The 284,368-nt window shown below is 41.9% G+C and overlaps 4 protein-coding genes across 4 annotated transcripts; 2 read left to right on the top strand and 2 right to left on the bottom strand.

Annotated features, from left to right (window-relative positions):
• Positions 1–27,438: 27,438 nt before the first annotated feature.
• LOC306986508 (uncharacterized protein) lies at positions 27,439–30,581 on the top strand (the record flags this gene model as incomplete). The annotated part of the gene is made up of 3 exons (XM_079589817.1): positions 27,439–27,507; positions 27,570–27,995; positions 30,528–30,581. The coding sequence occupies 3 exons, from the start codon at positions 27,439–27,441 to the stop codon at positions 30,579–30,581; spliced, it is 549 nt and encodes a 182-aa protein (XP_079445943.1).
• Positions 30,582–30,890: 309 nt separating this feature from the next.
• ppt2b (palmitoyl-protein thioesterase 2b) lies at positions 30,891–48,245 on the bottom strand. The gene is made up of 8 exons (XM_079590030.1): positions 47,831–48,245; positions 45,726–45,879; positions 42,282–42,377; positions 41,986–42,093; positions 34,643–34,726; positions 34,387–34,471; positions 34,206–34,260; positions 30,891–32,323 (listed from the first exon to the last, which is right to left on the bottom strand). Exons 1-8 carry the CDS (start codon positions 47,963–47,965, stop codon positions 32,180–32,182), a joined length of 861 nt encoding a protein of 286 aa, XP_079446156.1. The 5' UTR covers positions 47,966–48,245; the 3' UTR covers positions 30,891–32,179.
• Positions 48,246–53,884: 5,639 nt separating this feature from the next.
• Positions 53,885–113,953, bottom strand: cratb (carnitine O-acetyltransferase b). The gene is made up of 15 exons (XM_079590004.1): positions 113,359–113,953; positions 112,895–113,110; positions 112,361–112,479; positions 104,415–104,468; positions 103,990–104,155; positions 100,657–100,831; positions 98,107–98,197; positions 97,875–97,962; positions 93,684–93,784; positions 71,714–71,833; positions 65,188–65,310; positions 64,959–65,094; positions 64,798–64,860; positions 64,585–64,722; positions 53,885–54,854 (listed from the first exon to the last, which is right to left on the bottom strand). The coding sequence occupies exons 1-15, from the start codon at positions 113,407–113,409 to the stop codon at positions 54,651–54,653; spliced, it is 1,845 nt and encodes a 614-aa protein (XP_079446130.1). The 5' UTR covers positions 113,410–113,953; the 3' UTR covers positions 53,885–54,650.
• Positions 113,954–128,061: 14,108 nt separating this feature from the next.
• On the top strand, positions 128,062–262,289 carry LOC306986609 (SH3 and cysteine-rich domain-containing protein 2-like). Its single transcript, XM_079590015.1, has 12 exons — positions 128,062–128,217; positions 147,265–147,577; positions 166,330–166,424; positions 178,178–178,250; positions 192,416–192,528; positions 193,706–193,781; positions 226,404–226,453; positions 226,568–226,647; positions 226,827–226,878; positions 241,518–241,655; positions 260,782–260,883; positions 261,692–262,289. The coding sequence occupies exons 1-11, from the start codon at positions 128,167–128,169 to the stop codon at positions 260,878–260,880; spliced, it is 1,140 nt and encodes a 379-aa protein (XP_079446141.1). The 5' UTR covers positions 128,062–128,166; the 3' UTR covers positions 260,881–260,883; positions 261,692–262,289.
• The last annotated feature ends 22,079 nt before the right edge of the window (positions 262,290–284,368 follow it).

The following is a 284,368-nucleotide window of genomic DNA, read 5'->3' as shown; positions in this document are numbered from 1 at the left end:
GCATCGCTTCTATTATGAGCGTGCTTGCCGCACGCCTACATTTGAACGAACTTGAGCGCGCAAAAGACGCGATATATGAGCGGCCTCTTGGCGGGCTACCTCCAATGCTCGCGAGCGCCGTGTTGGAGACCCCTGCTCTTACAGCTCTGCTTTATAGGCTGCGACTCCATACTTCGCTTCTGGAAATTAATGAGGGTAAAACCTTTTTTAGACCTGATTAAATGAAATTTAAGACCTTGGATGAAAATCTGGCCGTTTTTTAGACATTAAGGGCTTAAATTTAACGTTCAGAATTTTAGACATTAAGAGCCCGCGGGAACCTTGTTTATTAAATACTCGATTTCTGTCATATCAAACTTTTGATTAACATTAAGCTTACAGTTATGTTAATGGTTTTCTAATCTAAAATATTTTGGTAGTTCTTGACTTAGATCAATTTAAGTGCAAAACCACAATAATGCCTACATATTTAAATTCTCTCCACTTATGATCACACATTTGATTACATTTTGCTTTAATGACTGCATTGTGCTTTCATTCATCATCGTACCACCTGATACTGGTGACAAGTGAACACTATGAATTCCCTGTATTACTGTATTCTTTTTTAATGTGAACAGGTATTCCATTTCTATGTAATAGTTGTTTATACCTGGCTGACTGTGAAGGGAAGACGCATCTACAGCCTGCCTCCTGAGCGACACGGGGATGCTATTAATGATCGCTTTCACCAACATCTGTAGTTTGACAGAGGCAACACTACATTACACTTGGTCAAACAGTGAACAATTGCAACAGTAACAAGGATCAAAAAAGTAGGAGGATTTGTATCTGAGCTGGTGATTGGCTGGGCAATGGAAAGCAGCAGCCAATGAATAAGCAGAGAGTTACTCTGCGAGTACTATAGCACACCAGGACAATGAACAATATCAGGATGTGACTCTAGTCTCGCTTTGCATCAAAAAGTAGTATGATCACAAACATCAAATTAGATTAAGCTAAAGACAAGCAATTCATTTTCTTAACATGCATTGTAACTGTAGTCTGTAGCATGAAGGTGTTTTCTGTGCTGAACACCACGAAGAGTTCAAAGTCCCCCGTGGTGAAAATCAAGCTTTTAATGTTTATATGTCTATGGTGTTTTTAATATGAATTTGCACATGGTTTGTCTTAAAGCTAAAGTCAAGACCAGTGCTGAGTATTTTCTTCCTAAAACTGCAGTGAATCCAAGACAGTCTCAAATGCGGTTTTAAAGGGCACCTATTATGGAATTTTGAAATTTACCTTTCATGTAGTGTGTAACATAGATCTAAGTGAACAAAAACATCCTGCAAAGTTTGAAATATGAAAGTGCACCGTATATAAAGTTATTGTCTTTCAAAAGTAAGAGTCGACTCTGAGTCATTTTTATGAATCGTTAGAAGACCAAAGCTTTTTCTCTGACTAGATGACGTCAACTTGTCAAGTTATTTGAATACGATACGCCCACTTATTGCGCTCCAAGGCCAGCAGGGAAACATCATGGCGACGAGACGCTGTGTTCTGAAGTGCGGCTCAAAAGCCAACTTTTTTCATCTGCCCAAGGAGGAGCATTTGAAGACTAAGTGGCTACAATTCATGGTATAGTCCGAGCCTTGTGCTTTGTTCGCGCCATTTTGAAGACGATTGCTCTTTAAATGCAATCAAACTTGGATTCGCGAGCCGCTGATATTGAAGGAAGGTTCATTTCTAAGTGTATTTGCATCAGCTTCCTCCTCCGTATCACAACCTGTAAGTGTTATTAATAATTGTTGCTTTTATGTTTTATGTAGCATGCTTAATTATTATTTTGTTTGTTGTGTAAGCACCGTTTAGCTTCTAGGTCTTCAATGGCAATTGTATTGAGATGTGAAGTGTTTGTCGTTGTTTTCGAAGTTGTCTTAAAGAATAGAATAATACCTCGTAGTAACGTAACAACGTTTTTACAAAAAAAAAAAAAATGCAATGTTTATGCATCGGGCTAACGCAAACAAAGACTGATTGTGCTTTTACAATATGAACTCTGGGATATGCTCGCTAACATAACATTCAATTCTTTATCTTATTTTTAGTTTTTTACTACAAACTACAAAGCAGTGGACTCTGCATTAGTATTATAATCATTATAACACGATTTAATTGATAAAAGCATCATTGTACTCCGTGTTAAACAATAAGTATTATCTATGTAAACACTGCTGGGTCATCTGACCAATCAACGCAGATTAGCGTCGCGCAAAGGAGGGGTTTGGAAAAGTGAGTCGTTGAACGAATCATTTGGGAGTCGGTGAGCAAATCAGGTAAAAATAAATGCATATTATACGACAACAAAAGTGTTTTTTGACATTGCATGCACGTAAAACTGTTGTTGGGGACTCCCTAAACAACATTAGGAACATTTTAAATGTCATAATAGGTGCCCTTTAAATCACTGGTGTCTCTGGCGTCAAACTACCTTGTAACCAATCACATCAATGTGTGATCCTTAACGAGTGGATCTCTGAACTGGTGTGAGTGGAGGCAGGGCTAATTTACATATTCATAGAACCAAATATACTAAAGGAAAGTGTATATTTACATTCAAGCTTTTTTAAGGCATGAAGACTTTTTTCAAGGAAAAAACATTTTAATATGTAATTTTGGTGATCAAAGAGGAGTTAAGGGATACAATTATGAACTACAGGATGATAACATCTGCAAATGAAGAAATTAAAACAAATATTTGTATTGAAATTTTACATTCTCATTCCACCTATGATCACATTTATTACAGATTCGCTTTAATGACTGCATTATTATTTTATTCAGCATGGTACCACCTGATACTGGTGACAATTCCCTGTATTACTGTATTCTTTTTAAATGTGAACAGGTATTCCATTTCTATGTAATAGTTGTTTATACCTGGTTGACTGAAGGGAAGACGCCCAGCCTGCCTCCTGAGCGACATGGGGGATGCTTTTAATGATCGCTTTCACCAACATCTGTAGATTGACAGAGACAACAACACATTACACTTGATCGACCAGTTAACAACTGGATCAAAAAAAAGTTGGCGAATTTGTATCTGAGCTGGTGATTGGCTGGGCAATTGAAAGCAGCAGCCAATGAATAAGCAGAGAGTTACTCTGCGAGTACTATAGCACACCAGGACAATGATCAACATCAGGATGTGACTCTAGTCTCGCTCTTTAGACATAACATTTCAAAAAGTAAGTTTAATTTATATCTGAAAAAATTAACAACTGTCTTCAGTCTGTCAACATACCCACCTCTCCTGTAAGGAGTAAGATGATCTGGAATGCATTCTTGATGTGTACGGTCAACAGCTACCGTTATTAGGGTTGCGCATCATCAGAGTCTGTCATCTGCCCCACTATGGGGCACCAGGCCTTACAGAAACGTGCGAGTAGTGACATCCAGAATGGTGAAGGTACTTGGCATACTTCTTCAACAGTGATGGCATACTTCTTCAACAGTGATGTAATCCTAAATGAGGAGAAGAAAAAACTATTTGATCCAAGGGAAGAAATGAGTCACTACAGACAAAGCAGATTCAGGAAAATACGGAGAAACTCAAGTGCCCTAACAAGGTGTGACATGACAACATGGTCATCACCTCAAAAAAATACAATCCAAGCACTTTTATCCTACACTGTAAACTTTGTACAAAAACAGAAAAATGCCACAACATTAGCATGTATCTGAGCTGGTGATTGGCTGGGCAATGGAAAGCAGCAGCCAATGAATAAGCAGAGAGTTACTCTGCGAGTACTATAGCACACCAGGACAATGAACAATATCAGGATGTGACTCTAGTCTCGCTTTGCATCAAAAATCACAAACATAAAAATTAGAATCATCTGAAGACAAGCAATTAATTTTCTTATACGATAGTCTGTAGCATGAGGGCGTTTTCTGCGCTGAACAACACGAAGAGTTTAACAACATACGCAGCACGGACTACAGTTCATATCTGGACTGGAGTAAGCGTTTTTCAAGTTATGGACACATTTCATTTACTCTTTAACATCTGTTAATGAAGAAATTAAAACGTTAATATTAGTATTCATTTTACATTTGTACTATTTTTTTTTATTAAATACTCGATTTGACATCAACTTTTCATTAAGTTATCATTAAGCTTAGTTATGTCAATTGTTTTCTAATCTTAAATATTTTCGTGGGTCTTGAGATCGATTATACTTGTCTAGGTGGGTCCTGAATTTGGAAAAGTTTGAGAACCCCTGGTTCCCTTTCGAGAGTACTCTCGTGTTGTGCAATCTGGCTTACGCATCGGGAAAACCCCTTTTCTCGAGAAGATTGAAGCCATAAATGATCCTTTCATTTTTCTTTAAAACGCACTTGCTGCAGCAAGCAGACCTAAGCGAGACAGCTTGCACGCTTATTGGCTGCTCTGCGGCAACTGCTGCAACCTATGGAGAGGCAGCTGTAACGTAAGAACCAATGAGGGAGCTTTGCATCCCTCCGTGCGCCACAGCCCGCCAAAATGGGCGTGGCTTATGGCTATATAAGCCGCGCCGCCCATGGTTGCCTTGATTTCATCTCCTTCAGTGGATGATTCTCTTCACTGACTCTGGAAGAAGCAAACGTATTCCATTTCTATGTAATAGTTGTTTATACCTGGTTGACTGTGAAGGGAAGACGCATCTACAGCCTGCCTCCTGAGCGACACGGGGGATGCTATTAATGATCGCTTTCACCAGCATCTGTAGTTTGACAGGAACAACAACACATTACACCTGATCTACCAGTTAACAACTGGATTAAAAAAAATTGGCAAATTTGTATCTGAGCTGGTGATTGGCTGAGCAATGGAAAGCAGCAGCCAATGAATAAGCAGAGAGTTACTCTGCGAGTACTATAGCACACCAGGACAATGAGCAACATCAGGATGTGACTCTAGTCTCGCTCTTTAGATATTACTTTTCAAAAAGTAAGTTTAATTTATATCTGAAAAAATGAACAGACCTTCAGTCTGTCAACATACCCACCTCTCCTGTAAGGAGTAAGATGATCTGGAATGCATTCTTGATGTGTACGATCAACAGCTACCGTTATTAGGGTTGCGCATCATCAGAGTCTGTCATCTGCCCCACTATGGGGCACCAGGCCTTATAGAAACGTGTGAGTAGTGACATCCAGAATGGTGAAGGTACTTGGCATACTTCTTCAATAGTGATGTAATCCTAAATGAGGAGAAGAAAAAACTATTTGATCCAAGGGAAGACAACTACAGACAAAGCAAGGCTCAGGAAAATACAGAGAAACTTAAAAGGTATAGTTCACTTTAAAAAGAAAATTCTGTCAGCATATACTCACCCTCAAGTTGTTTCGAACTTGTATGAATTTCTTTCTTCTGCTGGACACAAAGGAAGATATTTTGAAGAATGTTAGTAACCAAACAGTTAACTGGTCCCATTGACTTCCATAGTATTTTTTTTTTTCTCCTATGGAAGTCAATGGGGACCAGCAACTGTTTGGTTGCCCACATTCTTCAAAATATATTTTGTGTTCAGCACAATAAATAAATAAATACAGGTTTGGAACAACTTCAGAGAGTAAATAATAATAATAATTAATAATTCATTACATTTATATAGCGCCTTTCTGAACACTCAAAGCGCTTTACATAGAAGGGGGGAATCTCCTCAACCACCACCAATGTGCAGCATCCACCTGGATGATGCGACGGCAGCCATATTGCGCCAGAACGCCCACCACACACCAGCTTACTGGTGGAGAGGAGACAGTGATGAAGCCAATTAGTATATATAGGAGGATGATTAGGAAGCCATGATGGACAAAGGCCACTGGGCAAATTTGGCCAGGATGCTGGGGTTACACCCCTACTCTTTCGAAAGACATCCTGGGATTTTTAGTGACCACAGAGAGTCAGGACCTCGGTTTAACGTCTCATCCGAAGGACGGCGCTCTTTGTCAGGGCGCTCTTTGTCAGTATAGTGTCCCCGTCACTACACTGGGGCGTTAGGACAAACACAGACCACAGGGTGAGCGCCCCCTGCTGGCCTCACTAACACCTCTTCCAGCAGCAACCTGGTTTTCTCAGGAGGTCTCCCATCCAAGTACTAACCAGGCTCAGCCCCGCTTAGCTTCAGTGGGAAACCAGTCTTGGGTTACAGGGTGATATGGCTGCTGGCCTTAATTACTAATTACAGAATAAATACTTAATAAATAATTACAGAATTTTAATTTCCTGGTGAACTATCCCTTTAAAGGACAAGCGGCAGCATGTTTACTATTAGGCTACTGTTTCTTTAAAAACGGCATGCAACGCATTTAATATACACGCATATAACACAAGCACTAGATTTTCTCTCAAATCTTTGCTTTCACTTTAGATATAACCAACTCTGTTTATGTAAACCTTGTGTGTTTTTGACAGTATTAGCGCAATGAGAGTCTAAAGATAACTTAGTCCAGTATTCAGGCACTGTTTGACAGGCTGTTACTTCCTGCACTTCGGGTGCGCTCAGGAAAGCGCTTGATAGAACAGCGCATTAGCACGTGTCGTGAATGAAATGTTTAACCAGCATTGCTTAAAAAGCACATGCAAATAATTAACTTTTGTGAATTACAGTGTCCCGTGAGTGGGCATTACTTGACATTTCGTTAACAGTTTTGGTAGGTTTGGGCTGACACTTTTTGAAGTCTTCACTAGCTCCCAGTGGTTGTGTTCCAGGTGACTGTAGGAGATTAGTTTTATTTCCTCTCGACGTGGACACATCCTCTCTTGAAGCCAAAATATTGCCATATTTCAGACGTACAGTTCTTTTAAGGCACAAGTTATTCGCTGTTGTCATTTTCCTCGCTTGTCTCTACTCCCGGTAGTACACTCCACTTTTTATTTTTCACTCTATGCTCTGTCCCCTAGGTTTCTCTTTGGACCTGGTTTAGCCAATGGCATAATAGGACCTACTGGGGAGGCGGGTATAAAGATAGCAAGGCCACATCTGACATCAGCAAGGTCAAATGTGGATAAACAGGCTACGCACAAATGCTTGGCACATAAAATAAATTTAATTTATCACGACTCTCTGCGATACGGATATTGCATATACTATTATCGCGATGACAATTTTACGATATATTGTGCAGCCCTACTGCATTGTTTTCATTCAGCAACAAACCACCTTATACTGGTGACAATTGAACACTATGAATTCCCTGCATTATTGTATTCTTTATAAATGTGAACAGGTATTCCATTTCTATGTAATAGTTGTTTATACCTGGTTGACTGTGAAGGGAAGATGCATCTACAGCCTGCCTCCTGAGCGACATGGGAGATGCTATTAATGATCGCTTTCACCAACATCTGTAGTTTGACAGAGACAACAACACATTACACCTGATCTACCAGTTAACAACTGGATCAAAAAAAAAAGTTGGCGAATTTGTATCTGAGCTGGTGATTGGCTGGGCAATTGAAAGCAGCAGCCAATGAATAAGCAGAGAGTTACTCTGCGAGTACTATAGCACACCAGGACAATGATCAACATCAGGATGTGACTCTAGTCTCGCTCTTTAGACATAACATTTCAAAAAGTAAGTTTAATTTATATCTGAAAAAATTAACAACTGTCTTCAGTCTGTCAACATACCCACCTCTCCTGTAAGGAGTAAGATGATCTGGAATGCATTCTTGATGTGTACGGTCAACAGCTACCGTTATTAGGGTTGCGCATCATCAGAGTCTGTCATCTGCCCCACTATGGGGCACCAGGCCTTACAGAAACGTGCGAGTAGTGACATACAGAATGGTGAAGGTACTTGGCATACTTCTTCAACAGTGATGGCATACTTCTTCAACAGTGATGTAATCCTAAATGAGGAGAAGAAAAAACTATTTGATCCAAGGGAAGAAATGAGTCACTACAGACAACAAAGCAGATTCAGGACAATATGGAGAAACTTAACTGCCCTAACAAGGTGTGACATGACAACATGGTCATCACCACAAAAAAAATACAATCCAAGCTAGGGCTGAACGATATTCGATTTTAACATCGACATCGCGATGTGCGAGTGAGCGATAGTCACATCGCCGGAACATGCGATGTGAAGGGTAGTAGCACAGTAGCACCAGCGGGAGATATTACGCGCTTCATGAGGTACGCGCGCGGTCTCTTGCTCTCTCTGCCGTGCACGCGCTGCGCGGTTTGGAGCACAGTGTCTCGCGGGCGCGCTTGCTCGCTCTAGATTCAGGAGATTTTAACTAATTTGCGGGCATCAGTGAGCCGCTATCAATATCCGGGAGACTTGGGCTGTCTGTATCTATAATAATTTCGGCATTAGAATTATTGATTTTTCATTAGGCTATTTTTTTGGTGCTCCCTCAGCTCTTGATGCACGTGGTGGGAGCGGCGACACTGACAGAGGCGGTTAAGCTGCTGTTTAAATGTGTTCGGCTTTTCTGTTTACAGAAACATGTTCTCTAATCGGTTTAGAAGATTTAATACAAAATATATTATATAGTATATAAGTTTTATATAATTTTGTTTATTTCATATGATTATGATGACCAACACCAACACTGTTTTATTTTGGCTAAGAAAAGTTGACTTAAAAGATTGTGAACCAAAATGCTTAATTTGTTTTATAAAAAATATATTTATTTTAAGTTATATTGTTGTAAACCAATCAGGGGGTTGGTGTAAAGCTGCTATTTTATTTAAAAATGTGTTCTGCTTTTGTGTTTACAGAAATGTTCTAATTTTGGAATAAAATATTAAGTGACCTTTTTGTCACTTGTAATGAAGCTGGCTTATTAGTGAAATTATTAATATCATGGAATGGTAATTATTGTCTTTAGCCTGGAGTTATGGCTCTCAATAGCTGCGTTTACATGGCTCAATCCGAATGAAATCAATCCGATTAAAGAATCCGAACAAGGTACATGGACGACAAATAAAGTAATCGGGTTGATGTGCGCGTTTACATGTCACAAGCTTTACATCTGATTTGATCGTTTTAGACATGCGCAGTTACGCACAATCAGTCCACTAGACGATTCCCGCCGCCGTTCCACGATGCGCATAACAGCCACCCTCTTACCATTGCTTTTTTTTTTTTTTTTTTTTTTATCAGATTTAACATTTACGTACTCCAGCTGCTAATTAGGAGACGACGAGCGCGATATAGATATATTTGCTTTACTTATTTATTAAATCCAGGCAATTGGTTGATGAAACATTGATTAAAATTAAGATACAATTAATACAAAACGAAATTCACTTTAAAGAAAGGCTTTGTGCTTTCTGATTGAGGTCTGTGAATGTTTTAAAGCATATTTTAGTGCCGATTTCAGAGCAGTCACGTCCGTAACCGAGAACTGTCACGTCCGTAACATCATTTTTTCCTCATAAATGCGAACACGAAAAATAAAATAAAATGAATATTTTATGTTCTGTGGAGCTCGTTTTATTTTTTCTCACGTTTATATTAATTTCTGCTTAAATACTGAGTGCATGGAGGAATATAGCCTATTCCGCGCTCAAGCACAAATCTTGCCGCAAAGCACCGGCAAAAGCAGACTAATGATAATATGTCTGAAAAAATAATGAGCTCCAAACATATCTATAGGCTATACATCTCCGCTGTAAAGTGGATGCGCTTTTAGAGAGAAATGCACCTTTCATATGGATTACAGCCTAATCAGCCGGTATTTGCTTTCGATTCAAATTTTTTAGTTTAAAAGTGGACATTTAGAGCTTTATAAAGAAATAGTCATCATATTTTTGAGGCTATACACTGTATTTCAGTTCATTATTGAGACGCGCTCCAGTTCACGCATGGAGATAATTATAGCGCGCCCTGTTTGTTTTATTTTATTTTACAAAAGCACAACGTTTTCTTGTTATTGTGAGTTTACCCAAATAAAAGTACTTGCGACTGATACATTATTCCTTTCTGTATGACCAGAAAAGATTGAGTATTTAAAGTTGTTTCCACTGTTGATAGGAAAATGCAAGTGTTTAAAGAAAAAAATTATGCGTCTCTGTCCCCAGCACATTTCAAACCAAACTGACGCCCATGGGTGAGAGCACCAATACCATTGACAATGCGAGTCGCAATCGTACTGTATAAACTCGGTAGCTGTCATTGCACATGCGCATTCCTTTCAGATTTGGTTTTCAGTCCGATTAAGTGTTTACATGTTCTCTTGATCGGATTACAAAAGGAATAAACAACCCCTTTCAATCCGATCGAAATTTCAATCGGATCGAGCTCAATCGGATCAATTAAGGTGTTTACATGAAGGTTTTTCAATCCGATTGAGCCTTCAATCCGATTATAAGGGTCCATGTAAACGCAGCTAATATCTTAATATATATCGTTGGGGAAAAAATATCGCAATGTAATTTTTTTCCAATATCGTGCAGCCCTAATCCAAGCACTTATCCTACACTGTAAAAAATGATTTGCCTTTACTGCCGCTAAAAACATGCCGCATCACATCTGATTAAAGTTAAATACTATTTAAAATCTAAGAAACTTTGTACAAAAACAGAAAAATGCCACAACATTAGCATGTATCCGAGCTGGTGATTGGCTGGGCAATGGAAAGCAGCAGCCAATAAATAAGCAGAGAGTTACTCTGCGAGTACTATAGCACACCAGGGGGCTGTTCCATAAACCAAGATTAGAGTATAAGCCAGACTTATTTTGGTTAGTCAGACTTATTGTCGGTTGATTCTGTTTCATAAAGCAAACTTAAAATAGTTCAAACTCAGTTACCCTGGCAACTTATGCTGGGAAACTAGCCTGGTCCAGGGCAGGCTAACTGTCAGGCTAAGCCTCAGTTGTTACACAGATCCTCTAACACTGACCAATAGGAACACAATTACTGACAATCTCTCATACCATTATTTGACTTTATTAACCACTATAAGTCCAAAAATAAATATACAGTAAAGAAAATCAACTTAAATAAGGCTACAATGATAAATTAGACAATATAGACCTAAAAACATAGGCTATATATGTCAGGGTTTATATACATTTATATATCTTACAGGTTTTATTTTCTTACTGGCTGAATGTTTTGTGATTTAATTAGATAGTTTTAAAAATATGAAACACAACATTTAAAAGAAATAATTACAAAAGCACAGTATACATTTAAACTGGTAAGATGAATCTGAGCTTAGTAATTGCTATATTAACCTACACTTGATTTACCCCATTACAATAGTCCCTTTACAGTTATTATCCTAAAAATACACTAAATTGTAGATGTAAAATTCTAAATAAGGCACATCTAATGTCCAACAACCAATATTTTAGCATATTTATATTTTATGTACTTTATTATGTCTTTAAATTCAAATACAGTTGACACAATTATACAAATGGACAGTTCCTTTAAAGACATAATATTTTCCCCCAATAAATCTTATTTTTCCTTCTACTTTTTTCTTTTGTGATAATACCCACCAACACATAAAAACAATTGGAACAACAACCATTAAGTACATAGTTAGACACTTTTACATATGAAAAAAAAGGAAAAAATCAAACATTCACATATTTATATCAAACTCTTATAATGACACATAATTCATAATAAGTTATTAAAGTAATATTATTTAAATATCAAATATTAAATAAGTAAATAAATAAAATAACAAATAAAATTAAGGGAGGGAAGGTTATTTAGATATAGGCTAATATGTATTCCTTTATTTTATGGAATATTCTTTGATTTTAGAGTTGCACATATCTTTTCAAAATGTATACTTTTGCTCTTAATTTCATGTTATCCTCTCCATAATGCACTGTATAAACTAAATCTAACCAAATATTATTGCTTTCTCCAAAAAAAAAAAAAGATTGCTTTAAAAGCTGTAATTCTCAGCATTCTAATTAAATAAGTATTAATTACTTATTACTTATTTCTTACTTTTTAAAGTAGCTTAGGTCCTAAACCCAAAACTATATTTTGTATCTTTATTATATTATATTTGGTTTCTTAAAAAAAAATTCTTCCCTGAATTAGGCCTACTTCTGTTCAATTGTTTTATTATAAGTATAAAATATATGAGTTTAATGAGATATAAGTTCACTGCAACTGATCCAACATCCCAAAGATAAATTATTATAATTAGAAGATATTTCTGGTGTTATAAAATATTGCATAGCCTATTAATTTTCCAAGCAAAATGTATAGTCAGAATTATTGCGCTCCTATTTGCAGCAGCGCTCGTTCAATGTGAAGTTTACAGCAAAATTGAACTATTTGCACGACTTTCTAAGATTTTCAGAATATTCCTGTGAAATGTAAGTTTTGCAAACACCATGTCTCAAACGCATAAAACAGCACAAACTATATGCAGTTTGATGGTGGATCGATTTGATCTATGATCGACCTCCAGGGCTGCTTAAGAAACGCGTACACACGCAGTTATCTAGACTAGATAAACCTGGATCAAATTAGTGGGATTGCGTGAACTTGAATTACCTTTTATGAAACCGCTTTAGCCCCAACTTATTTGTTAGGTTTATTCAAGTCGGGTTTTGGACTTTAATCCCCGCTTTTCTAAGCGGCTTTTATGGAACAGCCCCCAGGACAATGAACAATATCAGGATGTGACTAGTCTCGCTTTGCATCAAAAATCACAAACATAAAAATTAGAATCATCTGAAGACAAGCAATTAATTTTCTTATACGATAGTCTGTAGCATTTTCTTCTGCTGAACACAAAGATATTTTGAAGAATGTCAGTAACCAAACAGTTAACTGGTCCCATTGACTTCCATAGTATTTTTTTTTTCCTACTATGGAAGTCAATGGGACCAGTTAACTGTTTGGTTACTGACATTCTTCAAAATCATCCTTTGTGTTCAGCAGAAGAAATTCATACAGGTTTTAAACAACTTGAGGGTGAGTATATGATGACAGAATTTTCATTTTAAAGTGAATTATCCCTTTAAGTGTCCTAACCAGGTGTGACATGACAAATGGTAATGACCACACACAAAAAGTTTGAGTTTTTGAATTTTTATCCTACATTATAAAAAAATATTTGCCATTTTTTTTATATAATTATTTGTGAAATTTCTAAGTGAGAACTATGTAAAAAAAAAAAAAAAAAAAAAACTATTTTTAGATATAATTAACCAAAACTGCAACACGCTGTTGCTAAAAACTTGCATCATCACACCTGGTTAAAAGCTCAAATCTATTTCACACCTCAAGTGTAAGAAACTTTGTACAAAAACAGAAACATGCTTAAAGGCACACTATGTAATTTTTCGCTACTAGAGGTAGTTTTTTAAAAACAATAGCGCAGCTTAATGACTCCTACAATGATTACAAGGCGTTTGATTTCTTTACATGTTATATAATTGAGTCTATTCTTGGGCTATAGTTTAGACGTCTATTACGTTTTCACTGACAGACAAAATCTTTGCCTTGTTTTAGCCTAGACATCAGAGATGTGGTTGGACGGCTATTTGATGCCTTTTAAACAAATTGCTTACTGGGTTTTTTCTTCGTTACTGAATGAATCAGCTTTTTGGAAAGATTAAATTTAATTGACTCAATTACACTCAAAGGACTAGTTCACTTTAAAAGAAAACTTTTGCTGATAATGTACTCACCCCCATGTCATTCAAGATGTCCATGTCTTTCTTTCTTCAGTCGAAAAGAAATTAAGGTTTTTGATGAAAACATTTCTCCATATAATGGACTTCAATGGGCCCCAAACGGTTCAAGGTCCAAATGACAGTGTCAGTGCAACTTTAAAGGGCTTTAACGATACCAGACAATGAATAAGGGTCTTATCTAGCGAAACGATCGCTCATGCACAATGCTCAAGCACAAATGCTCGCCTTGCTCTGTTCTGTGATGCGCGTTCGTGACGTCACATAATACGCAATTACGTTGATAAGGTCACGCTTATTCTGCTCTAAACAATGCGCGCCGCCATGCCGACGACACCGGTTCGTAGCGATACTACATAGCGATCAAGTTCAATCTGTATTGTAAAAAGTGCTATATAAATAAAGGTGACTTGACTTGACACTAGTCAATTTTGAAGGCGAACGGAAACCAGGAAAGGCCCTTTTTAAAAATGTAGGCTATAGGCCAATATTTTATATAAAAGTTATATATATATATATATATATATATATATTATATTATATTTTTTGTTAATATAGGCTATCTTCAATTCCTAGAGATAATTATACAAAATACAAAAAGTAGTCAAAACGCCATCTAACAGAACAAATACATTTTTTTTTTTTTACAATATTATGTGCTTAATATTTTAATTAACGAAATGTCAATCTTCTATAACAGAAGATACAATCTTCAACATACAGTACAATCTACACGTGTATAAAGGATTGTCACCTTAAAACAGCCCTTTTCGAGTAGGAACAAGCAAATAGGCTATAAATATTTGGTTAGCATCTTAATTTAATATTTGTAAATAACTGGATACTAATTAGTATCCAATAAATAAGTAGCTTAAATAATGTCAACTGAATGTATTGATTAGAGTTGCCATTAAAAGTATAAAGATTTTTCTAGTCGACTATTACTCATTTAAGCAATAAGTTGACAAATCGCACGTTCATATTAACTAAATACTAAGTGTATGGAGGAATATCCTATCCCACGCTCAAACGCATGCATAAATCTTGCCGCAAAAGCAGGCTAATTACAATAAATGTTTCTGAAAAAATAAAGAGGCATTTTAATTGATTTAGAAAACAGTAGTTTAGTAATAAACAGTGTCCGTGTCAAGCTTTACAGGTATATTCCGCATGTCTGTTAGTTAGGCAGTAAAGTTTCATTTCTGAGACGCGCTCCAGTTCAGAGATCATGAAAGTGCGCCTGATTGTTTTATTTTATTTGACAAAAGCACAACGTTTTCTTGTTATTGTGAGTTTACACAAATAAACAACTTGTAAACACCGACTCCCGCCTACGTCAAGCCGCAAGCGTGACCTTTTCAACGTAATTGCGTATTATGTGACGTCACGAACGCGCATCACAGAACAGAGCAAGGCGAGCATTTGTGCTTATAAAACTTAAACTTTTTTATTTATTTTTTAAATGAGCGATCTTTCAATAGATAAGACCCTTATTCATCGTCTGGTATCGTTAAAGCCCTTTAAAGCTGCACTGACACTCATTTGGACCTTGAACCGTTTGGGGCCCATTGAAGTCCATTATATGGAGAAATGTTTTCATCAAAAACCATTTCTTTTCGACTGAAGAAAGAAAGACATGGACATCTTGGATGACATGGGTGTGAGTAAATTATTAGCAAAAGTTTTTTTTAAAAATGAACTAATCCTTTAAAGGGGTCATGACATGAGAAACCAAATTTGCCTTGATCTTTTGGTATACAAGTGGTCTTTGTACCATTAAAACGTCCTGCAAGTTTCATAGCTTAAGACTTCCTCCCCATTATAAACGAATCATTTATTTAATCAAGCTCTAAATACAGCTCGTTCTGGATCCATGGTAAGAAGTGACGTCACGGTACGAAGTGACGTACCAGCGTTTGCATATAGACCGCCTCCAGCACAAGACAACTACGCTTTAAGCCCAAGGCAACTACGCTCATTTCGTATCATCGTCGCGCCCGCGCGCCTCACAAGTGTTCAGTCGACGGACAGCGAGTGGGTCTGTGTACAGTAAAATTACGATGCCACGTAGATGTGCTGTTCCTGGCTGTGGACAAACAACAACTTTGAATACGCTGCGAAAGATCCAGTCGTCAGGGAAAAATGGATGCACTTTATTTTTTGCAGACGTCTCATTCACGGCAGTGTTAGTTGTTCTATACATTTGAAGGATGACTGTTTTGAGAACAAATCCCAAAATGATGCTGGCTTTGCCAGAAAACTGTTGCTCAAAGATAAGTCCGTGCCGACTATTCTGGGCTCAACAACGACGACGCAAACTGTAAGTAATGCATTTAAAACTTTAAACTACTTTTTAAATACACCGAATCCGCAAATGTTCTGGCTGGGGGCGCTAATAATTGATGCATAGGCACTGACGTTAGCCAATCATAACAGTGGGCGTTAACACTGAACTCTTAAAGGGGAAACACCCCCAAAACAGACTTTTTGAATCAGAGGATGAGAAACAGGGTGGAAAAAGGTCATAAATCACTACATTTTAAAAGTTTTTTGTAAAAAAAAACTATAGTAATACTATAATTGCACCTAAGGGAACATTATAATAAAACAAAATAAACCCATGTCATGACCCCTTTAAAGCTTGCCGCCACCTACTGGCAATTTTAGTTTCATATTCAAAAGTATCAATCAATCAAGTATTTTTATATTTGAATGTATATTGAACTTTTATATTTGAATTATATTTTTTGCATTAATCTCATAACATTTAGCATGCAATTTGTATGTGCAGTGTAAATGCATTTACAAGTGCTAAAAAATAAGTGTGTAGAGCCCTGCATGTATCCCGTGTATTGGCACACAGTGACAGTAATTTATTATTTTTGTGTCAGGACATGAGTGCACATAAATCATGCTGAATCATACCATATTAAGCATTATCATATAAAAAGCGAATAGCAGCTACCCAGAAGTTTAGTAAGTTAAACACATTAGGTCGTATCGCGCGGTTCGTGTTCCAAAATGTAAGACCACGTGAAAAGATAAGACTTCAGCATAATCTCAATATTTAACCTATCGAACAGAGTCGTGTTCGATTAATGTGTGCGAAATATTGTGAGATAAGTACATGCATGGAATGGTCATTTAGGCCATCATTTTCCGTAAAAACCCAACGTTATTTCTCACTTACAAGTCTCTGCTCCCGAACACCTCGCCGCTCCGAGACGAAAGAGGACGTGCAGTCTTCCTCTTCCAATGTTTATTGGCGGCTAGCTGGCAAACCAGCTTTCGGTACATTACCGCCACCAGATGGAACGGAGTGTGGAGCCAGAAACGTCTTCTTCTCTTCGTTTTCTGGCGGATCGCAAACAACTTTTAAAGGTGCAAACCCCCACCTATTGTACAAGAGTGTGTATCACCATGTCACTTAGCTCATATTCTATTATTCAATCTAGTGTATTTAAAAAAGGTGAAAAGTGCCCTCCTGATCTCTCTTACCCCCTCTCCCTCCCCTTCTGTTCCCTTTTAGATCCCACACCCGTCCTGTTTCTCTTAATACTTTGTCATACATTTCTTCTGTCAGATTCATATTACATACTAACTGTATGTAATATGAATCTGCATATTCCATGCACACTTATTTATATATATTTCCCATAGAACAGCCAACATGTTTCCTGTGTGAGTGTGGTCTAATCTGAGACTTATTATTATTTCCTCTCTTCTGATCTTTATTTTAACTGATTTTTGAATTTTATTTAATATCTCCTTCCTTTCAAATCTTCATCCCACTTTCATGCCAAATCTCCATATCTTTATTTTGAATCAGGGCTTTCCCTTCTCCTTTTCCTAATGTAATTGATATTGTAATGTCTTTTTGTAGGCTAAGGATTTTTTCTTTTTTTTCTCTCAAGCAAGTCAGCACCCTCATTTCCTTTCAGTCACTCGTGAGCTGGCACCCAACAAAACTGCACATCAATACCATTTCTATGGATGCAAGACACATCTAATGTGTGGAGCCCATAGACTGTAAAAATAAATAGAGCCTAGCTGTTTCTGCAATCATACAATGGGAGTAGTCAAATTAGAGTGTGCCTTTAGCCAATTGGACCCATAAACTGAAAGTTTGTCATCTGACCAATCTGAAGGATTTGTGAGATTGTTAACTTATAGAGCCTCTTACTGTTCTTTTCTCTTGTTTTCTTCAAACCAAGGAAGACGTGTAATAAAAAGAGTTTTATTAACAATGATAAACAAGAGTAACAGTTTTCGTCTTGTCTTTGTCAGATCGTTGTGGATGTTTCCCCGTGTGATTTTGTCTCCCACCTGTCCTCGAGCTTCCTGTGTATTAGCCGTATCCGTGGGCAGATCGAGGCTTCGTGAAGCAATGAAACACTTGAACCAAAATGGGCCATATTGTTTCGAGGCTTCGAATCAATCCGACACCCGTCTCAACTGTGACACCTAGTGGTCACTTGCAGGTGTTGATCTGAAACCTATATAGGTTGATTGATATAGGCTCCTCACTGTGCATAATGTTATTTTGATCCTGTAAATAAAAGAAATAAAAATAAAAGAAATCAAGCCACAATGTCTCACTTTTTTTTTAGAGATTTTTATTCAAAAATATTCATTTCTCTGCTGTGGAAGGACTTAGCCTACTTCTTTTTTTACAGACAATTTCTCCAGCCTTTGAAAAAATCCTCTCACAAGGGTCACTTGTTGCTGGCATGCAAATATATTTTTTTAGCTAGGACATACAAATGAGGAAAGATTACTGCTCTCTCTTTCCAGTAAGTTAGTGGATCATGAGTTATGGGCAAATATGCATCGTTGATGTATTTTTTCACTTCCACTGTGGCATCAGCTGTAGCATTGTGTACCATCTGGGTTTGATGGATACAAGCAGGGGCGCAACTACCCAGTGTCTACTTGTATCATACAAGTATCGATTGTGTGCTCTGTTCCCGACCGTGTCAATCAAACGCTGATTCGGCGGATCACACCTGATGGAACACTTAGTGAAACACTTTGAGGCTTCGTTTGGCCTAGTCACGTGACATGGGTGTTTTGAATCACGCTTCGATCAGTGTTTCGAAACATCTGTGCTTCGGGATCTCGCAAAGCTTCGGAACGACTGTTTCGCGTCAGCCATCCCTACGTATCCAGCATTTCAGTCATCTTCACTCCATCATCTTCCACTGCATTCCTGGTCTCTGGTCCCCGAGTCATCTCTACTTTCACTGGACTTCCATCTCATCACCATCTTGAGAATGGGTTGTTCCTCAGCGTCCCTGCGCTACCAAGACTGATGTTTCCGGACACTTGAATACCTCTACTCTCACATCATCTGACCTGGTTTCAATAAATATGACTTTTTACTTGCAATTGAATCTTCTGATTATTTCCATAACAGAACGATCTGACCATCATGGATTCAGCAAGTGCACCTGAGTTAAACGACTTCCTGTCCCGAAGCATTGCCAGAATGGATCAACAAGAAGATAACCTGGCCGTCATGGGACGAGCAGTGCAAGCCTTGAAAGCGCAGGTGTCCGAGCTCACCCAACAGCTTCAACATCTAGCGAGCCGCACTGCGCCCAGCCCACCGCCTGTTCCCCCCACTCCTCCAGCGTCCAGCCGCCAACCTGAACCACGCCTACCTACTCCTGAACCGTATTCTGGTGTATTGTAGAGCGTTTTTGATCAAATGCTCTGTTTTTCTCTATCCAGCCACAAACTTTCAGCACAGAAGAATCAAAGGTGGCCTTCGTGCTCACATTGCTCTCAGGGCGGGCGGCTCTGTGGGGTGTGGGAGAATCAACATCTATGCTGTTCCTCGTTCCAGGCACTAAATGAAGCAAGTATTTGCCCGGGCGGACGCAGGACGGGAGGCAGCACGACAACTCGCGGATCTCCGCCAAGGTAATCGCTCAGTGTCTGATTACTCGATTGAGTTCCGTACCCTTGCTGCCGAGTGCCACTGGAACAAGGAAGCGCAGTGGGACATGTTCCTGCATGGGTTGGCTGACAGCATCCAGAAGGAAATATTCACCCTGGACCTTCCTAGGAACCTTGATGGACTCATTGAGCTGGCACTGAGGGTAGATTATCGTCTACATCGCCTAGAGCAACTAGCAAGGACGACTGTGGTCCCCAGGAGTTTCGAAAGCCCTCAGGCCAGTGGCAACGATGCGATCAGCCCCGTCTTCAATCACGAGCCCATGCAGGTGGGTAAAGCTCGGCTTTCCGGGGAGGAGAGAGCGACGGAGATCAAAGGGTCTTTGCCTCTACTGCAGTGGAGCAGGGCACTTCCTGAACACCTGTCCCGTAAAAGACAGAGCCCGGCAATAAACAGGGGGTTACTGTCGGGTGGGATCTCCGTGGGCAAGACCTCATCTTCTACTCTCCTCCCGGTAAGACTCCTTTGGACAACCCGGTCCTACCACTGTCAAGCCCTATTGGGGGCTGAAGGCAATTTCATGGACTTAACCTTGGCTCATAAGCTCAAGATACTCATCACTCCTCTCAAAGACAAGATTTCTGTCAGCGCACTTCTCAAAGACAAGATTTCTGTCAGCGCACTCTGACACTCATCACATCAGGCAACCACACCGAGCAGCTTTCATTTCTCCTTCTGGACCCTGGTTCCCATAGTCCTCGGTCATCCCTGGCTGGTACAACACAGTCTGAGGGTTGACTGCGGACACAATTAGGTTTCGTCTTGGAGGACTCAATGTTATGTGTCTTGTTAGGCCGGGAGCCAGGTCCACTCCTCAGGATGTTTTTTGCTACCTTTTTTTCACTATTATTTCCTATTATCTTATACCTTGGGCCATCACAAGTTGATAATGACCACCCCTAACTCGGCCCCGTTTGGTCTCAGGGGCCCAAAAACTCCCTTTTTGGGAAAAGCTTTTGACGGAATTATGTAATTGTGAATATTAAGGTACTGCAGCTACATAAATGGTCATATAACCCTAAAATTTTGCATGGTGTATCCTGACACATAGGGGAAACTAGCAGAAAAAGATTCTGGGGATTTCTGCCTTTTTGCTGTCAAATATCACCATCAACATACCCCAAAAGACCAAAAAATGTCTGTCCGCCTGACAAATTGTCATCAAAAGTGATCATTTTCAAGCATTTTATTATACATATCACTGCCTCAAATGTACATGAAAAACTTCCCAAGTTTATAAGCTTTAATTTAAGACCAAGATGACATTTCTGCCTAGTGGATTACAGCTGGTATAACCAAAGTTCTCCCCTGTACCCCAAATCGGAGGAACAGAACTTTCAAGCATTACCATTCCAGATATGGGATTAACCCCTTATATTGGCATCAGCCATTACATATTTAAAACAGTAATATTCTATACTAAACCTAAACTAATCTTGACAAACTATATATCATTTGAAAACTTACAATCTCTAGTTTACATATTTGGTGACTGATTTTCAAAATAAATTACAGTGGAGCCGTAATTTATCAATTTGCAACAATAATATTTTCATACTCCTAAGGCGTGTTCAGACCTTTATTTTGAAATAGTGATGAACATGAAAAATCATGAAAGAATGGTAGAAACCTCAGTTTGTTTTCATGCCAAGAGTTCAAAAGATAGCATCCAATTAATTATTTTAGAAAAAAAGGTCTGAAAATGTTTTAAATATAAAGAAAAAAATAATAGATTCGCCATTTGTGATGTGGCAGCGAGCTATAATGCACATACGTGTTCTTTTTGTTTCTTAGAGGTTGAATTAATTTCAAAATCTGCCAAACTTCCAATACTACTTCTGAATGGGATGTCTACTTCATAAATTGTATGAAAATTGTACAAATAATGGTTCAGATCACTCAAACAACATATGGAAATGGAGGCGCCCTTATATGGGCAGTAATGTCAACTAGTTAAAAAGTTTTGGACTGCGCCCAAACTAAATCTCACTGAAAGCTAATTTTTTGAGATATCAACCTAAAATTTGAAACACAACTTGTTCAGATTTCTGGCTTTGATTTATTTGCATTTTTAGAGTCCACCAGGTTTTGAAAATATATATTTTATATAAAATATGAATAGGCCTAATAAAAAAAATCGTATAATTGAGAAAATCACCTTTACAGTTGTGCATTTATGTTCGCGATTGTGCTTCACTCACACAAATAAATGTTTTATACATTTAAGGTAGGAAATTTACTAAATATCTTCATGGAACATGATATTTACTTAATATCCGAATGATTTTTGGCATAAAAAAAAAAATCGATAATTTTGAACCATACAATGTATTGTTGGCTTTTGCCACAAAATATACCCGTGCGACTTGTGACTGGTTTTGTGATCCAGGATCACATTTATTAAAGTCCACAAAGTCCTCGCAACACAAGGAATAAAGATGACTATTGTACATTCTGTTATCAAAAAGCTAACCTTCAATAGAGTAAACGTTAGTAACCTTCTGTACAGGTAAACATTCTTTACAGCCAAATGGTGAAACTAAAATACAGCTCAAACATAAAATAGAAAACATTTCTTTGGTTCTTAGACCTTTTTGCTGCTTATCCATGATGTCGCCCTCAGACCATAGTGGTTCTAGCTTGCCTGTCTGTGTGTTTATGTGAAATCCATGGTTGGCTTTTTGATAATAGACTGCATACCAAAGCCATCTTTATTCCTTGTTTTGTGAGGACTTTGTGGACTTTAATAAATCTCACATTTGGCCCCTCCTTGAACTACCACCTTACCGTGGTGGAGGGGTTTGAGTACCCGAATGATCCTAGGAGCTATGTTGTCCGGGGCTATATGCCCCTGGTAGGGTCTGCCAAGGCAAACAGATGACGGGACAGACTAAGAGCAGTTCAAAAACCCTTTATGCTAGAATAAAAAACGCCCTGAATGGAGCAGCCGGGGCCCTACCCTGGAGCCAGGCCCGGGGCTCATATACCTCCCCCCATGGGGCCCAACGGGGTTCAGCCCGAAGGAGCGACGTGGGGCTGCCCTCCCGTGGGCTCACCACCACCGGTGCAAAGTGGATCAGGCGGCAGTCGAAGGCGGGGGCCTCGACAACCCGATCCCTGGACACGGAAACTAGCTTTAGGGACGTGGAACGTCACCTCGCTGAAGGAGCCTGAGATTGTGCGTGAGGTTGAGAGGTTCCAACTAGAGATAGTCGGGATCACCTCCACGCACGGCTTGGGCTCTGGAACCACGCCCCTTGAGAGAGCATGGACTCTTTACCACTCTGGAGTTGCCCATGGTGAGAGGCGGCGGGCTGGTGTGGGTTTGCTTATAGCCCCCTAGCTCAGCCGCCATGTGTTGGAGTTCACCCTGCTAAATGAGAGGGTATAGTTCTCTCACTTTCGTTTGTGCCTACGAGCCGAACGGCAGTGCAGAGTACCCGACCTTCTTGGGGTCTCTGGGAGGGGTGCTGGAAAGTGCTCCAACTGGGGACTTCGTCGTTCTACTGGGGGACTTCAACGCCCACGTGGGCAGCGACAGTGACACCTGGAGGGGGGTGATTGGGAGGAAAGGCTCCCCTGATCTGAACCCAAGCAGTGTTCTGTTATTGGACTTCTGTGCTAGTTACAGCTTGTCCATAACGAACACCATGTTCATCGGTGCACGTGGCACCAGGACACCCTAGGCCGGAGGTCGATGATCGACTTTGTGGTCGTTTCATCTGGCCTCCGGCCGTATGTCTTGGGTGAAGAGAGGGGTGGAGCTGTCAACTGATCACCCCCTGTTGGTGAGTTGGATCTGATGGCAGGGGAGGAAGCTGGTTAGACTCGGCAGACCCAAACGTACTGTGTGGGTCTGTTGGGAACGAGTCCCCTGTCAGAGAGATCTTCAACTTCCACCTCTGCCGGAATTTCGACCGGATCCCGAGGGTGTCTGGAGTCCGAGTGGACCATGTTCTCCACCTCCACTGTCGAAGTGGCCGATCGGAGCTGTGGCCGTAAGGTCTGCGGTGCCTGTCGAGGCGGCAATCCCCGAACCCAGTGGTGGACACCGGAAGTAAGGGATGCCATCAAGCTGAAGGAGTCCTATTGGGCCTGGCTGGCTTGTGGGACACTTGAGGCAGCTGAATGGTACTGGCAGGCCAAGCGGACTGCAGTCCGGGTGGTTGTGAAGGCAAAAAATCAAGTTTCTGGATGTTGTGGGGCTGTCTTGGCTGACACGCCTCTGCAATATCATGTGGCGGTCAGGGACAGTAACTTTGGGCTGAGAGACCGGGGTGGTGGTCCTTCTTTTTAAGAAGTGGGGCCGGAAGTTTTGTTCCAACTACAGGGGGATCACACTCCTCAGCCTCCCCGGGAAAGTCTATGCCAGGGTACTGGAGAGGAGAATTCGGCCGATAGTAGAACCTCGAATTCACGAACAGTGAATTCAGTGCGGAACAGTGCGGTTTTCGTCCCGGTCGTGGAACTTCAATGAACATGTGCTTTGTGGATTTGGAGAAGGCATTCGACTGTGTCCATCACCGTGTCCTGTGAATGGTGCTCTGGGAGTATGGGGTCCGGGGCCCTTTGCTAAGGGCTGTCCGGTCCCTGTACGACTGGAGCAGGAGCTTGGTTTGCATTGCCGGCAGTAAGTCAGACTTGTTCCCGATGCATGTTTGACTTTGCAACCAGTTCTGTTCATAACTTTTATGGACAGAATTTCTAGGCGCAGCCAGGGGCTGGAGGGGGGCCGGAGGGGGTCCGTTTTGGGGACCACACGATTTCGTCTCTGCTTTTTGTGGATGAATTTGTCATGCTGGCCCCATCAGACCAGGACCTTCAGCATGCACTAGGACGGTTTTCAGCCAAGTGTGAAGCTGCTGGGATGAGAATCAGCACCTCCAAATCCGGCCGCCTTGGTTCTCAGTCGGAAAAGGGTGGCTTGCACACTTCAGGTTGGTGGAGAGTTCCTGCCTCAAGTGGGGGAGTTCAAGTATCTTGGGGTCTTGTTCACGAGTGAGGGAAGGATGGAACGGGAGATTGACAGACGGATCAGTGCAGCTTCTGCAGTAATGCGGTCGATGTACCGGTCTGTCGTGGTGAAGAAGGAGCTGAGCTGCAAGGTAAAGCTCTCGATTTACCGGTCAATCTACGTTCCTACCCTCACCTATGGTCTTGAGCTGTGGGTCCTGACCGAAAGGAGAAGATCCCGGATACAGGCGGTCGAAATGAGCTTTCTCCAGAGTGGCGATCCCTTAGAGATAGGGTGAGGAGCTCGGTCACTCAGGAGGAGCTCAAAGTAGAGCTGCTGCTCCTCCACATCGAGAGGGGCCAGCTGAGGTGGCTCGGGCATCTGTTCCGGATGCCTCTTGGACGCCTTCCCGGGAAGGTGTTCTGGCGCGTCCAACCGGGAGTAGACCCCGGGGAAGACCTAGGACACGCTGGAGAGACTATGTCTATGTGTGTCCCCCCGGTAGAGCTGGAGGAAGTGTCTGGGGAGAGGGAAGTCTGGAAGTCTGGGCATCTCTGCTTAGACTGCTGCTCCCGCGACCCGGCCCCGGGTAAGCGGAAGATGGATGGATGGACATTTGGTTAATTGATTTTGTGTGATTGTACCCTATGTTGCACCCTGACCTTATTCCACCTAGGGGCATAACATTACTGAATAAACATTGTGCAATTCACTTCATATAGTATAGCAGTATGTAAGTCAAGTCTCAACTCTTTTTAGAAGTATTGTTCATATGCAAAAAATATGCTTAACTCCTTAAGCGGCACCCCCCTTTTTTTAATAGACATGAAAATGCACATTCCAAACTTAAATGGTTGTAATTCAAGAATGCTTTACATCTAAATATAGATGTAAGATTGGTTTTGTTTTAAAGAAGACATTTGGCAGATTTTTGTAGAAGTGAAATAAATTAAGAAATTTAAACAGAAAAAAAGTTATAGAAGTTTGAGTTTATGAAAATGTACACAGTTAAAAATTGTGTTATTCATATTTTATATGAAATATATATTTTCAAAACCTGGTGGATTTAAAAAAAAAATCAAAGCCAAAAATCTGAACAAGTTGTGTTTCAAATTTTAGGTTGACATCTCAAAAAATAAGCTTTCAGTGAGATTTTGTTTGGGCGCAGTACCAAACTTTTTCACTAGTTGACCATACTGCCCATATAAGGGCGCCTCTATTTCCATTTGTTGTTTGAGTGATCTGAACCATTATTTTTACAATTTTCATACAATTTATGAAGTAGACATTCCATTCAGAAGTAGTATTGGAAGTTTGGCAGATTTTGAAATTAATTCAACCTCTAAGAAACACAAAAAGAACACGTATGTGCATTATAGCTCGCTACCACATCACAAATGGCGAATCTATTATTATTTTCTTTATATTTAAAACATTTTCAGACCTTTTTTTTCTAAAATAATTAATTGGATGCTATCTTTTGAACTCTTGGCATGAAAACAAACTGAGGTTTCTACCATTCTTTCATGATTTTTCATGTTCATCACTATTTCAAAATAAAGGTCTGAACAGCCTTAGGAGTATGAAAATATTATTGTTGCAAATTGATAAATTACGGCTCCACTGTAATTTATTTTGAAAATCAGTCACCAAATATGTAAACTAGAGATTGTAAGTTTTCAAATGATATATAGTTTGTCAAGATTAGTTTAGGTTTAGTATAGAATATTACTGTTTTAAATATGTAATGGCTGATGCCAATATAAGGGGTTAATCCCATATCTGGAATGGTAATGCTTGAAAGTTCTGTTCCTCCGATTTGGGGTACAGGGGAGAACTTTGGTTATACCAGCTGTAATCCACTAGGCAGAAAGGTCATCTTGGTCTTAAATTGAAGCTTATAAACTTGGGAAGTAGTTTTTCATGTACATTTGAGGCAGTGATATGTATAATAAAATGCTTGAAAATGATCACTTTTGATGACAATTTGTCAGGCGGACAGACATTTTTTGGTCTTTTGGGGTATGTTGATGGTGATATTTGACAGCAAAAAGGCAGAAATCCCCAGAATCTTTTTCTGCTAGTTTCCCCTATGTGTCAGGATACACCATGCAAAATTTTAGGGTTATATGACCATTTATGTAGCTGCAGTACCTTAATATTCACAATTACATAATTCCGTCAAAAGCTTTTCCCAAAAAGGGAGTTTTTGGGCCCCTGAGACCAAACGGGGCCGAGTTGGGGGTGGTCATTATCAACTTGTGATGGCCCAAGGTATAAGATAATAGGAAATAATAGTGAAAAAAAGGTAGCAAAAAACATCCTGAGGAGTGGACCTGGCTTCCGGCCTATGTCTAGTGTCTGCCTGTTCGTCGGTGTGTAGTTCTGTTTTTTAGAAGGAGTCTATGAATTTGTCAAACGTGCCCGCAGAGTACTTCGACCTGAAAGAAGTTTAAGGTGTTTCTCTCCCTTTTCATCGTCCCTATGACTGCCTAAGGGCAAGCTTTACTCACTTTCTGTTCCAGAAAGGGAGGCCATGGATAAATATATTTCTGATTCTCTAGCCTCCAGATTCATCCGCCTTTCCTCTTCTCCAGCGGGGGTGGGGTTATTTTTTGTTGAGAAGAAGGATGGCTCTCTGTGACCGTGTATTGATTACCGAGGGTTGAACAACATCACGGTAAAGAATACTTATCCTTTGACGCTAATGTCTTCAGTCTTCGAGCGGTTGCAGGGATCCTCCGTCTTCACAAAACTGGATTTACGTAATACCTATCACTTGGTTCGCATCAGGAAGGGGGATGAATGGAAGTCCGCGTTCAACACCCCCAGGGGCCATTTTGAACATTCGGTTATGCCGTTTGGGCTATCCAACTCCCCAGCGGTTTTCCAGGCACTCGTCAATGACGTGTTGAGAGATAAGGTAGACCAGTTCATATATGTCTACCTGGATGACATATTGATTTATTTTCTTGTTCTCTCCAGGAACACGTTCAGCACGTCAGGCGAGTGCTTCAGAGGTTGCTAGAGAATGGGCTTTTTGTTAAGTGGAGAAATGCGCTTTTCATGCACAGTCTGTTCTGTTTCCTAGGTTACATAATCTCTTCTGAGGGAGTGCGTATGGATCCTGATAAGGTTAAGGCTGTGATAGATTGGCCAAGTCTAGACTCCCGTAAGGTCCTACAGAGGTTTCTGGGGTTCGCCAACTTCTATCTGCGTTTCATACGCAACTTCAGCCAACTAGCCGCGCCTCTGACCGCCTTGACCTCCCCCAGAACGACGTTCAGGTGGTCCGATACAGCCGAGGCTGTATTCGCCAGCCTCAAGAGCCACTTTGTTTCGGCCCCCATCTTAATCGCCCCTGATCCTTCACGTCAGTTCGTGGTGGAGGTCGACGCGTCAGAGGTGGGGGTAGGTGCAGTTCTCTCCCAACACTCTTCCACAGACGACAAGATGCACCCTTGCGCGTTTTTATCCCACCGTTTATCACCTGCTGAATGTAACTATGACATTGGTAACAGAGTTGTTAGCAGTCAAGTTGGTGTTGGAGGAGTGGCGCCATTGGTTAGAAGGGTCGGGGGTCCCTTTTATCGTTTGGACAAATCACAAGAACCTCAAATATATTAGATCTGCCAAAAGACTCAACTCCAGACAGGCTCGGTGGGCCCTTTTTTTTCTCGGACGTTTAGATTTTGCCCTCTCGTACCGCACGGGTTCCAAGAACATTAAACCCGATTCTTTATCTCGTATTTTTGATCCATCTGAACGCCTGTCTACTCCCGAGTGCATTTTACCCGTTTTCTCCACACTCACATCGGAGGTCGAATCGAAGGTCAAAGCAGCCTTAGAAGAGGTAACGCCTCCGCCTGGTTGTCCACCGAGTCGATTGTTTGTACTGGAGGAGTTACGGTCCGAAGTTATTCGACTCTGTCATTGCTCCAACGTGGCTTGTCATCCAGGAGTAAATCGCACCAGCCGTTTAGTAAAGCAACGATTCTGGTGGCCATTAGTGGCTCGCAACATTCACAGTTTTGTTTTGGCTTGCTCGATTTTTGCCACTGGTAAGTGCCATGACCAAAATTAACATGTGAAATTTCTTTGTAGCAACCATTTCAATCCCTTGTGTAATGCAGCTCACATCACCGAACGCGTCATTGATTGATGATGTAAAACTCCGGACAAGTTTCCTTGCGTGCGTCCATTTTTAACACGTCTTGACTGTTGTACAGTCTGACATTGATGACAGCTGAGATCTTACAGTGTGACATGGCTTACAGCGAGGATCATGTTCACACAGTCTGACAAGCAACAATTGTAAAGGACGATTATAAATCGCAATGTGCACTCGGCTTTAGGAAGTAAAGTGCATAAGATTGACAAATGCAAGTGATTGAGTTGGATGGTATTATGGCAGTTACACATAACCTTGTAAAAAAATATATAAAAAGTGTTTTTCTGCACTTATAAGTTGAAGAACCTTTTTATTTATTTAAACAAATAAACGGAATGATTATTTGTTGTTAACTGACATCAGCTATGCAAAATGTAATGCAAATTAGAAAATCATAAACTGACAATACACACTAATGCCAAGGTTCTGCTTGCTTACATTCTTCTTGGACATGAGTCCGGTGATGTCTTCCACTGGTTGTGCTGAACAAAGGAGCTGAATTCCATTTCAACAGCCAGCCTTGAACACAAAGACTGAAGAAAGCTAAACTCCTGTTGGACTGAGAAGGTTCTTGTCTGGAACACACAGAGGAAAGAAGCCTTGAATGTAAATATTCTGAAGTCTGTGCAGAAGATACAGATAATCTGAAACACGCAGATGGAGTATCTCTAAAGAAAAGGTTCTGAAGTTGGTGCAGAAGGTCCTGAAAATTAGATGGCACTCTTTCCAAACTTTCTTGCAGAACTTCCTTGTTTCTCTTTAAGAGCATCAAAGTTACACTATAGCAACAACTTAGTCAGTTATTAATTGGTTGGGTACTTTTACAACAACAAAGTTAGTTTGTCTCAAGAGAACCCTCGGAGAAGGAGGGATTTGCTAATTGGTGCCTTTACCCATCACAGTTAGAACAGCATTATTAAGGTTTTTCCTATACATAATTTGATCAATGGAATGGTGATGTCATCATTCTTCCCCTCCACAAATGATACCTGGCAATTATCTTTCCAGGCTTATCTCCTAGCCCAGGGGTGTCCAATCATGCTCCTAGAGGGCCACAGTCATGCAGGGTTCAGCCCCAACCCCAATCAAACACACCTGAACCAAAATCTTATAGGCATACTATAGAAACTTCCAGACAATTGAGCGTTCGCAAAGAACCACCCCCTTTAGTTACTGTTGCAATGTCCGACAAGCTACGCCGCTCTCACGCCACACCATGTTCTCACGCAGTGAAAAACACATCGCGGAGCAGAGAGGACACTGACAACATGCTGACACAGGACAGACCAGGTTACTTTTGATATTAAACAAAGACTCACCTTTTAAATTTGGTAATTTTTTCAAAAGAAATTTAAACAATAAATACCGTTTTGTGGCTCTTTAATGTGAGCCTCAGTTAAAGCTGCTCGTGAACCGATCATCTCTATTTATAGCATCAAATAAACATGAATGAACATAAGAAGGAATGTTGTTTTAACCGCAGAAAGGCATCAGTACACTCAGTTTTTCAAGTTCAAATCCTCCCATTTTAATCTACTAACTCTCCTGATTGCTTTGTTGGACAAAATGGCGGATGGCGAAGTATGATTGGTCAGATCACCTGTCAATCAAGCTCCCTGCGAAGGGCCAATTGTGTTAAGAAAAGTTGGAGTTAAACTCTGCAGGACAGTGGCCCTCCAGGACAGAGTTTAGCCCAACTGGTTGTTTGTTTGTGGAAATCCTTTGGAGGTGTGAGTTGAGAGTCCTATCAAACTATGTCCTTTTCATTACAGCAGAATAAAGGGGCTCCCATGGGGATGAGCCGCGCTAACAGAGCAATTGCATAAGATGTTGTATCTGCTAAGTCAGAATAAAATCAAATGTAGCAATTTATTTTTATTAGAGCCAGAAGGAGAAATCCTTTTAGGTTTAATAGTTTTGCATTGTGAATGGATGCATTTTCGTTTTAAAGTCTGTGTTTCTATTTGAACTAGCTTGTATTTTTGTAAGGAGTTTCATCAAACTCTAACATCATCTGAGTTTCAAGATAATTTTGCAGTAAAAACGTATGAGCTATTGGAGTTCATTACTCTTTGACTGCTATATTTTTAATATTCAAATATCTCTGTATATTCTATACAAAATATATATTTTTATACAAAGAAATATTTATTTCCAAGCTAAAATTAACATTTTGTAGATTCTGCAAGGGTCACATCTCAGAAATCTGTTCACATTTTCATTGATTTCATATTCAATTTCATTCAATGTCACAAACGCTCTTATTTAAAAATGTAATTAAGAATTGCATAGCCGACTTTCGACAAATGACAACACTGTTGACAAAAAAATTAAACATTTATTCTGAAAGTTAACTTAAACTGTAAAAACAGTAAAGCACACTGGTATGCAGCTTAAGTCACTTACAAAATGTACAAACTGGAGATGCATCATGGTACTAAATGTGAAATATTGAACAAAATCAGTTTTAGCTAAAAATGTACTTCAATGGTCAAGACTTCAGACAATATACTTTTGTTAAACTATCCATTAACCTCCATTTAATTAAAAACAGTTAAAATAGCATAAAACAATACACATAACACTGCTATGATATCAATACATATGGCAAAATGTTTTTTACAGTACTCATCTGTATAGCACACTTTTAAATGCATTATAATCAAATTGTGCTTAAAAATATCAAACCCTTTTAGAGAAATTCTAAAACTGTTAAAGTGAATTCTATGAATAGAACACCTTGTTAAAGCAAGGTTATCTTCAAGCATGAAATAACAGTAAAATATCCTAACACAGACAATTAATATTAATTAAATATTCAGAGACAAATCCCTTTATGATAAACAAGCAATGTTGGGACTGAGGATTGAAGGATGGGAAATGAGAGGTAATGTATCCAGCAAATGCAACAGCACTTCCATGAGTTTCCTTTCATATTTCCTTTATGTATATCCCTTTTTTCTCCTTCCCTCATTTTCTCCTTTCTCATTGCACTTCCAATGTGCATTTTTAGACAAAGACAGAGCAAAATAACTTAACTCCAATAACTTAAATGCAAGGCATGAATGTTACTGCAGCAGCACATTCCACATAAAACACATTACATAAATATAAAGAGGAATTAAAATAAAAAAAACTACACACATTGAAAAATAGTGATTAAGATCCAAACCCTTTAGCAAAATGAGACATCAGGCACTGATGGTTATTCCTTATATTTAGGCTTTACCTTTCTACGCGTATATTTTAACATTAAAACTGAGTTTGTGTCTCTATTGTAGAGACATTCAATGGGCACAGTAACAGAAATGTATGTTCTGATGCAAAGCATTAGCATACTGTAACAAAATGTGCAAGACTGTATGTATGAATTAATAATAGAGAATGATCTGTAGTGATCATGTGTAGATCTTTGTGTCAGTATCTATGTAAGCCATTTCTCAATGCAGGTTTTATACACCGTTTCATTGGAGTGCCAGAAGACATGTGCAATGCCTGCCATCGAACAAAGAACCAGATCTCCTCGGGCATACAGCGTCTTCAGCCCAAATAAGTCCATTAAAAACACCTGGAAAACATGCCAGAATCATGAGGAAAAGCTGATAAATATGACCTAAGCTACGGGTACAAGAAGCAGTTCTATATTGTGAATACAGGCATGGATAAGTAAGGGATAATCCACAGCTAGCTGTGCATTAAACAATTTTAATGCACGATGTTGAGGCAAAGAACCAACTGAGTGCATCCAAAACATTTAATGCATAGCAAGCCATGGGTTGTCCTGCTTATATCAGGGTCATTTGCCAGCATTGGCAACTTCAAGCAACTTTATTTTTGCAGCACAATATTTGACGAGAAGGCTAAAAATGATGGTTATTTTCATCAGTTACTGCACGTTAGATCTAGCATTCTGCTCACTTTAATTCAGACACAGAGATAATTGTTTCAGGAACTACAGTGCATTCAGAAAGTATTTAGAGAAGGGGTGCCCAATCCTGCCGATGGACTGTCCTGCACAGTTCATCTCTAACCCTAATCACACACACCTGAAGCAGCCAATTAAAGCCTTCAGGATCACTTCAAAATTAAAGGCAGGTGTGTTTGATTAGGGTTGGAGACAAAGGCTGCGTTTACACTTGGCATTAACATGCGACCTGTATCTGGATGTTGTCCACATACACATTGAAAAGACAATTGTAAACGCGCCTCTGATCGGAATGTTATCCGATCAGCGTGTCCAGTTTCGGAGGTAGTCGATGACGCATTGTGATCGGATCTCAGTGCAATGTAAACGCAATCCAGCCATCCTGTCTGCATTCACAGGTGGACGTCATATAAATCCCCGCCCAGTCTCCCCACGTGCTGTCAGAAACGCAGTTTAGACAATACATTTCATTTATTTGAACCTTACAATAAACGTCCATATTCGAAACAGTTTATTTAGACTTACATGATATTATGTGTGTCATTTTTCATTTTAATTGTGCAACATTATCTGAACGAGGTGATCGCCTGTACACTCACAGCTGTGATCATGAGATCTTAATGAAGAGCGTGCGCCGCTTTGCCAGAGTAATAATAGGAATAAACTTTTAATTTTTGTATGTTTTAAATGTTGAATGTTTTTATTGTTTCAGCATGTTTATTAATCTCCCATGGGCCATTTATGTTAATATAGTCATTGGATGCTATAACCTTAAACCCCGATGATCGATGATGTGACTTAACCATATGGTTATTTTTGTATGATCATGATCATGATCATGATGAATGATTTAAGGATGGAGATTGCACAGGAAAGTAAAGTGAGTGAGCGAAAGCAATTGGGACATTGCTTAATTTGTATAATCTTTACTCTTGTTGGTGTCGTGCTACAGACCTAATTTAAATATTATGCAGGAAACAGAAATCCGATCGGTTATCCAGATACAGAGGCTACTTAATATGAACAAATGTAAACGCACGGTGTCCTGATTGGCTAATGATCCGATCTGCTTGATCGGATCATGGTGATCGCATGTTAATGCCAAGTGTAAACGCAGCCAAACTGTGCAGGACAGTCGATCGGCAGGAGCAGGATTGGGCACCCCTGATTTAGAGATTCTCATGCCTTAAGCTAAAATGCTTTGTTTTCCCTCACAATCTACAGGTCATACCTGATAATGACAAAGCGTCTTTGTCATTATTGTCCTGTTAGAAAATGAACCTTCACCCAATATGAGGTGTGTTTTTTTGAGGAGAATTATGGTTCTTTCAAATCATGGTTTTAAACATTAACCTATTCAGGTTAATGTTTAAAACCATGATTTGAAAGAACCATAATTTAAATGAATGTAAGACAGACAGACAGATATACATACATACATACATACATATCAACAATGTTGTCAGAGGACATAACACTCCAGAATAAAAAAAAAAAAAGGCTAAGTAATATTTATTATACTTACTTTCTGGTCTTTCATCTCAACGACCGTCTCATTATCATCATAGAAACCAAACTGACTAAAAAAAACAAGAAAATGAGACATCATAAAAATCCTTTGAGAAAAAGTATAAAATGACCATCATGTTTCAAGCTTATGAAAATCTGAGTTATAAGATACAAGATTGACAAGTGATTTAAGAAACCTTGACTGCCATGGTGTGATGACCCCATCATCAGGACCACCAATCAGCACCAGCTTCTTAATTCGCAGAAAATTTTGTTTCCAAGCTGTGCAAGGAGAATATTACATCACAAACCAGTAATAAACACTGCAAACAATAAAAGCAATTGAAAAAAAATAAACAAGCTATGGCACTCAAAACCACAGAAATCACAATTACCATCCTCTTACTGAAGATGTACTCTTTAAAAAGCTGGAACTGTGATCCGGTGTCTTACCAGTAGAGTTGGGATTTGGCCTTTCATTGTTCAGTAATGCCAGATATTCACTGCTGTTGATGTACAAGTCTCTGTGATGAGGGTCTGAAAAAAAACCCCTGAAACATCAACGTATGGTCTTAAAGAGATACTAGAATGATTCAACATAATATCTTTGCTGTAATAATAAATAACCACTCAGTGAATGATCAGGGCATTGCTAGTTACCATGTTGTTCTGAGTGTTTTTAGTGCGAGGCTATTAGGTTGTTCTGGGTGGTTGCTTACTGGCCCAAGTCAAAAGATCCCACTCATTGTCTCTGTGATATTCTAGATTCTAGATATGCCTCTGGCCCCTAGTCCACTAAAAATAAAATAAAATAAAATCTATCATCAATTACTCATCCTCATGTCATTCTAAGCATGCTTGACTTCAGGCATTTAAAGTCTCCCTGTAGTCAATAATTGTATCCCTTAAAACTCATCTTTGATCACCAAAATGCATATTTAAGCGTTTTTTCCTTAAAAAAAACAAAAAAACTTCATGCCTTAAAATAGATTGAATGTACTGTAACTCTACACTATTGCCTCATTTAGTATACGTGGCTCTATGAATATGTAAATTAGCCCTGCCTCGATTCACTCACACCAGCTCAGAGATCCACTCTAGGATCACACATTGACGTGATTGGTTACAAGGTAGTTTGTGACGTCAGAAACACCAGCGATTTCAAACCGCATTTTTGTGAATGTCTTTGATTCACGGCAGTTTTAAGGAGAATATACTCGGCAATGGTGTTCCCTTATGGGTAACACTTTACTTGAAGGGGTGTGCATAAGACTGACATGACACCTTCAAATCATGACAAGACACATGTCATGAATATGAAGGAGGTTTTATGCATGTCTATAACAACTGTCATTAAGTGTCATTCGCTCAATTATGACATTTTTATTGCAAATATGACATTGTTTAAGATGTCTCTGTTATGACAACTTGACATAAACCAATACATCATAACCTGTCAGTGTCACTGACAAGAAATTAGAAACAGAAGTCTGTAAGAAATCACTTAGCTTTAAGGGTTAACATTACATTAAACTGTTGTGTGATTGGTTTTTACATTTTTTAAATGAGAAATTCAATTTGTACCACTGTAGTTGAGGTCAAGTAAAATATTCATGACAGTTATAATGGCCTCATCACAGCCAATGTCAAAACCAATCACATGACAGTTTAATGTAATGTTAACCCATAAAGCTAAGTAGTTTCTTAAGTTTGATAATTAATCTTATTGATATGACAGTGCTTATTGTAAATTTTTAGATATCTTCATTTCCTCGTATAATAAACACTGCCCTGTGAAAGAACATTTTATAAAGGAAAAACATAAGAAAAGCCTCTGGATTACGAAAGGAATAATTAATGCCTGTAAAAAGAAAAACAACCTCTATAAATTGTTTATTAAAGTAAAAACTAAAGAAGCAGAACAAAGATATAAGAAGTACAAAAATAAATTAACTGACATTATAAGAACAAGTAAACAGTTATATTATCAAAAAAAACTATATGAACATAAAAACAATATAAAAGGAACTTGGGATGTTTTAAATAGCCTAATCAAACAAGGATCCTCAAAGTTGACATATCCTGATCACTTTATTGATGAAAACGGTGAAGATTACAATATGAGTAATGTAGCAAATAAGTTCAACAATTTTTTTGTAAATGTTGGCTCTAAGTTGGCTGCTGATATTCCAGGAAGTGGGGTCGAAAAATCAACTATTGAACGGAATCCCTTGTCATTTTTCCTCTCAGCTACAAATGAGCAGGAGGTGACAAACACTGTGTGGAAATGTAAAAGTAAGTCCTCCACTGACTGTCATGATATCAGCATGACATTGATTAAAAAAGTTATATTAAATATTGCAAAACCCTTAACTTATATTTGTAATTTGTCATTCCAGACTGGCTGTTTTCCAAGTAAAATGAAAATTGCTAAAGTAATTCCACTTTTCAAAAATGATAATAAACACGCTTTTACTAATTACAGACCAATCTCTCTCTTGCCCCAATTTTCAAAAATTTTAGAGAAACTCTTCAATTCTCGACTTGAAGAATTTCTCGAAAAACATCATGTAATTAATGATGGTCAGTATGGCTTTAGGTCAAAAAGAACTACCTCAATGGCAATAACTGAAGCTATTGAAGAAGTCACTAACGCATTGGAGCAAAAGAAGTATGCAGTTGGTATCTTTATTGATCTAAAAAAAGCCTTTGACACTATTGATCACTCAATTCTATTAAAAAAGATGGAAAGGTATGGAATTAGAGGGCTGGCTGGAGATTGGTTAAAAAGTTACTTAACAAGAAGGTCACAGTTTGTTAAAATGGGTCAGTATTTATCAGATACTCTTGGCATTCTTTGTGGTGTCCCCCAGGGGTCAGTATTGGGGCCAAAACTGTTCAATGTGTATATAAATGATATGTTTGATGCATCCAAGGTACTTAAATTAATTTTATTTGCAGACGACACAAATATATTTTACAGTAGTGACGAGTATAATGAGCTCGTAAACACGGTAAACAGGGAACTAAAGATAATAAAAATGTGGATGGATGCAAATAAATTATCCCTGAATATAAATAAAACTAAGGTAATGATGTTTGGTAATTGTAAAAAAATGTATGAACAGAGAATAAGTATTGATGGTATCCAAATTGAAATAGTGAATGAGAATAAATTTTTAGGAGTAATAATTGATAGTAAATTGTCATGGAAACCCCATGTCAGATATATAAAAACAAAAATCTCTAAAAGCCTATCAATTATAAATAAAGCAAAATTATACCTTGATGGAAATGCACTCCGTACTTTATATTGCACTCTGGTATTACCGTATTCTACTTATTGTGTTGAAGTGTGGGGAAATACTTATCAGAACACAACAAACCCTTTGATTATATTGCAGAAAAGAGCTGTGAGAATCATTCACAAGGTTGGTTTTATAGAACATACTCACAATCTGTTTACGCAGTCAAAGATGATCTTGTACAATATAATACTTCAATAGTCTTATACAAAGCATTTAAGAAATTATTACCCCCTAACTTACAACGTTTTTTTAAAACTTCAGTACAAACTCATAATTTGAGAGGTTTTGGACATTTTTCAATACCGAGAGCCCAAACCACACGTAAATGTCACTGTGTGTCTGTATGTGGAGTGAAACTCTGGAACAAACTGGACTTGCTACTAAAGCAATGCCAAACTATTCATAAATTCAAACTGTTATATAAACATTGGGTCTGGTTAAAATATAGAGATGAGGGTCTTTAATTTAGATTGCTGTTGTATTCTGTCTCATAGTGTGAATATGTGTTCAGTGTTTCCCTACCATCGTTGGTATATTGTCCATTACATTTGTTGGTATTGTTTATTTCTATTGCATTGTTGTTATCTGTCTCATAGTGTTAACGTGTTCAGTGTCTCTTACCATCGTTGGTATATTGTCTATTACCACTGTTGGTATATTGTCTATTACCACTGTTGGTATATTGTCTATTACCATTGTTGGTATATTGTCTATTATCATCGTTGGATATTGTCCGTTAACTATGGTTTGGATTGTACTCCTATTACATTGTTGGTAACAACTGCTGTTATAAAAAACTAATCTGTTATTGTGGTAACGCCACCGTGATATATTATTTGTAAATAATCTGAGAGCACAGTAAATATGAAGCCTAAATATCAATTACAAATGGTGACGCTGGGGTGGGATTAAATAAGTTGTCTTCTTCCCACTCCCTTTCAGGCAGAATTTGATTGTTATATTTGAATACTATATATTATTTTGTTTTTTTATTGCTTATTGTTTTTTTGATATGATTTTTACCATATTGTCTACCTTTATTTTTATTTTTTTTGTGCTATTGCCCGGAAAAAACGATTAATAAAAAATAAAAAAAATAAAAAAATCTGCTATGTCATGTTTATGACATATTTATGACAGGCTATGGCTAATCATAACATGTCAGTGTCTTGGTAATGACAACTTGACATTACCAAAACACTGACATGTTATGATGTATTGGGTTATGTCAAGTTGTCATAAAGACAGCTCAAACAATGTCATATTTGCATAAAAAATGTCATAATTGAGCAAAGGACACTTAATGACAGTTGTCATAAACATGCATAAAACCTTCTTCATATTAATCGTGACATGATTATGAAGGTGTCATGTCAGTCTTATGCACACCCCTTCAAGTAAAGTGTTACCGATATGGTATGCCATTTTGCATAATTTCAAAACTGTTTCAATCTTTCTTGTAGCTCAAACTGTTTAGCTCAAAAATATCAAAGCTTTTATCGCTCTGGATAAAAGCGTCTTGCCAAATGCATAAATGTAAATGTAAATCTAGGAAATAAAACTGCCACTTTTTGCAATACTTGACACACTTTAGTCAACAAATAATCAACCATCTACATAACTTTTCAGTGCATGTTTTTTTCTTCTTCTTGTAACAGCAAACAACGTTTTAAGTAAACCTTTTAACACTTAAAGAAAAAAAAAAAGTACAATTGTTGTGCAAAAGTCTCTAGAGCAGGGGTCGACAGCCTATGGCACCATTTCATTTAGATAAAGTACCTTGCACCTGCACTATGTAACTTTTGGTGCTCTAGCGATTAATAAACAAAACTGTATGCATCTTGCGATAGAACATTTCAGCCGGAGCTTCTTCTCTCTGTTTATATGACGAGTCACACAGGGTACTATGGCTAAATCAGAATATTAAAACTTATTATAGGCTACCATAGTGATTCAGGATAAGACAATAACACGGTTTGGAAGAAGGATTCATGATGTACTCGCTTATTATATACATTTTACGTTTTTAAGTTAGGAGCTATAAATACTATTAAAGTGTGTGAATTAACCCCTTAAGCGGCACCACCCTTTTTTTAAATAGACATGAAAATGCACATTCCGAACTTAAATGGTTCGAATTCAAGAATGCTTTGCAATATAGATGTAAGATTGGTCTTGTTTTAAAGAAGACATTTGGCAGATTTTGGTAGAAGTGAATTAAGGAAGTTAAACAGAAACAAAGTTATAGAAGTTTGAGTTTATGAAAATGTACAATGTTACAATTTGTATTATTCATATTTTATATAAAATATATATTTTCAAAACCTGGTGGACTCTAAAAATGCAAAAAAATCAAAGCCAAAAATCTGAACAAGTTGCGTTACAAATTTTAGGTTGATATCTCAAAAAGTACGCTTTTAGTAAGATTTTGTTTGGGCGCAGTACCAAACTAGTTGACATTACTGCCCATATAAGGGCGCTTCCGTTTCCATATGTTGTTTGAGTGAACTGAACCATTATTTTTACAATTTTCATACAATTTATGAAGTAGACATCCCATTCAGAAGTATAGGATGGTTTGGCAAAAGTTTGGCAGATTTTAAAATGAATTCAACCTCTAAGAAACACAAAAAGAACACGTATGTGCATTATCCCGCTGCCACATCGCAAATGGTGAATCTATTCTTTTTTTTTCTTTATATTTAAAACATTTTCAGACCTTTTTTTCTAAAAGAATTGAATGGATGCTATCTTTTGAACTCTTGGCATGAAAACAAACTGAGGTTTCTACCATTCTTTCATGATTTTTCATGTTCATCACTATTTCAAAATAAAGGTCTGAACACGCCTTAGGAGTATGAAAATACTCTTGTTGCAAATAGATAAATTACTCTGTAATTTATTTTGAAAATCAGTAAACTAGATATGTAAAAATATAATATGTACCGGTAAATATGTAAACTAGAGATTGTATGCTTTCAAATGATATATAGTTTGTCAAGATCAGTTTAGGTTTAGTATAGGATATTACTGTTTTAAATATGTAGTTGGCCGATGCCAATATAAGGGGTTAAACTGCGCAAATCTATGAAAGCACATAGCTCTGTCAAACCATAAGCGGGATCGCTGCTTATCACGACCCGCTGAAAACAGGACACAGCCGACGTATCACACAAGTTAATTCTGTTTCACTGACAGCTTACAGTTTGTTCTGTTGTATTTGTTGCATTTAGCTTTGAGAATTAGAAGAGAATAAGTTAATAAGTTAATGCTATACATTTCTGAGGTATTCAATAGAGTCCTATTCAACATTCCACACACATCAAAATAACAGTGATGTGCAAACTGTTCACACGTAGTGGGGTTCAATAGGGTCACATTGGAAATCTGGCACAGTTATTAACTAGGAAACAAAAAAAATGGCACTCATGACAAAAAGATTGCCAATCCCCGATCTTAATTTTTTCAGCTTTTTAGCAATGAAACCATGTTCCTGAAGTTACGCGTTACCCATAATATTGCAATAATTAATATTAATACTGGTTTATAGAATAACCAGAAAATGTCATATTCTTGTGGGCTACACAAGCAGACAAACGGTTGAGAACTGTTTGTGAATTAGTTTGTGCATTTTTATGCATTAGAAAATCAAACTGGAAATATATTATACAGAAAGCTACCAAAGTACATTCATTCAGTGAGCGTGCACTAAAACTCCAGCACTTTCAGCAGATTTCTTCTTCAAAAGTGACTATTTATATATACTTCAAACACATCTGATTGGCCATTGCATTCATATGCTCAACAGAAATGTGTGATTAGTTGTAATGCTCAACGCTGCAAAATGACAAGTAAAAATTATTATTTTGATTCTTTGAAAAATAATTATAGGACTAATGTTGACAGTCCTAACCGATTTACTTTTATTGTGCATGGGCTTTTTTTTCTTTTTTCTACGCCCCCGTTATTTCTGACCCTGATCTGCACTGATATCATACATGGCCTCGTTACAATACAATTGATGGATAATATCCATCATAATGACAGACAGTAAATAATATTCTTAAAAATATATTCTTTTGTGTTCCACAGAAGAAAGAAGTTCATACAAGCATGAGGATCAGAGGGTGAATAAATGATGAAAGAATTTAGTTTTTTTGGGTGAACCATCTCTTTAAATTCGACCTCAACATACGTGATTAGTGGGATCATTCATGCCCATATTTATGGGAATTCATGCCCATAAATGATGTGGGCTAGTTATGTATTGGACTTTTTACCGTTCTACTGCTCAAATCACTATGTAGGAACAATATTACAGTGATTCAAACACCGTTAATAATGTAAAATAAAGGTGAATTGTCATTAACTTATTCCTTAGCATAGATAAATCATTTGACAAGGCAATATGTAGCTTCCTCATTTTCCCACCAGTTTTGACTGATGCATGATTTGTGTGTCTATCTTCTGATTCTTCCATTCACTCACCATTCCAGTAGTTACAGATTGAGATTTTCTGGCCCACTGCAGTATAGCATACATGATACAAATTGGATTTGACAAACTGAGGGAAGAGGTACTTCAGGTAGTCTGTGTCTACAAAAAAAAAAAAAGAGCAAATATCACATATAAAACATGAGCAAAACCCAAACAATTTATCTCAAAAGAAGTCAAAAGTTCCTAATATTGAATGGTTTCACATGACACTCAATAAGTCAAAGCTTTTCAATTTAATGTTTAATCTGTAAATGTGTTCCTCAACAGAACTAAAGAAAGTGTGTTACCTCCATACTGTCCCGCCTGCGGAGAAGACAGAGATATGAAAGAGCGCACATTATGGTCTGGAAGAGTGGACAGGATTCCTCGACACACAAGGCCACCTGCAGCATATTTAGACATGCCCTTGCTTTAATGTTTATATAAGTCAAGGTGACACACAAATGAGAAAGAGTTAAAAAGAGGACAATGTTTTTAGGAAGAAATACACAACAGAACTGATTGCACAGACTCTGTAACCTTAAAAAAAAAGTCTGCTTTTACAGATAAACACAAAAGCCGTAAAACTCTGGGAAATGCGTAAAAAAAAAAAAAGGCCATATTAATTCCAAAGAAAATGTATATTTTGCTTAATCCTCTGGTGCACCTAACTTATGGGTCACTCTAGGCAGTTAAAAATGATCAAACAAGGTGTTTGGTAATTTTTTACTGCCAAGAGTATACTCATGTACTCTTGCAACTTTTTAATGATATGAATGTACTATATTTTAGTTCATTCAGTTTTTTAAAGTAATATTTTGTATTTTGATGGGATTTATATTGTACTAAATAATATTTATGCTATAAAGTTTATAGCATACTAAGTTTATCACTGTAAAGTTGCTTTGCAACAATCTATATTGTATAAAGCACTGTATAAATAAAGGTAACGATGAGTGAGTCATTCATTGACCGATTTGTTCAAATGGCTTATTCATTTAGGAAAGAAGCAAATGACCGACTTTATTTAATGGGTCAATGAATCATGAATTAAACCGATTCGTTCAATATGCGGATTCATTCAGTAACGAATCACCGCTGTGTGTTGCTCGGAGACTGTTCTGTTGTGGCTTCATTTTGAAATTTTCATTGGAGAAATAAAGAAAAAAACAAGCAATATTGTGACTAAAATGTAACTCAGAAGTCACAATGTTAACTATTGTATAAATAAATAAACATCACATTTGCAACTGTGCTGATATTTGAAAAAAAAAAAAAACATTGCTTGTGTGATATCGTAATAAATACATCATATGATATAAATATAAGACAAAAACTCATCAGGACAAAAATGCCCGTATATCTTGAATTTTGGGGGCATATAACTGCATGCATCACGCGGCGAAAGCTCCATGTCAGCTCGCACAATGTTAAAACAATAATTACGATATCATCATAGACGATACGCGTAGGGGTATGCGATATGTATCGTCTATGATGATATCGTAATTATTGTTTGATGAACTTACAATTGAACATACATTTACCCATTTTCTACTCCTTCCCTCTTTATTTCTCCTGCATGTAAATGCCACAAATTGTCAAACAGGCAAATCCACAAAGAAAAAATTATAAAAATCATTTAATGCTAATTAGTTTAAATTTGGTGTTATCTCACAAGTAAAAAATAAATAAAAAAAAATAAAAAAATATTATACTTTTTAAGGATCTGCAGAAACCCTGAGAAATTGTTAATAAAATAATGTCACAACGCAAATACGCGAAAAAAGCAGCCCAGGCATGTTTTTAAGAGATTTGACCATCCAACATACATTACAAGTTATAAAATTAAAAGTTATGTCCCAGCCATGCTTAAAATCCCAGCACAGCAACAGATGTTTGAACGGAAAGGTGTTTTTTTTTATCGCTGCATGGCGGACTGTTATTTTGTTGCAACATGTGGTGCACAATGCACATTGTGCCTAACAATGCCCCCTAGCCATACCTATATTCACAACATAGCCTATGGCCTATATTCATTTAGTGCTTAACACACTATTGTTTTGGTTATAGACAAAAATGTCGCGATAGTCGATTAATCGATTAATCGCACGATAAAAAAAAATGACCTCGATAATTTTTCTAGCCGCGATAATTTAATTTGCATACTTGTTTGTTATCCGCGACTGAATGACAACTCTCGTTTCCTTAGCGTAGGAGAAGTGAACCCTCTTGTCAGTTGCATTGTCTTTTGTGTGGGGAGGCGGCGCTTGTCAGTCACATGGACTTTGTGTGGGAAGGCGGGAGTGCTTGAGGCGACTGCCGAGAAAAGCGAAAAGACGAGACGGTTTCAAAGCCAAACGCGACAGCTTCAGTGAGGGAGCACTTCGGATTTAAACCGAATGACCGTGGTGAACCACTTAACCTGAGCGAGCCGGTATGTCGCATTTGTTGTAAAACAGTATCGACTAAAACCCAGTGTTGTGCATGAACGACGTTCATATTTTCGCCGAACGCTGAACTGAACGAATCACTTTTCATACAATGAACGTGAACGAGAGATTTTTCGAGAGAACTCATCTGATTTTTTTGTACATAGCATAGCCTATTTGTTAGGATTTTAGTAGCCTATCATAATGATTAGGCTAATAAATGCACGCACAATTATCCGTGAACTTGATTTGAACAAATGCCTTTCAACTTGTGTGTTTAAAATTCTGAATTAAATTAATGTGCAGAAATTTGTACAAATAGATATGTAGGCCTACTATAGCCTACTGTTGTAGCCATAAAAAAAGCGCGTTTCATATTTGTTAAAATATTATAATGTTATTTTTTTTTCCATTTATGTTGAAAAGTGAACAGCACGACCGAGTAAGATAGGATGCGCAATATGAGACATGGAGCGAAGCCTTTCTTTAAAGTGAATTTCGTTTTGTATAAAGTGAATTTCGTTTTGTATAAATTGTATCTTAATTTTAATCAATTTTTCATCAACCAATTACCTGTATTTAATGAATAGGCCGACAAAACAAATATAACGGAGGCGCCCGCGCGCTATTGCACGTGAACTAGAGCACATCCTAACTTAACGAAACTCAGTGTATGCCTAACACAGACATGACAAATACACCAAATACACAAAGCTTGAAATGTCTTTAAACGAAATAATTCAAAAAGAAAAAAGAAAAAGGCTACTCTCTGATTATTTAATCCATTATTAGGCTTAGCCTATTTATGTGCATTTATCTCTATAAGCGCGTTCACACGGAGATGGCGATCGTCAACTTCATCTTTGCAGCCGAGTCGACACTTTTAGAGAAAACACTTGTTTATTAATAAAAATCAATACACGCGTCACCGGATTTACAGATGCACGCACACATATTATTTCGAAATAACGAGATATTGTGTTGAAATAACATTATTATTAATAATAGCCTACATCTTTGTTAAAAGAATTTAACAAATGAACGTAAACTAGTTCATTTTTAGATATGTGAACTTAGTTCATTAAAAAAAAAAAAGAACTATGAACATGAACTAGTTCATTATCATCTGTGTGAACTGAAATTTGAGCTATAGTTGTTTTTAACTGGCACAACACTGCCGGTAACACAGTAAACATGCACATGCACCTGCACATAGATGAAAATGGTCTCAGATCGACAATATTATCGTTTATCGCGATAATTTCTTGGACAATTTATCGTCCAGCAAAATTTGTTATCGTGACAGGCCTAGTTATAGACCTTGTGAGTAGCAGATGAGGTGGATGCCATCAGCTGCATTCTGCATGATGGGATATATGGCTTCTGCAAAGCCCTCCACTTGCTTCCAGAGTGGCTGCAGGCTGGCACTGCGGTCAAACAGGTCTAGGACAGTCACATTAGTACCTGGGTGAGACTGCAACCAGATAAAACAAACACACAAATCAATTACATATGAACAGACAACAATCTGACCTCTACAACTAACTAACGCTGCCTTTACAATTGGAATTATCATAAATACGAGTTTCCTAGTTAAGGAAATAGGACATGAATGCCCTTCTCAAGTCGTATTTATTTTGTATCATTTTGATACCCAAGTTCCCGAGTTGGGCGGTCCATAAACTTTAAACATGGCAGAGGGGAGAAAGATTGCTGCTGTGACTGGTATTTTTTCCACAACAGCTACATCGTCGTGATATTAAAGTAGTGCATATATACATATTTGAATAACCATTTGAATTCAAAGTAAATACACCTTTCACATGACAGCAGACAGTGTTACAGTGCCTAGAATAAGTGAACACACCCTTAAAAGAGGAATAAAAAAATCATCTTTTTGAAATTGATCTTAATGCCTTAATTAAAAAAATGAGGAAAACTCCAACCTTTAAGAACACCATTTTTTTTGTGAATGAATAATGTATCGTAAATAAATAAATGTTCTTCCTTAAAATACAGGGTGCATAAGTCAGGACACCACTACGTATTATATATATACACATACAGAAAAAAACTATAATATTGTGAAATATTATTATAATTTTTAAAAATGGTTTCCTATTTAAATATACTTTATACTGAATTTTCAGCATTATTAACCCAGTCTTCAGTGTCACATGATCCTTCAGAAATCATTCTAATATGCTGATTTGATACTCAGTTATTATCAATGCTGTAAACAGTTGTGCTGCTTAATATATTTTGGAACCTGATACTTTTTTCAGGATTCATTGAGAAATAAAAAGTTAAAAAGGATAGCATTTATTCAAAATAAAAAAAATATTTTCTAACAATCTTGTACATTTTTGACCAGGATGAAGATGTGTACATTTTTCTTATTTAAAAAAATATATCATATGCTCGGGGCTTGAGCAGAAGATACTTGCATGACTCCTAGAAGACAAATGAAGTGCAATTTACCTTGATCTTCAAATTCAATAAGTTTACACCCCCCGGTTCGTAATGCATTCTGTTTCCTTCTGGAGCATCAGTGAATGTTTGAACCTTTTTTAATACTTGCGTATGAGTCTCTCGGTGTGAAAAGATGGATCTCAAAATCATACAGTCATTGCTGTAAAGGGTTCAAATATGCAAAATATGCTGGGAAACCTAAGAATTTGAGGGACCTGGAGGATTTTTCTAAAGAACGTTGGGCTGTTTAACTGCTCAGGACAAACAAGAAACCCATGAACATCACAAAACAAAACAGCCGTGTAACAACGCACAGTATTAAGAATCAAAGGTATGTAAACTTTTGAACGGGATAATTTTTATAAATTCAGCTATTTTTTGTCTTGTGGACTATATGTAAACATCTTGTATGTAAAATATCTAATTCAGTACAATATTTAGCCTAATATAAAATAACATGCATTTTGTATGATCCCTCTTATTTTGTTAAAATTAACATTTAGCAGATTCTGCAAAAGGTAGCCTATGTAAACTTACGTTAATTGGCACAATTATTTTGTTGATTCTCTATTTACATTCCTAAATGACAATTCATGGGTCACTGAAAACAAAAAAACAAACCACATGTGTTGTGCGCCTGCTACCACGTCTGCTAAATTAATAAATGTAAATGTTTTGTTTTGGGCATATCTTGAGTTAGGCTAACGTTATATGGTACGTTTAGCATTTATTCCAAACGATTGTTATACTATTTTATTTTTATCACTGTACCATGGTACCACCACAAAACTTTTTGTCCCATTATTTAAGTTTCTGTTATAGAGTTATTGTGTGTATATTGACTCTGAGCAAATTTACAGACTTGATACTCTTCAGCAGCTCGTAACAGTTAAAACAGAGTAACTGTCAAACGGTAACACATAACGTTAGATCACATAATGGTTTAACGTTACCAGGTTGATGAATCGGTGTAGGTTGATAAAGTCAGCAGAGGTGTCGAAGAGCCCGTGAACGATGATCACTGGTTTATACGCGACACACACACACAACACACATACAGCAACCAACGACCACACACACTTCATCATAAAAAAATATAAAATAAAACACGTTTTATATAGGTAAAATAACGTCTAAAGCCCTATAATAAAATAAAAACTTTAAAAAGCATAAGTAATTCCATTGAAAGCTCTATTTAAGTTACTGAAAACGCATTTGCGCGATATGCATTCGCATATCATATTAGTTGATCATATTTAGGCCTACATGTATCGGTTTGTGTTGCTTCCGGTTAGTGCATCAACACAAGCGTTTGCTACGTCACTTCCGGGCTCAGTTGCCTGATGCCTTCCCAGAGAAGCTGAATTCGAAATTGCATTGAGCCAATCTTTTTTTTAAAGAACAATGGACAATACAATATCCTAAAACAACAATGTCAGTAGCTATTAATGTCAGCATGAAATCAAAATTGACCCTATTTACTTTGTTAGCGGATATTACTGGTCTTGTGGTGAACAATTAATCCGTGCAAGTTAATACACATAAAAAAAAGTTTGCCGTGGTTATCTTTGATCAAAGTCTGAAAAGTTACTTCAGGTCTGGAATGGTTATTTTTCTGATGACATAGGCTTGACGGCTTGGGTTGCTTAAATGCTTAACCACTCCCCTCAAACCGTTACTCTGCTATGGGCGAGAGATGGAGAGGAGGAGCGCTAAAGTAAAACCCTGCCCTCTGTTCAATATTCCGTTTTACTCAGAAATGCGTCACAACACTTGAAAAAAGTCGTTTGCAACGGTTCACGCGGACTTTAAGCTACAATCACATGACCGATGTGCGTTTAATATAGTGATTGCCATCCGATATCATACAGTTCAAATTTCTGTAAAATAACAGCCAAATTTTCCATTAAAACAGCTATACCGTAGATGCATTCTGGGTAATACCTATCGTCGCTTTTGAGAATTAACAACGCTCAGAGTCGACACTCCGAGGATGTGTTCCAGCGGCAATTGTTAATAAAGGCCTTCTGAAGCGAAGCGATGCGTTTGTGTAAGAAAAATATTCATATTTATGTATTAATATTAATATGTAACATTATGTTTTGTTATATTAATACTTAACATGTTATGTTACGTATTGATACAATACTGATATAAAATTAATATTTAAAGACATTAAAAAACATAAAATTAAATACAACATTTAATATTTAAAATACTGTTTATTTAAAAAAAGTTTATTCAAATTCCTATAAAATGTCAGAACCGACAGCCTTGTGCAGTGCTCCGACACAGCGTGGTTGCGCTTCGGGCGATCCAAGATAGAGTCCCAGCTCGAGGTTCCAATGCCATCCGCTCCTCTCACCAAAAAATAAACCTAAATAAACCACCAAAAATAAACCTTCTCACAAAATATAAGCTTTTAAAATTGTGAAATATCTTCAACTGAAAACACTGAATACAAAATAAATCATATATAAGATTTTCACTTTACAGTTCAATTACAGTGGGGTTGGAAGCAAATCAAGTATAGCCTACTATTCATTCTAAAACACTTATTTGTATTCAGATTTACAATAAACCAATTGTACACAAGCAATACTTCAGAGTCCCTAGGAATTGAAAAAAAAAAAAAAAATATATATATATATATATATATATATATTGTCCATGTGTCAGTTAGGGTTACAATCATCATAAGGTCATGATTTAATTTAAACAAACTAACAAATCAACAAATTATGGTGTTGAGCTGAGAGGGTTGTAGTCTGTTATTTTGCTTGTATCTTCCAATGCAGGTTCATATTGTTTTGACAATATTCTCCTGACCCCTGGGGGCTCTGTATATTTCGGCTAATACATGTGTAGAAACATTACGCTGTACTAATTAAGTAGATTAAGTAAAGTCAAATTAAGTACATGTTTAGTAAATTGAGTAAAATCAAACATAACAAAAGGACAATGAATCTGTACCAAAAGTAACAATCCTCCACCAAATTGCCAGTAATCAGCTGGATCCTTGATGAATCTAGAGGGGTGAAAGAAGAAATGATTCACTGAAAAGCCCTTCAAAAGCAGGATTCCCTTTCTGTCGGTCTCTTTCGGTGTTGTGTCGAAATACCAACACTAGGGGACGATCTTGAGAATCCCAAACACCTCTGACGTACTCAGAAAAAGTCAATGGACTTGGCGTCTGGAATATGGAAACTCAAATGCAGAGCTCCCCTGGGTGCATCAGCAGTGTTCTGAAAATGGCAATTTCCTTATCAAAAGAGCGAATTCCTCTAAAAGAGCTGCACCGTGGATCACGTCTTTTTAAAGATGCCGTTCCAATCGTGTCCTCTTGAATGCGTACAATTTCTCTCTCCCCCGAATGGGGACGATCGCTGTCTGCACTGTTTGGGCTGCTCTCACTGCAAGAGCATGCCCATTGGGACGTTGGGCATGCTCGTTGAAGATGGCTTTTGTTCAAGAAGCCAAGTATCCTCAGCTGACTCCCGTCCTGGTCCTTCTACCTTCAGGTACGAGGCCTCGGCGGTTCGCACTTCTCATTCCTCAGCAAGCTCAGTCCCCCTTGTCGAGTTTCCAGATGAGTTTGATGACACGCTCCCGGACACGTTTTTCTCCATTTCACGATTTCTCATGTGTTGAAGTGTTGAAATATCTGCACGAGGGTAGTCCTGACCTGGAGGGAATGAAGGAACTGCGGTGTTCTTGCAGAAGTTTCAGCAGTGAAGAGGCAGGCAGAGGTAATCAAACACATCTTGCCTCGGCGCGGGTCTTCCTCTAGACCCCAGAGAGTCCAAGCTCCACCTGCGAAGGCTGCACTGACCCAACAACTGCCTGTACCGGTAGCCAGACCCCAGAGATTCCATCACAGGTGGCACCGCATTCCATCGTGACGGCCCGTCGACAGGACACTAGGAAGGCGCCAAAGCGTTCCTGAGACAGGCAATAAAGGGAAGGAGAGGCTGCGGAACTGTTTGCCCCAGCCGGGGCGAGCCTCATTCCCATCGGAGGGGGGAGTTAATTTACATGGTCAGTAAAAGAGCTATTTCCTCTTTCCATGGGTCACACACACAATGCTCATGGCCCTTATCTTCTCGATGGCCAGACATCGAACACTTGCATCAGAACCTTGGTGGATGCAAGCTTTTACTGCCTATCTGCATTTTGTTGCAACGGGTCTGTACACAGCAGGCCAGTGTGACGGATATCGACGAGGCCCAACTTCCTCGACTATCACCAGTCACGTCCATATTGGACCAAAGGAGCAAGGTAAGTGTTTCAACACATCGTTCGCCACGAGTAACGAGGGACGCGGAGCCTTCCGCCGTGGTTCCCTTTTCTTCCCCTCACCACAAACTCATACGGTGTCTGGACACATGGTGCTTCCCAGCCTGTCGTGTTGGCTCATCAGAACGATCTGGTTCGTCTACACATTTAAGTTCTTCAGGCGTCCCCCCAGGTACATTGGAGTGCTTTCCCCCCTCTGTACGAGACGAGAAAGGAGGTGGGCTAAGACCGATCTTAGATCTGAAAGTTTTGAATCGGAAAATGCTCACGCAGAAACACATCCTTTCATGTGTTCAACATCAAAATTAGTTTGTGGCGATAGACCTGAAGAACGCGTATTTCATGTGTCGATCCTTCTACTGCACAGACAGTTTGCTTTCGAAGGTCGTGTATATCAGTACAAGGTCCTCCCCTTCAGGCTGTCCTTGTCTCCTTGCATCTGTATGAAGGTAGCAGAGGCTGCCCTTGCCCCGCTAAGTGAGGTGGGCATTCGCATACTCAACTACCTCGAATCCTAGCTCACTCACAGACCTAGGGTGACCCTACGCACAAAACTGGGCAGGAACCGTGTGTACGTTACTTCCCACGAAAGGTTGTATCTATTAAAAACCAACTTGACGGGAGAATGTGCGCACTTGTGTAGCAAAGTAGCTCTAAGAAATATTAATAATAAATCATAACTTGTTATAATTAATTATGAATATTTGGTTCAGTTAATCGGATTAACTTGATGTAGCTACATTAACATTACAACCAATTACTCAGTTCATCCTGTGAACCCTCAATATTAGTTATTCATTGATTAATAGAAATGTACATTTCCGGGGCATGGGAAATGTCTTTCTTACTGTACATTCAGAGCCTGTAGTCAAAATATATGATAAGGGACTCTAGATGTGAGCTTGAGACACGGACAACTTTACAAGTGACATGAACAAGACTTTATTAACTAGACTAAACATTTAAACTACTCTAACATACACATCCATACATGCATACAGTTTACCAAGGGAAAGATAGCTGAAGCATAATACAGGAAAGTAAGAAGATATAGCATTGTTTGATATTCAGCAGATCACCAGCCTTAAGCAAACCATGAGTTTAGTTCTAACACGCCCTTCTTTATTCTTTAAAAGGGGTAAGGATACTTAATGTATCAAATAATGAGACTAAGTTTGATACTTGCATGTCTCGCCCATTTGAATTAAAGTGTCCTGATGCAATTTGTTGAGGCTCCACTTGATCTTTGCTGATGTTGTCTTGATGAAAGAGAACCAGTGTGAGTCAGAGGATCTTTGGTGGATGTAAAGACAAGGCTGCAGCCTGGCACAAGTTTGGGGGTCCTTATAGAAAACTACAAGACTACAAGCTGTGGCTCACTAACCAACTTGTTTAATGACGATAAACCCAAATTATCCAATTTGGTCCAAATGAGCTCTCTGATAGAAATTGTACCGATCTTGGCACCCTCACACCACACCTTACTTCTTAAGTTAAAAACTTAGGATTTTATCTTGACAGTAGTCTTAAACTGAACAAACAATGCCACAGTTAGAGCCAGATTTACCACTTACGCCGGTTAGCCAAAGTCAAGCCATTTTTAAACAGGGATAGCTTTGAAACAATTATTCATGCTTTTATTTCAACACGACTCAACTACTTTAACTCATATGTCGGGTTACCTCTCTCTTCCATCTCTCGTCTCCAGATGTCAAAACGCGGCTGCCCATCTGCTCACTGGCAGCTGAAAACGAGATCACATCACCCCAATCCTACGGTCTCTGCATTGGTTACCGTCCGATACAGAATTGATTTTAAAATTGTATTTGTTTATAAATCTCTCAGCAACCAAGCCCCCAAATACCTTTCTGACTAAATTGTCACTCACAATCCATCCAGATCACTTAGATCAAGAGATCAACATCTCTTGTCTGTCCCACGATCTCGCTTAAAATGCAGGGGTGATCAAGTTTTCGCAGTGGTCGGCCCTAAGTTGTGGAACAACCTACCACTACATGTTAAATCAGCTTCACATTAGCTGAATTCAAATCCTCAAATCTCTTGTGCGTTTAATGTACCATAACTTTTGTTTCTTGCCCTGTTTTGGTTTGTTTTTCTTACTTTACTGTACAGCACTTTGGCCAACCAAGGTTGATTTTAAATGTGCTTTATAAATAAAATTGATTTGAAAGTCACTTTTGGTATTTTCTAAAGCACTTAAAAAAATTGTAAGAAGCTCATTGCTTTTTTTATTCGGTTAAAGATATATTTGGAAAAATTCAATTTTGTGTTTTATAATCAATTTTATGTGTTCAATATAACTAATTATCATAGTATTGCACATTGTATATATTATAGTGTTATTTTATATTTATTTAATTTTGTCTTCCTAAATTTTTTTCAGCAATGTAATTTAATATGCTTAATAACTATCCATAGAAGTGGAATGTAAGTGACTTTGTAGGAAGCAAACACTGAGGATTCTTTACAGTTTAGTAAAATTCATAAAAAAATATATTTTCTTGATTTATATACTACTTGCAGTATTTGTTGGGGCACATGTATGTATTGGTGTATGCATTTAAAGTTAATATTAATACCTTTTTTTATTATTAAATGTTAAAGCCCCACCACTTTTGGTAGTAGTGCCACCACCCCTGGTGTGGCTTATGTGTCCAAACATATTTTGTCAATGTATTTTTGTGAAGAGAAAAAAACAAAAACAAAAAAAACAAAAAAAAAACAGTTGGAAATCACATGGAAAGCATAACTAAAGAAACAAAATTACTTTGTGGTAAAATATAGAGAACATTTGTTAACTTGAATGAGAGGAAATCTCTGGTAAAAGTTTCTAGAGGAAAACTCATTTGTTACCAATGTACCAATTTATTACTAGTTAACAAACATGTTTTATTCAGAACATAATGAGTAACAACTCCTATATGCGTTAACAGTAATGATTACAGCTTTTGTAACAGTCAATGATTTCACAAAAATCTTATTGTGTTACTTTTAAATATTTGGTCAATTGCTGACAAAGCACACATTTTATGAGCAAGAAATGTTTATCAAATTGAGCTGCTGGTATGTAACGCGTCACATGAAATCATACTTTATTTTAAACTCCATGATCTTTGACAAAGCTAAAGAGGGACCCAAGTCCACAGCATTAGATCACTAGCTTAAGCTTTTGGCTGATCTTATAATAAAAATAATAAAGGCCATCATGCATTTCTTATTAACAAATGACAATTCATACACATACACATTCACCTGCATCTCAGTGCTCAAATGCACTATACTTGCAAACTCAAAATCCATTAAGACCACTTACACTTGCTCAAAGACCAGTCATTTAACAAAGCTTGGCACTTTCAGGAATACATTCTGTTCATCACATATTAAAGACTTGTGTCCCTGAATCTGCCGCAATGCTGGATTAGAGTTTTAAAACGGACTCTGGATGTCTAAACTGTGCTATACGGAGGGCTGAAATAACTCCTGGAGATCCCAAAGTGATCGTTCCAGTGTGAGAGCCAGTTTCTCTGCGTTGGTTTCCTCACAGCAGTTGAAAGCAGTAATGGAGAAGTGGACATGATCTTGCTGTGGATTGTAACATACTGCATATCCATCTGGAACCAGTGGTCCAAAACACATCACACTGTCTGTAATGGTGGGCACCTGCAAGGAGGAGGATGTGAACAAAGAACAATGACATACAAGTAATTTATTTTTTTTCATTATGTTTTCTCATGATTTAGGCCTGCTGCGTAAATCGAACTATTTAAATTAAAGGTGCATTAAGCAACTTTTCATGTTAAAAATACCCGTTTTCTAACCCATACATGCTTAAACAATTGCCTGATGGGCTGAATGAGCCCTTCTCTGATCACTGAGATTGTCTCTATAATCCTGTAAAGTAAAATAAATAAGAGGGATTCGGGCCGAATTTGAGACTGGGCGTGACGTCATGCGCGTTCACGGCACGCTCACATAGCTATGTCTGGCAGGTTTGTGTATTCGCCGGCATTCTCCGTAGAAGATGGATTGTAACGGAGACCTGCTTGTAGTTCATTTCAAACACCAACGCAAACTCCACGTAAGATAAAAAAAGAAAACTTTTGTCTAGTGAAACCAAAAGGGCCAAATTGGACTCAGACAGCCGTCGGAATAAGACGAGAGTAAACATAGGGAAGGCTTTCAACAAATGGAGAGATCTCCGGTCTGCTCTAGGGCTCACACGGGATTTATAACTTTATTACCCCTGAAGACATTATGATTGTAAACAAAAGATTTGCGGCTGATGCTCCTTTGGTTATGAACAGTTATGAACAGCTCGTGCTCATGCAAGCGTGCGTGTGGTCCAACCATGAGCGTGCACATATCTGGCTGCAGTTTCGCTTGCCGCCAGAGGTGGCATAGTTCTGCAAAAACTCAGAATGTTGCGCTATGCACCTTTAACGTGAAAAGCTTTGGAGAGGTAGAGAATGGGAAAAGGGCAGGGTGTCATTTGCAAAAATCCCAAACTAGGGCAGTACATTTATTTATTTTTAATCACGAGTATTCACATCTTTTTGTGCAATCTTTAATCGCACACTTATCGTGAATTTAAGCATACACCATTTATCTCGTTTAACACATTCATGTTATATACCGTACTTTGCTTTATCCAGCAAAGTAAATAACCAAATTGACGGGTGATTCTTATAAAACTGTATTTCCTGCAAGCTTTTTTCAGTTAATTTGGGTGTCTTTTCAAAAAGGACACGTGGAGACTCCAAAAAAACACCAAATAACCAAATTATAATAAGGAGTCCATATTATTCATAAATGTATGCACACCAAAGCACCCATAAATATATATATATAAAATTCTCGGATAAAACTTTTCGCATAAAAACTTTTCAGAATTCATAGTTTATACTAGGCCTATGCAGAAAGTGCAACAGCAAAGAGCTGGTTTACATTTTAGATAAGTCAAGTTGCGATACACTGTTTGTTATGTTTTGTGGTGCGAGTTGGCCCAGTTGGTTTTTGTTGCCATTTGTGGAGCCTGGGGTGTCTACAGAGACCTTCAACTGGTTAAAATGCACAACATCGCTGTATTTTGCATTAAAGAGGCATGCGCACTCTGTAAACAAGCCCAACAGGGATGAGGAGCGAATGGCGGGACAAGTGAAAGAGACGCGCTGAATGAAAATGCACATTCACTCAGCAGATGGCGCTGAAGGAACAGCAGACATGCAGCCATTACCCCTGTAACCCCTTAAACTAAGCAGCTGCGCTACTTTGTTTCTGAGAAGAATTTCTAAACTGCCATTCAGATTTTTGTATTCGCAATGGTGTTTACCACAGCACCAAATACTTATATAGATATAATAGGCTATTTATTGTCCAACTTAATTTTTTTTTAATCAGGACTACAACATGCGCTAGATATTGATTGATTCGGTAAAACTTTACAATAAGGCTTTATTATTGACATTAGTTAATTCATTAGTTAACATAAACTGACAATGAAAATATGTTTAAAGCATTTATTAATCTTAATTAATGTTAGTTTTTTAACATTTACTAATATATTATTAAAAATAAAAACCTGAGGTAACATGAACTAACAATGAGTAACGTACTCGGTTACCGTCGTAACCTAGTTTCCCTGAGAGTAGGGAACGAGTATTGCGTAGCTAATACGCAGTGGGGAAACTCCTTTTCCTCGATAATACTGAAGCCTAAATTGTAAAACACATTTGCAGCTGTACAGCTAGCACAGAGTGTGTCTGGCTCACTCATTGGCTGTGCTGCGCCAATGAGCTAGCAAGTGCGCCGACACACGTCAGAGACTGCCAAATTGGGCGTGGTCTAGACCAATATTATTGCCCGAAATAGCCATTATAGCAGGTTTAATCGACTGAAGCGACAACTTGCCATGTTATAGTGCGGCCGGCTACGCAATACTCGTTCCCTACTCTCAGGGAACCGAGGTTACGAAAGTAACCGAGTACGTTCCCTTTTGACAACGGTCACATCGTATTGCGTAGCTAATACGCAGTGGGAACGCCATGCAAAACGCAGCACTATAAGTAACTGGTTGCCTACTGCAGCTCAGGACTCCTTAGCTCACAGAAACAAGCCAGAACACAAAACATATATATTAAAAGAGACCGGACACTGTCGGGTCTAATAATATACATATATATAACGTCAGTAAGCTCATACCCAACAAATATACCAATAAGACCGGACACTGTCGGGTCTATTAAGTACAAGGGATATCTGAACCTGCCAAGGCGGGTTCATGAGATAATGGATAATGTGCTTATGAACAGTGACATAACATGTAGATAAGAACGGACACCGTCGGGTCTTAATCATACTGAAACGACCTTAGCCTGCAGGTAAAACCTCATAAAAGTGGAAGGCGAGGACCGGCCGGCCGCCGCACAAATGTCCTGAATAGGAAACCCAGAGGACCAAGCCCATGATGAAGCCATGCCTCTAGTTGAATGGGCTCTAGTACCTATAGGGCAAACCTGACCCACTGAGGTGTATGCCATAGATATGGCATCCACTATCCATCTGGACAGCCTTTGTTTCGTGACTGGATACCCCTTGAATCAGCCACCGAAGTAGACAAAGAGCTGTTCTGATTGTCTGAAAGACGCAGAACGCTCTAGATTGATTCTCAGTGCTCTGACGGGGCAGAGCAAATTAGCCTTCCCATCCCCAGCGGAAGGGGGAAGGGCTAATAACGAGATCACCTGTGCTCTAAACGGTGTTGAAAGCACTTTGGGTACAAAGCCATGTCTGGGTTTGAGGGTAACTTTAGAGTCACCTATCCCAAACTCCAAACAGGAGGGGCTCACAGAGAGTGCCTGCAGATCACCCACTCGCTTGATAGATGCCAGTGCCAGCAGGAGAGCAGTCTTTAGTAAGAGAGGTTTTAGATCAACTGACTGGAGCGGTTCAAACGGTGGTCCCTTCAGGGCCCCAAGGACCGTGGAGAGGTCCAATGACGGCACAGACGGAGGTCTGGAGAAACCGTACTGTTTCAGAAACCATACCACCAGGTCGTTTCTTCCTAGCGGTTGGCCAGCCACTGGAGTATGATAAACTGCAATGTAGGGATGGGACGGTATGAGAATTTCATATATCGATTATAGTGACCAAAATTATCGTGATTATCAATGTTATCACGGTTTTGTTAAAATGAGATGAAAGTGTTCAAAAAGAACTAATGCTTACACTGAAAACATTTCAACAAGTTTTATATTTGAAAATCAACAAACAACAAATAAAACAAGCAGCTCTATGCACTTTTTTTTAAGCAAGATTCTATCCTGTGGCATTTCCTTCATTATAATGACCGTCGTCATAGCAACGCATTATAACACAGCGCACATCCATGTATCAACGGACGCACGGCGCGCTCTCGTTTCATTCAAATATATTATTTGAATAATAATAGTGTTGTGATCATCTTGTCTGGACGATTGTTTTGTACGCGGAACAAAATCGATTTATAATCGATGTATTATTAATCTCAATTCAATATGTCCCCGAAAATTATGTGGTTAGAAAAAAAAATCTGTGTTATAAGTTTAACTTATAATGAATCTATACATTATTATCCCTTAAATGTCACTCTTAATAGTAGTCTTGCTTGATCTTGTTTGTTCGTCTTTGGTTCAAAGCCTTGCTGCAAACTTTTCTTCGCGGAAGCTTCACTTTTATTTCAAGTGAGTGAGATAAAATATTTCAACTCAAAATAACATTTTGCCTGAATCCTCGGGCGCGGCCCACTCGAGGTCCAAGACGGCCTTAGTGAGGATCCGAAGCATCTCCGCGTCAAAGTTAGTCTTGGTGGCTGAGACGCTGGCGCCAGACTGAGAAGCGATGGTGGGGTCGAGAGAGCCCGGCCAATCCTCTTCCAATGCGGCGAAGGAGAGTCTGTCGTGTTCATCGATCGATCCTCTGGCGTGGGCTCGCTAACGTAGCCGGCGTGGGCTCGCTAACATAGGCGGAGCATGTGTAAGGCTGGGGAAGGCTTAGCCTCCCCCTGGCCACAGACTTGAGACTAGCAATATACAATTCGAGTGAAATTTTCTCCGTCAAAAGCAGCCTCCCTGCTACTACTAGTTGCGTTTATAAAGACAAGCTGCCCATAATAGCTGGTCTATGATCAGTTTCATCCACTCCAAAACTAAAAAATAAGCGCGGCTGGGCTGGCTCAGCTGTGGTCTGTGGAAAACGTAAATTGCATGGCGTGCGCACGCGCAGAGACAATTCATTTATGCAGGATTTTTTTTTTTCGATAAACAATTTTTAAAGGGCACCTATTATGGAATTTTTTAATTTACCTTTCATGTAGTGTGTAACATAAATCTAAGTGAACAAAAACATCCTGCAAAGTTTGAAATATGAAAGTGCACCGTATATAAAGTTATTGTCTTTCAAAAGTAAGAGTCGACTCTGAGTCATTTTTATGAATCGTTAGAAGACCGAAGCTTTTTCTCTGACTAGATGATGTCAACTTGTCAAGTTATTTGAATACGATACGCCCACTTATTGCGCTCCAAGGCCAGGGAAAACTTCAAAACATCATGGCGACGAGACGCTGTGTTCTGAAGTGCGACTCAAAAGCCAACTTTTTTCATCTGCCCAAGGAGGAGCATTTGAAGACTAAGTGGCTACAATTCATATAACTATACCACAGAAGTATAGTCCAAGCCTTGTGCTTTGTTCGCGCCATTTTGAAGACGATTGCTTTAAATGCAATCAAACTTGGATTCGCGAGCTGACTGATATTGAAGGAAGGTTCAGTTCCAAGTGTATTTGCATCAGCTTCCTCCGTATCACAACCTGTAAGTGTTATTAATAATTGTTTCTTTTATGTTTTATGTAGCATGCTTAATAATTATTATTTTTGTTGAGTAAGCACCGTTTAGCTTCTAGGTCTTCAATGACAATTGTATTGAGATATGTGAAGTGTTTGTCGTTGTTTTCGGAGTTGTCTTAAAAAATAGAGTAATACCTCGTAACGTAACTGCATTTTTTTTTTTTTTTGTAAAAACGTTATGTTTATGCATCGGGCTAATGCAAACAAAGACTGATTGTGCTTTTACAATATGAACTCTGGGCTATGCTCGCTAACATAACATTAAATAAATTCTCTTATTTTTAGTTTTTTACTACAAACTACAAAGCAGTGGACTACAATTATTATTATAACACAATTTAATTGATAAAAGCATAATTGTACTCCGTGTTAAACAATAAGTATTATCTCTGTAAACACTGCTGGGTCATCTGACCAATCAACGCAGATTAGCGTCGCGCAAAGGAGGGGTTTGGAAAAATGAGTCGTTGAACGAATCATTTGGGAGTCGGTGAGCAAATCAGGTAAAAATAAATGCATATTATACGACAACAAAAGTGTTTTTTGTCATTGCATGCATGTAAAACTGTTGTTGGGGACTCCCAAAACAACATTAGGAACATTTTAAATGTCATAATAGGTGCCCTTTAAATAAATGAAAGCAATATTATTCATAAATTACAATGTTTTTATTAAAATTGTGATCACTTTAATTACAAATTCATTAATTTAAAAAAATTGTTTTTGACACCCATATCCGGTAGCCTACTCGCCTAAAAACGCGGGTTTATGTGCTTTAGAGAAAAAAAAAAGGCTAATTTTGAGCTGGCAGCCAATTTAGTTGACATAATGGACATAAGAACATTTTTCAAGACAAAGACTTCAAGCTGAAACGATCTAAACAACAGCCCTTACATATCCAATTCAAGTGTGCAAATATCTGACAAAAACTCAGAAGAAAGCTCGTCTTCACAAATATCAACAGATACCGTTACAGCCGGTGAGTCTGGCTGCATCAGGCCTTGTGAACGGATATTTGAGTGTGTTCGTGTTACCAATAAAAGCAGCACACCTGTGGATTTGGGCACAAATGAAACTGGACCATCACAACCCTACTTGCCCGAATACCCAAAAACATTGTTCGGTAAGCAGAACCGGTCATTTTCGTCCGATTACTATAAGGCATATTCATTCATTGAATACAGCAAAGAGGCAGACGCGATTTTCTGCTTCCCATGTAGATTGTTTCAGTGCAGTTCTAGTGGTGCATACAGAGACCCTGCTTTTATTGCAAATGGAGTATGTGACTGGAAGAATATATTAGCAAAGTTACAGAAACACGCAGACAGAGCACCACATCGCCAGTGCAGTGATCAGTGGCACTGCTTTGAGCAAACCAAAGCTACTGGTTCCATCACTGCACAGTTAAGTGAATCTCACAGGACCTCAGTGCAGAGCAATAGGGAATATGCAGCATCCATTGTTGACATATTGCTCTATATAGGAAAACAAGGACTTGCACTGAGAGGGCATGACGAGAGAGAAACTTCTGCAAATCGTGGGAACTTTTTGGAGCTGTGTGACTTGTACGCCAGACGTGACGACGCTTTCTGTGCTCGATTAAAGGCCCCGTTCAATCTAACGAGCCCTGACACACAAAATGAAATTTTAGAAATTGCTTCTGGTTTAGTCAAAAACAAAATAATCCACGGCATCGAAAACAATGGTTTTTTTACTGTTCTAGTGGACGAAGCACGGAGTTTTAAAGAGGAACAAATGGCCGTGTGTGTGAGGTACACAGAGAAGCTTGAGATAAAGGAAAGATTTCTAGGATTTGTTGACTGTTCTGAAAGAGTTGATGCTACTGGAATTTATGGACACATAAAGCACTTTCTGGATGCGTGTGGAATCTACACCTTACTCATTGTTGCACAAAGTTATGACGGAGCGGCTGTCATGTCCGGTCACGTTAACGGAGTTCAGCAGAAACTCCGTCAAGACCATCCATCTGCGGTGTACATTCACTGTATGGCCCACAAGTTGAATTTGGTTTTGGTCGATGCATGCAAGGTAAATCGTACAGTATCTACGTTTTTCCACATCCTCAAGAGTCTGTATGTTTTTTTTCTCACAACCAGGCACACACCATGCATACCAGCAGCACCAAAAGGAGCTCGGGGTTAAAGCCGAACTGACAGCACTCAGCAAAACGAGATGGGCGTGTCGATGGAAAAACATAGCAGCTGTCAAGACTTCAATAAGAGCCCTGCTCTCCACTCTTTCCGAGCTCTCTGTTCCCCCTTATCGTAGGCATCCGGTCTCTTAAGCCATCTCAAGAAGGCCACGTTCTGTGTGTGTCTTTTGGTGTTTTACCATGTTTTCAGTTTGATCCATGTTGCGCACAAGGCACTACAAAAGAAAGACACAACACTATCTCAGGCCTCAAGTGTCATGGAATCTACAGTAAACGGCCTTGAGAACCTGAGGACCACTGAAAAGTGGGACGAAATATGGATGGAGATTGAAGCATTTTGTAATTCACTTGACATTTCAGTCAGTGAAGATGAACGCGATCGCACACATAAGCGAACTGTGAAAAGAACTGCTACGTTGGATTCATCTGTTGTCACAAGTTCCCTTGGACAAAGAGAATACCAAACAAACATCACACAAAGCATGAAAGAGAAATGGGCCCAACAGCTCTATTTTCCTGTTTTGGATACCCTGTTGGGTGAGTGTCAGTCCCGGTTTTACACCCAGACCATGGGAATAGCAAAGAGTGTGGATGCAGTGCTAAAATGTGACCCAGAAGGCGCGCATTTTCTTTTAAATAAATACGCGACCACCCTCTCTATCAACCCTAAATTGGCATGTACTGAGATGAATTTACTGAAACTGAACTCACGTCACACATCTCCTAACTTTGTTAAGGTGGCACTCTCGACTGGATTTTATCCAAACTTCGAAAAACTTTTCAAGTTGGCTCTAACATTACCGGTGGGGACCGCAACATGCGAGAGATCTTTTTCAGCTATGCGACGCGTAAAGAATTGGATGCGTTCAACAATGGGCCAGGAGAGACTTTCATCCTTGAGTCTGCTGCATATTGAGAGTGACATAACCACAAAACTAAACAACGAGGACATCATCAACGCATATGATGCCAGGTCTAAACGCAGGATTTTGCTGCATTAGGTAAGGGAATGTTTATTTATATTAGCTGCCAGCCAGGCATACTGCTTGCTTTTTTGCTAAAATTAACAGTTTGTAAACGTATAGTCGCGTTAATAACAGATGAGTTAACGGGAGCGTTTATACTGTGACGTTTAAGTTGTTGCTAGGCGACACGTTGGTGTCTGCCTTAGCCTTACCCTGGAGTTAGTTCACCCTCCGCCTATGCCCGCTAACATCCATGCTAGGGCTGGGCGATATATCGATATAAAAAATATATCGATATATTTTTAGATGCGATATGGAATTAGACCATATCGCATATATAGCGATATAGTTAAAATTTGTGCTGTGATCTTTGGTACAAGCTGCTGCGTGCTTTTGAAGCAGTCTGCGTCAACAGCCCAGTGTACAACGCGACAAATACTCACATTAAATGTTTACGCAGAGGAACAGGACACTGCAGTTCTCAAAAGTTCATTATTTGCATGTGCTTTAAAGCCTTGCCGGTTAAACATGTCATTCGCTGCTGATGCGCTGTTCTAACGGGCGCTTTTCTGAGCACAAACAGTCGACGCGCGCATGCACTAAAAGCCTGTCTAACAGCGCCTGCATACTGGACCAAGTTATCTTTCGAGTCTTTTTGAGATAATACTGTCAAATACACTCAAGGTTTACATAAAGAAAGTTGGTTATGTCTAAACTGAAAGCAAACCGAGAAAATTGAGAGAAATCTGCTTGTCATATGAGTACATATTAGACGCGTTGCTTTCAGGTCTTAAAGAGACAGTAGCCCTAATAGTAAACACGCTGCCGCTTGTCCTTAAAGGGATAGTTCACTTTAAAATTTAAATTCTGTCATCATTTACTCACCCTCAAGTTGTTTCAAACCTGTATTAATTTATTTCTTCTGCTGAACACAAAGAAAGATATTTTGAAGAATGTCAGTAACCAAACAGTAGTCTGTACCCATTGACTTCCATAGTATTTCTTTTTCCTACTATGGAAGTCAATGGGTACAGACTACTGTTTGGTTACTGACATTCTTCAAAATATCTTTCTTTGTGTTTTTTTGCAACATTTCAATATCGTGATAATACCGTATACCATAATAAAAGCTTCAGCAATTATTGCAACATGAAAATTTTATACCGTTACATGCCTAACCCACATCATCACAATAAATGGTCAAAATAAAGAAATACGTAGCATGCAGTCTTTAACGCCCTGTTAACATGTGACATAAAAAAATCAGTTTGTACTGCATTTTTTCTATTCAAAATATAATTTATGCCCACATTCATGCTAATTCTGAAAACAAATTAAGGAATTTTTAGTTTGAATGCAATTAAAATCAATTACCTGTCCTGTTCGGAGTTTCCAGTGAGTCGCAAGTCCATAGGCCGTGTCCATGAAAATTCTGGGCACGCTAAGCCCCTCCTCAATGGCTTGAAGTTTAAGACCCAACAGGTGGCGGTCTATACCCTGCCCCATCAGCGACTGATCAAAAACGGCACTCATTATGCAGTCAACATAAATAATAATATTCCACATGCAAACCTATTAGTTCTTCACCTGCTCTGTGAGGGTGCTGTATGCATCAACAGCCTCTCTCAGCAGCTGTACCTTGGCTTCTCTCTTAAATACATGCAAACAGACACATTTAATAATTAGTGTTACCCATAAATATGATTCATTTTTCATTTGGTCTCCTCTCCACCATCCTAATTACTCACAGAAACTGCATCATCATCAAAGGCCTGTATGAAGCTCAGCATCTGATTGGTCGGAGAACGGATGTAGTCTGTTCGTCCTCCCCTGAACATCCTCAGAGAGGCGATGTCACAGGCCGCACACACTTCATTGTGAACTCTAGCAGAGAACAGGGACCAAACACGCACTTTATTAATTAATTTTATCATCTGTTGTTATTGGATGACAGACCAGTTTCTCTGAAAGCCTCACCGGTAGTAGGCCAGCTGAATCGCCAACTGGATAAAGGAGTTTGGACTCAGCTTGAGTTGTTTGGCAAACTCTTTTCCAAAGCGCTGGAAGTTAAAACAATTGATGTCCAAATCGTTGATGAGACTAAAGGGAGAAAAACAACAACAACAAAAAAACAGATTAGCTTCTTATTGTATCAGCTTTAAGTGCCTCACCTCCTCCACTTCCTAATATACACAACATCACTACAACGATCATAAAGGCACAGCTTTTCCAACCACCACTACACAGTCGATACGCAGCTCTATCTGTTGTTCAATCTCATATTCCATTGTTCTCATATTTCTGTGTTGTGGTATTTAAGCCTCAAAATACCAGCGATGCCAAAGTATTTCCCGAACTGCAAATATTTACACATACTCAAGTAGAGTGGCTCTTGCAGCTCAGACTTGGCAATGGCATTTGTTATTCAAACCCATTTAATAATTCGTAATAGCAACCTGTGTGTGCGCTTGTGTGGCTTCAAGAGAGCAAACGTACATCTGTTTTGTACTTCATTTATGGTATTTATTATCTTTTTTTCATATTACTACATTTAATTCATACTAAATTCTTTAATATATACCATTATCAATTTAACATTCTTTTTCTATTGCAGTTTTTTGTGTTGTGCTGGGTTGTCTTCACAACTAAATTATAGGTAAGAAAATTCTTCATGTTGTGTAGCAGTCATTTTTCATTGCATTTCCATTGCTTTGGTATAATCACACATTGGATTTGTGCTGGCCAGACGAAGTTCAACATTGAACCAAACAACTAAGATTATTCAATAAAGATTATTAAAGGATAATTCCGGTATTTAACACCTTGAGTATATATTGTAGTTTGTTTTGGATGAACAAGAGTGGTGGACAACATTTTTTTGACAATGGTTCCTCTCTCGAGTTTTTGACTATAAAAGAATTGACCATGGACCCATTTAACATTGGAGTCAATGGGCATGTCCGAAAATGTCATTAAAACAACCTTTAACATTAGTTTTCAAAACTGTGCAACTCACCGAGTGATTAGTGATGTTAGTTGATGTTCCAGAAACAAAAAGTGTTGCGAAATACAGTTTCTGTCGTGTTTTATTCGTCATTTTGTAAAATCCCATTGAATTCTGTTGAAGGACTGAGTGCTCGTTAATATAAATGCGCTACCGGAAACGGAAAGGGGGCTGTTTACATTTGGTCGATGTAGTCTTTTTGCTCGCTTCCGTTTCTCATAAGGCTAGCGAGCAGAGCAACTGTGCTCCGGGAGAGTAAGCGAAATAAACAAACAAAACCTTCATTAATTGTTACTTGTAATATTTGACTGTGACCGTGAGTGTCCCGCGAGACATAAATATCGGTTATCGCCATCAAGTGGTCGGGAGTGTGCTAACGCTTCAGATTCAAATATTGAGCGGAAGTTACACGGTTGTGAAGGGTCTGAAAAAATAGTTCCACTATAGCAAAGTAAACGGATTGGAATCATATATTGCAACGATATATTGTTTATAATCATCAACGAACACCACTAACCACTCGGTGAGTTTAACAGTTTTGTAAACGAACATTATTGGCTGTTTTAATGACATTTTCGGACATGCCCATTGACTCCAATGTTAAATGGGTCCATGGCCAATTCTATTATAGTCAAAAACTCGAGAGAGAGGAACCATTGTCAAAAAAATGTTGTCCACCACTCTTGTTCATCCAAAACAAACTACAATATAGACTCAAGGTGTTAAATACCGGAATTATCCTTTAATTTTTACCCTCACTTTGTCTCTTGCTCTCGGATGGAAGACCGTTGATGACAGTTTTGGATATCAGACAAAAGCCTTGTTGTTACCAAGTCAAATTCCTAGTTTGTCTCTGCAAACATGGCCAATAAAGTTGATTCTGATTCTGAACAGTTTTAACTTGTTTTGCATATCAGACAGAATATTAACCATTTTGGATATGGACAGTTCCCTTTCGTTCAGTCGCTTTTGTGACTGACTGACACAGACAGTGACTGACGAAATGGGGGGGTTGGGTTGAAGCCTATCACCTTCGAGTTTTACAAAACGAGCCAATGGAAAAACAATGCCATGGGTCTGCGGAATTTGCGTAGCACAACTCCGCCCCACCAACTGGGTATAAAAGGAGCTGTGCAACAATCACGCATTATGTTTTTGCTTCGGAGCCAAGAGCTTTCTTCACTCCTCTGCAAGCCTTTCTGAGTTCTTCATCTACGAAACGAGCGACTCTTCTGTGTTATTCCAGCGAGATCACATTACCTGCTGCTGGTGACTGCACGCTCCCCGGGTCAGGTGATGTCCACATGTGTGGTCAAGGAAAGGCACCTATGGCTCAACCAGGCTGATATGCAGGCAATATCGCAGGAAGGCGCCCCAGCCCGTACCAGCCCCACAGCCTACCAAACACCAGGCGAAGTGGCGCCCCTAATACGGGCAGCTCAGAGATGGGTTGCAGTTCTTCCCAGGAGGTGGTTGCAGGGCCACTCCTTCCCCCAGTGGAGGGCCGGGGGAGAATATTTTTGTTCTCCCTTCCCCGCCGCTGGCCTCACCCTAATGTGGTTATAAAAATAACTGACATACACCTCTCTGAGCCCCCAGTGGTCACGGATGGCAGTGTGCGATGCTCCACCTTGCCACTCTTGTCCCCCTCTGTCGACAGACCCCTGTCAGAGGAGGTCGCCGCGGAACGCTTGTCCTTCCCTGGCCGCCTCTGTCAAGGCGCGGCATATGACCGCGTCCCCACATCGGGACGCTCCGCCTCCCACGTCTGGCCTGGTCATTCCGCTTCGCTACCCCATCGTGGGTACGTCTGTTGTTCACATGACCCCGCTGGTTCAGTTATTGGGAGCCTAGCTAGAGCTTCCCAATCTGTCCTGCTGGCTTGCTCGGCTATAAGATTCAGTTTGCACGGTCTCCTACCCGCTTTAGGGGAGTCCGCTTTATGCTGGTGGATGGCAATGCCCCTGTCATGCGTGCGGAGGTCACCACCCTACTGGCGAAGGGTGCGATCGAGATCGTCCCTCCAGCCGAGATGAAGTCCGGCTTCTACAGCCCCTACTTCATTGTGCATAAGAAGAGCGGTGGGTTAAGGCCAATCCCGGACCTGCGCATCTTGAACCAAACCCTTCACAGGCTTCCATTCAAGATGTTGACAGCCAAATTCATTTTTGAATGTGTTCGTCTGTTGGATTGGTTTGTGATCGACCCGAAGGACGCGTACTTTCATGTCTCCATTCTTCCTCGACACATACCGTTTATTCGGTTTGCTTTCGAGGGGCAGGGCTAGCCATTCGGGCTAGCCCTGTCTCCTTGCATCTTCACGAAAGTCGTCGAGGCAGCCCTTGTGCCACTCCGGCAACACGGGCTCGCATTCCTGAATTATCTCGACGACTGGCTGATTCTAGCTCACTCTCGAGAGCAGGTTTGCGAACACAGAGATCTGGTGCTCCGGCACCTCGCCCGTCTGGGCCTTCGGGTCAACTGGGAAAAGAGCAAAATCGACTTGGTTGCCATGTACGCGCATCTTACGAGTGAGCATGCGCAGTTACTGCTGAATTGCAGAGTTACTGAATTACTGAGTCAATTCGAGGGCAAGAGTGCGGTTCCACTGAAGTTATTTCAGAGGCTCCTGGGGCATATGGCATCCGCAGCGGCAGCCACGGCATTTATGTACATGAAGCGTGAACGTTGAACGCGAACGCTGTAAACATAACTCACTGGAAATCCAAAATACTTCCACACTGGTAACTTCAGTGAAAGAGCGAGGAGCGGGTTCGAGTTCTGTCAATGGGTCTCCTGCATTTGACATGCAATCTTTTGACTGGTTGACTCGCAGCACTTCAAAACGCTTGTTTTTTTTTCCCGCTTGGCAAGCCGACCGGATGTGACATGGGGGCGTGGCAGTATCGACGATTCCATTTTTTTATTCGAAGTTCGAGATTGTGACAATTTCGGTGACACCCTTACTTGTGTGTGTCTTGTCATATCCGCAAAAAGAGAAAAGTTGCTCCGGCATGTATGGTGTGTTAGAGTGGTTAGTTGTCACAATAAGCGAGAAAGGTTGACATGGTGCATGCTAAATCTCAAACCTCCGTGGAATCACCCGTCACCACAAAAATACGCCAAAAAGAGGAGTGTCTACAGGCATAAGGAGAATGTGACAGAGCTCTTAAATGAAAATCAGCATGGGCTTTGCTTTTCAGAGATGGCGAAAACGTAGGGATTTTAAATGTTGTAAAAGCAACATGGAGATGGCGTTTTTATGGAATTTTATTGAACAGATAAATTACCATGTAGCAGTCTATCAGAGCTCATTATAAAGCATTATCTATTGTGAAGGGTCATTTCATTATGGTTATTAAACGCAGTGCTGAAGTGCCAACTAGTCTCTCCCCTGTGAAGGATCCATTTACCACTCTACAGATAAAGCGTCATCGGGATAATTCCGGTTTCGCGTATCTACCCCGAAGTGATAAAATTCTGTTTCAAAATTTTAAGGCCAGACAAGTAGTTTAAGGCTTGGTTTGTAGGGAATTACAAACCTGCGCACATATATTCAAATGTGCATAACTATAGAATTAATTCTTAATGCGCACGTGAGCGCCATCAGCGTTTCTCACAGGTTCGCGTTTAAAGTCTGTGTAGAGAGAACGATGTCGTCTTAGCGGCCTCTAATTTAATAACTAATGATCCTTGCAACGGAAGTGAATCAATCAAAGCTAACTTTAGCTGAAAAAAATCTTTATTCAAGAACCGCTATAAAGACAAAACAATCTCTGTTACCTTACAACAATCTACATTGTTAAAAGCGCTATATAAATGAAGATGACTTGACCTGACTTCTAGCACTGTGCTGGAATTCATTTTCAAGGAAGTACCATGCCTATTAATGTAACGTCTTCACAGGATTTTTCCTGCAGTGAAAATTTTTTTGCGGCCGCCAAAGCAAATTTTTGTCCCGCCAAAGCAAATTTTTGTCCCGCCAAAGTCTTATTTGATTGGTGAGTAATGTAAATGAACTGCTGCGATTGTGACAGGGCGCATGTTTAACTAAAAGAACGAGCAGAGAGAGAGCCCTCTCTCTCTACGGAGCCAGGCGAAAGTATAAACAAGGCTTCAAACTAAGAACAAACTAAGCGCTGTCTTGCTCTCTCTCCCTCGCACATATTAATTAAAATAAATTGAACGATGGTAAAAGGTCGGAAGACCAAAGTTTCATGTGGAAGTTTCATTCGGAGAATTTTGTTTTTTTCTGAATTACTGCTGGGTGTGAATTGTGCTAAAACGTTGCCTTATCTTCTCTGAAAAGCGTTCCGCACATTCAGCTGACATAACATTTCAGTGATGAAATGTTTTCCGTGTTGAGACAAATCATGTGGGATGTCCTAACTGCCGGGATAATCACACAACGTGTATAACACGTCAAATTTGCGAACTGACTTCTTTGAACCGATTAATTTTAATGAATGGTTAAAACAACTGATCGTCTCACGAGACCAGTGACTGAATCGGTGTATAACAAATCGGTAACGTTACAATTAAGGTTCCATTTATTAAACTCTAGTTAACTACATTAGTTAACATTAACTATTAATAAACTGCACTTCTTCAGCATTTATTAATCTTAAAATTAAAAATGTTAATTTTCAACATTTAATAGCCTACATTATTGAAATCAAAAGTTGTATTTGTTAACATTAGTTAATGCACTGTGAACTAACATGAACAAACAATGAACAGCTGTATTTATTAACTAAGATTAAGAAAGATTAATAAATACAGTAACAAATGTATTTCTCATGGTTAGTTCATGTTAGTTAGCCTGATACATTAATGTTAACAAATCAAACCATATTGTAAAGTGTTTCAAACTAATAATTTACCCAGAACACTTAAAATAAGAACGTAAGTGTGCTTACCCCCCTTTTTTAGTAAGATAAGCCTACATGGTTAGCAAGATTTAGCCTTAATAAACTACAGTATTTATAATTGAATTTTATTCAAAACTATTAGTTAAAATAAACTTTTAACCATTTTTGACCCAGGAAAAACTCTGCTTCAGCTAGTCAGATTGAGAATTTCTATCTAACTGGTTATATCTTATAAGCCTAGTAGTGAATGTTTTCTAATATGAGCAGTACGATAACCATTTTCATTTGCATAGTCAGGCAGAGCCGAGGCACCGCCAAAATGTTCTTTTGCAAAAGAACGCAGTGTACCATTAAAGAGGACCTATGTTTAGAAAATGTGTTTTTTACATTTTCAACTTTCTTTAGTGTGTAATGTTGCTGTTTGACCATGAAAAATATCTGCAAAGATAAAAGTCCAATAACAAAACTATCAATTGTAGTCACAATATTCCCCGTTTAAATAATTCCCAATGTAAAACGTATTCCAGTAGAGCACAAACTAAATTATGAACCTATAAACTAGCATAATAGGGGCCCTTTAAATCAACCATAAAAAGTGCCCAAAACAATAACAGGCAGTTGAACTCACATATCCAGATTCTGCTTGGCCATCTCTAGATCCCACTTGATCTCAGAATTGATGTAGAAGTACAGTTTCTTGGGCATGGGCAGCGGAATTAACGGAGCTCGCACTCTGTCCGGTTTCTTACTAACAGAGAAACAACACATGTCAATTACGTTACACAAATGTCTTTTTAGGCCAGCATCTTACTAGCCGATATTTCAGTCAATTTAAAATGTCAGCCTTATTTACATATTCACTGAAGAGAGTGCAAGTGCGCACATGGCCATCGGGGTGGGTGATATACCAGTAGATACGACAGACCTGTAGAAATGTGTCAACTGGTAGAGATTTTGAATTACAGTCTATCGTGGTTTCACTTGTGTTATTTTACTGTGCTGTGCTTTCACGAAAGTTTATCATTTGAATGTATTATAAGCCTTGTGATTATTTTTTTTAAACAATATTTTTAGACAAGTTCTGTATTCTGTATTCTACAAGTTCTGTGGTAGCACCAACAGGTTTTATCGTAGGTTTTATACGATCTGAAAACAAGGCTTTAAGTGTAAAATACCGAACTTGTCCTTTAAGTAATTGTAAAACATAAAATGCAAACAAGTGTATCATATTAGATCCATGCTTTCGTCTTAAAGTGACAGCAGCCTAATAAACTTGTCTGTCATTAATGTTAATCAAACAATCTCTCACTGCCCTTGACTGAATCAATTTTGTAACTTTAATAAGAATAATATACAATTTACACAGAGAAGTCTACGCAGTATTTTTGTACATTTTATTACTTTTTAAAATCTATGTAATATTTCTTATTTCAAGACCTTGATGTTTTTCAGGTCTATTTCATCTGTGTCTGTTTTAATGTAGATATTTTTTGTCCCATTGCTCGTAATTAGTTTCTTTCTTCTTATTTTATCTGAGACTGTTTACTTGTCTTTAGTAAGCTTGAGAGTTTTTTTTTACTTATATTAGTTAGGCTAATATTAGTCTTTTTGTAATATTGAAATTTGTGGTGAGAATTCTGAAATTTAAAATGGTAAAAACTAGGGCTGTCAAACGATTAAAATATTTAATCGCGATTAATCGCATTAATGTCGTAGTTAACTCGCGATTAATCACAAATTTTTATCTATTCTAAATGTCTCTTGATTTCTTTTTGTTCCATTATTTTTTCTCATTTTAATGCTCTTATCAACATGGAAAAGTGGATCGGCTTGCTTTGTGCAAATGTTTTTTATTGAAAACAACATTGGGATACTGTGTTCAATTTCACACTTACATTCTCACTTGGAGCAAATAGCTAATCTCTCACACAATGTAACGCTGTCCATCAATAAAAGGGTGAAAGAAATACTGACGAGGTAACATTACTGATAGGCTATTTATTGATGAGTGGGCGTAGAAACGCATCAGCGGTGTGTGTGCTTGACCATCGGTATTTCAGATTGGACGTGCCGCGATGACAACTCAGTTCACAACGACACAACACACAGATCACTTGTCTTGTCAATAGAACCATTTGGCAACTTTTTAAAAGTAAACTTTACATTCAGAATCTTATTGGCGTCCATTTCGTCGTCTCGCGCTCATCATTCATCCTCTCCAAACGTAACGTTAAAGCGGGTCGCAGTCGCACACCGGACGAGAAGCGCAGCGCCTCGTATTCAAAATTCGAACACATTATTCTCTATGAGTGTACACACACCGGCGGCGGCATTCTGCGTTTTTATTGCTGGCCATAAACTGAGAAAGCGCGCGTCCGATCGATGTGCGATACGAGTTGTCCTAGACGCGGCTCGGCGCTGCGCTTCTCGTTCACTCCTTGGCCGGTTCGCATCGCAAGCCCAAACCAGTGCGGCGCCTGTTGTTTTGTTTCTGGTCTAGCTAGATCCGCTGTGGTGTTGTAGTTTTAACAACGTTACTAGTTGTTTCAAAAGCATGTGAAAAAAACTACAAAGTTTGCTAGGCGTTAATCTCGCGATAAAAAAATTGACGCCGTTAAAATGGGTTTGCGTTAACGCCGTTAATAACGCGTTTAACTGACAGCCCTAGTAAAAACATTATTTAAAGCAAAAATATCATGATATTGTAATCGTGAAATGAAATTACTCATATTTTGATATCAGATTTTGGCCAAATCACCTACTTCTAAGTGGCCGATGGCCAATGACATTATTTTCACACTGAAGAAGCAGTTGTTTAACCCTCTGGGGTCTGAGGGGTTTTATGGGTCCTAGAGGCGTTCTGACATGCTCTGACATTTGTGCTTATTTCTGTTAATTGTGACATTTTTATGGCTAAAGTCTGATTACACTGTATTTAGCACAAACTCTGCTACAATAATATGTAAGCAGCATGTATGTAGTTTGTGGTTTTGAGATAATGACGTTCATGCGTGGTTTGTGAAAAAAAAAAAAAAATTGTCACTGAAATAAGGTCATGAAACCCACACTGATTATTTCCTCACAACAGATAGCCTACAAACAGATTATATATATATATATATATATATATATATATGTATATGTATATATTTATATATAAATATATCTGTTTGTAGGCTATCTGTTTTTAAAACATAAAAAAACACACAGCACAACGTATTATATATATAAAAAACTGTTTCATTATTTCAACAAAATGAGACTGATTAAATATTTAAACAAACAAAACAGAATAGAACACACTCTTGGAACAAAACAAAAAATTTAACATTTAAATAGCCTATATCCCTATTAGGCTACAACAGAATTGGTTGAATTTAAAATTGTAAACTTTTAAAAATTGTATCACAGATACAGATACTAGAATATTTGCTCCAAAAATATGTGAAAATCATCCTGCCTACTTCATTCAGATAAAACAATATAATGATTTTAAATTTGTAAGACATGTCTTGTGTAACAAAGCTTTTTGCGAGGAGGCTTGACTCGTCATGAATATTGAGTGTTTCACACCTGAGAAAGACAAAGACCCTCCCATAATGGCCCTATCAGGTGCTATCATTATGAGGAGCCTTGCAAAAAGAATGAGGAGTGAATTTGAAAAAGAATGGCTTTTTGATTGTTTGGATTTATTTACAACACAACATAATCCAAAGATACACAACAAAGGACAAAAAGCACATTATTGAACACTGATCTAAAGACAGAGACTTGAACAGTCACACACCTTTGTGCCATTCCTGAAACATAGTACATACCTTACATTTCCAAGGTGTTTGATTTTTCATTTTACCATGTTCATGTACAGTAGGTAGTCAACCAGAATGCCTATTATCGCCACGCCAGTCGGCACGGCAAAATCATTGTGGCAAAAATAAACCAGTACCATTTCATTTCAAAGTCGTTCGCAAAATGACCGCCAGGTGGTGCAAAGGGACAGTTTGCAAAACAGTTGCAATTGCCACATTTTTAAACGTAAGTGGGGCTAATGTCAATGAACAGTAAGGATGAAATACTACAATGCTAATTTCCAAATAAGCCTACAACAAACATGAAAAATAGAAAAAGAGCTATTGACATTTGCTGTAGCTACAATAATGGAAAAACCAAATATTTGGTGTAGTTGAAACTGCATGTTATAGTAATAGGCTAATTTTATTATTAAATAAAGAAAGAACATTTTTTTAATGTTGTTTAAACAAACAATATATATAGACTATTATTTGAACGAACAGTGAACTATTATATATATTATAATATATAAACTATATATAATATATAACTATTATATATATATATATACACACATGCACGGCTTTTCAAAATGTCACAAAGCGTTTTGGGATTGTTTTAAATGAAATACTTAAGTTTATAATGAAGTGTTTTGGCACACCATGCCGAGTGGCGCTACGCATTGTTCTAAAATCGGGTTTTATTCTGGCATGTTGAATTAGTGTTCGACAGACACGGAGGCGCTTTCATTTGGATTTATTTTTTTTCATAACAGCTAAAAGAACTTAATAGCCAATACTCCACCTTTTTTTGCACATAATTCAAAACTGTAAATTTTTATTCATGTACACTCACAATAGGCTAACGACAAAACGTTTTATGTTGTCTCTTTCTCCGGGAACTACGCGTCAAAAAAATTTACCGAACGCCACTTGCCTCACCTCAGTCACAATAAGTAATCAGTCTAAAGCATTAAATGTCTAAATATTTAATAAATGAATAAGAGAAACACAGGATCTACTCAAACATGTTTAGCTATCATGTGTTTGATCGCGTCCCAATGAGGATCTGAAAACCCAAGAGTGAAACTCTCGCTCAAATTAAACGTAAATCGCCAGATCACAGATCAAATAATTTCTTTGTCGAAATGTTGCGATACTGTTTTATTTAAGTTCATAATTATTCTATTTAGTTTAACAGCAGCACGAAATACCCACTGTGGTTCGAGATTTATAAAAAAAAAAAAAAATGTATTCATAAAGTGCACCCTGGTTTTAACTAAGGATCCAAAGATCCCTGTAGAAATTAATATTGAGTTGAAAAAAATGTATGATAACAAATTAACATGAATTTAAAGTATTTCGGTTTGCTTGGAAAAAGCTGGCCTAAACCGAGGTAGCATTTTAAATCCTCAATTAGACTATTGAAATAATGAAATATTTAGTTAGCCTTATAAACTTTTTTATGATAGAAATATTACTACATGTAGCCTATGATTTAATTCCTTCATTATCAACCCTTTAATAATGCTAATGTCTAAGTGTGAATTGCGACTTCTCTCTGTCTCAGAGAACCCCCCACAGGCTCCTCTAAGAGCCTGTGGGGGGTTTGGAGGGGCAGTGGCTTTATCGTAGGTGTGCAGGAGGTATTAAGGCTGATTTATACTTCTGCGTCGGACCTACGCCGGAGTCTCTGCGCTGTAGGCAACGCGGTGGTTTTAGTTTATACTTCTGCGTCGTTGTCCGCGTTAACGCGCAATTACTCATGCAGAGGGAGCATGTGAAACCCGAGGGAGGGGTTCTAGCAGACCAATCACAGCGCTTGCGTCCGCGTAGAATTGACGCGTTGTTACATTTTTGGGAGAGGTGCACGTCAGGGAACGCCGAAGGGTACATACGCTACACCAATGATGGGCAGTAAAGTGTTAGAAGTAACGCGTTACTGTAATCCCATTACTTTTTCCAAGTAACAAGTAAAGTAAGGGATTACAATCGCAAAAACAGTAATTGGATTACTGTTACTTTCCCGTAAGGAGGCTGCGTTACTGTGATTTTGTTTCGTTAGACTGTCTCGTGAGTCGTTGCTTAATTTGAGCCGGAACACGCCCGACGTTGGATACGGAACCTTTTTTATTAGATCCGGCACCTGCTATGTCACTATGGAAAATTAATTGCCTAAATAAAAAAAATTAAATAAAAATAGTATTTGTGTAGCTTAGTGTTCAATGTTGTTATCGATAGAGCTGCGCGAATGGGGTATTATTTCATCCGCAACCGCATCACAAAACTCATCATCTGTAAATGCTGATGCGAGCCGCGAGAAAGCCCTTGTCTGTTCTAGAAAGGATGCAGCAAAGATATTTAATGATAATATGAGACAAAGGCCTGCGCCGAGTTTCATTAATTTATGAGGTGCGTGCTCTAGTTAACAATGAAAGTGAAAGTGAACACGGCTCGCCGGCTCCTCCATGTCACGGTTATTATATTGTCTGCTATATTTGCCTTGTATTTGTTAAATACATGCAAATGGTTGATGAAACATTTATTAAAATAAGATACAATTGAATTTATACAAAACGAAATTCACTTTAAAGAAAGGCTTTTAACAATGCAATGCAAGTGAACGTGGCGCGCTAGCGCCTCAATGTCACGGTTATTATATTGTCTGCTATATTTGCTTTTTATTTATTAAATACATGCAATTGGTTGATGAAATATTTATTAAAATTAAGATACAATTTATACAAAACGAAATTCACTTTAAAGAAAGGCTTTCTACAAAGCAAAAATGTATGAAATGGTAAAAACATGTCTGACGATTTACAAAAACAAAACTAATCTGCACTTTAATGTTAAAAGACGTAAATGTTAATAATTTGGAATACAGTCATGAGAGACTTTCATTTTAATTATTTTATTGCTGTATTTTATTTACATCTAGTCAAATAGAGGATTTTACAAAAAAATATTTGCATTTTATATGCTGGAATATGCAGAAATATAAGTTAACAGAAGAAGGACTTTGTTTATTTTGTTAAAAATATGGTGGAATGTGCAGAAATTGGTTAAATGTTCAACAATTTTCTTCAAGTCTGAAACTGTTGCATTTAATTTAATTTTTGGTTGATGCAATGTGCATAAAGTTAAAATATTGAAACTAGTTAAAGTTAAAGTTAAAAAAGAGAATGTTTCATTTGATTCAATTTTAGATGATGGAATATGCCGAAAGAATAGAATTAGGCTGAAAGGTCTGCTTTTATAGCGTATTCAGGTCGTGCATCATGTTTTTGAAGTTAAGTAACTAAAGTAACGTCTCGGTTACGTATGTAACCCTCGTTCCCTGAAGGAGGGAACGGAGACGTATGTCGTGACCGACAAATAGGAATCTCGCTAGAGAGCCAATCTACTTCGAGTGAAACTAAACGAGCCAATACACATTGGCATGCAATCATTTGCATCAGCTGCGCAGCCTCGCAGCACGGGTATATAACGAGCAGCTGGTGATTGCACTGTAGTTTTTTGCTGAGGAGCCAAGCCGATAAGCTGGCTGCCCCGGCGGGCGGCAGCAGATGTGTCGACGGGACATACGTCTCCGTTCCCTCCTTCAGGGAACGAGGGTTACATACGTAACCGAGACGTTCCCTATCAGTCGGTCACTACGACGTATGTCGTGACCGACAAATAGGAATCCCTACCAAAGCGCCACAGCTGCTGCACCCCATCCAGCACCCTGTGCAAGCCTCTACACCTTCTTGCCTGGAAGGACGATAGGAGGAGGCTTACACAGAGTGAACCTGTCACTGTTGTTCCGTGATAACCCATACAGTGAGATTATTGGATAACACTGGGCAAGCGTGCCCGAACTGAAGGAGGGGAACGCTGCGGAAGCCACATTCTCGAGGAGTTAAGTGGAGATAACATATGGACTAACCCGAGGGTTGTACAGCATATGAGTAGTGGGTGACTTAGCCCAAGGGAAAGACACGGGCTTCCGTTTAGGAGCAGCCGTGGAGAATATACACATATGGGATCCCCGTAGGGTCACACATATGGGACCCAGCCTAAATCCGGTTCTCAAGGATTCAACGGATAAAGCCCTGGCACCGGACGCTCCGCCAAGTCCGGCCCGAGGGTTTTTGGAGGACTCACAGGTTTTTCACACTGGAGAATAAGGGTGCACAGTAGGGTGCAGCAAGCCGACAGAGCCGGGCCTCTCAGTGCAGTTCTCGAACCACACACTGCTGCCAGCTGGTGACAGAAGAGGCGGATGAGGGTGGTGAGGATTCTCTCCTCCCACTACTCTCCAGCCCTCTTCAGACCCAGAGATAAGGGAACTGTTCAGATTCTCAAAAGAACTCAAAAGTTCTGTTCAGAACTCAAACGATTCACTTCCCGGCCCTCCACCAGGAGTGAGCAGCTCCACCCATCTCCGCGTCACTCGTCTCTGGTGATTGTTTCACCGACACTTAAATAGTGGCTGAGACGGGCGGTGTCATCCCCCTGCAGCGGACACAGTAGAACAGGCTGTGCGAGATTTGTTTTTTGCAGGGAATGACACCTGTGGCGACGAGTAGACTGAGGGGCAGCCCACGAGGTACTCTGGTGGTACGTCGGAGGAAGCGCTTCAGTCTGCTGCTGACTGTGGAGAACTGCTGGGCCAGTTCTCAACAGTGTCGCCGAAAAGGCCACCTTGTGAGATGGGAGCATCGAGAAAGCGTGCTTTGACTAGCTCTCACACCTCTACAAGGACAGCCAGGGCGCTTCTGGACCACCAAGGCGGACATCGTCTGATCGAGGGCCTGCGCTGTGACTTGAACACGGTCCGTCAACAACCGCAGCTCAACCCCGGCTCAGAACTACCCTCATGCAATAAGAGTGCCTTGGCCTCAAATGCAGGGTAGAGGTGGCCTGCCAGAAGCACAGCCACCCCACCATCGAGAGTAGTGAGAGAGGTGAAAACTTATGCAGAATTTGGCACTCCATTTTTTATTTTTTTGGCACCAATATAGCTCCATACTGCTAAGTTTTCAATGCACATCCGAGAAAGACCCAGGAAAGCATGGCTGTCAGCTCTGAATCTGATTCAGCATAAGCACACTATTACAGTGGGAACTCAGCCTCATCATTTCCAGAACGAAACAGCCCCTCTCTCCAATGCAGCAATCGACATCTGCCCTCAGCTGGAGCCTTGAATGAAATGCTAGGTTCCTCCATTTTGAAGGACCAGCAATCCCATCCAGAAGCTGCACAGCTTGTGATGCGCTAGAGAGGGAGGGGCCCTAGGGGGTTGGTTCCCCGAAGGAGAAGCCCTCAGCTCTCAGGATCACCCAAGCTATTCTACTGAAGTAGACCTCTCCTGGTGGCCACCAGGGAGGGCGCTACAACGGAGAATAGACATGGCCGCGCATCTAGAGCGCCAAACGCGAGCGCTGGGTCGCCGTGACAACCCGCGCTGCAGCCCGGCAGCTTGACGGCACACGACACGCTGGTGTCCCAGAGTGTCGAGCAGACCTGCAGCTGTGCTTTCACACACAAGCAGCGGCTGGCCAACAACAGAGGGGACTCAAGCTTTCCGGAGAAAACAGAGTCAACCAGCGTGCCGACATGGTCATGTTCCCGTGCGAAAACAAGAACCACCCACGAACACAGTCTCACATGTTTCCCAGGCATGCGAGACAGTGATCATGGCCGTCAGTGAGGACAGAAAACGACTGCATCTAGAAACACACGGGTGGAATGTCATCTTTAGAAAGACGCAACGCACACCCATGTAAGCTCTTTCAGGTGAATGCTCTTCTTGGTACTGAAGCACGCAGGGGAACAGTCGCAGCGGACACAGACAGAAATGTGCAACCTGTCGTGCGCTGTCTCTCTTCACGGCGGTCTTACCAGCCGTAAGAACGGCTATTTAACGCTCTTGGCGCACCGTTACCAGCTGTGAAAACAGCTTTTTTGTTTTGCTCAGAACACAAAAACAAAAGAGAAAAGAAAGTCGACCCCACTGCCGCGCTGTATCGCCTGCACCAGACACGAGAGATCTTCCTGAAGAGCTTGCTCGTTGTTTGATCACTCAATATTGGATAGATTAAACAGCATCGGTTGGCTCCGAAGCAAAAAGATACAGTGCAATCACCAGCTGCTCGTTATATACCCGCGCTACGAGGCTGCACAGCTGATGCAAATGATTGCATGCCAATGTGTATTGGCTCGTTTAGTTTCACTCGAAGTAGATTGGCTCTCTAGCGAGATTCCTATTTGTCGGTCACGACATACGTCGTAGTGACCGACTGATAGGGAATTAATTACTTTTGAAAATAAGTAAACAGTAAAGTAAATGGATTACTTGCTTGGAGAAGTAATCAGTAATCAGTAACTAATTACTCTTTCCAAGTAACTTGACCAACACTGCGCTTCACACAGCCTACGACGTAGCTACGGCGTAAGTTCGACGCAGAAGTATAAATTGGACTTTAATGTCCTGTCTTTCATATGGAAAGTGTCGAATAGCAGGCCTGATGATACAGAGCAGGCAACGGCAAAATTAATTTCAGAATAAATCTCTCAATGTTTCCAAATAGGCCCTATCTTAATTAAATTATAAATATTGTGTAGCTAATGTTTTTCATTTAAAAATCAATTGAAGTGTTCAATCAAGTTGTTTCAACTGTTTTGTAGAGTTTTAAATGTTTGAGTAGTGTGTAGCCTATGATTGTCAACAATCTGGCATTATAGCCTACATGAACTTTTGATGAAACGCGACCATGCCAACTAAACATACAGAGCACTTTAATTTGCGATTCATTGTAAGGTGAATTTAACAAGGCAGTCTTTTTCTTTGAAGCAACAAAGGCTAAATAATTTGTTACATTTGTTTTTTGTAATTGGATGACACACAGTGATATATAGGCAGTATTATCAGCTGTATGTGTTTCTACCCTGAAACATTTAATTCAAATAGAGACCCGGCGCGCGCAATGAGGGAGACAAAAGAAACTTGCTAAACAGAGATAGCCTATAGCGCATCCGCGAGAGAGAGGCAAAGAATAACACCTGTTCTTAATTTATGTCGCTTTGTACTACTTTCATTTAGTAACCTAATGTTTTAATTGTAGACAGCAAAGCTGAAATCTCTTTGGCAATATAAAAAATATCGCGAGAATAAGATTCTGTATTTATGTATTTCGCATATGGAAACGCTAAACTCGACTTGTTTTAAATAAATAAACTGTCCCGACTCTATTTAAACCTTGGCTGATAATCTCCTTCAACAGCACCTTCGAGTTTTGTCGCCTGTACAGCGTTGGCAAACTCTTCTGGAATGTAGCAAATTTGTTGTAGCCCAATGTGCCATTATTAATTAAACAAAACGACTTTAATAATCTGTTACCTATTTTAAGCATTAAGAACGGTAAAACAAAGGCTGTCGGCCAACAACGGTTAACCGCATGTGCCCATAGGCTTCAATGTTATCGTCTAAACGCCTATTAATAAAAATAACACAATGAATAACAAAGCTCCAAAAAGCGTTTATTTTTGACAAATATCCTTTTAAACTACAAACAAAATGATGTGGATAGAGCTGAGATTCGAACTCCTGATCGCTTGAGGGTCCGCGACGCACATGTTGAAGCATTGACCACGCAGCTATCGTCTGAACTGTTTTACGCGCTTGAGGTTAACCTCTTATGCTTACGCAAAGCCTCATTGATGCGACATTTTTCTATTGCAATGTTTAATGTTGAAATGTTTTCTTTATTTATTAAAAGAAAATTATGCATAACAACCTACTGTACACTTATTTAAATATGAATTAATGCTAAAACCCAAATACTGCCGAGACCGACTAACACCGGTTAGCAAGTCCTGATAATGTTTTAATTTTACGATCAATTAGTTAAATTTATTTTACTGTTATGTTTCAGTTCATACATATAGGCCTATTAAAATAACACAAAGTAGGGCAATGACGCATAACCTTGACATGCATAGCCTTTCTAAATTATTAATTAGTTTTAGAAAAACTGGGCACACAATGTTAATGTTTAGCCTACTTTGCTTAAATTTGCTGCAATAATAGAAGCCTATTTGTTTCAGTTCTAAATTTGTACTGTAATTTCAGTATTGGGGATAATGAATTCTTTTAACTGATTCACTTGAATTTATTTGCTACCAGTTTTCAACGAGCCGCGGCAGATTCCGCAATAGAGAGAATAAATGGACACTTTTCAAAGTCTATTATTGTAGCCCCACTTAGCAGTAAAAGGCAGCAACTACACATCCCAATTTTAAAAGTATTATTCTGGTCGAGTACCAACTTTACAGAGAGATGTGGATGTTGAAGTCAGCAGGACTCCATCAGTGGCATCTGGTCCCTGTAAAAAAAGAAAGGTGAACATGCTGTTTTCAAGAAACCATATCGCTGCACGATTTTAAGAATACATTGTAGATTTTTCTGGTTAAAATTGCTTTTTAAAATTGACAAAATACACACACACACTCACACATGTATTAAATAATGAACACCAGGTATGTTGTGCCTTGTAGGCATATACGTGTAGGGCTGCATAAAATAATATATTAACAATAGTCTTTAGCAGACGGCCTAAAAATCTTTAAAAATGAACACTTCAGTAACACTACACTAGAGAAAAATATATTGATTATCATATGTTACTTCAAAATGTTTTCTTTCGTTATGACGTTATTAAATGAGATTGGAGTAAAAACATGAAGCCTAATGCACAGTGCGACTGACTCAAACTCACAACGCGTGCAGAAAACGTTCACTGAGGCGAGCGAGCCGTTTGAGCAGATATCCACAAACACAGTATTTAACAGTAAACACGGGTTTAAACATTATAATATTCACCGTATTAGAGTAAACACTGTAATACTAGCCTAATTTTATATCATGCTGTGTTTTATTATCGAACATAAAATCATCCTAGTGTCGTAAATGTTTGCGGGCCTATATAAATTAAGCATTGAAAGGTTGCCTACCAGTCTAGTTCACATTTCAACATGTTTCTGTCTATATATAAACGCATACATGTACGACATTAGGCTTCATGTTTTTACTCCAATCTCATTTCATAACGTAGCCTACCTTCCAGTTTAACATGTCTTACCTTAAAAATCTTTCTCATCTTCAAATCGCGTTCTTCTAATCCTGAGGTAATACAAGGTAAACAGCACAGCACAAACACAGTCTTTCAAACTCGACGAAAAGCAGAGAGGAGTACGTTACTGGGGCCTGTACCATGATGGTAGTTGAACAAACTCCGGGTTAAAGGATTCGTTTTGAGTTGACAAAACCAAACCAATCCAACCAGGCTTTGTTGGTACCATGATGCAGATCATCAACTTTCTCTGTCAACTCAGGCTTTGATCCTGAGTTTAGGTGTGACATCAGTAGCGAACAGCCAATCACATGCTAAGAAAGAGCGAATCTGCGATTCATTTCTCGCGAGAGAAACAGCGCGATTCACTTCTCTCTTCTGCAGAATATTACGAGATTGAAAAATATTAAGAATTTAAACAAATTTACACAGCAAGAAGAAAATAGCGGTCTATGAAAGGGGACAACTAAAAGAAAAAGTATTGCTATATTAGTGCAAGTAAAAATTGTGAAGTTAGTTTATACAGTTGATAAAGGTATTGAAGAATTGAAATTGTTAAAGCTCACATGTAGTCATTTTATAGCTTAAAGGCCATGTTGCAGGTTAACCACCACTGTCGATTACTGGGTACATAAATCACTCAAGATATGTATTTAATTTTTAAAATGTCTCAAAAATGGTCTTAAATACCAGTTTTTTACGTTTTTGGTATTAACGGGTTTTTTCACGCAATTCGGTGATGACGTCACGTTGGGGAGACGTGGAGGAAAGCTAGCCTGATGGCCGTCAAAGCCAGTGAAATGCATGGTCCGAGGAGAATGAGTGGAGAGTTGGTGAAGTGTCCTGGTGAGTTGCTATCATTTAGCAACGCAGCAATGAGATAACGACACATTTTTTTTTTACTGTCATTGAATAGCACCGAGTGAAAAATTAACGTTTTCTTTATAGTGGCGGTGATCATGACGTTAGTTCAGATAAGTAACGTTACCGGTAGCCTTTGTCATAGTACTGGTAAACTTTGTCTTTGTCATCTATAAATAGAAGGCTTCGTGCTAGCTATTTGGGCGTTTCTAAGCGTTTCTCTTCCTCCGGTGAAAATGTTGTTGCAAACGTAGCCGCCGCGCGTCTGTCGCGGTGTTTGGCAGGTGCTCGCGCGGGCGGTGCCGTCCCGTGGAAACTGCGCTGGAAAGCTTACAAGGGCAGTGAGTGCGTTTTGGTCGCTGGTCGAGGAGCTCACCCCGCGACCAGATGTGACTGAATGCTGAATGCATGCTGCCTGAATCCGTTTGTCCTGAAGATAGCATACACACATTTCAGGCAGGATCATGGTCTCCTTCAAGCCAGCACGCACGGGTAGCCTATGTTAATTGTTTGTTTACTTTTTTCACGAAGTCTTATGAACCAACTTAAACAGTTATAGGTGACTATAGATGTGTTGTATAGACAATGATCATGTTCTATAATCTGCGCTATCTGAATACTCTCGTCTACTACTCGTCTCTCTAGTCACTCTCAACGCTTTCAATGCGGGCTTTGGTAAACTCTCTCCCCAAGGTGACGTCATAGAATGCATAGTGGCGGAAAGGAGAATCGTTGGCGCTGTAAGATAGTACCTACTTTTTCGTATTATATTCCGTTTTGTGATACCCAACAACATAAAATACAATGGATAACAGTTTAAATGTTCATTACCAACAAGCAAATTGCACAAATTCGTTGAAAAATTTAACCTGCAACACGGCCTTTAAAGGTGCAGTGTGTAATTTTTAGCGGCATCTAGTGGTGAGATTTGCGAATTGCAAACAGCTAGTAACTTACGGCCTATCCCTCCCTTTTCAAACTCGAATGAGAAGCTACGGTGGCCGACGTAGGATAAAAGATGTCGTCGTCTGAGTCTGAGTCAGCAGAGAGTAGCAAGGCAATGAGATCAAGCAATGAGGTTTCTTTATATTATATTTTATATTAAAATGTACTTAATTATTAAGTAAAACCACATGTTATTGCGATTGTTATTTGTACTTGTTCATCATTGTGTTAGTCTTTTATTCACTGACTTTACCATAGATTGTTTCCATGCTAGTTAGTATAAGATAAGAGCTATGGATACGAGCATCAAAGCAGCTAGGTTAAGGGAAAATAGCTAACGTTATGATGTCCGAGGCGTCCTTCAGACTGGATGTTTTTCTCCACGTTTGCAGAGTCAAGGACAACCTGAGTATGTACCGGAATATGAGGGAAATAGACACGCATTCATGCGTGACAAAAAAAAAAACTTTACTTTTAGCAGGCAAAATATTTTTTTTTGTAATTCTATGAATTACACTGCAAATCAAAAGTAATACTACCCACCGGATGAAGAAGGGTTGGCTCTCCACAGAACATAAAATATTCAATTAATTAAAACTTTTCGTGTTCGCATTAATGAAGAAAAAACAATGTTTTTGACAAGACGTGACAGTTCTTCGTTACGGACACGACCGCTCTGAAGCGGCAGTAGACTCTTTAAAACGTTCAGAGAGACCTCAAAGAAGGCACAAAGCCTTTCTTTAAAGTGAATTTCGTTTTGTATTAATTGTATCTTAATTTTAATAAATGTTTCATCAACAAATTGCCTGGATTTAATAAATAAGAAGTAAATATAGCAGACAATAGATAATCACGAAACGCCTGCGCGTGAACTGGAGCGCGTCTCATAAATTAACCGAAACTCAGCGTTTAAGGTAGCCTACTTCACAGACCTGAAAAATATATCTATAGTGAAATGTCTACTTTTAAACAGAACAATTCAAAATGAAAGAAAACAGACTGCTCTCTGCTTATGTAATCCGTATGAAATGTGCATTTCTCTCTGGCGCATTCACTACTGCGAAGATGGCGAGTCAGCATCATCAACTTCATGTTTATTAATAAACAATTAAAATGTCTCATTGCTATATTTGACATATTCATAATCATTGATTTGCCGGTTCTTTGTGACAGCTTTTAGGTGCTTTATCGGCAGCGCCGCCGCCACCCTTACATAGCGCGTCATCTCCGCATCAAAAACATGATTGCGTGATGAAAACATGAAAAATACCACCTAAACATCGCCTAACTTCTTAGAAAGAAAACACAGAACAAATAGCCTAATGCGAATACGTCCATCTCGCGAATATGCAGTCTTCCTCAAGCCACAGGTCCGAAATCATGTCTCACGGCACTCCAGTAAAAAATGTATCGTTATACAAATATATCAGACGCTGCCATTTAGTCTTTATTTACAAACTTGGACACCACACGCGGCTATTGACTGACCACGAACAGGTAACTAAGCCTAGCATTTTTCATTCGTTAATGTCTTGTGGTCTTGCGGATCCGCGGATCCATAACTATGTTTAAAAATAATTTGCTATGTAGTGACCTTTAATTTGGAGTAGCAACAGGTGGAGTGACTTTATCCTTTGCTCACACCTGATCCAATTGATCCAATTTCAGTTTGAGACCTCTTACCTGGAACATAACCTGCCCCGGACCAGGTTAACCGTGGAGCGTAAGTTACAACTTGTATGTTAGACCCTATACCGACTATGCTGCTGAAAGAGATGCTTCCAGATGTCATAGATCCTCTTCTTAATATCATTAATTCATCTTTGTCTCTAGAATACGTACCAAAAACCTTTAAGATAGCTATGATTAAACCGCTTGTTAAAGAACCGCAACTTGATCCTACAACACTAGTCAATTACAGGCCGATCTCGAATCTGCCTTTTCTGTCAAAGATATTAGAAAAAGCAGTATCCTCACAACTGTGTTCCTTTCTTGAAAGAAATGATATCTGCGAGTATTTTCAGTCCGGATTTAGACCGTACCATAATACAGAGACAGCTCTCGTTAGAGTCACAAATTATTTGCTCTTATCATCCGATCGTGGTTGTATCTCTTTATTAGTGTTACTTGATCTTAGTGCTGCATTTGACACCATTGACCACAACATCCTTTTAAATAGACTTGAACATTATGTTGGCATTAGTGGAATTGCACTAGGATGGTTTAAATCATACTTATCTGACCGTTATCAGTTTGTAGCAGTAAATGAAGAGATGTCTTATCAATCACAAGTTCAGTATGGCGTACCACAAGGCTCAGTACTAGGACCGCTGCTGTTCACTCTGTACATGCTACCATTAGGAGATATCATTAGGAAACATGGAATTAGCTTTCACTGTTATGCCGACGATACTCAGCTGTATATTTCTTCAAAACCTAACGAAACCTACCAATTCACAAAATTAACGGAATGCATAGCTGATATAAAAAATTGGATGACTAGTAATTTCCTACTACTAAATTCTGAAAAAACAGAGATTCTAATTATTGGACAAAAAACTTCCACACGTAATAACCTAGAGTACTGTCTAACACTTGATGGCTGCTCTGTTAAGTCTTCGTCGTCGGTTAGGAACCTGGGTGTGCTCTTTGATACCAATCTTTCATTTGAAAGTCACGTGTCTAGTATCTCTAAAACCGCATTTTTCCATCTTAAAAATATATCTAAATTACGCCATATGCTCTCATTGACAAATGTGGAACAATTAGTTCATGCTTTCATGACCTCAAGGCTAGATTATTGTAATGCTCTACTGGGTGGTTGCCCTGCACGCTTAACAAACAAACTACAGCTAGTTCAAAACGCAGCAGCTCGAGTTCTTACCAGAACCAGCAAGTATGACAATATTAGCACCGTTCTGTCAACACTGCATTGGCTGCCTATTAAACATCGTATACATTTTAAAATATTGCTGATTACTTACAAAGCACTAAATGGTTTAGCTCCGCAGTACTTGAGCGAGCTCTTAACGCATTATAGTCCTTCACGTCTATTGCGATCTCAAAATTCCGGCCAGTTAATAATACCTAGAATATCAAAATCGACTGCTAGCGGTAGATCCTTTTCCTACTTAGCACCAAAACTTTGGAACAGTCTTCCTACCATTGTCCGGGAAGCAGACACACTCTGTCAGTTCAAAGCTAGATTAAAGACACATCTCTTTGACCTAGCATTCACATAATGCATTATAGACTTCTATAACTCAATGTTAGGCTGCATAGATTAGGTCAGCCGGAACTGGGAACACTTCCCTTAAATCCTGATGTACTCGTTACATCATAAGAAGAATGGCATCTACGCTAATTTTAGTGTCTTTGTTTATCCCGAGGTTTTCCCGCAGCCTGCCGGATCCAGGCCGTATCCAGATCCGACGAAGGTCCTTCGCCTGGACCCGATGACAACGCAGTGCTGAAGTGCCAACTAGCCTCTCCCTATGGAGGATCCCTTTATCATTCTACAGATAAAGCATTGTGCAAATTTCGCGTATCTCCCCTGTGGTGATAAAATACAATTCTGTATCAAATTTATAGGCAGGACAAGTAGTTTGTATAGGCTTGGTTTGTAGAGAATTACAAACATGCGCACATATTCAAACACACATAACTATAGAATGAATTCTTGATGCGCACGTGAGCGCCATCAGTGTTTATCACAGGTTCACGTTTAAAGTCTGTGTAGAGAGAACGGTGTCGTCTTAGCGGCCCCTAATTTAATAACAAATTATCCTTTCGACGGAAGTGAATCAATCAAAACTAACTTTAGCTGGAAAATAACATTATTCAAGAACCGCTATAAAGCCAAAACAATCTGTTACCTTAAATTATACGTTTATCTCTGTAAAGCAGCTTTGAAACAATCTACATTGTTAAAAGCGCTATATAAATGAAGATGACTTGACTTGACTATGGCGATGAACACTGCTAAAAGCCTTCTTTCTAAAAGTGCTAAAAGGCACTTTCATGGTGCCTAAAACCCAGGGTTAGCGCAAACTAAACTGAAACATAGCTGGCTGGCCACCTAAACCGGCTTCATGGTATAGGGCCCAGGATTCTCTGATTCTTTGTTTTGAGGTAATGAGGGCGTTTACATTTTCGCGTTCCTCCACATGGATCATTTGCCTGTCAATGCTTGTGCGCGTGGTCACATGAGAGTTAATTAGGACCCGTTTGAGAAATTATACATGTCGTTGCTTTCATACGGATTAATTAAAGAGAGAATATTTGTTTTTAATATAATTTACATAATTTAAAAATAGAGTCTCCAAGCATTGTTAAGACATACGTTTCAAGTCTGTGTGACAAACATTCGCTGAGTTACAGGTCATTTTCTGTCGCGTTTCAGAATTAACTTCTCATTGAGAGAGACGGCAGAACGCGCATCATGTTTATTTTCTTTATTTTACGAAAAACACAACATTTTGTTTTTATTATGAGTGGACACAAATAAAAGAAGACCTCATGTAAGATCAAAATCAACAGTATGTTTAGTCTCTTTTGCACTGATAAGAAAAAAAGTGAGCCAACCCCAGGGGATTAATATGTCACCACTCTTCACAGACCTACTGTCAAAAACGGTAGTAGGTGTGAAAAAAAAAGCTAATTGGCTAGAGAGACGCCGCCTTAATCAGTAGTATTAACCCTCTGGGGTCGGCAAACGCGCGGGCGCGTTTTGCTCGTTTTTTTTTTACATAGCAGCAAAATAGACCTAAAATACTCCGTCAGTTTTGGTCATACAGCCTTAAGAAATATGAAAAAATAAGCTGTTAAATGTCAACTTTTTTATGTGTCCACTTACAATCGAAATAAAACATTGTGCTTTTGTAAAATAAAGAAAGTAAACAGGGAGTGCTTTATGCCTCTCCGTCTCCGTAAACTTTTTTTCTGAAGCACGTCTCTAAACTCAAACAAAACTCAGCGAATACTATTCACTCAGACATGAGATATATATATCTCTATAATCATTTAAGTGTATAGTTTTAAATTATCTAATTCAAAACTAAAAGAAATATTATCTGTTTATGTAATCTATATGTAAAGAGCGAGAGATCAGCCGTTCTCATTATCGTTCTGGCAAGCTCATTACTCTGCTAATGTGACACGCCCATCGAGAGTGCGCGCTATTCAGACGCAGATGACCTGAAGCAACACATGCAAACCAGTCAACGCCCACAACAGCTGGAAAACACACTCGCTGTGAGGAACAGTGTTGGGTATAGTTACTTTGGAAAGTAGTTAATTAGGTTACAACGTTACCATCAATTAAAAGTAATCAGTTACGTTACAGCGTTATCTATTCATAAAAGTAACACGTTAGAGTACTCATGCGTTACCAAAATTTAAAAGCCGTTTGCAGCGCCTCACACATGCTGCAGCTTAATTGACAGACACGGCCCCCTTTAAATGCACCTAGAAGTCGTGACTCCTGGCAATGAATAACGTCAGTCATCCGACTAACTTAACACTGCAGGATAACAATAACAGGAAAGACAGTCATCAATAGGCTATTCCACATAGCGTTTTATTTATTTATTATCACAGAACATATTAATCAAAATTCACACCTTCCCAGCCCGGGTAGTAGAGATGCGCGGATGGGCTATTATTTCAATAAAAAAAATCAATAATTATAATGCCGATATCATTTCAGTATAGAAATGCAGACATCCCAAGTCTCCCGCATATTGATAGCGGCGAATTAGTTAAAATCTTCCGGAATCAAGAGCGAGCGCGCCAGCGAGACCGCGTAGCGCGTGCACAGCAGAAAGGGAGAGAGAGCAAGAGACCGCGCGCGTGTGCCTTAATGAAGCACATGTAATATGATTCATTCCATATTTTATTTTTTTGGATAGTCAGATAACAATATTTAACAATGTATACATATATTTTTCATTTGATTGGTTCAACCGCCCGCCACCCGCCCGAATTTAATTAAAATATAATTTTTTGTCACGTCATCCGCACGATCCGCGCATCTCTACCGGGTAGCCTAGGCTATATGAGCACCATACAAGATAACTCCTGATTTTTTCTTTAACTCTAATGCAGTTCGAGTTTTTCTTTAACCCTTTAGAACCGAATGTGTCGTCGCCGACACAGACCAGCAAGCTGTATTCATTGTTGTACCGTAACTCTTCAACCGTTTGCACTATCAAAACCATTCAAAATGCGCAGCAACACTGTCTTGATCCTTAAGGAAATGTTTTTATTCGGGATTTTCCTTTCCTTAAAATAACGGATTACTTTTTTTAAAAAATAACAAAGTTACTGATTACTTAAGCTCAAAACTAACGCGTTAAGTTACACATTTCACGAAAAAGGTAATTAGAGTACTCTAACGCGATACTTTATAACGCGTTACCCACAACACTGGTGAGGAATAATAATATCGTGATAATCCTGGAAATTTTACCTCAAACGTGCTGGAGTAGCCTAACAACGGATCCAGCTGCAGATGATCAGTAAGTGCTTTGTTCTAATCGCGATATGAAATGGTGTCTGTAAACCGCAAAAGACTGTTTAAATTTGAATCGCGTTTCTGTGTTTGAATGAATGAACGGCACATGCTGTTGTTTACTACAGCTCACGCGTGTCTGTGTGAATGAATTTAGCTTTTAGCAAACTATCTATCTATCTATCTATCTATCTATCTATCTATCTATCAATCTATATCGACTGAATACGTTGAAATAAAATGTCTTTGTATAAGCAACATATTAAACTGCAAATTAACATTTATGCCCTAATATATACTATTATAAAAGACGATATGTTACAGATGAAATATGAAAGACAACATTTCGTTTTGGATAGATTTTAAAGTTTTATACTGCCACATCAAAACCTAATTTACAAGGTGCAAACAAAATCTTAAAAGGTCAATATAAGCCTTCTCTTTAAATTATTTTTGTGTTTTATTAGTGACAAATTTGGGGAGTGGATAGCCTACATATTGCAAAACTTTCTGAAAATACGAATGAGAATTAACTTCACAATTACTAGAAATGTTTACCTTGGATATTATACAATTTGCAAGCATACAAAGTTTGTGGAAAAATGCACTTTTTTTCAAGATGTTTCCAACTCTGAACCAATTCTGTAGTAATATATATATATATATATATATATGTGTGTGTGTGTATGTATATGTATATATATATTTATATATATATATGTATATATGTGTGTGTGTGTTGTCTTTGCATTCTTTCTTGTGGCTCAATGACACCTGAATGAAATGCTCATTAGTATGCAGCATTAGCAGGTCTTTGTCTTCTCTCAGGTGTGAATTAGGACATTATTCATGACCTTGTTGGATCATTCACGCCCACCTGCATATTGCCTTTCCAAACAAAAAGTGTCTTACAAAATTTAAATCAATCTATTGTTTAACGATTAGCCCGGATGATTTTCAGATCATTTTGAAGTAAAAACTCTAGCCGACAAAATCCATTAGTCAAAAGTATTGTGGGAATATGTGAAGTTAGTCGTTTGTGGTCTTATATCAGAAAATTTAAGTTTGAGTTTTTTGAATAACCACGCATAAATAATATTCTCTCAAAAATGCAAACATGTACATACATGTTGCTCACATATTATGATAGCCATGTTCGTGCTAAATAGAGTGTAATTACACCTTTGCCATTAATATGTTTATAAGCAACTGAAAAAAATACAAATATCAGGGCATGTCAAAACATCTCAAGGACCCCAAAAACACCTTAGACCCCAGAGGGTTAACGCAATACAGAGATAATAAATGATAGAAGAGTTTGTATCTGTGTGTTTTTGCCTTTCTTTAAGGCATGCATGGGTTTGTAAATACCAGTATTTTAGCACATGATCCAACAATGTGGCTATAGGTGGACCCTCGGCTGTCGCATGTTCGTACAAGAGACCCCAAGACCCATCCTCACCAACAACAAACTGAACATACAAAACAGAGAAAGAATCAGAGAGAAAAAAACCCAAATATATTAACAATGAAAATCAAATCAATTAAAGTACTTAAATGTAATTTAATATTGATTTTGTTGTAGTTAATGCATTAATGAATTCAGTTCCAAGAAAACACTGTGGGGAGAAAAAGTATTTGATACACTGGCGATTTTGCAGGTTTTAAAAACACTTACAAAGCATGTAGAAGTCTTTAATTTTTATCATAGTATTCTTCAACTGAGAGTGACGGAATCTAAAACAAAAATCCAGAAAATCACATTGTATGATTTTTAAGTAATTCATTTGCATTTTATTGCATGACATAAGTATTTGATACATCAGAAAAGCATAATATTTGGTACAGAAACCTTTGTTTGCAATTACAGAGATCATACGTTTCCTGTAGTTCTTGACCAGGTTTGCACACACTGCAGCAGCAATTTTGGCCCACTCCTCCATATCTTTCAGTTTTCGGGGCTGTTGCTGGGCAATACGGACTTTCAGCTTCCTCCAAAGATTTTCTTAGTTGCCCTGGCTGTGTGTTTCGGGTCGTTGTCATGCTGGAAGACCCAGCCACGACCCATCTTCAAAGCTCTTACTGAGGGAAGGAGGTTGTTGGCCAAGATCTCACGATACATGGCCCCATCCATCCTCCCCTCAATACGGTGCAGTCGTCCTGTCCCCTTTGCAGAAAAGCATCCCAAATGAATGATGTTTCCACCTCCATGCTTCACGGTTGGGATGGTGTTCTTGTGGTTGTACTCATCCTTCTTCTTCCTCCAAACACGGCGAGTGGAGTTTAGACCAAAAAGCTCTATTTTTGTCTCATCAGACCACATGACCTTCTACCATTCCTCCTCTGGATCATCCAGATGGTAATTGGCAAACTTCAGACGGGCCTGGACATGCGCTGGCTTGAGCAGGGGGACCTTGCGTGCGCTGCAGGATTTTAATCCATGGCGGCGTAGTGTGTTACTAATGTTTTTTTTTGAGACTGTGGTCCCAGCTCTCTTCAGGTCATTGACCAGGTCCTGCTGTGTAGTTCTGGGCTGATCCCTCACCTTCCTCATGATCATTGATGCCCCACGAGGTGAGATCTTGCATGGTGCCCCAGACCGAGGGAGATTGACCGCCATCTTGAACTTCTTCCATTTTCTAATAATTGCGCCAACAGTTGTTTGCCTTCTCACAAAGCTGCTTGCCTATTGTCCTGTAGCCCATCCCAGCCTTGTGCAGGTCTACAATTTTATCCCTGATGTCCTTACACAGCTCTATGGTCTTGGCCATTGTGGAGAGGTTGGAGTCTGTTTGATTGAGTGTGTGGACAGGTGTCTTTTATACAGGTAACGAGTTCAAACAGGTGCAGTTAATACAGGTAATGAGTGGAGAACAAGGGCAGCGTTTACACTTGGCATTAACATGCGATCACCGTGATCCGATCAAGCAGATCGGATCATTAGCCAATCAGGACACCGTGCGTTTACATGTGTTCATATTAAGTAGCCTCTGTATCTGGATAACTGATCGGATTTCTGTTTTTTACTTAATATTTAAATCAGGTCTGTAGCACGACACCAATAAGAGTAGCCTAAAGATTATAAAACTTAAGCAATGTCCCAATTGCTTTCACGCACTCACTTTACTTTCCTGTGCAATCTCCATCTTTAAATCAAATTACGTTTTTTAAATGAAGGAATATTTCCAGAGTTGATAAAAAATAACCATATAAGTCACATCATCGATCATCAGGGTTTAAGGTTATAGCATGCAATGACTATATTAACAGAAATGGGAGATTAATAAACATGCTGAAACAATATAAAACATTCAACATTTAAAACATAAAAAAATTAAAAGTGTATTCCTATTATTCCTCTGGCAAAGCAGCGCACGCTCTTCATTAAGATCTCATTACTCACAGCTGTGATTGAACAGGCGATCGCCTCGTTCAGATAATGTTGCACAATTAAAATGAAAAATGACACACACAGTATCATGTAAGTCTAAATAAACTGTTTTAAATATTGACGTGTATTGTAAGGTTCAAATAAATGTAATTTATTGTCTAAACTGCGTCTGGCCATTATTTTCTGACAGCCGCGTGGGGAAACTGGGCGGGGATTTAAATTACGTCCACCTGTGAATGCAGACACGATGGCTGGATTGCGTTTACATTACACTGAGATCCGATCACAATGCGTCCTCGACTACCTCCGAAACTGGACACGCTGATCGGATAGCATTCCGATCAGAAGCGCGTTTATACTTGTCTTTTCAATGTGTATGTGGACAACATCCAGATACAGGTCGCATGTTAATGCCAAGTGTAAACGCAGCCAAGGAGGGCTTCTTAAAGAAAAATTAACAGGTCTGTGAGAGCCGGAATTCTTACTGGTTGGTAGGTGATTAAATACAATGTCATGCAATAAAATGCAAATTAATTATTTAAAAATCATACAAAGTGATTTTCTGTATTTTTGTTTTAAATTCCGTCTCTCACAGTTGAAGTGTACCTATGATAAAAATTACAGACCTCTACATGCTTTGCAAGTAGGAAAACCTGCAAAATCGGCAGTGTATCAAAAACTTGTTCTCCCCACTGAAAGCCCATGTCTTTATTACTTTCGGTAATTTGTGTGGATGACACTCGCAGCACTGCAAAATCACTTTTTATTTAACAATATATTAATAATAATAATAATACAATATATTTAATATTATTCAATAAAAACACAACTTTATGGATCTTACAAGTGTAAAGATGCAGTCCTCCACTAGCCTTCAACATTAACATTTCGGTCCCACTTTATATTAAGTGGCCGTAATACCTGTGAACTAACATGGTAACTACATGTGTACATAGTATGTAACTACAGTGTAAGTACACATTGGTACATAGTATCTACAACTGTATTATTAGTGTAACTACACGTATGTAACAACCCACGTAATTGTATGTGTAAGTACAAATGTGTAACAGGACATTGGTAACAACACTTTTTTCGGTGTAACAGGAATTATGTAACTACATTTTGTAACAACATGTAGCCTATTTGTTGTTCCACTTCCACATGCAGTCTTAGATACTGCAGTTACCAGTTGATGTACACAACAATTACCTTAACAATTACACTTTATATTAAGTGGACAGTTCCTGAGGAGTTACCATGTAACACTGGTATCACAAGGTGAAACTTTAGTTGTAATTCAACATTAGTCCTGCCAGTCATAAATACATGTATTCCAACTGGTAACTGCAGTATCTAAAACTGCATGTGGAAGTGGAACAACAAATAAGCTACATATTGTTGTTACAAAATGTAGTTACATAATTACTGTTACACATGTGTACTTACTGAAGTGAAAAAATGTTGTTACCAATGTCCTGTTACACATTTGTACTTACACATACCATTCTGAGGGTTGTTACATATGTGTAGTTACGCAAATGTTACAGCTGTAGATACTATGTACTAATGTGTACTTACACTGTAGTTACATACTATGTACACATGTAGTTACCATGTAAGTTCACAGGTATAAGGGCCACTTAATATAAAGTGGGACCAACATTTCTATGATGAATAACATTGAAAAGTCTTTCCCTTGTTGATTTTCTAATATTTTTTTTTCATTGTTAATTCTCCATTTACTCATAAACGTGACCTCTATTATAGCAACTTTTGTGTATGTGTGTATAAGGGATACAACTGAGCTGCTGCTCTGAGTCCTCTAATTAATTAAAAACAAAAAATACATAACGGAATTATCCAGTCATCATGTCAAGATAAGAAAGGATTTAGAGCGGCAGCTCAAGTTAACAATCAATTGTAAACATCAACTTTTTGAGCAATGTTGCTGGGCAATGTTGCTGTCAACGGGCAACCAGGTGAGACATAGGGCCCACGACCGATCTAAAGTATCCAGATAGAAATTTGTTCCCCATTCTCAATGGGAAAGTGCCCAAGCAACATCGCTCTGCAACATTGCCCGGCAACATTGCCCCGTGTATCATCACTTTGACAGTCCTAGTTTAAATGACAGAACATTAAGAATAGGCCTCTGACATATAGGTCACCTGTAGTGTCTTGTCAAACCAGCGATTGCCACTGTTTGAATAAGTCCCACCGCCATGCAAAATCTGTGCAGCCATTCGACTAGAATACCTGCCAATCAATGAACATTCTTGGCATCAAATCAAACCATCACCGATAAAGATGTAAACAACATTGTTAAAATCATTTAAAAGAAAATACACTGCTTATCTCCAGTAACTGTTCAATCACAATTAATGAAAACACAATTCTTACTTCTCATCAGAAATCCTCATAACTGGAGAGTCCAAACACAACGTAAAGATCGATTTCTCAATCAGCCTCACAGATTCTTTATTGATTTTATCTAAAGAGGGGGAAAAACGTAAAAAAACAAAAAAAAGCTTTAAATCGAGCATGAAACTCTCAACAGTGGAACTATGCAGCTATATGGTAAAGAGTAGGGATGGGCATGATTAATCGATGATCGATTATTGATCATTAAGAATTTTGTCGATCACGTTAATTTGTTATCGATTAAACTAATGCAGGTTCGTTGCGTAGTGTGATTCTTGAAGCAATGAAATGAATTTCACTGTGTGGCAGCAATTAAACATTTTACCACCGTTTCCGTTTTTATTTCAAAAGAAGAATCAGAAAGAGGGCATGGCCCGAGCTGGCCAAGTTAGCGCGGAGGTAACTGCATCCCGGCAACATCAGTCCCCTCAGAGCGGGTGTTTTCGGTGGCTGGACTGAAAGTCACAGGTTGCGGTCACGTCTGACCCCAGATCATGTCAACATGCTTATCTTTCTCAACAAAAATCAGTAGACTGGTGCTAAAGTTGTAAGTGTTAGGCTACTAGCTATTAACAGACTAGCTCGCGTCACATGGAAAGGTAGTCACATGACATGTAACAACGCTTACAATTAAACTTTTTTTAAATATTTGGTTGGGATGAGTCACTGAGTATTTAATTATAGAATATCGAATAGGTTGTGCGATTATTCTCTAAAAAAATCTCCATGTTTTCGGTGCTGGTGCAGTGGTGATCAAAGTCGCCGGCGCCTCAGTGTCGTGTAACATAAGGGTGGCGCTGCCGATAAAGCACCTAAAAGTTGTCACAAAGAACTGGCAAAAGTAGGCTAATAATTATGAATATGTAAAATATAGCAAGGGGACATGTTTTCAGTCAGTGTCGGCTGCAAAGATGAAGTTGACGATGCTGACTCGCGATCTTCGTTAGTGAACGCGCCGGAGAGAAATGCACATTTCATGGGGATTAGGCCTACATAGTTTTCTTTCGTTTTGAATTGTTCTGTTTAAAAGTAGAGATTTCAAGCGTTCTATAGATAATACATATATTTCTCAGGTCTGTAAGGCAAGTAGGCTATGCTGAGTTTCGGTTCATTTATAAGACGAGCTGCAGTTCAGTCGCCGGCGCCTCCGTGTCGTGATTATCTATTGTCTGCTATATTTACTTATTATTTATTAAATCCAGGTAATCGGTTGATGAAACATTGATTAAAATGAAGATACAACTAATACAAAACGAAATTCACTTTAAAGAAAGGCTTTGTGCTTTCTGTTTGAGGTCTCTGTGAAAGTTTTAAAGCAGTCTTTTAGTGCCGCTTTTAGGAAACGGTCACGTACGTAACATTGTTTTTTCCTCATAAATGCAAACACGAAAAATTAAATAAAATTAATATTTTATGTTCTGTGGAGAGCCAACCCTACTTCATCCGGTGGGTAGTTCACAGTATATACACATTTCACAGAATTACTAAAAAATATTTTGCCACCTAAAAATTTTAGATTTTTTGTGTCACGTCCGTAACGCATGTGTATTTCCATTATATTAAATATAAAATACATGTGTAGACTTTTTTCTAATGTCTGGACTCCTTTATTAAGGCAGTATGATATACAGAAGTTTCAATATATTAAATGCATTATCTGCGAATTTATATTTCAAGTTTTGACTGCAAATGTCACGTCCATAACACTGGAATTGCCCAATTTTAAATAGTTTGTGGTGTAGGTCTACATATAATGTTAACTTGAAATAATACTAATAGTAATTTGAAGATGTGGTAGCATTGGACCTGGACGGGAAGGATAACTCTGGGAGTTGGAAGGGGTGTGTCGCGATTCTGCCTTCCCACACAGGTTTGTGGATCTGAGTGTCGCGATTTCGCATATATTGCATATCGTTACAGCCCTATTCAACATGATTCTTTTATTATTATTTATTATTTTGGAACAAACGAGGGTCTCCGTTTAAGAACGCTGGCTCACAGCTGCAGGTTCTGCTGCTTTAGAGCACCGCATACCTTCAAGTTTAGCCAAACCGAACATCCAGTTTAACTGCCACAAGTTGATCTTGTAATAAAGATCTAATAGAGGAAAAACACACTGTATTTTTGATTTCATTGCATTTTTAATTTTAATTTATAAAATTAATTTTAATATACAAATATGAATGATTAATCGATAGTCGATCGTTAATTCTAAGAAAATTTTATTGAAAGCCCATCCCTAGTAAAGAGTGAAATTGAATCTGCCTGTAAGCCACATGGGCCATATGTGCGGAGGCAAAGACTGACCTCACACTGTACATAACACTTTTGTGCATCACTCTTGCTAATGGATCATTAAGAACACTACTTTCATTTTTTACACTACATTTAAGCAGTATACAACCACAACCTTTTGTTGTGTTCTCAACATTTTTCTAATAATGTTTTCTGAACCTTGCAGTTAAATGCAAGTTAGAGAAAAAATCTATTGTTGTGTTAAATAGTAGTTTAGGTGCAGGACATGTATACCTCCGAGCAAGCGAGTGTAAGCCTGACCCCATGTGTGACGATGCTCGCTGGTCAAAATTCCCATTGGTTCCTTGTCGGTTTTCCACGACTGAGAGCGGATCCTCAACAGCTGAGCATGGATCTGACTTTCTGTCAATGGTGTTCCATCACTGTTGTAAACATCCAACTGGAAAAACTACACACACACACACACGTTTGTAAACACTAAGATTTGCATGTTTGTTTGCTTAAAAACAAACAAACAAAAAAACAGTATACTTTTAAATTACAACGTGATTTATTACATGAAAACAATTTTTAATAATATTCTTATAATCCTGTGACCAATAATTCACCAGGCTCATGAGACAAACACATTAACTCATTCATGTCTACTATAAACGAAGTATACTTTGGGCTTTAGACTAATCCCTAATGTTTAGGCCTGGACCTAATTCATTATGACATTTTAGATGCTGATTCAAATAGTGGCCACAAGAATCCATTCATAATATGTTTGGAATCCTTAAAGGGCTAGTTCACCCAAAAATGAAAATTATGTCAGTAATTACTCACCCTCATGTTGTTCCAACCCCGTAAGACTTTCGTTCATCTTCGGAACACAAATTAAGATTTTTTTTTTTTAAATCTGAGAGCTGTCGCACTCCTCCATAGGCTTCTATTGTAATTTAAACTTGCTGGCCCAGAAAGTTAATAAAGACATTGTTTAAAATAGTCCAAGTGAGTGTAGTGCGCCGTGTAGTTCCAAGTAGTGAAACAGTGCAGCGCTTCTGGGTTGTACGCCAGAACGTAGGCTCACTATTGGCCAGCATCACACACATGACCAACGTCGGCCAATAGTGAGCCTACGTTCTGACGTACAACCCAGAAGCGCACACACAGAAGAAAATTAATAGTTGAATAAAGTCGTTATTTTTTTTATTTTTTTTGCGTACAAAAAGTATTCTCGTCGCTTGATAAACTTATGGTTGAGCCACTGTAGTCACTTGGACTATTTTAAATATTGTCTTTACTAACTTTCTGGGCCGGCAAGTTTCAATTACAATAGAAGCATATGGAGGAGTGAGACAGCTCTCAGATTTAATCAAAAATATCTTGATTTATGTTCCGAAGATGAGCGAAAGTCGGGGTTGGAACAACATGAGGGTGAGTAATTACTGACCGCTTGCTCCATTTCTGTAAATCCGTTTTTATGAATGAATGACTCTCTACCCCTTGCTCTAGTCTTCGTCAACAGCCGCTTGCACCACCTGCTGGTGAGGTCGACTAACAGCTATGGAGATTATTAATCGATAATCTACTGCTATTGCTGCAGTTCCAGGATGTCAAATGTTGAATTTACTGTTGAATTTGAACCACTGAATTTGTGGAAGCAAATTTGTAAGGCGAAATAAAATGGACCGACAATTTGCTGTCGAATATTATAGGTTTTAATTTTAAACAGAATTAATATTTTGGAAGTTAAATCTGAGAGGTGAATATGGATTATTGATTTTTTTTTATTAATGAAAATGTGTGAAATGTTTTGAATTGAAATATTCACAGCTTAAATATACAACCATGTTGAATTTCAGCCCATAAAAATGCAAGCCCTAAAAATACAATGCATTAAAATGCAAGCACGGTTAATGCAATGCATATTTTTTCAAAATTCAACCAGCTTTTTTGTTTAAAAACATTTGCCATTATTTTACTTCCATACCATTAGTTAATTCATTAGTTAACATAAACTGACAATGAAAAGTACTTCTAAATCATTCATCAATCTTAGTTAATTTTAACATTTAATAACACATTATTAAAATCAAAAGGTTTAACTGTATTATTTAATAGACCATAGCTTACTGTAAAGTGTTACCTATTGTCTAATTTTAATTTCACTTTAATCAGTTTGAAACATTTGTTTACTTTATAACATTTTTGTGTATTGCTTTATTGTATTTATATGCTTTATTGTATGTAAAAAAAAATTAAGTATTTTTGTGTATTGCTTTATTGTATTTATATGCTTTATTGTATGTAAAAAGAAAATTAAGTATTAAGTAAAAGTATTAAACCAGTTTATTAAACCAACACTTTTTTTTTGTAACTTATTTCAACATTGTGATAATACCGTGTATCATGATAAAAGCTTCAGCAATTATCGAATTTTGCCATGTCTGAAGAGGAAAATGAAATCTTTGTTGTAGCATCCTGTCAACGTTTTGCTACTTCCCATTAATGTGCTGGTAAATGCATTGAATAAATGCCATGGTCTCTACGAATTGAAGCATCAGCTTCAACATTACCCGGCGACACATTGCTAGTTGGTTAAGCCTGATGCCTGATGCTCAGAGTTCAAATGATTTCAACACCTTGTTAGGTGGCATTACAATGTAACCTGCACTGACTGACAGCCTGTCTCGAATGTGCAGATACAAGCAGTGTGGATACTAGTAAAATATCAGCAGCTTTACCCCCAATTTCCACCAGATGCGTTACGGCTGCGTTACGGCTCGCGCACGGCAGCGGAGTCAATCGGTTTCCATTAAAGTCAATGTGTGTATTTCCACTGAATGCAGAACAGCTGCGTTCCGACTCCGGCGATCCGCAGCCCTCCGGAGCTGAAACGCAGAGCTTCTATTTTTGCCGGATGCCGGAGAGCTCCGCAGCACTACAGGGCAGAGTGCGCAGGACAGGAAGTCGAGCAAAAAACAGAACAAACCAAAACAAAATAAAATATCCGTTTAATTTTCAAAATAAAATACACCGTGATCATGGCGGATCATATTTGGCGGAAAATATGATGATCATTGCGGAAAACTGTTCCTGGTTTGGTGGTTCTGTTTATTGAAACTACATATCGCGCGATCACACGTGAATTAGCGAGATCTCGTTGGTCCCCAGCCGCAGCCGTTCTGCAACAAATCCGGACCTGGTGGGTATTGACGGACGACGGAACACGGAGCTGTCACGCAGCTGAGGCGTTCCGCAGCCGTTACGCATCTGGTGGAAATTGGGGGTTAGAAAGCCTCTCATCCAGTTATATTGGAGGATCGAAACTGACATAGCGAAACAAGCTTATTTTATGTTATTTTTAGATTTATGCTGTTATGTGGACCTTTATTTTGACATTCTATTCTGTTTTCTTTAGTTCATGTTTCCCCACTGTTTAGTTTTGGTTTCATTGGTTACTGATTATTTCCTTGTTTGTTTCTATAGTTACGTATTAGTTTCACATTCGTCTTGTTTACTTTCCTTCATTCTACTCCTGTTTATATAGCCCTGTGTTTCAGATGTTCTTGGTCAGTTCTCGTTTATGTATTTTGTGGATTGCGTTAAAATCTAGTTTACCTGGTAGTTCCTCACCACAGTAATGTGAGCTGGGCCACGGCGTGGACGTCCGTAGTGAACCACGTGGTCATGTTTGGGTCCTGGGATTCGACAGGAGGAGAACAACTGAGGAAACAATTCCATACATAGCGGCTGTCCACGCATATACTCTACCACTAGCTTCCCACTGGATGATGGAAGAAATACAGCAAGAGAGAGCAAGAGAGGACAAGTGGATAGAAATCAGGATCAAAAGAGAAAGAAAATCCTATTGAGGTACAGACAGCAACAGATTGTTATAAAATAATAGCAAGATATTAAGCTCTGGTGTTTGGCACAGCTTGACTGAAACATGCATTAAATTATTAATGTTAATGAATAAATTAGCACAGGTTTTCAGACATAAATGTGAAAATCTGCCACTGTACAGTAATGTCCATAGATACCTGTCCACCTCAGCTTTGAAGTCCAAAACTCCTGCAATTAACTTTGATGCAAACCTGCACAAGAAACAATTCAGACATAGATTAATTAAATATGCAACCCTAATACTGTCTTTACATTTATATATTTAGCAGGCATTTTTACCGAAAGTGACTTACAAAAGAGGAACAAAAGGAATTTGGAAAAGAGCCAACAATATTTGTAATTTACAATGCCAGATTTATTATTTACAGATTTATTATTATATTAGACACCTGGATTAGGAACTGATTAGGAAGCAAGCTGGAGAAGAGGAGAAATGCAGAGAAGACAAGTTTTTTTTTTTTTTTTTTTTTTTTTGGTGTAAGTTTTGGTTTAAGAGTGTGGGATGTTTAATGTCTTAGATATATCAGATAAAACGAATTGTTAAAGAGGTCATGGACTGAGAATTCAAATTGTCCTTGATTTTTTGACAGTTAAGAGTTCGTTATACTATAAAAATACTCTGTAAGTTTCAAAACTCAAAACTTCCTTGTTATTCCAAAAACTGCTTTTATTGAAACCAAGGCCAGAAAACGTCAGGCTCTCAAAAGTGGAGACTTATGACGTCACATGGCAGCAAAAGTCTGCCTTTGCAGAAGAATATCAATGCCTACGTCTACATCACCGCATCTTTGTCACCGCAAATATGTATAATCAAGTTCAGACAGATAATCTTTCTCTCAAAATCGTTCAATAGGCCTACTGTTTATGCATCAGTAAATCAAGCCAGTGACTTAACGATCAACTTCACATCGTTTCTCCTAATAGGATGAAAATAATCGAATTTAGGCTACGTTTAAGGCTTTTTTTCATAAACAGACATTTCACCCCTCTCCGTTTTCAAAAATAACATTGTGCACACCTGTCAGTTCTCTTACGAGAGGTTCTCTCGTACTGCGTAATGTAAAATTACGCACCGGGTAAAGTCTCTTTGCTCGAGATACTGAAGCCAAAATTTATCCTTAAATTTGTATATATTGCCAACGGAGTGCAGCAGCAGGCAGACCTAGAGCGGGCTGTCTTGCGCGCTCATTGGCTGCCCTGCGGCAACTGCAGCAGCCTACCACTGAGCCTACCCTCACGCGTCAAAGCCCGCCAAAATGGGGAGTGGCTTAGCGTATAAAATGAGGCTCAGGCTGCTTAAACACTCGATTTTCATCTCTTCAGCGAAGTTCTACACAACGCTGACCTCTGAGAGAAGCCAGAATCCAGCGACCAGCCAGCTTAGGACAGCGCCTGAAGAAGCCGGCCGTCTTCGCCACCTTCAGCCGTCCGTGCCAGCTACGCTATCCGGCGACAAGTATCCTTTTAAAAAGCAAACTCTCCGTGAGCTCGCCGCCGCAACTCACGTCCTAAAAGAGCGAGGTGTTTGTTCCAAAATGCCTCGATTTTCCTGCGGTTCATGCCGAACCGCACTCAGCGACGGAGACCGCCACGTGATCTGCGCTCTCTGCCTGGGCCGTGAACACGCAGCCATCGCTCTTTCTACGGGTGGCTGCGTTCACTGCGAAGAAATGGCAATTTCGACCCTGCGGGCTCGACTTGCCTTATTCGACGCCGAAGCTGTCGCTCCGCCTCTCTCCAGTGGCCCGTGGAAGAAGAAGCGCCGTGCCCAGAGACTCCCGAAGCTCGTCGCTCGCGAACGCTCACTGGAACCTTCCCCTCAAGCTTCGCGTTCCCCTTCACCACCTTTTCCATGTTTGCATTTTTTTAATTTATAAAAACCTGTGTACGGCCCTGCGTGTCGGTATGATTAAATCAAACAACATATACTGCCAAAGAAATTGGCCCTGCTTCTCTTAAATGAGGAAAAAAAGATTAAAAAGATGTTGTACATATTTGTTAACCAATATTTTCAAACAAGTTCAATTTCATACGAAATCCGTTGCCTAGTACCTGTTAACATTAAAGGTAAAATAATAATAAATATAGCTGCAAGCAGCAATCACCGGGGCCAAGCGCAAGCAAGACGACAAGACATGCCAAAGTGGCTGGGAGTGTGAGACCCACTGCAGCAAGGAGCAATTAAAGACATTTGAAGATGAATTTTGGCAAAATGGTTGAAAAATCACATACAATAACTAAAAATATGATTATCACTTTCGACCAATAGGTGGCGCAGTTACGAAACTGATGTGATGTGGTCAGAGTGAAGTGACAATGACACATACAAAGTTTGGTGTCAATATGTCAAGGCATTGCAGATATAAAGCCTGAATAGTCATTTTGGCATCATGCCTCAACTTTGCCACTGCGGTATACGAAAACGGTTTTGTCTATCGACACGAAATCCATAACTTTTACTCGGCACAGTCTGGAGATGACACGATCCGATTTTGGTGAAAATCGGACGTTCGGTCTAGGAGGAGTTCGAAAAAGTAGGTTTTAAAAGAAAATAAAGATGGCGGACAGGAACTTTGATTGACTATGGCAAAATTGGTATCTATGTTTTCAGCATAACCCAAGGAATCTATTGAGATCAGTGTCATTACTATAGGCAAATTTATTCAAAAGTTATTAGCATTTTTGGAAATTTCATTATAACTTTTGACCAAAAGGTGGCGCTGTCTCATAAATTTTTGAGTACTTTTAGGGCGTTGTACTGATGACCCATACTGAGTTTCGTAACGATACGTTCATGCGTTCATAAAATACAGCATTTTAGCACATAATTCAAAATGGCCGACAGCCAAAATGGCCGATATGGGAAAATTGGATATCAGTCAACTCAGCACGACGCCCTGAATCTAACGAGACCACTTTTGTGATTTTTGGACAAACTGTTCAGAAGTTATAAGCAAAAACATAAATTCTTCATATCTCCGGACCAGTAGGTGGCGCTGCGCCGAAACGCAGCATGTAGCCTCAGGTCATGCTTGTGATGACATGTACCAAATTTGGTCTGAATCCGATAAAGCGTTGTGGAGATACGGCCTTACGTCTGTTTTCGCAAGCGCTACGTAAAATTTATTTGCGTGGTATTCGAGAACGGTAATTCGAATCAACTTGAATTCCATAACTTTTGGTCGTCAAGGTCTGGAGATGATCTGGTTAATTTTTCGTGAAATTCGGAGCAACGGCCTAGGAGGAGTTCGAAAAAGTAGGTTTTTCGGAAAATTCTAAATGGCGGGAAAACTATTATGACGGAAAATGACGTCATATGGTGCAGTCGAATCGTCATGAGCTCAGGAATCAGAGGAAAAAAGAATTTTGTTTCTAGCCCTTGTGGTTCAAAAGTTATTAGCATAAACATGAGTGAAACTTTGGACAGCTGGTGGCGCTAGAGGGAATGAGTTGGAGACTCCAAATTTGCTATGGTGATAGTTCAGGCTGTCCTCTATCACTGTGCCAATTTGTATAAGTTTCCCGCAAACGGTTCTATAGGCTGCCATAGACGCCCAGTCGGAAGAAAAAAAAGAAAACAAGCAAGACGACAAGACATGCCAAAGTGGCTGGAAGTGAGAGACCAACTGCAGCAAGGATCAATTGAAGACATTTATAGATGCATTTTGGCAAAATGGTTGAAAAATCACATACAATAACTAAAAATATGATTATCACATTCGACCAATAGGTGGCGCAGTTACGAAACTGGTGTGATGTGGTCAGAGTGAAGTGACAATGACACATACAAAGTTTGGTGTCAATATGTCAAGGTATTGCAGATATAAAGCCTGAATAGTCATTTTGGCATCATGCCTCAACTTTGCCACTGCGGTATACGAAAACGGTTTCGTCTATCAACACGAAATCCATAACTTTTACTCAGCACGGTCTGGAGATGACACGATCCAATTTTGGTGAAAATCGGACGTTCGGTCTAGGAGGAGTTCGAAAAAGTAGGTTTTAAAAGAAAATAAAGATGGCGGACAGGAAGTTTGACTGACTATGGCAAAATTGGTATCTATGTTTTCAGCATAACCCAAGGAATCTATTGAGATCAGTGTCATTACTATAGGCAAATTTATTCAAAAGTTATTAGCATTTGTGGAAATTTCATTATAACTTTTGACCAAAAGGTGGCGCTGTCCCATAATCTTTGTACTGATGACCCATACTGAGTTTCGTAATGATACGTTCATGCGTTCATAAAATACAGCATTTTAGCACATAATTCAAAATGGCCGACAGCCAAAATGGCCGATATGGGAAAATTGGTTATCAGTCAACTCAGTATGACGCCTTGAATCTAACGAGACCACTTTTGTGATTTTTGAACAAACCGTTCAGAAGTTATAAGCAAAAATAGCCATTTTTCATATCTCTGGACCAGTAAGTGGCGCTGCGCCGAAACACACCATGTAGCCTCAAGTCTTGCTTGTGATGACATGTACCAAATTTGGTCTGAATCCGATAAAGCATTGTGGAGATACAGCCTTACGTCTGTTTTTGCAAGCGCTACGTAAAATTTATTTGCGCGGTATTCGAGAACGGTAATTCGAATCAACTTGAATTCCATAACTTTTGGTCGTCAAGGTCTGGAGATGATCTGGTTCATTTTTCGTGAAATTCGGAGCAACGGCCTAGGAGGAGTTCGAAAAAGTAGGTTTTTCGGAAAATTCAAAATGGCGGGAAAAATATTATGACGGAAAATGACGTCATAGGGTGCAGTCGAATCGTCGTGAGCTCAGGAATCAGAGGAAAAAAGAATTTTGTTTCTAGCCCTTGTGGTTCAAAAGTTATTAGCATAAACATGAGTGAAACTTTGGACAGCTGGTGGCGCTAGAGGGAATGAGTTGGAGACTCCAAACTTGCTATGGTGATAGTTCAGGCTGTCCTCTATCACTGTGCCAATTTTTATAAGTTTCCCGCAAACGGTTCTATAGGCTGCCATAGACGCCCAGTCGGAAGAAAAAAAAGAAGAAGAATAAGAACGGGAACAGATACAATAGGTGCCCGCACCTTCAGTGCTTGGCCCCTAAAAAAGAAGAAGAATAAGAACGGGAACAGATACAATAGGTGCCCGCACCTTCAGTGCTTGGCCCCTAATTATAAAGTAAGTGAATTGTAAAGTATTTCTCTTTGTTTGAATAACTACTCAACTCTACCATACACATTAATACTGGAAAAAGAGCCCCTTTGGTGTAAAAACACATTAAGTCATTTTACGGCGCGATTTTGAATGATGACCATTCACCGTAAATAAGGGCTCCCCCTCCCTATAAAAGCCAATTTAACCACTGCATGTGTGCGCATGTGGGGGAGGGGTGCGATTTTCGAATAATACCCAGCGATCTTTGAATATTATTTTTGCTTGAAATCCCCATTCCTACCAATGAGTAGGGCTGTCACTTTACGTTCGAAAATCGATTGCACAATCGATCGGACCAACCAACCCAAGATTCGAAAATGAAAATAGGGAATCGATTTTAAAGGCCTTTTTTTTTTTTTACCAAAAAAGTTGTTTTAGGTGGACAGATCAATACAATACACAGAACATGTAGGATGTTGGAAAATAACAATGTCTTTTCTGTTAACCAAATGCTTTTTAATATTCGCTATTACTTCAATGCAAGTGAGCAAGCGCACCGTTGTTTGTTGCTTAGTGACGTGTGTGTTCAAGTAAGCCAGAAATGTGCAGATTCTGCGCAATACACTGTATTTAATATATCATGATGACTCACGAGTTGCATATTTGCGCTAAATCCACGCAGATTTGGCAACACGAACTTCCCCAGCAAAGTGAGTAAACATAGAAACACGCCAAATTGGCTCGTGATTTGACAGCGTTACCCACCAAAGTTCATTTTTACCCGCATTTGGCGGATTGGCGGGTGTTAATTTCAATCCCTGAATGTTGCACTCCTGTTTGTCATTGTGCACGAAACTTCACGCCAATAAATCATCAGAAATATTGCTGACTTGTGCGCATCTCAAACGCCCTCTTTACGCTCGTCCTAATGCCCATTTGGTTGGAAAATGGAAACGTCTTTAGACATGGAAAATCGATTTTACAATCGATTCAGTGAACACTTATGTCTCAAAAATCGAACAGGATTTTTTTCACAAAAGTGACAGCCCTACCAATGAGTTGCATCAAACTACTCCAATTTGTTCTTTTTAGGGATGTCAATTTTCACAAATTCCCATGATCAATCATCGTTTAAATTAACGATCAATTAATCGTTAGCCTTAATACTGCATACGTGTCTGCTGCAGTGCATGGCCAACAGCGTGACAGGATCTGCAAATCCTGCTCAAAATGCGATGTTCCTCACCAAATGAATGAGAATGGTTTTTAATCTAAATAAAAGGCTAGTAGGATTGTAAAATGTTTCGATGTGATTGATCATTTAATTAAATTAATTATTTAATAATCAAATATAATGACTATTAATACAACGTGTCACCAAGCGCCTCAGATGCGTGCAGAACGTGTGACTATTGTGGACGTGCTCTCCCTGGAACAACGCACTGAAGACGGCAACTAAACCCAGTGCATTCACAACTATTTAATACAACAGTGTTCTCATGTTATGTAATATGTCAGTCCCAAATTATTCATCGTTATTATTAGTTGTGCATTTCTGTTTGAGCTGCGCGCGCTGAATGAAGGCTACCGTTAAACTGGAGCACTTAGTTTTGCGCGTTATTTAACTCAAAGAAACGCATCCTATATGAGATTAATCAGATATATTAAAAATAAACATAATATTACAAATTATTTCTGCACAAAACGACGCGAATGCACAAGTGAACTTGAACTAAGTTACGTGCCATTCATTCAGAATGACTCATGTTGTGGACGCGCTCTTCCTGGAGCAACGCGACACGGCAACTAAACTCAAATAATGCACAATGTTTTATTACAATATTGTTCTCTTTATAATGTTATGTAATATGACAGTCCTCCCAATAGTCAATATTAGTCGTGCAGTGCAGTTTGAGCTGCGCACGCTGAAGCTGATCACACTTTACTACAGCGTTAATTCAAGGGATGCATCCAATATAAGATAAATCAGATATAGGCATACACAAAATAAACACAATATTACAACTTACATTTGCACAAAACAAATGGCTGCGAATGAACATATACTTATAGTCATAATGAAGGTGTAAAATGGTCCCAAACAAAAGGGCTCGCTTTGTTTCGCGGTTGAGCAGCACGCACGCGCATGAACCTGCTTAATCGATGATCGAGAAGTTGTATCGATTAAATGTATTATCGATAATTAATCGATCGTCGATTAATCGTTGACATCCCTAGTTCTTTTAGTTTAAATGTTGATTATTATTATTTTTTATTAATTTTGTTAGACTTGTGGAAAATGTTTAAGTTACATCAGACTTTTTAGGAGATTAAATGTTTATTTTGTCCTCCACAGTTTACTATTGGACAATGTTTAAATAAACCTTGTGGGCTGCATCAGACTGCTCCATTTTGTTTGTATTTATCTTTGTCTTATATTAAGTATATTAAGCATCGGAATCGGTATAGGCCGATCACCATGACAAGAAATCGGTATCGGCTGCAAAAATCCTGATCGTAGCATCCCTACTTTTTACGATTCGTTAATCTTGATAGATGTAATAGTAAAAACATAGTAAACGATTTTGAGAGAGAGAGAGTTCCCCATGGAATACTAGCTATTTCATGTACAAACATGTCAGCTAATCACAGCAGTGGGCGTTTACACTGAAGTCTCACAGCAGACATGCCCCTTCAAACAGAGCGTTCAAATCAGAGGCTAAAATCAGGCTGGGAAAAATGCCTTTTATTTTTAAATTATGACCATTTTTTATATAAAAATAATACTAACATTATAAGGGCAGTTAGGCACCCCAGGAAACATAATACAATTATAAAATAATCCAGTTCATGACCCCTTTAAATGCTTTGAATTTACAGTCCAATAAATTATTTTAGTAAAATGTGAGATTTATTTGGTACTGTAAGTGTTTGTAGATTCTGGCTGTCACATACACTAGTTGACCTCTCCAGTCTGTGAAGTCACGTTTAGGCAAAGAGATGGCTGGATTCGAATGCACTGCCAAAGGCTGCCTACACTCCAGGTATGCCCACTGCACCCACCAATCAGAGATCTGCGCAAAGTGAAGAAGACACACACAAGACACACCAGATCAAACCAAACAAACCAGCCTGCTAGGTCACCTTATAAAGCATACACAATGAAAACTGCTGCACAAGGCTGTGATGCCAAAAATTGGGGCTCTTCTTCTTCATTTATACATTTCTTTCACCATATAAAAAAAATCTAAATCTTTAGCAGGGGACCTCTGGTTGATTTTACACAGTATGACACCCATGATATTTAGCTACATCCATGGTTAATTAGCATAATGCTCCATGGTATTTCCATGGTACTTCATAAAATACCATATATTGTGAATGTCCAAAAAACATGGAACTACTAGATGATGATACTTAAAAAGGTTTTTTTGTGCATCAACGTATGCAATCGGTACATATAAATTGGGTCACTAGTACTATTCTCACCCAGTTGTGTGAATGCTTTGCTCGTTTGATCAGCTCTCTCTGCAGTTTTTCGCCAAGACTTCCAGAGCATCCAAACTTCTGCACGATCCTGTGGGTGTGTTCGAGCTCATCTGCCGGTAAGAGCGGCTCCAAAGCCCTCAGGTAGCGCTGCAGCGTCTGGCCAAGCGGAGGCACCGGCTGCGGCGGAACCGACGAGTGGGCCTGTCTCAGCACGGCCTGACGAACGTGACACATAATGATTGAAAGTGAGGAGCTGAAGTTTTCACTTCAAATAAACTTACGAGTCACTTATACATTTTGTAAACCCCCTCTACTCTGGAGAAAGAGAAGTTTGAATCGATTCATAACTGTTTTATATTTCATAAGTGTTTCTTCTAACAATCGCTGTCAAACGTAGGCTACATGTGCTAAACAGCAACAAAAGCATATTTAGAATTATATGCACAATACTACACAACACTTACCCTGTGCATTAATAAAGAGCATTTTCTTGGAGATATCCTCACTAAAATCATTGTTCTACGCTGTTTGTTCACAATGAAATAGCAACTATTATGTGCAAACACGAACGTCACGAAGAATCTTCATCAATGATATTACAAGATAACTACTAGTGTTATTCTTCGCCCACAAGAAAACGGCAGTAAACTTTTCTGACAGTTGAAGTGTTCAGTCTGTTAAAAGTCGTCAAAGTTCGGCTGAAGTTCGTGAGCTCCAGCACGCACTTCGGGTGTGGACACTACAACACGTGTGCAGTGTTTAGTGTTTTCTGCCGTATCCTTTCGTATATGTGCGCAAAAACAATGAGCCAAGGTCTATTCAGATCCTCTTGGGCGTTTTCAGACAGGTAGATCGCCTGCTTTGGTCCGAAACAGGGACTTAAAATACATATTTTTTCTCAAATTGTTACAATAATGTTGCAGTTTCTTTTTGGTTCGGTTTGCTTTCACAAGGCAACTATTTAAAGCGCACCGTGTTAAATACAAGTCACATGTGAGTAAAACGGTCCTCTTATTGGCCAGAGTTTCCCCTGCGTCATCCATCAAGAATGATAATACAAACGCCTGCAGCAGTCGATATTGGCATTTGACTATGGTTTGACAGTCGTTTACTCTCACTCATTATTGCGTAGAGATATTTTAGAGAAGGTATTTGACTTCGGGAAAACCCCTAATATACTCCAGCAAAAAAATTCTGGAGGATGACCCACTCACACTTTTTTTTTTGCTTCCGAGCCATTTGACTATCCATATTTTAGATAGTTAAAATGTTCGATTAGTCCTAATTATAAGTTGACTATAATCAGAATGATTATTAGAGATATCTGCAATTGTTATTGGATTAGTCTGAAATTAAAGTCGAAATAGCTCTATACGTTTTGACTAGTCTAAATATGGCAAGTGCCGTTTTAGCATTGGTTAGTTATGAGTAGCCTAAGCTATGACTAGTCAAAATTCCAATTCTAGATATCTCTTCTCCAATTTTGACTCGTAATTGTAATTCATATCTACAATGTTATGTTGACTAATCATAATGTATAATATTTTGACTAGTCATATTCTTCCATTGACTTACATTGGAAAATATTTTCGGATATCTTCAAATGAGTTTTGACTAGTAGAAATTGTAATTAAAATATGTCATTGATTTTGTACTAGGCATAATTCTAATTAGAGATATCTCAAATTACAATTTTACAAGTGATTATTCAATTAGAAATCCGTTTCAAAATGTTTACTTGTATTGCGTCTGCTAGACGCTATGGGGGAAAACACATTTTTCTACGAATTCTGAATCTCTGAATTCTAAATTTAACAGCGCAGTGCCTACTGCACAGTCATAACAGAGCGGCGATCTGAGCGCGTTCATTGGAGGCACGATGCAACCAATCGTGGCGCATCCCGCCGAGTGAGCGCAGAGCCTGCCGGAAGGGGCGGGGAATCTGCCTATAAAAGCAGCTCATTTCACTTTAGGAATCAGATTTATTCTCCTTAAGCGACAAACATCGTTGAACTCTCGAAGAACCCTTCTCGCCGGTGATCAAGCCGAGCAGCGGAACGAGTGTCTTCCTGCAATCAAGCAGATACAACGACCAGTGGACTTTGATCAGCACACGCTCCTGCCAGCTGAAACAGCCCACTGCAGCTAATTTCACCGTCTCCCCTGTGGCTATCCAGCGAACATCCTTTGCATTAATAAAAGAGCAAATTTGCAAAATTTCCTGCGACGTTGTTGCAAATGTCACACTGTGATTGCGGCACATGCATAGCCCCTCTGCACCCCACTGATGAGCACAGTGAGTACATTGCCTGTCTGGGGAAATCTCACGCAAGAGTGTGTCTCCCTCATCTCTGTGCTCGTGGATAGCTTTCTTTTCAGAGAGCGACTCTGTCCCTCGCACCCTCCCGTTTCCTTTCTCCCAGGAACCTCTGAGAAAAAAACAGCGGTGTCAGAGGAATGATCGATCGGATATGAGCGAGTTCAAGCCCGCCCAGCCCCCGCGCACCTCACTCTCTCCACCCAGAAAGATTTCTCCGGTGCTCTTTACACGCGCAGACCAGCGCCCCTTCGTGTGAAGCGAGTGGCCTCGTCTCGTTTAGAGGATCTGAAGAGGATCTTCGCAATGACAGTCTGTCATGGGCGGCTTCCGACGCAGAGGATTGGACAGGCTCAGTGGATGTCCCCACCCCGCCGACCATCTAGAGCAGGGGTGCCCAATCCTGCTCCTGGCGATCGACTGTCCTGCACAGTTCATCTCCAACCCTAATCAAACACACCTGAAGCAACCAATTAAGGTCTTCAGAGCACGTCAGGATCACTTGAAAATTAAAGGCAGGTGTGTTTGATTAGGGTTGGAGATGTACTGTGCAGGACAGTCGATCGCCAGGAGCAGGATTGGGCACCCCTGATCTAGAGAAACGAGCAAAACCAAGGTTGGCATCGACGCCAAACTTTTCTATGTCCTGTCAAAGGCTCGAGTGGTCTGCTCTTGAGGAGCCCACACGAAGCCGACTGGATGAATGGTTTCTGCCGGGTGGGCCATTCAGGCCCCTCGCCAGTGTGCAGCGCCGTTCTTCCCTGAAGATCACGACAAACCCACCAAGTTTTGATGCGCCCTCTACTCGGCCCGCCTAATTACTTCTAATTCCACCGCTTTCACCATCATTGATGGCGCCATGGAAAAAGGCTATAAGAAGCTCTCTCCCTCTTGAGGAAACAGTGGCTACGCACGCACCTCTGTCTGCCTTGCCTTGCCTTGCCTTGCATCCTCTGGCCAAGCGGGCTTGGCTTAAGCCAAAATCATCTGGTCTATGGACGAGTCTGGCCCTGACTCAGACACGTTTTGTGACCTCCGCAGCTCTACAGACCTGGCCCTGAGTGCCATGAAGGCCACCGCCCAGATCATTGGATGAGCCATGGCCAACCTAGTGGTGTTGGAGTGCCACTTGTGGCTCAACCTCATGGAAATTAAGGATGCGGACAGGACGGCCTTCCTTGAATCTCCAATTTCCACCACTGGTCTTTTTGGCCCCAGGGTTGACTGCTTCGAGGAGCAATTCACAGCGACACAGAAGTCTTCGCAAGCAATGCACCACTTCCTGCCCAAACGCTCCAGCTCTGCTTCTTTGAGTCACCAGAAGACAATGCCGACTCAGCAGCCAGCCAAGCCAGTGCCAGCGACAGCTCAGCCACCCATGCCTGAGCAACTACAGTGCCCCCCACCAGCCTAAACGCTTCCCGTCTAAGCGCCAGGGACCCGGGCCTAAGATAACGCTGGACCCTGCACCTCAGAAGCAAACCTGATCTGCTAGGAAGGAAGAGGGGAGGGTTAAGTATTGCTGCAGCCGGACCTACCTCCAGAAAGTCTTGAGAGTCCCTCCAAAGCCCCTGTTCAGTTCCGGCTTTTGGAGTTGTTGTTGCAAATGCAGGTTATGGGCCCATTCAAGTTCATGCACTCATGCAATTGACCGCTGTTATTGCAAACAAAATGTTAAAGAATACTTGAAAAAAGTATTTCCTCTTCCAAACCATGCGGGTTACCCCAAATACAGCGAGCCGTCTCCCGGAATGATACAGCCCCTGGCCACCCAGGCTGAGACTCGGAAAGCAATCCCCGGCATGTAAAAATGGTTTCTGAACACGGTGACATGAGGTTACTCGCTGCAATTCGCTCGCAGGCCACCCCGCTTTGCGGAAATATTCAATACTTCGGTGAAGAGCAACGTGGCTCACGTCCTCCGCACCGAAGTAATGAGCTTACTGGCGAAAGGTGCTGTGGAACCAGTTCCTCTGCCCCACAGCAAGTCAGGCTTCTACAGTCATTACTTCCTTGTTCCCAAGAAGGATGGCGGCCTCAGGCCCATCCTAGACCTCAGACTTCTGAACGAAACCCCACTCTGAACGAAGAGGCGTTTGGGCTCTTTCAAATGGCCATCACGAAATGGCCGTTCAAGATGCTAACTTTGAAACGAATCCTCGCGCTAGTATGCCCAGGGTACGCCCAGCCATCTGGAATGCCTAGGACTCAGACTGAATATAGCCAAGAGCTCAATGTCTCCCAGCCAGAGAATCTCTTTCCTGGGTTCTAGAGCACGGAAAAGCGGCTGCATATCAACTGCCTCAAAATTATGGCGGTTTTTCTGGCCCTCAAAACCTTCCTACCAGACTGAATAGGACACCATGTCCTAGTCTGGTCGGACAACATGTCAGTGGTGTCCTACATACAATAAACCATCAGGGAGATCTCAGGTCGCGGCCTCTGTACAAACTTGCCCAAAGCCTCCTATTGTGGGCACAATGCAACCTGCGCTCTCTGAGTGCGATGCATGTGCCGGGTAGACTGAACCAGGGAGCAGACATGCTGTCTGCAGCAGACAACGTGCACCCAGGGGAATGGTCCCTCCATCCCCAGACAGTTCAAATGATCTGTAGCATTTTCAGCAAGGCAGAGGACAACTCTCACTGCCCAATATTCTTTTCAAAGAGCACGGATGCGTGACCCACGAATGGCCCAGCCTCCACCTTTATGCCTTTCCCCCGGTCACCCTGCTCCCTCGGGTCATCAAAAAAATCAGGGAAGACAGGTGGGCTATAATTCTGGTGGCCCCTCTAAGGCGGAACCAACCTTGGTTCCCCAAGCTGACCCAGCTGCTCACAGCAGCTCCATGTCCAATTCCCCTGAGGAAATACCTCCTTTCTCAGGCAAACGGGACAATTTGGGACCCCGACCCAAGATGTGTGCCCTCCATATATGGCCCCTCGACGGGAACTTAAGGGCCTCCGAGCGAAAGTCCTGAGTATTATATCAGAGGCTAGAGCTCCGTCCACAAGATGTCTCTACGCTCTTAACCCTCTGGGGACCAATGTGTTTTTGGGGCCCTTGGGATGTTTTGAAATGCCCTGACATTTGTGCTTTTTTCAGTTATTTATAAACATGTTAATGGCAAAGGTGTAAATTCACTCTATAAAGCACAAACGGGGCTACCATAATATGTGAGCAACATGTATGTACATGTTTGTATTTTTAAGAGAATAATGTTTATGCGTGGTTATTGAAAAGAATAAAAATGAAAGTTGCTGAAATAAGACCACGAAATACATACTAAATATGTGTTCCCAAGACTTTTGACTAATGGATGTTGTCGCTTCGATTTCTGGCTTCAAAATTATGTGAAAAACATCCTGCCTAATCGTTCACATAAAACAATACATTGATATAAACTTTGTAAGACATTTTTTTTGTCTGAAGAGGTTTATGCGTGGGAGTGGTAATGGCCTATCAATATTAATGCGATTCAGACCTGGGGTGTGACAGACAATCCCCCAATGGCTAATGGCCCATCAAGTCACCAAGCTGTCCTTTGCAAAGCACACATCTCTTTGACCAACTGTGCAAAAAGGAATATTTCGCAAAACTGCAATGGAAACCGTTTTTGCGCATTTACAGTCACCTGACTTAGAAGACGCGGTGAGTTTGGGGTCCGTGTATGCAAATAATAATAATATTTATCATCATTATTATAACATTTATTAGGCTACATATTTAGAGACGCTTTTATCCAAAAAAGGAACAAAGCAATTTGTCAAATGTCATTCATAAAACGGGTTAGACAATAATAATACAGGGCTAAGATTATCACAAATAAACACAAGATTTTGACGCATATCCAAGGGTTTGTGCGGAGCACGCACTGCATGGCACGGAGGCGCGGGCGCGAACACATTTTCACATTTTCCTACAACAGTGGAAACAATTTGAAATACTCTATCATTTCTGGTCATACAGAAAATAATAATACATTATTTGCAACTACTTTTATTTGTGTAAACTCACAATAACAAGAAAACATTGTGCTTTTGTAAAATAAAATAAAACAATCAGGCGCGCTTTCATGATCTCCGTAAACTGGAGCGCGAGAACTGAAACAAAATATAGCCTATGTAAGCTAAAGCTTGAAATGTCCACTTTAAAACGAACAAATTCGAATCGAAAGCTAATACATTCTGATTATGTAATGCGTATGAAAGGTGCATTTCTCTCTAAAAGCGCATCTGCTTAACAGCGGAGATGGAGATGTTTTTAGCCGACTTAGAAAACATTTACATTTACATTTATTCATTTAGCAGACGCTTTTATCCAAAACGACTTACAAGTGAGAAACAATAGAAGCAATTAAACTAGCAGTAAGACAACAGTATGTAAGTGCTATGACCCTTCCCAGTAGCCTGGTAATACCAGACTCTGCTACTTCACTTTTCTTCGTAGACAGAGTCTAGAATGGCATAATAGAGAAGTGTTTTCTCTCTCGCTAGGGGGCGCTTGTCTGAAGTTTAAAATCATTGGTTACCCGTAAGCCAATCAGATAAGTTTAGTTAGGACGTATGTTATGCGCCTGTACAGCCGCATCGAACCACAGACATCATGCATCGAACTCAAATCTATGATCGAACTTCCACTGTAAACCTGCTATAAACACATGATGATGCGAGCAAAATACCGGAGTGAACATGGCTGTAAACTAAATTTTGCAGATTATGCGAAGTTAATCTACACATCCACGGTACAATCACGGCCTCTAAACTTATTTTTGACAGAGTGAAACAAGAAAATATTTGTAGCCAACTCTCAAATTTAGGATTAGATCTTTTAAACATAGCCAGTGCCGCTGCTAGCCATTTTGGTGCCCTAAGCATAATTCCTTTATGATGCCCTCTACCCCGAGAAGCTTCATGAGGCACACACGCCTCTCTTGCTCTCTTTCCCTCTCTGCCGTGCCCGCGCTACGCGGTTTGGAGCACAGTCTCTGTCTCGCGGGCGCGATCGCTCTAGATTCAGGAGATTTTAACTAATTCGCGGGCGTCAGTGAGTGAGCCGCTATCAATATGCGGGAGACTGCCGGAACGCTATTTTTTTAGTGCCCCTTCAGCTCTTGGTGCCCTACGCACAGCGCGTGGTGGGAGTGGCGGCACTGGTTCACCATAACAGAGCGAATTGCATCCCGTGTCTCGTTTCGGTTTTCGATTTCTCTGAACTACAATGTAAAACTCGGCGCTTAGCGTCTACGTCACGGCTCTCAGCCCGCCCTCTGTTCGTTGATTGGCCCGGCCGTCCGAAGGCCGGTGGAAAACTGAAAGATAGGCCGCTATCTCAGACTGACTACAGAATTTTTAATTATTAATTAAAAATTTATTTAATTTATTAAATTAATAAATGAAATTAGCGGAAGTAGGAAGTCTGACGTAGTCAGGCTACCTTCCCAGTACAATCCAACGTTTTTTTTCTTTTCTTTTTTCGTTAGAATAGAGAAGAAAGTGTTAGTATTACTGGATCAAGTGCTGGCTACGGACTCAGCAGCTCTGGCTGAGTTAGGCAGATCATTCCACCAGCAGGGAACAGTCTTGGTAAAGGCCCGAGAGAGAGATTTTGAGCTGGGAGACCAGCCATGAGAGCATATATTCTATATAGAACCATAGGGATCTTTACTCAACTCCAAAGAACCTTTTATGCTAAAAAGGTTCTATAATGACAACAAAGAACCCTTTCTTGGGTTCTGTATAGAACCTTTTAGGGGTTCCAAATATGAAGCGCCTATAGAACCTTTTAAGGTTCTATATAGAACCTTTTCTTCTAAGAGTGTACAATAGTCCAGTCTGGATAGAACAAGCGCCTGAACAAGGAGTTGTGTAGCATGCTCTGATAGGAAGGGCCTGATCCTTCTGATGTTGTACAAGGCAAATCTGCATGACCGGGCAGTGCTAGTAATGTGGTCTGTGAAATTCAATTGGTCATCAATTATAACTCCAAGGTTCCTGGCTGATCTTGAAGGAGTTATGGGTGACGAGCCTAGCTGAATGGTGAAGTTGTGATTAAGTGCTGGGTTAGCCGGGATTACAAGTAGCTCTGTCTTTGCAAGGTTTAGTTGAAGGTGGTGGTCCTTCATCCAGCCAGAAATGTCTGTCAGGCAGGCTGAGATGCGAGCGGCTACCGTCGGATCATCAGGCTGGAATGAGAGGTAGAGTTGTGTGTCATCAGCGTAGCAGTGGTAGGAAAAGCCATGTTTCTGAATCACAGATCCTAGTGATGTCATGTAGATTGAAAAGAGAAGTGGTCCAAGCACTGATCCCTGAGGCACACCAGTGGCTAGATGTTGAGTCATATGGCGCTTTTCCATTACCAGTACCAGCTCGACTCGACTCAGCTCGTCTCAGCTCGTCTCGGCTCGCGTTTCGCTCCGTTTTCCATTGCATAGTACTTCCACAATAGTACCTGGTGGTCGTCATAGCGACGCGACACACACCCGCTACCCACACACACAGGACAATGGAGGAAATCGAGTGTATGCTGTTTTACATAATATTAGTAATGGGTATATCACGCAATCTCTGGCAAAACTATTTAAAAATGCCGGGGTTATTCAGGATACTCCGTCTGGCGCGTGCAATGATGGCGCAGTGAATAGTGACGATTCTCGCTGACCAATCAGCAGTCTCCCGTGTGTCACGTCACGTTTTAGTATCGCCTCAGCTCGCCTCGGCTCGCTTAGAACCTCGCCGGAGGTGATACGAAAAAAAGTACCTGGAAGCAGGTACTGGTACAACTTTTACACAGTGGAAAACCAAACAATGGCGAGTCGAGTTGAGGTGAGGCGAGCCAAGGCGAGCTGGTACTGTGCAGTGGAAAAGCGCCATTAGACACCTCGCCACGACACCCTAAAGGACCTACCCGAGATAAGACTTGAACCACTGGAGTGCAGTTCTTCATCTTTAGGATTGACAGGAGGATCTGGTGATTAACTGTGTCAAAGGCAGCAGACAGATCCAGCAGGATGAGAACTGAGGACTTGGAAGCTGCTCTTGCCAATCTCAGAGCTTCAATTACTGAGAGCAGAGTAGAGCTTAGATCGGGCCCAAAAAATCAAGCCCGACCCTACCCGAGCCCGTGCACGTTGTGTCCGAGCCCGGCCCGGCCCGGCCCGACACATTAACTGTAATTATGAGCCCGAGCCCAATTTAAACCCGACCATTTGTTTAATACGTGGGCCGTTATAGGCTAACTGACGTTCTCTACAATTCCGAGTTGTTTGAACTAACGTTACAGAAATCTGTTTAGAATTATCTTAATGAATAATCCAACAAGGACGAAGCATGTAAACTGCGTTGTTTGTTTATTCAGAATGGAAGTGGATCCGAATGAAGAAACGTGAACAATGATGAACACAGAAAATGAACAAGAATGAACTTTGGACCTACTACTCTAATATAATTCAACAAGGTTTTAGAATATAGAATATTTTTTAAACAAAATTGCGTCCACAGTTGCTGGTTTCAGAGCGGTCCTCCTCTGCTCTCTCTCGTTCGGCGCTGCGGTCATAAGCGACCAGCGCACACACAATACACTCGACAAAGCCAACACATATGTTGTCACTGCCCACGACTTGTTTACCTCTGACTTTCCACCAAACTTGTTCATAGTTAATTCTCCTGTTTTTATTTATTTTTATTTACATCTTCAAGCTTGCACTTGAGCTACACAATACAGCACAGCAGTCCCGGTGTGATGCGTGCGAGTGAAGGAGATGCTGCGCATGACACGTGACGTGCTTTTATCAAGGGCCCGACCCGACCCGGCCCGAGGATAGTGGCAGGAAATATTGGCCCGTCGGGTCAAGTTCGGGCTCGGGCTCGGGCAGAGAATCTAAGCTCTAGAGCAGAGCAGTCTCAGTTGAGTGTCCGCTTTTGAAGCCAGACTGATTGTTGTCCAAGAGGTTGTTCTGCGTAAGAAAGGAGGAGATCGGGTTGAAAACAACTCGTTCAAGTGTTTTTGCGACGAATGGAAGAAGGGATACCGGTCTGTAATTCTCTATATGTGCTGGATTTAGAGTGGGTTTCTTAAGCAGTGGGGTTACCCGAGCCTGCTTGAATGCTGTGGGAAATGTACCAGTGTGAAGAGATGCGTTTATGATGTGTGTGAGTGTGGGTATAACAGAGGAAGAAATAGCTTGAAGTAGGTTAGTGGGAATAGGATCAAGCGGACAGGTAGTAGGGCGATTTGAAAGGAGGAGTTTGGAGACTTCTGTCTCTGAAAGCAAGGAGAAGGAGGGTAGAATGTGTGTATTAGCTGGTAAAATGTGTGTGTTAGTTTGTGGATTGGTAAATTGGTCGCTGATGGTGGTAGTTTTGTTTATGAAGAATGTGGCAAAATCATCAGCTGTTTGGGTTGATGAAGGAGGAGGAGGAGGAGGGTTAAGAAGGGAGGAGAAGGTTTTGAAAAGCATGCGAGAGTCAGAAGAATTGTTAATTTTGTTGTGATAGTAAGTCAATTTAGCAGTAGATATCTTGGCAGAGAAGGAAGAGAGTAGGGATTGATAAAGACCAAGGTCAGAATGATCTTTGGATTTACTTCCTCTCTGCACCCCTGAGTTTAGCACGATGTTCACGGAGAACATAAGATAACCAGGGGGCAGAGGGAGTGGCGCGGGCTGGCCTGGAGGAAAGGGGGCAGAAGTTGTCCAAGCAGGATGTTAAAGTGGAGAAAAGAGTGTCAGTGGCATTGTTAGTATCTAGTACTGAGAGCTGGTCTGGTGAAGGAAGTGTGGATGAGATCAAAGAGGATAGACGAGCGGGTGAGAGGGAGCGTAGGTTCTGCCGAAAGGTGACCTGTGGAGGAGTACGTGTTGTGTTCTGGGGCAGGTTGAGGTTGAGAGTGAGGAGGAAGTGATCTGAGGTGTGCAGTGGAGTGACTAGAGTATGGTCAGTGGAGCAGTAGCGTGTGTAAATAAGGTGCAATTTGTTACCTGATTTGTGAGTTGCCGCAGTCGATACTCGTTTGAGGTCGAATGAGGCAAGCAGAGTGTGGAAATCAGCAGCTTGAGGTTTTTCAAGGTGGATGTTGAAGTCTCCAAGAACTGTGAGAGGAGTGCCATCCTCGGGGAAGGAAGAGAGTAGCACATCTAGCTCCTCTAAGAAACTGCCAAGCTGACCTGGGGGACGATATATAACTACACAATGGATTTTATTAGGACTGTTGATGGTAATAGAATGTGATTCAAATGAGCTGTTGTTACACAGAGGTGGTAAATTATTAAATTTCCAATAATTTGAGATGAGAAGACCAGTACCTCCACCCCTTCCAGTCAGACGAGGGGTGTGTGAGAAAGTGAAGTTAGAGGAGAGTGCAGCCGGTGTGGCTGTGTCCTCTGGTCTGATCCAGGTCTCAGTCAGGGCCAAAAGGCTGAGACCTGAATGACTAGATATAGATGTAATGAAATCAGCTTTGTTTACCGCAGACACAGACTGGCAATTCCAGAGACCAATAGTAAAAGAAAAATGATGGACATTTAGCAATGCTGATAACACAAAACATATGTAATATCATCAACCAATCTCCAAAAATAAATAATAAAGTCATACAGGCTCATATTGTATTAACACTAAGTATAAACAAAATTGAACTAAAATCTGTAAAAAGCACACTCCGAGTTGCAGGCGGAGGTAGTGATGAAGCTACAAAAAAAGTTGAAGAATATTATTGTATCGTGCCATCTTCCCTACGCGCAAGTGACTGAATTATGAAACTTGAAGCATTTAATGCATTTGCTTGGGGGCGTTTACCTGTTTTGCAGAGATGGCTTAACACATTTTCCCTTTCGAGAGTACTCTCGTGTTGCGTAAGCTTGCTCCGTCTGTGTCGCCGCTGCGATTCCTGGGGACCGAAACGTCATCTGCGTTTCCTGCCTGGGGAATGACCACGCCGACTTCGCGCTCTCCAAAGGCGGCTGCCCGGAGTGCGACGAGATGGCCTCCTTCGGCGAAGACACCACACTGCCGCTCTCTCAAGGGCCGCGCCGTAAAAAGCGCCGCTCTCAGAGAGCTTCAGAGGCCTCAGCGGTCCGCGAGCTCACGGCGGCTAACTCCCTGCGTGCCTCACTGTCTGATTCGCCTTCACCGGTTGTCCCTGATGGCCAACGCCCGTCTGCCTCCACCGCCGTCCCCATCACCTTCGGTGCTCCTGAGGATGAGGACGTCGACGAGGACAGCTGTTCACTCGCCGCTTCGGGAAGCGAGGACTGGTCAGGCTCCATTCCGACACCCCGCCCCCTCAACCCAAGCCAGCACCAGTGGAACTAGGGCCAGCGTGGACACAGAAATCGTCCGCCTGCTGGCGAAGGCCGTCGAAAACCTCGGCCTCGAGTGGTCTACCCCCGAGGAGCCGACACGCAACAGGCTCGACGAGTGGTTTCTGCAGGAGCGCCGGCATGCGCCTCAATAAAGGCCCACTCCGTTTCTGCCCGAACTCCACGACGAGTTGACGAAGTCATGGAAGGCGCCATTTTCTGCAAGGCTCAAATCGTCTGCTTCCTCGTCGCTCTCTGTTGTGGACGGCGCCCTGGAAAAAGGCTATCAGCATCTTCCCCCCATCGAAGAGGCTGTGTCAGCGCACCTTTGCCCGCCCTCCTCTGGATGGCAGCCGAAGGCCTCCCACCCCTCTAAAGTCTGCCGAACTATATCAGCCCTTGACGGTCGTGCTTACACCGCCGCCGGCCAGGCTGCTTCGGCACTCCACACCATGGCGGTGCTTCAGGTTTTTCAAGCCAACCTTCTCCGTGGCGGTTCTCACTGTCTTGGAGCGCCATCTGTGGCTGACGCTCACAGAGATGAAGGACGCGGATAGAGCTTCATTCCTGGACTCGCCCATCTCACCATCCGGTTTGTTCGGCCAGTCCGTCAAGGGCTTCGCGGAGTGCTTCACTGAAGCTCAGAAAGCGTCACAGGCCTTGCAACACTTTCTGCCACGAGTTATGCGTCAGGTCGCTCAAAGAAACAGCCACCTGCTCAGACTTCAAGGGCGCCGCCGCCGCCAGCTTTCCAGCGCCACAAGTCCGCTGATGCTCGCCAGCGCTCACGCTCGTCGAGCCGTGGAAGACCGCCTCCCTCTAGGGGGCCGAGGCCAAGGATTGCGGTGAACCCCGAGCCTCCAAAGCTCTCCTGACCACGGGGGTAAAACGGCGACGGTTAAGTCTCGCTGCGACGGACCACCGTCGAAAAGCTCGCGCACTTTTTCCCCAGTTACCGCTTCAAAGGTGACTGTTCATATCGCAGCAAACAAGCCCGTTGCACAACATGCTCGCCTGCACACAAACGCCGTTTTCACGGCGACCCAAATAAATCTGAAAAAGAGCAAAATGTCAGTTTTTTATCCGGTTTATGCCAAATGTGTTCTAAATGTAGGAATTGTTGTTGCCACAGGTCATCGCACGGATCAGGGAGAACAGGTGCGTGGTGTCGCCCCGCTCTGGAGGAACCGAACATGGTTCCCGGAGCTGACGGAGCTAGGAGGGACAGCCCCTTGGCCGGTCCCAGTGAGGAAAGATCTCCTCTCTCAGGTCAAAGGGACGCTCTGTCATCCCCACCCCGATTTGCAAATTAATCCCCATCAGGGATTTTATTCCGAGAAGGAGGTTGAGGGCTATTGCTCAGCTGATTGTTTTTTCAATGATGGAGGGGAATTAGCTTTCCTGTAGCTCAGTGGTAAGAGCATTGCGTTAACCCAGGGGATTGCACATACCTATGTATAAATGTATAGGATAATGCAATGTAAGTCGCTTTGGATAAAAGTGTCTGTCAAATGCATAAATGTAAATGTCAGGGTGTGTGTGTGTGTGTGTGTGTGTGTGTGTGTGTGTGTGTGTGTGTGTGTGTGTGTGTGTGTGTGTGTGTGTGTGTGTGTGTGTGTGTGTGTGTGTGTGTGCGTGTGTGTGTGTGTGTGTGTGTGTGTAATATCTGTGTAGTATTTAAAACGTTTTTCACATTCTGTTGCATTTCACTGTGTGTGTGTGTGTGTGTGTGTGTTATTCATATTATGCTCTGTAATTCCTTATAAGTTTACCTTATATCAGGCATAGTTAAAACTATGGATATGCGCTCTACTCCTTTTTGCTGCTTTCATTATTACATTAGAGTTTTTTTAATACTTCTTAATTTTACTAAAGTACTATTTAAGATTTGCGCATGCATTTTGAAGACGCGTGACGTCAAAACACGTGATGTCACCACCTAATGCAAATATGACGCATGCGCTGTCAGCACCCCAGGTGCGGCCCCGCCTCGATTGACGTCATCACTTTACCACTAACCAATGACAAGCGTTGTGGGCCCCAGGTGCAGCCCCGCCCCGATCTGCAAGCTGCAGCCAGGTGTACTTGGTTCTAGTTGGTTAAATTATTTCCAAGTGCCCCCTACAGTACAGGCTTATTATGTGAAGTTTAGGCTGTTATATGACGTGAAACGACTTATTACATTATTTGCTTTAGGCTACATTTGAGCCACTGTCCCTGGGGAACGCTGCACGTCCCTGATGTAAAAACTTGTAGGCTAGGCTGTAACCAGGATTGTATCAAATTATTAATGTAGGCTAATATTAGAAAGTGGGACCGAATCTTAGCTACTGAATTAATTCCCATTACAGATAGATGTTGGTCATCATGCTTCAGCCTAAAGTAGCCTATAAATAACTATAGCTTGGAGGAGTGGTCTAAAGAAAACTGGATCATTTACTTAAAAGGCGACTGTCTTTATTTGCTATAATATGACATTTAGTGTAGCCTAATGAAGCGCCCAGAACACTGAACAACTTCTTTCATTGATACATTTTAAATGAATGGGTTCCATCGTTCTTTCTGAGATTAAAGTGAGACAAACATTGAGCTGAGGAGTCAGCTGCCCATTTCTCAGTATAAGTTGAGAGCAGATCGTGGCTGAATTTCAGTAACGGCATGGACCGCGAGCCGTGTACCGCAGACTCCAACCGAACTCCCGCGGAAAAGGTAAGCCGCAAATACAAAATCATGAAAAAGGTACGACAGAAGAGCTCACCTAGGCTAAAAGATAGCTACTGATCTTTTTTTTTTTGCGCTGAATCCAGCAATATTTATTTCACGGAGACGACGCGAATACACAATGAAGTTTAAGCACTTCATAGGCTATTTAGTTTAATTCGCTTTTAAAGTTTTTTATTTTTATTTTTGTTTATCTGAATAACATTGCTCGTATAGATAGACCCTTTCTCTCTATAGGCATGATGCAGAGGCTTATTCATCCCTTCATCGCGTCAAGGCTTGATTATTGTAATTCTCTCTTTCTTTTTTTCCTATGCGTGTTTCACACAGATGCACACAAAGGCTGCGTTTACACTTGGCATTAACATGCGATCACCATGATCCGATCAAGCAGATCGGATCATTAGCCAATCAGGACACCATGCGTTTACATTTGTTCATATTAAGTAGCCTCTGTATCTGGATTACCGATCGGATTTCTGTTTTTGCATAATATTTAAATTAGGTCTGTAGCACGACATCAATAAGAGTAAAGATAATACAAATTAAGCAATGTCCCAATTGCTTTCACTCACTCACTTTACTTTCCTGTGCAATCTCCATCCTTAAATTAAATTAGGCTACGTTTTTTGAATGAAGGAATATTTCCAGAGTTGATCATACAAAAATAACCATATAAGTCACATCATCGATCATCAGGTGATGTCCTATTTGCAAAGTTTACAGTAGTAATAGTAGACTGTATGTAGACATTTCCATTTTATTTATTCTAATTTTATCTACAGTAGCATAGGCCTATATTTAAAACTTTAAATATTTTTTGTTTTTTATCAAAATGTTCTTGTGTGGAAGTGTTTGTAGTAAAAGCTGTTTTCCACAGAAATTCATTGCAGCCGGCATTGTTTTTGATGTTTATTTGTGAGTAGGTATTGTATGAATAACATAAGTCAAACATAGCTTTACACATACACACTAAAGGTAAATCTAAAATAGTGATGTCACTTTCTAAGCAGAGGGATGTTGTGCAACCCTATGGAATATAGTCCACACATGACAAATGAGGTAATAATCAATATTTCAGAATAATTAAAATTCAGATATTGGTGTGTGATATCTGAGTTTTAATTATTTGACTACAAATCTCACCTCATCATTCCTCCCAGTGATTATTTCCAGGATAAACTGAGATGCCCCCAAGCTGGCTTCTTAAAACTGACTAAATATTTAAAAAGAGCCAAAAAAGCCGTTCTTTTGAACGGCTCTTTGAAAGGAACGGATTGCCAAGATCCGGATCCCCTACTCATCTCTGAGCATTTGCCCATGTTTCATGTCGCTTGGTTCTTAGATTTTTGCGTGTTTCTTTGATTCCCCTTTTGCGTGTGTCCCCTGTTTGTTTGTTTGTCCTACCTTCTAGGGATAGGCAAATGAAGCCTCATGAAGCACTAAGGCTTTCCCCTGATTGTTTCGGGAAAAGATTCGAAGCATCAAGTGTCAAAAACAGCGCCATCTTGTGGCAGGTCAAATTTACAGCAGCCATAATCCCGAGTGCGCAGCGCCATTGTTTTATCTATTAAGTGCAAATAAAATCCTGACGCTAACATTTAACGCTAAATGTTCAGTTTTCTGATACTATAAAGTGTGACAATAAATTAAATGTAACAATTATATTAATACTAATTATAAAAATACCTGTTGCTTAATACTGTCATGAACTGCTCCAAGACACGAAGGTGGAGAATCCAAATGCAGTTTATTTAAGGGGTAATCCAAATAACAGGCAAGAGGTCAAACACAGGTAGGCAGTCCAAACAAAGAAACAAACAAACAAACAAACAAAACAGGCAGGGGTCAGAGGCAAAAGAGTAATCCACGGAACAGGCAAGAAATCCAAAAAACCAAGAGACATGAAAACCAGGAGAAACGCTCGGAAATGCAGTGTGACAACATACAAAACTTCGCAGTGAGTGAAGAAGTGAACATGGTATAAATAGGCTGAGACTAACAGGGTAATGAGACACAGGTGAATGCAATCAGTGATGATGAGTCCGGGCAGTGAGTTATGGGAAATGTAGTCTGTGAGTGAACATGAAAGTCTGGTGTGGAGTGCCCTCTGGTGGCTCTCAAGGGCACTCCAGCTGGTGACCGTTACATAGCCCCCCTCTTTAAGGAGCGGCTTCCAGACGCTCTAAAATTGACCAGGAGGGAGGTGGAGCGGAGGCGGACCCGGGGGCAGGATGGAGGGCCAGGCCCGTGGAGCGGAAGAGGGCCTGGAGACTGCGGCAAGACAGGCGGAGCAGGCGACCAGGGCGGACCCGGCTGTGCAGGCGACCAGGGCGGACCAGGCTGTGCAGGCGACCAGGGCGGACCAGGCTGTGCAGGCGACCAGGGCGGATCAGGCTGTGCAGGCGACCAGGGCGGATCAGTCTGTGCAGGCAACCAGGGCAGACCAGGCTGTGCAGGCGACCAGGGCGGATCAGGCTGTGCAGGCGACCAGGGCGGAGAAGACCCTTCGGGCGGCCACGGCGGAGAAGACCCTTCGGGCGGCCACGGCGGAGAAGACCCTTCGGGCGGCCACGGCGGAGAAGACCCTTCGGGCGGCCACGGCGGAGATGATCGCTTGTCCGAAGACACGGGCGTGGAGTCGGCCATCTTGTCCGAAGACACGGGCGTGGAGTCGGCCATCTTGTCCAAAGACACGGGCGCGGAGTCAGCCATCTTGTCCGAAGACACAGGCGTAAGGGCAGTCTTGGTGGGACGAGACTCTTGAACGGCCTCTGGCTGGGCAGACGTGACGTGAACTTCTGGCTCTGGCTCGGCAGGACTGACGTGAACTTCTGGCTCTGGCTCGGCAGGACTGACGTGAAGCTCTGGCTCTGGCTCGGCAGGACTGACGTGAAGCTCTGGCTCTGGCTCGGCAGGACTGACGTGAAGCTCTGGCTCTGGCTCGGCAGGACTGACGTGAAGCTCTGGCTCTGGCTCGGCAGGACTGACGTGAAGCTCTGGCTCTGGCTCGGCAGGACTGACGTGAAGCTCTGGCTCTGGCTCGGCAGGACTGACGTGAAGCTCTGGCTCTGGCTCGGCAGGACTGACGTGAAGCTCTGGCTCTGGCTCTGGCTCGGCAGGACTGACGTGAAGCTCTGGCTCTGTCTCGGCAGGACTGACGTGAAGCTCTGGCTCGGCAGGACTGACGTGAAGCTCTGGCTCGGCAGGACTGACGTGAAGCTCTGGCTCGGCAGGACTGACGTGAACAGTCTCTGGATCGGCAGAAGTGACGTGAACAGTCTCTGGATCGGCAGAAGTGACTTGAACAGTCTCTGGATCGGCAGAAGTGACGTGAACAGTCTCTGGATCGGCAGAAGTGACGTGAACAGTCTCTGGATCGGCAGAAGTGACGTGAACAGTCTCTGGATCGGCAGAAGTGACGTGAACAGTCTCTGGATCGGCAGAAGTGACGTGAACAGTCTCTGGATCGGCAGAAGTGACGTGAACAGTCTCTGGATCGGCAGAAGTGACGTGAACAGTCTCTGGATCGGCAGAAGTGACGTGAACAGTCTCTGGATCGGCAGAAGTGACGTGAACAGTCTCTGGATCGGCAGAAGTGACGTGAACAGTCTCTGGATCGGCAGAAGTGACGTGAACAGTCTCTGGATCGGCAGAAGTGACGTGAACAGTCTCTGGATCGGCAGAAGTGACGTGAACAGTCTCTGGATCGGCAGAAGTGACGTGAACAGTCTCTGGATCGGCAGAAGTGACGTGAACAGTCTCTGGATCGGTAGAAGTGACGTGAACAGTCTCTGGATCGGCAGAAGTGACGTGAACAGTCTCTGGATCGGCAGAAGTGACGTGAAGCTCAGCAGTGGCCATGATAGTATGAGGCTCTGGCGTGAACGTGCTTGCGAGCGGTGTGAGCACTGGAGTTGCCAAAATTAGAATGGCCACAGATGGAAAACGCTGGCCAAGCTCCGTGGCCACTGGATCTTGGAGTGTGATGCCCCTCACCAAAAAACGTTTAGGGAACATGTCCTTCTTAACCTCCCCAACAGTGAAGGAGGAACCACACAAAAGCAGGGCATAATCCAAAAAGTCACTGAACGACCTTCGAGGTGCATCATGAATTAACTTTCCCTTGAGCGGATGGTTAAGCCCATAACAGAAAAAGTCTATGAGAGCACAATCTGGCAGTTCAGAAGCATTAGCAATGTCTAGAAAAATAGGAACGTGCTCTTCAAGGGTGCGGTTACCTTGGCGCATGCAGACTAACTCAACTGCTGGATCCATATTTGGCGAAGTTTTCTGTCATGAACTGCTCCAAGACACAAAGGTGGAGAATCCAAATGCAGTTTATTTAAGGGGTAATCCAAATAACAGGCAAGAGGTCAAACACAGGTAGGCAGTCCAAACAAAGAAACAAACAAACAAAACAGGCAGGGGTCAGAGGCAAAAGAGTACGAAAAGAGTACCACGGAACAGGCAAGAAATCCAAAAAACCAAGAGACATGAAAACCAGGAGAAACGCTTGGAAATGCAGTGTGACAACATACAAAACTTTGCAGTGAGTGAAGGAGTGAACATGGTATAAATAGGCTGAGACTAACAGGGTAATGAGACACAGGTGAATGCAATCAGTGATGATGAGTCCGGGCAGTGAGTTATGGGAAATGTAGTCTGTGAGTGAACATGAAAGTCTGGTGTGGAGTGCCCTCTGGTGGCTCTCAAGGGCACTCCAGCTGGTGACCGTTACAAATACAAGTAAATGGTGGTCTCATTATTATATTATGATCATTATTATATTATGGTTTCTATGCTGTTTATAGGGCAGAATATATGATCATGTAACATAGGCATGATGTTATTTATAAAAATAAAAAAAGCATTCACGTGACGAAAAAAAGCGAGGCATCATTTTTCGTTGATCACGTGTTCTCTTATGAGAGATACTCTCGTACTGCGTAGCAAGCTACGCTTTGGGGAAAATCCTTTTCCACGAGAATACTGAAGCCAAAAATTATCCTTAATTTTGTATAAATGTAAAACGCGTTGCCGCAGCATACAGACACAGGCGAGGCAGCTCGCGCGCCGATTGGCTGCTGTGCGGGCAACTGCTTGAGCCTATCGAGCGAGACCTAGAGTGCAACACACCCGCCGAAACGGGCGTGGCTTAGGGCTATAAATTGAGCTCGCAGGCTCATACTCTCTGATTTTTAATCCTTCAAGCGAAGACATCACGTCGCTGGATCCGAGAAAAAGCCGCGCCGTCGAAGAAGCATCTCAGCGGAACGAGTCGAGAAGCTGCTGGCCACGCCGCCTTCATCGCCTTCCTGCTGCGCTATCCGGCGCCTATATCCTTTTGTTCATTGCTAATGTGTGCTCGCCGGCGCAACACACACTCACTAAAAGAGCGGTGTCTTTTTAAAGATGCCTTCCTGCGGCTCGTGCAGAGCCACACTCAGTGACGGGGACCGCCATGTCATCTGCGTTTCCTGCCTGGGTGAACAGCACACGGCTCTTGCTCTACGGCGGCTGCCCTCACTGCAAACTTTTGCCATTAGCGACTCTGCAGACTCGCTTGGCATCGTTCCAAGAGTCCGTGTTCTCCGCTGTTGTGCCGCGCCGTAAGAAGCGCCGTGCACAGCGGATCCCGGAACCATCTCCTAGCTGTCAAAGCTCGCCGGTGCGCCCGCGAGCTACATCACCGGCTTCTTCCTTGTCGATTCCTAACGGACAGCGGCCACAGCTTGCCGCCACTTCCGTCGCCGACGCGGATGAGGTCGACGCGATGCTGCGAGATGGGGATTCCTGCTCTATCCTGGCGTCCGGCAGTGAGGATTGGGCGAGCTCTGAGGACCTCGCGCCTCCTGTCCGTGCTTCGACGGGTAAGAGAGCTAGCATCGAGGCGGAGCTAGTTTGCGTGCTCACTCAAGCCACGGCGAGCCTTGGCCTTGAATGGGTGTCGCCTGAGCAGCCCGCCCACAACCGACTGGACGGCTACTTCCTGCCTGGGGAACGGTCTTCACTTGCTTCAAAACCCGCGCCCTTCCTTCCTGAGCTTCATTAAGAGGTCGCTAGGGCTTGGAGTTCCCCGTCTTCAACGAGGACGAGGTCTTTTGTTTCTCTGGCATTCTCCGAAGTCGACGACGCCAGAAACAGAGGCTACCTTTCCCTCCCGCCGGTCGAAAAGCCTTCTGCTGGACGGCGTGCTAAGATGGCGCTGCCCTCAAAGGCTTGCCGCATGACGTCATCCCTGCTCCACCGCGCTTTCGCCGCTAACGGACAGGCTGCGTCAGCGCTGCACACGATGGCCACGCTATCTTCCAGATCTTCCATGCCGATCTCCTCCAGAAAATGGACGAGAAAGGACCCGACACGATCTGTGTGGCGGACTTGAGAAGTGCTACAGACCTCGCTCTCCGCGCTTCAAAGTCTCCAGCTCAGGCCATCGGACGGAGCATGGCGGCGCTCATCGTGTCTGAGAGGCACCTCTGGCTCACGCTCTCAGACATGCCGGATGCGGCATGTCTTTCCCCTGCTGGCCTCTTCGGAACCTCGGTCAAAGATTTCACCGACAGGTACGCTGAGGTACAGAAGGCGACTCAGGCGATGAAGCACTTCCTTCCGAAGCGCTCCAACTCTGCAGCAGGCCGTGCAAAACCGTCTGCTCAGAGTGCACAGCCTAAGCCTCCGCCCAACGCCTCATTTCAACGCTGCCAGACACAGAGCTCGAGACCGCGCTCTCGATCTTCCAGCCGCCGGCCCGCGCCGCGTGGTCCACGGCCGAAGATCGCGTTGAAGCCTGAGGTACCGAAGTCATCCTAGCACTCCTAGGAAAACGACGGTGTTCAAGTCCCCCTGCGGCCTTTCACCGAAGTTTGCCGCTCGTCCAGTCCCAAGAGAAGTGACTGTCCAACAAGCCTGTTCCAGTACCCGCTTGCCTGCACACAACAGCCGTTTTCACAGCTACCCAGATAAATCCCTTAAAGAGCATATTTTCTGGTGTCCCGTCCACGGCCGATGGTGTTTCATGTGTAGTAAGACTGCCCACTGCTATGTGCCCATCCCTACACACAAACACGGCCCCGCACACAGGGCCTGCGCACATAAAATCGACTCAGCTCGATTGCGCGTTAAATGTAGCACATGTGCCCACAACCCAGTGCCCACTAATGCTACCTCCTGCTTATCGCGCGGTTTCTGTAAAAACGAAACCAGCGTGCAGGCGCTCTGCTCAGGCGAGCGATGCTATAAAGGTGGTAAACGTGCCCGCTCACACACAAGCACTATGGTTCCCACGGAGCCCGTTCAGCCCTCCCCCTCCCGGTTAACCACCGCAGAGGGGTCGAGAGCGGACATTCTGCCCGCTGTTATCAGCGCGGCCCCGGCCTCAGATGTTATGAGCATGACATTTCTGTCGCAGCTCACAGAAGCCGCAGTATCGCGAGTCGATCAAAGCGCGCTTCTCACTCAGCCCCTAGCAACCCGTGCAGATGCGTGGGCGAAGCTTCCCGGGGTTTCAAAATGGGTGCTAAACATCATAAAAGAAGGCTATTCGCTGCAGTTTCGCCGACACCCTCGCCGCCACACGGCGCGCGTCGAGACTTCGGTGGATTCGAATGTAGCACACCTACTTCGAGCCGAAATTCAGAAACTTCTTAGAAAAGGGACTATAGAACCTTTATCTCAGGCTCAGAGCGAAGGGGGGCTTTACAGCAGATACTTCCTGGTACCCAAGAAAGACGGGGGTCTAAGACCCATATTAGATCTGAGGCAACTGAACAGAGCGCTTATGAAACGCCAGTTTTGTGTCAATAGATCTACAGGACGCGTATTTTCAAATACAGATTGCGTCACGTCACAGGCGATTTTTGAGATTCGCCTTCGAGGGTCAGGCATACCAGTACACAGTCCTGCCGTTCGGCTTGTCCCTGGCACCTCGTACATTTACGAAGTGCATGGACGCAGCGCTCGTTCCCCTCAAACTTCGGGGCGTTCGAGTGCTGAACTATTTGGACGACTGGCTCATTCTAGCCCAATCTCACTCAGAGATCATGGCGCACAGAGCCATTTTACTGGATCACCTCGAGAATCTCGGTCTCACGGTGAACTGGGAAAAGAGTTCACCACTCCCCAGACAGATAATTTCTTTTCTGGGAATAGAACTGAACTCACAGCGCGCACTACATGTTCAGTGCACAGTCAGCCTTTTCCGCTGCGGCGCTGTACTCCCTCTAAAGAGTTTTCAAAATATGCTAGGCCTGATGGCCTCAGCATCATCAGTCCTCCAGCTGGGCCTGCTACGCATGCGCCCACTGCAGCTCTGGCTCAAAGGGAGGGTGCCTCACAATTCGTGGGCCACCGGCCGGCTTCGCCTCAAGGTCGATCAAGCATGCGTTACAGCTTTGAACCCTTGGAGGGCGAAAGACTGGTACCGTTCAGGTGTAAACCTGGGGACTTCCTCGAGACTGAGGGTGGTGTCTAGGGACGCATCCAATGCAGGATGGGGAGCGCTGCTCGAGGGCAGACCGCTGTTTGGCCTATGGTCAGAGCGGGAGAAGCTCTTTTATATAAACTGCTTCGAGATGTTAGCGGTAAGCAAAGCGCTCACGCGTTTTCGTCCCCTGATTGCGGGTTGCCACGTCCTCATATGTTCAGACAACATATCAGTGGTATCCTAAATAAATCGTCAGGGCGGCCTCAGGTCCCTGCTGTTATACAGGCTGACCAGACGCCTCCTGATGTGGGCGCGCAGAAACCTGCTCTCACTGAAAGTAGCGCACGTGCCAGGACGCCTGAATGTTGGTCCAGACAGACTGAAGAAGTTCGGCAGAGCGGATGTAGACCTGTTTTTCCTCCTGTCTCCCTCCTGACCCAGGTGGTGGAGTGGATCAGGGAGGAAGGATGCTCAGTGCTGCTGGTAGCGCCGCTCTGGTTGAATCAGTCTTGGTTCCCAGCTGTGATGCAGTTAGCAAGCACCGCCCCGTGGCCAGTGCCTCTGAGGAGGGATCTCCTCTCTCAAGCCAACGGTTCGATCTGGCACCCGGAACAATGGTCCCTTCACGTGTGGGCCATCAACGGGTATCCGCTGACCTCCTACAGGAAGTGTTAAACACGATCACGCAGGCCAGAGCTCCGTCTACGCGTCGTCTCTATGCCTCTAAGTGGTCAGTATTTTCTGGTTGGTGCACGACTCGTGGCGTGTCACCCCCGGATTGCGGAGTGACAGAGGTTCTATCCTTCCTACAAGAGCTGTTGGATAACGCTTCCACGCTCAAAGTGTATGTGGCGGCCATAGCGGCGTTCTCTGAGACCGCGCTTGGCCAGTCTATAGGAAGGAACTATTTAGTCATTCGGTTCCTTAAAGGGGTGGTTCAGGATTTTGGACATCGGACCTCATTTTCAAGTTAGCCTGGTTGTTATTCATCAGTGGAGACAGTTTTCAAAAAAAATCATCCAGTCCTTCCAGTTGCATAGTTTGCCGATGCTAGGCTAGCGCGAGTCAACGGTATCTGTGCTAGCTTGCCATTAAAAGCAGTTTTACCCACTCCAAAGTACACCAAAAGCAAATAAATTATAACGCCAGACTGTCGATGTAAATGTCTATTGAGAGAATAATGTTAGAAATCAAAGTACCGGTCCGGTACTCTTACATCTCAATGATCGCATTACATTTACAGGAACTAGTTTCTCAGCAGCGGCGGAATTTTACTTTGCTCCGGTTAGTAGTACTGCGCCGAAAAGTAAACACAGAACAGAAGCGCGCGCACTACAGACGGGACGTCTAGCTAGCTAGTAACGTTAGTAGCCTTGAACAACGATATTGAAAAACATTCGATTATAAACTAAGGAATTGGCAACATGGTGATTCGTTGTGCATTTCGAAATTGTAAAAATAAACCAAATAGATGGTCATGCAAAAAGTTTCCACAAATTTCCATTGAGAGATCCAGAAAGGAACCAACTGTGGCTTCTTTCTGCTGGCTTGGACAACGAGACACCGGCAGAGACTATTAAAGTTGCGAATTTGTAGTGATTATTTTAGACCAGACGACTTTGAAAAACCCCATAATCGAAACGTTCATAAGTCACTGACAAGGAATGCAGTTCCAGCCGTCTTTCCATATGCACCAACAGCAGATGAACAGGTAATAACTTTTGTTAGGCTACTATAGCTATCTATTAAGCTAGTCCCTTCTCATAACTTATAGAATGACAATGACAGCGTTAGTGGAGATAACGTTACAGTTCAATTTCTGCCCTTTTAGTATCTATCTCGATTAGTTCTTCGTCTGTGTATTCCGGCTCATACATGTACGGTTCGTTGAATAAAACACATTCCTCGTCTCCAAAGTCTGAAACATTGGCATGGCTTTCAAACGTGGCCATAGTCCTATGTTGATTTCTTAGTGAAATATACTCTGCTTCTGTAGTGATGAGTGTCAGCGGCAGGTAAATACACTTGCGTCATGTGGAGACTCTACTCTCTCGGTTGCCTAGGTAACTTAATATCACTCCGCCGCTGCTGTAGACTGTGCTAATAAATACAGGGAACAAAGTGTAACTATTGCAATGCAATGAAAGGGTAGTTTGATTTCTAACATTATTCTCTCAACAGACATTTACATTGACAGTCTGCCGTTATAATTTATTTGCTTTTGGTGTACTTTGGAGTGGGTAAAACTGTTTTTAATGGCAGGCTAGCTTATACCGTTGACTCGCGCTAGCCTAGCATCGGCGAACTATGCAACTGGAAGGACTGGATGAAATTTTTTGAAAACTGTCTCCACTGATGAATAACAACCAGGCTAACTTGAAAATGAGGTCCGATGTCCAAAATCCTGAACCACCCCTTTAAAGGAGCTAAGAGATTGAATCCCCCCAGACCTCCCACAGTTCCCATATGGGACCTTTCCACGGTGCTGGACGCCATGAAGGGTCATCCTTTTGAGCCTCTTCAGGAGATTGATATTAAACAGCTGTCATTCAAGACGGTGTTTCTCCTGGCTCTCGCTTCAGTGAAGCGCATTGGGGACTTACACGCGCTCTCAGTGAGTGCTACGTGCATGGAGTTTGGGCCTAATGACTCTAGGGTCATACTCAAACCTAAGCATGGGTATGTCCCGAAATCCCTAAATACACAGTTTAGGGCACAGGTCATTTCCCTGTCTGCCCTTCCGGTCACCGGGGAAAATGAGGACGAGAGTTTTCTCTGCCCGGTTATGGCATTAAAAGCTTATGTGTCTCGCTCGTCTGCCTTCAGACAGACGGAGCAGCTCTTTGTTTCATTCAGCGGGCGTTCTAAAGGACTAGCCGCTTCGAAACAGAGCCTGTCCAGATGGATAGTTGACGCTTTAGCTTTGGCTGATGCATCCAAAGGCATTCAATGCACTTTGGGTGTCAAAGCGCACTCCACAATGAGCATGGCTTCTTCGTGGGCCTGGTCAAGTGGGATTGCCTTACAAGATATTTGTATGGCGGCAGGCTGGGCCTCCCCGTCTACATTTATCAGGTTTTATAACCTAGAGGTTCCTGCTATACAAGCCAGGTTACTATCGGTCTAGTATGGCCAGAAAGTTTTTAGACTGAAATCTCAGTCTCTGATATATGGCTATGATAAATAGCTGGGCCGCTCTGAGCTTCCAGTTTTTGGAAGATAGTGGCTAAAACCCACTTCTTTCAGGATTCTCTGTGAGTCCTCTGGGTGATTGTGCACTGTATGAACCCCAGCTGATTGCTCTGGGTCTATGGTGTTGGATCCCGGCATACACGGTGTTTTACATTGCGTTCCCCAAAGCGTAGCTTGCTACGCAGTACGAGAGTATCTCTCGTAAGAGAACGTACTCGGTTAATAACGTAACCTCGGTTCTCTCTAGAGAGAGGAACGAGTACTGCGTATCCTGCCGTGTATGCGCTCTGGTTGCTTCGTTGTTAAAAATCAGAGAGTATGAGCCTGCGAGCGCAATTTATAGCCCTAAGCCACGCCCGTTTCGGCGGGACGTGACGCTGAAGGGCGCGAAGCGCCCTCATTGGGTGTGACGTCACTCTAGGTCTCGCTCGATAGGTTCAAGCAGTTGCCCGCACAGCAGCCAATCGGCGCGCGAGCTGCCTCGCCTGTGTCTGTATGCTGCGGCAACGCGTTTTACATTTATACAAAATTAAGGATAATTTTTGGCTTCAGTATTCTCGTGGAAAAGGATTTTCCCCAAAGCGTAGCTTGCTACGCAGTACTCGTTCCTCTCTCTAGAGAGAACCGAGGTTACGTTAGTAACAGAGTACGTTTCTCTGAAAGCAATACTTGCGCAGCTTCATGAGAAATTGTGCTGCGTACTCGATACACTCTTTGAAGATTCAGTGTCATATGTAACATCACTACTACCTTCCTGTAGGGGTGATCAGATCTAGGCTTCGTAGAACACTAAACAGTTTAAGCAAATGTGCCATATTGTGTTCCGAAGCAATCCGACACCCGTCTCCACGGTGACCCCTAGTGGTCAGAACAGTGTAAATGCAACAAAAACCCAGCCCAAACATGCATACAACACCTTTTAAAAATCTTATTGCAATTTTTTTATTGAACGTAAAATCTTTCAAATGCAATTAACTAATCATGTAATAAGATTATCAAGTGTCGGTTCTTTCATCAATTGTCAGGGTTTGTTTTGTTTGTTCTATGAAGGGTTCAGCTAAATAGGTCAATAAGAGACGATTAACTACCATTATTAATTTTGAATATACTTATGTCTAATTAAAACGTCTACAAATGAATAAAACTGATCAGAGATTAGGTAAAACCCACAGACACTTGTTTAGTGGTTCTCAGTGACTCCTCATGATTCATGGGTTAACAGAGATCATCGCCCCCAGCGATGAACCATTGAAATTTCTAATGCTGCGTTCACACCAAACGCGAATAGAGCGTCTGGCGCGAGTGATTTCAATGTTAAGTCAATGTAAAGACGCGTTTTTGCGCGTCTGGATGTCCTGCGGCGCGAATGAGGCGTTTAGCGCGTGTTGCAATACTGACTTTGAGTATAAATTTGGGGAAATTAGCACTCAAATGGGGAATTAAATATTCATGAGTTTTGATGAATATTATTTGCATACGCCCCAAAGTGGTTCCAAATATGGGCTTGTCCCGCCTTGACTATATGAATATGTATCAGGATTACTCGTGACAATAATTAATATAGAGAAAAGGGGTTATTCTAATCAGTCGTACTTAGAAATACAACTTTAACCACCACTGCGTATAACATATAATATTTGCATCAACACTTCGATCTGTTTAGTTCTTGGCAAGCAAAATCACATCCATTATGGCTATAAATGGATATAACTAACCTTCCAAGACCAGATAGGGAATATTTAGACTATGCAATGTTTAAAAAGGTGTGGTTGAGCGTTTAAGGTAGCATAAAGAAACGAATCTTCATTGGCTTCAGAATATGTATTCAATACACATGAACTCAGGCAAAGATTAATGAAGTTTAATAAAAGACACTTTAAAGTACGTACACGATCAAGAGTATATCTTAACAATATGCATAAACAAGACAAATGATTATAAAATGATTTTGTAGCTTATATAATAACACAATATTAACCAAGAGATGGAGAGAGAGAGAGAGAGAGAGAGAGGTAGAGCGAGAGAGAGAGATTACACCGTTTAAGGAATCCTTTTAATAATCAAGAGACCAGAGGATGCTCAGACAACCTTAAACTAGCTTTTGTTTCCAAGATCAGATTAGAATGAGCCTACTGTGTTGTCGTTGGAAAGAGACGTCTGGTGCGTAGCGCTGTTTCTTTTGGAGCTTCGCGGGTTTCCGGGTTGCGCCGAGTGGAAACACTAGGCTTTTCGCTCGTTAAAACGCTGGATCAAGGAAGTAGCTTTAAAACTTGTATAAAAATAAAGACTTTGCCTTAGGAGCGGAAAGTAAACGGAGAGCAAAGCTCTCGGAAGCGAAGTTGAAGCTAGAAGTTAGAGAGGCTAGCCGTTTAGACTAGAACTAGAAACTAGAAACTAGAGTAGGAGGACTAGAATTGTAGAATAGAATGAAGCTTCTCGGGCTCGCATCAAAATATGAATGAAACAGGAGCACGCCTATTCTGGGCCTGAGAGCCAATCACGAGTGGGGATTTTGTGGCGCCAAGATTTCCTTTGTCTGTGAAGGTACGCCTATTCAGCGCGTGTGGAGAGATCAGCGTTTACTCTGGAATCATTCTGCACATCAGTAAATGTTTAATAATGCATACTAGACTGTTTCTCGAAACAGATTCGGAGTCGTCTAATTTTCTGGTTTACAATCATACCAAACTTAAAACTGTTAGATAATGTTAAAGAGATTTTTGGGTATTATACGTCCCTACTGGTTGTTTTTAATCTGTTAAACGCTCATTCTCCGTCAGATTCTGCATGCTTGTTAATCGCCGTCTTCAAACAGAGCATTGCATTCTTTTAGAGAGCGTTTTTCTCACTTTCAGAATTCTCGTGCGTGTGGCTTTGTTTCAAACCCCACTGTGTGTGTGTGTGTGTGTGTGGGACGGAGGGGGACGCGCAGTTGACCTGTTAACCTTAAAGGTGTAAAACATGTGTCTGTGTGCGTGTGTTTAGCTTTGTAACAATGCATGAATAGCGCTTCACGATGGGAAGTCCGTGCTTGAAAGAACTCAGACGCTGTATGTGTCTTTCGCTGGACGATAAATCCAATTAAAAACTCCGGGGTACCTCACCTTATCTGGCAGAGAATCAACTAAAAAGCTTTCAGAACGCGTTAATGTCTCTGGTAAAAAGGGAAGAAGACACTATAGAATGCATTACTCACAAAGTCTGTGTTTTCTCTACGTTTAGAAAAATGCCAAGAATGCTTTTAGCCATGCAACAAGTCAACAAGTAGAAAATGTATGTTTTATATTTCACCATCTGGCATTTGTGCTACACGCGGCATCGTGAATGAGGCGTTTAGCGCGGCATCGCAAATTCACCTCATGCACATATTGGCGCGCGAATGAGGCGAATTGAGCTTCTGGCGCGATATGCACGAGTGGTGCTTTGTGCATTCACGCGTTTGACGCCCGAGTTGAAATTTTTTTACTTTGTCAATTCGCGCCGCGTTAACCAACCAGAAGCCTGCTTGCTGCTGTCACGTGGTGAAGTGACGTGATAAACGGGGGCAGGCCCGCTTTTCAGTTTATAATGTCATTTTAAAATGTTTGGCCTCAATAACTTATTTTATATGTTTGGCCTCAATAAATAATTTTGTAATATGACTAAATGCCTGTGTGAAAGAAGGAATGACATTGTTCAGCTATGTTAACTATGAATGTGACACTGAACACTTGCAGTCATACATTTCTGAATGAGATGAAGAAAAACTCACATAATTAAAGAAGTCGTTTGACCTACGTTATAACGAGTCATTAATGTATTTTAACTTATATGTTTCATATAATATAACCGAAGCTATAGATTGTGAATTTAAACATTTCTCGTTTACCAGCGGCAAACGTCTGGAGGACTAGCCGAGCATGAGCGCTGAGCACCCGGTGATCGCCTGGATCTCACAATCAAATTTTTTAAATAGGCGCTATCTTTATAAATAAACTACAGATTTAAGCTTTAAACAACTACATTCTCGACTGAACAACTCTTAAAACTACATTTCGTACAGTAGAATTTTTTTATTTCGCGGCCTTTCTTGCAAACAGACTACCGCCTAGCACTTGACTCTCCCACAAGAAGCGGATTTCGCCTCGGACGCGTGTCCATTTCGCTTTGGACGCGCGAATGCATTCAAATCGTCAAGCGTCAAACTAGACGCGATAGATGCGAATTTGACGTTCTATTCGCGTTAGGTGTGAAAGCAGCATAAGTTTTTCAAAACGTTTCTAAACAGTTGTGATGTAATGAAGCCTCGTTTACTGAAATCACGTGACTCTGGCAGTTTGATACTCGCTCCGAACCATTGATTCGGAATAAAATATTATAAAAAAGGTTTTGAAGCTCCATGAAGCAGTGTTTTGAAATTGCCTTCACTACCTTCCTGTGCTTTACCCTTTGCCTGTATTTGGATTATGATTCTGGATTACGCTGGGTTTACACCGGACGCAGAAATGACGCGGAAGTGGCGCGGAACGGAGGCCGCTCCCTTTCGGCGCCCATGTTAACCTAGAAAACCTTGCCATGCACAGATTCAGCAGCCGAGTGAGACCCACTGTGGATCCAGTAGTTCAACTTGTCCGTGTACAGCAAGGTAACAAATCACTCAAGGACCACACCCGAGATTTCGTAGACCTCGCACATCTCACAGATTTTCCTGATTTTGCCCTTATTGACTTTTATTGTTATGGACTCAATGATCACTACCAATACAAAATCCTCTGGTTGAGTTTTTTGACTATGCACTGTTGCTGGCCGATTCATCTTTTACTGTGAGTTTTGCTGACAAAGAGCCGTGCAATCTTACAGTACCCACCAGTACCCCAAATGTTTCCACACTCCAACTGTCATGTCAGGAGTTATTCACGCCACGCTGCCCTTCCAGAGTCTCGTCCCGTCATGGACGCCCTTCCAGAGTCTCGTCCCATAATGGCCGCCACGCCTGAGCCCTCGGATAAGATGTCCACCATGCCTGAGCCCTCAGACAAAATGGCCGCCACGCCTGAGCCCTCGAACAAGATGGCAATCCCTGACTCCGTTCCAACCCACGAGCTCGCTCCAGAGTCTACAGCCCTACCCAAGAAAATTTTGTGAGGGGGCTACATGTCCACGACAAAGGAGACCATCCCTTATCTTTCTGCAGATTACAGTCCTGGGCAACTGCCCTGCCTCAGTCTCCAGACCCTCTTCCTTTCCATGGTCCTGGTCCTCCATCCCGCCCCCTGGTCCGTCACCGTTCCGCCTCCCTCCTGGACTTCTCTAACTATGTTAGGAGCGTCTGGGTGCCACTCCTTAGGAGGGGGGCTATGTCACAATCACCAGCAGGAGTGCCCTTGAGAGGGGCACTCATCACGGACTAGTGTTCATAGCATTTAATCAAAGACTACATCCCCCATGATCCTCTGCCATTTCATTATCACTGTCTACAGCTGTGTATCATTTACTTGTTAGTCCCAGCCTATATTTACCATGTTCACTCTGTCATTATCTATGAGGTTTTGTCTAGTGTACTCTGCATCTCAAGTTACATGTCTCTTGGTTCTTGGATGTTTGCCTGTTTCTTGGATTCCCCTTTTGCCTGTGTCCCCTGCGTTTTTGTTTGTTTGTACTGCCTTCCTGTGCTTGACCATTTGCCTGTATTTGGATTACGATTCTGGATTACTCAATAAAAGCTGTGTTTGGATCACCAACCTTTCAAGTCTCAGAGCAGTTTTGTAACAATAACTTTATTAAAATTATGCCAAACAGAACAGAACAAGCCGTCACGTATTAGCGAGCTTTCAGCAGGAATCTCTTGAGCGAGAACAGGAGAAGTTTAAAGCTAACAGCCTTCCACACGCTACCCGCCCATGATGACTTCTGGGATTTTAAACAGTTCGATTCTTTTAAGGGTGCTTCTCAAATTGATGCTTCCTCATTTCCTCGCTCCTCCATCCTTCAGCCCGTGACCCAGAAACAACAAACAAAATAAATATGACATGATAAATAATGGTTAAATGATTACATTAATGTTATTCATTTTAAGATTTTAAAGTGTAATCTTGTTTAACATTGTGTAATCCTTCTAAGCCAGTTTGCAGCAGGAGTCACACAGAGAGCGAAATATTATTTAATATTAAAGGGCACCTATTATATGCCCTTTTTTACAAGATGTAAAATAAGTCTCTGATGTCCCGGAGTGTGTATGTGAAGTTTTAACTGAAAATACCCCACAGATAATTTTTTACAGCATGTTAAAATTGCCACCTTTTGGGGGTGAAAAAAAAAGTTGCTGTTTTTGTGTGTCCCTTTAAATGCTTCAAGAGCTGGTGCTTCAGTGTCAGGACAATCTCATTTCACGAAATGAAAATGTCACAACAGAAACTGTACTAGCAGTGTTCAGTTCGAACCGGAGTTGGACAATGATGTCTACAGAGCCAGAGAATATATGCTGCATGGAGATACAGCAGGTATAGTTTAGTTTAATTACGGTTAGAACTTATTTGTCATCTTGCTTTTATCCACTTTTAGTACAAGCCTGTTGTAGAGGACCCCGTCCAAATGATGGCAAAAAATGTACTGATGAGTTTTATGAAGTTTATAGTACTCAGTTCACACAAAAGATGAAGCATTTGTTTTAGTCCAAAAAATCACAGTGAGAGCTGAGTAAAACGGTACAAAAATTGTGAAAGAAAAAGAGAGTCTTATTCATAAACTCTCTCTCTCCCTTGCATTATCATCAACATACACATCGAATTACACAAAAACACTCATTGCGACTAACAGTTAACAAATATATACACAGACCTTTTCAGTGAGTGCTTAATAATCTGGTATACTTTATATCCGTAAAACAACTGTACTAAAGTGCTGGTCATAAACGCATTTTGGTAGATTGGAAGTCGCATTCCCTTCAAAAACAAAATCCACGGCGTCTTCAGCAGCTCAGATGTCTGAAGTAAATGACGACTGCCATGTTCATTCTTACATCCAACAACAACACACCTAAATCGCTTATAAGAAGACATTCTTGTCTTAAGCTGCTCCAGCATCGAAACAATGGCGTACTGTCTACAGCTCACTCAGGGCAGGTCTTTGCTAATATGGCAGTGTCAGTCAACAGTCATGGGAGGTGCTTGTGAAATAGGACGTCACATTGCCCAGAATCTAAAAAAGGCTTGTTCTGAGACAGTGCTTATGATTAATTGGAGAATTTATGATTCATCAAAAATAAAAAGGACTGGGTAGATTTGTATCATTATAGGGTGGTTGTGTACACACACTGCCAACACACATTTATGTTCAAACACCATGTAAAAGTGAATTTTTCATAATAGGTGCCCCTTTAAGTAAATGAGTAAACTGCATTTAATAAATTACTCTCTCTCTCTCTCTTTCTCTCTCTCTAGCTGCTGCGTCTGAAACGCTCGCTCACATTTATGCGGAGTAAAAGTGTGGAGAATTTCTTCCAGCGTTCTCAGAGCGATGCTTATTTACCAACAGAGATTGTCTTCAATGCCCTGCCTCCTTCCCCGCGCCTGTTTACTGGGCCTGCTAATGGTAGCAACAGTGCTGCTTTGCCCTCCCCCAGCATCAGCTTCAGTGCTCCCTCAAGGCCCGCCCCATTTGGCGTTCAGCCACCGCCTGTACAAACACACTGCTTTCTGGACCATGTGTTCCGTCGACCAACCAGCTGCAATCTGTGCAAACACATTATTGCAGGTAAGCAGGGAATGTAAAGTTTTTGTATTTTTGCAGTTTCCTCCATCCTCTTTAACAGACTCTTGTTTACTTCTCTCTTTTGTTCATTTAGAAGCTTTTATCCAAAGTGCCTTGCAAATGAAAACTATTAGGTGATTCATTCACTGAAAAAATGTATACTTTCATAAAAAATACTCTCTGATTTAATATTAATCAAAATATTTTACAACGTAAAAAGGCCACAGGCCATATACACTGATAAAAATGATTTTGTGGTGAAGTAAATACTACAGAAAAAAACAATGTAATTTACATGAAAAAGTTAGTTCAGGCAAGAATAAAACAAAAAAAAAACTAAGTAAATTCTATATTAGTACTTAATTCAATCGTGTAGAAATTAAAGTGTAAATATCAACGTTATAAAATTAAGTAAATTACTCAACTTTTCTGATTCTGGTGTTCCCATCATGCACTGGGACTTGAATAATTAATGAGGTTGATTTTTTCCAGCTGTATTTCCACTGTTTTATCATTGCTTTTGTTGTTAGGATTAGTAACTTGCCATTTTGTGACATTTGGAGTTCATTTTCTACTCAAAATGACACATTCAAACACAAAAACGATCCATCAAATGTTACCGTCATTGTGTATTGTCTACCAAGTATTGAGGTCTCTGCTTTCACATGCTTGAATTTTGAAATGTAGATAAGGTGTCTCACACAATATCTATTGTATTAATTACTTAGATGTTTCTAAGTAAAGCATATATTTTATAAGTGTGGTATAATCCCATGGTTATTGCTTGAGTAAATTTATTGCAAAGGAAGCTTCAACTAAATATCTATATTACTCATCCTTTTACTAGCCAAGTTAAAAGTTTACTTCAAAAATAAGTGTGTGAAATTTAATAAAAAAAATATTTGTGCAAAAACTTTAGAAAAATTAAGTGAATTGAAAAAAAAAATCAGTGTACACACACATTTATTTATATATATATATATATATATATATATATATATATATATATATATATATATATATATACACATATTAGGGCTGGGACGATACACCTATCTCCCGATTCGATAATATCACGATACTCGGGTGCTGATACGATATGTATTGCGTTTTTTTTAGAACTCTCTTTAAGATTCTACAAGTATTGCGATTCGATATTGCAATATATTGAAAAAAATGTAACACTAGACCATTGGGAAAAGTTAAATCTGTTAAATAATTTTTCTGACTTTTATTTCAGAAGCATCATACAATACTACATTCTCTTGGATAAATGATTCAATAACAATACATTTTTTAACAGTCATTGTCACCACTTAGTGGTGTAAACAATTTAAGTCAAGTCAAGTTATCTTCATTTATATAGCGCTTTTAACAATGTAGACTGTTTCAAAGCGGCTTTACAGTAATAAACGAATAATTTAAGGTAACAGATTGTTTTGTCTTTATAGCGGTTTTTGAATAAATACATTTTCCAGCTAAAGTTCGTTTTGATTGATTCAAACCGATATAATCGATAAATGCGTTATTTTAAGCACCAAGTTTCTATCAAAAGCTGAATTTGATTGCTATCGTAGACATCAGTGTTCATATTTGAACTTTAAACTTTAAACTTTTATCCAAGTACTTCAATGATAATTTTAACAATTGCATCACAGAAATAATGATACTATGAGGTTGAAAAAACTGTTTGTGAAGCGTTAATTGTTTATTAATTCTAAGAAATATTCATTTTCGGGGAAGGGAAATGTCTTTCTTACTGTACAGTACTAAGAGCCTGTAGTCAAAATCAACAAATAAATGTGTCTCTGGTTCCTTTCTAGGCTCTATGGGAAATGGAACCACATAAGAAACCAAGAGGGGAAATAAAGAATAAAGATGAAAGAATAGACACATGAATAGCTGACTGCTATTATTATCAAAGTAAAATAAAATAAAATAAAAGGGAATTAAATAAGTGATCAAAACAGCAGGAATGATCTGAAATTTGGAATAATCAATGGCACTAGTGGCACTAGCTACACAGTTTACATGTAATTCAATTTAGGTTTAATTAACAAAGTAACTGCAAATTTAGCCGAGAACTAAGGACTATGCCTAAACTAGACTATGAAGGTGAAATTCAGCAGAGAAGAATTGAAAGTAAGAAAAGAGAAAGTGAAAACATTTGAAACCCTAAATGGGGTTAAAGGAAAAGTATTTTAGAATACTTTGCACTGCATAGACACAAGCTGTAGTAAAAAGCTTCAAGTAAATGATGCTAACCACTAACTGTAGAAGTTATTATTTAGCTTAGCTTAGCCAACTAGGCTGGTTTGTTTACAATATGACGTCGTTGTCATGGGAACCAGTGCATGTCAGAACAATTCAACAGTCCATGATGAATGTCTGCACATTTTAAAGAGTTATGCATGTTTAAACAAGTTAAACTGTGGCGCCTACTTAAGTCTTTCAAAAACTTTGATGGTACATTCAGTAAAATGCAAATGTGGTTTGGCATTTGCAAATTTTACTCATGTAACTCTTCCCTTTACTTTAAACAACTTATTCTACTTGTTTAAAGAGTAAGGAAATAGATTTGCTCTAAGTGAAAGCTTGTCTAAGCATTGTTACGTCCATCTCTTGCATAAATACTGACTTTTCAGCGAGTCGTTCCTACCCAGTGACTGGCCATGTGTTGGTTTTATAAACGCAGCTATGGCCGACACGTAGTTGCCACTTCAGCACTGAGTTGAGATCGGGTCCAGACGAAGGTCCTTCGTCAGATCTGGATACGGCCTGGATCCGTTAGGCTGCGGGAAAACCTCGGGATAAACAAAGACACTAAAATTAGCGTAGATGCCATTCTTCTTATGATGTAACGAGTACATCAGGATTTAAGGGAAGTGTCCCCAGTTCCGGCTGACCTAATCTATGCCGCCTAACATTGAGTTATAGAAGTCTATAATGCATTATGTGAATGCTAGGTCAAAGAGATGTGTCTTTAATCTAGCTTTGAATTGACAGAGTGTGTCTGCTTCCTGGACAATGTTAGGAAGACTGTTCCAAAGTTTTGGTGCTAAATAGGAAAAGGATCTACCGCCAGCAGTCGATTTTGATATTCTAGGTATTATTTACTGGCCGGAATTTTGAGATCGCAATAGACGTGAAGAACTATAATGCGTTAAGAGCTCGCACAAGTACTGCGGAGCTAAACCATTTAGTGCTTTGTAAGTAATCAGCAATATTTAAAAATGTATACGATGTTTAATATGCAGTCAATGCAGTGTTGACAGAAAGGGGCCAATATGGTCATACTTCCTGGTACTGGTAAGAACTCGAGCTGCGCCGTTTTGAACTAGCTGTAGCTTGTTTATTAACCCTCTGGGGTGCTGTTTTTTTTTTTACATAGCAGCAACATAGACTTAAAATACTCTGTCATGTATGGTCATACAGATTTAAGAAATATGAAAAAAAAAATCTGTGAGATGTCTACTTTTGTAAGTGTCCACTTACAATCTAAACAAAATGTTGTGCTTTTGTAAAATAAAGAAAATAAACAGGGTGTGCTTTCTGCCTCTCCGTCTCATGAACTTTTTTTTCTTGAGCATGTCCCTAAACATACCGGTAAACAAAACTCAGCGAATACTTATCCCACATTTATGAGCTCTATATATTTATAAACATTTAAGTGTGCAGTTTTAAATGACCTGATTCAAAAAGAAAACAAATATTATCTGTTTAAGTAATTTGTATAAAACCAACAAGATATCCAGTTTCTCAAACCCTTGCTCATTATTTTTAATGTGACCACACCCACACGCGCAAAATATATAGACATGCAAATCGCGCTCATTACCTCAAAAACAATGCACCTAACCTTATCAGTCCTCTGCTGTTTGCCGAGTTTGGAAGACGCGCGCAAGCTTATTGGATTTACATCGAAGAAGAAGAACGCGATTTGAAGACAGATTTTAAGGTAAGAAATAATTCTGAATGATATTAGTTAGTATTATTGTTGCATAAACTTCACATTCAGCGGCTCCATCGCTTCAGTAAATGTTCTCTTGCACCCGCTGTCTGTTTGAGTCAGTCGCGCTGTTTGAAAAGCAAAACGCATGTTTTTACTCCAATCTCATTTCATAACGTCATAACAATTGTAAACATTTGAAATAACATATGATAATCAATTATATTTTTACTCTAGTGTAGTGTTACTGAAGTGTTTAACGATTTATAGGCTGCCTAGCTGCTATAGGCTTGTTATTATAATTGTAAGCAGCACTGCATGTATATGCCAACAAGACACATCAAGGTGTTCATTACATCTATGTAGGCTATTTTTTTTTTTAAATCGCAATTTTTACCCAATTTTAAAAATCTAAAAATGGATTCCCACAATCGTGCAGCCCTTTAGTTTATCTTGATATCACCATGTTCACAGTTGTTTGGTTTATTATTATTTTTACAGGGACCAGATGAGAGACCACTGATGGAGTCCTGCTGACTTAAACATTCACATGATTCTCTGTACATGTAGGCCTACATGGTAAAATGAAAAATCAAACAACATGGAAATGACAGGTATGTATAACACCTATGTTTCAGGAATGGCACAAAGGTGTGATCAGTGTGTTTAATAATGTGATTTTTTTGTCCTTTTTTGTGTATCTTTGGATTATGTTGTGTTGTAAATAAATCCCTAAAAGCCATTATTTTTTAAATGCAGTCATTCTTTGTGCCTCATAATGATAGTGCCTGAGAGCTCCTAATAGGGCCATTATGGGAGGGTCTTTGTCTTTCTCAGGTGTGAAACACTCAATATGCATGGATTGTTAACGGCTCCTCGCATTCAGCTTTCTTACACAAAACATGTCTTACAAATTTTAAATCAATATATTGTCTTATCTGAATGAGTATGCAGGATGATTTTCACATAGTTTTGAAGCTAATATTCTAGGCTACATGATACAATTTTCAAAAGTATTTTTTCACAAACCACGCATAAACATCATTATCTCAAAACTACAAACTTTTACATACATGCTGCTGATATACTATTGTAGCAGAGTTTGTGCTGAACACAGTGTAATAAGACTTTAACCATGAAAATGTCACAAGTAACAGAAATAAGCGCAAATGTCAGAGCATGTCAGAACACCTCAAGGAACACCTCAGACCCCAGAGGGTTAAGCGTGCAGGGCAACCACCAAGTAGAGCATTACAATAATCTAGCCTTGAGGTCATGAAAGCATGAACTAATTGTTCGGCATTTGTCAATGAGAGCATATGGCGTAATTTAGATATATTTTTAAGATGGAAAAATTCAGTTTTACAGATACTAGACACATGACTTTCAAATGAAAGATTGGTATCAAAGAGCACACCCAGGTTCCTAACCGACGACGAAGACTTAAGAGCATCCATCAAGTGTTAGACAGTATTCTAGGTTATTGTGTGTGGAAGTTTTTTGTCCAATAATTAGAATCTCTATTTTTCAGAATTTAGTAGTAGGAAATTACTAGTCATCCAATTTTTTATATCAGCATTCTGTTAATTTTGTAAATTGGTAGGTTTCGTTAGGTTTTGAAGAAATTTACAGCTGAGTATCATCGGCATAACAGTGAAAGCTAATTCCAAGTTTCCTAATGATATCTCATAATGGTAGTGAACAGCAGCGGTCCTAGTACTGAGCCTTGTGGTACACCATACTGAACTTGTGATCGATAAGACATCTCTTCATTTACTGCTACAAACTGATAACGGTCAGATAAGTTTGATTTAAACAATGCTAGTGCAATTCCACTAATGCCAACATAACGATCGAGTCTATTTAAAAGAATGTTGTGGTCAAAAGTGTCAAATGCAGCACTAAGTTCAAGTAGCACTAATAGAGAGACACAACCTCGATCGGATGATAAGAGCAAATAATTTGTGACTCTAATGAGAGCTGTCTCGGTACTATGGTACGGTCTAAATCCGGACTGAAAATCCTTGCAGATATCATTCCTTTCTAGAAAGGAACACAGTTGAGAGGATACAAATTTTTCTAGTATATCTGACAGAAAAGGCAGATTTGAGATCGGCCTGTAATTGACTAATTTTGTATGATCAAATTGCGCTTTTTTTAACAAGCGGTTTAATCATAGCCAGCTTAAAGGTTTTTGGTACATATCCTAGAGACAAAGATGAAATAATGCTATTAAGAAGAGGATGGAAGCATCTCTATCAGTAGCTTAGTCGGTATAGGGTCTAACATGCATGTTGTCGATTTAGATGAATTAACGAATTTGCAAGAGGGCTCAAGCCGCCTCTTTGCATGCCATGGCGTTGTTGCAGGTCTCTCAGGTCAAGACACTCATGGACATGCACGACGGTAGTCTAGACCAGTGAGTTCCGCACTGCGGTTGACCTCGCCCTCAAGGGCACAAACGCCGCAGCGTGCACGGTCGGTCTAGCGATGTCCACACTAGTGGTCCAGGAGCGCCATTGTTGGCTCAGCCTGGTTGAGATGGTAGATGCGGACAAGGTTCGGTTCCTGGACTCCCCAATTTCCCAAGTTGGGTTTTCCGGCGACGCGGTTGAGAGCTGCGCCCAACTGCTCTCCGTCGCCCAGATGCAGACGGAGGTCACCCGGCACATCCTGCCCCGGCGGCCTGCTGCTGGCTTCACCGTCTGCCGGGGGCAGATCCTCCGCCTGCCCGTCGCCGAGGGCGTCCCCCTGCAGCCGTCTCCGCTCCCGCTGTACCATCGCAGCAGCCTTATTAATTTGTGTTTGGTTCGCCCTCAAATCCTACAACGGGCTGTACAACATATGGAATGTAACTGGGGAGGCTCCAGCCTATAATTGGGGGGAGCTACTCACCAGGCAGTGACGGCAGAAACTCTGCCAAGGGAAGACACGGGCTCGCCGTAGGGAGGCTTATCGTGGAAGAATACACATATGGGATCACCGTGGGGATCGCAACATATGGACCCAGCCTAGCACAAGTTCCACTAGTGCATACGAGTGGTGGCCCAGCCCGTTCCAGGCGCTGCCAAGCCAGGTGGTAAGCGACAGCGGAAACGTTGAACCTGGGTGGGCCACCCAGGGATGGAGAAGTTGCTCTTGGAGTGGCCACCGATCCGCTCCCTCCAGCCGGTGGAGGGCAAGTTGGAGTTTTTGTTTGTGTGGGTCTGTTCCGCCGCTGCCTCCTGTAAAACGGGGCCAGCGGTACCCACATTTTCAAAAAAGAGCAAATTTCTCTATTCCTGGGTCCCAAGAGGGCCATTCTGGCGGTGTGTGACCCTGCATAGCCTTGCACCCCTAAGCCCCCTCTTGGTCGCCAGCCGGCTGCTTGGTGCAGTTCGAGGACCCGGTCACCCTCCTTCTCACGCATCCCCTGCCGCCTAGTGGAGACAGGTAAGAGTTGCACTGCACACTTTCATCTCTGTCCTCCACCTCGCTGCCCCACCTCGGGTGCGTCTGTGGTCTCCTACCAGATTGTGACTATCAGACTCTGCTATGCGATTCATTATCGCCCGGCGCCCGCTCAAGTTCAGTGATAATTATCACACTAGGTGTTGAGCAGATATGCTCCTGAAAGCTCAGTGATATTCATCACACCTAGTGTTGAGCAGTGCTCCTGTCTTGTGCGTGCATGTCGCTGTCCTACTGGCGAAGGACACGATATAGCCGCTCCCTCTTGCCGATATGAAGGCCAGTTTTTAAAAATAACTCGTTCTTCATGTACCTTGTATGAGGTGGGTCGTGACCATCTTGGCCCTGTGTCACTTGAGACGGGCCCTTTCTCGAAAGCCTCCGTCCAAGTTACTACACAGAGAGGCATCTCAGAATGCCCGGCCCCCAAGCATGGTCTGCAGCGTTCGACCTGAATGACAAGTACTTCAGATCTCTAGTCTTCCGCACCTCCATCCTGCGTGTGCGTTTGAGGGTTTGAAGTATCAGTACAGAGTCTTACCCTTCGAGTGCTCCATAGCCAGTTGGGTCTTCAGGTCAACTGGGAGAGAGAATAATCTCGACCACAGGCTGAGAATTTCTTTTCCGGTATGGAGAGGACTCGGTCAAACATACCTCTTCAGGAAGAGAGTGTGTCAGGTTGGTGCTACATAGAAGTGAGAAAGGGTCCCACAGAAAGATATTTCAGAGAATCCTGGGGCATGTGGCAGATGCAGCCGCATGGCTTCCTCCATATGAAGACCGCTTCAGCACTGGCTTAGGCCGAGTCCCGAGGTGACCGTGGCAGAGTGGCACGCCCTGTGTGACAACAGATCAACAGATGCCGCCAAACCCTCAGCCCGTGGTCAGACCTTCCGTTCCTCCAGGCCAACCGCTCCTAGAACGAGGTCCAAGGGCATGCTTTAACGGAGGCCTGGGCGACCTCCGACTGCATTGGCATCCATTGCCTTAAGTGGTTGAAGTTCACCTCGCTTCGAGCCACCGCTGCTCAACGAGCTGGTACTGGTCTGAAAAGACAACATCGCGACTGTTGCGTTAAGCTTCCCTCGTATGTCACAACTCGCCTGTCACCTCCCACTTGGAGTCAGAAGCTTCTGAGGTCACTTCATTCTGCTATTTTCTTCCGGCCTGCTCAATCGTGTTGCCGACCAGCCTCACTATAGCCTATGGCCAGGGAGAATGGAGACTCCATCCCCAGGCGTCCACCTGGGCAGGGACCATTTTGGGGCCGCACAGTTACATCTGTTGCCTCTCCGGATTTGTTCCTCTGCCAGTGTGTTATTTCTTTCCGAGCGGACAACCCTTGGACAGATATTGGCTCTCAGCTGGCCATGGGGCCCCAAAACCCCAGTGAGCCATCTCGAGCGACTATGCGATTCATTGTCGCTTGGCATCCGCTTAAGTGCAGTGATTCTCATCACACTCAGGTGTTGAGCAGAAATGCTCCTGAAGGTCAGTGATTTTCATCACACTCAGGTGTCGAGCAGAGATGCTCCTGAAGCTCAGTGATCTTCACACTTAGTGTTGAGCAGTGCTCCTGTCTTGTGCACGCATGTCGCTTTCACTTACTTTGCTAGGTCAGGAGTGGAGTAGGTCTTGATAGTTGCCCCTTTTTGGCCCAACCAGACCTAGTTCCCCTCGACAGCCCTTCCTGACGTTCCCCTGAATACATTCTCAGGGACGGAGGATGATGGCACCCGCATTCAGACCCCTGGATAGATTCCAGGCTGGTGCTAAAAATGGATGCGAAGGTTAAGGTGGTTACCGCTGGAATATGTGGTAGACATCATCACTTCTGCGAGAGCACCCGCTAAGAGGAAATGTTGCTTACGCCGAATAGAAGTGGAACCTATTCGTTGTGTTACTCTTTTCTCCGTGAGAAGATCCTGAAAGCGTTCGGTAATTTCAGTGCTCTCTTTCCTGCAAGATGAGTTGGAGTGAGGGCTGTGTCCTCCACCCTCAAAATGATGTTGCCTCTATTTTTTCTTTGACACACATCATGATGCAGTAGCTGGGAAGCACGTCCTGATCGTCAGCTTCCTAAGGGAGCAAGGTAACTAAAGGCCTTGCGCTCCTCTTTATCCTCTTTGGCCTTATCTCTGGTGCTACTGCACTGCAGAGACCGCCCCTGAGCCACTGCAGGCAGTGAGTTAAAAATTCTGTTTTTAAAGAAACAGTTCTCCTGCTCACATGGTCTCTACTAGAGGGTAGGGACTTGCTAGATTTCGGTCAACGAGTTGTGCCTGGAATTCGGGCCGGCTAACTCTCACGAGCTGAGACCCCGGCTTGGATGTGTGCCGAAGGTTCCTACCTCTCCCTAAAAGCTGGTACCAAGTGGTGAGCCTATAAGCGCTGCCCCGGAGGAGGCAGACCCAGCCCTGGCATTTTCTATCCGTCCGCTTTACTGCGTGCGGTTATACATGCACAGAATGCAAGCTTTAGGACCTCAGACCAGCTCTTGTCTGTTAAGGAAACAGCAGAAAGGGAAGGCTGTTTCGAAGCGACGTTGGGCCACTGATATAGGTGCTGCCTTCATCTTGGTGTAAAAACACGAGATGCAAGTGTCCACTTACGTGGTGAGCTCCTCTGAAGTGAGTGTGTGCTCCCGCCTAGGCATTGACACAGTGTGCTTCGCTGACAGATATTCTAGAGTTAGGGGCTGGGCGACACCTATATTCGAAACGCTGCTTCTCGTGGGCTTCCTTCTCATGAAGCCAGTTTCACTTGAGCCCGGTTCAAAGTGTCGGCTTGCTGCGCCATTCCCCTCCTATGGACTGGATACGTGCACCATTTTTGCTCCAGTTGAGTCCCCTTTAAACGAACTCTGTCGAGTTCCTCCATACCCTCCGGCGACGGACGCGGCGGAGCGTCCGAAGCCAGGCCACTCGTATGCACTAGTGGAACTTGTGCTAGGCTTTGTCCATATGTTGCGATCTCCACGGTGATCCCATATGTGTATTCTTCCACGATACGGCTCCCTATGGCGAGCCCGTGTCTTCCCTTGGCAGAGTTTCTGCCGTCACTGCCTGGTGAGTAGCTCCCCCCAGTTATAGGCTGGAGCCTCCCCAGTGACATTCCATATGTTGTAGCATATGGAGCCGAATTCCACCATTCATTCATCTGAACACATTCTTGCTAGAGACTATTAAACCCCCGTTGTGTTCTCTCCGACACCAAACAAGGTTACACACGTAACATGACACCCACATGTCTTCACACAAAGAGACCAACACACCCAAACGTTTCTTTGAACTAATCATATTTAAGACATTACCAAATGTATACAATATGATTCCTGTGTGTAGGTATGTTTCCTGGCTTATTTAGCTTAGTTTATTGATTTTCTAGTTATAGTGAGTGAACTTTAAAAAGCCTCTAATCATGCTTTTGATTGTAACTTTGTACGCATAATCTTTCATATGACGTGTTTGATATAATTTAAATTCTACGAGTCGTCCTCACACTCTATCTGATTCTCTCTCTTTCATTTTGTACATATATGTATTAAGTGTGTAAATGTAGAGTTCAGTATTCGTTTGTCTAATTTTATTAAATACTTTGTGCATTGATTGACTCTGTCTGCTCATAATTCAAAAGTCACTGAAATGTCGATCCAAGCTACAAAGCTTTACAGATTACTATCGTAATCTAAATTTACTATCGTAATCTAAATAAAGGACAGAAAAGTAATTTTTCGTGGCCAGAAAAGTTACTCTTTCTTGTGTTTATAAGGAGGTTGATTTTTCTTGAGAATTGATAGAAGTAGTCGTACATCTGTTTGCTGGACAAACAATGGTTCGATAATTAAATTAATTCCAATAAAAGTTACCTCATATGATCGATCTGTAAATGGGACTATTAATATATTAATGACGAACAATAATTCATTGTGTTGATCATTCCTATATAATCGACCTATTTCCAGCTTCGATAATTTAATGTAACATTAATATGCGATATATATTAATCATATTTCTGATTAAAATATATATATAATTCCCCTCATGTATTATTAAATATATGTTAATCTGATTGTTGTTACATGTTGTACTGCCCGTTGTAGGATTTGAGGGCGAACCAAACACAGATTAATCCAGAACCATAAAACCCAGGCTTCAGCCAGTCTACGCTAGCCAACGAAGACCCCCCAGTAAGAAATTTATGGCCATGCAAGCTTCAAAGAGATGAGGCCAACAACGAACAACGTTGTCAAGTTAGATAGTTTGGGAAAGACTGATTGGTTCAGAGATGGCACTGCTAAAGATCCAACAAGATAACGGCAGAGGTTGTTTGATCCCAACATTCCCAAGACAAAGGATTTAAAACAGACCTCCTTCTTCTTCAGGACCTTTGAACGACCTCCGGGTTGAGATCAACATTGATCTCTCAAAAACCACAGAGACTAAGGGCCCTATCTTGCACCCAGCGCAATTGACTTTAAAACACCGACGCATGTATCATTCCTATTTTGCACCCGCGCACAGCGGACTTTTCCCTTCACAGACGCACGTCGGTAAATTAGGGAATGAACTTGCGCTCGCGGGGGCGGTTCAGCGCAAAGAGGAGTGTGTTCCGGCGCAAAACTGCCCTGGTGCTATTTTCCAGTTTTAGAAAGCAATTGCGCCATTGACCAGGATAAAAACAGTCTAAAGACAGTGGCGCGTTAGTGATGTGGTATTTTAAGGGCGCGTGCTTGGCCATAATGTAGTGTGTTAACGCGCATCCACTTTGATTCTCTAATAATTATAAACAGACGCAGCAGTTTTCATTTTTGCAAATCATACATTATTACAAGGAAAAATATTAACACACGAGGGAGGTTGTGTCCGTGAAAATGTGAAAAAGATCTATCTAGATTTTTTTTTTAAAATCTAGATTAGGCTACACATTTACCCAAATTATACGCCTGTTTAACCGAAGCTAATTTGAGTGAGTTTCTCCCATCCGCCGTTATAATAGCAATTCGCCGTGGAACAAGCGCATCTGCTCTTAAAGGGAATGTGAGAGGACGCTCTGATTGGTTTATTTCACGTTACGCCCAAACCACACCTATGAATAATGAAGCTACTTCAGACCAACCCCTTTTAGATTTGCGTCGGGCGCAAGAGTCGTTTATCCGCCGGGAAAATAGCAACAGCGCCCGGATCTGCCCTCAAAGTTACTTGCGCTTTGCGCTTTGACACTTGCGTTTCAGATCGTTAAAATAGGGCCCTAAGACTTTACATATAAATTTAAAATACATAAAATCATCCCAAAACAATTATTGATGAACTTATAATCAAACATAATCCAACTACATAATTATATATTGTGTTTACAACCTCTATGTGTGTGTCTATTATGCTTAGATCACATATAAGTCATGCAACTATTAGATGTTTGAATGAAAGTGTGTAGTGCTTCCTATCAGTACGATCATATGTTCATAATTCAGAAGATGGCTTGATTGAAATCTGTGCAAAATGTTTCATATTCTTATAATAGTAATGATGTCTAACTCTAAACTGTGGCCTCTGTATTCTCTGCTAGAGCTGGAGAGTAAAGAGATCACAGATAACGCATGATTTATGACGTGAGGTGAAGAAAATGCCACCTCTCAAATAAAGACAGTGCCTAATTGGTCAGAACTCATCCAGGAGGCTGGACAAACATTTGAGCTTAAAACCTTAGGACCTGAACAAAGTTTGCTGTGTTTTATTTAGTTTTGTTCTTAACAGAGGAGAGAAAAAGACACCATAATAGACAAGTAACCATATAGACGAGCGGACGAAAGAACCCAAATCAAGATCAGAAGAACATGGGTTAAACAGCTTCAGTCAAGCCATCTAACTACTCGTCTCACTTTTCTTTCTTCTTAGTTTTCTTTTCTTTTCCGTTGAAAGTCTCGGTTCTAAGTAGGGATGTCCCGATCAGGTTTTTTTGCCCTCGAGTCATTTGATTTTGAGTATCTACCGATACCGAGTCCCGATCCAATACTTCTATAATACGTAGTACATAAAAAAAGAATAAAGAAGAGCGAAAAAACAGATCCAGGATGTTCCTTATTTTTTATTTAATTCACCTTATTTTAACATTCAACAACTCTGTTAACAAACAGAGCACTTCTGTGAGGTAGCTTAAACAATCAAGTAATAAATAACATAAATTCTTCACTTTTGGTGATGTCAACAAAGTAATGTCATGCCGCACGTGTTGCTGTTTATATATATATACATTACATTAGGGCTGCACGATATTGGAAAAAAATTACATTGTGATATTTTTTCCCCAACGATATATATTGCGATATTGAGAGCCATAACTCCAGGCTAAAGACAATAATTACCATTCCATGATATTAATAATTTCACTAATAAGCAAGCTTCATTACAAGTGACAAAAAGGTCACTTAATTTTTTATTCCAAAATTAGAACATTTCTGTAAACACAAAAGCAGAACACATTTTTAAATAAAACGGCAGCTTTACACCAACCCCCTGATTGGTTTACAACAATATAACTTAAAATAAATATATTTTTTATACATTTTGGTTCACAATCTTTTAAGTCAACTTTTCTTAGCCAAAGTAAAACAGTGTTGGTGTTGGTCATCATAATCATATGAAATAAACAAAATGATATAAAACTTTAATATATTTTGTATTAAATCTAACAGATTAGAGAACATGTTTCTGTAAACAGAAAAGCCGAACACATGTTAACAGCAGCTTTACCGCCTCTGTCAGCGTCGCCGATGCCACCACGCGCATCAAGAGCTGAGGGAGCACCAAAAAAATAGCCTAATGAAAAATCAATAATTCTAATGCCGATATTATTATAGATACAGACATCCCAAGTTCCGGGAGTCTCCCGCATATTGATAGCGGCTCACTGATGCCCGCGAATTTGTTAAAATTTCCGGAATCTAGAGCGAGCGCGCCAAGCCAATCAACGAACCCGGGAAACTCCCTTTTACGCTGACAAACGGAATCCCCAAAGCAACGCAAAGACAAGCAAGTAGCCTCCAGACTCAACTGAACTGGTGCATTGATATAAATGTAATAACCCGCCTAAGAAACGATAGAAGGGTTAAATGAAGGATTGATGGTTCGTTCAGGTCATGTCTTAATGATTTCATTATCTCATTCTTAAAACTCATTCTTTCCTCACTCTCTTTCTTTCTGCAACTGGTGCATGCGTCCACTTCCGTGTTTATACCTGCGCTACGGAGTGTGTAATCATGCACGCCAATGTTGAATTGGCATGATTAAAACCTCTGGGTTAATCTGTTTTTTTTTTTCACATAGCAGCAACATAGACTTAAAATACTCCGTCATGTATGCTCATACAGACTTAAGAAATATGAAAAAATAATCTATGAGATGTCTACTTTTGTATGTGTCCACTTACAATCAAACAAAACGTTGTGCTTTTGTAAAATAAAAAAAATAAACAGGGTGTGCTTTCTGCCTCTCCGTCTCGTGAACTTTTTTTCTTGAGCACGTCTCTAAACGTAAACAAAACTCAGCGAATACTTGTCACACATTTATGAGCTATATATCTTTATAAACATTTAAGTGTGTAGTTTTAGATTATCTGATTCCAAACGAAAACAAATATTCTGTTTAAGTAATTTGTATAAAACAAACAAGATGTCCAGTTTCTAAAACCCATGATCATTAGTTTTAATGTGACCATACCCACACGCGCAAAAGATATTGACATGCAAATCATCTGATATTTGGAGAAGTTGTGACAATTTGAAGGTAGGCACTCAAAAAAGCTCAAAGTGGAGAAAACGGCCTCTAAAGATTTTGCAGTTCTCACCACTCTCTGTGTGTGTGGAGTAGTGATGTATGTCTCGAGACCGGTCTTTTACGTGGTCTCGGTCTCGTCACGGCCTTGACGGTCTTTGGTCTTGGTCTTGGTTTGGTCTTGGTCTTGTCTTGGGGCCTCCTTTATAAAACTGTGCGTAGGAACCTTACTAAAAGTGTAGTACGCACAAAAGCCAAAAATGGCGTACGCAAAAAAAATATCAGATTTATAAAACCGTGCGTACGCACACCTGCACACAATTTTCACTTTATAAATCACAGCCTAACTGATAATTTGCGCACGCTAAAAAAAATCATTTACCGCCCTTTCTCCGCCCACATTCAACCATATATAGACAATGCAAATTACCTCATTAGCCATGCATATATTAAAGGAGCAAGGAAATTTGTGTTTTTTAAAGCATAATGAGTGATAGGCCTACATCCATTTAAGAATGGAAGTGAAATAAATTAAATTTACGTACTTTCAGCATATAGTTCCTTTTATGTCTTTAAACTAAACATGGATGTATGTATCTTTAGGACCCATAATGGTGATTTAATGTTATTAAGTTGGCTTGGAAAAGCCAACTTACTGAAATTTATTTAAACTTTTTATTATTATTATTCTTACTAAAAATGTACAACTCTAACTCCTCCTAGAGCTTTAATTCTACAAACTCCAAACTCGGGTCAGACCTTCAGACTGTTCTGACTTGGTGTGCTATATCTTTTCAAACTTATTTGACTTTCAGTTTTCTTAAAAATTAATATTAAAAATCATAAAAATCCCATAGACTTACATTGCAGAGTGCTCAAATTGAGCCAAGACTACGGTGGGCCATTAGTGTACAAGCCAAAAACTCAAATATAAACTCCCTGAAGCCCTAGATTCAATTAAACTACCATTCTAAATCTATCTATCTATCTATCAAACTTTAACCTACTTTAAACATCAAACTACTTTAAACTTCTTCAAACTCTCTGGTCCGGCTTTCTCAAGCCAACTTAAAGTTTGTCTCAACAAGTTTGTAGTTTCTAGTTTGTAATTTTTGTTGTAACCGGGACCTATGACCAACTTGTAAATATTGTAAATATTGAAATATGTCAAACTTAATTTTGCCATTTTGCAAAGGGTTAATTCCCTTTATCCGCAGTCAATTCCTCAACTCACCATCAGTGTCGCCAAACTGCTTTGTCTTCAAAATGTGCGTACGCATGGGTCAGAGTTTGCGTGGAGGTGCGCATATTTTCACGTCAAGTTTTTCTTTATAAATCCCACCTTTTGCGCAGGAACTGGCGTACGCATGTTTTCAGCCCCGTTTTGTGCGTACGCAAGCTTTATAAATGAGGCCCTTGGTCTCGGACCTCTCGGTCTTGTCTAGGTCTCGCTGTCTCAGACCGACATAATGGTCGGGGGATTTAGCAATACAATACTACAATATCCACGACGACACAATTAACGTTCGATAATGCAACATTATTATTATTTCACGCCCTTCAAATGCATGTATTTTTTTGTGACACCGCCGTTTCGCCTATTTGATGAATGTATATCTTAGGCTAATGGTCCAGTGGTAGATCTTTCGCCAACCACGTCATAGGTTCTGGGTTCGAATCCACACTCGTATAGTTTTTTTTTTCTCATATAGTTTTTTTTTTCTCGTATAGTTTTTTTTCTCTCATCAAAACCGATTATGTTCATCAGTGGTTGTATATCAAGCACGGACACGTTTGTGTGCATTATGTTTTGTGATTTCACCAGAACGAATAGAGAGTATCCGCAACGGATTGAAGCGCGCGTCCGAGTGAAGACAGTGCGGCGTGTGCGCGAGCCACACTAGAAAACACTGTATCCGCGCCACTGATCGCAGCGCCGGCAACGAGCACTTTGATCAATTGATTTAAAAACCACATACTGCATCAGTGACATGATGGGTTTTAACTTCATTCAGGAGATTTTGGGTAACTGCACAACTGACAGATGACTTTGAGCGCACGGTGTGTGTGTGTGTGTTGTTTAATTACAGTATTGTATTTAAGATGGTGTTAGACTAAATAAATGGTATTTTAAATATCATCTGCATATCTCCGTTGTGTTGACTAAACATTAGGCCTAATCCAAGTTTATATTTGTGTATCTTTAATTTGATGTTACGATTTCATCTAGGCTACACATTAAGTATAATTTCAATTGGTTACATATTTCTCATTCTTAGACAGTTGTTGGAGGAGCAAGATGGTGTTTGATGTTTTGTCAGATGAACCAGTCAGTACCAGTCATGTCAGTCCTCAACAGTACACAAAAGTTAAGGGAGTCTCAATCCTCTAATAGTGCAGTAACAGCCGTCATGCAATTGCTATAGTTGATCTCACCCAGTCTACAAAAACATTTACAGTGAGCTCAAAGTCTCACACACATGACATGGTCTGTCTCTGTATTGTTCTGTCTGTGTAGTTGAAGTAATACCGCAGGTAAACTGCGGCTGAACCCTAGTATGCTGCTGTTCTTGAATTCATACAAGTTATTGCTTAGCTTCAACGCTAGTCTGTTTTTTCCCCCCTCCCTCCGGTCTCGACTTGGTCTCGGTCTTGGTCTCGACTTGGTCTTGGTCTTGACTTGGTCTGTCTCGGTCTTGGTCTTGGTCTTGTCTTGGTCTCGATTTAGGCGGTCTTGACTACAAGTCTAGTGTGGAGTGACAATATGGCTCATTTACATCTCATTTAGATTAGCCATACTTTTAAAAATACCAATACTGCTATCTCAAACATGGAGAGGCTTCTTCGTGATCTCAACTAACACATTGTGCAAAAAAAGCGAAAATCAAAAATTTTGAGAAAAAAAACCCGCTACTTTCTCATTTTGCTCAAAAGTTGTGCTGCCGACTTGTGTCCCTCGTTTCCGTGACGGGGAACATATTATTGTAGCAGAGTTTGTGCTGATGCAGTGTAACAAGACTTTAGCCATGAGAATGTCACAAGTAACAGAAATAAGCACAAATGTTAGAGCATGTCAGAACACCTCCAGGACCCAGAAAACACCTCAGACCCCAGAGGGTTAAATAGTAGTATGAAGAAGACAGGCTCCCTAAGCATGATCCCCATTCAGTCGATGTCGACTACGTCCTCTGTTCCCTCCTTCAGGGAACGGTGGATTGCATACGCAACCAGGACATTTCAGACCTCAGAAATACCTCCTAAATGAAAAAAAGCACTTCTTTCAAAAAAAGAAGTTTACTTCCTCAACATTGTGATGTCACACTATGGTTGACATTTGCACCTGGCCAGCTCTACAACAACACATCAACAGCTACTTATCACTTTTGTTGCCCTTCCAGCAATTGGTGACAAGGAGCATTATGCAATGACATTCTAGAAGATGGAATGAGGGTGGAAAATAATCATGTTTTGCAAATACAAATATGACTAAAAAAAGAACAAATAACATATTAAAATCAGAAAAAACATTTCATGAAATTTAAATTCTGAAGAATGTATAAGACTCTTTTTCATGTCTGTTTTAGGCAACTCTAAACAGGGAGTGCGCTGTAAAACATGTAAGATGGGAGCTCATCTTTGGTGTGTCTCTGAAGCATCAGAAAAGCCATGCCAAGGAAAGGTATGTTTGATTTGAGCTTACCCATCTCTGCAGTAGTGTAATTTTCCCTTTACTATGAGCTATTGTCAGTTTTGTCATTTATTTATTTGAAAAATGTACCTTTAACAATTATATATATATATATATATATATATATAATTTTATGTATAATCAGGACATTATGCATCACAAAAGTATAGGTACCACAGTATACCCATGGGACACAATAAACAGAATAAAAGTTTGTTATCAAATTACAATATGTTTGTTATCGCAGTATTCATGTATCACAGGTGATAGCCTGTTGTAAGCAAATCCTTTCCTGAAAACCGTCCTTCTCGCTCACTTCCACTCGGCAGAGCAATGAAGAAGAGTCAGGGACAGGAAAGAGTCATCACTGGAGAGACTGTTGAATCAATGAGATTTAATCCAAGGGTGAGACAGAACCAGTACTGGGACAAAGCATATGATAACACCAAATAGGGCAGTAAGATATCCAGGATTCCACTGGCGAAACTGAAGACAAAGTAAAAAGAAAAAAAAATTCTGGAAACAAAACTGAACAAAACCAATAGGATAGACATGACCAGTCTGAACAAGAGCAAAGGTGACACAAAACACTCTGGCACTTAGGAATAATGAGAGAAGCGAGAACAGGTGAGAAACCGACAAGCGGCTGCACTGATTGCTGATCACAAGGTGGAAAAAACGTCTCAGGCGTGACAGGTGTCTGAAATCACAATCAAATCACGGCAATCGCATTGACCGGTGACAGCCCGTGAATCATTAACGTGCACCTGGAAGTATATAAGGTCGCCTTGCAAACATGACAATCATCCTTTCGTCTGAAGGGACTGTTTGGTAGACAGGCCCCGAGGCAGTCTCGTTCCCTGTTCTTAGGGTTTAACATAGGTTATAGTCGCAACCTGAGACGTTCCCTTTCGAAAGGGAACTCGCACTGTGTCGAATGCTAAGGGGAGTGCATGCCCACTGGCAGTGACACTGTCAGAACCAGCAATTTCAAGTGAAATACCGGAACCACTCACCCTCAGGTCACACTGGGCTGTCAGTGACAGCATTCCCTACGGTCATAGCCCAAGCTATACGTTCCACAGGGAAACCTCCATAAATATAGTTTAATGAAAGGCCTACCTGGGCCTGCTCCAGGGCCTAGGACCACAACTTCAAATCATAAGGGGTCCCTTCTAGGGAATGTGGCTAGGGAACCCAAAGGGACCCCAGCCAGTCACTATTCACATACATTGGGGACATACAATCTGACGTTTCAAATCATCTTGTCTCGCTTGAGCTCTGTCCTGAGTCTCCAATTGTAACCGTGCTAATCGTAACGTTAAACGTGAATCTAAATGAAATACCAATGATGCCTCTGTAGAAAGTGAAAGGGGTTCAAATTTAGGAATTGAAAAAGACGGACATACCTCCGCACCAACCCCAATCAATGGAGTCACTGGATCACCAATCGACACACGTAAGGGAGGACTTCCAGCAGCTGGTGCCATCAACTCCGCTGCTGATGTAGGAACATAGAAGGAAATGTCTCCATAGAAGGAAATACCCCCTTATTAATTAAACTTGTCACAGTGTTAGTTTATGTTCCCTGGGTGTCCACTAGAGGTCCTCTTCCCCACGGTGTCATCCACATTATGAACTGCATTCCCCACAATCCTTGTCTGCACCCATCACTGTATCATTGCACTCAGCTGTTCCCCATCATCATTGCACTCATCTGTTCCCCATTATCATTGTTAGTTCTGTGTTATATATACCCTGCCTGTTTAGTGTTTTATACGGAGTCCTTGTTGTTTATGACACCACTTCTGATACCCTGAGTTGCCTGTATGGTCTTGTTTTTGGATTGCCTAATGGATTACTACCTATTGCCTGGACTGGATGTATGACTACGGATTTCCCCAATAAAAGTCTCCTTGAGTGTGGATCGTGACAAAACTAGCCACTTAACAAGATTTTAACTCCTCTTTACACAGTGTTCTAGAGATTGGAATATCATAATGTTGAGCAATCAGAAACAAATGATTTTGTCTCTAATATTTGTTCGACATGTCTCTAATACTCCAACACTAGGTTGATCTATAAATTGATTTAACTCAAAGCTTGCCATCTTAAAGGGCACCTATTATGGAATTTTGAAATTTACCTTTCATGTAGTGTGTAACATAGATCTAAGTGAACAAAAACATCCTGCAAAGTTTGAAATATGAAAGTGCACCGTATATAAAGTTATTGTCTTTCAAAAGTAAGAGTCGACTCGGAGTCATTTTTATGAATCGTTAGAAGACCGAAGCTTTTTCTCTGACTAGATGACGTCAACTTGTAAAGTTATTTGAATACGATACGCCCACTTATTGCGCTCCAAGGCCAGGGAAAACTGGAAAACATCATGGCGACGAGACGCTGTGTTCTGAAGTGCGACTCAAAAGCCAACTTTTTTCATCTGCCCAAGGAGGAGCATTTGAAGACTAAGTGGCTACAATTCATATATACAACTATACCACAGAAGTATAGTCCGAGCCTTGTGCTTTGTTTGCGCCATTTTGAAGACGATTGCTTTTTAAATGCAATCAAACTTGGATTTGCGAGCCGGATGATATTGAAGGAAGGTTCAGTTCCAAGTGTATTTGCATCAGCTTCCTCCTCCGTATCACAACCTGTAAGTGCTATTAATAATTCTTGCTTTTATGTTTTATGTAACATGCTTAATTATTATTTTGTTTGTTGTGTAAGCACCGTTTAGCTTCTAGGTCTTCAATGGCAATTGTATTGAGATATGTGAAGTGTTTGTCGTTGTTTTCGGAGTTGTCTTAAAGAATAGAATAATACCTCGTAGTAACGTAACTGCATTTTTTTTTGTTTTTTTAAACGTTATGTTTATGCATCGGGCTAATGCAAACAAAGACTGATTGTGCTTTTACAATATGAACTCTGGGCTATGCTCGCTAACATAACATTACATTCTTTATCTTATTTTTAGTTTTTTACTACAAACTACAAAGCAGTGGACTATAATCATTATTATAACACAATTTAATTGATAAAAGCATCATTGTACTCCGTGTTAAACAATGAGTATTATCTCTGTAAACACTGCTGGGTCATCTGACCAATCAACGCAGATTAGCGTCGCGCAAAGGAGGGGTTTGGAAAAATGAGTCGTTGAACGAATCATTTGAGAGTCGGTGAGCAAATCAGGTAAAAATAAATGCATATTATACGAAAACAAAAGTGGTTTTTGACATTGCATGCACGTAAAACTGTTGTTGGGGACTCCCTAAACAACATTAGGAACATTTTAAATGTCATAATAGATGCCCTTTAAAAGAAAAGAAAACACAGACGTAGGCAATAAGGATAATCCAACGCACTCCGGACCTACTTACCTAACCATCAATCTAACTATAACCTAACTAGTCTTCAGAGGGTACAGATTAAGAGATAGCTCTTATCCAGAATCTTTCCCCCAGAATACCTCCAAAAACAACAAACTAAAATAATAAAGAAACACAATAAACAGCAAACCGTCGTCAGGACTGGCGCTAAACACAGCCCTGCTGGCTTACTCTTTCTAACCGGAGAATACGTAGGATCACCCCCAATCTGCACCACAGAATCCAATCAGATAAATCAAATTAATCAATATAAGATGTCGTAAATCGGGACAAGTCCCAGACGAGCCCCTATTTATGTTATGAACCCCTGTTTTTAAAATGCTTATTGGAAAAGGGGTAAGCAACATAAAAGGACACGCGAGGCAAAGTGCAGTTTAAACATTTATTATAAGGTTAATTAATGAATGCACAAACCCACATATCTCATTCACCAACTCTCAACAGATGAAAATAACACTTAAACTATACTGAAATCAAAGTATACTTAACAGAGACTAACAAATAGATAAGAAAAAACATCAAATAGAACACAACTTGCCTTCAAACGGCTGGCTGAGCATCATGACGGATTCACCGCTGCATGCCTCATTCTGTTTCACACTCCTCTTATATACTCAGCAGGAACCATTAGAGCAACGGGGCACAGGTGTGCAGGGGCAGAGCCTAACACTCAGAAGAGAAAGAAACTAAACAGAGCACAGAAACAGATACACACAAAATACAAACACAACACTCATAAGGCTTAGGCCGTAACAATGTAACACAAAAACTATCCAACCACGGCTAAAAATAACCCAACAAAACGACCCAACAGGCTCAACCTAGCATTTGAGTAGAAAATAAATAATTCACCTGTTACCCAGATTGTCAAAAGAATTGACGTATGGTCAAAAGGAAAATGTTTTGTTTTCTTGAAACATTTTTGATAATAGGTGGATATAATGTATATCGAGATCAAAAGGATGTGGATGGGCAAGCAATGTAATGCCAGAGTAACAAAATCAAAGTAATGTCAATATTTCTAGCCGCTGAATGTATGGTTTTCCATAATCCAAGCTAGCTTGCTGCAATGGTGACGTCAACTGCATGCGTGAGTTGTGAAGATTACAAAATTGAATTAGGAATGATTGGATTGTTGGATTTCAAATCAGGTTTGAGGCAACAGAAGTAACATTGCAACAAGCTATGTTATGGATGGTAACTGCAATATTTTTACTGAAATATTGTTAGTAATTAGTTATAGTTAGGGAAAGTTAGGCATTTCTTTGGCCAATCTGCAAAAAAATTTCTTACCAATAGCTTTTTTTACCATGTGTTCCTATAGGTGTCTAGTAACACCTCCCAATTTATCCACGGCCAAATCCTCGGGGAAACGCCTGGAGAGGCCATCAAAGTTGGGGTGCCCAGAGGGCCTGGGTACCAAAAAAAAAAAAAAAAAATTTTTTTTTTTTTACCAATATTAGCTTTTGAGATGTCTAACTATGGGTTTTTAGGGGTGCTGAATCTATCCCAGCCATTAGTTTTGAGTAAAAATGACTCCAAATCCATACAAAATCCATAAAAATGTTTAAAACCATTACAAAACAAAACTTCCTAAATCAGTTTAAAATTTACCAAACCTCATCCAACTCCCCTGCATCTCCCTCACTCCTGTTATCATCTGGCTGGTTGATGTTCTGGCAAGAGTTACCATGACAGTTCCCACAAACAGAAATACACTTGACTCCTTGCTGCACCTGAGAGTGTCACAGTCCTCAGCACAGTTGCAGCTGACAAACTTCAGAAGGTGGTCCGGTGCAATGGGACCACCTCTGTTGTAGGGACTGGTGCATAACCTTGTTCTCCTTGTTTCCATCCATACTCAAGGACATCCAGTTATGGACTTTGTCAAGTCAAGTCACCTTTATTTATATAACGCTTTTTACAAAACAGATTGTATCAAAGCAGCTTCACAGTGATAATATGAAAATAATACAACAAAGTTTGCTTCTAGAAGAACATTGCGTCATCGTCCACCTTAAGTAAGGTAGATCAATAATATTGTTGAATATTAAATGTCCCCAACTAAGCAAGCCAACAGCCAAAGCAACAGTGGCAAATAACCAAAACTCCATCAGTGACAGAATGGAGAAAAAAGCATTGGGAGATCCCAGGCTCAGTCGGGGGCCAGTTCTCCTCTGGCCAATCAGTGAACAGTGTATGATTATGATTCAGGCAGCATTACAGGTCAGTTATGACACAAACTAGTGAGCAAAGTCAGATTGGATCAGAACATTTATCCAGTTCCATCTGGTTGGAGGTCGGAGTCATCACGTCGGTATGTAGACGGGTTTGTTGAGGATCAGTGCTGATGGCTGTCGTGTCGATGAGGCCTTCACAGGGCTGATGAGGGATGCTTTGTGGATGGGCCCAGGCGCAGGTCCATCCTCTGATCTGGATACGGCCCAGATTCAGCTGACTTCAGTAAACAGGAGAGAGACTAGTTGACTAGTGTAGCAGACTTTATAGCAGTAGCCTATCTCTGGTCTGGAGATATGCCCGCAGAGAGTGCTGTGCTGCAGCTCCTGTAGTCGGAGGCAGTTTCTCAGGCTTGATGCTCCCGGCTGCGGCCCGGACAGTTGAACAGTTCGCAGCCAGCTTTGATGATGTCCCTTTTCTTGGCTCAGATGTCATTGAACACATCCATGGCCCCCTCTGCTTTGTCAGTCTTGCAGAGCTTGGTGAGCAAAGTTGGTTTGCTAAACCCAGAAATTGCTGATACGGTATCGCAGCCAGAGAAGCTGTGTAGGAAGATCAGGTATGTAACAGAACCTCTCCGGGAGGGCCACCCGGATCTTTCCAACATCGTAAGATGTGTCTTTAGCTGTTGTGAGAAAAACCGGGTGGTTTGCCCTATGATGGACCAGCATAACCATAACGTCGGTGTCCTCGGCCCTCACCTCAACAGAGGACTCTATTGCCTCATTTAGTGATGCACACACGATAGAAGTGTCAGCATTATCAGAGCATTGGTGTACACTGATCCTACTTTGTATCAGAACAATTTTCCCATCCATCTTGGCCTGTATGGCTCTGCCAACCTCCTCTGCCTGATCAGCATTGACTGAGTCCCCGGGAGTGCTGCTGAACCCTGTAGAGAAAGATACCAGAGTCTTCCTGTCACGTATGGAATCGAAGGGGTTGACTTCCTCCAACCATCCAACTATGGCGTTAACAACATCATTGTCTTTCTCCATCTGGGCTGTTTACTGAGCTGAAAACTGTTCTGGATACAATGGAAACCAAGCACAAGGTCAAGTCATCAGATCTGCTCCCAAAATCAATGGAGAGAAGCACCTACGGATTACTGTGATCTTTGACAGATACGGTAGCTCCACCAAGGACCATGACCACCTGAGACGTACAAAAAATGCATGCTGTGACATTCAGATTCGTTCAGACTTAAAAAAAACATTGTTCCACGGGAAAAGTTCCTTGACAACAAGCACCACAAGGCCCAGCTCATTCTGCTCCTTCCTGAGACCTTCCAAAGAAGTAGGATCAGTGTACACCAATGCTCTGATGCTGACACTTCTATCGTGTGTGCAGCACTAAATGAGGCAATAGAGTCCTCTGTTGAGGTGAGGGCTGAGGACACAGACGTTATGGTTATGCTGGTCCATCATAGGGCAAACCACCCGGTCTTCCTCACAACAGCTAAAGACACATCTTACCATCTTGACTGAAGACACAGGCGTGGAGTCGGCTATCTTGTCTGAAGAAACAGGCATAGACACAGGTGTAGAGGCGGCCATCTTGTCCGAAGACACAGGCGTTGAGGTGCCCATCTTGTCCGAAGACACAGGCGTGGTGACGGCCATCTTGCTCGAAGACGAGGGCTCAGGCGTGGCGGGCATGCCGTGAAGAAGCTCTGGAAAGGTGGTCTCGGCAGGACGAGACTCCGGAAGGGTGGTCACGACTGGACGAGACTCCGGAAGGGTGGTCACGGCTGGACGAGACTCCGGAAGGGTGGTCACGGCTGGACGAGACTCCGGAAGGGTGGTCACGGCTGGACGAGACTCCGGAAGGGTGGTCACGGCTGGACGAGACTCCGGAAGGGTGGTCACGGCTGGACGAGACTCCGGAAGGGTGGTCACGGCTGGACGAGACTCCGGAAGGGTGGTCACGGCTGGACGAGACTCCGGAAGGGTGGTCACGGCTGGACGAGACTCCGGAAGGGTGGTCACGGCTGGACGAGACTCCGGAAGGGTGGTCAAGACTGGACGAAACTCCGGAAGGGTGGTCTTGGCGGGACGAGACTCTGGACTGGCGGCCATGACGGGGCAGATCCGATGAGGCTCTGGTGTGCTGGCGAGCGGTGTGAGTACTAGAGTTGCCAAAGAGGGCATGACATGAACTGGCTCAGGCTTAGGAGATACTGTGAGCTTGCGGGGTTCCTCATCCGCAAAGCCCACAGTAAATGGCGAACCGCTCAATAAAAGGGCAAAGCCAATATATTGCACTAGAGTGTAGTGAGGGGTATCGTCAGGCATGAGGAAATGAAGAAACTTATTAAGTCCATGGCCAAATATGTCCTTTAAGACAGCATCATTAAAGTCCACCCCATGGCAAAGCTCACAAAACTCCTTCACATATTCCTCCATCGGACGGTTACCCTGGCGGAGGCGGAAGAGACAATCTGCTGGATCCATGTTATGGTCAGTTCTTCTGTCACGGTAGTTTGAAGCAGAGGAGGAAGCAGGATCCACGTGCAGCATTACTTTATTAAATAAACTTATAACTACATAAATATAGACTCAGACTCAGGAACAAGATTTCATATTTTCCTAATGTCTTGTACCGTTAAACATGTGGATGAATAATCATATGCAAATGATATGCAGATGAGGATATGCATAGTAAAACTAGGCGTTGTAAGGTTATTTCGGGGAGGAGACGCATGTGTGCACAGTCTTCCGCTGACTGGGATTTATAAAGTGAATTCTGCGCAGGTTCTGGCATACGCACGGTTTTATAAGTCTGAATATTTTTGGCTTTCGGGGTGTACACCAATGCTCTGATGATGCTGACACTTCTATCGTGTGTGCATCACTAAATGAGGCAATAGAGTCCTCTGTTGAGGTGAGGGCCGAGGACACTGACGTTGTGGTTATGCTGGTCCATCATAGGGCAAACCACCCGGTTTTTCTCACAACAGCTAAAGACACATCTTACGATGTTGGAAAGATCCGGGTGGCCCTCCCGGAGAGGTTCTGTTACATACCTGATCTTCCTACACAGCTTCTCTGGCTGCGATACCGTATCAGCAATTTCTGGGTTTAGCAAACCAACTTTGCTCACCAAGCTCTGCAAGACTGACAAAGCAGAGGGGGACATGGATGTGTTCAATGACATCAGAGCCAAGAAAAGTGACATCATCAAAGCTGGCTGCGAACTGTTCAACTGTCCGGGCCGCAGCCGGGAGCATCAAGCCTGAGAAACTGCCTCCGACTACAGGAGCTGCAGCACAGCACTCTCTGCGGGCATATCTCCAGACCAGAGATAGGCTACTGCTATAAAGTCTGCTACACTAGTCAACTAGTCTCTCTCCTGTTTACTGAAGTCAGCTGAATCCGGGCCGTATCCAGATCAGAGGATGGACCTGCGCCTGGGCCCATCCACAAAGCATCCCTCATCAGCCCTGTGAAGGCCTCATCGACACGACAGCCATCAGCACTGATCCTCAACAAACCCGTCTACATACCGACGTGATGACTCCGACCTCCAACCAGATGGAACTGGATAAATGTTCTGATCCAATCTGACTTTGCTCACTAGTTTGTGTCATAACTGACCTGTAATGCTGCCTGAATCATAATCATACACTGTTCACTGATTGGCCAGAGGAGAACTGGCCCCCGACTGAGCCTGGGATCTCCCAATGCTTTTTTCTCCATTCTGTCACTGATGGAGTTTTGGTTATTTGCCACTGTTGCCTTGGCTGTTGGCTTGCTTAGTTGGGGACATTTAATATTCAACAATATTATTGATCTACCTTACTTAAGGTGGACGATGACGCAATGTTCTTCTAGAAGCAAACTTTGTTGTATTATTTTCATATTATCACTGTGAAGCTGCTTTGATACAATCTGTATTGTAAAAAGCGTTATATAAATAAAGGTGACTTGACTTGACAAAGTCCATAACTGGATGTCCTTGAGTATGGATGGAAACAAGGAGAACAAGGTTATGCACCAGTCCCTACAACAGAGGTGGTCCCATTGCACCGGACCACCTTCTGAAGTTTGTCAGCTGCAACTGTGCTGAGGACTGTGACACTCTCAGGTGCAGCAAGGAGTCAAGTGTATTTCTGTTTGTGGGAACTGTCATGGTAACTCTTGCCAGAACATCAACCAGCCAGATGATAACAGGAGTGAGGGAGATGCAGGGGAGTTGGATGAGGTTTGGTAAATTTTAAACTGATTTAGGAAGTTTTGTTTTGTAATGGTTTTAAACATTTTTATGGATTTTGTATGGATTTGGAGTCATTTTTACTCAAAACTAATGGCTGGGATAGATTCAGCACCCCTAAAAACCCATAGTTAGACATCTCAAAAGCTAATATTGGTAAAAAAAAAAAATTTTTTTTTTTTTTTTTGGTACCCAGGCCCTCTGGGCACCCCAACTTTGATGGCCTCTCCAGGCGTTTCCCCGAGGATTTGGCCGTGGATAAATTGGGAGGTGTTACTAGACACCTATAGGAACACATGGTAAAAAAAGCTATTGGTAAGAAATTTTTTTGCAGATTGGCCAAAGAAATGCCTAACTTTCCCTAACTATTACACTATTAGTTACTGAAAAATATAATACTATTACTGATGCATTACTAGTAATGCATTACAACCCAACACTGCCAGGGAGAGGATGGGATAGGGAGAGTCTAGAACAGGCCAACAGATGGAGAATTGGATGACCTGAGAACAGCCCTCCTGGCCATAATGACATTGTGCTCAGAGAACACAGAGATGGCACTCCTGGTCATGTCACCCAGGGAGTATAGAGATGGTACACTTGGCCCTGACAGTGGCAGGAAACACCGGTAACTCGGGGATGGCCTCCATAGCCGTAACATAACATGCTGGGGTAGCCTAATGGCTGTGACAGAACAGGACTGTGGACTTTCCCGTCCATGGCAGAGAGCTCAAGAGCAGAAGAAGTTGCTGCCTCAGAGGGAGCTGCAGCATACACTGCAGCCTTGAGACTACTGGACTTGTGACCACTGGGACCATCGGATTTGGGGCAACTGGACTAGGGACCAGTGATGCGCGGGTTGATCGGGTCGTTTGAAATAAAGATGCCAATTAAACCTTTGTAATTTATATAGTACTAGACACAATGCTCTATGAAATACATAGGTCTACACTTTATTGGCTGAATAACTGCGCGAGCACGAGCTCAGTCAGAGATGACAGTGGGAAATTCTTATTTACCTTTTGAATGTTGAGCGCGCTATTAACTTTTGAATAAAAGCTGACGCGGGACAAAATGCCCGATATCCCAACACGTTGAACTGAGCAATGCCATTGTGCCATTTTAATAGGCTACTTTTAAACGCATATCTAATGTCAGTTTTATGTATTTGCTGAGAGGGGGTGGGGTTTTTGTTGGGAAAGTCGGGGGAGAGACGCACACTTCGATTAGACTGTATAAACGCACGCAGCATCTTAATTGTTAAGAAAATGAAACGAACGAAATAACTGAATAAATCAAGCCTTTATTACAAAACACTAGGCGATATCATACAGCATTCAGAAAAATGCGCACCCCTAGTTCCTCCGTCTGTGGCCCATGACTACGATGAGCATTTACTAGCTACTTTAAAAAAACGCGGGTCAGGAAGCGGGTCGGGTACAATATTTTCTTTCTTTTTTTTTTGCGGCCCGAGTTGCTGGCGGGTTAGTTGAAAACGTTGGTCGGGTGCGGGTTGTTTATACATTGACCCGCGCATCACTGCTAGGGACCTATAAGAGCACTAGACTTGTCTGTATTCATAGAATAAAATCGGACAGGCACAGTTCACAGTCGAGAGAGAAACAGGCAAAACTTCAAACCATGAGTCACCCAAGAAAAAGCCAAAAAAGCCAAAATATTGTATGAGCCCAGTCTGTTAAATCTATCAATAATTTGTGCATACTTATATAGTTGGAAATATTTAATACTTTTTTAAATAAATACATAAATATATATATATATATATATATATATATATATATATATTTTTTTTTTTTTTTTTATTTTTTTTTTTTTTATAAAAGTGTAAAACAGAGATTGAATTATTATATCTAATTTTTGTATTTCTTTTTCTTCAAGTCTGGCATGTTCAAGAGGAATTTAAGCTCACCTGTATTGACAGATGATCGGTTATGTGCTGTGAAGACACAGGGTATGTCCATCAGATAAAGAAGTCTGATTCAGTGTGTAAAATAATATAATAGCATGATTATTAATGTAATGATCATTTGTGTTTATTATGTTTCCTACTAAACATCAAGGGTTAAATTGGAATTAAAGGGTTAGTTCACCCAAACACAAATTAAGATATTTTTTATTAAATCTGAGAGCTGGATCACTCCTCCATAGGCTTCTATGGGATTGAAACTTGCCCGCCCAGAAAGTTAGTTCAGACAATGAATTCACGTAGTGAAACAGCGCATCACTTCTGTGTTTACGTCACACGTAGGCTCACTATTGGCCGACGCTGGTCATCTGTGTGATGCGTGTGACGAACAACAAAGAAGCGCTGCACTGTTACACTACGTGAACTCACTCGAGGCCCACAGAGAATAAAATGAATAGTTGAATAAAGTCGTTATTTTATATATTTTTTGCTCACAAAAAGTATTCTCGCCGCTTGATAAACTTATGGTTGAGCCACTGTAGTCACATGGACTATTTTAAACATTATCTGAACTAACTTTCTGGGCGGGCAAGTTTCAATCCCATAGAAGCCTATGGAGGAGTGATCCAGCTCTCAGATTGAATCAAAAATATCTTAATTTGTGCTCCGAAGATGAACGAAATCTTACGGGGTTGGAACAACATGGGGGTGAGTAATGACTGACATAATTTTCATTTTTGGGTGAACTAACCAAAAATGAGGTGATTAAGGTGGAAAAAGTACCCTTACAAAACAGGTTACAGTTTTTTACAATGGCTATGACAGTTTTTTCAATACATTTAACAAGTTTTTCTAAACTCTTAACACGGTTAGCACAACATCAGTCTTTATGGGCTATACAATTAACACATTTCTTGTTGCTTTGACACAAAATGCATACAGTTAACTCAAATTTAAAATGCTTGAACTTCTTTTACACACAAGCTCAACCAATACCTAAACAATGTAATTTTACTGCCAAATTTACAAATGCTTTCACACTGTATGTCAGAACAGATAACATCATGTTCTAAACATAACTTATAGGCTAAAGTCAAAGTGAACAGCTGGTCATATTGTCAATTGAAACACTATTCCCTGCATTTTATTCCATTGCTACTGAGAAACAGCTTATTGAAGTTATGCAAATACATAAATTACAGCTGATTCCCATAGGAAGCACACTCAGGTGTTGAGGTTCTTTCAATCGCATGACCATATGTTACAGTTTTTGCCCGTTGCTTAAACACTATAGACTCATGCTTAGACTAAAGTAACACAACTTGAAGCTTTTGTTACCATACCTCAAACACATGTACCCATACCTTAAACAAAAGCGCTGCTTTGCACTCTAGTTGCAATTCTGCAACACACTTAAGGCCATTGCACACTGAGTCCGAAATTTTCGTATACGTTTTTTCGTATTCGTGATTCGGTGGCTCTGAATTGTCAAAGCACCATTCAAACACCATTCAAACTGCTTGTTACGGATGCGAAAAACGCAGAAAATCGAACCCGCTTCGATTTTTTTTATGACTGACGAAAGTTTCGGAGGCAGTGTGCATGTGTGATTGACATAACGTGAGGTCGTATTTATTTTTTAACGTGCGAAAATTTCGGATGCGAATTTCGGATGTGCAATGACCTTTACTCCTTTATGCAACACACTCGGTCCTGCATACTACACTCTATTTCATACATAAGACACTTCATTCAAAAATGAAATCTCAGGGTGCCATTTGGAAAACACATGTATCCAAAATACAAAACACATCGGGTAATTGCTACCATTCAAATACATACCTGAAGGCACTTACTTGCAAAACTGAACACCAATCAGCCAGCTACAAAAATAACTTTTCAAGAACTTTGCAAGCATGGATGGAGGGAGAGCAATAGGGAAAGGTAGAGGAGGAGGAGGATGAGGATGAAGAGGATGATGAGGAGGAGGAGGAGGACAAGGTCAAGGTCGAAGAGGCCATGCACGGACCCCTATTTCTAATGATATAAGAGCAACTTTGGTGGACCATGTTATCAACCATGGCCTGACTATGAGGGAAGCTGGGCAGAGACTCCACCCACATCTAAGCCGCTTCACAGTGAAAACAGGTGTCTTCACCTCTCTACCTTCTACCTCTACTCAGATGGTATTTACAGCACTGTACTACAGTATATCACATTTCCACATCACGTGTACAGGGTATTGCAGGGTGCTAATGCTCCTTTTGCAGCCAAAGTGGTAGTTTTTGTGAAACATACCATGATTCAGGGGCGTCGGACTGGGGGTAAAACCAGTACTGATTACCAGGGCCCCAAGGACAGAGAGGGCCCTTGAAAAGTCTGGAATATATTTTATTTGGAACATGGGGGCCCATCAGGACTGGATATACATAGGGCCCGGGATCTTGTGCTACGCCCCTGCCATGATTACTTACAGTAAATGCCCGCTTGCCTCTTCTGCAGGCAATGGAACAGGCCAGCGGCGACATCCAGGTGACAGCAATCCATGGATGGTTTCGACATGCAAGGGGATATTTTGATCTCTGAGCCCACGTATGCACACTTGCTATGATTTTCTGTGTTTACATAGTGTTTTTTCTATTATTTTTAATTTTTTTGCTTTATCTGAATTCATGTTACTGCAATGTACAATATTGAGTAGGCCTATTTGCTTTTTTGGTTGTTTGAAAATGTGCCTCCTGAAAATATGCCTTCTGAATAAACAGTGAAAATCAAAGACTATAGTGTTTTATATAAAGTAGACTAGTGTGTTCCCCCTGATCTGAAAGTGTATGCATATGATGCAAGTATGTGTCATTTTGTCATCAGAGTTATATTTTGACAAAGGAATGTTAGGTTTTGATAGCAGAGTTTAGGTGTTGATAGTAGAGTTTCAATTTGACACAGATGTGAATGGTATATTTCCCAGTGTTGTGTCATGTTTACTTGTGTGTAGAGTTTTGGCACAATGAGCGAAGTTTTGCAAAATGTGTTCAAGCAACGGGCAAAAACTGTATAAAAGAGGACTCTTTGGGCTGATCATGTGTGGAAGAGGAACAATATAGAGCAACACAAAGAAAGAAAGAAAGAAAGACAGAAAGAAAGAAATAAATAAAGAAAGAAAGAAAGAAAGAAAGAAAGAAAGAAAGACAGAAAGAAAGAAAGAAAGAAAGAAATAAAGAAAGAAAGAAAGAAAGAAAGAAAGAAAGAAAGAAAGAAAAAAAATGCCTGCACGAGGGAGCATTATCTTGCTGTAATGTCCTTTTGCAAATAAAGTCTTTACTGCAGGAATTCTGTCTCTGTCTTCTTTTTCTTTTCATAAACTGTACATAAAGCTATGAGATGGTCATTCATTTTTTGTATTGAATTTCTGCAGCAAAAGAAACAAAATGCATGTATTTACTAAACCCAACAAAACTAAAATGTAGAGAGGCTTCACAAGAAACGTCTCAGGTTACGACTGTAACCCTAGTTCCCTGAGAAGGGAACGAGACGATGCGTCAATGACGCTTTGGGAACGCTTCTGCATGATTGCGTCTGAAGCACTTATGTCAACTAGTCCAATGGCGAGAGTGGGCGTCACGGGCGGGTGACGTGACGACCAGGAAAGGATAAAGGACATCCGGTTTAGAACCGCGCTAGCTTCGAAAGGGCCGAAGCAAAACGATCACAGGGATGTAGGAAGTATGGCAAAGTGACGCATCGTCTCGTTCCCTTCTCAGGGAACTAGGGTTACAGTCGTAACCTGAGACGTTCCCTTTCGAGGGAACTCGCGATGCGTCAATGACGCTTTGGGAACGAGAATACCAAACACGCCATACGAAACAGAACCTGTCTGTGTGAATACTGCACAACTAAGACAAGAGCATTTGAAAACCTGGGGAAGCGCCCAGGTCGAAGTAGCAAAACCTGTGTGCAAAAACGAATGTGAGCGGAGAGGACCAGCCTGCCGCATACCACATCCTACAGGGATATCTACATATATAAAAAGGCTTATAAGCCGCCATACTCCTGTCCTGGTCTAAAAGCACCACGGAGGAAACAACCAAAGGTCCCCCCCCCCTAAGGGAAATACCACCAAAAGGGACATGGTAGGCACTAAAGCCGCCACGTACACCTTCAGTGTGGAAGGGGATAACCCTGCGGCAAAACGAACCAGCAGTAACTCCAGCACTGTACCAATCGGGCAGTAAACTGGGCCCCACTGTCCAAGACCCGTAAAAGGAAGTGAATACCCATCACTTAATACATAAAGTTTCCTCGTGGAGGGAGCTCTGGAGTGAAGTATTGTCTCCACAACCTCAGTTGAGAGAAGTCAATGAGTTGGGGCCCCTCAGAGGCCAAACCCACAGGATCCAAATCTCTGGGCTGGGTGAAAGATCACCCAATCCACTTGAGACCGAAGGTCCCTCCTTACTAGATTCTCCAAGGGAGAGCCGTCGAGGAGAGACACCGGGTCCAGAACTCCTGGGAGCAGAGTAATCGGGGAAAGATGTACAGACGTAGCCTCGGCCATGTCCATACCACAACGTCCAGCCCCAAGGGAGCTGGGTGTGTGAGGGAAAACCAAAGTGGACCATGCGTCGTATCCTGAGACGCGAAGAGATCCACTTGTGCCTGGTCATAAACCCCCTAAATGTGCTCCACCACCTCAGTGTGGAGCCTCCATTCCCCGGGCCTCAGCCCCTGCCTCAACAGGATGTCTGCTCCTAAATATTTATGTAAGAGACCACCGATGTGTTGTCTGTACGGACAAGCACATGATGGTCCCTCAGGTCTGGGAGGAAAGTCTCAATGCATTGAAGACTGCCATCATCTCCAGGCAATTTATGTGCCAAAAAAGATGATGACTCCTCCACAGGCCCTGGGATGAGCGGCATCCCATTACCGCTCCCCAGCCGGTGAGGGAAGCATCTGTCGAGATAGCAACTCGATGGCAAAGAGCTCCCAACACCGGAACCTGGGAAAAGAACCAGTATTTCCTCCATATAACCAAGGCGCGGAGACACCGCCGCGTGATCTTGATCGTACGAAGTGGGTTTCCCCTCGGGGAGAACCCTCTGGTTCTGAGCCACCACTGCAAAGGTCTCATGTACAGCAGGCCAAAGGGTATCACATTGGACGCTGCTGTCATGAGGCCCAACAGTTTCTCGAACTGTTTCACAATGCGTGACTGCTCAGTGAGATAGGAACCAGTATTTCCTCCATATAACCAAGGCGCGGAGACACCGCCGCGTGATCTTGATCGTACGAAGTGGGTTTCCCCCCGGGGACAACCCTCTGGTTCTGAGCCACCACTGCAAAGGTCTCATGTACAGCAGGCCAAAGAGTATCACATTGGACGCTGCTGCCATGAGGCCCAACAGTTTCTCGAACTGTTTCACAGTGCGTGACTGACCTAGCTTCAACTCTTTTGTGGCTGTGAGGATAGCAGCTACACGAACGGGCGATAGTGTGGCTCGCATCGTGACTGATTCCCATACCACACCAAGGAAAGTGGTTCTCTGTAATGGAGAAAGCACACTCTTCTTGGCATTGAGTCTCAACCCCAATTTCTTCATCTGAGCGAGGACGACATCTCAATGCCGAACCGCTAACTACTCTGATTCCGCCAGAATCAGCCAGTCATCGATGTAGTTCAGAATGCGTAGCCCTGCAGCCTGGCGGGGCCAGAGCTGCATCTACGCACTTCGTGAACATGCGAGGTGATAGCTAGACCTAATGGAAGCACCCGATAATGGTATTCTTTGCCCCCAAAAGAAAACCACAGGAACTTCCTTTGTTGAGGAAGGATGGAAGGAAGCGCCTTTTAAATCTATCGTGACAAACCAGTCCTCGGATCTGATTTGAGTCACGATCTGTTTGTGTGAGCATCTTGAACTTGAGTTTCATGACTGCACGATACAACAGACGAAGATCTAAAAAGGGACGCAACCCCCCATCCTTTTTCGGAACAATAAAGTAGCGGCTGTAAAACCCCGATTCTCTGTCGGGCGAGTACACCTACTCTATAGCTCCATACGCTAATAGAGACTCTACTTCTTGCTCCATTACCAGAGCCTGCTATGGATGTACTAACGCGAGTAGCACCCCGTTGTAACGAGGTGGAGGAGAAAGAAACTAGATTCTGAAACCTCTCTCTAAAGAGGTCTAAACCTCTCTCTAAAGGAAGTCCTCGACTCAATTGCACCAAATATTATTTCTGTCATAAACAGTTCCTTACAGACGAGCTCTGTTCCATCCTGTTTCAAACAGGCAGTAGTTCATCCGCTGCTCAAAAAGGCAAATTTGGATCCATCTGACCTAAATAATTACAGACCCATCTCAAAACTCCCCTTCCTGTCGAAAGTGTTGGAAAAGGCTGTTTTAAACCAACTATCCCCTTACTTAATTGAGAATAATATACTCGATCCGTTTTAGTCTGGGTTCAGATCCAAGCATAGCACTGAATCGGCCTTGTTGAGAGTGGTAAATGATTTATTGCTATTTGTGGATTCCGGAAACTGTGCTGTTCTGGTATTGCTGGATTTAAGTGCAGCTTTTGATACTGTAGATCACTGCATTCTTTTAAACAGGCTAAAAACTGAAGCTGGAATCTGCGATTCAGCTGTAGAGTGGTTTGGATCCTATTTCTCAGAGAGAAGTTTCTCTGTGGAGATGGGTCAGTTTCATTCGTCTCCTGTTCCTGTCACATGTGGAGTCCCGCAAGGCTCCATTTTGGGACCGATTTTCTTTTCTTTATATATGCTCCCTCTTCGTTACATTTTTAAATCTCATCAGGTTCCTTATCACATTTATGCGGATGATACCCAGTTGTATATGTCAATTAAACCTGCTTCTGGATCTTTATTTGATTTATTAGCCTGTGTGGATGACATAAAAAGTTGGATGGGTGAAAACTTTCTCCAGCTGAATGAAAAGAAGACCGAGGTTATTTTGTTTGGCCCTCCCCATTTGGTAGAAGGTTTAATCTCTGATTTAGGACCGCTGAAAGCGAATATTTAGACTCATGTAAAAAACCTGGGTGTTGTTGTTGACTCAGAGTTAAAATTTGACAAGCAAATAAACTCGGTTGTCAGAGGCAGTTTCTTTCAGCTTAGGGGCTTACGGAAATTGAAATCTATCCTATCGTTTGGTGATCTAGAGACCGTAATTCACGCCTTCATTTCAACAAGGCTGGATTACTGTAACGCCTTGTATGCGGGTATCAACCAGTTTTCACTGTCGCGTCTGCAACTGGTACAGAACGCTGCAGCCCGTTTCTTAACGGGGAAGAGAAAGTTTGAGCATATCACCCCTATTTTGAGGCATTTACATTGGCTACCGGTCAGATTCAGAATTGAGTACAAGGTTTTGATTTTTGTATTTAAAGCCTTGCACGGTCTTGGTCCAGTCTATATCTCAGACCTCATTTGTCCGTACATTCCTCAAAGATCTCTTAGATCATCATCGGAGAGCTTATTAACTATCCCGCACTCTCGGTTGAAATCCAAAGGTGACAGAGCGTTCTCCGTTTTTGGTCCTAGACTGTGGAATTCGTTACCTAAATCAGTCAGGTTGTCTTCTTCTTTATATGCATTTAAGTCAGCACTAAAAACGCATCTTTTTTCTCAGGCCTATCCTTAACTGTGGATGTAGAATTTGTGAGCTAAATTTTTACTATGTAATTTGTATGATGTTTGTTTTTATTTGTGTTTATATTGTGTTTCTGTGAAGCACCTTGGTCAGCAGAAATGCTGTTTTTAAGGTGCTATATAAATAAAAGTGACCTTGACCTTGACCTTGACCTCTCTATTATCTGCAGGACCCATGGAGATATATTCGGCATTTTCTTCCACTCTGTCAGAAAATCTACTAAGGGTACCAGTCCCTCGAGACTGGCCTCTGGTGTTATTGTAACAGCCACTTCGGTGACCTGAAGCATCCTGGCAGGAAACGACCGAACTGACTGTTTTTGAACCCCCCTCAGAGGGTGCCATTCTGGTCCCCAATCTTTCTGAGGGGGAGCACAGGAAATGGCACTCTGCCTGTACAAGGAGTTTGTTAATGGCTAGTGCTGCTCCGCCCAGCAGCCCCATTTACGAAGTTATAAACTCCAACTCATTGCACACAGGAGATTGAGAATATTAAATTCCCTTAACTCGATGCTCAGCACATAATTTTACCATATAATTCCTCAAAATTAAATGTAAAAGATCAATCAGACAAGTTACACGGTCTGGATGAAATGCTGAACTTATGCATGAATCTAACTAATGAAAGTCAGATAAGCAAATTTAAATGCAGCCCACTTATTTAATTCCTCAGAATCAAACAGCACAAAATCAACCAGACAAGATAATATTGTCTGGATGAAAGGCTGAATATATATTTAAATACAGCCCACTTATTTAATTCCTCAGAATCAAACAGCACAAAATCAACCAGACAAGATAATATAGTCTGGATGAAAGGCATATTTAAATACAGCCCACTTATTTAATTCCTCAGAATCAAACAGAAAAAAAATCAACCAGACAAGATAATATAGTCTGGATGAAAGGCTGAATATATATATATTTATATATAGCTTATATATAAAAATAGTTTCAACATACAATAAAAGAATCATAAATTCATAGCTTGCAATACACTGTATCTCTTTAATCAATGCATTGCATTTGCATAAGGTCCACTGGATTCGTATTGCAGTCTTTTAAATAAACAGTAGCATGGGGAAAATCCCGATAGTGAACACAGGTCGGTAATGTTCATGAATGAACGTAGCCAGTCCACTATTATTATTGCAGACTCGTAATCTACGCGATGCCTCAGCAAACGCGAGATCCGAGCCAAATAATCTTTATGACTTTCTTCCCTCGAGAAGAAAGCCATCGGGAGCAGAGCTAAATTCTCGATAGTGCAAATGTTACACGTCGGGAATTTATGAATGAACACTGTCAGTCCCCTTTTACTAGAGCTGACCGTGCATTCTCCACTCCCAAACAAACAACACATGACAACTCGCGTGTGTCCCCACTCGTAATGAAGCGAGTGCAGGGAGGAACACGCGATCCAAAGCTGTTTGCTCCCCATACTCCTGTCCATATATATATTGTGCTTGTGAACATGCATCGATGCTCAGCACCTCTACCTCCTCAGAGATAGACTGCTAAAACACCGGGCTCTCTAACCAGGGCGGAAGAAGCCGCGGCGCGGGCTTCCGATCCCAGAGAGAGAGCGCTGGATCCCCCGGGTAAAGGCAGAGAAAAGGCGGCGCCCGTCTCTAACCCCTCCGCGAGATCCATTTGCAAACCCCGCAATACCAACCTCCGTGCTGCCTCGGCAACACGGGGCCGATAATGCGAGGAACGCGAGCCTGAACACCCTCCTCAAAGAGTGACAAACGGGAACGGAGCGAGTACGATAGTAACACGCAATGCTCGTCAGCACCCTCGAGCGCTGACAGAACATGCTCCATTCCAAACAAACAACACATACATCGTGTGTATCCCCACCCGTAGAGTCAGAGGGCAGGAAGGAACACACGACCTAAGGTTGTTTGTTCGCCATAATATCTATGCTTGAGACACACAACAATAAATAAGACAGACAGTATGACACAGAGCGCTTTGCTGAGGCACAAAAGCTAGCGCGGTTCTAAACCGGATGTCCTTTATCCTTTCCTGGTCGTCACGTCACCCGCCCGTGACGCCCACTCTCGCCATTGGACTAGTTGACATAAGTGCTTCAGACGCAATCACGCAGAAGCGTTCCCAAAGCGTCATTGACGCATCGCGAGTTCCCTCGAAAGGGAACTACAGTGCAAAACACAATCTATGATAAATACAGTATACTGTCTATTGTATAAGGGCAGACCTGACACATAACATAATGCAGTTTCTGTAAATTCAGCTGATGTTAGTGTTTTTTCCGTCATTGTGTTATGATTGACTAAATGTTCCTGTTGGAAGAGAACATGTGTTAGTGTTTTGATTAATTATTTGATTTTGAAACATGTTTGCAGTGTTTTGTTAGACATAGTGTATTGTGTTAGTGTATTATTGTATTTTGAAAATTAGTTTTGGAGTTTAGTTTACAATGTGTGATTTTGAGCATGAAATTAACCGTTTTGCCAATTGTGTGTTTTAGGTGTGTTGGTGTGTTAAGAGTTTAGGAAAATTGTTAAATGTATTGAAAAAACTGTCATAGCGATTGTAAAAAACTGTAATCATTTGTGCTATTAGTATACTGTAAGCCAAAACTACGAGAGAATACTTTCACATGTATTTATGAGATATACTTAAAGCTGAAGTCGGCAAGATTTTTTTTATCATATTCACTGAAACCGACACTATGCTCCGACAGAACAACATAAATCAGCCGGTTTTAGAAAAAACACTGCACTTCAACATCCACCTGGAGCGTGTTAATTGTTTTGCAAAAATTCACCGCTCCAGGTTCTTCTGGTCCAGTCAGCGCAGGGGGTATGAGATCTGACAGCCAATCACAGTTCATGCACACGCCACAGATCCCCCCATCCCCTCTCGCCCACGTTACAATATCACATGCACACGCCTGAAGTTCGCAGGTGTGTTTGATTGTACGAAGCGTGATGGCGGAGAGAAAGAAGTCTACTAACAAGTTTCCAATTCCTCGGTTAACAACCAGAGCTAGGAGGTCCAAAATAACCAAAGAAAAGAAAATGATTCTTCGATGCTGAATAGAGGGGCACGTTCACAGAAAATCTGGTACACACGCACTGACGAGCACAAACTCGATGGTAGGGTGTACAAGGTAGTGGGGGAGGGGCATGAGAGTTGTAAACATTCAACATTTTGGGTAAGTCCCCTCAATCTGGCAGACTTGCCGACTGCAACTTTAACAAAATAAGACTTAAGAGACAAGTTTATAGCGTGTATTTGGACTATCCACTTTATTTATAATGTGAGAGCGGATGGAGCCATTTACAACTTCCGGTGTCATCTGCTTCCAGTTATTTTAGCTGTACATTATGTTGCTTAATATTAGTATTTGTACAGCATTAGTACTAGTATTTGTTATCATATTATTTTAATATATTATCATAATCATAAACGCACTGGTTATGCTGCTAATGAATCTGTAATTCTGCACATTAACAGAAAATAGCTTACTTCCGCATTGCAAAATAAAATAGACTTTTGATTTAGGTATGCAAAAGAAAAGTATTATTAAGTACTTGAAGTATGCTTGTAGTTGACTTTACTCTTTTAAAAGTAGACAATTATTTTCCCCCCAAACCTATTGGCTTCTTTAAGGTAGTCCATATGGGTGGTTCGTGGAAAAACGGCTTTAAAAATAAGCTGCCATTGGACGCATAGTGCCCCCGAGGGACCTTAGGGTGAATATGGATGACAAATCTCATGGACGACCAGCGATCTCCTTTGGGGCTCTGCCTGACGATCAGATGTCGATCACAGCATCGGAGGGGGAGCTTCAGTCCTCTGGAGATGAGGATTCGGCTGCGTTGCCCCTTTCGGGGAGTGTAGCATTGTCCGAATCCGATCCAGAATGGGCAGCCATGCTTTCCCAGACCGCCGATCAGGTCGGGCTTGCGTGGAACCCTCCACCACGTCCCAAACCTTCCCGGTTGGACGATTGGTTTCTCAGGGCGCCACCCCGAAAACCGTGCTGGTTTTCAGTGCGCCACCCCGGTACCTTTCTTTCCGAAGGTGCATGCGGAGCTTACTAGGACGTAGACGGCACCATATAGATAACAGAAGCCATCCTAGTGGCTCCTCCACCCTCGACGGCGTGGCAACTAAGAGGTATGTGGATATCCCGCCAGTGGAGCGTGCCGTTGGGATGCAGCTGTGTCCACTTCCTCTTGACGGGGTAATCCACCCCTCCCATCCAAGGCTTGTAAGTCTGGTCTTTCAGCGAAGGCTTACAAAGCCTGTGGACAGGCTGCTTGCGCTCTCGATGCCATGTCGCTCTAGCAGGTCCACCTGGCCCAGGCCCATGGACATGAACGAGGGTGGTTCTGACCCAGAGCTTCTCCGGGAGCTCCGTGTGGCAACTGACCTCGCTCTCCGGGCGACGAAGGTAACCGCACGTTCCATTGGTTATGTCCACCTTGGTGGTCCAGGAGCGCCACCTTTGGCTCAACCTGGCCGATATGAGGGACACCGATAAATATTGGTTCCTGGGTGCCCCTCTGTCCCAGGTTGGATTGTTCGGCGACGCGGTCGAGAGCTTTGCCCAGCAGTTCTCGGCCGCACAGAAGCAGACGGGGCGATCCGACACATCCTGCCCCGGCGGACCCCTGCTGCTCCCACCCTCCCGCGACGTCCTCCTCTCCCGCTAAGCCTCAGCAGCAGCCACCATCCAGGCCTCAGCGTGGAGCAAGTCGCAGGAAGTCTACACCGCCCGTCCAGGCTGCTGCCAAACCAGGAGACAAGCGACCCTGAGATGGGGGACCCAGAGTCGGATCAAGTTGCTCTTCAGGAGATGGTGAACGCGCCTCTCCTTCCCCTTGTGGAGGGCCGGACGGAGAATCTTTTGTTTCCTTTTCTTTTTCTTCCACCACTGGCTCCCTTCGGCAGTCAGACGTTGCAGAGCGTCCAACGCCAGGCTTAGTACTCGTATGCTTGCGTAACTTGTGCTAGGTTGGATTCCATATGTGGTGATCCCTGCAGCGATCCCATATGCACATTCTTCCACGACCAGCTCTCTGCGGTGAGCCTGTCTTTCCCTTGGCAGAGTCCGCTCTGCCGTCACTGTCCGGTGTAAGCTCCTTTTCAGGCTGGAGCCACCCCAGTGACATTCCATATGTTGTACTGCCCCTAACCGGCCAGTCCATATGTGTATTCTCCACATGTCTCCTCCTTCGTGCAGGATGTGGCTTCCGCAGCGTCCCTCTTCCCAGGAAAGGCACACTCTCCCAGTGTTATCCAAGAGTTACACTGTGTTGGGGTATAATGGAACAGCAGTTGAACTCCCTCTACGCAGGTCTTCCGCCCCAGCCAGTTGGGGGTCTGAGAGTCTTGCGTAGGGCACTGGATGTGGCAGCAACCGTGCCGTTTTCCATGGGATCCCAATTACGTTGTCACGTCGACGTTACGTTCGAACGTGAGCGACTGAAAGGGAACGTCTCGGTTACGTCCCGTCGTCACCTTTGCTGACCATCTCGGTAATGGCCGTCATGATCTCGGCTCCTCAGTGAAAAACAATGTGTGTGTGCGCCGCTTCCTGTTTATACCCACACTGCGGAGCGCGTGACACGATTCACGCACGCCAACGTTCATTGGCTCGTTCTGTAGATACTCAAAGATGATAGGGCTCCCTGAAGTGATCCCAATTACGTCGGCACGTCGACGTTACGTCTTCCGTTCCCTCCTTTAGGGAACGAGGCTTGCATTAGTTAACGAGATGTTATAAATTATAAATTAATTATTTATATAATACCACATGTATTTTTTGAAATATAACTACAATGTAAAAACATGTACAGTATGTACATAAAAAGTACATTGTATCAAATTATTAATTTAAATATTAGTATATAGTAGTTAAAAGTCATGACATAGAAGTCAACTGTAAATATACTTCAAGTACAGTTAAAGATGCATTTCAAATCTAAAAAATAATACCTAAATAGAAACGTTGTATATTTAAAGTGCATTGTAAACAAGTGTAAATTGTAAACTAAAAGCATGATGTTAAGTTCACTTAAAGAAAACAGTATACTTGCAGTTTAAAAAAGATTAAACTAATTTACTGAGAGGATATGTGTGTGTACTAGATATAGAGTGGAGATATACAAGGAGAAGATATATAGTGGACTAGAAGTATATTGCTAGTAACCTATATTGTCAGAATACCTATAATTTTAATTGTAGTATAGTTAACAGTATAGTTGCCAAACACACACAATATATATATACAGTATATATATATATATATATATATATATATATATATATATTAGGATATCAACAAGTATGCTACTTGAAGTACACATAACTAGTATACTCAAGAAAGTAATTTTAATATTAATATATTTTTTAATATTACATAAATTAAACTTGGAAAATATAATTGAACTTTGCTTTACTTTTTAAAATGAAATTGATGTTTACTTCTCTTTTTAAAGAGTGAGTATGTCTGTGTACAGTTCTGATTATTTTGACATGTTTGTGATATGATAGAGTCAAAAGCTCATCTGGATCCTGTGTATTCTACACTGCGCTTTGGAACTTCTCTGGCCAACACCAGCCGATCTAGCTTTGGGAGTTTTTGTGAATCTCCAACACAAAGTCTGGTGGGTACCATATACCACAAGTGTTTTTAGGTCTTAAATATGTTGTAGCTTGTTGAAAGTGAAGATTTAATAAAGGTGTAGTCAATCTAAATGAAAAATACATAACAGTTTTGGGTCCCACTTTATTTTAGTTGTCTTTAACTACTATGTACTAACATTGAAATTAATAATTTGATATAGTGCACTTATGCAGTGTAAATACAGTGTATATATGTATTTTATGATACAACATAATTTTCTAAGTAATTCTGAAGACTCCCTCCAGGAGCAGAGTTGTACACCCCTGTTCTACCATAAAACAAGCTATGTGAAACCTTGCAACAAAATATTAAAGTTAAAAATGTAAAAATATAGTCAACTAAACATAATATCAGTTAATATGTGAATTGTAACATTTGCACTTAAAAAAAAAAAAAACTCTAAATACTTTAGAAAGGGGTGTACATGGGGGCCTATAAGAATCTTCACTAAGGGCCCTGGAACGTGATTTATACTAAGGGGCATCCTCTCCCCTACAAGCGATTTATAATTCTCTACTTCTAGAACTACTGTTCTTTTTTTATATATCTTAAGAGAATGTTTGCAATTAATATTAGCAGTTGTATTGCATCTTTTGCTGAAAAACGTCAGATTAATATATGCCTACTTTCTACAAAGTCAAATGTCCATGCACCATGGGCAGACATATTGGCTTTAGGTCAAACTGACAAAATGAGCACAGAAAATGTTATCCAAGTCATGTGACCCACATACTCCAAACAGACTCAACTATGATAATGATTACAGTATTGGATGAAAAATGATCTCCTATGCTTCATACAAGAGACTAAAGAATATGTATCCTGGTGCATATTGTCTGTTTAAGGGTTATATTTTAAGAAATACCTGCATGTAATTACAGCTGTAATTAATTTCTGTAATTACATAATTACACTGTGGAGCCTTCCCTTATACCACCAAACCTGACCCATATCCGACCTCAGTAGCAGCACAAGTGTTTTGCAATACAATATGTAATTTTGTTTTAGTAGTTAAGGACATCTAATATAAAGTGTAACCCATTTTTGTAATGAATAAATCTAAATATTTGTCAAAAATAGATAATTTACTGAATGGAAGCTCAAACTTTGAATTTTAATCATTCATTGCTGTGTGAAAATCTGTTTGTGTTTTTGAGGATGAAGAGGAGGATCAGGAGAGGAATGAATGTATGTCCACTGAGGGGAAGAAATTGACCGAAAACCCGGGAAAGGGTAAGAGAATCAAAATTATGATGAGTTGAGAAATATAGATGCATACGATAGTTACAGATCAGTGTTTCTCATATGTTTTTTCTTTAGAACAGAGACTTTACATTAAACATCAACTGATAAATCTGTATTCAGTTCTACAGCGCAAGTGATATTGGTTTTATACTGCAGTTCTATAAAGTAATTAACATTGATTATTAATAGGGATACCACCGATACCACTTTTTAAGGATCGAGTATGAGTGCCGATATTTTTTTCTGGTACTCACCGGTACCGATACCGATGCCTGTTGTACTGGGGGGGTTTTTCTCTCGTTTTTTTGTGGAAATTTTCTAAGAACAACACAATGAGACTAATGAACATAGGACAGCATCTTTATTACGAACAACTTCAACTCATATTATGAAAAAAATAATCATTCTTATGTGCCTATCACAAATTTTCAAAGCACAAATTTGTCCAAAGCACACAGTGCCCAATCACCTCCAAAGGGCAGAACCAAGGACATAATAAATGTCATTTTTACCTGCCTGTCACAAAGTTGTCATAAAGTGCAAAAGAAATATCACAGAACAAATGTTTATAACATAATAACACTGCAACAATGTAATCACAGCCGAAAGTGTAAAGTGAAATAGTGTATGTTAAATCTAGCAACACTATAACTGCTGGAAGAGTGTTCATAAGAATTAAAAAATATAAGCTAAGGATGTTCCTCACAGCATTTGTACACTTTGTTTTTGAAGAAGGCAGTAAATCCATTAGGATTATTTTTTCAAAAGTAAGTGGCAGGCTCTTTTTAAGGAACAGAAGCATCTCTGCATGTTCAGCAACAAGCCTGCTTCTGCTTTCATTCAGAATGTGTGACACGGAGCAAAACAATCTTTCACTTTCCACACTACTGCAAGGGGTTGAAAAATATATTTGTGTGCCATTTGAGCCAGAGCCGGAAATCGCAGATTATTAACTGCCCAGTACTTGAAGGTTTTGTCTGAACGATGAACAGTGTTCTCTCCAAGGTATGCTTCCAGCTGTATGGTAGCAGCTGTTGGAGATCTGCTCATAGATGTATATGCTTCTGCAATTTCTTCAAAAACACTGTCCAGACTGGTACCTGGTTGGTCACTGTGAAGCATTTTGACTGCTGGTTCTACCAGAAAGACTCGGGAGATAAATTGATATAACAGCGTATATTTATTAACAGCCCAGCAAGCATGAATTTATAAAGTTCTTTGGCGTAGGCCCCGTCCTTAGAGAGCAATGCGAGGGTAGCGGAATCTGCATATCCTGCCTGAAGACGAAGGCAGGGGCGCAGCCGACCCCCCCTGGAGGTTAAGGAAGGGACCATCCTGGTGGTGGTGGGGAGGATGAAGGGGAAGGTGCCATCTGGGTGGTGGTTGGGGAGGATGGAGGTACTTGGCAGCGTCAGCATCTGCGAACTCAGACGAATGTAAGTACCGATCTTTTATACTGTGAGTGTTAGCACATGATTGGTTAGGAGAGAAGTAATACGTGGCACGCTGATTGAGTCTTCCTGGCAGAACCTACGCTGAAGCTGTCATTTCTCTGTGCTCCTCAGCTGTGGCTGTTTCTCCAACAGATGTTTTTTTTTGCAGCTCCAGTACCACCATTTCTTTGACCTGCCTTGCAGTGTCTGTGTTGGAGAAGATTCAATCTTTATAAAGCGGGAGACGTATACAAGACAATGATCCGACACAGACTGCAAACACAAAGGAACTTATAAAAGGGACAAATCAGGCAGGTGATGAGAGAACAACAGGTGGGGCAAATGAAACCAATAATGAGATAACAAGGAAGGGTGGGATCGAGACAGAGACAGGAACACAAAATACCACATGTGCTACATGAGACAGGACAGGCATGTGACAGAAGTACTTTTGCAAAGCAGCAAGCAAAGTGCTCTTCATAGTTTTGATACCTTGGTCCTCATCCATATGTTTCAATAACAGTCTCTGTAGAACAGTAACAGCAGGAGCTACATCTGAGGCTAAAGCATCTGAAGAACTCACTTGACAAGTAATTTCTTCAAAGGGAGCCAAGACATTTAGCATCTTCTCAGATTCCACTGGTTTGCTGTTAGAGTTGCAGGGAGCTCGATTTCAGACACATACACACCAATGGCCCATTTCTGCTCAATCAGAGACTGCACCATGTAGAATGTGCTATTCCAACGAGTCTGCACGTCTTGTTGGAGTCTTTTAATGGGCTGACCGATCTGTATCTGGATATCCTGTAACCGAGAGTATGCCAGGTTGGAATGTTTAAAGTGGCCGACTATTTTGCGCCCGACTCCCATGGCATCAGCAATGCTGATTGCATTAATAACAATTGCTGATCAGCAATGTGATAGCAGATCCTCCGTGACAGCCAGCTGCAGCTGTTACGGTCGGTGGCTTGATCTGTGTCTGTTTTCTTTGTTTTGCCCCTCCCTTGTTTTCTTGGCGTTGCTCTATCTTTTGGAGCGTGTGCGCGCGCTCTCTCTCTCTAAGGTGGATACACCTGTTCGTGATTTGAGTGGCTGATTACGGAGCTGAGTCTGACTGATATAAAACGCTAACGAGGAGGAGAAGGAAAGCGCGACGACAGATCTTGTGGCCTAGCCAGCAAACAAGTGTCTTTTGATCTGTAATCTGTTTTCCTCTGTTAGTTGTTGTTTGTTTTGTTAAATTATTTCCATGGTTGGTATGTTCGTTAGTATTGTGACGTCTGTTGTGAGTAAGTAAATAAATGAATTTACTTGATTTCACTATTTTCTCGGTCTGATTTATGTTACGTAATCTCTCTTCTTTTTGAGCTGATCATTTTCATGAGTACGACCAATAGGTCGTAACAGCAGCATATGTGCCACATACGGAAGACTAGAAACTCCGGCCTCCTCCATGCCCTTTATCATGTTTCTGCCATTGTCACGGTCCACAACATGTACAGAACTTTTGGAAATTTTACAAGTCTCAAGCATTTCCTCAAAAGGAAGTTTTATGTAACAAAGTTCGGGAGGAGCATGTTCAGGTAATCATCCAATCAGCACAAGAAGGAGCCAGTATAAATAAAGCCTTTCCTTACCTCCTGTCTCATGACTAATTTCTCAGCATTAGACTCCGCCTTCGTGCAGTCATGTCCGAGTTAGAGCTCTTCCCCTCCGACGATGAATCTTTCATCACGGAGACATCTCCACCGCAAAATGCAGATCCAGCGACTTTTTCTTCTCCAGCAGCCAACGACAACTTTGAGCCTCCATCCTTAGGCAGGGGACGTCGGCCTTCCAGATCCTCTCCGCATACTCCAAGACGCCGAAGACTCCCCTCACCACCGCCAGCGAGGAACTCATCATCTTCATCATCGTCTTCCTCCGCGGCTTCCCACCTTCCAGCTCCCCCAAACATCCCTCCCATAGGGAAGTGGACAGTTAAGGGGCTAAGACAAGCCCTAATTAATTCTGATGCAAATTTCTCCCGCAGGATGAAAAAAGCAGAATTATTTAATTTATATGTCACCTTACAATCTTCTCACCTTTCTGTTTCAGCTCCAATCCCATCGGCTCGAACGAGCAAGGCTCGCCGGGCCCCGATCGCTCGTCCCGCAGTATCTCCTTCCTCACTTGCAGCGCCGGGCCCCGCCCCCGCCCCCGCGCCACGTCGTCGCAGACCTTCCGCTAGCCTGGGCCGCGCCCCGGAACCAGTCACGGAAGGGCGTCAACCTGCTCCAGGTCAACTCCCCTCCTCAGCCCCTCCCATCGCGGTACCTCACACTCTAGATCCAGGCAGTTCCACTTTCTTACACGATCCCCAATCGTTTTTCTTCCCTTCTACTTCTTTCAGTTTTCCTCCTTCCCAAGCGTCAGGTGCTTACCCTAACGTGAGGATGCCTCCGTTAGCCGGTCAATCGCCGGCGCATTTCCTTCCCCTTCCCCTTCCACACTATGCTCTTCCTATTCCTCCTCCACCTAACCCGGGGGCCGATCTCCGCGCGAGGATGCCTCCGCAAACAGCCACAGCCCCGATTTTCCCTCCCTTTAACCCTCTCCAAGTGCGTTCTCCTTTCTCTCTCTTCTCAGCCACTCCTCAACCAGCCCCTCCGAATGCAGTAGCCACAGAACCTCCTCCAGTGACGAACAACATCAGAGCCCAAATCCTCACAGGTGCAGATGTTGATTTGGGTTCTCTCCTGTCCTTGTTTCCCCCAGCTGAGTCCAATCGCCAAGTAGACTGCGGCGACTTTTCAGTCACTCTAAAAGATAACGCACAGGTTACATCACGTTCACTGTCACTGGCCGAATTCTGTATTGCCTTCAGCCGCTATACAGAAATCATATGCTCATCTTTCCCCCATAGACGGCGCGAGCTGAACGATTATCTTTCCATCATAGCGGAGCTCGCGTTGTCTTACGGGGGTAGTCATTTTTATACGTACCACAAGCTGTTTTCCGCAAAATGCGCCGTCCGCGTTTCCCAGTGGAATCAGTGTCCCTATTGGGGAGCGTTGGACACTGATCTCCATAACCGAGTCTTCCTCGGGTGCAGTAATATCTCCTGCGCAATCTGCAGATCCACAATCCATGCCACCACGGCATGCCCCCAAATCAATCCATCGATCCCTCCCTGCCCAGAGCAGAATGCCAAATCCACAAGTTACGTTCCGCGTCACGCAAGAGAAGTTTTTTCAATCAGAGCACCATACTCGGCACCCGATAGACAAGTCTGTAGGAACTTCAACGAAGGGAGATGCCCAAGACAACGCTGTCGTTTTCTCCACGTCTGCGATTACTGTGGTGGTGCACACGCCCGCGTGATATGCCCAGTCAAAAAATCTGTCAATAAAAACTTTAAAAACTATCTCTCGAATGTTTTCCGCCTGGCCGAAGAATTATCACACCACCCAGATGCCAACTTCACAAATTATCTACTGACAGGTCTCAATCAAGGCTTTAAACCCGGTGTAGAAAGCCATCCCACACAAATTGTTATCTGCGCTAACCTTCAGTCCGCCTTAGCCGAGCCTGGAGTAGTAAATAAGCTAATAAAAAAATAAATTGAATCCGGTTTCATGATGGGTCCATTCGAGGCCCCCCCGTTCGACAAATTTCGCATCAGCCCTATAGGCGTGGCTACCAGGAAATTCTCTGGAAAAAAGCGGTTGATAATCGACCTTTCAGCCCCCCATAATTCTCCATATCCGAGCATCAATAGTCTCATCCCTCTCGAAGGGTATTCTCTCAACTATCATGATATCGAACAAGCCATAACCATGATTAAAATAGCTGGACGAGGTGCATGGTTTGCAAAAGTAGATATCTCCTCTGCTTTTAAAGTTATGCCTATCCACCCCGATTCATAGCACTTATTCGGTGTAAACTGGCAGAAAAAGTACTATTTCGCCGTGCGCTTAACTTAACAGCCCAAAAATCTTTGACACTCTCTCTGAAGCCATATGTTGGATCCTTTCCAATAATTATGCAATTCCTCATCTTCTCCATCTGCTCGACGATTTCCTAATAATTTCACCTCACGACACCATCCCCGAGGCTCACCTCCTCATAGTGGAAAAAGTTTTCGCCGAGCTAGGGATTCCGTTAGCCCAGGAGAAAACATCGGGTCCAACTACATCCATCGAGTTCCTAGGCATCAATCTGGATTTAGCAAAATTTCAGGCCTCACTGCCTAAGGAAAAAATCGATCGCATCATCTTAATCGCATCCAATTTTACAGACAGCACAGATTGTTCAAAATGCGAACTTCTCTCGCTGCTGGGCCACCTAAATTATGCGATGCGCATTATTCCACAGGGCCGACCCTTTATCGCGCATCTCCTAGCCCTCACTTCATCCGTTCATGCGCTGGAAGATCAGATCATCCTTTCTGACGAGTCAAAAAACGAGCTAAAATTATGGATTCATTTCCTCAATCAGTGGAACGGCCTAACTTTTTTTTACGACGACTTCATCTCTCTCCCCCTCGATATCAAACTGTTCACAGACGCAGCACCCTCGATCGGCTTCGGCGGCTATTAGCAAGGACGCTGGTTCCCTGGCCCCCTCAGCTCCTAGACACCCCCCAGTCTTCAGCCTCCTCTGCCCTTTTCGAGCTCTACCCAATCATCGTCGCAGCTTCCCTATGGGGGAAAGAATGGTCAACCAAAAGCATCCAAATCCATTGCGACAACGAAGCAACCGTATACTGTATCAACAAAGGTCGTTCTCGCTCACCTGAGCTTATGCCACTCCTCAGACGCCTCATATGGATCTCCGCATGCGACCAGTTCTTAATATCTGCAAATCACGTCCCAGGGGCTCAAAATCAAATCGCTGACTCTCTCTCCCGTTTCTCTTTTCAGAAATTCAGGATGCTGGCGCCAGAAGCAGACCCCACTCCAACCCCAGTACCTCCTTATTCTCAGCTGATCTTCCCATAAACCATCCGCTAAAATCCCTCCTGGACACATCCATCGAATCCATCCTCCAAGCCGTTTCTCCCAGAACCCTGCAAACATATTACACCGCATGGAAATCGTTCAAATCATTCCACCTCTCTCACAACCTGTCGTTTCCCGATTTTTCTCTTTTAACAGTTACTTAATTCATATCTCATCTTCATAGTATCAAAGGTCTCCAAGCCGGATCCATTAAAAGCTATCTATCGGCATTCAACTCTTCCATAAATTAATCCACGGTAAACCTACACCCGCAATAAATAACTCCCAAACGTCCCTTCTAGTTAAGGGGATTCCAAAGATCCCGCCCCACGCGCCCAGATACCAGACAACCAATCACAATCGATATACTCACCAGATGCATCTCATCACTCCGTCTTGGATACCACTCCATCAACACCGCCTATACATTAGAAGCTATGTTCATCCTAGCATTCTTCGGTTTCCTCCGCTGTTCCGAACTGACCATCACTTTCTTATTCGACCCAAACATCCATCCCACTATTTCAGACCTTCAGGACGTAGATAATGAAACCATATCATTTTTCATTAAACAAAGCAAAACGGACAAAGATAAAAGAGGTCACTTCGTATATATTTTCAATCTACAAACTCCCATCCAACCGTACCATGCGCTTTTTAATTACCTGCACTTCAAACGTTCTACCAGAAAGACTCGGGAGATAAATTGATATAACAGCGTATATTTATTAACAGCCCAGCAAGCATGAATTTATAAAGTTCTTTGGCGTAGGCCCCGTCCTTAGAGAGCAATGCGAGGGTAGCGGAATCTGCATATCCTGCCTGAAGACGAAGGCAGGGGCGCAGCCGACCCCCCTGGAGGTTAAGGAAGGGACCATCCTGGTGGTGGTGGGGAGGGTGAAGGGGAAGGTGCCATCTGGGTGGTGGTTGGGGAGGATGGAGGTACTTGGCAGCGTCAGCATCTGCGAACTCAGACGAATGTAAGTACCGATCTTTTATACTGTGAGTGTTAGCACATGATTGGTTAGGAGAGAAGTAATACGTGGCACGCTGATTGAGTCTTCCTGGCAGAACCTACGCTGAAGCTGTCATTTCTACCAGAAAGACTCGGGAGATAAATTGATATAACAGCGTATATTTATTAACAGCCCAGCAAGCATGAATTTATAAAGTTCTTTGGCGTAGGCCCCGTCCTTAGAGAGCAATGCGAGGGTAGCGGAATCTGCATATCCTGCCTGAAGACGAAGGCAGGGGCGCAGCCGACCCCCAAAGATAGGTGGAGGAATAATTCCACCGGGACGGAGCCCACCCCCAAAGAACTGAAAGTAAGTATACCCACCGGTCGAGCATCCTGCAGTTCCTGAAACGAGAAAGAAAAGTTAGAAAAATAACGTAATAAAAGCAATATAGTGGGTATATTCTTTTTTTTTTTTTTATAAATAATGCATGGTTATGATGCCTATAGACACGGCCGCAATAGACCATTAGACCGTGATGGCTGTACGTGAACATGGTGAAACAGACAACATAGAGACGAGGTCCAATGGACCACACACAGAAGCCATAATAGCGCAAGGTCGAGATGACCACATAAAGACGAGGCCACGATGGACCACTTGACCACGATGGGCCGCACATAAAAGCCGATGAGGCGCCAGGTCATGATAGACCACATAAACACAAGGTCATGCTTGACCACAGGCCATGATAGACCACATAAACACGAGGTCAGCTTGACCACAGGCCATGATAGACCACATAAACACAAGGTCATGCTTGACCACAGGCCGGCTTCGACCACACGTAGTAAGGCCGCGATGGACCAACATACCTCAAGGGCACACACAGACAAGCCACATTGGCCACACAGCCATGATAGACCACATATAAGCAGGGCCACGATGGCCACGAGACCACGATGGGTCACACACAGGACAGGCCGCGATAGACCACACGGCCATTGGACCACATAAAACCGAGGCCGCGACGGGCCACAAGCCATGATGGCCGCATAAAGGACAAGGCCACAGTAGGCCACACGGCCATGGGAGACCACAGACACGAGACCGCTTAGGAGCCACAACGGCCGCTAATGCCACATAAATACGAACCTATAAGACAAGGCTACTAAGCCACACGAAACAGCGGCCGCGATGGACCGCACATAGGACAAGGCCATTGAGGCCACACGTAGACGGCTAAACAGACACAACCATTAGGCCACATGAAACCGAGACCTCTATAGGTCACTAGACCACGATGGGCCTTGGAGGACAAGGCCACAGTAGGCCACACGGCCATGGGAGACCACAGACACGAGACCGCTTAGGAGCCACAACGGCCGCTAATGCCACACAGAGACAAAGCCTATAAGACTAGGCAACTAAGCCACATGAAACCGAGGCCACGATGGGCCACAGACCACGATGGGCCACAGACCACGATGGGCCACACGTAGGACAAGGCCACAATAGGCCACACGGCCATGATAGACCACACTGAACAAAGGGCCGCGATGGGCCCGGCCACGAATGGCCACGCACAGGACAGGGCAGCAATGAGCTACGAGCCGCTAAAGGCCACACATAGACGGGCTAAACATAGACACGGCCGTAAAGCCACATGAAACCACGACCTCTAGAGATCACTAGACCACAATGGCATTACAGGACAAGGCCACAGTAGGCCACTCGGCCATGGGAGACCACATAGACGAGACCGCTTAGGAGCCACAATGGCCGCTAATGCCACACAAAAGACAAGTTTCACGAGACAAGGCCGCTAGGCCACACGAACCAGGCCGCGATGGACCATGAGGACAAGGCCGCGATAGGCCACACTGACCGTGGCTATGACCGCCTACTTGGGACAAGACCGAGCTCAGCCACTAGGCCGAGAAGGATCACACAGAGACGAGAGACAGACTGAACAGCCACACGGAACGGAGTTGCAACACATAGAGACAGACACAATGTTGCTTATCAGATGATGTGAATAAGCTGCTGCTCGGTAAGTAAGTGATATGCAACCGAGACACCACCACCAGTATTTGCATGAGGATTTACCTGGATCGTTACTGGAGAGCTTGCTGAGCTTCAAGGATGATTTTAGAATCGGTTCTTATATAGGATTCGAAAGCAGAGGAAGACCATCTTCCCATGATCTTAATGGCTGATGAAGAAACTCCTCGTTCAGCTGCTGTAGTGGCTGCCCCAATTCTGAAGGAATGACCAGTGTAGAGAAAAGGGGATAGACGGCAGCTTTTGAGGACAGAAGCTAAGTGAGACCTGAACCAGGTTTTAGAGAGAGGTGCTCCGTTAGGTTGGATAACAGGGGGAGTGATCTGAGAACTTGGCAGATTTTAAGGAATTTAATCATAGATGAGAAGGAACAGAATTTATTGCTAATTTTGGAAATTGTTAATGTGATAACAGAACATGAATTCTAGAGTACATTTAGCGAAGTTACAACACTCGAAAGGTCAACCATGGAAGATTTCATTTAACGAGATTGCTTTTAGGACTACGACAAACGCTGAGCGGCATTCCTCCTGGGTTAGTGGCATCACAAACCCTTAAATTACATAAATCCAGTCCCCAGAATATGATTTATAGATATCAAAACAGAATGAGCAAATCAATGACTAGAAGATAACTACGCATAAGCTGCGTAATCATGAACTAACCATCCTGAAGTGAGGTCGACATGTTTACACTTCTTGGGTCTCTCCATCTTTGACTGACTCGGATTTGAACAAGCTAAAAGTTTAGAAATTTGTCTGTGGGGGGTAGGCGAAGCTGTAGTACGAGCTGTTGAAACTCCGCCCCCTGTGCTGGGAGCAGTACCTGACTGCATCCGAGGGATAGAAAACTGTGTGCTCACCCTCAATGACAATTCCAGCATCAATACGAAAATATCTGTGGGACTTTCTGCGCCAAAACCCCTCGTACGCACCCTGGGGACACCGGAGACCTACACAATCAGATTTTGTAATTGTAGACGAGGAAGGAACAACCGGCCATGATCAGGATGGGAGATAAGAGGAATCTGAAAAGATAAGCGAAACATTATAACAAAACACTTCAGAGTCTGAGCTTTTAAGGTGTTGGGAGCCACGCCTTCAGTGAAATATGGTCTAGCTGGATTGACTTAATTTACATGATCTCTGTTAGAGGAGGGCAGGGTGATGGATCCGGGTTGCTGAAGGGTGAAGCCATCTGAAGCCTGAAGACTAAAGCTTGAAAGCGCGTAGATATGGCATTGCAGTGGCCAGGAATGAGCGTGACCTTAATCATGAAATTAGAGACTACTGATTGCCAGATAAATATGAGAGATAGAATGACCGCCTGGCAAGATCTGCCTTAGTGACGCGACGGAGCTTCGTTAGCACATACAAGTTTTACCACCACTCGACCCAGAAGGACGTTAGCAGCCGCTGTAGAATAATTCTGTGAAGCGTGGATGAACGAAGCCTGAGTAGGCTTGGTAATATGTTTGACCTTAGCGGTTCCGAATGCCCAAATCTGAGATTGGACATGCACCCTTCGTCTGGCTGAATCGGGTCGCTTAATTCACCACTGAGTGGCCAGCGTTTACAGACAAGATAGATGCCCTGCTTAGAATAGAGATACTCATGGTGAATATACGATGGCCGAGCAGAGAAGCATATACTAGTGGTGTCGACGATAATCGATTCGGTGATGCATCGCAATGCGGGGCATGCACGATTCAGCATCGATGCGGCAAAGTGCCATAATCGATTATGTCACCGTTTATTTACTGGCCTTGGGTTGGACAATAAAGTTGTGAAGTTTCAATTACTTCCGGGGGCATAACAACAACAATCAAGATGGCTGAGGCGGAGGGGGATGACCGCGATAGACGGGTAATTAAAAATCGCACCCAAAGCTTGGAAAGCGGACGTCTGGGCACATTTAGATTCTACGGAGTTAATGAAAAACGTGACAAAACTTACGCGAAGTTTAAAAGCTGCCACACTAAAATCGAGCACGTTGGCAATACAACAACGACAAAAAAGTTGGCTGTTATTATTGCTCTATTAATTTCAAATGGTTCAGAAGCAGAGAGATGGGAAACATTTCTCGTTCAAAGCACTGAAAGCAGTGATTTAGGTTTTCTTTTTCAGGTTTGAAAATGCCTTATCCAATACCCTGTACCATTCAATTTTATTTTGTTTAATGACATTTATGTCAGAGATACAGGAGAGTGATAATACACGCATAGCAGCCTAAAAATCTGTTGTTCAATATATGACTGCTTGTATTGCCTCATGACTGATGAAAAATTTGCCTTGTGTGCAGAATAATTTTGATGCATCGCAAAGCGTCGTAGAATCGAATCATTACCTGGTGAATCGTAATCGAATCGATTTGTGAGGGCAGTGCCAATTTATTTATTTTAATAGCACTAAATCTTAATCTTATTAATCTTAGTACGATACTTACCTGAAGTAAGGTAACGGTATACCGATAAGATACTACCTCGATACACTTGATATTGTGTTGTTGACTGAGCGTAGAATACATTTTCAGCTGCACAGCGTATACCTGACATTACTCTTGAGTTGCTCTTGTAGGAATTAAGTTTTATCCACGGCCGGGAGATGCTGGCCATGACAACCAAGTGAGTTTCTTGGATAGGAAAAAATATATTAACATTTGAACATGCAGATGAGTAAAACAATGTCACTTGAGTCTCTTGACTGTGATTTGTTTTGGTGACACATGCTATCAGTGGATTAAAGTAGTCACCAGGAAAACGTGTTACAACGATTGTACCATAACTGTTATAGTAGAACTTTTTTTTTTTTTTTTTTTAAATAGTAGGCTATAAAACATTTGTTAGAGAATTTCCAGCACTTGTAAATGTATAATATACTGTCTTTGTACTTTACTACAGCATATGCATAAATATAGTGACCAACTGTTCTCTTAAGCTAAGCTTTTTTCCTTTATAGATATGGTGGTCATATATTAACATGAAAAACTAAAAATAGCCGGACATCTCTGTAAATACCGAAGCTGATGAATTAAGAGAAGGCATAACGAGTTGAATTGGGTACTGCTCCTTTAAATGGAACGCACTCTCTGGTGAGTGGGCAGCCGGTATGAGACGAGAGCGCAAGCTTTGAATATAGCATGTAAGCCAAAGCCAGTTAATATTTGTGTTACTCTTATGCTGGTTCATTTATATTCGGTTATCGTGAAGTATATGCGAACTGCCCATGTGTGCGTGGGATCAACGATGCTGAAAAGACATTAACACTGCGCTGCCTGTGGGATATAAGTTACGTGAATCCTGCTTACACATGCTACAACCATTCAGCGAGCTATCCAGCCATACTGTAAAGCGTTACAGTATGTTGCGTTGAATACTGCAATCTGTATCCGCAGTTAAGAAAACTGCCACGTCACCACAGTCACGAATGAACTCTACCGCTGGTGAAGGAAGCAGCGGAGTAGCCAAATAAATTAATATACTTACCTGAATGAAGTTTGAATATTTGATCGTGAGTAAATGTTAACGTGGCTGCTGGAAGCGCAAACGTGAGAACCGACTAGAAAGCGTTGAAAGTGAATTTGAACTTGAACTGAAATCATGTTAGAAGATCGTCTCTCATGAGATGAGATTCCTGCACGCGTGTCTCGCACTCGCGCGCCGTCAGAGTTGGTAAAACCGACGATATGATTTTGTGTTGGAATTTGGAATTGAGACGCGGGTGAGTTACTTGGCAGCGTCAGCATCTGCGAACTCAGACGAATGTAAGTACCGATCTTTTATACTGTGAGTGTTAGCACATGATTGGTTAGGAGAGAAGTAATACGTGGCACGCTGATTGAGTCTTCCTGGCAGAACCTACGCTGAAGCTGTCATTTCCACGTCCAAATCCCCACTCGACCCACTTTTCACTAACGACTCCAATCATCCAGCTACGAGATTCTGGTTCCAAAAGCATCTTAAAGCAGTCCTCAGTGCTCGTGTCGCCAGGTGGGCTCCCCATTTGTCGGGACGTGAGGGGTCTTGACCCCCCGGACAGCCAGCCAAATACGCATTATAATATTACATCAGATTTCATTAACATGTAAACTCGTGAAATGAAGTTTTATGTAACAAAGTTCGGGAGGAGCATGTTCAGGAAATCATCCAATCAGCACAAGAAGGAGCCAGTATAAATAAAGCCTTTCCTTACCTCCTGTCTCATGACTAATTTCTCAGCATCCCACCTCCACCCCTTCACCCCACATTCGGCTGGGTCCGTTCATAGATACCTATGATCTCTAAAGTTATGGGGGGAGTACTCTGGGGTCGGGCCGAATTCTGAGCTCGGAGCCCTCCCCCCGGACAGCAAGCCAAATACGCATTATAATATTACATCAGATTTCATTAACATGTAAACTCGTGAAATGAAGTTTTATGTAACAAAGTTCGGGAGGAGCATGTTCAGGTAATCATCCAATCAGCACAAGAAGGAGCCAGTATAAATAAAGCCTTTCCTTACCTCCTGTCTCATGACTAATTTCTCAGCATCCCACCTCCACCCCTTCACCCCACATTCGTCTGGGTCCGTTCATAGATACCTATGATCTCTAAAGTTATGGGGGGAGTACTCTGGGGTCGGGCCGAATTCTGAGCTCGGAGCCCTCCCCCTGGACAGCAAGCCAAATACGCATTATAATATTACATCAGATTTCATTAACAAGTAAACTCGTGAATATGCTTGCGATCACTTACAGGTGTGCAAGCCTCGGAATTGCTTTGCATGGAGCATGATTTGTTGTAGATTGAAATCGCCATCTATCCATTGTGCCGTTAAGCTGATGAGAGACAATGGATTTACATTACAACTTCAAATGTCAGTGGTAAAGCTAATCGCTTTTATGTCATGCATCAAGCTGGTGATGTGCTTTTTCACGGCGTCGTGTATGTGGTAATACAACCTCTGTGACATAGCGGCGACTGGGAATCTCATACTTCGCTTCCAAGACATTAACAAGGTGACGAAAACCCACATTATCAACAACTGACTGTGGTTGATCGCCAAGAATAATGAATTGGGTAAGCACCTCTGTTATTTGTATTGCTCTTGGGGTATCTCTTGACATTTTCTCTCGTCTTGCAAAGGTTTGCTGCAGAGTTGGTTGCCGAGTGCTACTGATAGCGGCAAATTCTCCATGCTCACTTTTGTGTTTCAATTTCAGATGTTTTATCAAGTTACTTGTAGTATATGTACTGGCTTTTGTACCTCCTCTCGATATTAATGCAGAACAAAGCGTGCAGCTTGCCATGTGTGGGTCGTCATCATTAATTTTGAAATATTTCCACACTGCTGAGGCTGACATTGTGTCTGCTGCGGCCGGTGTCTCTTTTTGTGCACTGGAAAGTTCTGTCAATTACGTCACGTGAGGTATCGGTCGTTGGTATCGGGGGAATTTTTACGAGTACGAGTACAAGTACATGAGCTCGTTATCAGTGCATCCCTAATTATTAATTAATATTATAAAAATTGGTCAGTTATTTTGTATAGGGTACAATGTGGGTAAAGGTACACATTAATAAAAATGTGCTTTTCACTACTCCTATAGTGTCATGAGTGGCTGTGGTAAATAAAGTGCACGATGATAGAAATACTACAATAACAGTCTTATACTCTCAGGGTAACCCAGGACAGTAATGCAAAAACAACAAACTAAACAGGCCAAAGATCTGAACAGAACAGGAAGTATATACAAGACTAAACGAGGGAACTAATGAAATAAATCAACAACAGGTGAACTGAAAGAAACAGGCACAGACATGTAAATTAGGTCAACTTAGAACAACAGGAGCAGAACACAATCCTGACATTACCTGGCTCACACCCCTGGTCAGATATTTTTTAATGCTCATGCTCTAAGGCAATGGCTCTCTTGGTGCTGGCTTGTGCATCGCTGCGGGCTCAATCTCTCCGTCTGCGGTGGGCTTAGGCGTCCATTTTGTGCGGTGGGATGATGGCTGCAGTGCTCTGGATCTGTGGGAGTGAGGCTGGAATCCTCCGCTAGGCAGTTGGTGTTGGCCGCTCTATTGTTTTCCAGCACCCATTCCACAATATTGCCTTGTTTACATTTATGTTATGTATACGTTCAGGCTGGTCAGGTAGAACGTGCACAGCAATTGGTTTGGGAAGTTTGTGAGGCATAAGGCACAAGGTATTGATACAAATATTTTAGCTAAAATAATGTTTTTAATAATCCATCTATCCATCCATCCATCTTCTTCCGCTTATCCGGGGCCGGGTCGCGGGGGCAGCAGTCTAAGCAGAGACACCCAGACTTCCCTCTCCCTAGACACTTCCTCCAGCTCATCCGGGGGGACACCGAGGCGTTCCCAGGCCAGCCGGGAGACATAGTCTCTCCAGCGTGTCCTAGGTCTTCCTCGGGGTCTCCTCCCGGTGGGACGTGCCCGGAACACCTTCCCAGGAAGGCGTTCAGGAGGCATCCGGAACAGATGCCCGAGCCACCTCAGCTGACCCCTCTCGATGTGGAGGAGCAGCGACTCTACTCTGAGCTCCTCCCGAGTGACCGAGCTCCTCACCCTATCTCTAAGGGATCGCCCAGCCACTCTGCGGAGAAAGCTCATTTCGGCCACCTGTATCCGGGATCTTGTTCTTTCGGTCATGACCCAAAGCTCATGAGCATAGGTGAGACTAGGAACGTAGATTGACCGGTAAATCGAGAGCTGTCACCACGACAGACCGGTACAACGACCGCATTACTGCAGCAGCTGCACCGATCCGTCTGTCAATCTCCCGTTCCATCCTTCCCTCACTCGTGAACAAGACCCCAAGATACTTGAACTCCTCCACTTGAGGCAGGAACTCTCCACCAACCTGAAGTGAGCAAGCCACCCTTTTCCGACTGAGGACCATGGCCTCGGATTTGGAGGTGCTGATTCTCATCCCAGCCGCTTCACACTCGGCTGCAAACCGTCCCAGTGCATGCTGAAGGTCCTGGTCTGAAGGGGCCAACACGACAACATCATCCGCAAAGAGCAGAGACGAAATCGTGTGGTCCCCGAACCTGACACCCTCCAGCCCCTGGCTGCGCCTAGAAATTCTGTCCATAAATATTATGAACAGAACCGGCGACAAAGGGCAGCCCTGCCGAAGTCCAACATGCACCGGGAACAAGTCTGACTTACTGCCGGCAATGCGAACCAAGCTCCTGCTCCGGTCGTATAGGGACCGGACAGCCCTTAGCAAAGGACCCCGGACCCCATACTCCCGGAGCACCCTCCACAGGCCGCCTCGAGGGACACAGTCGAATGCCTTCTCCAAATCCACAAAGCACATGTGGATTGGTTGGGCAAACTCCCATGAACCCTCCAGCACCCTAGAGAGGGTATAGAGCTGGTCCAGTGTTCCACGGCCGGGACGAAAACCGCACTGTTTTTAATAATGTCTAAGTTAATACTTATTCAAAATTATAACTTTAGCAAAGTTTGTACTATTTTCAGTTTATATTTGATAAAATAATTAATTTCTGTTCAATTATTCTATTCAATTATATTCAATATACGGTCATTAAAATATGTTCATTTTAAAAATACAGAAACAAAATTATTAAAAAAGTTCTGAAGATTCTGAAAGCATTGAATGAGATCCTATGATAATTTAGTATAGCTTTACAGTAGTAACAAATAAATATATTTTATTATATGATATGGTTTCATATAATATACATTTTTAATCACGAACCTCATCTGAAACGCAAAGGAGGAGGTGTTGCTGTAATTTATAGTAATATTTTCAAAACCCATAAGAAATCTAGTTTTAAATATAAATATAGCTGCAAGCAGCAATCACCGGGGCCAAGCGCAAGCAAGACGACAAGACGTGCCAAAGTGGCTGGGAGTGAGAGATCAACTGCAGCAAGGAGCAATTGAAGACATTAAAAGATGAATTTTGGCAAAATGGTTGAAAAATCACATGCATTAACTTAAAAATATGATTTAATAGATTATCACTTTCGACCAATAGGTGGCGCAATTACGAAACTGATGTGATGTGGTCAGAGTGAAGTGACAATGACACATACAAAGTTTGGTGTCAATATGTCAAGGCATTGCAGATATAAAGCCTGAATAGTCATTTTGGCATCATGCCTCAACTTTGACACTGCGGTATACAAAAACGGTTTTGTCTATCGACACGGTCTGGAGATGACACGATCCGATTTTGGTGAAAATCGGACGTTCGGTCTAGGAGGAGTTCGAAAAAGTAGGTTTTAAAAGAAAATAAAGATGGCGGACAGGAAGTTTGGCTGACTATGGCAAAATTGGTATCTATGTTTTCAGCATAACCCAAGGAATCTATTGAGATCAGTGTCATTACTATAGGCAAATTTATTCAAAAGTTATTAGCATTTTTGGAAATTTCATTATAACTTTTGACCAAAAGGTGGCGCTGTCTCATAAATTTTTGAGTACCTTTAGGGCGTTGTACTGATGACCCATACTGAGTTTCGTAACAATACGTTCATGCGTTCATAAAATACAGTATTTTAGCACATAATTCAAAATGGCCGACAGCCAAAATGGCCGATATGGGAAAATTGGATATCAGTCAACTCAGCTCGACGCCCTGAATCTAACGAGACCACTTTTGTGATTTTTGGACAAACCGTTCAGAAGTTATAAGCAAAAACATAAATTATTCATATCTCCGGACCAGTAGGTGGCGCTGCGCCGAAACGCAGCATGTAGCCTCAGGTCATGCTTGTGATGACATGTACCAAATTTGGTCTGAATCCGATAAAGCGTTGTGGAGATACGGCCTTACGTCTGTTTTCGCAAGCGCTACGTAAAATTTATTTGCGCGGTATTCAAGAACGGTAATTCGAATCAACTTGAATTCCATAACTTTTGGTCGTCAAGGTCTGGAGATGATCTGGTTCATTTTTCGTGAAATTCGGAGCAACGGCCTAGGAGGAGTTTGAAAAAGTAGGTTTTTCGGAAAATTCAAAATGGCGGGAAAACTATTATGATGGAAAATGACGTCATAGGGTGCAGTCGAATCGTCGTGAGCTCAGGAATCAGAGGAAAAAAGAATTTTGTTTCTAGCCCTTGTGGTTCAAAAGTTATTAGCATAAACATGAGTGAAACTTTGGACAGCTGGTGGCGCTAGAGGGAATGAGTTGGAGACTCCAAATTTGCTATGGTGATAGGTCAGGCTGTCCTCTATCACTGTGCCAATTTGTATAAGTTTCCCGCAAACGGTTCTATAGGCTGCCATAGACGCCCAGTCGGAAGAAAAAAAAGAAGAAGAATATAGCTGCAAGCAGCAATCACCGGGGCCAAGCGCAAGCAAGACGACAAGACATGCCAAAGTGGCTGGGAGTGTGAGACCAACTGCAGCTAGGAGCAATTGAAGACATTTAAAGAAGAATTTTGGCAAAATGGTTGAAAAATCACATACATTAACTAAAAATATGATTATCACTTTCGACCAATAGGTGGCGCAGTTACGAAACTGATGTGATGTGGTCAGAGTGAAGTGACAATGACATATACAAAGTTTGGTGTCAATATGGCAAGGCATTGCAGATATAAAGCCTGAATAGTCATTTTGGCATCATGCCTCAAATTTGCCACTGCGGTATACAAAAACGGTTTCGTCTATCGACACGAAATCCATAACTTTTACTCGGCACGGTCTGGAGATGACACGATCCGATTTTGGTGAAAATCGGACGTTCGGTCTAGGAGGAGTTCGAAAAAGTAGGTTTTAAAAGAAAATAAAGATGGCGGACAGGAAGTTTGGCTGACTATGGCAAAATTGGTATCTATGTTTTCAGCATAACCCAAGGAATCTATTGAGATCAGTGTCATTACTATAGGCAAATTTATTCAAAAGTTATTAGCATTTTTGGAAATTTCATTATAACTTTTGACCAAAAGGTGGCGCTGTCTCATAAATTTTTGAGTACCTTTAGGGCGTTGTACTGATGACCCATACTGAGTTTCGTAACGATACGTTCATGCGTTCATAAAATACAGCATTTTAGCACATAATTCAAAATGGCCGACAGCCAAAATGGCCGATATGGGAAAATTGGATATCAGTCAACTCAACACGACGCCCTGAATCTAACGAGACCACTTTTGTGATTTTTGGACAAACCGTTCAGAAGTTATAAGCAAAAACATAAATTCTTCATATCTCCGGACCAGTAGGTGGCGCTGCGCCGAAACGCAGCATGTAGCCTCAGGTCATGCTTGTGATGACATGTACCAAATTTGGTCTGAATCCAACAAAGCGTTGTGGAGATACGGCCTTACGTCTGTTTTCGCAAGCGCTACGTAAAATTTATTTGCGCGGTATTCGAGAACGGTAATTCGAATAAACTTGAATTCCATAAGTTTTGGTCGTCAAGGTCTGGAGATGATCTGGTTCATTTTTCGTGAAATTCGGATCAACGGCCTAGGAGGAGTTCGAAAAAGTAGGTTTTTTGGAAAATTCAAAATGGCGGGAAAACTATTATGACGGAAAATGACGTCATAGGGTGCAGTCGAATCGTCATGAGCTCAGGAATCAGAGGAAAAAAGAATTTTGTTTCTAGCCCTTGTGGTTCAAAAGTTATTAGCATAAACATGAGTGAAACTTTGTACAGCTGGTGGCGCTAGAGGGAATGAGTCGGAGACTCCAAATTTGCTATGGTGATAGTTCAGGCTGTCCTCTATCACTGTGCCAATTTTCATAAGTTTCCCGCAAACGGTTCTATAGGCTGCCATAGACGCCCAGTCGGAAGAAAAAGAAAAAGAAAAAAAAGAAAAAGAAAAAGAAGAAATATAGCTGCAAGCAGCAATCACCGGGGCCAAGCGCAAGCAAGACGACAAGACATGCCAAAGTGGCTGGGAGTGTGAGACCAACTGCAGCTAGGAGCAATTGAAGACATTTAAAGAAGAATTTTGGCAAAATGGTTGAAAAATCACATACATTAACTAAAAATATGATTATCACTTTCGACCAATAGGTGGCGCAGTTACGAAACTGATGTGATGTGGTCAGAGTGAAGTGACAATGACATATACAAAGTTTGGTGTCAATATGGCAAGGCATTGCAGATATAAAGCCTGAATAGTCATTTTGGCATCATGCCTCAAATTTGCCACTGCGGTATACAAAAACGGTTTCGTCTATCGACACGAAATCCATAACTTTTACTCGGCACGGTCTGGAGATGACACGATCCGATTTTGGTGAAAATCGGACGTTCGGTCTAGGAGGAGTTCGAAAAAGTAGGTTTTAAAAGAAAATAAAGATGGCGGACAGGAAGTTTGGCTGACTATGGCAAAATTGGTATCTATGTTTTCAGCATAACCCAAGGAATCTATTGAGATCAGTGTCATTACTATAGGCAAATTTATTCAAAAGTTATTAGCATTTTTGGAAATTTCATTATAACTTTTGACCAAAAGGTGGCGCTGTCTCATAAATTTTTGAGTACCTTTAGGGCGTTGTACTGATGACCCATACTGAGTTTCGTAACGATACGTTCATGCGTTCATAAAATACAGCATTTTAGCACATAATTCAAAATGGCCGACAGCCAAAATGGCCGATATGGGAAAATTGGATATCAGTCAACTCAACACGACGCCCTGAATCTAACGAGACCACTTTTGTGATTTTTGGACAAACCGTTCAGAAGTTATAAGCAAAAACATAAATTCTTCATATCTCCGGACCAGTAGGTGGCGCTGCGCCGAAACGCAGCATGTAGCCTCAGGTCATGCTTGTGATGACATGTACCAAATTTGGTCTGAATCCAACAAAGCGTTGTGGAGATACGGCCTTACGTCTGTTTTCGCAAGCGCTACGTAAAATTTATTTGCGCGGTATTCGAGAACGGTAATTCGAATCAACTTGAATTCCATAACTTTTTGTCGTCATGGTCTGGAGTTGATCTGGTTCAATTTTCGTGAAATTCGGAGCAACGGCCTAGGAGGAGTTCGAAAAAGTAGGTTTTTTGGAAAATTCAAAATGGCGGGAAAACTATTATGACGGAAAATGACGTCATAGGGTGCAATCGAATCGTCGTGAGCTCAGGAATCAGAGGAAAAAAGAATTTTGATTCTAGCCCTTACGGTTCAAAAGTTATCAGCATAGACATGAGTGAAACTTTGGACTGTTGGTGGCGCTAGAGGGAATGAGTTGGAGACACCAAAATTGGTGTATTTAATGTTGGGACTGTCCTCTATCAGAATGTCAAATAAAATCAACTTTCCCGCAAGCGGTTCATAGGGCTGCCATAGACTTCAATGGCGGAAGAAACGGAAGAATAAATATAGCTGCAAGCAGCAATCACCGGGGCCAAGCGCAAGCAAGACGACAAGACATGCCAAAGTGGCTGGGAGTGTGAGACCCACTGCAGCAAGGAGCAATTAAAGACATTTGAAGATGAATTTTGGCAAAATGGTTGAAAAATCACATACAATAACTAAAAATATGATTATCACTTTCGACCAATAGGTGGCGCAGTTACGAAACTGATGTGATGTGGTCAGAGTGAAGTGACAATGACACATACAAAGTTTGGTGTCAATATGTCAAGGCATTGCAGATATAAAGCCTGAATAGTCATTTTGGCATCATGCCTCAACTTTGCCACTGCGGTATACGAAAACGGTTTTGTCTATCGACACGAAATCCATAACTTTTACTCGGCACAGTCTGGAGATGACACGATCCGATTTTGGTGAAAATCGGACGTTCGGTCTAGGAGGAGTTCGAAAAAGTAGGTTTTAAAAGAAAATAAAGATGGCGGACAGGAACTTTGATTGACTATGGCAAAATTGGTATCTATGTTTTCAGCATAACCCAAGGAATCTATTGAGATCAGTGTCATTACTATAGGCAAATTCATTCAAAAGTTATTAGCATTTTTGGAAATTTCATTATAACTTTTGACCAAAAGGTGGCGCTGTCTCATACATTTTTGAGTACCTTTAGGGCGTTGTACTGATGACCCATACTGAGTTTCGCAACGATATGTTCATGCATTCATAAAATACAGCATTTTACATTTACATTTACATTTATTCATTTAGCAGACGCTTTTATCCAAAGCGACTTACAAATGAGAAACAATAGAAGCAATTAAACTAGCAGTAGGACAACAGTATGTAAGTGCTATAACCCTTCACAGTACAAAAAGTTTTTTTTTTTTTTTTTTTTTTTTTTTGTAGAACAGAAAAGAAAGTGTTAGTGTTAGTAGTACTGGATCAAGTGCTCAAGTGCTGCCGAAAAAGATACGTCTTCAGCAGTTTCTTAAAGATGGCTACAGACTCAGCAGCTCTGGCTGAGTTAGGCAGACCATTCCACCAGCAGGGAACAGTCATGGTGAAGGTCCGAGAGAGAGATTTCGTGCCTCTATGAGATGGCACCACCAGACGCCGCTCACTTGCAGAGCGTAAGTTTCTGGACGGCACATAAGTCTGAATTAATGAGTTCAGGTACAGGGGAGCAGTGCCAGTGGTTGTTCTGTAGGCAAACGTCAGTGTCTTGAATTTGATGCGAGCGGCAACCGGCAACCAGTGCAATTTCGTGAGGAGAGGAGTGACGTGTGCTCTCTTTGGCTCGTTGAAGACCACTCTAGCTGCAGCATTCTGGATCAGTTGCAGAGGTTTGACAGTGCAAGCTGGGAGACCAGCCAGGAGAGCATTACAATAGTCCAATCTGGAAAGAACAAGCGCCTGAACAAGGAGTTGTGTAGCATGCTCTGATAGGAAGGGCCTGATCCTTCGGATGTTGTACAAGGCAAATCTGCATAACCGGGCAGTGCTAGCGATGTGGTCTGTGAAATTCAATTGGTCATCAATTACAACTCCAAGGTTCCTGGCTGATCTTGAAGGAGTTATGGATGACGAGCCTAGCTGGATGGTGAAGTTGTGATTAAGTGCTGGGTTAGCCGGGATTACAAGTAGCTCTGTCTTCGCAAGGTTTAGTTGAAGGTGGTGGTCCTTCATCCAGCCAGAAATGTCTGTCAGGCAGGCTGAGATGCGAGCGGCTACCGTCGGATCATCAGGCTGGAATGAGAGGTAGAGTTGTGTGTCATCAGCGTAGCAGTGGTAGGAAAAGCCATGTTTTTGAATCACAGATCCTAGTGATGTCATGTAGATGGAGAAGAGAAGTGGTCCAAGCACTGAGCCCTGAGGCACACCAGTGGCTAGATGTTGGGTCTTAGACACCTCACCCCTCCACGACACCCTAAAGGACCTACCCGAGAGATAAGACTTGAACCACTGGAGTGCAGTTCCCGAGATGCCCTTCATCTTTAGGATAGACAGGAGGATCTGGTGGTTAACTGTGTCAAAGGCAGCATTTTAGCACATAATTAAAAATGGCCGACAGCCAAAATGGCCGATATGGGAAAATTGGATATCAGTCAACTCAGCACGACGCTCTGAATCTAACGAGACCACTTTTGTGATTTTTGGACAAACCATTCAGAAGTTATAAGCAAAAACATAAATTATTCATATCTCCGGACCAGTAGGTGGCGCTGCGCCGAAACGCAGCATGTAGCCTCAGGTTATGCTTGTGATGACATGTACCATATTTGGTCTGAATCCGATAAAGCGTTGTGGAGATACAGCCTTACGTCTGTTTTCGCAAGCGCTACGTAAAATTTATTTGCGCGGTATTCGAGAACGGTAATTCGAATCAACTTGATTTCCATAACTTTTGGTCGTCAAGGTCTGGAGATGATCTGGTTCATTTTTCGTGAAATTCGGAGCAACGGTCTAGGAGGAGTTCGAAAAAGTAGGTTTTTCGGAAAATTCAAAATGGCGGGAAAACTATTATGACGGAAAATGACGGCATAGGGTGCACTCGAATCGTCATGAGCTCAGGAATCAGAGGAAAAAATAATTTTGTTTCTAGCCCTTGTGGTTCAAAAGTTATTAGCATAAACATGAGTGAAACTTTGGACAGCTGGTGGCGCTAGAGGGAATGAGTTGGAGACTCCAAATTTACTATGGTGATAGTTCAGGCTGTCCTCTATCACTGTGCCAATTTTCATAAGTTTCCCGCAAACGGTTCTATAGGCTGCCATAGACGCCCAGTCGGAAGAAAAAGAAAAAGAAAAAGAAAAAGAAAAAGAAGAATAAGAACGGGAACAGATACAATAGGTGCCCGCACCTTCAGTGCTTGGCCCCTAATAATAATAAGAACGCCAACAAAAACAATAGGTGCCTCCGCACTTTCAGTGCTTGGCCCCTAATAAGAACGGGAACAGATACAATAGGTGCCCGCACCTTCAGTGCTTGGCCCCTAAATAAGAACGGGAACAGATACAATAGGTGCCCGCACCTTCAGTGCTTGGCCCCTAATTATTTTGAAGTGTTGGTGCTTAATTTAAAAATATATAGTGTAAACGATAAATCACGTTTTAAAAAATTCTGCTGGCTACTGTATACAGGCCACCTGGGCACCATATAGACTTTATCAAAGAATTTGCGGACTTTCTATCAGAATTAGTATTGGCTGCAGATAAAGTACTAATTGTTGGTGACTTTAATATACACATGGATAATGAAAAAGATGCATTGGGATTGGCATTTAAAGACATTGTAAACTCAATTGGAGTTAGACAACACATGTCAGGACCTACTCATTGCCATAATCATACTCTAGATCTAATACTATCACATGGAATAGAAGTTGATGCCGTTGAAATACTGCAGCAGAGCGATGACATCTCAGACCATTATCTAGTCTCGTGTAAATTACATTTAGCCAAGGCTGCAAAGCCGACTCCGTGTTATAAATATGTTAGACCTATAATTTCTGCCACTAAAGATTGCTTTATCAATAATCTTCCTAATCAGTTTCATCATCTCAGAATCTCAGATAGCTTAGAAGAACTTGATATTGCAACAGAAACTTTTAACTCTCTCTTCCAGCACTTTAGACACAGTTGCTCCGCTGCGCTTAAAGAAGATTAAATAAAGAACACAGTCCAACGCAGTGGCACAAAGAGCACATTAAGAGAGCAGCCAGAAAAATGGAGCGCAACTGGAAGAAAACAAAACTAGAGGTATTTCGGATTTCATGGAAGGAGAGCTCGATTGCTTACAGAGAGGCTTTAAAAGCTGCTAGATCTGCTTATTTTACAACCCTATTAGAAGAAAGGTATTTATTTGAAACAGTGGCTAAACTAACGAAAAAGAAAGCTTCGTTCAGATGTTCAGAATGTCGCAGAAAATTCAGATGTCGCAGGGTAATTTCTAAATCACACGAGGTCCCCTAGATAATACTAATCCCGTGCGAATAAGGCTATAGACTTCTATAACTCAATGTTAGGCTGCATAGATTAGGTCAGCCGGAACTGGGAACACTTCCCTTAAATCCTGATGTACTCGTTACATCATAAGAAGAATGGCATCTACACTAATTTCAGTGTCTTTGTTTATCCCGAGGTTTTCCCGCAGCCTGCCGGATCCATGCCGTATCCAGATCTGACAAAGGACCTTCGCCTGGACCCGATGTCAACGCAGTGCTGAATTGCCAACTAGCCTCTCTCTATGGAGGATCCCTTTGCCACTCTACAGATAAAGCATTGTTGAAAATTCGCGTATCCACCCCGTAGTGATAAATAAGATTCTGTATCAAATTTATAGGCAGGACAAGTAGTTTAAGGCTTGGTTTGTAGAGAATCACAAACATGCGCACATATATTCAAACGCACATAACTATAGAATTAATCTAGTGCCATCAGTGTTTATCACAGGTTCACAGAATCAACTTTGCATTACTGTCCACGATCACGTCAAGGAGCAGCCACATTTTCACGTGCATCAAAAGCGGTTGATAAGAAAAGTTTTTTTTTTTTTGCCATCTAGTGGTTTAAAAAAGAATAAAGTAAAATGACACTTTTCCCTGGTGCGCCTTTTCCCGTTGTAACCTACAACTAACAAATGGTGTCACAGAGATTTCCTCTCCTTAATCAAACTATTCTGTATACTAGTGTCTCCCAACTATTGTGCATGACAAACTTGTGTTGTGACAGTTTGCCAGGTATGAAAAATTATTAGATTCCACAAAAAAAAAAAAAAAAGTCAATTTATATCTTCATTGTAGCAACAAATATATTACAAAAAAATCTACAAATTAAAATATCTGCAATATAATTAATATATGTTATCATCCATTATGCACATTGTAAAAATACTATGGAGACGGAGGTTAGTATGAATACATTTGCAGGAGTTTTATTCGGAACAACACAAAAGCAGACAGTATGGACTGGTGAGTGATTGCAGGTATAACAAGCACAGTCTTTGTAACAAAGGGCTTGCTAACGGTGCAGGAATGCTTTCACGTGTCAAAACACAACTCAGATATGTATTTAGACTTAAGGTTTCTCAGTCTTTGTGCGGCATTAAACACAACTAATGAAAGTATTCACAGGTAAAGATTCTCCGAGTCTTTACAATAAAGAACAGAACTTAGAACTTAGGTACGTAATTACAGGCACATCTCAGAATTAAACTTGAACTTAACTGGTATCCACTCGGAGAAACAAATGTCACAACAGGAGAAGTTTGGGGAGTAAGCTCTTTACTAAAGCTCAAAGTCAGTATCCATTCCAACATTAATGGCTATGCCAGGATTGATTCTTACTTGCAGAGTTTACATCATGCTCCAAACACTGCAACAACGAGCATCAGGTGCAGCTCGTTAAAGCTCTGGGAAGCGTGAGCATGCAATGGAACTACATAATGGAACTGAGTCCAGGGTGATTGTGACTCCAGTGTTTCTCCAAACTTTTCTCTGCCATGGCACTAACAATAAAACAATCAATGCAGTGCTGGATTCAGCTGCATGAATTTTGACTGACATAGGTTAGTAACAAGAGTGGTGTTGAATGACAGTCAAGAGCACCTGACAGTGGATGACAGCAGTGGAATGAACAGTAGGTAGATAATGCAATGGATGACTAGATGCACTGTTTAAGAATGATATCGGAGGTAAGTAACCTTAAAGTAAGACGGTAAGTATCACAATGGCACATGATAAGTCTCCTAACAGGAAGATAATAAGTATCAACACTGGACAAAGGGAAACACTGCATGCTGTGGGATGTTTTGTGTGTAGCTGGCCTAATTCTTCTGTTAGAAAGAACAGGAGCTACTCCAGAGTGAAGTGTGGAATCCAAATATTTATTATGGAATAAACAATAAATACACGCTTTGGTTGTGTGGATAAGGATATATGTTTTTTTTTGTGAGAAGAAAAGATGGAAGAACCCGGGAAGAAGGAGGGACACGCCATTGGAGAGCCCTCGCTGCTAAGAGGGATCTCGGTGCTGAGGAGGTTGGACAGCAAAGGGGTGGTGACCACCGGTGGCTGCCCGATTATGTAATGATGCTGCTGGCCTCACAGTCATCCGCTTCACTCTCATACCCATCTCACATAACACACCTCCCTTCAGGAGATCCCCAGTGGTGGCGGTGACCCCCTGCCTTAGGTTGTCCTCGCTTGGCCAAAGAGGATCTTACCCGTCGTTGAGTAATCACCTTGTGCAATACTAGTATCCGCTCTTCCCCATAACAGAATATTTGACCATTTTCTTCAACATAATCCGTTGTTTTCTGGGGCTTTGGGAAGGCACATTCAAGAGTCAGCCATTTGGACTGCCTAATAGTGTTAACACAGGGAGACAGGTTAATAACAGCAGTATTTAATCACTTAAATCCCTTAAGTGGATGAGACGGGCGCGAGTCCTTCGGATGAGACGTTAAACCGAGGTCCTGACTCTCTGTGGTCACACAAAATCCCAGGATGGAAGAGTAGGGGTGTAACCCCTGCATCCTGGCTAAATTTTCCCAATGGCCTCTGTCCATCATGGCCTCCTAATCATCCCCATATATATATATATATATATATATATATATATATATATATATATATATATATATATATATATATACTGTATACTAATTGGCTACATCACTGTCTCCTCTCCACCAGTAAGCTTGTGTGTGGTTGGCGTTCTGGTGCAATATGGCTACCGTCGCATCATCCAGGTGGTTGTTGGTGGTGGTTGGTGGTGGTTGAGGAGATTCCCCCTTCTATGTAAATGCTTGAGTGTCGAGAAAAGCGCTATATAAATGTAATGATTATTATTATTAACCATCTTAAAAGCAGCAACCTAGCTGCTTAGCTAATACTCAGTGAATTTAGACCACAACCGTACATTCAGTGCACTGTTACATCTGTAGCCGGAGCCATTGGCCCTCATGGTGGAGACTAAGGCCCCGTTTACATGATGGGAAAACGCAGATATTTCTCTGCGTTTTGGCCTGTCATTTACACGAAAACGCAGTTTTTATCCCAGAAAACGATTATTTCTAAAAACTCCGGCCAAAGTGGAGATTTCTGAAAACGCCGGTTATATGTTGTCGTGTCAACTGGGAGAAACGGGGTTTTAGCAAAGGGGATCGACTCTTGTCGATTCTGAGGATTCTGATTGGCTTGCGTGGCTTTATCCTTCTCCCTACACTGCCGCCCATAGGTTTGGCATAGTTATGATGGCGCTCGACTGCGTATTTATGCGGGTTGTGTGCACGATGTTGTTATTGAAAACGGACGGGGGGGAAATATTCGTTTCTCTAAATACCCGGCTATGTGTAAATGTGGCCTAAAATGACACAAAGAAGTCACTGGTCTTAAAATAGACTAGTCAAAAAATTGTCACTTCTATCATTTAAAGCCTGTATTATTATTTCAAAGACTTCTTTAAAGTCATTCAGTTTTACTTTTAAATCATTTGCAATTTGCCCTAAATGTATAATATCCTGTAACATTATTTCTTTTAACATCTCGGTCTATAATTTTCAACTGAAACACTGTGCTTCACTTATTACTTATGACACAGGCTCAGATAACACCTTTTAGCTGACCTTGAATGAGAGAGACTCTGAAGCATTCAGGACCGGTACACTGCACTCTCATAAGCTTTAAACCCTCTGGGTTTAATTACTAAAATATTGGTTACTGAATTAGCACCCAGTCAAGAATTACCAATTCTTGCAGCAACATCAGTCCCAAACATTTTAATCTTATATTGGCTACTGAATTAGCACCCAGTCAAGAATTACCAATTCTTGCAACAACATCAGTCCCAAACATTTTAATCTTATATTGGCTACTGAATTAGCACCCTGTCAAGAATTACCAATTCTTGCAGCAACATCAGTCCCAAACATTTTACTCTTATATTGCCTACTGAATTAGCACCCAGTCAAGAATTACCAATTCTTGCAGCAACATCAGTCCCAAACATTTTACTCTTATATTGCCTACTGAATTAGCACCCAGTCAAGAATTACCAATTCTTGCAGCAACATCAGTCCCACACTATTTCAATAGCTCCTACAATCCCATGAGAAAGGACCAAACCTTATACAGTTTCTACAATCTCTAGATGAACGGACTAAATTGTTTCTTTAACAATTCCTACCGACTCCAGAGAAAGGACCAAACTTATACTTTATTTCAATAGCTCCTACAATCCCATGAGAACGGACCAAACCTCTTTCTTAAATGATTCTTAGAGACTCAAGAGAACAGGGCCAAGCTATAAAACTTATTTCTATAGCTCCTACAGTTTCAGGAGAATTAACTAAATCATTTAAAAGGTTCCTACAGACTCATGAAAAAGGCGCAAGCCTAAAATTCTCAACAATACACAGTATGTGTGACTACACTACAAATCTTTACTGGTCTACTATTATTATTTTCAGAAGATGTTATTTTAGAGATCTGATAAGTTTCACTCACCAAATTAGGATATTTGAGACCAGATCCAGTTGATTCAAATAAATTGTGTCCACAGATGCAGTCTTTTGAACTTCAAATACTCAAAAACTATTCCGTTTACTTCTTGTTGCAGCTGGTGAGTTCTTGGTTTACTCCTTGTTGCAGTTGGTGAGTTCTCTTCTTGTCAGTCTCTCCTGGCTGGCTCTCACCAAATTGTCATGGGGTGGACTAATGATGCTGTATGGGCTATATGCACAGCTGCACTACTTCCTGAACTTTAGCCAGCTCCTTTGTTTCCTGTCTGCCATTATTGGACAAACTGATTAATCCAGGTGTGTCTGATTATTGTTGTTGGTCAGGCACACATGGATTAATCAGTTTGTACAATAATGGCAGACAGGAAACAAAGGAGCTGGCTAAAGTTCAGGAAGTAGTGCAGCTGTGCATAAAGTCCATTAAAGGATATGTTTCGCTACTAACTGGATGAGCATATAGACCTTTTCATGCCTGCCAATACTTCTCACTACAATCTGGTGCAGTATATGGACTGTGCTCTTCTGTTGAGCGGCTTGTCATTTACTGTCGGCTTTGAGGATGAGGAGCCCGGCAAACCCACAGTATCCTCTCATCCTGAGCTTCTTCACGTCGTACCTGCCCAGCCAGAGACCGTACGAGTCACGTCTGCCCAGCCAGAGGCCGTTCGAGTCACGTCTGCCCAGCCAGAGGCCGTTCGAGTCACGTCTGCCCAGCCAGAGACCGTTCGAGTCACGTCTGCCCAGCCAGAGACCGTTCGAGTCACGTCTGCCCAGCCAGAGGCCGTTCGAGTCACGTCTGCCCAGCCAGAGGCCGTTCGAGTCACGTCTGCCCAGCCAGAGGCCGTTCGAGTCACGTCTGCCCAGCCAGAGACCGTTCGAGTCACGTCTGCCCAGCCAGAGACCTTTCGAGTCACGTCTGCCCAGCCAGAGGCCGTTCGAGTCACGTCTGCCCAGCCAGAGGCCGTTCGAGTCACGTCTGCCCTGCCAGAGGCCGTTCGAGTCACTTCTGCCCAGCCAGAGACCGTTCGAGTCACGTCTGCCCAGCCAGAGTCTGTGTCTTCGGACAAGATGGCCACTGCGCCTGAGTCAGCTCTGGAAAATGCAGTGCTGATCATAGTGGCCACAACTATTATGTGTGTGTGGGCAGTACACACATCGGCTCCATCCCACGAGCTCCCGCCCAAGTTGGCGACTGTTCCAGAGTCTCGTCCTGAGATGGCCGCCGCCGTTCCAGAGTCTCGTCCCGAGAAAATTTTGGGGAGGGGCAGTAGGTACTCTACCTGGTTAAGGCCTCAGAGGACGTTCCACCATGATCCCCTGAACGGTCTGGTCCACCCTGTCCCCCTGAGCTGTCTGGCCCGCCCTGGTCCCCTGAGCTGTCTGGTCCGCCCTGGTCCCCTGAGCTGTCTGGTCCGCCCTGGTCCCCTGAGCTGTCTGGTCCGCCCTGGCCCCCTGAACTGTCAGATCCGCCCACGCTCCACGGCCCAGGCCCGCCATTGCCATGTCCTGGTCCCGTTCCACTGCACGGGCCTGGCCCTCCATCCCTCCCTCAAGACCGCCTCCGCTTCACCACCCTCCTGAACTATTGCCTTTTGGTTTTGTTGGGCGTCAGGAGCCGCCCATAGAGGGGGGTTATGTCACGGTTTGGGTTTTGTTCATTGTTCCTGTTTCATGTATGTCATGTGGTCCCTTGTTCTAGTCATGTGATCCTGCCATGTGTTCCCTTGTCTGTTGTGTCATGTTGTCATTGGTTTATTGTTTAATTGTTCACAGGTGTCCCTTGTCGTGTATTTAAGCCCTCATGTTTGCCCTGTGACTTGGTCTAGTATTGAATGTTTCATGTGAATGTTTCCGGCCATTGTTCTCATTTCATGCCTTTTTGTTTTGTGTTTGACTACGTTTGTTAATTAAAGTTGCGTTTGGGTTCTCAACCAGCTTGCCTCCAGTGGATCATTCATAACATACAGGGCCTCGATGCTCACTGAAGAAAGGTAGCTGGATCGATCTACTCGATATTCCAGAAAAACAGCGTTTTCTGGAACCTTTTGGTAATTGCATGAGTACATTTTGTGTCGCAACCTACCAGATGAGAACCAATGCCACAGTACAACAAGAATGATTCTATTATTTTGAGATCAACCTTGATAGACTCTGTTTGGCTTCTTTTTATATACAGTATATTGTTTTTATTGTGCATCCAATCTGTATATATATTTTTTTCTTTAGATGTATATGAGATCAATTTAATGATCTAGACAAACAAACTAGACATTACTGACACAGCACACTGTCCAGTGCTGCTAACCGTACAACTCTGTACACTCTTTCAGTTACAGATGTCTCTCTTCCTGAGAATGTTAACTCTGAATTGGATGAGATATCTAAGGTAAAGTAACATTTCTGAATCATCTGTGATGGTTTTTCTAGAGATTAATCTACTCTATTTTTATATTTAAATTATAAACTACTGATTAGATATTGCTTTGTGTTTTCATTTCAGGTTCCTAAAGTTCGCTCCTTTCACACTTATGTGGCACTTTACAAGTTCCTCCCTCAAGAGCAAAAAGATTTAGAATTACAGTAAGTCCAGCATGTGTGTGTGACAAAAATAATCTCAAACACCAACCCACAATTTTCGCTTATGACAAGTACACAGTAAAAAAACGCAAATTGATGTCTGTGTCTATAAGCAAATAAACACATTCGCATGGATGGTTTGAGACATATCACATTTGTCTTTCTCTCTGTTTTTATCTTAGTCCTGGTGACAGAGTTATGGTGATTGATGACTCTAATGAAGAATGGTGGAAGGTGGGCATTCATGTGTAAAGAGCTCTACATTATCAGCAGCATCACATACTAGTGTTTCTTTTGGAGAAATTCTATATCCGACTTTTCTTTAATGGGTCATACAGTATTTGCAAACTCTGGAGAAGTTAAAAGGGTATGTGAAGGAGTGTGACAATGTCAGTTTAAACTATTGGTTCCGGCATGTTATACACACATTCCTGAGTTCTTGTGTTGTAATTGTGAAAAGTGATGGTCCTCTGTGCTTCTGCGTCTCTTCTCGTACTGCTTCACAAAGTGTTGATGTAGGGTTTCACACTGCTCTAATGAACGCCATTTTATGAAAGATAGAAGTGATGGTTTACCGTTTTAAATGTCGTTATTCTTTTCACACACACACATGAATAAACATTCACTCATATATTGGGGTTCTATGGGTTATTATTGTGTTAGGCAGGATTAAGAAATTATTATATTAATATTATAGCCTATTATATTGTGAGCGATGTTGCCTATACAGCATTCAAATGAAGTTTATCAATAAATTATAAAAAGAATATATTATATTTACAAAACATAGGGTATATTCTGAAGGCTGTTAGATAATACATAACATTGATTTTGGGTAAAGAGATATTGAAGTCAAATGGACAATTATATATAATAAACAAAATGAGCCAATGAACGTTGGCGTGCGTGAATCGCGTCACGCGTCCTGCCCTGCAGCGCGGGTATAAACAGGAAGCGTGCGCAAGCACACATTGTTTTTCGCTGAGGAGCGGAGATTGTGACGGCCATTACAGCGACGTAATGTCGGCTAGTTGAAGCGAGCACACAGGAAGAAATCGGGCCGGTTTCTTCCTGTGTGCTCGCTTCAACTAGCCGGTAACACGAAGTTCCTGCTCCAGTGTCGGCTTGCTGAGCTATCCAGTGGGCCATCCTCTGCTTGGAGACAGGCTTTCCCTTCTGCTGGCCTCCGTAACAGACGAAGAGCTGATCTGTGGTCCTGAGGCTTTGCGTTCTGTCCACGTACAGTTGAAGAGCGCGGACGGGACAGAGAAAAGCCAGGGCTGGGTCTGCCTCCTCTGAATGCTGCGGAAGGGTCCGTAGGAACCATGGGCACGTATCCGGGCCGGGGTCTCAGGATCACGTAAGAGGTTAACCGGGCCGAATTCGAGGCACGATTCGTTGACCGAAAATGCATGCAAGTCCCCTACCCTCTTGATGGAGGCCAATGCAACCAGGAGTACTGTTTTAAAGAACAGAATTTTTAACTCCGCTGACTGCAAAGGCTCAAAGGGGGGTCTCTGTTGAGCCGAAAGGACCAGAGACAAATCCCAAGAGGGTATAGAGAGTGGGCGTGGTGGATTTAGTCTCCTCACCCCCCTCAGGAACCTGACGATCATATCGTGCTTTCCCAGCGACTTACCTTCAACTGCATCGTGTGCAGCAACGTGTGGCAACATACAATTTGAGGGTGGAGGGAGACAGCCTTCGCTCCAACCCATCTTGCAGGAAGGAAAGCACGGCTCTGATTGAGCAAGTTCCGGGGTTCCACGCAAACAGGTTCCACTTCAACGCATAGAGGCGCCTCGTAGAGGCACCCCATAGGCACCCCATAGGGTGCCCCATCTCTGAGAGAGCAGCTCAGATCTAAGAGAGCAGCTCTGAGAACCGTGGCTACAGATGCCATTAGTCCCAGGAGCCTCTGAAAAAGTTTTAGTGGTGCCGCTGTTCTGCGTCTGAGCGTGCTCACGCAGTTCAACACTGACTGGACACGGGCCTCGGTGAGGAGCGCTGTCATGTTGACCGAGTCCAGCTCCATACCGAGAAAAGAGATCCTCTGTCCGGGAATGAGTTTTCTCTTTTGCTCTCGACTGGGCCAGAATGAGCCAGTCGTCTTGGTAGTTGAGAACGCGAACACCACGCTCGCACATGGGAGCAATGGCCGCCTCCGCGACTTGCGTGAAGACACGGGGTGACAGGGACAGCCCGAAGGGTAAGACTTTGTACTGATATGCCCATCCCTCGAACGCAAAGCGAAGAAACATCTGTGTCGAGGGAGAATCGAGACATGAAAGTACACATCCTTTAGGTCAATCTCTGCAAACCAATCTTGGGGACGGATGCATTTAAAAATGCGTTTCTGCGTAAGCATCTTGAACGGCAGCCTGTGAAGGGACCGGTTCAGGACACGCAGGTCCAAGATTGGCCGTAACCCACCACCTTTCTTGGGTACAATGAAGTACGGGCTGTAGAAGCCGGTCTTCGTATCGGTTGGAGGGACCGGCTTGATCGCGTCCTTCGCCAGTAGGACTGCGATCTCTGCCCTGAGGGGGTGAAAACTGGGGGGTGCCGGGCGAACTGAATCGCATAGCCGAGTCTGATAGTACGGATGAGCCAGCGAGACGGGCTGGGAAGCGCTAGCCAGGCTCCCAGACACTGTGCAAGTGGGACCAATGGCACCACAGACGTGTGGGGCAGCGTGGCGGAATGCAGGGACTCGACTCGGATGGAGTAGCGGCCCAGAGTGGGGTCTGAGTGTGTGGTGCAATACGTACTTCCGTCAAAGGGCAGAGTGAGTGTGCGGAGGCATCAATGCATTCGGAACACAGCCACTGCTGCTCGCTGGCGATGAAAGAGGGACTTGAGGGTGACAAGGCATAGTGTCGTCGACCGCCAAGTGCGCCCTCTTGGGACCCAGAGGTTTCAGTTGCTCTTTTGTTGAAATTGTGTGGCGAAACAAAAAGAAAAGGAAACAAAAGATTCTCCGACCGGCCCTCCACTTGGGGAAGGAGCGTCGTGTTCACCATCTCCTGAAGAGCAACTTAATCCACCTCTGGGTCGCCTGTCTCCGGGTCGTTTGCATCTTCGCTTGCCTCCTGGTTTGGCAACTGGACAGGCATGGTCGATTTCCTGCTGCTTGCTCCATGCTGAGGCCTGGATGATGGCTGCTGCTTATGCTTTGTGGAAGAGGAGGACGCCGCAGGAGGCTGACATCCGCCGGGGCAGGAGGCTGACATCCGCCGGGGCAGGATGTGTTGGATCACCTCCGTCTGCTTCTGGGCGGCCGAGAACTGCTGTGCAAAGCTCTCAACCGCGTCGCCGAATAACCCAACCTGGGAAAGAGGGACATCCAGGAACCGATATTTATCGGTGTCCCTCATATCCGCCAGGTTGAGCCAAAGGTGGTGCTCCTGGACCACCAAGGTGGACATCGCCTGACCATCAGAACGTGCGGTTTCCTTCGTCGCCCAGAGTCAGGGGGGAGCCCAAAGGACACGGCTGGTCATCCATGAGAAGGACACAGCACACATGTGTTGCTCTTTTAGTTAGAAAAAAAAAGAGAAAAAAAATATATATTTCCGTGCTGAGGCACCCAGGGATAGCCTCGATGTAATGTATACACACTCGCTGATCCTGGCGTCACACCAACACGAAACAGAGTTCTTCTCTCAATTCCAACAACAGAGTCTCTTCCTGCAACACTCGTGAAGTCAGACAGAAGCTCAGCTCCGAAGTGAAAGACAATGTGTGCGTGTACCTGCTCCCTGTTTATACCCGCGCTGCGGGGCGGGGTGCGTGACGCAATTCACGCACGCCAAACGTTCACTGGCTCGTTCTGTAGACACTCGAAGATGATAGGGCTCTCTTACGTTACGTCGAACGTGAGTGACTGAAAGGGAACCAGGCGCGGAGTTTGCGGGGGGGGGGGGCAGGGGGAGCATTGCCCCCCCTGGTGGCTGAAACGGGTAATTGCATTTTTTTCACACAAAAAACGCATTGGTTAAAAAATATATATATAAATATTTTAAATAACACAAAACAACTAAATGGTGGTAGGTAATACATCTGATTTCATATACTGCTTTAGAAAAAAATCATGGCTCTGGGTCATGTGACAGGCTAACGTAAGTTCAGCGATTCTCAGTTAGTGTTGTAGTTATCTGGTCGGACTCGTTACACAAAAATATGGACATAAGGAGATTTTTAAAACGTCGAGCTCCAAATGACACAAATAGTCAGTCATCGGGATCTAAGGATACAACACAAACAACAGTAACCGATGATGACGATATGCAAACAGACACCGCTGTGAAATTGGAGGGAACACCGAGCAGCTCTGGATCAGCAGCAGCAACCGTTAACGTTACTCCTGGCGTTCACTCCCCGGCCACAGATGCGCTAGCTGCAGGTAACACCAACAAAGATGATCTTGGAGAAAAACACGGCTGTCCCAAGCAACCTGCTCTGCCCCAATTCCCCTCAAAATATTTTGGAAGTACAAAACGATCGTTTTCCACTTACTTCTACAAGAATTACCCTTGGCTTGAGTATTCCGTTAGAAATTATTCAGTCTACTGTTTTGCTTGTCGCCATTTCCAGACTGAAAGCTGCATTGAGGACACATTTAGAAAGGGCATGAGTGACTGGAAAAAACTGAGCAGTAAACTAGAGAAACACGGGAAAAGCCAGGCCCATCTGAACTGTATGATTAAGTGGAATAACTTCCAAGCAGCCAGCTCATCCTCAAATGGATCTATTGCAGCTAAACTTTCTGAAAGCCATAAAACCACAGTAGAAAAGAACAGAGGTTATCTATGCAAAGTAGCTGATGTTGTGAGGCTACTGTCTAAACTTGGATTGCCCTTTCGTGGACACAAGGAGGGAGAAGAGTCAGAATCGCGTGGCAATTTCCTTGAGGTTTGCCGTTTTTTATCGAAATATGATGCTGATTTTGAAAACATGCAATCCAATTATTTGAATGCCACAAGTCCAGATTTTCAAAACGAAATAATTGACATCTGTGCACACATGCTTTACAACAACATTGCTGAAAAGGTGCAGGAAACTGGATTTTTCTCCATTATTGCGGACGAGGCTAGGTCCTCCAAAACTGAGCAGCTGTCAGTGTGCATACGATATGCCGAGGAATTGGAAATCAAGGAGCGTTTTTTGTGTTTCATGGACTGTTCTGCATCTCGCAATGCGGCTGGGATTGTGGAGGCCATCTACAAAGGGCTTGATATGTGTGGTGTTAAAAACATCCCAATTGTGGGACAGAGTTATGACGGTGCGTCTGTCATGTCAGGTCATGTGTCTGGTGTGCAGCAGCGCATCAAAGAGACTCACCCATACGCAACCTACATACACTGCTTAGCGCACAAATTAAATTTAGTGCTTGTGGAGTGCTGTTCCGTGAACCGATGTGTGAAATCATTCCTGAGCATTATTGACAATGTGTATTCACTGTTTTCGGAACCGTCAAACCACCAGAGATTTATTGAACTCCAAAAATCATTGAACGTGAAAGTAACTGAAGTAGTTCAGCCCAGTGACACGAGATGGGCATGCAAGTGGAGATGTGTGAAATCAGTGAAAAGTCACTACTCTGCGATTACGGAGTGTTTGAGAGAAATTAGTGAAGAGGGAGAGAAGTGGTCAGCGCAAGTCAGTGGTATTCATGACTTCATGACGAAAATGTCATTCATTACAAGCCTTGTTGTGTTTGAGGAGATACTGCGTGTGATCCACGTTACGCACAAGGCACTACAGTCATCCAACTGCACACTGTCCGAAGCTGCAGCCCTTACTGACAGCCTGAAAGCACACTTCATGTCTAAAAGGCAGGCAGACTCCTGGAGCGATGTGTGGAAGTCAGTCAAACAGTTCTGCCTGGACAACAACATTGCCGTGCCCGAAGAAAACACTGATCGTCAGATTCACGTCTCCGCAGGCCCCGCCGCACCCAAAATGAGACGTGTTTCAAATCCGCCCACCTCCCTTGATGGTTTCTTGATTACCAGTACTTTAGGGCAAAGGGAAACAACGCACGAAGAAACAGCAGAGAGTCCTGGCTATCAGCAGAAACTATATTTCCCCATGCTGGACACTCTCATCAATGAGCTGGAAAGGAGGTTCTCCGGAGAGTCAATGGAGCTTGCGCGCGCGTGTGCCGCAGTTTTGACATGCGACGAAAATGGAATTGATCCACTATTACAAAAATACACTCCTCATGCACTAAAAGTTAACCCCCTTCTTGTTGCAGCCGAGATGAAGCTTGTCAAAGCCTCTGCTAACGCACCAATTTCAATTGAGCAAAAAATTGAGAAAAAAAACAACCTACCCAAATCTCTATAAACTTTTACAGTTATCGCTCACTCTGCCGATTGGATCATCTACCTCTGAGAGAAGCTTCTCTGCGATGAGGAGGATAAGGAACTGGTTGCGGTTGACGATGGGAGCAGCCAGGTTTTCTTCTCTTGCGATCCTTCACATCGAAAGCGACATTACGGCCAAGCTCTCACCTGAGACCATTATCGACGCATATGCAGGACGCAAAAAACGCAAAAAAATTACTTTTGCACTAGTCTGGACAATGTCAGTTAGTTTTATTTCTCTGCCAAATAACTGCTTAAGCTGGAGAAACTCAACACACTGCTTTCAATATGCTGTTTAATATGTTTCAAATGTGGAGAGTATTATTCTGTGACTATTAATTTTTCCTGCGTCTCAAAATGTTTTAAATGTTTTATGAAATAGGCTACAACAAAATATGAAATATATAAATAAATATGTGTTTATTTAGCATGTTTGTTTTGTCCATATGTGCTAGTGCTGAGTTCCACAATTGATAGGCCATGCCAACGCTACAATAAATGTTTTTTTTTTTCGCCCCCCCTGGCTCGAATGTCAAACTCCGCCTATGAAGGGAACAGGCGCTCATTTATCGTCACAAATGCTTCTGGTAATACAGTCATAAAGCCACAAATTTATTGCTCGGGCATTTACAGTGTTTACAAAATATATACTGTAAATAACATAATAAAGCTTAAGAGATACGGGAAATAAATGAGAAAATAAAGCTAATACATAACAATGAATACACATTTTAACCAATAATAATAATAATAATAATAGGCCTATTAAAACATTAAATAAAAAAATTAATGGATTTAGTGCATGGATTTAAAAGACTGTTGGATGGGATAGATACAATTGTACACGGCATATTATTTTAACATTTATTGATAAACTTTGAATCTCGAATGCTGCTAAAGGTACCATCACACACAATATAATGGGCACTATGTTAATATAATGATGTCTTAATTTCACTCTTTTTCTTAATTAAAAAATAAATATTATTATAGGCCGATAATAATCTATTTCTATTAGCCACGACCCACAAGAAATCTATTTCTCATAGCCACGGCCCACAAGTTAAATGCATAAACAACTTTCATGACCATAGCAACCTGGAATTATCAGAAATAGTTCTGATAATTCCAGGTTGCTATGGTCATGAAAGTTGTTTATGCATTTAACTTGTGGGCCGTGGCTATGAGAAATAGATTTCGTTCCCTCAACATAGGATCTCAAGGCCATGACTTTGGCCACGCGATGTAATGTAAAAAAACTCAACATGGGAAAAAAAGGGGAAAAACACTTTTCCACGAGATATTGAAGTCAAAAATTATCCTTCATTTTGAAATAATGTAAAACGCGTTGCGGCAGCATGCAGACATAGGCACGACAACTCGCCGCCTTCAGTCGCCGTTCCTGCTATGCTATCCGGCATGTTATATCCTTTTTCCTTGCTAAGTGTGTTCGCCGCTGCGACTCACACTCTCATCCAAAAAGAGCAGAGCGTCTTTTTCAAGATGCCTCGTACATTCTGTGGCTCGTGTCGAGCCCCATGTCATCTGCGTTTCCTGCCTGGGAGAGGATCACGCAGCTCTCGTGCTCGCTGACGGCGGCTGCCCTCACTGCGAGCTGATGCCCATGGTGACTCTGAGGACTCGCATAGCATCTTTCGCCGAGACTGCACCTCCGCCCCCTGCGGTGCCGCGCCGTAAAAAGTGCCTTGCTCAGCGGGCCCTGGAACCAGCTACGCCGCCTGCTTCGCTCAAGTCTCTCACTGATGGACAGCGGCCGCCGTCTGCCGCCGTTTCCGGCATGGATGGCGATGAAGGAGCCGCGTCTGTGGAGGATGACAGCTGCTCTATCCTGGCGTCTGACGGTGAGGATTGGTCGAGCTCTGTGGATCTCGCCTCCTCTGCTCGCCAGCCTTCTGGGAAAATGGCCAGCATTGAAACAGAGCTGATGCGTCTGCTCACGCAGGCCATAGAGAGCCTCGGCCTTGAGTGGTCGACGCCCGAGGTGCCTGCACACAACCGGCTGGATGGATGTTTCCTGCAAGGGGACCGCGTTTCCCTGCGCCTTTTCTTCCTGAGCTTCATGAATGCATACCTCTGTCTCAGCAGCATTCTCCGTGGTGGATGGTGCTAAAGACAGAGGATACCATTCTCTTCCTCCTGTGGAAGAAGCTGTAGCGGCCCATCTTTGCCCGCCCTCCGCCGTACAGCATGCTAAGATAGCGCTACCATCAAAAGCTTGCCTGGACAGGCTGCATCTGCGTTGCACTCAATGAGCGCTCCAGCTCCGCAGCAGGCCGGTCAAAGCAGCCGTCTGCGCGAAGCTCCCAGCCACAGCCTCCACCCGCCGCCGCTTCCCAGCGTCGACAGGCCCGGGACCCAAGACCACGTTCTCGCTCTGTTGGCCGCCTCCCCCCTCCGTGTGGGCCCCGGCCTAAGTATGTGATAAAGCCCGAGGCCTCAAAGTCTTCCTAACCCGCCTAGGAAAACGACAGTGTTCAAGTCCCGCTGCGGCCAGACTTCCACCTAAACTTCTCGCTCGCTCAGTTCCAGAAAATGCGACTGTTCCAGTGTATTTTGCAGAAAACAAGCCGGTACGACAGCCCGTTTGCCTGCACACAAATGCCGTCTTTACGGCGACCCAGATAAATCTCATAAAGAGTGTATTTTCTGGTATTCCGGCCACGGCCGATGGTGTTATGTGTGTAGTTAAAATGCCAACAGCCCAGTGCTCATTCCTACACACAAGCACAGCCCGCCACATTCCAGGGCTCGCACACATAAAATCGACTCATGTCGACTGTGCATTAAATGTAGTGAATGTGCCCACGACCCAGTGCCCACAAACACTACACACTGCATGTCTCACGTTTTTTTGTAAAAACGAAACCAACGCACATACAGTCCGCTCAGGCCGATGGTGTTTTCAGTGTAGTAAATGTGCCCGCTGTCCCGCGCCCACATTCACTCACAGACATGACAAGCCCCACGGGGCTCGCCCCGCCCGCTCTCTCTCAGCAAGCCGCCTTAGGAGAGTCGAGCGCGGGCAGATTGCCCGCTGTGATCAGCGCGCCCCCCGCCTCGAATGCTGCAAGCACGGCGTCTATGTTACAGCATACCGAAGCTCTCCGGTCGCCACCATCTTCATTTATATAGCGCTTTTAACAATGATTGTTTCAAAGCTGCTTTACAGAGATAAACGTATAATTTAAGGTAGCAGATTGTTTTTGCTTTATAGTGGTTCTTGAATAATGTTATTTTCCAGCTAAAGTTAGTTTTGATTGATTCACTTCCGTCTAAAGGATAATTTGTTATTAAATTAGGGGCCGCTAAGATGACACCGTTCTCTCTAAACAGACGAACCTGTGAGAAACGCTGATGGCGCTCACGTGCGCATCAAGAATTAATTATATAGTTATGTGCGTTTGAATATATGTGCGCATGTTTGTAATTCTCTACAAACCAAGCCTAAACAAACTACTTGTCCTGCCTATAATTTTATACAGAATTTTATTTTATTTTATCACAATGGGGTAGATACGCAAATTTTCCACAATGATTTATCTGTAGAGTGGTAAAGGGTAAAATAGGGAGAGGCTAGTTGGCACTTCAGCACTGCGTTGACATCGCGTCCCGGCGAAGGTCCTTCGTCAGATGTGGATACGGCCTGGATCCGGCAGGCTGCGGGAAAACCTCGGGATGAACAAAGACACTAAAATTAGCGTAGATGCCATTCTTCTTATGATGTAATGAGTACATCAGGATTTAACGGAAGTGTTCCCAGTTCCGGCTGACCTAATCTATGCAGCCTAACATTGAGTTATAGAAGTCTATAATGCATTATGTGAATTCTAGGTCAAAGAGATGTGTCTTTAATCTAGCTTTGAAATGACAGAGTGTGTCTGCTTCCCGGACAATGGTAGGAAGACTGTTCCAAAGTTTTGGTGCTAAATAGGAAAAGGATCTGGCGCCAGCAGTCGATTTTGATAATCTAGGTATTATTAACGGGCCGGAATTTTGAGATTGCAATAGACGTGAAGGACTATAATGCGTTAAGAGCTCGCTCAAGTACCGCGGAGCTAAACCTTTTAGTGCTTTGTAAGTAATCAGCAATATTTTAGAATTTATATGATGTTTAATAGGCAACCAATACAGTGTTGACAGAACGGGGCTAATATGGTCATACTTCCTGGTTCTGGTAAGAACTCGAGCTGCTGCGTTTTGAACTAGCTGTAGTTTGTTTAAGCGTGCAGGGCAACCACCCAGTAGAGCATTACAATAATCTAGCCTTGAGGTCATGAACGCATTAACTAATTGTTCCGCATTTGTCAATGAGAGCATATGGCGTATTGACTAAACACATGACTTTCAAATGAAAGATTGGTATCAAAGAGCACACCCAGGTTTCTAACCGACGACGAAGACTTAACAGAGCAGCCATCAAGTGTTAGAAAGTAATCTAGGTTATTACGTGTGGAAGTTATTTGTCCAATAATTAGAATCTCTGTTTTTTCAGAATTTAGTAGTAGGAAATTACTAGTCATCTATTTTTTTATATCAGCTATGCATTCCGTTAATTTTGTGAATTGGTAAGTTTCGTTAGGTTTTGAAGAAATATACAGCTGAGTATCGTCGGCATAACAGTGAAAGCTAATTCCATGTTTCCTAATTAAATCTCCTAATGGTAGCATGTACAGAGTGAACAGCAGCGGTCCTAGTAGAGCCTTGTGGTACGCCATACTGAACTTGTGATTGATAAGACATCTCTTCATTTACTGCTACAAACTGATAACAGTCAGATAAGTATGATTTAAACCATGCTAGTGCAATTCCACTAATGCCAACATAATGTTCGAGTCTATTTAAAAAAGATGTTGTGGTCAATGGTGTCAAATGCAGCACTAAGATCAAGTAACACTAATAGAGAGATACAACCACGATCGGATGATAAGAGCAAATAATTTGTGACTTTAATGAGAGCTGTCTCGGTACTATGGTACGGTCTAAATACGGACTGAAAATCCTCGCAGATATCATTTTTTTCAAGAAAGGAACACAATTGTGTGGATACTGCTTTTTCTATCTTTGACAGAAAAGGCAGATTCGAGATCGGCCTGTAATTGACTAATTTTGTAGGATCAAGTTGTGTTTTTTAACAAGTGGTTTAATCATAGCTAGCTTAAAGGTTTTTGGTACGTATCCTAGAGACAAAGATGACTTTATGATATTACGAAGAGGATCTATGACATCTGGAAGCATCTCTTTCAGTAGCTTAGTCGGTATAGGGTCTAACATACAAGTTGTCGATTTAGATGAGTTTGCTAAATTCTTCCTCTCTTATAGCAACAAATGAATACAATTTTCCCTCAGGGAGACTACAATGCACTCCCTGATGCGATACTGTAGTAGACGGTTGCATAGTTATAATTTTGTCCCTGATATTATCGATCTTATAAGTGAAGAAGTTCATAAAGTCATTACTGTTGTGTTGCTTGGAAACTTCTGGGCTTGAAGCTTTCTTTTTCGTTAGTTTAGCCACTGTTTCAAATAAATACCTAGGATTATGTTGATTTTCTTCTAATAGGGTTGACAAGGTTGATTCTAGCTCGATCACACTCAGAGCTCATAGAACACACGACCATATTACTCGAACATCTCGAGAATCTAGGTCTCAAAGTCAATTGAGCGAAGAGTTCACTGTCTCCCAGTCAGAGAATATCTTTTCGGGGCACAGAACTGGACTCGCTGTGTATGACAGCACAACTATCGCCACAGCGCAGACTGAATATTCAGTGCATGACGAAAACCTTCCGCTGTGGCACTATAGTCCCGCTCAGAAAGTTTCAAAAAATGCTGGGCCTCAGCTTCATCAGTACTTCATCAGTTGGGTCTGCTTCGCATGCGCCCACTGCAGTTCTGGCTAAAAGCGCGAGTACATGTGTGGGCCATCAACGGGTAGCCGCTAACCTCCCGGTGGGGGTGTTAAACACGATCATGCAGGCTAGGGCCCCGTCAACTAGACGGCTCTATTCCCCGAAATGGTCTGTGTTCTCTAGCTGGTGCACAGCTCGTGGCATATCACCCCCAGACTGTGGGGTGACGGAGGTTCTCTCCTTCCTGCAAGTGCTACTGGAACCCCATCCACGCTCAAGGTTTATATGGCGGCCATAGCAGCGTTTAATAATCCGATGCTTGGCCAGTCAATTGGAAGGAACGATCTGGTCATCCGCTTCCTTAGAGGAGCTAAGAGGCTGAATCCTCCCAGATCTCCCTCAGTCCCCATGTGGGACCTTTCTACGGTTTTGGAAGACATGAAAGGTGCCCCTTTCGAACCAATCCAATCAACAGATATCAAACACTTGTCTTTCAAGACAGTGTTTCTTCTGGCTCACGCTTCGGTAAAGCGTATAGGGGACTCAAGCGCTCTAAGTGAGTGCGACGTGTATGGAATTTGGGCCAAATTACTCGAAAGTCATACTCAAACCAAGGCACGGGTATGTTCCTAAATCCCTCAACACACCGTTTAGGGCACAGGTGATTTCCCTGTCGGCCCTGCCGATCTCTAATGAGGAAAAGGATGCGAGCTTCCTTTGCCCGGTCAGGGCATTAAGGGCTTATGTGTCTTGCTCGACTGTCTTCAGACAGACAGAGCAGCTCTTTGTTTCATTCAGCGGAAGTACTAAGGGACTAGCTGTGTCAAAACAGAGTCTATCTGGATGGATAGTTGATGCTATTGTGCTGGCTTACACCTCTAAGGGCCTGCAGCGCACTCATCAAGAGGCATGGCCTCGTCGTGGGCTTGGTGTAGTGGGATTGCCTTGCAGGATATCTGTATGGCGGCAGGCTGGGCCTCCTCGTCTACATTTATAAGGTTTTATAACCTAGAGGTTGCCATGCACTATATGAGCCCTGGGCACCTGCCCTTGGGACTTTGGTGTTGGATCTCAGCACGCACGGCGTTTTACAATGTGTTCCCCTCGCTTAAGATATTACGCAGTACGAGAGTACTCTCGTAAGAAGACGTACTCGGTTACTAACGTAACCTCGGTTCTCTCTAGAAGAGTACGAGTACTGCGTATCTCTGCCATGCCTGCAACACGCTCTGGTTCGCTTTGGCGATGAAAATCAGAGTCTATCAGCCTGTCGAGCTATATTTATAGGCCCAAGCCACGCCTGTTTCGGCGGGACGTGACGTAGTGGACGCGAAGCGCCCCCATTGGATCTGACGTCAGAGAGGCCTCTCTCAATAGGCTGCTGCAGTTGCCGCAGGACATCCAATAGGCACACAAGCTGTCTTGCCTATGTCTGCATGCTGCCGCAGCGCGTTTTACATTATTTCAAAATTAAGGATAATTTTTGGCTTCAATATCTCGTGGAAAAGAGTTTTTCCCCTAGCATAAGATATTACGCTGTACTCGTTCCTTCTTCTAGAGAGAACCGAGGTTACGTTAGTAACCAAGTACGTTTTCTTAATCCTGCCCTTACAAAAATTAAGTATACCTTAAGTTAATTTGATTAAGTACAGTGCTTAGCATAAGTGAACACACCCATGCTAAAGTTAACTAAAAAGAGTAATTAAAATAGCCGCACATCATCACATACCCTTCACCATACCTAGAGATTGACATGGGGTACTTTCCATAAGATCATCTCTCAATGCAAATCAAACCAGCTATTAGGCTAACTGAAATAAAACAATGCCAACCTCTAGGTATGGTGAAGGGTATGTGATAATGTGGGGCTATTTTAATTCCAAAGGACAAGGGAACTTTATCATGATCCATGAAATAACTGGCCTTTAAAAATAAAAATCTGCCTGCCTCTATGGGATTTTAACACAGTGGTGTCCTGACTTATGCACCCTGTATTTTAAGGAAGAACATTTATTTATTTGCGATACATTATTCATTCAGAAAGAAAATAGGTGTCCTTAAAGGTTGGAGTTTTCCTCATTTTTTAATTAAGGCATTGAGATCATTTCCAAAAGATGATTTTTTTATTCCTCTTTTTAGTCAACTCTAGCATCTAAATTTACTTTATGTAGTAAGTATACTAATATCAATGTACTACTAGAAGTATACTTGTAAGTGTACTGTTTCAATATATGTTTATTGCTGTTTTGTGGTGAGTTTTATTTCTTGTTCCCGTCATTTTCTCTAGCTTCTAGTATCTTTGTAGTCGTTGCTTCACTAAATTCTGAACATGAATCCTGCTGTCACTTTCTAAGACTCACTTCATGACCTAAACAGGTAAATTATATGGTAGCTATTCAGACAAAAGAAGGACTGAAGATTTACATGAAAATAATACAATTTACAACCAATTTATTACAATTTTTAACTACCGGTAAATGGAATGACTTATATAAGATACTGTACCAATACAATTATAACAAATTTACATGTCTTTCAGAGACACTTTATAAAGAATAATTAATGATTTGATTTCCTTCTTAATGAGCACCAGCTTTTATAATCACTGTGCTGTGTTGTATTGTGTGTGCAGGGAAAATGCGGTGAGGGAATTGGATTATTCCCTGCTAATTTTGTGCAGCGAGTACGTCCAGGTGAGCGTGTCTGGAAGGTGACGCAAAGTGTCCTTGGCAACAAAGATCTTGGTCACTTGACTGTTAAAGAGGCTCAGGTATACATACAAGTATGAAACGTGTGTGTGTGTGTGTGTGTGTGTGTGTGTGTGTGTGTGTGTGTGTGTGTGTATGTATGTGTATATATATATATATATACTGCAGTGCAAAGGCAAAAGACCGTAACTTAGTTTTTGATTGAAAATTAGTTATTTATATTTTTGTCACATTCAAGACCTCCTTCATCATGTGGATAAGTATCTTGAGTTAATTCTGTTGTTTTTTCTAAAAAAGTATGGGTTGTCTTAACAGTAACGTCCAAAAGCCCATGAGAAACCAAGGCAGAACACCATAACTCCAGTTGCTGCTCTTTGGCTTTGTTTTGGAACGATCAAATTGAGTTGCGGCACTCTGCCTTTGTTTAGCCGCGCGTCAATATGAAGTTACTGTGCTGGTGTTCTATCAAATAATGCTACGTGGGTCATTCAAGAATTGGAGGACATTTCATGTCCCACCTATGACATTTCAAATAATCTATGTACAATATACAAAAAATGCAGTCACTGTACAAAAAAAAAAAAAAAACTTTCTTTACTTAATGGCAGGAAATTATATTTCAAAAAATCAATAAATATACTTTTTTCAGGTTCCTGAGTATTGGTAACAGGGTTGCATCGAGCGCACACACAAAAAAAGTATTATAAAAAGTGTGCCTTTGATACCTGAGCTGGATGAATCAAATTATTTAATGGTATATTGCCTGTTTTTATGAAATATAACAAAAAATAGTAAAATAAAGGGCCAATTTAAAAAAAATTATTTATGCCTAAATGGCAATTATTGAATGACCCACAGTGATAACATGAAAATAATACAAAAAACAATTTCATCATCGTGCACCTTTAAGGCAGATCTATAATATTGTTGAATATTAAATGTCCCCAACTAAGCAAGCCAGAAGGTAAGGCAACAGAAACTGGATCGCAGAAAGGTAAGGCAAGGAACCAAAACTCCATCAGGTGACAGAATGGAGAAAAAAACCTTGGGAGAACCCAGGCTCAGTCGGGGGCCAGTTCTCCTCTGGCCAATGAGTGAACAGTGTATGATTATGATTCAGGAGCATATTACAGGTCAAAAGTTCAGAATGAATCAGAGTATTTGTCCAGTTCCGGTTGGTTGAAGTCGGAGTGGAGAGGAGGGGAGACTGGTTGACACTTCAGGTCAGCGGCGTCGTCGTGTCCTGGCGCTGGTCCTTCATCAGATCTGGATACGGCCTGGTTCCGGTGGACAGCGGTAAACCTCGGGATAGACAGAGAGACTAATATTAGCGTAGGCGCCATCCTTCTTATGATGTACCAAGTACATCAGGATTTACGGGAAGTGTTCCCGGTCCTGGCTGTTCTAAACTATGCAGCCTAACATTGAATTATAGAAGTCTATAATGTGTTATGTGTATGCTAGGCCGAAGAGATGTGTTTTTAGTCTAGATTTGAACTGACAGAGTGTGTCTGCTTCCCGGACAATGTTAGGAAGACTGTTCCAAAGTTTTGGTGCTAAATAGGAAAAGGATCTACCGCCAGCAGTCGATTTTGATATTCTAGGTATTATTAACTGGCCGGAATTTTGAGATCGCAGTAGACGTGAACGACTATAATGCGTTTAGAGCTCGCTCAAGTACTACAGAGCTAAACCATTTAGTGCTTTGTAAGTGATCAGCAATATTTTAAAATGTATACGATGTTTAATAGGCAGCCAATGCAGTGTTGACAGAACGGGGCTAATATGGTCATACTTCCTGGTTCTGGTAAGAACTCGAGCTGCTGCGTTTTGGACCAGCTGTAGTTTGTTTATTAAGCGTGCAGGGCAACCACCCAGTAGAGCATTACAATAATCTAGCCTTGAGGTCATAAACGCATGAACTAATTGTTCTGCATTATTCATTGAGAGCATATGACGATATGACATTAAAATAGAAATCACTGTGTAGCCTTTTCCATCGACAACATGCGATATCGATCGCGAATGATATATGCAGAGTTGACAGAAAAATGTGCCGTAGCAGGTGAATACAACAAAGAGCTAAAGCCCCGCCTCACCCAGTTCGGGTATCGGACCTGGTTGAAACACCCATACATCTAGATGGCAGAGTGCCAAAACTTCGCCGCCACCTTCAGCATCGCCTTAAAGGGATACTCCACCGTTTTTTCATATTAAACTATGTCATTCCCTTAACTAAGACGAGTTGATACATACCTCTCTCGTCTCATTAGATAGCACTTAGCTTAGCCCAGTTCATTCAATAGGGGCCAAGCAGAGAAGCTACCAAACACCTCCACGTTTTCCCTATTTAAATACAGTTACTCGAGTAGTGTAATTCGACCTATGACGGTGACGCAAAACAAAACGTTGTGCTTTTCTAAGCGTGTAAAATGGATAACTATATTGTATGGCGGAATACCATAGCAAGTGCTTGGGAGAACTTCGACTTGGCGGAGTAATATCTTCTGGGAGAGGGAGCGGGGGCCTGTGAGAGGATTTTTTCACAAGTGAAGATATTACTGCGCCAAGTCGAAGTGCTCCCAAGCACTTGCTATGGTATTCCGCCATACAATATAGTTATCCATTTTACACGCTTAGAAAAGCGCAACGTTTTGTTTTGCGTCACCGTTCTAGGTCGAATTACAATACTCGAGTAACTGTATTTAAATAGGGAAAACGTGGAGGTGTTTGGTAGCTTCTCTGCTTGGACCCTATTGAATGAACTGGGCTAAGCTAAGTGCTATCTAATGTCGCGGCGCGCCAGAGCGATTAAGTGCACGCACTGAGACGAGAGAGGTATGTATCAACTCGTCTTAGTTAAGGGAATAACATAGTTTAATATGAAAAAACGGTCGAGCCGACACGGGAATAATATATCACAGGAAGTGTTAATAATAGAGCAACACTGGTATATGAAGCAACAAGAGTACTGGTGCGTGCATGCAACATCAGACCAGCTGTTACAAGCGGGTTATACAATCACAGCGTCCGCAGGACGAGCGAATAAGTGCACAAGCACAATAATATGGCAGTCAGCCATATCCAGTCCCCTTGTCGAATGGGTGCGAGGATCTGTTTTATCGTGATCGTGATCATTTTGAACGCGCGCTTAGCAAGTCTTATGCCACTCGGCACTAATTGAAGATACTCTTTATCGCTATGGAGGTATTTTGTCAGGTCTACTGTATCAATGCCATCAGACTGCAATCAAAGCACAGGATAACAATAAGCAGTGGTGTAGTGGTCCCTGGAGAAGTGGGTATACTCTCATTTTCACGTTTTTTTTTATTTTTTTGTTTTTTATTAAGTAGTCCAGAAAAAAAGCCCTGTTTTAGAAACAGTGACATGTACTATAAGACTATGATTTAGTTTACCCAAAAATCTGTCATTTCTACTTGCTCACTAAAATGATCATGACTTGATTAGGAGCAGTTTGTAGTTACTACTGGTCACACAAGCAGCCTGGATGAATGTAAAATGTATTTATCATGAGGCAAACATGGTGTTTCGATTATTTTTTGCACATTTATTTAAATAAAATACTTCAAATCTGATGTTGACAATGCATCCTTGTTTATATTTCATCTTAAATAAAACACACAAATCATTCTCTTCCAAACATCAAAGCCAATCAGCTAAACTTAAAAGTGCACTGTCATAAAATTGAAATTATTTGGTTTTCAATAGCTGAATACTTCATTAGATATATATAAATATCGCTACAAATATTGAATATCATCATTTTTTGAATTAATGCTTTGTTTTTAACATGTTCATTTACCAGTAAATCATTCAACAAAATAATATGTTACAACAATATTTAGTTAACAATTAACAAAAATATATGCATTAACAACACATCAACAGTGATATACTCTCTCAACCCAGCACTGGGTTTCTGACCTTTGCTCATACTACAGTATATTCCAGACAAATTTGCTTTCTGCAGGAGCTTTCACACTGCACTGTCTAGAACGCACAGAAGAGGCAGCACGATGGCTCTTCAACCAGGTCCTTGTATATTTTCTAGGATCAAACTTGGAAGTTGGTGGGCCGTTGATATTAATCATCATCAAGTTTGAAATGTTTGAGATCAGAAGGACAGCCCTCTTGTCTGAACTTATATTGTTCATAAGGCTAAAATTCCTCTCACACTCTGCTGTACTGACAGGGAATGTTTTCATACAGTTCATAAGTGGTTTTAGGTCAATGGGCTCACTACTGGGCTCTTCCAGTAGGTCCCGCATCCCATTCAGTGCTTGGTCTGTGCACAAGTTAAATCGCTTGCACAGTCGCTTAACTTGTTCTTCACCATGGCGGATGCTGGGCTTTGATGGCCACTTACTCTGATCAAGGATGCTGAGGTCCATGATGGTCTCATCTTCAAAAGACAAGCGTTTCTCCAGATTGTTCACAAGGCTTTGTAAGAACTGGCCTGGATTGATAGACTTCAGCTTTGCATTTGTTTTCAGGGCTATAGACCGATACTCCCCAGTCTGTTTTGCTTCTAAAGCCTCACTATATTTCTCACCTGGACTCTCTTTGAATGACTGGATCACTTTGATTGAGCGTTTCAGCAGATGCTCTGCTCTGAGGAGAGTTATAGAACGAGACTGAAGCTCCTGTGACAGGAGACTTAGTTCATGGAGAGTGTCGTACATGAGGCCAAGGTCACAAATGAATTCTGGACTCTGAACACGGTCTAACAAACCTCTGTACATCTGCCTCTCTTTGGTGGACCTCATCTCATCACTGCAAGCATTTTTAAAGTGCTGCACAAGAGCTCCCAGGGATGTCCAAACAGCACGAACAGTCCGAAAGCTACTGGCCACCCAGCGTACATCCAAGATTCTGCCAATGCGAAGAAGTTGTGAGCCTACTTCAGCTGCTGCATTTACAAGTTCACGTTCATTTTTGTTTGACATACTATACAGAGAGTATAGCTTCTGGATAAAGTGATAGACAGAGTTTACCTCATCAACTGCATCTGACACAGCAAGTTCAAGTCTATGGTTCATGCAGTGCCATACAAAAAGCTTTGGGAAATCTCAAAGTCAGTCTGGTTGCTACTCCTGACTTCTTTCCTAGCATGACACTGGCTCCATCAGATACAAATGTTACCCAGTTTTCATGAAGCCACTCTTCTGTAAAGCCAGCATTAGTTAAACAGGTGAGTAACGCCTGTACTATGCCATCTGCTCTCTGATTTTCCAGTTCAACAAGTTCCAGGAATATAAACTCAGGGCTTTCTTCTTGAATTGATGCTTTAATAGAAACTGTCATGACAGCTTTGTGACTTAAAGAAGATGCCTCGTCAATTAGGACAGCTAACTTACTGGATGATGCTATAATGCTACTGATGATTTTGCTATGCATCTCACTAGCAACATGTTGTATTATTTGTGTTGCACTGTAACGTGAATTAAGTATTGAGCCCATTTTTACACCATTCAGTTCCTGCAGCTCAGTGAGGCTCTCATGGTCAGAAAAGGGTCGGTTATTTTTGACCAGATGGTAGGCTGTTCGAAACACAGCTTCAGTTTCCTTCATGTAGGACTCAGTCATAGTCTCCACTGCATTCTCAATGGCAGCTTCTTTCTGTTGCTCTGCCACCTTCACAGCCTGAGTGTGGGCCTTGGACAACGCATATTTCCTCACCTTATTTCTCAAGACTGACAAACTTGTTGTTCTACTTCCCTGGCCAGACACTTGAATTTCAAAGTTCATCCATTCTCTTGAGAGCGATACACCTTGCTCCTTGTCGATCCCAATGGAGTTCACACTGCTACAGACCAGACATCCTGCGAAGCATAAACAAACAATGTAACTACTCCTGTACCTACTCCTGTAACACACACACACACACACACACACACACACACACACACAGTTATCTGTTTCAGAAGTTACCCAAACTAGCAATCTACCTAAACTTACCCAATTTTTTGTTTTTGGATCCCAACCATGGGTTCTTGGATTTGAAGTCTTCTGTTTGTTTAGCACTCCACAGGTCTGGCCAGTCATTATTGATGTCTACAGAAACAACAAAAATAATTATGCATCTCCCTGTCTCTCTCTCTCTCTCTCACACACACACACACACACACACACACACACACACACACACACACACACACACACACACACACACACACACACGCACACACACACACACACACACACACACACTACTGTGATCACAATAGTCATCAGCAAGACATGGGTCCCCCTCTTTACATTAACAATCTGCATAACCAAGTGGAAATATTTTCAGCAAGTAAAGCTGAAGCATACAGGAGATTAGTGAGTGAAATACTTGGGAGAGTTTATTTAACAAAAACAACAAATTTAACACAAAATGTTATATAACAGTAGCATTGTAAAAAACAAACAAACATGGATACAGACAAAATAAATATAACGGCAATAAAATAAACAACATCACACTGAAATTCATCTATTGTTACAAGCTAAATCAACATTCAAAATGAGGCTTAATCTGTCAAAATCACCTTTTGTTACAGTGTGAGGCTTCACTTTTCAATAAACTGGAGATGCAATTTACTGCCTGTATGTTCTGACCTGGTGGTGGTAGACTGGGTCCTTGTCTATGCTCACACTGACTTGCCTGGCTAGCTCCCAGTTGAGAGCTGCCAGGGCTGCTGGTTTCAGGGGTGGGGTCTGCCTGGGCCTGATCTGAGCCTGATTTGTGCCTCTTTACAAAAAAGTCAGCAATATCTCCCTTCCTTTTCATTGTTATCTGTCCCTATACAAAATAAGACACCCTGATTAGACCTCAATATTGTTTTAGGCTGAATCTCAAACTACATGTCCCCATTCTTGTGTTTTAACTTACTTAAAAATCAACTACCAGCCTAGCTGCTATAAAATTAAACTAGATCATATAGGTTAGTTAGGGCTAAGTAACTTGGCTAATGTTATAATTTAGGGCTAAGTAACTTGGCTAACGTTATAATTTAGACCTTTACAATAATAAACAAGCTTCATAGACATTGAGATAATCAGTTTCATCAGTCTGGTATGAAATTCTTATGAACTGGGTTGATTAAACACTTACTGAAAACCAACAATGCCCCGGTTTCCCCACATTATCCCAATCTACGTAGCTAGCTTCATAACGTTAGCCGACTCGCACTAACTATTGGTGGCAAAATCTCTTCTCCTCTAAATGTACAGTCATATTGCTACTGGCAATTTGCCAGTAGTTAAAATAATGATAATTTTTGGAAACCACCTTAAAACTTACCTCAGAATTATGTCTTCCATCAACTGGGGTGGCACACCGCCGCTTGTGTTGTTTCTTCATCTGTTGTTTGGTCTGCTGCCGTTATCGTAGTCAAGTTTTTTTTTTTTTTCACTGGCACCTGAGGTAGTAGCGATATTTTCCTCGGCATGACCCGCGGCACCCGTCCTACTCTGCCTCTGATTGGCTCATCAGTCCTCATGCCTAAAGTTAACCAATCTCATCAGTGAAAGCAGCGAGTACCAGCCAATTAGAGGCAGAGGAGGGTGGGTCATGGCTTCACCATCCTTGAGGAAATGTGGCTCCGATCTCATCCCAAGGCGTCATATACTGACACTTTTGACAAATCGTCTACATCCAACGCACATGGCACCCTTTAGCGTCAATATGAGAATATATCGCGTTGGATATTACTGATTGGTGCGCATCAGGGGGGGATTTAGAAGTGCGTATACGCAATGCTGTCTGAAAAATAAGTAGGTATACGCCGTATACCAGCGTATACCCTGGACTACACCACTGACAATAAGTATATGGCTAGATTCAGGCGCATTATAGGTCAGAAGTCAGATTGGAACAATCAGAATAATATCCAGTTCCATCTGGTTTAAGATCGGAGTCATCACGCCGGTATGGAGACGGGTTTGTTGAGGATCAGTGCCGATGGCTGTCGTGTCGATGAGGCCTTCACAGGGGGAGTCTAGTTGACACAACCTCTGCTAACACTTCAGGGATGCAAAGTGAAATAAAAACTACACTGTAGTGGTGGGAGGGGGTGAAAACAGAAAAAGCTCCATTGGAGGAGAGGTATGAGGAAGAGTCTGTGGTGGAACGGTGAGAAGTGTCCAGGCGGTAATCGGCAGAGCGAAGGACCAAGGAAGACATGCATGGAGGGAGGAGCTAGGGAGCAACACAGAGAAGAACCATTAGAATGAAGGCCCATGGTCGGAACAGATGGAGGAAGCAACCAGTGTGGAGGCAGAAGCCCGACTGCCTGAGGTAGAGTCGGGAGACGAGGAGCCTCAGTGGAGCTAAGCAGACAAAGACCCAGGGTGACAAAGGGATGGAGGGACGAAGTCTGGAAGTCTGTGGTGCAACCAGGGTGATGACAGACCAAGGTAGAGCCGTGGGAGTGTGGAGCCAAGGTGGAGAAGATGGGCTGAGGAGTCCAGGGCTCAGAGGCCCATGGTGGAGTTAGGGGATCCTTACATGAAGGCAGAGCTGGAGACCGGAAAGCCAAGTAGCTGGAAGGAACCACCGAAGGAGACTTAAGGAGACTTAAGGCTGGACAGTGATGAAGGAGACTTGAGGCAGCCCACTCCAAAAACAGGTGTTCAAAGTGCCGTCACTCCAGGACACCAGGTCAAGTCAAGTCAAGTCAAGTCACCTTTATTTATATAGCGCTTTTTACAATACAGATTGTATCAAAGCAGCTTCACAGTGATAACATGAAAATAATACAACAAAGTTGTTTCTTAAAGAAAATTTTGTCATCATCCACCTTAAAAGCTGCTAGATCTGCTTATTTTTCAACCCTATTAGAAGAAAATAAACATAATTCTAGGTATTTATTTGAAACAGTGGCTAAACTAACGAAAAAGAAAGCTTCAAGCCCAGAAGTTTCCAAACAACACAGCAGTAATGACTTTATGAACTTCTTCACTTATAAGATCTATAATATCAGGGACAAAGTTATAACTATGCAACTGTCTAATGCAGTATCGCATCAGGAAGTGCATTGTAGTCTCCCTGAGGGAAAATTTTATTCTCTCATTGCTATAGGAGAGGAAGAATTTTGCAAACTTGTCAAATCATATAAATCGACAACTTGTATGTTAGACCCTATACCGACTAAGCTGCTGAAAGAGATGTTTCCAGATGTCATAGATCCTCTTCTTAATATCATTAATTCATCTTTGTCTCTAGCATACGTACCAAAAACCTTTAAGCTAGCTATGATTAAACCGCTTGTTAAAAAAATGCAACTTGATCCTACAAAAGTAGTCAACTACAGGCTGACCTCGAATCTGCCTTTTCTGTCAAAGATATTAGAAAAAGCAGTATCCTCACAACTGTGTTCCTTTCTTGAAAGTAATGATATCTGCAAAGATTTTCAGTCCGGATTTAGACCGTACCATAGTACCGAGACAGCTCTCGTTAAAGTCACAAATGATTTGCTCTTATCATCCGATCGTGGTTGTATCTCTCTATTAGTATTACTTGATCTTAGTGCTGCATTTGACACCATTGACCACAACATCCTTTTAAATAGACTCGAACATTATGTTGGCATTAGTGGAACTGCACTAGCATGGTTTAAATCATACTTATCTGACCGTCATCAGTTTGTAGCAGTAAATGAAGAGATGTCTTATCGATCACAAGTTCAGTATGGCGTACCACAAGGCTCAGTACTAGGACCGCTGCTGTTCACTCTGTACATGCTACCGTTAGGAGATATCATTAGGAAACATGGAATTAGCTTCCACTGTTATGCCGGCGATACTCGGCTGTATATTTCTTCGAAACCTACCAATTCACAAAATTAACGGAATGCATAGCTGATATAAAAAATTGGATGACTAGTAATTTCCTACTACTAAATTCAGAAAAAACAGAGATTCTAATTATTGGACAAAAAACTTCCACACGTAATAACCTGGAATACTGTCTAACACTTGATGGCTGCTCTGTTAAGTCTTCGTCGTCGGTTAGGAACCTGGGTGTGCTCTTTGATACCAATCTTTCATTTGAAAGTCACGTGTCTAGTATCTGTAAAACCGCATTTTTCCATCTTAAAAATATATCTAAATAACGCCATATGCTCTCATTGACAAATGCGGAATAATTAGTTCATGCGTTCATGACCTCAAGGCTAGATTATTCTAATGCTCCACTGGGTGGTTGCCCTGCACGCTTAACAAACAAACTACAGCTAGTTCAAAACGCAGCAGCTCGAGTTCTTACCAGAACCAGGAAGTATGACCATATTAGCCCCGTTCTGTCAACACTGCATTGGCTGCCTATTAAACATATTATACATTTAAAAATATTGCTGATTACTTACAAAGCACTAAATGGTTTAGCTCCGCAGTACTTGAGCAAGCTCTTAACGCATTATAGTCCTTCACGTCTATTGCGATCTCAAAATTCCGGCTAGTTAATAATACCTAGAATATCAAAATCGACTGCTGGCAGTAGATCCTTTTCCTATTTAGCACCAAAACTTTGGAACAGTCTTCCTACCATCGTCCGGGAAGCAGACACACACTGTCAGTTCAAAGCTAGATTAAAGACACATCTCTTTGACCTAGCATTCACATAATGCATTATAGACTTCTATAACTAAATGGTAGGCTGCATAGATTAGGTTAGCCGGAACACTTCCCTTAAATCCTGATGTACTCATTACATCATAAGAATAATGGCATCTATGCTAATTTTAGTGTCTTTGTTTATCCCGAGGTTTTCCCGCAGCCTGCCAGATCCAGACCGTATCCAGATCTGACGAAGGACCTTCGCCTGGACCCAATGTCAACGCAGTGCTGAAGTGCCAACTAGCCTCTCCCTATGGAGGATCCCTTTATCACTCTACAGATAAAGCATTGTGGAAAATTTGCGTATCTACCCCGTAGTGATAAAGTAAAATAAAATACTGTATCAAATTTATAGGCAGGACAAGTAGTTTGTTTAGGCTTGGTTTGTAGAGAATTACAAACATGCGCACATATATTCCAACGCACATAACTATAGAATTAATTCTTGATGCGCACATGAGCGCCATCAGCGTTTCTCACAGGTTCGCGTTTAAAGTCTGTGTAGAGAGAACGGTGTCGTCTCTGCTGCCCCTAATTTAATAACAAATTATCCTTTCGACGGAAGTGAATCAATCAAAACTAACTTTAGCTGGAAAATAACATTATTCAAGAACCGCTATAAAGTCAAAACAATATTTTACCTTAAATTATACGTTTATCTCTGTAAAGCAGCTTTGAAACAATCTACATTGTTAAAAGCGCTATATAAATGAAGATGACTTGACTTGACATGGCGTGTAGGTTGTAAGACCTGAGGCCGCCTTGGCGATTTATGTAGGGCACCACTGCCATGTTGTCTGTACGGACCAGGACATGGTGGCCCTTTAAGTATGGGAGAAAAGCTCTTAGAGCTAGGGCGACAGCTCTCATCTCCAGACATTTTATGTGAAGGCACCTCTCTGGGCATGACCAAAGGCCAGAGATGGGCCTGCCCTCGTAAAGGGCCCCCCAACCCAAGTTGGAGGTGTCTGTCGAGATCACTTTTCTCCTCGATACCACTCCCAAACTCACGCCAGACTGAAACCAGTCTGTCACCTTCCAGGGAGCCAGGGCTTTGATGCAGCCGTGTCTCAGCCAGCGTTGAAGAGGGCGCATGTTCAGTAGTCCCAGCTGGAGTACTGATGATGCTGAGGCCATAAGACCTAACATCCTCTGGAATCTTTTGAGGGGCACGTGCGCCTGCTCTGAAAGATGCCGCTAGGCGTCAAATGGCGCTCTAGTGTAAGGCGTGCCTTCATTCGTACAGAGTCTATTTCTGTACCCAGGAAAGAGATATTCTGGCTGTGTTGATCCTGAGACCCAGGCATTTCAGATGGCTGAGTATCCAGGATCTGTGAGTTAATATAAGCCAGTCGTTGAGGTGATTTAACACTCGCACTCCCCGCTGTCTCAGGGGGAAAAGTGCTGCGTCCATACACTTCGTAAATGTACGAGGTGCCAGCGATAGGCCGAACGGTAGTACTGTGTACTGGTAGGCCTGCCCCTCGAAGGCGAATCTCAGGAATGGCCTGTGTCGGGGCAATATCTGAATGTGAAAATAAGCATCTTTCAGATCCACTGAGAAAAAACAGTCTCCTGGGCGAATTTGTTCGAAGATCTGTCGTCAGCATTTTGAACGGACGTGTCATAAGCGCTTTGTTTAGATGTCAGAGATCTAGGATGGGTCTGAGGCCGCCATCCTTCTTTGGGACAAGAAAATAACGGCTGTAAAAGCCTGACTCGCTCTGTGAAAGGGGAACTGGTTCGATAGCTCCCTTTTCCAACAGTTTCGACACTTCGGTGCGAAGGACGTGAGCCACGCCCATTTTCACTGTCGTCTCGACAACGGCTAGAAAGCGCGGTGGTCTGCGAGCAAACTGTAGCGAGTAGCCCCGTTTTATCATGTTCAACACCCATTCTGATATACCGGGGATAGCCTCCCAGGCCTTGGCCCGTATAGCAAGGGGTTGAATAAAAGCTGGAGGCGGGCCGCTTTGTGATAGGGACCCGACCGTCCAACCGTGTGTTACTGCTGTATGAACAGCGCTCATGTGTAGGGGCACGCGCTTTACAGCGGGTGCACCCTCTATCATGTTTCTCGCGACATCGAGGGGAAAAACTGATACTCTGGGAACAGTTTCTGTGTGTACTAGTGGTGCATACTTCATAGCGGGCACACAATCTACATTTATTATCTCTCCCGAGCTGGACGGGAGAGAGTTTGAACCTGTGTTTGTGTGTAGGGGCGTGCACTTTATTGTGGGCGCGCAAACTACATTTGTTACACTTCCAGTGTATGCCAGTGTTTATGTGTAGGGGTGCACGCTTTGTTGCGGGCACGAACTACGTTCACAGCGTGAGCTGGAAAAACATTTACTGTGGGGACAGTGCTTGTGTGTAGGGGTGCATACATTGCAGCGGGCACGTGACCTACATGTGACAGACAGAAAAGTGCTCTTTTCGTGTTTTATTTGTGTCGCCGTGAAAATGGCATTTGTTTGCAGGTGCGCACGTATTAGAACAGACCCATTTACTGCAGTATTGACATTTCCAGCCACCTGAGAGAAGGGAGCTGGGAAATGCTTGAGAAGTCTCTTGGAGAATGGTCCGGCCTCGGCGGGACTTGAATTCTCCCTTTTCCTTCTCAAGGCTAGGAAGGCTTGCGATGCTTGTCCAGCACAATCCTGGGCCGGGGTCCCCGTCTCACCGTGAACTGAGCGAGAGCGGTGACGGACCTCAGTTGCCGGGCGGGTCTGAGAGACGTTAGGCGCTGTCTTTACCTGCTGAGCAGTGTGTAAAGTTCGGGTAACAAGTAGTGTAACGCGCTACTACTGAAAATTTGGTAACGAAACGTAGTTACTTTTTCAATTCGCCACAACGTTACTTTTCCCAGGGTCAGATTTGACAGCGACACTGTCTTCTCAGCTGTGTGCTTGCTATAGTCACAAGCTCTGCACGGTACGTGACAGAGGCTGGTAGCAGAGCAGTCAATTCTGTGAATTACACTGCACAAACCAAAAGTAATACTACCCACCGGATGAAAAAGGGTTGGCATTTAAAACACCAAATATTGAGCAAAATCAATAAATGTCATTTTGCATATCAAGCTAAATAATATTCGATGATTGTTCGAATATCATACCTCTCCCCCCACATGCTCACCCGTAAGACGGCGTTCACTCAAATCCCGCTCCGACATAAAATGTATCTGTACTGTAGGCTAATAGGCCTAGTAGTTGCCTAGTCATTAAAGAAAACGATTCATTAAATAATATTTATTTTTTATTTCATCTGTGTTGATTATATGAAAAGTGAAAAGCATGAGTAAGATAAGATGTGCAATCGGGAGACAAATGGAGTGGGCAGACATGATTTTGACTTCATTAAGTTTGTTTTTGTAGAAAGCCTTTCTTTAAAGTGAATTTCGTTTTGTATTAATTGTATCTTATTTTTAATCAATGTTTCATCAACCAATTGCCTGGATTTAATAAATAAGAAGTAAATATAGCAATATAATCAGGACTTCTAAGGAGCTCCACGCCGGCCCGTGAACTGGAGCTCGTCTCAAAAATTAACCCAAACTCTCAGCGTATAAGCTACTTGCCTCAAATACCTGAGAAATATATAGAAAGCTTGAAATGTGTACTTTTAAACAAAACTATTCAAAACGAAAGAAAACAATTCAATTCAATTCAATTCAAATTTATTTGTATAGCGCTTTTCACAATACATATTGTTTCAAAGCAGCTTTACAGAAAATGCATTTCAGAAATGTACATAGAAAAATACAGTTAGTTAATCATGTATAAATTTAGGGCATAACATATCGCTGGCGTTGGGTCGTCTCTTCACAGGCGTTTGGTCGTCTCTTCACAGGCGTTTGGTCGTCTCTTCACAGGCGTCGAGTCGTCTCTTCACAGGCGATGGGGCATTTGAAGTCTCCATGAGAAGCTGGATACATAACTGGAGCTGACAAACTCTATTTGAGTTATCAACAAAAAAGGCAGATGGGAAATAATTAGCGTAGCTGCTGTTCATAATATGAATGCATTTGATCTGATTTAACTTTAGTATAAAAGGTATGAGATGCATTATGTGAATGCTTGGCTAAAGAGATGCGTCTTTAATCTAGTTTTAAACTGGGAGAGCGAGTCTGAGCCTCGGACAATATCAGGAAGGCTATTCCAGAGTTTAGGAGATAGATCTGAAAACGCCCTCCCTCCTTTAGTGGACTTAGTTATCCTAGGTAAGTAGGTACACTGTTCACTCATACCCCTTTTCCACCAAGGCAGAGCTGGTGCTGGTTCGGAGCCAGAGCCTAGTTTCAAATCGGTTCTTTGTTTTTCGACCACCAAAGCACCAGCTCCGAACCAGTAAAAGTGGTTCTTAAGTAGCACCAAAACACTGCTGGGCTAGAGTAAGAACTGCTTGCGTCAGGGGCTGGGGGCGGGGTTACCGTGACCAACAAGACGAAAAGAAACTTGTGACCGCCATTTTTTAAATAGCTGCTAATCGAGCTAATAGCAGCTCGATTGTAATCTCCGTCTATGCAAGTTACGGCGAGCGGCACGAACGCGTTGGATTCACCGTGTTTGGATGCCGATGTACTTTCGCAAAGCCATGAGCATCAATAGTAACGCAACGAACGCCATTGTTGATGTAAGACTTGTTCGAGATGCATCGGAGCGGCGCGGACCGATCAGAGCTCCGGGAGTATTTGGAGATCATACGACTCCTTGTGCTTTTGGATCGCTTTCGCAGTGCTTTAATGTCACGCGGCGATCGGTCTGCGAGAAGCCGAACCATCTCGAACAAGCCTGGTGTGTTTTTGTTTGGCGCTGCCGCGCTAGCGTTGCTGGGCAACATGAGATGTATACACAGTGACGTAAGATCTGGCTCTGTTGTGGCTCTCTAGCCTGTGGAAAGGCAAACCGGTTCTTAGAAGAACCGTCAGTAGAACCAACTCCGAACCGGCTCTAGCTCTAGCTCTGAACCAGCACCTGGTTCTTGTTGGTGGAAAAGGGGTATCATTGGCCAGAGGAGAACTGGCCCCCGACTGAGCCTGGGTTCTCCCAAGGTTTTTTTCTCCTTTCTGTCACCTGATGGAGTTTTGGTTCCTTGCCGCTGTTGCCTTACCTTCTGGCTTGCTTAGTTGGGGACACTTAATATTCAACAATATTATAGATCTGCCTTAAGGTGGACGATGATGCAAATTATTTTTTTTTTGGTATTATTTTCATGTTATCACTGTGAAGCTACTTTGATACAATCTGTATTGTAAAAAGCGCTATATAAATAAAGGTGACTTGACTTGACTTGACTAGGTACGACCAGAAGCCTCGAATTTAGCGATCTTAAAGAGCGCGCTGGATTGTAGGGCGATAGAAGATCCCTTAAATACACAGGAGCTAAACCATTTAGGGCTTTATAGGTCAGTAGCAATACTTTGTAATTGATATGGAACTTAATAGGTAACCAGTGTAGAGATGATAAAATTGGTGTTAAATGATCATATTTTCTTGACCTAGTAAGAACTCTAGCAGCTGCATTTTGGACTAACTGTAGCTTGTTTACTGAGGATGCAGGACAACCAGCTAATAAAGCATTACAGTAATCTAGTCTCGAGGTCATGAATGCATGAACTAACTTTTCTGCATCAGAAACAGATAGCATGTTATGTTTCTAAGGTTGAAAAAGGCTGTTCTTGTGACTTTTGAAATATGATTTTCAAGTTGCGGTCTACTATAACACCCAGGTCTTGGGACGTCAACACAGGACGTCCTTCTAGATTAAGGTTGTATTGTAAAACAGACTACTCTCTGCTCATGTAATCCATATGAAATGTGCATTTCTCTCTGGTGAGTTCACTACTACGAAGATCACAAGTCGGCATTGTCAACTTCATCTTCGCAGCCGACACTGACAGAAAACACTTGTTTATTAATAAACAATTGAAATGTCTCCTTGCTATATATGACATCCATAATCAATACTTTTTCCGGTTCTTTGTGACATTTTTCATGAACGCGTCACCACCGCTTAATGGTTAATATTGTTCTGTATTGTTCACCCTTTATACAGGTTTTTCAAATGTTTTTTTAAATAAAAATATATTTTTTTCTATTTCAAAATCTCTCTTTTTTTCTAGTTTTTTTTTTTCTTCTAGTTTTTCAATAGATAGAGTTCATGGTATAACTTTATGTAGGTCTACACATTTAGGAACATATATTGGGTTCTGCCAATAAAAGTAACGTAAAAGTAACGAGTAACGTAAAAAGTTACTTTCCAAAGGGGGTATCTAAGTAAAGTAACGTATTACATTTTTAAGAAGTAACGAGTAACGAGCAAACACTACTTTTTAAAAGTAACGGTAACACTTTATTTTGATGGTCCCTTTTGAACATTCTGTTAACAATAAGTAACTGTGCAAATACATGTCAACTAACTCTCATTAGAGTATTAGTAGACTGTCTGCTTAATATCTGTAAACTCTTTATTGTGATGCTCCTCCAACAGACACTCTACTGACTATAAGTAACTTTGCAACTACATGCCAACTTATCCTAACCCTAACCCTACCAGTCTACTAATGGTCTACTAACAATCTAATGATAGTTAGTAGACATGAAGGGGCAATGTTACTTATAGACAACAGAATGTGTTAAAGGGACCATCCAAATAAAGTGAAACCAAAGTAACTTCCCCAACACTGCTGCTGAGGTGGCGGTCTTCTAGTGTGACTCGAAGCAGACCTGGAGCGTTTCGGGAGGAAGTGGCGCATCGCTTGTGACGCCTTCTGAGCCTCTGTGTATTGCTCTGCGAAGCCCTTCACAGCCGTGCCGAACAGACCAGTGGTGGAGATAGGGGAGTCGAGAAAAGCTGTCTGCATCCTTCATGTCGGTCAAGTTCAGCCAGAGGTGCCGCTCGAGCACCGTGAGGCTAGCCATGCTTCGACCGATCGCCTGGGCTTTGGACTTAGTGGCTCATAGCGCCAGGTCTGTGGCGCTGCGCAGGTCCCTAAAAGGTTCCGTATCCTGGTTGGACTCGTCCAATGAGCGGAGGAGCTTGGCTTGGAGCACCTGAAGGACAGCCATGGTGTGTAGCGCTGAAGCAGCTTGACCAGCGGCGGTGTATGCGCGGCTAGTTAGAGCTGAGGTGACGCACCAAGGTTTAGAAGGGTGCGATGCTTTCCATCCCGCGACGGTGGGGGGACAGAGGTTAGCAGCCACCGCTTCTTCGAGGGGAGAAATCGCCTCGTAGCCTTTGTCTCTAGCGCCGTCGACAGAGGAGAGCGCTGAAGAGAACGACGACTTCAAGCAAGCTAAATAGGGCGCCTTCCATGCCTTAGTCAGCTCGTCGTGCACTTCTGGGAAGAAGGGGGCGGGCCTCTGCCGAGGGCTCTGATGGCGCCCCTGCAGGAACCACTCATCAAGCCTGCTGCGCGAGGGCTCCTGGGGCGAAGACCACTCAAGCCCGAGGTCTTCGATCAGCACGCGGATAAGTTCCGTGTCGATTCTCGTCCTCACGCTGGCTTGGGTCGACGGGACAGGGGCGGAAACGGAGCCCTTCCACTCGTCGCAATCAGATGCAGCGATGGAGAATCTGTCATCCTTTTCCTCTTCCTCGTCCGAAGCCCCGAAGGTAACGAGACCCGCCGCTTGCATAGAGGGTCGCTGGTCTGCCTGTGTGAACAGGACCGACGAGGGGGATTTTATCAGGAGAGAGCAAGATTGGCCCGGACTGGCCCGGCGTGAGTACGCTCGTCTCCGTCTGCTCTGGCATCTTCTGTGAACGGCGCTTCTTTTTGCGCGGCTCAAGCAGAGGGAGAGAGTGAGCGGATGGAGAGTCGTCGACGGAGAATCCAGCCAGACGATCCCGCAGGGTGGAGAGGTCCATCACGTCACATTCCGGGCAGCCGCCCTTGGTGAGTGGTGCTTCCGTGTGGTCACGGCCCAGACAGGAAGCACAGAGGATGTGGAGGTCTCCCCCAGAGACGGTGCGAGGCATTTGAAACAACGCCTCGTAGAAAATGTGCCTCTTAGAAAAAAGTGTGTCGCAGCGGCAACACACTTGCGTTTGAAAAGGATATATGCGCTCTGGATGGCACAGCAGAAACAGCGGGCTGAAAGCGGCGAAGCCGGCGTCCTCAAGACTGCGATGCAGCTGCGTGTTCCGCTGAAGGCTTTTCGATGGCGGCGGTGGAGCTTCTTTCTTCCGGAGGTCAGCGAAGTGGAGTGTTCGCTGAAGGAGATAAATCTGGTTTTCCTAGGCGAGGCCTGGTCCCTTTATACCCTGGGACCACGCCCAATCTGGCGGGCTCAGGGACCGCGCCTGCGCTCATATGTGTCTGCTGTGCAGCTACACTGTGTTTTGAAAAAATTGCTTCAGTATTCTCAAGAAAAGGAGTTTTCCCATAGCGTATGCTATGCAATAGGAGAGACCTCTCGAAAGGGAAATGGCATTATGGTTTTGAAATTTTAGTTAAAAAGCCTGGGTATAGTGTTTAAGCAATCGAGAAAAACTGTAATTATGCTGTTTGTCCTTTTCATCTCCAAACCACTTTTTTTTTTCTGTCACCTTACATAGATATGTGTTGGTAGGAATGAAGACATGGATGGCTTTCTGAAGCTAAGCAGTGGTAAGAAGAGAGGTCTGGTGCCGACTGATTCACTGGAGGAGATATAACAGGTCATTTAACACAGTCAGCAACAGCTGCTTTTAGCATCACAACACTGATCATGATACAGTAATATCGTTTAACATAAACCTTTTGTATTGTGTGCTTGATTATTCTCTACATGCATACAGTATGTGTGTATATAGTAATGTATGCTGCATTGAAGAGTCGTGTTTAGTTTGATGTGATTGGTTACTTACAATTTATGCTTCTATTGCAAACTGAATTTCACATGAATGTCCTGTTGCCATATTTAATTCCTAGTGCATAATGGTATAGAAATGTAAAGGAGAAGGTTCAAGGTTTGATCCTTCTCAGAAAAACAGAACTACTCTGCTTTCCAAACAAAAGGCAATGTGGCAACTTCCATTCGAATGATAACAATAAGTACATTAATAACTAAATAGTAATGATAAGGAGTAAATTGAATGAACTAGGCAAGTCCCAGTTTGGAGTTTGTTCTCATCCATTAAACACAAACTTTTGGAAAATCCTAAGAAACTGGACCTTTACCTAGTGTAACACTACAAGAGTTAAGATGTTAAGATTTATAAGATTTGTAATGACCACATACACCTTTTAAAGAAAGGCAAAAAGTTAGCATTTCATTGCATAAAAGAAATGACATAGCCTGAATATAAATATGTCAGGGGTGACCACTTCTCATAGTGCTAATCTCATAGTGTATTATGCTAATGTAATTGACTCTACTCTCTGTGTGTGTGTGTGTGTGTGTGTGTGTGTGTGTGTGTGTGTGTGTGTGTGTGTGTGTGTGTGTGTGTGTGTGTGTGTGTGTGTGTGTGTGTGTGTCTTTCATAGGAGGTATCAGACAAGTGCCTTCACTACACAGAAGACCTGTGAGCACCAGCTTTAAAACAATTGCCAACAAGAAAGCAAGGGACCTACAGCACATTTACTGTCTCAAACAATCTGGAGAAATAATAATATGTAATTAATAGTTCCTTTGTGATTTTGCACCTTATACTTGTGCTTATACTTGCATAAGGTGAGATGTTGGATTTTGCCCTCATTTAAAGGGGTATGTGTTCAAGCAGTTACAAGTGAAAGAAAAATAATAATGTGTTCATGTATATTAAAACATTGTAAACAACTTTAAGTATACTTAGTATACTATATGCCTGTGTAGGGACTAATTACATGCTTGATTAGTGATATTAAAGTGTACTTTATTTGTGTTACAAGTAGCCTACATTACAAATTCATTATGAGTGTCTTTGAAACATACAAGCAATATACCCAGGTGAAAAAGAAATATATTTCAATTGTACTATACTAAGTGTGTATTACTTATTTTGAAACAACTTCAAGTATATTAAGTATATTTCAAAATATTCTTAAGATCAATTTGAAGCTATTTGCACTATATTTTAATAGCCTATATTAAATTGTGCTAAAATGGAACCACTTCAAGTACATTTAGTGCATTTAACCCCTTAAGCGGCACCCCCTTTTTTAATAGACATGAAAATGTATTGTGCCCCTTTCTTATAATTGTAAATAATAATTGTTATTATTATAAATAGGGGTGATATCAGCTAAATTGGGCCACTTTTCGGTAAATCGTTTGGGACAATAATACAACACCATATATGCCCTTTCCATGTGTTTTTATGATTAATAATGACTGTTTTTTTTTATAATTTTGTGTTGTAATTATTTAATAAAATATAATTATTTAGGCCCTACAGTTCTTGAAACATCAGCTGTGCCAACTTTTTTTGCATGAGCAGTTTCAGGTAAAATGGGCCAGCTGTTCAGGTAAAATGGGCCAGTCAAACTGCAAAGGGAAATAGTAATTTATCATCAATTTTAATTTTAAAACACAATTGCTTATACAGCCACATAACATTTAAAGTGCATTAAACAAACATATTCATATGTGCCATTAAAAAAAAAAAAAAAAAACATTTTGGGTGCAAACCCACATATTAAAATGTGCAATTAAAAAAGTTTTTGGAACTGCGTGTGTGTGTGTGTGTGCGTGCATGTGTGAGTGTGTGTGTGTGTGCGTGCATGTGTGAGTGTGTGTGCGTGCATGTGTGAGTGTGAGTGTGTGTGTGATTGTGTGAGTGTGTGTGCATGTGTGAGTGTGTGTGCGTGCATGTGTGAGTGTGTGTGTGCATGTGTGAGTGTGTGTGCGTGCATGTGCATGTGTGAGTGTGTGTGCGTGCATGTGCATGTGTGAGTGTGTGTGTGTGCGTGTGTGCGTGTGTGTGTGCGTGCATGTGTGAGTGTGTGTGTGATTGTGTGTGCATGTGTGAGTGTGTGAGCGTGTGTGCATGTGTAAGTTTGTGTGCATAATGTAAATAAAATATCTACTACCATTATTACTGTTCAGGGGGTGTGTGGGGTCATGGTGAGACACGCGCGCACACACACACACACACACACACACACACACACACACACACACACACACACACACACACACACACACACACACACACACACACACACACACACACACACACACACACACACACACACACACACACACACACACACACACACTCACTCACTCACTCACTCACTCACTCACTCACTCACTCACTCACTCACACACACTCAAACACATGTGTGTCATTGACACAGATGATGGTCCATTTTAGCTGAAACCATGTAGCCCATTTTACCTGAGTGGTAAATTAACAACTAACAATATTATTTCTGATCGATGCCATCAAGACAGATATTATGCATAGTTTTTTTTTATGTGCATGTTAGTCTTTTTATAGATGTATCATCCTTAGAATAGTTTAGTTATATTTGGTATGCCAGGCTACTTACCATGCAACTTTCTGGTGCAGTCTTGATTTTAATTATTGCCCCACCCACCGTAGCAACCATAAACCAATAAAATCACCTGTTACTTGTCAAGCACAGTTATGACAACAGTTTGAAATCCTTTGCTGTCATTGGCTTTAAATTCCAGAGGGGCTGGGACCCCCAAACCTTAAATGGCCCATTTTACCTGATGGCCCATTTTACCTGATATCACCCCTATTATAATAAATAACAATACACTTACACACCATTGCCACTAATAATAATAATACAAACAAATATTATATAAAACATTTTTTGGCGGAAGCATATGTACGCATTTAACGATTCTGGTACGCACTACGCACTTCGCGCGAGTCTTCAAACTACACGAGCAGCAGGTAACGTTTAAGCTAATACGGAAAATGTACATTAATCCTACCATGCTACTCTAAAAGTTGCGGCAGCATGCGAGTTATACTTAACTATAATAAAAGTAGAACTCGATTTCAGACGCATTCTGAGTCTGACCATATCATTCGTTTTTATCCAAGGCCATAGCAAGTGTTAGCTTGGGGAAATACATCTAGTTAAATTAAATCTTAAGTCCATGTCCAACTCTAAATTGTAAGAAATTTATATCTTTGATTTCATAGTACTTTACAATAGGGTTCAGTTGTTCATTATTCATGTACAGTATGAAACATAACCATGAGCAACACATTTGTTACTGTATTTGTTCATCTTAGTTGATAATACAACTGTTAATTGTTTATTCATGTTATGTCACAGTCAGTGCATTAACTAATGATAACAAATACAAGTTTTGATGTTAATGTTTTAGTAAATGCTGAAATTAATATGAACTAATTAGTAAATGTATATTTACTCATTTAGATTGCAAATGCCGCAATATCAGTGTTCATATCCGGACTATAAACTTTTTTTCCAGTACTTTTGTTATTATTTGATGTTTGCAACTTAGAAATGGCAATACATCGAGGTTGAAAACACTGTTTGTGAAGTTGTTTCAGACATATAGTTTACATGAGCGCTGTTTTCTCGGGCAGCGCGCGAAAGTATGTTTAAATATTCAGATGTGATCGTGATTAAAAGGTTTAATAGACAATGGAATCATTTAGGAATAAGGTTGTGTCCTTGTCACGATTCAATCTGTTAATGATTAATCGTGCATAGGCTGCTACATATATAGCCTATGTATATATACTTTTACTGTAAAAACGATTTGAAAAAAGAAATAGCATTATATGTAGGATCTATAGCCTATATATACAGTATAGTATAGATCCTACATATAATGCTATTTTTTTTTCAAATGTAGTTTTTACAGTAAAAATATTAATAATAATACATTTTATTTATAATGCGCTTTTCTAAAACCCAAAGCGCTACAGACAGTAAATGCAAATAAAATACAGAAGTACAAAAGTAATAAAAAAATAAGCATTACAGTACAACACAGTAAAATACTAATCATGACTATATAAGCAATTTTAAAAAGATGAGTTTTTAACAACTTCTTGAAACTGGCTAATGTTGGAGCATCTCTAACAATAAGAGGAAGTGCATTCCATAACCTGGGTGCAGCAACAGAGAAAGTTAAAACAACATTACGTTTTCTATTAAATAGCATATTTCTTAAAAGTGTAACTAAGCATATATTTATTACCAAAGTACTTATAGTATACTTTTTAGAAATATATTAAAAGTATGCTTGTGTTTAGCATATTTCTGTCACGGTGTGGTGAAGGCAGAAGAAGACGAATGAGTCCAAAGTTCCAATGTAAAACGTTTACTTGCAACAACAATGTAAATAAAACGGGTACAGATGGGCAGAAGGTGCACACACACACTAGATAAAGTAGAACGAATCAAGACTGACTGAACTGAAGGAACTAAATACTTCTTCTTTGGGCTTATTGGCGGTTCGCATTCTTAAAAAGAGCATTACCGCCATCTACTGTAGGTAACAGATCAGAGACAATATATCACAACTCCCAGAACACTCAGGGCTCGTGCTTTCAATGTTGCTGCGTGTTCAGTGCCTCCATCTACAGCCAAAGTCCATGACATTCCAGAGAGGGATATTGATACTAAAAATAATAATAATAGCCTATCTATATTCTATATATCAAATTTGTTCTATTTAAAAACTGTATTATTAACCTACCCCCTTCTACTGAGTTTAAAATCATCTTTAATGTTAATTGTTAATTACCTATCATCTGAAATTCTTCAATTATCTCACTTCTTTCCTCTGAATATTTATTACATGCTCCACTGTTTCTCTGATTCCACACCATTCACACACTCCTGTGGGATGTTAGAAGGAACTAAATACTAACACAGATGAACATTGATAAACAGAACACAGGTGAAACAGATGATGATGGACTAGACACAGGTGATACAGATGATCAGATAATAGCGAACGGCTCAGGAACAGCAACGGACACCGGCTCAGGAACAGCAACGGACACCGGCTCAGGAACAGCAACGGACACCGGCTCAGGAACAGCAACGGACACCGGCTCAGGAACAGCAACGGACACCGGCTCAGGAACAGCAACGGACACCGGCTCAGGAACAGCAACGGACACCGGCTCAGGAACAGCAACGGACACCGGCTCAGGAACAGCAACGGACACCGGCTCAGGAACAGCAACGGACACAGGCTCAGGAACAGCAACGGACACAGGCTCAGGAACAGCAACGGACACAGGCTCAGGAACAGCAACGGACACCGGCTCAGGAACAGCAACGGACACCGGCTCAGGAACAGCAACGGACACAGGCTCGGCGGCGACCATATTGTCCGGAGACACTGGGTCGGCAGACGTGACGTGAGCAGACACTGGGTCGGCAGGCGTGACGTGAGCAGTCTCTGAGTCGGCAGGCGTGACGTGAGGCTCCGGCTCGGCAGACGTGACGTGAAGCTCAGGCTCGGCAGACGTGACGTGAAGCTCAGGCTCGGCAGACGTGACGTGAAGCTCAGGCTCGGCAGACGTGACGTGAAGCTCAGGCTCGGCAGACGTGACGTGAAGCTCAGGCTCGGCAGACGTGACGTGAAGCTCAGGCTCGGCAGACGTGACGTGAAGCTCAGGCTCGGCAGACGTGACGTGAAGCTCAGGCTCGGCAGACGTGACGTGAAGCTCAGGCTCGGCAGACGTGACGTGAAGCTCAGGCTCGGCAGACGTGACGTGAAGCTCAGGCTCGGCAGACGTGACGTGAAGCTCAGGCTCGGCAGACGTGACGTGACGCTCAGGCTCGGCAGACGTGACGTGACGCTCAGGCTCGGCAGACGTGACGTGACGCTCAGGCTCGGCAGACGTGACGTGACGCTCAGGCTCGGCAGACGTGACGTGACGCTCAGGCTCGGCAGACGTGACGTGACGTGACGCTCAGGCTCGGCAGACGTGACGTGACGCTCAGGCTCGGCAGACGTGACGCTCAGGCTCGGCAGACGTGACTTGACGCTCAGGCTCGGCAGACGTGACGTGACGCTCAGGCTCGGCAGACGTGACGTGACGTGACGCTCAGGCTCGGCAGACGTGACGTGACGCTCAGGCTCGGCAGACGTGACGTGACGCTCAGGCTCGGCAGACGTGACGTGACGCTCAGGCTCGGCAGACGTGACGTGACGCTCAGGCTCGGCAGACGTGACGTGACGCTCAGGCTCGGCAGACGTGACGTGACGCTCAGGCTCGGCAGACGTGACGTGACGCTCAGGCTCGGCAGACGTGACGTGACGCTCAGGCTCGGCAGACGTGACGTGACGCTCAGGCTCGGCAGACGTGACGTGACGCTCAGGCTCGGCAGACGTGACGTGACGCTCAGGCTCGGCAGACGTGACGTGACGCTCAGGCTCGGCAGACGTGGCGTGACGCTCAGGCTCGGCAAACGTGGCGTGACGCTCAGGCTCGGCAAACGTGGCGTGACGCTCAGGCTCGGCAAACGTGGCGTGACGCTCAGGCTCGGTGAACGTGGCGTGACGCTCAGGCTCGGTGAACGTGGCGTGACGCTCAGGCTCGGCAAACGTGGCGTGAAGACGTGTGCTTCCTCCATGCATGCAGAACCGCTACTGCGTAAAAGAGGAACACCGCCCTCTTGGCTGTGGCCGGACTGATGGTGGGCAGTTCCGAGACGACAGCGGGCTGCACGGGCACGGCCTCCGGGACGACAGCGGGCTGCACGGGCACAGCCTCCGGGACGACAGCAGGCTGCACGGGCACGGCCTCCGGGACGACAGCGGGCTGCATGGGCACGGCCTCCGGGATGACAGCGGGCTGTACGGGCACGGCTCCCAGGTACACAGCGGCCTGCTCGGGAACGGCCTCCGGAACAACAGCGGGCTGCACGGGCACGGCCTCCAGGAAGACAGTGGCCTGCTCGGGCACGGCCTCTGGGTCTTTGGGGAGGCTGGAGGTCCTCCTCCTCCTCCCCCTCCCCCTTTTCTGATGGCGAGGAGTAGGCTCGGGGCGGGACAGGAACAACGGTGAAAGGAGCTCTGGGTCGAACTTCACTGGTCCAGGGTGGAGGAGAGACTGAGACTAGACGTGTTGACGACGAGCTCCGGCAAAGCCTTCGAAAATCTCGCTCCTTAAACGCGATATTATTTTTAAGTGGGCTGAATTTGAATGTAGAAGTGACAAGATATGCCAAAGAAACAACTTAAATCCAGTCATAGACTTTGTAACAACGACGTAACGAACTCTAACACGCATTCCTCTCCGAAAATGTCGGATGCTCCAATGGATCCTAGCGACATGGACGCACTTGTAAAGAAAATAACAACAGAAGTCCTAGCTGGTGTCGATAAGGCCTTGGATAACAAGATCGATCCAGTGCTAGAGAAATTGTCTGCAGTAGTGACACACGTCGAGCAGATGGAGAACCGAGTCACTGAAGCTGAAACGCGTATATCGGCGGTGGAAGACACGGTCTCAAGAGACAGCGCGGACGTAAACGATATGAAAAAAAAAAGCTTGACGCGGCCCTGGAAAAGATAGATGACCTGGAAAATAGGAGCAGGCGATGTAACTTACGAATTATAGGCCTACCTGAAGGGGAGGAAGGGACGAACCCGGTCGCGTTTCTCAGGACCTGGCTGCCCAATCTACTCAACGTCGATTTCAAGGACCATCAGGTAAAGATTGAACGCGCGCATCGTGTCCCTTCGCGCCCTCCAACATCAGGAGAAAGACCGAGGGCGTTGACGCTTAAACTGCATAATTTTCAAGACAAGGTGCGCATTCTACAGGCAGCGAGAGTTGCGAGGCAGCTGACCTTTAAACGCCACAACATCTCTATCTTTGAAGACTTTTCTGTGGCTATAGTGAGAAAAAGACAAGCCTTTGGAAATGTGAAGAAACGACTCCACGAACGAGGAATTCGCTACGCTATGATATATCCAGCGACTCTTCGATGTAGCCCATGTCAGATGAACCATTTGCTTCTGATTTAATTTAATCAAATCTAATTTACACGCGACTCTGTCCTTCCTGGATTGCAACACAAGAGACACCATGGCGCCGGACATGTGAATCACTCACGGACAGACGATCTGAGAAACAGATCGCGTCTGTCAATCAACAAACCCCTCTGTTTTACGACCCCCCCTGTGGGTCCCCAGCGATCTCGTGAAACCCCATGGGAGCGTTTAACCACTGATTAACCCCTGTAGAACAACAGAATAGTGTGTTGCCAAACGCTCACTGCTGATCTCGTCAGCTCAGATACATTCGCACACACACAGGAAACAAACGGCAACATGTGAAGGACTTCGTACACGCACATACATACGCACACTCAACTGCTCCCAGGGGGAGTTTCGTCACACCAATCTGAGACACCTCACAAACCATGAATTGTTTAAACAGATGTTGGACCCACAGATCATGAGTTGCTAATTTCATCAAATTTCAGGAAACGCACATACACAGGACTTGCCCTGAAGCCCAGGACCAAAAGTTCAAACACGTGGTTTCAGCTCCGTATGAACTACGAACAACCTCACATGCACACGCACACGCACACACACACATATACAGACATTCTGTTCCTGGACATTGTGGTCAAAATCAACCCTTTCCAATGTATTTTAAAATGTATTTGTATTGTGTGTCACGGTCGCTATATGATAGACCGTCATAACATAAGTGTGTGGTATAATCAAGAATGGAAATGCTTATTTTTAGTCTCATGTAATCGTAGAATCATGTAATTTCTTGCTAGCAAATCCCAGAAACACAATCTTTGATATGGTTTTATTCCAGGAAGGCTACTGATTTCGGCTACTGATCTTTAACTCAAATTACGAAATTATGCATTCTGCCATTTATATCAGGTTATAACAGATTGAATCTCCAACGCGCATCCGCCCAGGAGGCGTTTCCTTAGCGAACCAAGAGAGTGGGTCACACCTGCCCTCCCAAGCCATTGGTCCTTAAACCGGAGGGAGGCGTGACTTCAGTCTCTTCAAAATGCCGCGTGGAGCTCTCCTCAGCGTGTAGTGTTCCAGCAGAGAGACCCGTCTCCTTCACCGCAAGCTTCCTTTCGTTTTATTCTAAGTCTTTATTTTCTTAAAAACTCTACCTCAAATCGGTATTTTCCTTAAAATACCACCCTTAAGACCAAGTATCTTTGACAAAGTCCCGTACGATCTGAACCTGACTCACCGTCTCCACTTTGCCTCTAAGACGCTCCTACCACGTGACCTCGCATCCTTCAGACACAGACACGCTCAAAGGGCATTCAAAGAGTAACGTATTTTCTTAAATTACCATCTGGCAGAACTGCTGTGTACGATTGTCTAAATATTGCTTAGGCCTTCTGGGGTTTCCTTTTTGATGTAAACTGTTTTGTCAAAAGTTCTCATTCCTCTCTGATCCACTCACTCACTCACTCACTCACACCATTGTTGTCCTTATCGCGATCATTTTAGTTGTTTTGTTTATTATAATATTTACTCATGTGTGTTTTGATTAAGTAACATTGTAATCATTAGCTCGTTAGCTTTTTATCATTAGCTTTTGAATTGAATCTGTCTATGTTCCATTACTGAGTCAATGAAAGGTGCGATCAAGTTACAAGCTCTACCTCTTGTCAAATCATAATTCCTAAATTGTCTAAAACACGAAAATAGAGTTCCTTGTGGCCACAGGAACCTTATTTAACGGTTTTACAGACTGGTAATTCCCTATGCAAAATTGCGTGCACGTCTGCTGGACATACGTGCGCAAAATAACTGAATGGTGGTTTCTACCTAAGCTTCCCCTGATTTAACGATCATTTAAAATACCTATATTAATGGTTATTACGAGTAATCGTGGTAATTATTAATATAAGGCGAGATTTAACTCATTCCCTATTTAGATAGAATTGAATTAATGTATGCAACATATTGAATATTCATATCTCATGAATATAGTCTCTCATTCGAGCTAATAAATTCCCTAAAACAGAGTCATTTTCGCTACATATTGGCGTCGAACGCTGGCACTTTCAAACTTGATTTTGGAACAGATTCAGATTAATGTTCATGTGTGATTTTGGAAGTTTAATGTTTACTCGCACGTAAATTTTGTATTGATAAAGTCGACTCAAAGAACTGAGTAAGGCGAAAGCCGTATCAGTAACATAACCCACCAGTATTTTCCTGGATGTGGAGAAAAAACTGCAGTATACAGTCTCGGAACAGTCTAAGTTAGAAAAAGAAAAATCTCTTTTTGCTTGTCCTCGTGTAAATCTGTCGAAAGACCTGTTTTGGAACAAAAGGAAAGTTCACAGGCTATAACCGGTATTCTGTAAATCCCGGAAGAAAAAAAAAAGATCTTTATTTTATTTCGTTAGCAACGAAAAATACGGGTGTAAAGAGCTGGTCTAGCTAGCCAGGCAAGAACCCCGTTCTAGTGTCTGTATAGACCAGACACAGAAGATCTGCCGAGACCATTTTCAACTTGTATTTGCAGTGTGATTTTTGTTTTGCAAGAGAACTGCACGCGTACAAATTGTGTTTGCTGAAACAATCTTTTCAGGCGTAACATTCTCAAAGTACCACCACGTGACTTTGTTCCGCGTGAGCGCAACACTGCCACCTCGTGGCCAACAGCAGGAAAGACCTGTTGTTCATTTATTTCCGTCTCGAGTGTGTTTTCAAAAAAAAATTCACGACAAATTTTATCTAATAAACTGTCTAAATACATATTTGCATTTACAGCTGTTAAGTTCGTTGAGAACAATCCTTTATTTTGGACTGAGGCATTTTTTTTTATTCCGAGTTTGATCTCCAGAAGTTAAAAAAAAAAAAAAAAACTTGATAGTTCACCTGGAGAGAGAAGTGCGCCCCCTTGCGGCGGTACCCCTCCAGGTCAACTACCACTTTTCTGCTCAACTCACTCTGCTCTCCTTCTACTTCTACCTCTACTTTTCCCATTTCTAGCTGCCTCGACGACTCGCGGGTTGCCCTGATCCGCGAATTCTCCGATCCAGAGTCAGACCAAGGCATCATCGCAGCGATGGATCTCAAACAAGCCCGGCTGGAAACCCCACAAGAGTATTACGGACGCCTGCGACAGGTGTACTTCGGATCACGTAATGAGGCCAACATGGAGGAAGACCTCAATTTCAAAACACTCTTCCTGCGGAATCTTCACCAAAGTCTGAGCAATCATCTGGGAGTCCTCGTCTGTCCACGGACTATGTCGATTCAACAGTTACGTGACCTGGCTCACAAAGCATTCATCAAGCAAAGAACTGTGTCTGAAAAAACTGTAAAACACCCCACAATTTTTCCTGTCTCTGAACACTTCCCAGAACTGACACTAGAGGGCGCACAGAATTCCACTTTCAAACCCGTCAACAGAGACTCAAGGCCATTCCAGGCCAGCAGAGGACAGCACGGTCGAGGGGGTGCCCGTCCAAGACAGCAAAACGACCGTTCCGGGAGATTTGGGGACCGGCCCCGCCCCTCCCATCACCAAAAGGGAGGGGGCAACTGGGAAGCCGACTGGTGACCCAGAAGAGACCAACCCCCATCTCCCCGATCACCAAGCCCAGAAAACCGGTCAAGGGACACCTCTCGACGCGACACCTCTCAACGCGACACGGGAAAACACAAGCTGGAGCACACCTCCAACAAAAACAGTGCAGCCACGTCTGAAGCAGCAGAACTTCTGAGCGTACTGAGAGAGTTTCTCCAAAAGAAACCTCACAAAGAAGACAAGGACAAAACTGACACTGCATGACTACACCGTATGCCTAAAGCCAACGCCACTCACGACGCTCCCCCTGTGGACAACCCAACAGACACTGTTATGAAAACGCAACCCCTGAACCTCGCTGTTACATCACAACATAGCAGCTCCACTCACCCCCGTCAGGCAACTGCCCCCCAGAACACTGTTTGTCAGTCACCAACTAACGAACTCACTGCTGCATCACAAACTGACAACACCTCTCAGTCACTCCGGCTGACAACAACACCCGCTGAACAGGTCTGCAGCGGCACTCACCACGAGATACCAGACAGTGCTGTCTGGACAATCTGCACTCACAACGAGTCGCCCGAAACCTACCCTCACTGCTTGTCAATCAACACACAAGACCCCACACCAACACTCCTCGGGAATCTCATTGAGAAAGGAGTGGCACGGAAATTGTACTTAACCATAACCTTGGAAAAAGACACTAAGCTCGAAGCCTTGGTAGACACCGGCTCTGATCTCACACTAATTTCTGCTCAACTGTTTGAAAAACTTAAGTGTGACGCTCAAAGACAAAATCGAACTCTTAATTTCCACACCTGTGAGTTAAATGTGCAATCCTACAGCCAAGACGACATCCAACTAAGAAACATTGTACCGCTCCTTCTTGCACTCGGTCCTATGAGTGTAGTCCATCCCGTCTACGTCTCTCCCATGAACATTTATCCATTTCTCATAGGCAAGGACCTGCTGGATAGCTTTGAGCCTTTGTTGGACTTCAAACACCTCCAGGTTTGGAGTCAAGTGCGCGAACCCCTCCCCTTCCAGCCACACAAATCTGCTGGGCCAGACTGTCAGGTCACAGGGTTCACAGGAACTCCCTCAGCCAGCCATGAGAACAATGTCACAACAACTGAGAGAAGTTCAAGTTCGCTACTCTGCACTTTCAAGACCACCCAAGACTCTGACAACTACTGCCCCCAGGTGGACGCTAGCCTGCAACTACAGGACATAACCACAACAGACATTATTATGGCACTATGGGCAGACAACTCAGCCATAAGCCTCTCCCTGTTTAATACCATCATTGAAAACACACCAGACCTGGCCTACACCGGCAAACGCACACGTTTCCCCTTGAACTTGAATCCATCATCCATGATATCTGCAAAAGGGATCTGTGTTTTGAACTTGAAATGGAATCACCGGTGTTTGACACATTACTTCCTGATCCTTCCAGGCCCAACCCACGAGGTCTACATTGGAGCAGATCTATTGATTCGCCTCAAAGCTCATGTGGACATGTTCAACGACGTAGTATGGACCCCATTGACTTTACAGCCACCTGTTCCCGTCACTCATGACAACCTGCTGTCAGGGCAGACCATCCCAGAAGTCTGCACCTTAATCAACGAACAGAGAACAGTGGTACCTGCTTATACCAAGGGAGTCGCAGTGCGGCTCAACCTGCGGCGTGGCCAAACCTTAAACCACACCCTGGGTTTCTTCCAACCCTCACCCGAGTCTGGAGAACTCGGACTCACACTCGAAGCCACACCCCTCATCGAAGTGTCATCTCGGGCAGTCCATATTCTGTTCAACAACTGCACCGCAACTGACATCAGCATCCCAAGAGCCTACCGACTCGGATGGCTAGTGAGCCACGACTTTCATGACTTTGAACTGACATTACCTGTCATAGGGCCCCTCCCGCCTGCACTGCTACCTGACGGGCATGCAGACGACACATTGCTCACAGCTCCCTTTCAATTCATTGCCATCACATCTGTCATGTCAGTGGCCAAAGACCATGTATGCAGAACGGAGCTGACCGAGGACCAACACCTTGCAGTGTACACAGTTTCCCACCTGCCTGTCACTGAAACGAATGCACCTGCTATGCCGTGTCAACCTGACTGATGACAAACCCACTGAAGAACCGTTTTAAGGTTTTGAATCTCAGGTGCAGCAAATTCTACTGGATGCCGATGCACTTAAAGACGATACAGACCACCAGCAGCTCCGACAAGTCCTTTACAAATTCAAAGAATCCTTTGCTAAAGACTCTTTAGACTGTGGTCTCACCCACCTCCACACGGTGCGCATTCCCACGCACCCGGAGGCTCCTCCCACCTTCGTCAAGCAGTACAAAATCCCCATCGCCTCGCATGAACCGGTGCAGGAAATCATCGAGTCCATGCTGGAGAAAGGTGTCATTAGACCATGCAACAGTACCTACTCCGCTCCCATATGGCCCGTTCTAAAACCTAATGGGAAATGGAGGCCCACCATTGACTATCGAAAACTGAATCAACAGGTGCCGCTGTCACGATGGCCCATGACCCAACTTGAACAAGAACTACCTCGAATCAGAGGTGCCACTATCTTCTCAACACTCGATGTGGCCTCAGGATTCTGGACCATTCCAGTGCACCCAGAGGACCAACACAAGCTGGCATTTACATTCGGCAACCGACAATACACCTTCAACAGGTGCCCGTTCGGGTACGCCAATTCACCAGCTGAGTTCAACATCTTCCTTAACAAATCCTGCCCAGACGCCAGGATGAGAGGTAACCTGATCTACGTCGATGATGTGCTCATGAAAAGCACGACGGTGGCCGACAAATTGTCGAAAATTGTCAAATTGTCGCCCTGCAGGCCCTGTCCCGACTACCCATTTTGAACACTTCACCCATCATCCAAGCATGGAACGCAGCGGACACTGCCGTGTGCATCTCCACCATCCTCGGACATGCTCTATCCTTGGGCTTGGCCTTCATTCTGTTCAGAAGAGTCAACGCAAACCGAAACTCCACAGCCAAACTCACAGAGGCAGTCGCCGTGAGTTTCCGGAAGGGCCCTCGAAGGGATGACACGTCGCCAGAGAAGGTCGAAGACCTCATCAAACTCAGCCCTCAGTCTGAGTAAAACCTGTTCAGCCTCCTCCCATCCATGCACCTGCCATCTGACCATAGGTACCAGGATGACTCGACCAGGCCAATACAAGCCCTGTCAACTCATCCAGGGGGGATATGTAGCCCATGTCAGATGAACCATTTGCTTCTGATTTAATTTAATCAAATCTAATTTACACGCGACTCTGTCCTTCCTGGATTGCAACACAAGAGACACCATGGCACCGGACATGTGAATCACTCACGGACAGACGATCTGAGAAACAGATCGCGTCTGTCTGAATCAACAAACCCCTCTGTTTTACGTCCCCCCCTGTGGGTCCCCAGCGATCTCGTGAAACCCCATGGGAGCGTTTAACCACTGATTAACCCCTGTAGAACAACAGAACAGTGTGTTGCCAAACGCTCACTGCTGATCTCGTCAGCTCAGATACATTCGCACACACACAGGAAACAAACGGCAACATGTGAAGGACTTCGTACACGCACATACATACGCACACTCAACTGCCCCCCGGGGAGTTTCGTCACACCAATCTGAGACACCTCACAAACCATGAATTGTTTAAACAGATGTTGGACCCAGAGATCACGAGTTGCTAATTTCATCAAATTTCAGGAAACGCACATGCACAGGACTTGCCCTGAAGCCCAGGACCAAAAGTTCAAACACGTGGTTTCAGCTCCGTATGAACTACGAACAACCTCACACGCACACACACACACACACACACACATATACAGACATTCTGTTCCTGGACATTGTGGTCAAAATCAACCCTTTCCAATGTATTTTAAAATGTATTTGTATTGTGTGTCACGGTTTGCTATATGATAGACTGTCATAACATAAGTGTGTGGTATAATCAAGAATGGAAATGCTTATTTTTAGTCTCATGTAATCGTAGAATCATGTAATTTCTTAATAGCAAATCCCAGAAACACAATCTTTAATATGGTTTTATTCCAGGAAGGCTACTGATTTCGAATCTTTAACTCAAATTACGAAATTATGCATTCTGCCATTTATATCAGGTTATAACAGATTGAATCTCCAACGCGCATCCGCCCAGGAGGCGTTTCCTTAGCGAACCAAGAGAGTGGGTCACACCTGCCCTCCCAAGCCATTGGTCCTTACACCGGAGGGAGGCGTGACTTCAGTCTCTTCAAAATGCCGCGCAGAGCTCTCCTCAGCGTGTAGTGTTCCAGCAGAGAGACCCGTCTCCTTCACCGCAAGCTTCCTTTCGTTTTATTCTAAGTTTTTATTTTCTTAAAAACTCTACCTCAAATCGGTATTTTCCTTAAAATACCACCCTTAAGACCAAGTATCTTTGACAAAGTCGCGTACGATCTGAACCTGACTCACCGTCTCCACTTCGCCTCGAAGACGCTCCTACCACGTGACCTCGCATCCTTCAGACACAGACACGCTCAAAGGGCATTCGAAGAGTAACGTATTTTCTTAAATTACCATCTGGCAGAACTGCTGTGTACGATTGTCTAAATATTGCTTAGGCCTTCTGGGGTTTCCTTTTTGATGTAAACTGTGTAAACTGTTTTGTCAAAAGTTCTCATTCTTCTCTGATCTCCTCACCGACACACTCTCACTCTCTCACTCTCTCACTGATCATTTTAGTTGTTTTGTTTATTATAATATTTACTCATGTGTGTTTTGATTTAGTAACATTGTAATCATTAGCTCGTTTTACATTAAATTCCATTAATCTTTTGAATTGAATCTGTCTATGTTCCATTACTGAGTCAATGAAAGGTGCGATCAAGTTACAAGCTATACCTCTTGTCAAATCATAATTCCTAAATTGTCTAAAACACGAAAATAGAGTTCCTTGTGGCCACAGGAACCTTATTTAACGGTTTTACAGACTGGTAATTCCCTATGCAAAATTGCGTGCACGTCTGCTGGACATACGTGCGCAAAATAACTGAATGGTGGTTTCTACCTAAGCTTCCCCTGATTTAACGATAATTTAAAATACCTATATTAATGGTTATTACGAGTAATCGTGGTAATTATTAATATAAGGCGAGATTTAACTCATTCCCTATTTGGTTATAATTTAATTAATGTATGCGACATATTGAATATTCATATCTCATGAATATTGTCTTTAATTCGAGCTAATAAATTCCCTAAAACTGAGTCATTTTCGCTACATCGAGTACAGCACAACGGCGGCGAAAAGTTCTTCAAACAGCCGACAGAGGTTGAGTCTTTTCTGGACGGTCTGCCCGAGCCATCATCAACCACAACTATCTCAACCCCAAATTACCCCGGAGAGGCTAAATGATACGGTATTAGTTTGCTCATATGCTCTATGACTTAACGTCACTTCTGCGTTTATTTTTTTTTTTTTAATTTTCTCTCTTGTTTTTTTCTCTCTTCCTTTATATTTTAAGGAGTGCAACTGGACTTAAGTATTGAGACTTAACTAAGCAGTAGCCCGAATTTTTGTTTGGGGGATTGGGGGGGGGGGGGCATACGTTTAATAAAAGGACAATATAACGGCGGTATGATTTAAAATATGGAACCAATACTATATAGAATGTTTGCTGTCTCAGCGGTTTGATAATCATTATATCTAATCTCTTTCATCTTGCGGTATTCCTTTTGAATACCTTGCACTGTTTGTTTGTTCAATCTAAGCTTCGGTCATGTAATGTTTCCAAGGAGACAGAGTGTCGATCACTTTTGTTCTCAAATGTGAAACTGACCAGCGTCAGACTTCCCTTGTCTTTTTGTAAAAATGTCTGTAAGTCGGTAAATGTAAATAGTTCTATGTTTTATGTTCGACATGCAGGGATACACAACATTTTAATTTATTTTTTCTATAATTTATTTTTTTCTCATATCATACATGCTACCATTGTCTATTCAACTTCTATGGATATATCTTTCCGGTGTCTCATAATTGAGCAGACTAGATGCACTTCAAAATATGGTAGGACATCTCGCATATCGGTGCAGCTGGTATATTAAACTATCCTATGGCTATGTCAACAAATAAAACAATATTAAACGTATGTAGTTGGAATGTAAAGGGTGTTAATAACCCAGTAAAAAGAAAAAAAGATTCTAAATTACCTAAAAAAAGAACAAATTCATATTGCATTTCTGCAGGAGACGCACCTAACAGACAGTGAGCATGTCAAATTGAAAAGAGACTGGGTAGGACAAGTGTATGGCTCATCATTCACCAGTAAAAGTAGGGGAGTTGTCATTCTTGTGAATAAATGTATACCACTATCAGATATGAACACATATTCCGACAAATCAGGCCGGTATATTCTGCTTAAAGCAACACTATCTGGACAACCCATTACCCTTATGAATGTCTATATCCCCCCTATTCAATCCAATGAATTAATTACACAGGTTTTTTCCAAATTTGCTGAATGGCAATGTGAACATAGTATAATTGCGGGTGATTTTAATTGTACACTCCTACCAAAACTTGACAAAACGATATCATCTAATGATAAGCCCTCAAACAGAGCACAAGCTCTGAATGAGATGTGTGAAGAAATTGGTCTGATAGATGTTTGGCGTGCTCTGCATCCCAGAGATAGAGAATACACATTCTTTTCTGGGGTCCATAAAACCGCAAGCAGAATAGACTACTTTTTCTCTCCCAAAACTTCACTTCAAAATGTAATTGACTGTAATATTGGCAACATTATAATCTCGGATCATGCTCCCGTTTTTCTTAGATTAGGCTTATCCAACCAAATATATTATCCGGCTTCATGGAAATTCAAACCATGGCTCGCTCATGACCCAAATTTTGAATCCTACCTTAAAGAACAAATTAAACTATTTATTATGGGTAATAGAACCCCAGAAGTATCTCCCAACTTGCTCTGGGACACTGCTAAAGCATATATTAGGGGTTTGATTATTTCCTATGTATCTTATCAGAAAAAAAAGCAGCTGGCAGATCAGAGAAAATTAGAAATTATGCTCCATGATTTAAAAAACAAATATAATACATGCCCGTCAGATGTGCTGCTGGCCGAGATAGAAACCATTAAAACCTCTCTTGAAGCAATTCTTACAAATAAAGCTGAAAAATCTGTGTTCTTTGCTATACAGCGAATGTATGAATTTGCCAATAAACCTAACAAATATCTAGCTAATTTACTACGGAGCCGATCCCAAGCTCAGGTTATATCCAGTATCAAAGATAAAGAAGGCAAGTGCCATCACGATAACAAAGTAATTAACAAAATCTTTAGGGCATTTTATAAAAGGCTTTATTCATCCCAATCAGGGTTTTCTGGTGATAATATGGATAAATTCCTTGCAAACCTTAATCTACATGAATCAACGTGAGGAGCAAAGACAGATAGATGTTAAACAAACTAATTGGAATTAGCGAAATTTTGAATTGTATTAATAGCCTTCCTAAAGGAAAAGCCCCAGGGCCTGATGGGTTTACGGTATAATTTTTTCAGAAATTTTAAATGGAGCTAGGGAGCCTAATGCATGAAATCATACAGTATTAATTTGATTTTGATAGGCTTCCTGACTCCATGACAGAAGCCAACATATGTGTTTTTCTAAAAAAAGGCAAATGCCCTGAGGAGTGCGGTTCTTATCGCCCTATTTCTCTGCTTAATGTGGACACAAAAATTGTGGCGAAGATATTAGCCACTCGACTTGAGTCAGTTCTTCCTAAAATAATTGATCCTGATCAGACTGGCTTTGTCAAAGGTAGATCCTCAGCCCATAATATTAGAAGGCTTTTTAATATAATTCAATATTCAAATCAATATGCAAATTCAGGATTAGTCATCTCATTAGATGCTGAGAAGGCATTCGAAAGGGTTGAATGGCCATACTTATTTACAGTACGCTCTAAATTTAAATTGGGTGATGCATTTATTAAATGGGTTAGGATATTGTACTCTTCCCCCACAGCGAGAGTCATTACTAATGGTCTTAAATCCCCTGGTTTTGCTTTAGCACGTGGTACTAGGCAAGGATGCCCAATGTCGCCACTGCTATTCGCACTGGCTATTGAACCGCTGGCTGCAGCCATTAGAGATAACCCATCCATTGAAGGACTTACACTGGGAGAGAAAATGTATAAAATCTCGCTGTATGCGGATGGCATCTTAATTTACCTCGCCTCTCCACAAGAATCAATTCCACATCTTATTGATACAATTTCTAATTTTGGCTCATTCTCTGGGTATAAAATTAATCTTTCAAAGTCAGAAGCAATGCCGTTAAGTGAATCACATTCCCACAATCCTACAGCCTCTCAACCATTTAAATGGTCTCCTGCAGGCTTTGTTTATTTGGGTATAAAAATTACACCGAAGCTAGAAAGTCTATATAAAAGCAATTTTGTCCCTATTTTAACTAAAATCAAATCAGATCTAGATAGATGGTGTAATCTTCCTTTATCCTTACTGGGTCGTGTCCACCTGGTCAAAATGAATGTCTTACCCCGCCTTCTTTACCCATTTCAAATGCTACCAGTTCTTATTCCTAACAAAGCACTTAAACAGTTACGTGGCTCTATTATTTCCTTTATCTGGCGAAAAAAAAGAGCTAGATTGAGATACAGCTTTTTAACACTTTTGAGTAAATGTGGAGGACTAGCGGCCCCAGACATTAAGCTATATCAGCTTGCTGCCCAACTTCGTTTTACACTGGAATGGCACTTGAATGATCCAAACTCAACTTGGATTAGTGCAGAGTCCACAACTCTTGGGCAAATCCCTCTACAAAATCTACTATATGTGTCTTCCAAAATCAGATAACTTTAACTAAAGATAATTTTATTCTTAAAAATATGATTAAAATGTGGAGATCAGTACGCAAAACAGAAGGGTTTAATTCTCACCTATCACCACTCACACCCTTGCATAACAACCCAGATTTCCCCCCGGGGATGAATGACTGTTTAATATATTTGAAAGACAAAGGAATACATGTCATAGGAGATCTGACAGAGAATAAACAGCTTATGACCTTTGAACAATTCACTGCAAAATATACTCTCAATAGGAAGTACTTTTTGATTTACCACCAAATACGTAGTTTCATCAAAAAAAATCTCAGGGTCTATTCAAAGGGTCTCGGTGTATCCCCAATTGAGGAACACTTAAATAAACTAACATCATCTCGATCTGCATCAAAAAATTTCTATACTACTTTGATAAGGGCAAATACAGATAACTCAGATAAAACCAGGATGTTATGGGAAAAGGACTTTGGGGAAGAAATTCAGACATCTGATTGGAAAGCCATATGTGAGATGCCCTCCTATCTTGCCAACAATTCAGCAAGGGAAATGCAATTTAAAATTGTTCATCGTTTGCATGCGATTCCAGCCCAAAGACATAGAGTAAACCCAAAATTCTCTAACAAATGTAAAAGGCTAGAAGGGACCCTCACTGCTCATTACAATTAGGACCAAAGACATGTTTGCTGGGTATGAGCCAGGAACTCCCATCCAAATTCCAAGGGACCCACCTCCTTCAAATCCTACTACACTGTGCCCGGAAATGCATACTTGTGTGTTGGATAACAGACCAAGCCCCATCAATAGCACAGTGGATGAATACTGCTAAAGGCCTTATTCCATATGAAGCTTTTTCAACAGCATTAAAAGATAAACCTTTTAAATTTTATAAGATATGGGACCCCTTACTCAATTATCTTGGGGGGGGGGGGGGGGGGAGACACATATGCTAGCGCTGGGAATGCAGAACCTGGCATGGAAGGACTGAAAAAACACCCAGTGGTGATGTAATATATTGATATGCTTATTATTTTTATTATCTTAAAATGTATATATATATATATATTTTTTTTTTTTTTTTTTTTTTTTTAGTTAATGTACTTTAATGTGTACTTTGTAGAAAATGCAAATGTATAGCCACCTGGGCATGTTGTATTAGCTCAAATGTGGCAAATGTGTTTAAACCCTGTTAATGTCAAAATTGAATAAAAAAAATGTAAAAAATTAAAAAAAAATTAAAAAAAGCACTGAAAAATGTTCATACGAGGCGGAACCTCTCCAGCTTGCGAATTCACCCTCTGCTGCCTCCTCTCTGACCTTGTGGTTGAGGAAAACCCCCGAAAATCCACACTGCTGGATCTTGTAGTGACGGAGTCCTTCTGTCACGATCCACACGGAAACAGGAAGATCCAACAGCAGTATTTATTAAGGGTTATCCGTAACTCGTAAACAGTCCAGGCAAGGGTCAAAAACCATATAAGCAGTCCAAAAACAAGAAACAAACACTAGAACAAACCAAGACAGATTCTGGGAAGCGGGTGACATGAAACAAGGACTCCGTGACAAACATTGAAGCTGACAGGGTATATATACACAAGTGCTAAACGAGGTGACGAGAAACAGCTGAACACAATGAACACTCAGTGACAGACTGGATCATGGGAAATGTAGTAACAGAGTGTAGGACACCGTGCGGGAAGAGGACCTCTAGTGGTTACCCAGGAAGCACAAACCAGACACAGTGACAAATATAATGCGTTAACACTCAGTGTCAGTTTTAAAAATACCGTTATATACCGAAAATATACAGCATATTATTTACTGTTTGAGTTTTGATAAATCATCTTCTTGCTGTAGCAGATGACTTAAGCAATCTAAAATTGTTTTAGCCAAATAACAGGTCTGGATCTGTGAGTCCATCTTTTCCCAACATTATGACAACAAAAGCACTTGAACACAACACACTGGTAAATACCAGTTCACAAGTGGAAAATATAATCTTTTCCATAGCATGTGAAGGCTCCATAACTCCAGTGTCCTGGCCACATTCCACCCATTGACCCTTACCAATCATGGGCTCCTAATAATCCCCATCCATTGAATTGGCTCAATCACTCTCTCTCTTCTCTCCACCTGTATCTGGTGTGTGGTGAGAGCACTGGCGCCGTTGTACTGTGGCTGCCGTCGCATCATCCGGGTGGATGCTGCACAGCCTGGTGGTGGTTGAGGAGGGACCTGACATCATTGTAAAGCGCTTTGGGTGTACAGTAGTACATATGAAAGCACTATATAAATGCCTTATTCACTCATTCATTCATGGTGGAGTGAGTGCAGGTGTGATCCGGGGAGGATGATGGGACATGTAGTGCAGACGGTGGCTAACTGGTGACTGTGACAATTTCTTAAAAGTGTAACTAAGCATATATTTATTACCAATGTACTTATAGTGCACTTTTGTCAGGAGTCTAGTTTTATTCCTCTGCTTGTCTCTCTCTCTCTCTCTCTCTCTCTCTCTCTCTCTCTCTCTCTCACACAGCTGAACTCATTCTCAGCGTTCACTCTCCTGCTCTTCTCTCACCTGTTTCCCTTTTGCCCTGATTTTCTGGCTATTTAGACCTCATGTTCTTTTCCCCTCTTGTTTTCCCCTTATTGTTTGTTCGTTTAAGTCTGTTACTGACGCTTGAGTATTATTGCTACTGACTTTTGTCCTGTGTTTGCAAATGTCAGAAAGAGTTACTGCTCCGGCAATCCTAAATCAAGTGTGATTCTCTGTGCTGCGGTTACTGCGTGGGTGAG

Source organism: Phoxinus phoxinus (assembly GCF_949152265.1).
Source record: "Phoxinus phoxinus genome assembly, chromosome: 19".
NCBI classification, from domain to species: Eukaryota; Metazoa; Chordata; class Actinopteri; order Cypriniformes; family Leuciscidae; genus Phoxinus; species Phoxinus phoxinus.
Note: the sequence above shows the minus strand (reverse complement) of the source record. Positions and strands in the feature narration are given on the sequence as shown.

Coding starts and splice junctions, on each gene's coding strand:
- ppt2b (XM_079590030.1), bottom strand. CDS start 47,965: ATGATGAAGTGTGTGTGGTCGTTGGTTGCTGTATGTGTGTTGTGTGTG. Junction 34,727..41,985: donor AATCTGTAACTACTGGAATG/GTGAGTGAATGG, acceptor GTTTTTTTTCAG/ACCCTCATCACAGAGACTTG. Junction 34,261..34,386: donor ATCACACCATGGCAGTCAAG/GTTTCTTAAATC, acceptor TGTTTTTTTTAG/TCAGTTTGGTTTCTATGATG.
- cratb (XM_079590004.1), bottom strand. CDS start 113,409: ATGATTTTAGTGAGGATATCTCCAAGAAAATGCTCTTTATTAATGCAC. Junction 98,198..100,656: donor TTACACTCGCTTGCTCGGAG/GTATACATGTCC, acceptor CCCCCTCTTTAG/ATAAAATCAATAAAGAATCT. Junction 65,095..65,187: donor ATTCAGCTGGCCTACTACCG/GTGAGGCTTTCA, acceptor GTTCTCTGCTAG/AGTTCACAATGAAGTGTGTG.
- LOC306986609 (XM_079590015.1), top strand. CDS start 128,167: ATGGACCGCGAGCCGTGTACCGCAGACTCCAACCGAACTCCCGCGGAA. Junction 192,529..193,705: donor AATCTCCAACACAAAGTCTG/GTGGGTACCATA, acceptor TGTGTTTTTGAG/GATGAAGAGGAGGATCAGGA. Junction 226,648..226,826: donor CAAAAAGATTTAGAATTACA/GTAAGTCCAGCA, acceptor TTTTTATCTTAG/TCCTGGTGACAGAGTTATGG.